The 217,435-nt window shown below is 41.3% G+C and overlaps 2 protein-coding genes across 4 annotated transcripts; one reads left to right on the forward strand and one right to left on the reverse strand.

The window, feature by feature from the left end:
- Window positions 1-6,359: 6,359 nt before the first annotated feature.
- CCDC107 (coiled-coil domain containing 107) lies at window positions 6,360-40,679 on the reverse strand. Its single transcript, XM_089674092.1, has 6 exons — window positions 40,345-40,679; window positions 25,056-25,246; window positions 16,599-16,665; window positions 12,933-13,023; window positions 8,228-8,337; window positions 6,360-7,459 (listed from the first exon to the last, which is right to left on the reverse strand). The coding sequence occupies exons 1-6, from the start codon at window positions 40,490-40,492 to the stop codon at window positions 7,221-7,223; spliced, it is 846 nt and encodes a 281-aa protein (XP_089530218.1). The 5' UTR covers window positions 40,493-40,679; the 3' UTR covers window positions 6,360-7,220.
- CAPS2 (calcyphosine 2) lies at window positions 40,632-213,274 on the forward strand. 3 transcript variants are annotated; one of them, XM_089674089.1, is made up of 19 exons: window positions 40,633-40,913; window positions 71,030-71,115; window positions 77,608-77,651; window positions 92,018-92,063; window positions 105,109-105,228; window positions 106,369-106,401; window positions 108,933-109,094; window positions 127,091-127,216; window positions 129,186-129,253; window positions 133,360-133,473; window positions 139,082-139,156; window positions 155,486-155,581; window positions 158,687-158,780; window positions 171,795-171,913; window positions 180,546-180,622; window positions 180,819-180,973; window positions 190,256-190,375; window positions 196,595-196,691; window positions 209,523-213,274. In XM_089674089.1, exons 2-19 carry the CDS (start codon window positions 71,038-71,040, stop codon window positions 209,696-209,698), a joined length of 1,800 nt encoding a protein of 599 aa, XP_089530215.1. In that variant the 5' UTR covers window positions 40,633-40,913; window positions 71,030-71,037; the 3' UTR covers window positions 209,699-213,274. The 3 variants fall into 3 exon arrangements, with proteins under 3 accessions (XP_089530217.1, XP_089530216.1, XP_089530215.1); XM_089674091.1 differs by lacking the exon at window positions 196,595-196,691 and having other exon boundaries at window positions 40,632-40,913; XM_089674090.1 differs by lacking the exon at window positions 106,369-106,401 and having other exon boundaries at window positions 40,632-40,913.
- Window positions 213,275-217,435: the final 4,161 nt, after the last annotated feature.

Raw genomic sequence — 217,435 nt, forward strand, 5'->3', positions numbered from 1 at the left:
TGGACCTTGCGGCAGTAGGCCTGGGTGATCTGGAGTGGTCCATGGGTTATCCACTAACATGTTCACAATTGCAGAGTACCAAGTTCTCCTGCGCCAGCCTGGGGCAATCAGAATTACTGGCATTCCTTCCACTCAAAGCAGCTGAGGTAGAAGCTGTAACCACAGGATGACACAGATTAGGGAGAACAGATGCCGTATGACACTAGAGCATTCCCCACTAAACACTTGATCTTTGGTCAGAGACAAATATGTCTGCCTTCGTACTGAACCTGGACAACAGAAGATTTACAGCCTGGGTTCCGCTGGCAATAGAGCTTCTCAAACACATGGCGTTCCACCCAAGACGGAATGAGATCCACTTCCTCCTGGATGCCTGACTTCTGGTGCCTTCTTGATGATTTATGTATGTCCCTGCCATGGTGTTGTCTGAGTGAATCTCCAGTATTTGTGAGAAATACCAGTCCAGAGACAGTCTCCTGCTGGGGAGTAACAGCCTTTGTACTGAACCTGGACGACAAAAGATTTACAGCCTGGGTCCCCCACTGTCAACAGAGCTTCTCCAATGCATTGTGGAGTTCTACCCTAGTTGGAATAAGATCCACTTCCTCCTGGGCTGCCTGACTTCTGGTGCCTTCTTGATTTATGTATGCCCCTGCCATGGTGTTATCTGATTGAATCTCCAGTATTTGTGAGAACTACCAGTCCAGAGACAGTCTCATGCTGAGGAGAAACCGCACCATGAAACCCAAATGATGTCCCATGCTACCAAGACATTTCGTTGGAGGGTGCCAGGAATGAAACGGCATACAACATAAACTGCCTTGAATGAGGTAACTATCTTTCCCAGAACCCTCATACAAGGTTGAAGCAAGGGATTTGCCAGTGGCTTGAGGTCTACCTCAGAGCAAGACATTTGACTAGAGCAGTGTTCCTCAACCTTTTTTCAGTCAATGCACTTTAAAATTATGGACAGTCCTCAGGCACCCTGTAAAATTAGGAACAGTCTTGACACCCCATTCTAAAATGGGTTGCCTCAAGACTATCCATAATTTTAAAAGGGCACCCAATTCTAAAATGTGAAAAACTATTCTAATAGTTTTATATAATGCAGCAACATCCACACATGTAGGACACCCAACATTAGAGATGTTTTATTCTTCCAAAGCAAATACACTTTTGCACATTGGTACCGAGTAGTATTCCAATGTTTCTCTTCTCCCTCAGTTTTTCTCCATCACTGAGCTAATGTGACCCCAGAACTGATGGAGAGGGGCAGGGGAGGGTCAAACTAGGATGCGGTGTAGGCAATGACATCCTCCTTATCAACTCATGATGTCATTGGTTGTCAGGACGCCGGCGGCTAGAAGGTCACAGTGGTGCACAATGAAAACCTGTGGCTTTGTGTGACTAAAAGGCAGGCTTGTTCCACCCGCTGGCTTGTATACAGGTTTCGGGCAATTTTTAGAAAATTTGCAAAGGCACCCTGGTTGAGAATGGCTGGTCTGGAGGATATCCAGACTCAGGCACAGATATTCTAAACTCTCGGCAGGGAGCAAGGCAGACTTGTGTAAATTCAGCACCCATTCAAACCTCTGCAGCGTGTGCACCATGTGAGACACATTGGTCTATAAAAGCAAAGTGGATTGCTGCTTCAGAAGTAAATTGTCCAGGTACCCTATGACAAGGATACCCCAGGAATGTAAGAGCCGCAGAACTGGAGCCAGGACCTTGGTGAACACTCTGGGAACCATGGTCAGGCAAAATAGCAGGCCACAAACGAAGTGCTGTTCCTCCAGTGCAAACTGCAGAAACCTTTGAAGAGCTGAAGAAATCAGAATGCGTTTCTAAGCATCCAAGGCAAACGGCACCACTCGACCACCTAAGCATCCATTCCACTGCAGGCACTCTGGGAGCCAACACAGGAGTCTGTGCCCACAATCTAGAAAACACCAATATACACAAGCATGTAATAGGCTTAAGCCTATTACAGTGAAATGGGTGAACGAGAGCAAGTCCCTGGATGAGGACACTTTGTATGCTGTTTGTGACCATATAAAGGTACCTATAAGTGCTCACGTCGGTGTGGGGCTTGTGTATATTGGTGTAAGCAAGCGTTTTTGATATTCACTTATGCCAGGAAATGTCTCTGCTGCAGAGAGAGGCCACCACTGCCTACACCAATTCCATCTGGAACTTTTGCACCTGTAAAAAAAATTGTTGAGTCTCTTGTAGTACAAGGTGGGACAAACATCCCTGTACAGTTTTGGAACCCTGAAGAGGTTTGGGTAGAAACAGCAAAACCTTTCACACTCTGGCACTAAAATAATCATTCCTTGAGATAAAGAGACCACAAGGAGGACCCATCTTTTGCATCATGTGAGCCTAGATCTTAAAGCATTGGCATACACCTACAGATGCAATTGTCAGCTATAAGGCTGCTCCCATCATAGCAAATGAGCCTTTAAATAAGGCCTTCAAATGTTTGTCTGAAGCATCTTTAAATACTGGTACCTCATCCACTGGACATAGGAGGTCCTTATTAGGATAAGACACTGCCCAGTCCACTGAAGACATACACCATTTCTTAGTGAACTTACTTTCCTTGGGCTATTGCTGAGCAAACCTTTTAAACAGAACAAACACCTTGTCAAGGTAAGCACAGTCTACATACAAAACCTTTAAATTAGGATGTACAGAAAAGGAACGAGTATGTTTTGGTAGACACCATGATCCAAATCCTGTAACTTTTGGAGTAGAGGATTCCGGATGTGGTAACTTTAAAATAGCCTGCATAACTTCTACAATAAAGGCTTTTTAGGTCTGAGATAAACCCTGACCCTGGGGTTCTTCAGGAGTAGATTCCTTAGATGAGGAATCTCAAACATTCCACTCTGCCAGAACATCTATTCTTCCTCTACCCCATCTTCCACTTGTTCCTCTTCAGTTAATAGTGAGGGGGAACACTTGTCTTTGTGACCAAGGTGGTTCAAGCCGGCAAGTATTCCGGAAAGCTGTTACTGTACAGCAGTGCTTGCAACTGAGAATTGCTCCCTTGTCACAAAGGAACTGAAGAAAAGTATCTCAGAGGTAGGGAAGGTAAAAGGTGGAGGCAGGCAGAGCCACATGGAACAAACTGACTCACAGAAGATACTTTGCATGGGGAAAGGAGCTGCACTCTGGTTCCTCTCTACCTAAAGAAGGTATTTTGGATCACTCACCCCCTACAACCTCTGCTTTCTATTGTTGATGAAAAATGGCTTGCTGACATTATATAGGGACCCTTGCTGGGAACTGTGGTCTAAGTCAGCCAAGAAGGTGCTGAGCCAATAAGCACATTGGCTACCTGTGGAGATTTCTCACTAAGAAAAGTGGCATGGCCTCTCAATACACTCTATATTCTGCTGTGACCTGTAGTCCCAACAGCAATCGGTCTACTGTGACATAAGCCACCGCTCCTGCTACAATCTGTGGTTCCACTGGATAAGCTGTCCCCAGAGCTTACACTGCCTGCACAAATGCAGCCAAAATTGCCACTACACCAGTGCTTTGCGTGTACTGCACATGTGCATGTGATTCAGTTCATCCCAAGTGAATGCGGAAGACGCATAAAAGCTCTCTACCGCCTGTGTTTTGTGCTTAAAGCCTCCTGGACTGCCCCCAAATTCTGCTATAAATATGTAGTGCTTGGGGCAGCCACAGGACACCCTAGATCAGTGGTAGCGAACTTATGGCAGTTGTGGCGCAGCAGGCATGCAGAGCCCTCGCTGTCGGCATGCTAGCGCCAAGTCACTCCAGCAGCCGAGCATCTGATAATGGCACACATATGGGCCAATGCGTATGTTCAAAGGAGTAGGGCTTCTTTAGAACCGCACATGACTGCAGGCAGGGGCAATTGGTTATCCGGCTAGAGAACTGCAGAGAGTGGAGAGGATGGAGCCCAGACAAGAGGGACCATCATCCATCTGATTCAGGGAGGAGGGTCCGGTGATTGGTGACAGTCTGGTAAGTACTCCTTACCCACAGCCTCCTCTGTCTGTCCGATCACCCCGCTGGCGCCCCAGGCCGACTTCCAGTCATCAGTCCTGACAAAGTGCTGGGACTGCAGTGTCCCTGTACATGGCCGGAGTCAGGAAGTTGAATATTCAGCCCTCTGATTGGTGACAGACACATACTGGGGTCTGTGGAGCGATAAAGTTTATGGGATCACTGCAGTCATACATGGGCCCACTAGTGCCACATGACAGCCTTGCTGAAATCCAACCATCCTCTGCACTTTGCTGAGACACTTCTGAGACCACACCGGTGATGTCATCTGTGCCGCTCCAGCCTGCAAAGTGAGCACTACTTATTGGCACCCATTCATGTATTAGTAGTTTTTTCAAAACTAAAACTTCTGCATTCATGTTGAATTGCAGTGTTGGCACTTTGCGATAAGTGGGTTTTGGGTTGCAGTTTGGGCACTCAGTCTCTAAAAGGTTCACCATCACTGCCCTAGAGGAACTAATCTTACGTCTCATGGTGGGCAATGCCCAAAGGGGCTCCAGGAACTCAACTTCCCAACTCGATCACTGCCCTGGACCTGTATACCACCCTACCGGTCTACAAGGCAATATATCATTGCACAGCATGCTGTTCTGCATAGTCCAGGGCCGACTGGCAACTCTATAGGCTGTCCCTGTGTGTCAAGAGCAGGATCTATGTACCATTTCTCTCAGTGTAAAGTTAAAAAAAAAAAATAAAATGCATAGGAAAATGGATTTGTAGAGAGCTACACTCCTAATCACAGATAGAACCATTGAGAAACTGTTTTCATGCAAAGATTGCACAGACTTGACCAACCCCTGCACAAGCTTCTTTGCAGTACAATTTTCAAGCGGTTTTGGTCCTAATAGCAGTAACTACTTTCTAGTTTTCCATTACCTAAAAACAAGTTATAAAGAAAAAAGCCTACAAAACGACCAAAGACTCAAGCCGAAGTGTGAATGCAGCTTTGGGGGGGGGGGGGGGGGGGCTGGGAATGTCCCCATAAACAAACACTCTGGCATAATAACCTACTTTACCTAAGATTTCCCCCTGGAAAAACATACAGAAAAGTCACATTCAAAATGCAAAAGTGCTGAATGTTAAAATGCACGTTACAACTTTAAACCTCAAAACATATTTTCACTTTTTTTTTTGCACACAACTGTCTTTAAATCTATATTTTCAGCAAAAAATACACATTATATTTAGTGCGCACAACTGCAACATAATTCCCATTTTGTGTACCATTTAAAAGACAGGACTGTGTTGAGCAAATAGGCACCATAGAAATGTCAAGCCTTAAAACTTTTTGTACCCATGAAATGGCAAAAATTAATCAAAATTATCCAGAATCCATAGGTGATAGCTTAACACCATATATCATTCATCAATATACAGTTAACCATAAATAGGCCCTAGAATAATTATTCTGTGTGTTTGTGTGTGGTTACCAAATACGTGTTACCTGATCGCTGTTTAAAAACAGCCTAGATGCACATGTGTTTTTACCAGCCTCAGCCAATAAACCAGTTGTTCCAGGATAACCAGATTACAGACAAAAGGCAATGGAGGCAGAATAGTGCAGTACAGCAAGGATATGATAAAGAAACTGATCTGATAAATTGGTTACTGCACTTAATTAGCACCATTTTTAAATAAAGCTGTAGTTTTTATATGATGATCTATAGCAACAGCCCAATCTTAAGAAATTCCTAAGAAACTGCATAAACCAAGGCCTGGATTACATACATCAGTAAATTGTCAGCTCAATCCAGCAAGAAATCCTAAGTATCTATATTCCCCGGTGGGAATTTGTCCATTCTAGCAGAGCTTCAGCAATGCCATGGGCAGAATGAGCTGGTGCCAGTCCAAAAGAAATATATAAATCTGCAAGATAAGTCAAGCCTTATGACTTTCATTCACCATTACAGATTGGTACATTATCGATTATCCTTTAAGGTACTGGGGCAGCACAGTGGCTAAATGGTAAGCACTTCTGCCTGGCAGTACTAGTGTCATTGGTTCAAATCCCAACCACGGGTTCTCCCTGTGCCTGCATGGGTTTCCTCCGGGTACTCCGGTTTCCTCCCACACTCCAAAGACATGCTGGTAGGTGAATTGGATCCTGTCTAAATTGGCCCTAGTATGTGTATGTATGAATGTGAAAAAGGGACCTTAGATTGTACGCCCCTTGAGCGTTAGGGACTGATGTGAATGTACTATATATATATATATGTATATGTAAAGCGCTGCATAAATTCATGGCGCTATATAAGTACCTGAAATAAATAAATAAAATAATTACTGTTTAGAAGGATGATTTCGTAAAATCCACGTTAAACTTACTGGTAACTTTATTTAACTTTCAGGACAGCAGCTCCTGCCGCCCCTATTAACATTATGTTTGCACGTGTTAATTTGTGTTTTTCAGTAGAGCTGGAGATACTTTGAAAACTGAGGATCTATGGAGAGCAGCCTTCTTTTAGCGATTTGTAGAGCAGCGTTTCCTGTAAATTGTGGGCATCCAAGCTATTTAATTAGAAAGCTGGGAGCTTCTTAGAACCAAAGGCTACTAGCCTATCACTAAATAGTAATAGGCTAGTAAGATCACTAGTACCAATGGACTACTGATGAGGTCAGTAAGCTCACTAGGGCTGATGGGCTATAACTAGGACATAAGTGCAGTCGCTAGTAGAGATGGGCCAACAACAAGGTTAATGAGGACACTCATTATGATGGGCTAATAAGGAGGTACATTGAACAGAAAGAGGTGGACCAGGCATCGGCCCTGAGACATGTCCAAGCTATCCAATTAGAAAGCTGGCTGTTTCTTGGAACCCAAGGCACTTTTTCAGACAAATTAAAGATACATTTACTTTAAATACCAACTTATAAAGTCATGCTTGAGAAATCTGTTGCCCAGAGCATTTACAACTTAAAATGCCCAGTACACAAAAGTACTAAAATACACACTTACTCTACATTCAATTAAAGCATTTCTTGGCCATAAGAAACTGAAAGACTGACAGTCTTTATAATATCATTGTGTTTTTGTTTTTTTTTAGCTCAGATGCTGAAAAACAGCACTTGCGCTTTATTGCACCAATTTATAAAGCATATGAATAACTTACAAAGTGACAAATAAAAGATATATAAAACAAAACAAGGCAAAGAAATACATAGTCTTTGGTGTCATACTAGACATTGCGCTTCCTTAACCCTTCAGAAAGGGTTGCATCAGAACCATCTTCTCCTTCACAAACATCATTCAAAGATGACTCTCCTGTAACAGGATTGTGTGCAGTTACATCTGTGTCCATCGTGTTGAGTAGCGATTCCTCACTTTTACTTTCTACATTGTTTTCATGGACCTCTGACTGTTGAGCCGCAAATGAATGAATAAGGTCTTCAAGGGTATTATCACAGGTTTGGTTAGCTTTGGAAGTTATAGGATTTTACAGAAGAAAAAAAAAATGCTATGATTAATACAATCATTACAGCCATTTTAAAATACAGTAAGTAATGACAGACCACAATAGCCTAGGCTGAACTAACATACTTCAGTTGGAACCTTTGGAAAATTCCACAGAACTCATGCTTTTAAACCCCCTGCCCCCCACCGGAAATATTGCAGTCGCACTATAAGTCACTAATCACTGCTATTACTAGCATTAAAAAAAAAAAAAAAAAAAAATTATAAATATTCCAGTATACCGGTATATACTGCCATTTGTAGGCAATATAACTTGTGCACAAACCACTCAATACACACGCATATTGGGATTTTTTTTTCTCTTTACTAAAAATATGAAGCAGAATACATATCCTAAATTTATGAAGAAATTAGATTTTTTTTTTTTATTGGATATGTTTTATATCAAATAAAAAAATATTTTAAATTTGTCTTTTTGTTTATACCGCAAAAAAAAAAAAAAAAAAAATACAGTGATCAAAAAACATCAAAAGAAAGTTCTATTTGTGGGGGAAAAAAAAAATGGCATAAATTTTATTTGGGTACAGCACTGCCTGACCACACAACTGTCAGTTAAAGTAACGCAGTGCCATATCACATTAAAATAATGACCTGTTGGGGGGTTTGGGTAAATCTGCCAGAGGGCGAGTAGTTATTTAATGAAGATGTCCACTGTTCACTCCATCAATTTTGGTGCTTCTCAACAAAACAATATATGATAAAAAGGCTTACCTGGATTACGAAGAGATGCTTTATCCATTCCACTTTTCTTCATTAACTGCCTGATATATTGCAGCTGATTCATAATTTCACTTTTCTGCTCAACAGCCAATGTATTCACACTAAAAGTAAATGTATTCACTTTTCATTAAGTATTTATAGCATTCTATTTATAAGTAGCAACAAAAGGTATTTTATATGGCTTTTTTTCGCCATACGGCTGTTTAACACCATGTTTCTTTAAAGTGGTAGTAAACTTTTGAAGAAAAAAAAACCAAAACACAAAAAAAAAAAAAAAAAACATCACTTCTCCCTTCAAGTTAATGGCATAATGTGCTAGTATGCATCACATGTCACATTATGAAAGACTTACCTTAAAATTGAAGCCCTCCGGCGGCGCACTGTCACAGCTGACAGGTTTTCCAACTTCACCCAGACTTCATTCCGAGTCGCGGGCTCTAGTCATTTGAACAGATGAGCCGCAGTGACTTCACTCCTGTGCATGCGCATGGGAGTCACGGCCACTGCACAGATCTCATACTCATGCCATCCCTTCAGAGCGCAGTTGCTGGTGACATCACCAACTGCAGAAACCGTGAATATCCCCTGAACGGTGCACATTTAGGAGATATACCTTGTACCTACAAGGTAAGCTTTATTATAACCTACAGGTAAGTTTATACAGCTTATTACAGGTAAGCACTTGTACCAAGTGCCCAAATGGTGTTTACTACCACTTTAACTCAGTAGTATTTCCTAGGTTGTTTTATGTTAAAGTCAAAGAGAAACACTAAAATGCATGTTGGTCCCCCATGAAAAAAAGGCATATTCCAACAGCAGCAACTATACACACCTGTATTGTAATACACAGTATAAATGTGGGGCCCTTGCCCATGGCTACCAAACAGCACTCTATTTCTCGTGGCCTTATTCAATGATGGCTTTTGGTTTTATAGTGAACATGTGCTCCATTTTATCCCCTTGGCCCTGGCACCTCCCAAGCCTTTAAGGTGTTTCAGAAGCTGGGAGGCAGAGCTTATGATCACATGACCGCCATGATTGGCAGTCACTTGATCAGAAAGCTCCCAATCGCAAGTAGTAATCAGGGGCTTTCAGTTAGCCATGGATAACTGTCGGGAACACACAAGGTGTGAACTCTCAGACAGTGGTGTTTATATTTTAGTATGCATGTATATGTGGCCTCTCTGCATTAAGCCCCACTGCCCAAAAGGCCACATATATGCGTACTGTCGGCGCCAAGGAATTAAAGATCTGAAGCAAAAACTGCATCTTAAAGTGTCACTAAAGGCAAACATTTTTTTTAGTGTTGGATATAGAGGAGAGGGATTATAACATCTGTCAGTTTTTATTGCGGTTTATTCTCCCTGTTACCGTAGGTTCACACCTAAGTGTTTTCTGCAGAAAAGCATGTATTTCGTTTTTGCTGCATTTTAAATCTGCCTAGCAACAAGAAAAAAAAAATGCAACAAAAACAAGGCAAAAACGCAGGTGCAGAGATGCAAAATGCAATGCAGAAACTGGTAAAATTCAACCTGCATAGGTGTCAACCTAGCCTGAGGGAGATTCAGCCCCTCTTTGTTCTGCTTACCATTATTGCAGAAAGTAAATAAAAAAATACAAATTCTGGGTTAACATCAGAAGAGGAAAGAAGAGAAATGTTTCAGTGAGTTCTGGTGACACCCTGAGATTCACTAACTTTGCAGGGATTTCCTCTCACTTCCTGTATTGGCTATGGGACAGGAAAAGAAGGGAAATCTCTGCAATGGGACACAGATGGGGAAAAAAGGAAAAAAAAAAATCTGACAGGGGTTATAACCATCCGTTATTCTATCCAAAAAGGAAAAAAAGTTTTGCCTTTAGTGAAACTTTGAGATGATGCCACAGGATGCCAGAAACACATTCTTTGTGCCCCTCTCTGATTTAGTTTCCTTTCATACTGAGGTTTTGCTTTCTCTAACTTCATGGCTAAGCGCTTCCTGGTGCCATTCTTGTGTCCACTGGGCACTAGGATGACAGTTGGCCATGAAGTAAGGCCTTAGTAACAAAGTAAAGTTTCATCAGAGAAGTGCATAGAAGAGCGTTTTCAGACTGGTAAAGATGGTGTCTACCCGTAAGGTTCTACCTATCTATATGAGTTAGTCCTTGCTATCTTAGCAGGTTAATTTTTTCAAATCTTGGGTCGTCAGCTTAATAAACTATGTCATTATTTGGGAAAGCTGAACCCCTCACCCCCTTCACTCAACAAATAAACGGTCTACCACCCTGCTGCATGAGAATGTAGCAGTAAATGTGACTGTACCTGCAGCCGTCTATGCCCAAGAGAGATGAAGCCAAGTCCCAGCTTAATCCAGATCAGTCATAGGCAAATGTACCAAGTACTGAATATTGAATCACAGCAAAAAATAAAAAGCTACAGTATTTCATTAATCTGACTTTTACATTAAATAATTCCTGCCATAAAGCATTTAGTAAGCTATTATTGCCTCCAGCCAATGCTGTCATTGTACAATTAGTGAGTGGATTGGTTCCTGGATCTGAATTGCCTATATACAGTGGAGACTGCAGAGAGGCACAAGACCTGGCTAAAGTTGCTGATATAGCCATCTGCTTCACAAAAGTGTATGCACTGTGGGTATAGAAAAGAATCACCCACTTTAAAATAATCACATTTGGTTGCTTTGCAGCCTGAAGTGAAGACAGACACTGTTTGTTTTATCAAGCTGTATTTACTCGGTGCAACTTATACCATCTAAGTGAACGATACAACACCAACATGTCAGAAAAAAAAAAAAAAAGTCAAAAACAGAATCACTGAGTTGGAAAAAAGATCACCTCCTTGTGTCATTTTGTTGAACCACCTACTGCTTTAACTACAGCCTTTAGTCTGTTGGGATATGTCTCTACTAACTTTGCACATCCAGACTTTGCAATATTTGCCCACTCTTTTTTGGAGAGCTGCTCAAGTTCAGTTAAATTTGATGGTGACCGTTTGAAAATCTGTGGAATGATTTGAAGACTGCAGTCCACCATGGAGTTTAAGTATGGGTTCTGACTAGGCCATGCAAGGACATTCACCTTTTTCTCCTTCAACTACTGTGTTTGGTCATTTTATGGTGTGCTTTGGGTCATTGTCATGTTGGAAGGTAAATCTTCATCCCACTGACAACTTTCTGGCAGAGGGCAGCAGATTCTCCTCAAGAATGTGATGGTATTTTGCTCCATCCATTTTTCCTTCTATTCTGACAAGTTCTCCCGTCTCTGCTGCAGAGAAACCCCCATAACAGGATATTATCACCTCCATGCTATATTGTAGGAATGGTGTTATTATTGATAGTGAGCTGTATTGGATTTCTGCCAGACAAATGGTTTAGTGTTGAGGCCAAATAGTTCAGTTTAGGTTTCATCTAACCATAACACCGGTTTCCACACTGCGTGTGTCCTTTCTTGAGGAGTGGCTCTTTTCCTGCAACCCTCTCATACATGCCGCAGTTATGGAGAATGTGTGACATTGTTGTCACATGAACATGATGACCACTCTTTTCATAAATTGCAACAACTTGTAAGAGTTGCCGTAGGCCTATTGATAGCCTCTCTGACCAGTTTCCTCCTGGCTCTTTTATCCAGTTTAGAGCGACGTCCTGATCCAGGGAAGGTCTGTGTTGTACCAAATACCTTCCACTTCTTAATAATAGACTTCATTGTGCATCTAGGTATTAATAAAGCCCTTGATATTTTCTTGTATCCATCTCCTGACTTGTGCCCGTCCACAACTTTGTCCCGGAGATCTTTTGACAGTGCCTTACCACCTATAGTTAAATTGCTTGCTTCAGTTGCACTACCAGGGACTGAAATGCACCAGGAAAGCTCTTTTCTTGCTAATCAAAATGACCATAGCTGATCACAGTTGAAAGTCAAATGACTGTGTGCCAATGAGGTTATTAACTACACATGACAGTTTACAAGTCATTTTTAAGAGGGGGGGGGGGGGTAATCCTTTTTCCAACTTGGAGATTCTGTTTTTGAACTTTTTCACCCTGAAATGCTAGTGTTATATCTTTCACTTGGATGCTAGAAGTTGCGCTGAGTAAATACAACTGGATAAAAAACAAAACAAAAAAGACCTGTGCCTTCAATTTCAGGCTGCAAAGCAACAAAATGTAAATATTTTAAAAAAAGGGGCGCAATTCTTTTCAATACCCACTATATAGCCAAAACTTTTTTCTTTTTTGGCTAGGAAGGGTTAAACCTACTGACAAGTTATTGTTTACCAAGTAGTACTGGGGAATTTTCCCTTCATTTTCTTCGGTCACAATGGAAATATAGTGGAGATCTCCTAAAGTGAAGTATTTCCTTTCACTTCTTGCTCTGGGGACAAATCGAAATGCTGGATTTTCTCTCACTTTCTATTTTGGTGACATTGGTCACCAGTACAAAACAAAAGGTGAATTTCTCCAGTGGGGATGCAGACAGCAATTAAAAATGTAACCCTTCCCCCACTGTATCAAAAGTGAAAAGGTTTTGCCTAGAGATACACTTTATCAAAAATTATCTTTTCTTGGCAATGCTGTGCATCGAGGTCCCCACATATGTCATTTTAAGGCGCATATTATTGGCTCACTGCTTTTCTCAGTAGTTTTTATTACAACAGGGATGATCAAAGATTGCTATAATGTAGAATTGAGTATGCTGTACTTACCAATTGGATAGTGGGTCCAGTTGTTTGAGTACAGAATTTAACATTTGCTCGGTTTGTGAAAGGTGTTGTTCTAGCTCCATAAGCTGATTCTCTGAAAATTATTTAATAGATAAAAAGCTTTCATACATTATATATACCATAATTAACATTTTTAAAATGAAAGAATAATACTCCCAAGAAATAACAAAATGTAAATACAATATTCATCTCTATAGTGCTGATGACCGCATGGTCGCTGCAAAAAAGAAGGGTTGCTGTTCAGACAGATAAATTGACAGGATGGATGATTCTGCCTTAAAGAGGAGCTTTGGTCTACCCCCCAAAAAAAAATTAAAAGTCAGCAGCTACAAATACAGCAGCTGCTGACTTTTAATTTAAGGACAGTCACCTGTCAGGGATTGGGTGCTGTCCTCACCCGAGCCGATTCTTCAATGGGCTTTTGGTCCACGCACTGGCATCTTAACTAAGGGAAACAGGCTATGAAGTCTTGCAGCTTTACATCTGACTGCGCATGCATGAACTGCACATTCGCGAGCTGCATTTTGTTTTGTGAATCGTCCCGCAGTCTTCTGGGACCCGTGATGTGTACCAGAAGGCTGCAGACAAAGATCTGGGGGATGAACTTCCATTCGGATCACCTAGGCACTCCACGGGGAAGTGGGAGCAGGTACCTGTCAAACCAGGTACCTGTTACATCCCCCCGCCACAAAAAAAAAAAAAAAAAAGTAAAGAATGTTAAAAAGGGAAGGCAAACAAATGGAAGTATGAGCTATTACTGCAGTGTTTACCTTAAAGTTATTTTTATAAGATTTTCATGTCTTTCTAAGCTTGCTCTTTCATAGTTTTGCTATTGTATTAAATAAGGAGATTTTTAGTGTGTACACTGCTCATAAAAAATAAAAGCAACACTTTTAATCAGAGAATAGCATCAAGTCAATTAAACTCCTGGGATATTGATCTGGTCAGTTAAGTAGCAGAGGGGGTTGTTAATCAGTTTCAGCTGCTTTGGTGTTAATGAAATTAACAACAGGGGCACTAGATGAGCAACAATGAGATGGCCCCAAAACAGGAATGGTTTTACAGGTGGAAGCCAATGACATTTTTTTCCTTACTTATCTTTTCTGACTGTTTGACTCTAGCCACTTGCAAAACTAGTGAAAGTGTCACTACTGGTAACATGAGGAGATACCTGGACCCTGCACAGGCAATCCAACTCCTCCAGGATGGCACATCAATACGTGCCATTGCCAGAAAGTTTGCTGTGTCTCCCAGTACAGTCTCAGGAGCAGGGAGGAGATTCCAGGAGACAGGCAGTTATTCTAGAAGAGCTGGACAGGGCCATAGAAGGTCCTCAACCCATCAACAGGACTGGTATCTGCTTCTTTGTGCAAGGAGAAACAGGATGGGCACTGCCAAAGCCCTACTAAAGTACCTCCAGCAGGCCACTGGTGTGAAGGTCTCTGACCAAACAATCAGAAACAGACTTCATGGAGGGTGGTTTGAGGGCCCGCTGTCCTCTAGTGGGCCCTGTGCTCACTGCCCGGCACCATAGAACTTAATTGGCATTTGCCATTGAAAACCAGAATTGGCAGGTCCGCCACTGGTGCCCTGTGCTTTTCACAGATGAGAGCAGGTTCACCCTGAGCACATGTGACAGATGTGAAAGGGTCTGGAGAAGCTGTGGAGAACGTTATGCTGCCTGTAACATCATTCAGCATGACCGTTTTTTGTGGTGGGTCAGTGATGGTCTGGGGAGACATATCCATGGAGGGACGCACAGAACTCTACAGGCTAGACAATGGCATTCTGAGTGCTATTCGGTATCAGGATGAAATCATTGGACCCATTGTCAGACCCTGCGGTGGTGCAGTGGGTCCTGGGTTTCTCCTGGTGCACGGCAATGCCCGGCCTCATGTGACGAGAGTATGCAGGCAGTTCCTAGAGGATGAAAGAATTGATACCATTGAATGACCCCCATGCTCACTTGACCTAAATCCAATAGAACACCTCTGGGATATCATGTTTCGGTCCATCTGACGCCGCCAGGTTGCACCTCAGACTGTCCAGGAGCTCAGTGATGCCCTGGTCCAGATCTGTGAGGAAATACCCCAGGACACCATCCATCATCTCATTAGGAGCATGCCCTGACATTGTCAGACATGCATACAAGCACATGGGGGCCATACAAACTACTGAGTACCATTTGGAGTTTCTGCAATGATCAGCAAAATGGACTAGCCTGCTGCATCATTTTTTCACTTTGAATTCAGTCCTCTGTAGGTTGATCAGTTTCATTTCTATCAAACGATGGGACATCCTTATGTTCCTAACACATTACCCAGTCCATATCTGTATAGATATCCATCGTGAGATTTTTCACCATTGAGACCTGATGTGTTTTCAAACTGTTCCTTTCATTTTTTGAGCAGTGTATATTGTGGACGGGTGGCTAGTACAGGCACACTAACGTACCTGTAAGTTGCAGCTTTTTTCCGGGTTCCAGGCAGAAGAAACAAAGCAATCTTTAGTAAAAAAGCAGCACACATTACATACATTAACACTTGCTAGGCACACAACCCCTTGATTAAAGTGTCAGTGTCAGATTGACTTCAGCAACATATAGTGCTGCGGATGACTGCCATTACTAGTATTAAAAAAATAAATACATTTCAGCATATATACACACCATCATTTGTTGACTATATACTTTTTACACAAATTAATATACTTATTGGTAATGTTTTTTACCAAACAAAATGTAGTAAAATACATTTGGCCTAAATTTATGAAGAAATTGGATTTTTATTTATTGGATATGTTTTATAGCAGAAAGTAAAAAAAGTTTTTTTTTTTTTTTTTATAATAAAAAAGCCCAATGGTAATCAAATACCGCCAAAAGAAAGCTCTATGCATAAACAAATTATATAAATTTTAATCTGGGTATAGTGTTGCATGACCGCACTATTGCCAGTTAAAATAGCACAGTGCTGAATAGAAAAAAATGGCTTGGTCAAGAAGGGGGTAAAACCTTCCAGGAACTTAAGTGGTTAAACACAAGAGGAGTCATATTCAGTGGTATAATGTAATTACTCTTCCTATTGACAACCATTGAGATCAAATATCAGTCTAATAGTAAGTGCATTTTTTTCCCAACTCATAAAACTTGAATTGTAAGAAAAATCTGTAAGGTACAACCACTGCAGTACCTGTATATGTAGTGAGCAGCTACAGGTGTAATCTCCCTAATGAAAACATGCAAAAAGGAAAACCCGACAGGTGTTCTGGCACTTCTCTACTCTAATAAAAAAGTAGTTTTGATGCTGTGGCCCACTGGACAGAATTCCCATCGTATCCTGTACCAATGGGCTAAGCAAGTGAGGGGAATTTTGTCAATAAGGACACAGACAGCAATAAATACCACCCCCTACTCTACCCAAAAAGCTTGCAGAGGTTAGGGCTTCAAAGAATGCTCCAAAGGACTCTTCAAGCTATCACTGGTTGTAAATGCCGCAATTCCTTTGGCATGAAGATGGACATGGAGGCTCTACAAGTGATGGCAGCCATGTAGCTGCCTTAAAGTGCTAATCAAACAGTTAAGCAAACATGATGTGGTTTGTTAATCAAAGAATCCTTGTGTGTAGAACAGGTAACATTTAAAGTACATACCTGTCTCTTTTGCCTTTTTAGCTTCTTCATCCTGTGATTTAGATCTACTGTTTTCATTTGATTTAATCTTAATGGGGATAAAAGCAAAATGAAAAATAAATATTAACCTAAAGAGGAACTTTAGTCAAAAAAGTCCTGCTAGATCACTTTAGGCTGGCCCCTTTTGCATGTATAGCTTTGTAAAACATTAAAAAGTGCCGACACTTAAAATCCAGTAATACACGGTCTCAACCTACTCTGCACATGCTCAGTTGCTCCCTATTTTCCAGCACTGCGCCAAGAATGTAGAGGCCGATCTGCTGACAGCTAAAGATTTACTGCTGCTCAGAAGCTCTGGGCTTCAGCAAAATGGAAGCTTCCGGCAAGAAGGAACAGGAACCATGCTGGAGCCAATTTACAGCTCACACTAATTTTGGTAGCATAATTAACTTGGAATGTACACTGCTCAAAAAAATTAAAGGGACACTTTTTAACCAAAGTATAGCATCAAGGCAATTAAACTCGTAGGGTATCGATCTAGTCAGTTAAGTAGCAGAGGGGGTTGTTAATCAGTTTCAGCTGCTTTGGTGTTAATTAAATTACCAACAGGTGCACTAGATGGGCAACAATGAGACGACACCCAAACAGGAATGGCTTCACAGGTGGAGGCCACTAACATTTTTTTCCCTACTTATCTTTTCTGACTGTTTTTCACTAGTTTTGCATTTGGCTAGGGTCAGTGCTACTACTGGTAGCATGAGGCGATACCTGGACCCTATAGAGGTTGCACAGGCAGTCCAACTCTTCCAAGATGGCACATCAATACGAGCCATTGCCAGAAAGTTTGCCGTTTCTCCAAGCACAGTCTCAAGAGCATGGAGGAGATTCCAGGGGACAGGCAGTTATTCTAGGAGAGCTGGACAGGGCCGTAGAAGGTCCTTAACCCAACAGCAGGTCTGGTATCTGCTCCTTTGTGCAAGGAGGAACAGGATGAGCACTACCAGAGTCCTACAAAATGACCTCCAGCAGGCCACTAGTGTGAAGGTCTCTGACCAATCAGAAACAGACTTCATGGGGGTGGCCTGAGGGCCCACTGTCCTCTAGTGGGCCCTGTGCTCACTGCCCGGCACCACAGAGCTTGATTGGCATTTGCCATTGAACACCAGAATTGACAGGTCCGCCACTGCGCCCTGTGCTTTTCACAGATGAGAGCAAGTTCACCCTGAGCACATGTGACAGACATGAAAGGGTCTGGAGAAGCTATTATTATGCTGCCTGTAACATTGTTAAGCATGACCGCTTTAATGGTGGGTCAGTGATGGTCTGGGGAGGCATATCCATGGAGGGATGCACAGACCTCTACATGCTAGACAATGGCATCCTGACTGCCATTAGGCCTCGGGATGAAATCCTTGGACCCATTGTCAGACCCTACGCTGGTGCAGTGGATCCTGGGTTCCTCCTGGCGCACAATAATGCACGGCCTTACCTGGAGAAAGTGTGCAGGCAGTTCCTGGAGGATGAAGGAATTGATACCATTGAATGGCCCCCATGCTTGCCTGACCTAAATCCAATACCTCTGAGATATCATGTTTCAGTCCATCTGACACCACCAGGTTACACCTCAGACTGTCCAGGAGCTCAGTGATGCCCTGGTCCAGATCTGGGAGGAAATACCCCAGGACACCACCTGTCGTCTCATTAGGAGCTTGCCCTGACGTTGTCAGTCATGCATACAAGCACGTGGGGGCCATACAAACTACTCAGTACCATTCTGAGTTGCTGCAATGAAATTTCAGCAAAATGGACTAGCCGGCTGCATAATTTTTTCACTTTGATTTTCGGAGTGTCTTTGAATTCAGTCTTCTGTAGTTTGATCATTTTCATTTCTATCAAACGATGGGGCAATACCCAGTCCATATCAGTATAGATATCCAGCATGACATTTTTCCCCATTGAGATCTGATGTGTTTTCAAAGTGTTCCTTTAAATTGTTTTGAGCAGTGTATATTCTTTGCTAAATAACATTCTCTCTCAAGCTGTTATGGGTAAAGGTCCACTTTAACTTACCCTATTGATCAACTGCTATTCCAAAACACATCTTTTAAGAAAAGTGGCAGTTTCTAGAGTGTTCACATATTTATGCCATTGCTCACGCTAAATAAGAACCTCTTTTGATTTATGCTTTTCAGAACAGAGGAAGATAAATAACATTGCACATTCTGAACATTCAGAGACACACCTGAGAGCTTTTACAGTTGCTATCGGGCTAATACACATCACAAAAGTCACTGTCTCTTGTAGAACACAACTTTATCAGGCTTGGGAGTGACAGAACGGAAGTTTTTAGAATATCTCATCTTGCCAGAAGCTGAAGGGTAATTTGAAGAGCACTGGACAGTAGCAGGGGCAGATCTTGGCATGAAGTCAACAATACACTCGGGCCTCCTAAGTAAACATGATCTTAATATCTTCTTATAGTTTAATTTAGTTAACAAGATATACATTTCATTATGGTAGTTTTAACAAAATAGTGATTGAAAACATTCTACTTGTTTTAAGCTGGCTAAAAAGACACTAAAAACACAAAAAAAATCTAATGTCCATAGGCTCACATCCATCTTATCTGCACAGTTTCATGTGCTTTGTATGCTAAAAAAAAAAAAAAAAAAAAAAAAAAACCACAGCATTCTAAATCCCACTTGAAGTATAAAATACATCTTTCATTATGAAGATTTACAGTATTTACAAAATGATCACAAAGCTAGGCTGATGTCCTGATCTTTGTTACTGGGAGCAGTTATGATTGGTCATAGTAGGCATGTCAAATTTAAAGGATAAGTTCACCTTTCATAACATATTGCACCTGTAATCAGAGTGTAAAATACTATATTATTAAATAAGCAGACCCCATCCGCAGCACTCTCTGGATCTTTTCCCTGTGCACAATTTTAAAACAGTGTGGCCATGCGGGGCTCCACCCACACGACTGCCTTATTCATTTACAGAGTTCTGTGAATGAGAGAACTACAACTACCGCCAACTGTGACTGACAGCTTGTAGCTCTCAATGAACTATGAGGGTACTGGTGAGAATTCTAGAAGATCATGGATTCTTCCTGCCATTCAGTAACTGCCTGTCCATATGGAGTACAGGCAGAAAGCTACACTGACAGTCTGCAAGAGCCTGATACGGCATCCAGTCTGCTGATAGCAGTTGCAGGCTCCTAATTAAAATAAATAAATGCACATTTTTTTTTTCACCTGTAAACAATATATGCATTGATTATTAAGGTGAACGTAGCCTTTAACCACTTGCCGTCTGGCCGCTGTTTATAAACGGAAGGACGGTGGCACTCCAGGGGCGGGTTACCGTTCATAAAACGGCAACCGCCATTATGGACTGTGTGTGCTCCCTGGGAGCGCGCAGCACCGCGATCCAGTGCCCGCTGTGTCCTCCGGACACAGTGGAACACCGATCGTCGTACGGGACCTCTGTGCGAGGTCTCGATCATGTGATCACATGCAGAGTAGTAAGCAATATGTCACTTCTGACATCATTGCTTACTATGTGTGAAATCTCTGAATGATCACAGAGGTCACATGGTACAAGGCTATTCACAACAGCCTTGTACCATGTGACAAGCCTTGACCAATCACAGCTCACACAGTAGTTCTCAATGGCTGCAAGAATGCAGCCAGAGAGCAGGAGAAATGATTGCTTTTTACAGCCTTTATGGGTGTAAAAGCAATCAGTGTAAAAAAAAAAAAAAAAAAAAACCACCCCCCCAACAAGTAGTACAGTGTCACCACTGTACTGCTAGGGTGACAGTATGTAGAAGAAAATATAAAATAAATAAAATAAAAATGTAAAAAAAAAAGTTTAAAAATTATAAGTTTTGGTTATAAACTAATTTGGGTTATTTTTTTTTTACTATATAGATAACTGAATAAATGTTGGCCAAGATTTATGATAAAATATTATTTATTTGCAAAATTTTATAAGAAAAAAAGTGTTTTATAAAATTTTGCAAATACATTTTTTTTTGGACTTTTTCATTTATATAGCAAAAAAAAGATCCCAGTGGTGAATAAATACCACCAAAATAAAGCTTTATCTGTCTCAAAAAAATGCTAAAAAAAATCATATGGGTACAGTGTTGCATGAGCGCGCAATTGGCATTCAAAGTGTGATAGCGCTGAAAGCTGAAAGTTGGCCAGCACAGGAAGGGGGTAAAAGTGTCCGGACAGGAAGTGGTTAAATGAAGCACACCTACCCTAATCCAAATATGCTTAAGCGCTTTTTGTATTAACATAAGAACTGAAATTAGAACTATGTTGTACACATTATCTATGATATTGGTGGGAGAATACCTTTTCTGAAGTATTCATTTGTAAATGTAAGGAAAAGTAGGTTTTATGACCCCTAGTACTACCAGGCATACCATTTGGTAAAGGTTCTTAAACTGGCAGGTGACCAAAGGACAGTAAAAAGGATGACACATAGGGGTAGATTTACTAAAACTGGAGCACTCAGAATCTGGTGCAGCTGTGCATGGTAGCCAATCAGCTTCTAACTTCAGCTAGTTTAATTAAATTTTGGCATTAAAACCTGGAAGCTGATTGGTTCCTATGCAGAAGTAAGCTTGATTTTGAACTCTCCAGCTTTACGAAATAAACCCCATATAGTCAAAAAAGACCAGTGCAGTTCTGGATATGCACACATTCCTCGCCAGGGAGTGAAACTATGTCAGAGTAAATGGAAGAAACAGTAACCAATGTTCTGAAGCACTAAAAGCAGCCTTTTACAAAGTGGCATATTTGCTAAATAATTTACACTTATTAGAGCTATAAAGTTCAGTTTCTAACCCTTCTAGACTTCAATAATGATTCAAGAATGATTATCATGAACACTCCAAGATGAGGTTTATTACATTTCATTAGGTATTAGGTAGTTAAAGCTTTCATTCAGGTGAAGACTATTACAGGGACTGAATGCATCTTACATGCTCTGTAATTTTCTGCAGCTAACAAGATGCATGCCCTTTCCTCACATTTAGTTCAAACAATATTGTTACAGCCAGGCCACATTACTCTAATTGCACTTCCACTACCTATCAAACACAAATCTAGGCCTCCCAAATCACCCAACTCACTGCAGCCTACACCGACTATCCAAATGTCAATGGAAAAGGGACACTGGAAGATATGATTGCTTCCAACTAGTTTGCAGCTCCTTCAATCACTTTAGAATTTTCTCTGAATAAACTGGTCTGTCTAATCTATTCACTTCAATGTACTTTTTTTTTTCTTTATACAGGTATCGGACTGTGTCCTCAGAATAATCTATAGATAAATAACTGAGACGGAAGAAAAGAGACAGGAGGCGCCCGTCTGAGAGTAGTAATAACACTGTATTTAATAGCAAAGGACTAAAAACACTCACAAAAGAAGTAATAAAATAAGCTCATCTGTGTACATTAGAGATGACCGTTCCTCAAAACGTCCTGCAGGCACCACTGGTGGTTGGTGCAATAGCAGCTGGGCTGATGGAGATGGTGAGAGACACTGTAGTGGTCAATCCTGCAGAGTGGTGGTGTTGTAGAGCCAACCAGGAGCCTAGTAACCAGCGTGGAGCACACCGGCAGGATGTGACATCACAGGAAGAGGAGGGTCAGTGGGGAGGAACATGGGACAGTCAGGCTACGCACTCGGAGCCTCTAGCTCCTTTTATTGACCTGGTAGACCTTGGGAAAGTAGTAGCTTAAAGCAGAGTTCCACCTGAAAAAAAAAAAAAAAAAAATAGAAAAGTCAGAAGCTACAAAAACTGTAGCTGCTGACTCTTAAAATACAAACACTTATCTGTCCCTTGGTCCCGCGTTGCCCTCACCACCGCTGGCTTCACCAACTGTTTTCTCTCCCTGGCGCCGGCATCTTCAGTGTGGTCACCCGGCTGTGACAGCTTGCGACTTCACAGCTGGGTTCCCATTGCGCACGCGCGAGAAGCGCTGCACTTTGTGAATGGCCCCGTAGTCTTTTGGGACCCGTCACGTGTCCCAGAAGACTACGGGGAGGACAACTTCCACTTCCGATCGCCTAGGTCAGGGGTAGGCAACCTGCGGCTCTCTAACTGTTGTGGAACTACATTTCCCATGAGACATTGCAAAATTAACAGTTACAGCTTTGACTTGCAGAGGAGAGCCGCAGGTTGCCTACCCCTGGCCTAGGTGATCGCAGCGAAAGTGGGAGTGGGTAACTGTCAAATTCGGGTACCCCCTCCCCCCCCCAATCCCCAAAGGTGTCAATCCTTAATGGGGAGCAGGGCACAAAGGCTTAAAGCGGAACCTCCCCTTTTGGGTGGAGCTCTGCTTTAAATAGAGGACACTGTCAGGCGTGGAACAACCGTGCTCAGCAGAGATTTAAAGACACAGTAACATGGAAAAAACGCATATCAAATGTGGAACATGATCTCAAAGCACAAAGCTATAAAAAAATAAATAATAAAAAGAGAGCACTGAACCATAAAACAGAAAATTATGAAGAATATTTTGAGAAACGGTCATCTCTCATATACACAGATGAGCTTATTTTATTACTTCCATTGTGAGTGTTTTTACTCCTTTGCTATTAAATACAGTGTTATTACTACACTCAGATGGCGCCTCCTGTCTCTTTTCTTCTGTCCCTGCATACAGACCTGGCTTGCTCCAAGGATGGCTGCCATCTTTTTGTGCTAAAAAGATTCTAGGCAGATTTCCTGAGAGACTCTTAAAAGGGCTTATGGTACAACAATGCTCTTATATACCCTGTTTTAAAGTACCTGTATGCCAATATTGCCATTATCTTTTACTTACTATTTTTTATCCTTTTCACCCATATACTACTTTACTCCTGTGTGCCAGAGTTACTCGATATTTACAGATAAATAACTGGACTACTGGCAGACCATTTTACATTCCACTGAGGCTGCCTCCAGTCCTATGTATTGTCAGTTTCGGGGAATGGCTTTTCTACAAAAAGAAGACATACCAGCCTTTTCTAACCTTTTTACCCCAGAGAAACCCCTAAAATAATTTTCAGGTATTGGGGAATCCTTACTAAAGCCAATTTATCGGGGCAATGATAAAAAAAAAAGCCCCTAACATTAGTGATCAGTAGGAAGAAAGCAAACTAAAGGCTTCATGCACACAGGATGTCAAAAACGCTGCTTTTACAGGCATTTGACTTTTTCCTGCCTCTAAATGCCCCTCTATATTAGCCTACCTGTGTGCACACATAGGCGTTTAAAGGCAGTAAAAAAAAAAAATCACTTGCATGTTCAGCAGAAGAGTTAAGAAGGATAAAAAAAAGAAAAAAAAAAAGCACCAAGTGCACAAAAACGTGTTTTACTGCTAGACGCATGTAGGCATTCAAGTAGCTGAATAAATTATTATTCTTGCCAACAGAATGCATTACTGTCAAACATGCACATAAACACACATGCAAAAATGCAACTTTAGGTGCATTTTTAAAGCCACGGTTTCCTCCCCAGTGCAGTCTTAGATGGAACCTAGGTGAGAGACATACAAATAAAGCCCAACTCTTGCCTGATTGGGCCCCCAGCTCAGGAAAAAAAATGCTCCTGCTCTATTTTCTGTACCATATAAAACTGTAACCCATTCTGAAGATGTTTGGGGGGTGCAATTTAAAATGAAAAGCAACGCACTGCACCCTGCTTTGTGCGCTAACATGTACTGCAATGCAACAGTGTGAATGAGCCCGAACATTTTTTTTTTTTTTTTTTAAGCATTTGCAGCTAAAAATGTTATTACCAAATGAATAAAAACTGACTGTGGGAAGCATTCCATTCAGTGTTATAGGTATTTTCCAACCTGTTACTCACACTTTTGCTTTTGACTGGTAATAAAACTCGTTTACATGGGAGACTTAGAAAAACAAAGACTGCTGTGTTAAATCCAGTGACAGTTAATTTTTAATCATACCCACTTTCCTTTTCAACTCCTAAAATATGTGTATACTACATACCAACAGCTACAACATACAGGAACCCAACCACCTGTTCTGGCTGTTGACCACAAACTCCAAGTGCTCGTGCCCAAGGGTTATGCTGTTGCTGGGCCTCTAGTGGATCTGACATGCACAATTTACAAGGGGGAAGCCATATGGAGTTCATCTTCCCTACAGCCACTTGCCTAAACAAAAGTGCTGGAATGCACGTTTATCCCAATCCTGGGTTACAAATGTGTGAGTATGCATCTGATCAGCACCGAAGGAATGTTGTAGGGCCCACAGATGTACAACAGCCAGTGTCACCGCTCTACAAAAAGGGAAACAGCTTCTTCAATGCAAAGGCAGATCCACAGCGGTATCATGACAGGGAGTGACTGATCAAACCCATGGACATTGTAAATGTGTCTATGTATGTTTTATTTTTCATTTACAGCATCCTACCTGTCCAAATCATTATTCAGATACTTACTTTAGTAAATTTGTAAGCTGCAAAAAGTGCCACTCCCACGGCATACAGGGGCATAAGAGCGAATGCCATGCTTCGACTTTCCCCTGTCCTCTCTGACTTCAGCTCTTGTTCCATTGCACTTTTAATATGATCCGCGTTAACAAAGCCCTTTTCTGATCCAGCCCGATGCCTGTTCCTTTTAGCAGGACTCTCTGGAAACATTTAAATCAACACTGTGAAAATCCAGACTAAAATGTTTGGAAGGTAAAATGTACCCTTTAACACTAACCATCAGCAATTACAGTTCATGCAATGGAAAGAATGCTGTATAATCAACATACCAAGATCCAGAATCTGTGAAATGTCTGCAGCAACTTGGTACTTTGCCACATCCGAGAGAAGTCCCAGGCTATGTAATGTTTGAAAAGAAAGAACTATAGCGGCAAAGTACTATTGTATCATTACACATCCATAAAAAGAAAAAAAAGGAGCCTGTTAATGACCATGTATTTCATTTTGACAAAACCTGAACTTGAGGAATTCAGCCACCTTCTAAAATGTTACTAGGGGTTACATCCAACCAGGTGCATGCAACCTCGTGGACTTAGCTGTTTGAATTAGAATTGTAATTTTTGCTTAGTACTGACTGATGCTTAATAGGCTCATAAAATCTCAGTAAAAGGGAACCGGACTTAAAATATTATAAAATTACCGTATTTTTCACTCCATAAGACGCACTTTTTTCCTCCAAAAAAAGGGGGGGGGGGGGAATGTCAGAGCATCTTATGGAGCGGCCAGTCTGGTATTTCCACCATGTCAGAATACCGGGCCAGCCACTCAGCTTCTCTGTAGCAAGACCTTACCTGTTCCTCGGTCCAGCGCTATACAGTCTTCCCGCGCCAGCAGCTGTGACAGCCGGGTGCCCACTGCGCTTTGTGAATGGCCCGGCACGACAGGTCCCAGAAGACGCCAGCCATTCACAAAGCACAGTCCTTCTCGCGCATGTGCAGTGGGCACATGGCTGTCAGCCGAGTGCCCACACTAAAGGGAGGACAACTCCATGGAAGTGGGAGCGGGTACCTGTCAAATTCAGGTACCAGCTCCCCCTTCCACCCTAAAGGTCCGCAGTCTCCTGGTCATCCCCTGTACTGTGTCCGCAGTCTCCTGGTCATCCCCTGTACTGTGTCCGCAGTCTCCTGGTCATCCCCTGTACTGTGTCCGCAGTCTCCTGGTCATCCCCTGTACTGTCTGCAGTCCATTTGTTCAGAATATTTTTTTTCTTGGTTTTCACCTCTAAAACCTAGGTGCGTCTTATGGAGCAAAAAATACGGTATGTGATATAAAGTTTTTTTACTGTTACTTGTTGGTTACTTTAACTAGAAAAGTAAATTATTCATGGTTAACTCTAAACAGATAACCTGTAGTGGCTTTGACCGTGTTGTCTATGGAAAATTTAGGGTACCGAAGTTTGTCATTTTACAGTCATCAACACATTCAAAGCTTTACATGCTGGATAACCATTTACTTGGTGTAACCGCATCTTTTATATTTTACCAAAAACTAGGAAATATATTGTGTTTTTGTGCCCTAAATTTCCTTAAATGTACTGTATTTTTTTTTACTGATTGTTCACTTGATTAACCACTGTACAAATATTATGTGACAAAAATTTGAAACTACCACTATTTTATTCTCCATGAGCTCTACTTTTAGAAAATATATAGTGTTCGTGGATTTAACTAATCTTTATGCTTACAAAAAAAAAAAAGACATAAAAACTACTGTCTCTGGTGCAATGTCCCAAGATGGTGTAAACTAACAACTACTGTGCCAATATGTCCATTATCTTCCTTGCATGCACTGGTTAAATGAAAAAAAAATTAAGCAAGATAAGTGTTCCATTTACTAGATGAAGATCCTCTTACAATAAATGAGCCATAAGATCTGGACAGGAAATAACTGTACATGCTTTTAAATGGCAATGGTCTATTTCTCCAACACACTAATCAATAAATCAGAGTCTAGGTGTGGCATTTTTCAAATGCTGTAGTAACTGTGCTAGGGTGTGAAGCATGAACAGGTTTTACAAGGAAATCTTTAAAAAAAAAAAAAACAAAAAAAAAAACCCCTTTAAAAGGAATGCTCACGACAAACACAAATGTGACCTTAAAAACTTGAAATATCAGATTTACTATAATTTAGATGGGCCTTTGTAAACTTGCTCTGAGACAAACACTTGTTGAAATGAAGCAGATGGGTACAAATCAAAAACGGTTTATAAAATTTGTATGGGTTTTTTTTCATTCTGTTTTTTTAAAACGTTCTGTTCTAATTTAAGTGGAGTGTTATTTTATTATCTAATAAACGTGCAACATAAAGCCTCATTCCCATACTGTGCACCAACCAGGTAGGTATACATGATTTCTGTGCTGGTTTCAGCCAGATGTTTGTGATCAGCTGCAGACAGGAAGCCTGTACAAATCAGTGAGAGGGAGACACTGTCCAAATGTAAAGAGTCATTACCTGTGGTTAAGGACAGATGGATGGATTTTTATGCTGCTCATCTGTCCCTAAATGCATGCAATAGCTTTATATGCAATTACAAGCAAACAGCTGCAGAGCTGGTCAGTCTGTCATTGATCTGTACAGGCTGAGCAGCTGATCACATACACCTGACTGTACCCAACACAGAAAGAGGCTGATCTGGGCAGTATACAACCCCTGGATGGTGAATGTAACCTTAAAGTGTTACTAAACCCAGGACCCTGGTCTCCCACAGTACACACAACATGGAAATGCAATTATTTTGATAAATATAAACAGCTAAATACCTTTTCTCATCAGAAATTAGAGCAGTCTTGTGACTTCTATCAGTGTCCAGCTGAGCACTGGATAAAGCTTGTAGGAGGTGTTTTAATTTTGGACAGTGCTGATTGGCCCTGTGCTGATCACATGCACTCTCCCAAGAAAAAAAAAAAACCTCTCTACCAATGCACACCAAACTGAGCATGTGCAGAGTGACTGCACACAATAAGTCTTATCAGGAGATAAGAGGACACTGGAAGGGGAGGATCAGAGAAGTCAGGATCAAACTGCGTTTTTACACAATGCAGAGGATTAACCCCTTAGGTTCCACAGTGAGTATAACAAGCATGCTTTACTGCACATACAGACTGGTTTTACTGTTGTGGGTGTAGTAACACTTTAAAGGTAACAAAATGTGAAATGACCAATTGTTCTGGTAACAACTATAAAATGTAGCTTTCCTATCACTTTTATTCTTAGCCTGGCCTTACATATACAATTTTCGTGTATATTTAGGCTTTAGATTTACCAAAAACATATAATATGAGGTCATACCTAGGCACTTTCAATTTGTATGCAATCAGACAGGCCTTTGCACTACATAGCTGAAGGTTAATCTAAAGGAAATTGAACAAATAAAATAGTATAATGTATGGCCAGCTTTAGTGGTTATGGAAACCAGGACAAATAGGTGGTAAATCTCTCTAGAGGGGACACAGGCAGAAATAAAAAAAAATCCAAACAGGGGTTCTACCGCTTCCACATTTTATTCAGAACTAGAAAAAAAAATTTCTTGCTACACATACACTTTACCCCCGGTTCAAATATAAGCGGCCGTGCAGGCAGTGTTTTGCATGAGCACGAGAGCCCATTCATTTGAATGGGCTCCCATGCCCGTGATACACAGGGAAGAAGTATCTGCACTTCTTTGGAAAATGCAGCCAGCACAGGAACCTCGGTTCCCAGTACGGTTGCGTTTTCCAGGGCGGGCGACGTGCCATTAGAACTAATGGCACCAGCCCGCGGGTCCGCATTCCTCTGTACGGGTGGTGCGGCTGCACAGATTTTCATGTGGATCCGCAACGGCACCACCCACACAGATGTGAACCTAGGGTTAAAGTGAGCCTATTATCACGTGAGGCACCACCCTATTTCTCAAAGTAAAAAAAAAAAAGTAGTTAAATGCTGCTGCTGTAGAAAAACAGTTTTCAGATTTCACAGCAGCCAAGGCATTTGATCATGTGATCAGTCACCATATGTACCCCCAAGTGAGGGGTAGGAGCTCAAGCATTTTTGGATTTTAGTCCCAAAGGTGTAGTTGAAGATTAAGAATGAGTTCAGGCATGTTCAGATCTTACGGAATCAACAAAAACAAAGTGAGAGCTCGGAGAGAATAGCAGCTGGCACAAAAATGGTGACAAACCAAAAGAATACAACAAAAATAAAAGTGTGTGCAGTGCTGAAGTACCTAAATACACAAACGTGCAAAAACATATATGCTGTATATGTGTAATAAAAGTGACTGAAAACACCACTGAGAGTGTAATCCAACAAATAAACATGACAGTGACCGTCCGAATAATGTCCAAATCAGAAAGTGAATATCTTCTTTATTAGTGCTTCATCTGTGTATGTTGCCGAAAAGTGAATCCACCACTACTATGCATTCACCAGAAATAAGGTATAGCACCTTATGCAAAAAAACTGCAGCTCCACAGATCACGACGACGTTACAGCTCGTGATAATCCTGTTAAAAAATCCGGCAAAGGACTGGCTAAGATGGCTGCTGCTCCAAACACAGACACAACAGGATGACGTCAGCACATAGGCTCCTCCAGATGCATTTCGTGCACCAGTCAAGGGACTGTAGACTGGCCATAAATGGTTAAGTTTTTTTTATTTCAGCTAGCGGGGGAAGAAAAAAAAAAAAAAAACTGACAGATTCCTCCATACACATAAATTAGGTGAATGGAGGAATTCAAACCCCTGAATTCTGACAACTGTATCTGGTGCTGTCAGAATACACTGATCAGCGGCTGCAGCTGCTAAGCAACATAGGTTTTTGCATCTTGTCCTTTCAACCAAAGTCAGAGGCTATAAATAATATACCTACCGACTTTCAAAACAAAAAAACTTACCAGCGCAGTTTTCCTGCAGCCTGTTTTTACCACTGTGTGTCCCCGGCACTGCCATTTGAATATGGGAACTGACTGATTTCCTGAGGAATCACAAAACCACTATGTGCAAGATTGCACGGTGCTACGGGATTGGCCCTGCAACCTCCTGGGATGTGTGACGTGTCCCAGGAGGTGGAAGCAGATACCTGTTGAAAAATCATGGAACTGAACCCCATTTAATAAAAAAAAAAGTAAAAACGTGTTAAGCGACAGGGGTGAGGAGTTGAATATGCGACACCTTCACTTCTGAGTGAAGGCCTGCTTTGGTCTGAACCCATCTGAGCAAGCTTGACATCACTGTATCGAGCCAATCAAACAGCCACGGCATTCCCTGCTCCGCAGACGCACATGTACATGGCCGTTGTGAGGATGCTGCGTTAGGAATGCAACAGCCTCAGATGACTGGCCAAGTACAGCTTCCTGGCTGGCTCACTCAGGTGAGTGCAGTTCTTATGCAGGCCATAGATGGGTCGAAAATCGGCCGATTTTTCGGCCGAAAATAAAATCGGCCGATTTTCGGATCGTTAGTGGGCTAATTGTTCGGCCATTTTTCGGTATTTTGGCAGATTTTTTTTATCGGTAAAGTTGGAAAAAATCGTCCGATTTTCGCAGCAATGATGGGCAAATCGGCCGATCTTTTTACCGATAAAAAAATCTGCGCATGAACAGTGACCTGCAAGAGGAAGACAAGAGGAGGAAGAGGAGGAAGGAGGAGGAAGGAGGAGGAAGGAGGAATTCCAGTCTGGCAAAAAATCTCCCTGCAGAGAGCTCCGCTATTTCTTTGACAGTTCCTTGTCATTTATAGCGGTTGCAACAATGTATCTATTTGTTTCCGAATAAAAACATCTGTATACTAAATGGATACAAATACATTGTTGCAACCGCTATAAATGTCAAGGAACTGTCAAAGAAATAGCGGAGCTCTCTGCAGGGACACTTTTTGCCGGCTGTAGACAGGATAAAAATCGGGCGATTTTTTTTACCGTTGCTGGTAACGTCGGCCGCTTGAACGACCGATTTTTTGTTTTTTTAAAGAAAAATCGGCCAATTTTCGACCAGTCTATGGCCAGCATTAGAGGATGGCTTCATCCCAAATCTTCAACTACACCCATCATAAGACAGCTGGCATTTCTGACTGTTCCCTAATGAAACGTTACCTGGCTGTCATGTTTATTGATGCTTGGACTTCCCTTTGGCTGATGCTAAACACATATAGAGATTAGGAATTGTCACTTTTCTCTGACTTATGCTTGTTCTTGGTCTGTTATAGTTTATTTTCTACAGCGTGAAGCATTTGTTGCTACAAAGTTGTAAAGCAATACTGGTGCACGGTTACATTTTAATGATATGGCATGGTATGACTCGCTACATGAAGCCAGCAGAGTCTCCAAATGAGAGATCTTATAATGAATGTTCTCTGCTCTGTGTACTTCATGCCATGTACTATACGTCCTGCTAACTTTGCTGTGCAACAACAAAGTTACTAAGAATTCACATGAACATTTATAGAATATAAAAGTAGTATCACTAATGACTATCATGCCAAAAAAAAAAAAAAAAAAAAAAGCTGTGTGGTGAGCCTATCCTGCTGACCTGCCAGAAATGAAAAAAGAAGCATCTTAAAGCAGTCATAAACCCCAAACCAAAAAATGTATATATTGCAGCTTACCGATCATTAGATGTGGTGGCTGCATTCCTTTTCTTTTTTTAGGCTTTTCCCCCTATTTTTATCCAGTGATCTGGCCAGTAACACTTCCTGTATTAGTGAGACACCACTTTGGAGGAATAAGCACAGGGTACAGTAGCATTATCAGTCTGGGGGGATGGGAGTGGTAAATGTATTAGCAGATTTGAATACAATAACTAATTGAAGCCAAACTCCAGCTCTCACTTTATAATCACTTACAGCAAACAGTTTTTTCTTTTGGGATAAAGGTTTTACATGAATAAACACTGATCCTTTTAAGTCATCCCTTGCCAGTGGAAAATGGATTGTCTCATCCATGTAAACTGATACATTCTGCTGGAGACCTTGTTCTTCTGAAAAACAGCAGACTTGCTGGTAGGATCACCAGATGAAAATAAAAGAAAGCCTAAAGAGGAAAACTAATGCAGCCATCACATCTAAGAATAGATAAGCTGCAATATAATAAATGTTTGCTTTTGGGTTTAATACTGCTTTGACGAAAGATCCTAGAATGAGCATTCTTTGCTCTGTTTACTTCATATCAAGTACTTCCTGCTACTTTGTAAAGTGCTGTGCAACAATAAAGTTACTAAGAATTCACATTAAAGTGTTACTAAACCCACCATTGTAATTTAGCTACTAGTAATCTAGTAGCTAAATTTTATAGTTGTTGCCAGAACAATGTAATTTGATATTTTATCTTTAAAGTGTTACTACACCCACAACAGTAAAATCAAACTGTATGTGCAGTAAAGAATGCTCGTTATACTTCCTGTGGAACCTTAGGGGTTAATCCTCTGCATTGTATAAAAACATGGTGTGATACTGACTTCTCTGATTCTTCCAGTGTCTCCCTCTTATGTCCTGATAAGACATATTGTGTGCAGTAACTCTGCACATGCTCAGTTTGGTGTGCATTGCTAAAGAGGTTTTTTTTTTTTCTTGAGAGAGTGCATGTGATCAGCACAGAGCCAATCAGCGTTGACCAGACAGAGGTCAGAGGTTCTGCATCCTCTTAGAGCAAAATGAAAACACCTCCTACAAACTTTAGCCAGTGCTCAGCTTGACACTGATAGAAGTCACAAGACTGCTCTAACTTCTGATGAGAAAAAGGTATTTAGCAGTTTATATTTACTGAAATAATTGCATTTCCATGGTCTGTGTACTGTGGGAGACCAGAGTGAATGCAGGGTCCTGGGTTTAGTATTACATAACTTAGGCAGGCTGTATGCAGCCCCTTAAACTCCCTGGGCTTGGGAAAGTTTGCAAATTATACAAAATACAATATTACTGTACAAAATGCCTAGAAACACGCATGTCCATTAATCCTATTCATGTTCTGAAGACAACTCAAGTGTTTACATTTTTCTCTTACTTTAGGGCAAAACCTTTCTGGCACACTACTGCATGCACTGCACATTAATGCGCATCATGCCATGTATTAACGCGTGTTGTGATAAAGTAGCTAATGCATTTTGCATGGGTTTCCAATGCACCAGAAACCTGATCTGATTCTCTTTTCCCAATGCAGTCCACAGTACACAGTAGTGTGTTTATGTGCCCGACAATCCAGTTCTGTTGCCTTAGTGTATTGGGGTGCCATTCAGAATTATTAGCACCCCAACCTACCACTGTGCCGCAGTACTGTAAAACGGCAAAGATGTTAAGGCAGACCTTCACTCCCCTAAACTATAATAACCTCCCTGCACTCCTGCCTCCCTCCATAAAGAAGCCGTTTTAGTTTTCCAGATACCTTTTTTTTGTTTTTTCCCCCCTACATCTGCAACCTCTCGTCATCATTTACCACATACCCAAAGAGACTTCAGAAGCAGTGGCACACAGTGGCTGGACCTGGCACACATCAATGGGGGCCCACTGCAAGAACCAGAAAGAGACAGCGGGTTTCTAATGACATTACAGATGATGGCGATGCAGGATCTAACCTGTAGCAGCAAAGAAGGAGTGCAGCAGGGTAACACTGGATTTGCTGGGCAGGCGAGTATGCGAATCAATGACAAGCCAGCATATTAGCTAAAGGGGTTAGAAAATGTAAAAAAAAAAAAAAACAAGGGAGTAAAGTTTCTCCTTGAAATTCTATTGAAGTCAATATTTCCCCTAAATCAGATAAGAATAACATAACTCACATGCATTCGCTTTTTTTTTTTGTTGTTCCTTCTTCCTCCTCAGAGCTTCCTTCTTCAATTGTTCCCCGACCACGTTGCTATATTCCCATTCTTAACTACTACGTTTGAGTCATTTAGGCGGTAAACTCTTCTTTAATACTTTTACCTACAGGTAATCTTATAATACAGCTTACCTGTAGGTAAAATTAATACCTCCTAAACGTACACCATTTAGGAGAGATTAGCTCTTTTTGATAGCCGGCGCATGCGCTCTGAAGGAATGGCATACCCGTGCTGTTCCTTCAGAGCACTGTGCCATGGCCCAGGACTTCCACGAGCATGCGTGGGAATGATGTCATCACAACTTGGCCAATCAGACGGCTGGAGCTCGCCAACCCTGGAAGGAAAACGTGTACAGATGGAAGCCCTGTCAGTGCTGAAGCTGCTGGAGGGCTTTGTTTTAAGGCAAGTCCTTCATAATGTGCTAGCATGCGGTGCATACTAGCAGATTAGCCCTTTAACTTTGCAAAGGATTTTTTTCCTTTTTTGGATGTGGTTTACTACAGCTTTAAAATTTCTTGTCTTGTCAGTAGTGGTGTTATTTTTATATTGTAGAAACATCTAAGTGAAAGGGTTAGTTCACATTTTCCAAAAACTGTCTAGGCATGTAAGGAGCTGCATGTAGAGAAAAACTACTGCTCGACCCCAACCCCCCCAGTTAGGAGTGCTCAAACCCCCCACAAATGTGCGGTCCATTACCTCCTCTGCTGCAGCATTGTTGTTGCTGCTGGGAGAGAGGGCGCATATGAAGGGGTCTGAATCAGCAGGGAGTGTCTTAGCAACAACGCAGGATGGAACAATGCCATCTCTGGGAGTTTTTCAGCCAGGCTTCGGGAGGCACACAATGGCCTGCATCTATATCAAGGGCATTATTTAACTTTAGTCACATTTGCACAGTTTGTTTTTATCTACAGATGTTCCTTATCCACACTGACAGTTCTTTTTGTAAAGGTGAACTAACATTTAATGTGAATTCAAAGAAAATGTAGTGTGGATGGAGTAGGAATGACTTAAATGCTCTGTCAGGTTTGAATTGTTGATTTGAATCTGTGTCCATGCTGGGGGGGGGGGGGGGGGGGGTGGGGGTGTTATTTCCCTAATCAGATAAGAATAACAGAACTCACGTGCGTATGATTTTTTTTTTCTACCTTATTACCTCCTCAGATCCTTCTTCTGCACCTGTCCCCTGACCCTGTTGCTATATTTATGTTCTCTCTGTGCCATATAGACCTATGGAGTCCTGAGTGAGTCTCTGCAACATGCAGGCTCTCACTCTGTACTACTACATTATGTGCAGCCATTCAGAGCCACACACACGGCAGTGCAAGACGGGCACAGAGCTTTTGTCAATCACTGCTGCTGCAAAGAGGAGGCGTGGCTTTTGCTCTGTTCCCCTCTTGCGCTGCAAAGCTAAGACTAAGGCCCCTTTGACAGGCAGACCCAATTGGACCCTTAGTATAAGTTTTTCAGGCACACCCGCTCAGACCCTCCATTCACTCCTATGGACCCACGGGTGTAAAACGGACTTGTGCCCGTTTGCACCTGCCTACCACCAATTCGACCCCCTTCTGTTTTTTTTAGCAGAATGGATGCGCCCCCCCACTTTTCTCTGTCTAGGTGGATCGGCTTGGAGGGCAGTTAGGTGTAAAAAGACTCCTTCTGGTCCCTTAAAGCAGAGCAGGCTGTGTCCGTGTCTGCTCTACATAAACTGTACACGGATGCGTCATCCTCCCGCTCTGCTCCAATCAGCAGACAGATCTCCTGCTGGTCTAATCAGATTCCCCCCAGTGTTAAAGGGCTTTGGCTGAAACATGTTAGTATTCTGCGGGGTTTCCCAGATCACTTCTCTTTTATTCAAATCAAGTACTGTGAAGGATTGTTAATTGGACTCCATCTTTCTTTTCAAATTTGTGCTTGTGACGTGTACAGGAACCTGAGCTGCTGAAGACGACATCCCAGGAATGTATACTAGCATGGAGGTGGAGATACTCTGAAGAAGGAAGCTCCAAGGAGAAAATGAGGAAAAAAAAAAAAATTACATGCATGTGAATTATGTTATTTTTATCTGATTTAAGAAAATACATTTGACTTTAAGGTGTTCGTAAACTTATAATAAGGCTCATCTGTAGGTACAGTGAATATCTTCTTTGCATACATGTTTATGAGCTATTCACATTGGCTGCAGCTGATCATGTCACAGCACATGCACATTGTGTTCTGCATTCTGGCCACACTGATGTAGCCTTCAATGCAGAGAACACTGCGCTGCAAATGTGATTCCTGTGTGCATACATGGAAGTGACATCATTGTGACCCGGACACTCAAAGGGCCGGAGAGCACAAACTTTTCGGGAAGGAAAACTGGAGAAAATGGAGGTACCTACAGCCATGACAGCATATCCCTGCAGGGCTCAGGTAGGGTAAGTCTGCCTAATGTGCTAGTGTGTGGTGAGCAGTTATATCAGCACATTAGATGGCATTAAAGCAGACCTTCGGTAATTTTTTTTTAAGTTTCTTTAGTAGCAATTGTCTGCCCCTCCTTTACTATTTTGCATAAAAAAAAAAATTCTAAAGTTTTGGTGTCAGTAAATACCTTTTCTCATGTACTTCCTCTATGTATGTTACGCTCCTAGGAGAATGATGTAGGCTGCTGCAGTCTTCATGACTCCTGGGATACAATAGTCACAAATCCCAGAAGTCATCAGGTTCTATCTATTCATCTCTCGCCTTGCCCTCTCTCACATGCCCTCACTATGTCTCGCCCACTCCCGCCATATCTCACCTGCCATCTCTTTCGTCAGCTGTCTCTCACCAGCCATCTCTCGCCCGCTCCCACCATCTCTCGCTTGCCCTCGCCCGCTCCCACCATCTCTCGCTTGCCCTCGCCCGCTCCCGCCATCTCTCGCTTGCCCTCGCCCGCCCCCGCCATCTCTCGCTTGCCCTCGCCTGCCCCCGCCATCTCTCGCTTGCCCTCGCCCGCCCCCGCCATCTCTCGCTTGCCCTCGCCCGCCCCCGCCCGCCATCTCTCGCTCCCACCATCTCTCCCCTGCCATTTATTTCGCTCTAGCCCTCGCCATCTCTCTCCATCTACATATATATCAGTTTCATACCTTCACGTGTCCCATGGTTTCCAGTTCTTTGTGTAAAGTTACTATAGCAGGGGCAGCGCACATCTGCTGCTATACCGTCATGTAAGTAAAGAGCTGGAAGCACTTTTTCTTCACTGCACAGATGCAATTGATCCCTCGCTGTGCATGCGCTTCCATCTCCTTGTAAACATGTTGCTATCGCAGCCACAGCAGAGGTTTTCTGCAGTTGCTATAAAAACATGAGCACAGAAGGTTGGAAACACTATGCTTAGTGCACAGGTGCAACCAGAACATGATTTATTGCGCATGAGCAAAATGTTACAGCGCTTGAGGGACAGAGGAAGTGGATTGAATACCTGGAATAGAGCAGCCAGAGCTTCATTTGCCCAGTTAATATGTCTGCATACAGTAAGAGTGGGTAGGAGAAAATAATTTTTTTAACTGAAAAGATCAGATTAGTGGAAAAAAATCCCAAATAGGATGCTTGCTATTTCTACGGCATAAAGTGGCATTTTTGTAGTTGAAGCTGCTTTGCCTGTAGTTCCTCTTTAACCTGTGGAGGACCTGGAGATTTTCATTTACTATGGAGTTTACTATCACTTTAAAGTGGTTGTAAACTCTCATATATACCCGGTGAAGGGACTATTCTCAGGTGATACAGAGATGAAACAAATCCTGCTACATAAGTTGCACCTGCTGCAGTCTTCTCTTCTCTACATTCATCCAAAGTGCAGAAGTTATAAGCTTGTCTGATAGTAAAAAAAAAAAAAGAAAAAAGGAAAAAAAAAAAAAAAAAAAGAAGGAGGGTGGGGTGGGGGTGGAGAGCTTAAGTTACACACTGCAGGACTGAAGAGAGCTCTGAGAGTTGATTGGATGGAAGAGTCACACCCCCTTCAAACAGGAACAGAGGTGAAGCTGTCAGTTTGCTGGAGGTCCCTTGTCAGAAGTGACTCATGCTGATAGCAGAGGAATGAAGCAGCAGACAGATATGACACTTAAGCCTGGTACACACAATGAGAATACTGGAAGATGATCCTGTTTTTTTTTTTTTTTGTTGCATGCTAGAGGTTACGAAAATTCTTGTACAACAGAAAGAAAATTCAGAAGTGATGTAATGTATTTATATTGTATTGTTGGACGAAAACTGTGCTGATTAAACAAAAATCGTACGATCTGTTATCATACAAGAAAAATGTTCATGCTTCAAATAATTTCAGCCGAAAGCCATGTACTATCGATCAGATTATCGTACAATCGCTTTTTTTTCTGTGCAATTTTCTGTTTGTGTGTACTAGACATTCATGCTCTGGACTGAGACAAGTACACACTATAGAGGTATATACTTTGTTCATATTTCACGTCTAATGTTTACAACCACTTTAGAGAGACAGTGATAGGGATGGGGAAGCCCTTAGCATGGACGCATACCACAAGTGAAAGCTGACAGGGTGCCGAACCCAGGGGTAGGCAACCTTATAGAAGTGGTGATCTACCTTAACAACATGGGAGAAGTCAAAGTTTACCGGGAACAGTGTCGGCCAGTGTCACCTCCTCACACTTGATTTAAACCTCCAATTGCCATACTATTGTGTCACAGTCACATGCATTGCATAGCAATCATGGGTTTAAATCAGGTGGTTAGGAGGCACTCACATATTGCCTCCTCACCACCTATCAAACACACTCAAGATCATTTTGCAGAGGAGCAGTGATGTCCACAGCACTTGTGGATCAGCCCTTACTTGTACCCAGCAGTGGCACTCTTGGGGCTCGTTCACATGTAATGTTTGGGGGGGGGTTGTCAAAAACCCTGCGGTTGAGTCACAGTTTTACTGTCCCCAGTCCCTACCCACTTTAGCTGCTGTGACAGCAGCCAAAGGTGTACAAATGCTGCAGCAGAAATTACACCCTCTGTTACTTTTGGTGGGTGTTACTGCCTGTCAATCGAGACCCATTTAAGTAAATGAGGACACTCTGCAGGTGACCTGCAACTGTACGCTTCTGCGGAGTCCAAGGAGTGAGGGGCAGGTGGTGAGAAAGCAACACACCACTGCTTGTTTAAAGCGGAAGTCCAGTCGGAATTAACAAAAAAAAAAAAGTCAGCAGCTACAAAAACTAACACTCACCTGTCCCAGGATCCCGTAGTGTCCTCACACTGGCCAGGTTGACCGACCACCCTGTCTCCACCCTGACACCTTGCAGCTTCACAGCCGGTTGCCCACTGCACATGCAGGAGTAGTGCTGAGATTTGTGAATGGTCCCATAGTCTTGTGGGACCTGTCATGTGGGGAGGACAACTTCCGCTTCCGATCGCAACGGAAGTGGAAGAGGGTACCCCCCCCCACGGTCCCCAAAGGTGCCAATCCTTAACGGGGAGCAGGGGGTGGCAAAGCCTTAAAGCACAGGTGCCAAACACAAGGCCCGCAGGCCGAATCTGGCACTCCAGGCCATTTCATGTGGTCCAGCAGAGAGGAGAATAGAACTCCTCTGCCAAATCCTGCACCTCTCAGTGCAGCTGCAGCACCCCCTCATCTCTGCCTCCCCTGGTCTCAGCATTCAGCAGGGCTCTGGTAACTGACTCCACTATTCCTCTGGTCCTCCTCCAGACCCTGCACGTTCTGCTTTCCAGCTCTGCCCCCAAAGGGGTTGCACGGTGATGTTAGGGTGGGTGGGGGATTCTTGACATCTGATGAAATGCGAGGTGGGGTGCTCTGGACATCTTGTCTTACAGATACAACCGGCCCTTTGAAGGCAACCATAATGCCGATATGGTCCGCGATGAAATGGAGTTTGACAACCCTGCCTTAAAGCTTCCCCTTTTGGGTGGCACTCCGCTTTAACCCTTTGTTTGCTCTACTGCACAAGGTTGCAGGGCACTTGCAGAGCGGCCTCATTCACTTGAATGGGTCATGCTTGGCAGGTGCTACACCCACCAACCATGACAAGGCATAGGCACCAGAGGAGACATGAACTTATGCGGCTCTTGCTCCCTACTACAGCTCTAACTTTACAAGTAGTCCTCTCTCGAACTCTGATGGCAGGTCACCAAGCCCAGACCGCGATCTACCAGTCACCTGACCGCGATCTTCTGGTTGCTGACCCTCGGTCTAACCCATTCCCCCTCCATCCATTCACCAGGAATTCTCTGTGACATTTCTAGACTATATAAACAATAGCACTGACATTCAGGAAGACAAGCCATGTGCAGTCACACAGCCCTGCTATTATCAGATGACAAATATTTGGCTTCCTAATAATATGACTGAAAGTAGAGCCAGCCAAACAAGTCTGCAGACCAAAGCGATGAGTTGTTGTGTCAACAGGTAGAGGAGAGTCCAATAAGCCGTGTACACCCCATTCTTGGTTACCTGAGTGTCCGCGGTAGGGATGTGCCATCCTCCTGGGATCTTTCTTGGCCGCCTCCCCTCCCCCTCCTATCATTCTGGGCACTAGGAAGCACAGGCACAGTGCCAGGGACACTGCCAGGAGGATGTGCTGGGAACTGGAGAGCACCATCCTGTCCGTCCGCTGTCCCGCTCACACTCAGCCGCACTCCCCCGCCGCGAGGCGTGTCCCACACTTCCATCTCCAGCTGATTGGCTGGCCCCGGGTAGTGACGTGTCTATACAGGAGACATGCATGTACTCTGGATGTTATCATATAGATGGGGCCTAGGTGTCCCGGATACCAGACAGTAACACAGAGGTCCCACTCCCTAGTGCAGTATACCAGGACTGGAGGGGATAGCATTGCTGTCTTACACACCAGATAGGAACCTGGCCAGTCAGCTGTCTGCCTTGCGTTGCACGCTGGAACGCAAACACCTCCTTCCCGTGTCGCAGGATCTGGTTTCCATGGTGACCATCGCTTCGCCTGGAGACCTCGGCTTCCTGCTCCTGCTCTGTGACCTCCGTGATCAGTGAGCGGTATTACGTAGGTAAGTACACACCTGTGATCGAGCTCTCATGTCTCAGGATAATGGAGGCTTTTTTTTTAGCAAAGTGCTGAGACCCAGGTCATAAGGTGTCCAGTCCTGCACGACCAATAAGCTGCCCTTATACTGCAATGTCCAGATATTAGTGCTCCAGATATGGTTTGTAACACTTCGAAACGTTTGGAAGGAATACTGCTTTAACCACTAGCCTACTGGGCACTTATACCCCTTCCTGCCCAGGCCAGTTTTCAGCTTTCAGCACTGTTGCACTTTGAATGACAATTGCGCGGTCATGCAACACTGTACTCATATTATTATTATTATACAGTATATAGTGCCAAAGGGTATGCTCAGCGCTGTACAGTAGCAAGGGGGACATAACATGAGACAAGACAGAAACAATACACTACACGAGGGGTTCAAGGGCCCTGCTCTTTCGAGCTTACAATCTAGGAGTATATGACATTTTTATAATTTTTTTGTGACAGATAGAGCTTTATTTTGGCGGTATTTAATCACTTCTGGGTTTTTTGTTTTTTCTTAAACCAAAAACTACTGAAAATTTTCAAAAAAAAAAGTTTTTTCTTAGTTTTTGTTATACAATTTTGTAAATAAGTGATTTTCCTCCTTCACTGATGTGCGCTAATGAGGCTGCACTGATGGGCACTGATAGGTTGCACTGATGGACACTGATAGGTGGCACTGATGGGCACTAATGAGGAGGCACTGGTAGGTGGCACTGATGGGCATTGATAGGCATCACTGATGGGCACTGAAAGGCGGCACTGTTAGGTGGCACTGACTGGCACTGATAGGCAGCACTGATCGGCGTCACAAACTGGCACTGATTGGCAGCACTGATAGGTGGCACTGATGGGTGACACTGAAAGGCAGCTCAAATGGGCACTGATATGTAGCATTGATGTGCACTGGTAGGCACTGATATGTGGCACTGATGGGCACTGGCATGAGGCACTGATGAGCACTGACAGGTGGCACTGCTGGGGCTACACTGATCATCAGGGCACACTGATCATCAGTGCCCTGATGATCAGTGTACATGTCCCCTCCGCGGAAAACCAATTACCGGCTCTCCTCTCGAGCTGTCAGCATGACAGCTCGAGAGGAGAGAAATGCTGATAACTGGCATTTCCCTGTTTACATGTGATCAGCTGTGATTGGAGACATCTGATCACATGACCGAGCCGACAGCTTTGGCTCTTTCCGTGATCGGTGATCTGCTGTGTCCGAGGGACACAGCGCACCGCCGATCACTGCGCTGCACGCTCCCTGAGTCGCGCATGCGTGGTGAGAATGGGAGGACATCATATGACGTCCTCCCAGAACGAGAGAACCACCTTGCGCCCGTCATATTACTATATGGTGGGCGGGAGGTGGTTAAGGGCCAGTTCACACTACATGCATTTCAGTGTGCTTTTTTTCTGCATCCAAAATGCACAGAAAGTACAGTAGGTTATATGGTAGTCAATGTCATAGTTCACATCAGTGCTTGCAGTTCCAGTTGCACAAAAAAAAAGTAGAACAGGTTGCATTTTTCCTGTACTGGAACGCAGAAAAACGCACTGGAACACACCAAAAATGCACTGGAATGCACATGTCCCTATTTAAATTGAAGAAAAAGAAAGGGGAAAAAATGAACTGGGATACATCAAAAACACACCAGAATGTGTCAAAAACGTATCTAAAACGCACCGGAACACACCAAAAACACTTTAAAAACACACATGCAGAAACACATCCAGAACGCCTCTGGACTGCATTTCTATAGTGTGAACGACCCTAACCCCTGGTTCACATCTGTGCGAGTGGTGCCGCTGCTAGACCCACACAAATACCTGTAGCCGCACCACCCACACAGAGGAATGCAGGACCCGCAGGCAGGTGCCATTCTAATGGTATACCGCTCACACTGGAAATCACAACCATACTGGGAAACTTGGTTCCCGTGCGTGCTGCGATTTCCGAAGTAGTGCAGGGACTTCTTCCCTGCGTGTCCCGGAGCACAGAAGTCCATTCAAATAAATGGGCTCTCGTGCCCGCGCAAACTGCAGCCCACACGACCGCACAGATGTGAACCAGGGCTAAAACAGAACTTAACCTTCTCAGCCAACACTGACTATTTTTAATCCTTATGCTGCTAGCATTAGTAAATAGGAAAGTATATCATGTTTATTTGTTTTAAACCTTTTTTTATGTTTCTTCAGTTACTTCCTGGTTTCCAGGCCTAGGCAAATGATGTCATACATCCCAGGAGTCTTCAGGAGGGTAGGAGGGGTTTTCTTTGCTAAGGACACCCTCCTGCATGCATGCCTGAGCCATGGGTAGATGGATTCCAGAAAGTAAATGCTGCATGAATCATCTGCCCTTAGGCCAGGTTCACACCTGTGCGTTTTTTTATGCATTTTGCGGAAACGCAGCGCATGCCATTTATCATGATTTTGTATGGATCACGTTCACATCCATGCGTTTTTTTCAGGCGCGTTTTTTTGGAATAGGACTTCTTTTCCAGCAGCAGATTACGTTTTTAGTCTAATAGACTTCAATATAAGCACATATAAAACACAAGTGCTGCATTTTGCATGCATTTTTATGCATCTGTGAAGCATTTTTCATGTGTTTTGTGTTTTTAATTTGCCCAGCAATAAGTTGGCCAAAATAAATAGAAAATAAAATAATAAAATTGCAAAACGCGTCAAAGACGCATGTGCAAAATAAGCAACGCAAAATGCACTGCAGAAACGGATAAAACGTAAACTGTATAGGTGTGAACTAGCCTTACTCAAGATGGCCATGGGCAGAGAAGCTAGGCGGGATGTTTTTCAATGTGATTTCTCAGCAAAATAAGGCAACTTTGCTTTGAATGTTAAAAGTGAATGAAATATTGATTTTGGTTTGTGGTGCTCAGATGCAGTGCGGTAGTGCAGTTCTGCTTTAAGAGAACTAGCCCTGAATTGCAATAAGTCTGAATATTCAGTGTTGAAAATGGTGCTGACTTGCTTGTAAAAGATCCATAGCTTCTAACTGATGTAATTAAGGCAGGCCATAGATGGGTCATTTATCGGACGAATTTTCGTCCGCACGAAAAATCGAGCGATATTCACGCCGTTAGTGGGGCCAGCCCGTCAGCCGTTATTTCGCGGATCTCCTCATTTATTTTTATCGGTCATGCTGGAAAATCTGCGAAAAACGGCCATTTTTTGTGGACATTGGTGGCAGCATTGGCAACGGGGCCAACCGATTTTTCGTTTATCGGCCGAACGTTTGGTCGATAAACGGCCCGTCTATGGCCTGCCTAAAAGGCTACATTTCCATCTGTACATGCAGGGATGCATGCAAAATCAAGTTGCCCACAGCACACAAAAACACGCATCCCTTTTGCAAGCACACAGAAGTAACAATAATTTTAATGGCACCTTAATACATCTTGCTAAATTGCTTGCGAAAAACGCATGCTGGAACACATGGTAACAAATTACCATACGTTTTGGTGTGTCGCGTTTTTTAAAAAAAAGGACCATGCACTTCTTTTGTGGAATTTTAACACGTAGGGCAGCCAAGAGGATTGAAAGGACTACCCCAAATTCGACCCGCAAAAACGCATGCACCATCATGCCTGCATAGGTGCAAATGGAGTCGTAGGCTTACGAAGCTGAAAATTAAAAAATGTTCTTTGGGGTGGGGCTTCCACTTTATTGCAAGGGCTATTTTCTCTGTTTGGGGGAAGAATAAACAAAGTATACTTTCCATATCTTGCTCCTCCAGCAGCTAGCACTCGCTTTCTGTCTCCAGTGCTCCAGGATGTGTGGGCCCTCAGTGTACTCACGAGGCACAGCCGCTGGTCATGTTCATGGTATGGAAGTGCATTGACCCCTTCAGGCTCATTTTTAGCTTTTAATTTACAAGGTTCCAGTAGAGTCAAACTCTGTGATATTTACCTATCCTTCAATGCTATGACATCCCCTCGGCGGTGATAGCATCTTCTACCTGTTTTTTTTTTTCTGAGTGCTAGACTACAGTCATCTTCTTCAGCCGGTGCGGTGCAGCAGGAGTGCAGTCATCCTGGCACAGGTGCTATGCCCGAATGTATAGCTCAGTGTACATTCTAAAGCAGACCATGAGTAGGCAGGTAGGGTTCTTTTATTGCAGAAGAGACATTGCATGTGTCTTCTAAAATAAAGAGCCTGCCTCCTTGTAGTTTTTGAAAACAGAACTTTAGTTCCATTTTAACTCAAAGATAGGAAATACACTATATTGCCAAAAGTACTGGACCAGCCCTCCAAATCATTGGATTTAGGTGTTATAATCACCTCCATGGCCACAGGTGTATAAAATCAAGCACCTAGGCATGCAGACTGCTTTTATAAACATTTGTGAAAGAATGGGCCGCTCTCAGGAGCTCAGTGAATTCCAGTGTGGTAGGTTGCCATCTGTGCAAAAAGTCCATCCGTGAAATTTCCTTGCTACTAAATATTCCTTGGTCAACTGTTAGTGGTATTATAACAAAGTGGAAGCAACTGGGAACAACAGAAACTCAGCCATGAAGTGGTAGGCCACTTAAAATGACAGCGCATGCTGAAACGCACAGTGTGCAGAATACGCCCAACTGTTTGCATAGTCAATAGCTAAAAACCTCCAAACTTCTTGTGGCCTTCAGATTAGCACAACAACAGTGCATACAGAGCTTCATGGAATGGGTTTCCATGGCCGAGCAACTGCATCCAAGCCTTACATCAACAAGTGCAATGCAAAGCGTCGGATGCTGTGGTGTAAAGCACGCTGCCACTGGACTCTAGAGCAGTGGAGACATGTTCTTTGGAGTGACAAATCACGCTTCTCTGTCTGGTAATCCGATGGACGTGTCTGGGTTTGAAGGTTGCCAGGAAAACGGTACTTGACTGACTGCATTGTGCCAAGTGTAAAGTTTGGTGGAGGGGGGATTATGATGGGGGTTGTTTTTCAGGGCTTGGGCTTGTCCCCTTATTTCCAGTGAAGGGAACTCTTAAGGTGTCAGCATACCAAGACATTTTGGACAATTTCATGCTCCCAACTTTGTGGAACAGTTTGGGGATGGCCCTTTCCTGTTCCTTCATGACTGTGCACCAGTACACAAAGCAAGGTCCATAAAGACATGGATGAGCAAGTTTGGGGTGGAGGAACTTGACTGGCCTGCATGGAGTCCTGACCTCAGCTCGATACAATACCTCTGGGATGAAATAGAGAGGAGACTGAGCCAGGCCTTCTCATCTGACATCAGTGCCTGACCTCACAAATGTGCTTCTGGAGGAATGGTCAAACATTCCCATAGACACACTCCTAAACCTTGTGGACAACCTTCCTAGAAGAGTTGAAGCTGTTATAGCTGCAAAGGGTGGGCCAACTCAATATTGAACCCTACGGACTAAGACTGGGATGCCATTAAAGCTCATGTGCGTGTAAAGGAAGGCGTCCCAATATTTTGGCAATATAGTGTATGTTTATTTTTTAACATTAACTCATTTTCAAATCTTTTTTGACTCAACTAAAAACTGTCATTTTTAAAAAAATAAAGATTCTTATCCAGGTATGTTTGCTTCGAATTCAGCTGTTTTGTCTGTGTACAGTGCTTCCAGGAATCTGAGGTCAACTGAATTCTGAAAGTTGCTAACCAGTCAGTTGTCTGACCTCACACACAATGACACAACGTTTGAGTGTGCATACTAATAAATAAGAAAGCCTTTTAGCTAAGGTCCATTTAAACTACAGCATTCTGTTTAACCTCCCTGGCGGTATGATTATTTCAGATTTTTGGTGCTGAAAGCGGTACCATTATTTTGCATGGAACTATGTAGTTTTTTTATTGTAGGCTGTAATTTTTAGGAATACCTCACTGAAATCTGTCCGAACAAGAGTCTAGTAAACATTCCGGATATGTTAAACTTGAAACACGAAATCATAAATTATAATTTAATAAATAATCATAAAAAATAATAATATAATAATAATACATTTAATTCAATAATATAATCAAACCAAAAACACTGAAATTTGAACTATAGTGCCAAGTTCGCACATCACTGAGCAAAGTCGCAAAATCGTTTTCAGTGTCTGATGACAAATTTCCCCACGAATCATTATCACTCAATTCTGCAAGTGGTTCTGATTTACTATCGCTGTTCTCTAGCTGGTCTAAAACCGCTTTTGACATAAAGGGACGCTTTTTGGATGCCATGGACTTTTCTAAGTTTCCAGGCAGAAAGAACAGTCAAAATGCAGGCAGGGCACAGGACAAAGCAGTAAGGACACAATGTATGTGAAATGCTTAAAAACAGCAATGTTTTATTATGTAATAATCATTTTGAAAAAAATGACATTTATTTAAATTTTAAAATTTGCCGCCGGTTCCGGCGCTGCAGGGGACACATCGCGGGAGCGAAGGACAAGGTAAGTGTTACAGTGAATCCCTGTGCAACGCTACATGGTAAGCCCGAGTGTAGCTCGGGGTTACCGTTTTTGGTACTGAAACTCTACCCCGAGCTACACTCGGGAATACCACCAGGTAGGTTAAGCTGGCCATAGATGAGTTGAAAACTGAAGGAGATTCGCGTCAATCATCAGATTGTTTTTTCTTTCGTATCACTGAAAGTCCCTGATCTAACATGCAAGTTTTTGGGTTTTTTCTTTAACTTCTTCAGCCCCAGCCATTGCATAAAAATGGTTGCAGGGCGGCACGGCTGGGCAAAACCACGTTTTAAAACGTGGTTTTGCAAAACAGGTAGGGGGCGCACGCCTGCCCTACCTGTCCCGCGGGTGTCAGCAGCGGTTCTCCGCCGCCGGGTCACAGCCGGTCATTACGGCGGTGATCGCTGACCGAGAGCAGGGCTGCATTGTTTATACACAGCCCTGATATCTGTCAGTTGCCTGTCAGCTTGTGATAAGCTGAAGAGGGAGAGAAGAGTTTCTCTCTCCCGATCAGCCTGTCCTCGTCCAGCACACCCCCCCCGCCCCCTAATAAAACACTCCCCTCACACAGTTAACACTAAAAATGTTAACCCCTTCCTCCCCAGTGCCATTAGTACAGTGTCAGTGGGTTTTTTTTTCACTGATCACTGTATTGGTGTCACTGGGGATATCAGTGACCCCAAGTCAGTTCCCCCCCAGTGTCAAAATGTCCTGCCATAAGTCGCTGATCGCCGCCATAAGTCGCTGATCACCGCCATAAGTCGCTGATCGCCGCCATTAATAGTATAAAAAAATTAAAAATCACAGTATCTTTCCCGCCATTTGTAAACGCTATAACTTTCATGTAAACCAATTAATTTACAGTATTGGGATTTTTTTTAGCAGAGACATGTCGCAGAATGCATTTTGGATGAAATTTGTGACAAAATTTGATTTTTTAATTTTTTTTACTGGACATGTTTTATAGCAAAAAGTCCAAAATATTGTTTTTTTTTTTTGTCAAAATTGTCAGCCTTTTTTTTTATAGCGCAAAAAATTAAAACCGCACAGGCGATCAAATACCACCGAAAGAAAGCTCAATTCCTGGGAAAAAAAGGATGTAAATTTTATTTGGGTGCAGTGTTGCATGACCACGCAATTGTCAGTTAAAGTAACGCAGCGCCGTAACACAAACCTCTTCTGTAACCGCTTCCTGACCACCCTACAGCAGAAATACTGCTACAGGGCGGCATGGGTACGCAAAATCACATATATATATACACACACATATATATATATATACATATATATATATACACATATACACACATATATATATATATACACATATATATATATATATATATATATATATATATATTAATATATATACACATATACAGTGGGGATCGAAAGTTTGGGCACCCCAGCTAAAAATTTGTATTAATGTGCATAAAGAAGCCAAGGAAAGATGGAAAAATCTCCAAAAGGCATCAAATTACAGATTAGACATTCTTATAATATGTCAACAAAAGTTAGATTTTATTTCCATCATTTACACTTTCAAAATAACAGAAAACAAAAAAATGGCGTCTGCAAAAGTTTGGGCACCCTGCAGAATTTATAGCATGCACTGCCCCCTTTGCAAAGCTGAGACCTGCCAGTGTCATGGATTGTTCTCAATCATCGTCTGGGAAGACCAGGTGATGTCAATCTCAAATGTTTTAAATGCCCAGAGGCTATAAGAAGATAGCAAAGTTTTCAGATGTCAATATCCTCTGTTCGGAATGTAATTAAGAAATGGCAGTCATCAGGAACAGTGGAAGTTAAAGCAAGATCTGGAAGACCAAGAAAAATATCAGACAGAACAGCTCGCAGGATTGTGAGAAAATTCGAAACCCACGTTTGACTGCACGATCCCTCCAGAAAGATCTGGCAGACACTGGAGTTGTGGTACACTATTCCACTATAAATAGATACTTGTACAAATATGGTCTTCATGGAAGAGTCATCAGAAGAAAGCCTCTTCTACGTCCTCACCACAAAAATCATCGTTTGAACTTTGCAAATGAACATATAGACAAGCCTGATGCATTTTGGAAACAAGTTCTGTGGAACGATGAGGTTAAAATTGAACTTTTTGGCCGGAATGAGCAAAGGTACGTTTGGAGAAGAAGGGGCACAGAATTTAATGAAAAGAACCTCTGTCCAACTGTTAAGCATGGGGTTGGATCAATCATGCTTTGGGGTTGTGTTGCAGCCAGTGGCACAGGGAACATCATACGAGTAGAAGGAAAAATGGATTCAATAAAATTTCAGCAAATTTTGGATGGTAACTTGATGCCATCTGTGAAAAAGCTGAAGTTAAAGAGAGGATGGCTTCTTCAAATGGATAATGATCCTAAACACACCTCGAAATCCATGGGGGATTACATCAAGAGGCGTAAACTGAAGGTTTTGCCATGGCCTTCACAATCTCCTGACCTCAACATAATTGAAAATCTATGGATAGACCTTAAAAGAGCAGTACGTGACAGACAGCCCAGAAATCTCAAAGAACTGGAAGACTTTTGTAAGGAAGAATGGGCAAAGATACCTGAAACAAGAATTGAAAGACTCTTGGCTGGCTACAAAAAGCGTTTACAAGCTGTGATACTTGCCAAAGGGGGCAGTACAAGATATTAACTCTGCAGGGTGCCCAAACTTTTGCAGACGCCATTTTTTTGTTTTCTGCTATTTTGAAAGTGTAAATGATGGAAATAAAATCTAACTTTTGTTGACATATTAAAAGAATGTCTAATCTGTAATTTGATGCCTTTTGGAGATTTTTCCTTCTTTCCTTGGCTTCTTTATGCATATTAATACAAATTTTTAGCTGGGGTGCCCAAACTTTCGATCCCCACTGTGTATATATATATATATATATATATATATACACATATATATATATATATATATATATATATATATATACACATATACATATACACATATATATATATACACATATATATATACGTGATTCGCGCTCCCGTGGTTTTCACACCCCTCCCAGATAGCGTCAGATTGCCCGTCAGTACACCAGTCATCACATTTAACCCCTTGATTGCCAGGAGCACGCTCATGTACAATAAACCTCCATTGCTAGCATAGTGTCTGAACGGGTCAATATCTTTGATCAGGTCAGCACTATACCAGCGTTCACATTAGTATAGCGTCCCCAAAAACGCAGCGTTAGTGGGATCAGCCCCGGCACCTGCCAGCACTTGTGTTTAGCCCCTACGCTTACCCCCCCTTCTCCCCCAGCAAGTGCAGAGTCAGTAGGTCACTGTCACTTGATACATTGCACACAAAACCGCAGTGTTCGCAGAATCAGGCCTGATCTCTGTTAGCACTTGCCAGTAAATTTTGATGACTCTCATATGCAGCAGAGTGCCAGTACTAGTGCCGCTCTACCTTTGGGTGAACTGGTGAGTACCAGCGGTCTAGTACATCCTGGTCTTTCACATACCTCCTTGATTTTTGGAGCTGTTTTTCACGGAATATCTGTATGCGTTGATTGTGGATCAAAGCAGTTTATATGCACAACAATTTATTGCCGCCAACCCAAATTCAAACCTTGCCAGACATTCAGATGGAAACTCATTACGGTTTTCAAATTTAAATTTTTTTTGGGCCTAACCCTCAACATGGGCATTACTAAAAGAAATGAATTGCGGTTGTATTGGTCCGCAGACCCGATTCATCATATTCCCGTGTTCTCTGCTGCCATGGCCAGGCATAGATATGAGAGTATAATGTGTTTTATACATTTCAGCGACAATACACTCTGTCATCCTCGGGGTGACCCTGAATTTGACCGGCTCCACAAAATTCAGCCCCTCGCAAATCACCTTAACCTAAAATTTGCAGATGTCTATACTCCCCAGCAAAACATCTGCGTTGATGAGTCCCTTATTAATTTTTCTGGCCGCCTTGCATTCAAACAATTTCTCCCCAGCAAGCGTGCCAGATATGGGGTCAAGATGTAGAAGACCTGTGAGAGGACAACAGGCTATACTTATAAGTTTCGGATTTACGAGGGAAAAGATAGTCACATGGAGCTCCCCGGATGCCCAGACTACATGGGGAGCAGTGGCAAGATAGTTTGGGACTTGGTGTCATCATTTCTCCATACGGGGTACCACTTATACGGGGACAATTTTTATTCAAGCGTGCCACTATTTAGACATTTATTCAATCTTGGAACTGGCACTTGTGGCAAAGTGTGACCTAATGTGTGCCCACCATTAGAAGTGGGTGGATGCAGGGCGGTATATTCTAATGGTGGGCATACCACATACTTTTTCTGGCAGAGATTTCTTCTCATTTTTTCATTCAGTCCACTGGCTGCATACAAAAAAAAAAAAAGAACATAGCATATATAACCAACAAGGACCAGCGATGTACTGGTACATCACTGGATTTGAATGGTTATACCAGGATGATGTCTACAGCTGCAGGCATTATCCTAGTATTGTTTTTTTCAGCCGGTGATCGGCTTTCATATAAAAGCAATCCTAGTGGCTAATGAGCTGCAAGATTGCTTTTACAAGCAGTGGGAGATGATGTCCCCCCTCCCTCGCTGCCTTCCACGGCCTTCTTGGGCAGTCCCGTGCCATCAGGGGAACCTGAGAATGCAGCCGGTGTTTCTGCCAGCTGACCATAGAGCTGATTGGAGACCAGAATGGTGCCAATCATCTCTATAGTCTAAGAATTCGGAAGCTACAAGCATTTGATCACTTCAGTTTCGCAGGATATAAACAGCGTCATTTGTAAAATGGGAAAGCATCTGATCACACCGATTTTGGTTTGATTAGATAATGTAAGGGCAGAGGAGATATCTAGAGTCTGATAGACCCCAGATTTCTCAAAAAAGAATATGACAATGCCCATTGAAGTTATAGGGGTTATTTGCATTCCCTGTTATAGCATTAAAAGTGATAAAAAGAAAAAAAAATGAAAGGTACAATGTAAAAATAACTAAAAAAAAATCAAAATAACTAAAAAAAAAAAATTGCCCCTCCCATGCGCGCACACCTGTGTGCACAAGCCTTGACCCTGTGCCGTTATGTAAACAGAGGTTGAACCATACATGTGAGGTATTGCCGTGAACGTCAGATCAAGGGCAGTAATTCTAACACTAGACCTCCTCTGTAAATCTAAAATGGTGGCTTTTAAAGCGCTGCCTATGGATATTAAAAATGTTTGCAGTTTGTCGCCATTGTACGGGGCATGCGCAGTTTTAAAGCATGTCATGTTTGGTATCTATTTACTCGGCATACCATTATCTTTTATATTTTACCAAACAATTGGCCAATATATTGTGTTTTTGTGCATTAAAAGTAAAAAAAGTGTATTTTTTTTTAAAAATTGCTTTTGAAAAATCGCTGCACGAGTACTATGTGCCATAACAAATTGTAGTACCCTATATTTTATTCACTAGGGTGTCTGCTTTAAAAAATATATAATGTTTGGGGGTTTAAATTAATTTCCTAGCAAAAAATAATGATTTTTTTCATGTGAACAAAAAGGCTTGGTCTTCAGGTGGTTAGAAGAGTGAATGAAGTGTGGCATAAACTTCTAATGCTGGGCATAAAACGCCCCCACCCCCCAAAATGACCCCTTTTTGGACAGTCACCCCAAACTATTTGCTGAGAGGAATGTTGAATCAATAGAAGAATTTATTTTTTTACCACAAGTTTTTGGAAAATGACAAAAAATAAATATATTTTTTTTTTTACACAAAATTGTCACTTAAATGATTTACTGCTCACAAATGCCATTGTAATATGTGAAATTACTCCCCAAAATACATTCTGCTTCTTCTCCCGAGTATGGGGGTACCACATGTGAGAGACTTTTTGGCAGTCTAGCCAAGTACAGGACCCCAAAATCCAATAAGCATCTTCAGGCTTTTAAAGGGCTTTATTTCCTCATTACACTTCCAGACTACCTATCACAGTTTCGGAGGCCCTGAAATGCCAGGATAACACCTAACCCCCCCAAATTACCCCTTTTTGGAAAGTAGACGCCCCAAGGAATTTGATAAAAAGCACGGTAAGTATTTTGCAGATCTCATTTGTTGCCACAAGTTTTTGAAAAATGAAGAAAAAAAACAAACACATATATATATTTTTTTTTTTATATTTCAAAACCTTGTGAGAAAAAATGAGATCTGCAAAATACTCACCATGCCTCTTTTTAAATTCCTTGCGGTGTCTACTTTCCAGAAAGGGGTCATTTGGGGGGGGGGGGGTTGGGGCTTTCCTGGCATGTCAGGGCCTTCAAAACCGTGATAGTTAGTGAGGAAGTGTAATGAGGAAGTTACGCACCTTCAGGCTTTCAAAGTGGTCATTGGATTTCAGGCTCCTGTATGTGGCTAGGCTCCCAAAAAGTCTCACATGTGGTATCCCCATACTCAGTAGAAGTAGCAGAATGTATTTTGGGGTGTAATTCCACATATACCCATGGCTTGTGCGAGAAGTAAATCATTTAAATGACAACTTTGTGTAAAAAAAAAAAGTTTTTGTCATTTTCCAGAAACTTGTGGAAAAAAAAAATCTTCCATGGACTCAATATGCCTCTCAGCAGATAGCTTAGGGTGTCTACTTTCCAAAAAAGGGGTCATTTGAGGGTGTTTGTACTATCCTGGTATTTTAGCACCTCAAGAAATGTGATGGGCAGTCAGAAAGTAAAAGCTGTGTAAATTCCATTATCTATACCATAGTTTGTAGACGCTATAACTTTCACAAAAAGCAATCAATATACACTTATTGGGATTTTTTTAACCAAAAACATGTAGCAGAATACATTTTGGCCTAAATTTATGACGAAATTTTAGGTTTTTTTAGATATTGTTTATGACTAAAATGAAAAAATATATTTTTCAAAAAAAAATCTTTTTCTTCAAACTTTTTTCTGGTTATAGCGCCAAAAATAAAAAGTGCACAGGTGATCAAATACCACCAAAAGAATGCTCTATTTGTGTTAAAAAAAGGACATAAATTTCATTTATGTACCGTATTGTATGACTGCGCAATTGTCAGTTAAACTAGTGCAGCGCTGTATAGCAATAAAATGGCGTAAATTGCAGTATCTATACCATAGTTTGTAGACGCTATAACTTTCACACAAAGCAATAAATATACACCTATTGGGATTTTTTCTTACCAAAAACATGTAGCAGAATACATTTTGGCCTAAATTTATACCCAACTTTGAGCTTACTATATATTTTTTATAGCTGAAAGTAAAAAATATCGTTTTTCTTCTAAATTTTTGGCCTTTTTTTGTTTATAGCGTGAAAAATAAGCGCACAGGTGATCAAATACCACCAAAAGAAAGCTCTATTTGTGTGAAAAAAAGGACGTAAATTTTGTTTGGGTGCAGCATTGCATGACCGCGCAATTATCAGTTGAATTAGTGCAGCGCCGAGTAGCAAAAAGAGGCCTGGTCATTAAGGGGGGTAAATCCTCAGGAGCTCAAGTGGTTAAATTGAAACAATTGATGGCACAATTGTATGAGCTAGTTTCGTTTTTTGAACAACAGTACATTTGGTTTTCAACTCATCTTTGGGTAGCCTTAGTCCTCATGTACACTGGACGTTTTTACAGTTGCTGTTTTTGGCTTTTGGCATTTTTTTTCTACAGCCAGTAAACCCCCCAGCACATTATCCTATGTGTCCATGCACACATAGGCTTTAATGAGCGCTTTTTGTCAGGTGCGTTTTTGGCTGGTAAAAACCCCCAGAACTAGTGGGTTTCAAAAGCAGTTTTTTTAGCTGTAAAAACGCTCTAATGCTGAAAAACACTGTATATCGCAGCAAACCAGCGTTTTTGGGTATTTTTAGCAAAAACAAATTTTTTTGTGTAAAAAACACTAACGCAGAAAAACATGGAAAACGCAGATAAATGTGCTAGACACTAATGCAACAACGCTAAGAAACACTGAAAAACTCTTTACACAGCTAACGCTACCAGTGTTATTAAAATGCCCAGTGTGCATGGAGCCTTATAATGCTTGTATGCAGTCATGCAGAAGCCTGAATGCTGTGCTAGCAAGTGGTGGTGAGTAGAGATGAGCGAATTATTCAAAAATTCGATTCGGCTGATTCGCCGAATTTGCGGGAGAAATTCGATTCGATGCGAATTTATTCACCGCAAATTTAACTTATTAAAAGGGTTTCTAGGCTTCAGAGAGCCTTTATATTAGTGCAGAACACTGTACCTTTAATTTAAATGCCCTTGGAGTCTGCTGGGGAAGAGAAATAATACTGTCAGTCAGTATGACATGCAGATGAGTGCCGTCGATCTTAGAATCACCGCACACTTCACTCATTTGGGCAGTCACGGGGCACGACGAAGAAGAAGAAGAATGAAAAGAAGAATGAAAAGAAGAAGAATGAAAAGAAGAAGAAGAAGAATGAAAAGAAGAAGAAGAAGAATGAAAAGAAGAAGAAGAAGAAAGAAAAGAAAAGAAGAATGAGAAGAAGAATGAAAAGAAGAATGAGAAGAATGAAAAGAAGAATGAGAAGAAGAATGAGAAGAAGAAGAATGAAAAGAAGAAGAATGAAAAGAAGAAGAAGAAGAATGAAAAGAAGAAGAAGAATGAAAAGAAGAAGAATGAAAAGAAGAATGAAAAGAAGAAGAAGAATGAAAAGAAGAAGAATGAAAAGAAGAAGAAGAAGAATGAAAAGAAGGAGAAGAATGAAAAGAAGAATGAAAAGAAGAATGAGAAGAATGAAAAGAAGAATGAAAAGAAGAAGAAGAAGAATGAAAAGAAGAAGAAGAAGAATGAAAAGAAGAATGAAAAGAAGAAGAAGAATGAAAAGAAGAAGAAGAATGAAAAGAAGAAGAAGAAGAATGAAAAGAAGAATGAAAAGAAGAAGAAGAAGAAGAATGAAAAGAAGAAGAAGAAGAATGAAAAGAAGAAGAATGAAAAGAAGAAGAAGAATGAAAAGAAGAATGAGAAGAAGAATGAAAAGAAGAATTAAAAGAAGAATGAGAAGAATGAAAAGAAGAATGAAAGGAAGAAGAAGAATGAAAAGAAGAAGAAGAAGAATGAAAAGAAGAAGAAGAAGAATGAAAAGAAGAAGAAGAAGAAGAATGAAAAGAAGAAGAAGAATGAAAAGAAGAAGAAGAAGAATGAAAAGAAGAAGAAGAATGAAAAGAAGAAGAAGTAGAATGAAAAGAAGAAGAAGAATGAAAAGAAGAAGAATTCCAGTACAGCAAAAAGTGTATCTGCAGAGAGCTCCGCTATTTCTGACAGTTCTCTGACAGTTCTGACAGTTCATTTACAGCGGTTGAAACATTGTATCTATTTATTTCCGAATAAAAACATCTGTATCCTAAATGGAAACAAATAGATACAATGTTTCAACCGCTGTAAATGAACTGTCAGAACTGTCAGAGAACTGTCAGAAATAGCGAAGCTCTCTGCAGTGACACTTTTGCCGGCTGATCGGGGAAAATTCGATTCGTGCATCCGAAGTTTGCTAAAATTCAGATTCGATGCGAATCGAATTTTTCCTAATATTCAAAACGAATTCCACTTCGCCAAGTTCGATTCGCTCATCTCTAGTGGTGAGGGGTGCAGCTGTCTAAATTCAGGTGATATCTGACCTCTTGACTAAAAATAACACACCCAGAAAAAGTAAATAAAGCTAAATAGGATAGGTTGGGGGGGAATAAATATTTTTCTTGAATAAAGGGCTCAAAAACAGATTGGAAAACAGCACAGACTTCACTTGCAGAGACATGAGTTTACATCAGTTTCAAGTCAGTTTACATCCATTTTCATGCATATTTTGGTGAATTTTTATGCAGGTTGACATGTGTGTTATGTGCCCTGTTCACACCACATTGTTGATGTCTCATCAGTTTTTTTCCCACACAGAAAAATGCATACGCATTGAAGATTCCTTGCGCAGAAAAAATCTGCACATGATCCCAGTGTTGTGGTGTGAACAGGGCACATAGAGAACAATTGCTTTTTCATGCCCTTGCAGAACACATGCAGAAAAACTGATGTCTCTGCACTATGGTGTGAATGAGGCCTAATATCCCGGTCACATCAGGTGCGACTTGGCATGCAACTTGCAAATTGTTTGGCAAGTCGCACCCTATTGTCCGCTATTACAGCGGTCAAGTCGGTGTGGTTCCAACTTGGTCGGAGCTGCACTGATTTCTAAAGTAGTACATGTACTACTTTTGGAGCAATTTGCATAGACCTCTGTGTCAGATGTATTGCAAATCTCACCTGAAATCGGCATCTCACCCGATTTTGAAAAAGTCGCACGATTTCAAAGTCGGGCTTGATGTGACCGGTGGGTTACTCTAACTGGATATTCAGACTCTTGCATAAAGTTGGACATAATTAGTCCTTTTTAAGAACACGACTACCAGTCATGTTATATTTGTGAAGGGTTAATGAATAATCCTATTATAGCATAGGATTATAAAGTATTTTATCTACATTTTAACTACTTTTTATGTTACATTCAAACATCAGTCTGCTCAGCAGAATGTGTTTTAGGGCTTTTGCCCACTTTTATTGATTTGGGTGTCACAGTAAAATAGTGTTCTGCTCATGCAGTGGTTATTTAGTACAACAAGAATCATATGTCTTTCAGCTTGCTGGCTATTTTGTCCAAAGTTAGTCTATTGCTCCATAGGACAGAGCTGCCCCAGTCTCAGCCTCTCTGCTTAACCGGTTACTTTAAGTGGAACTAAATCCTCCTCTCCTTTACAGCCAAAGAAGCTGCCATCTTAGCCTCTGTTTGATCTGCAACTGCCAAGGTGTTGCATATGTGATCAGTAAATACAGCCATGTGACGGTTTGACAGTTTGGTTGAGAGCACAAGCAACTGTGACAGTTAGCACTCCCAGTATGCCCAGAATGTTACTGATTTTTGAAACTGCTAAATCAACAGATTTAGTTAGTTTTAAGTCACCAAATTTGACCTGGTGTCTTCTCACAAACAGAACGCTACTTTCTTAGCGCAGACACTCTGGTCTGTTCAGACAGGGACTTCCCCTGTCGCTTCCCAGTCTCCCACTTTCAGACGTCAATCTGGCTTGGCAGGCTGTCCATGTAGTCCAGACGGGCCAGGATACACGATCTCCACTTGTCAGGCTTTGTCAGGAGCAATGATTGACCAAACAGTTTTACATGTTCATGGACCCTTTCACTGCTGAAATAGGCACTACAGGCATACCTCGGTTTACGAACGCCTCGGTTAATGTAATTTTTGGTTTACGAATGAAAATCCATTAAAAATAATGCCTTGGTTTATGAATTTTTTTCACAATATGAACAGATTAATTGGTTTTCAGTGCATTTATGCATTTTTTTTAAATCATGTCCCTGTACAGTACTATGCATTTAAAGTGCACTTTAGAAAGAGTTTTGAACAGATAAAACTTTTTTTTACCTTTTTCTGACCTCCGGAAATGGATTAATTGGTTTTCAATGCATTTTCAATTTTTTTTTCAATCATGTCCCTTTATGCCTTTAAAGTGCACTTTACAAAGAGTTTTGAACAAATGAAACGTTTTTTTTTACTTTTTTCTGACCTCAGGAACGGATTAATTGGTTTTCAATGCATATTCAATTTTTTTTTTAAATCATGTCCCTTTATGCCTTTAAAGTGCACTTTACAAAGAGTTTTGAACAAATAAAACTTTTTTTACTTTTTTCTGACCTCCGGAACGGATTAATTGGTTTTCAATGCATTTACAAATTAATTTTTAATCATGTCCCTGTACAGTATTTATGCCTTTAACCACCTCCCGCCCGCCATATAGTCCAATGACGGGCGCAAGGTGGTTCTCTCGTTCTGGGAGGACATCATATGACTTCCTCCCATTCTCACCGCACATGCGCGGCTCAGGGAGCGCGCAGCGATCGGCGGTGTGCTGTGTCCCTCGGACACAGCGGTTCACCGATCACTAAAGAGCCGAAGATGTCGGCTCGGTCATGTGATCAGCTGTGTCCAATCACAGCTCATCATATGTAAACAGGGAAATGCCGGTTATCGGCATTTCTCTCCTCTCGAGCTGTCACGCTGACAGCTCGAGAGGAGAGGAGAGCCGGTAATCAGCTTTCCGTGGAGGGGACATGTACACTGATGATCAGGGCACTGATCATCAGTGTGCCCTGATGATCAGTGTAACCCCAGAAGTGCCACCTGTCAGTGTCCATCAGTGCCAGCTGTCAGTGCCAGTGCCTATCAGTGCCACATCAATGCCACATATCAGTGCATACCAGTGCACATCAATGCCACATATCAGTGCCCATCTGAGCTGCCTGTCAGTGTCATCCATCAGTGCCACCTATCAATGTCAATCAGTGCCACCTATCAGTACTGCCAATCAGTGCCAGTTAGTGCCGCCTGTCAGTGCGCCTATCAGTGTGCATCAGTGCCACCTATCAGTGCCAGTCAGTGCCGCCTAACAGTGCCAGTCAGTGCCGCCTAACAGTGCCATATATCAGTGCCATGTATCAGTGCTGCCTTTCAGTGCCCATCAGTGATGCCTGTCAATGCCCATATCAGTGCCACCTACCAGTGCCTCCTCATCAGTGCCCATCAGTGCCACATATCAGTGTCCATCAGTGCAGCCTATCAGTGCCCATCAGTGCAGTCTCATTAGCGCACATCACTGAAGGAGAAATATCACTTATTTACAAAATTTTATAACAAAAACTAAGAAAAAACATTTTTTTTTCAAAATTTTCTGTGGTTTTTGGTTTGTTTAAGAAAAAATAAAAAACCCAGAGGTGATTAAATACCACCAAAAGAAAGCTCTATCTGTCACAAAAAAATGATAAAACTTTCATATGGGTACAGTGTTGCATGACCGCGCAATTGTCATTCAAAGTGCGACAGCGCTGAAAGCTGGAAATTGACCTGGGCAGGAAGGGGGTATAAGTGCCCAGTAGGCTAGTGGTTAAAGTGCACTTTATAAAGAGTTTTGAACAGATAAAAGACTTTTTGTTTACTTTTTTCTGATCTCCAGATCTGATTAATTGATTTTCAATGCATTCCTATGGGAAACTGTTTCGGTTTACAAATTTTTCGCAATACAAGAAGTCCTGCAGAATGAATTAAAATCGTAAACTGAGGTACGCCTGTATATGCATTTTGCACATTGACAGAATATCTGTCTGTCACATATTCCTTGTACGTTTTGACTAGAGTTGCCACCTCATCCCTTTAAAACGGAACACATATTAATTATACAGGTTCTGTGGCTAGTAAGGTGGTAATTAAACTCACTTAATGCCTTATCTGCATTAAATTAACCTCACAACCTGTGTGATATGTGTTTGGTTTAAAAGGGATGAGGTGGCAACCCTAGTCTCGACCCGTGAGTCAGAACACATGAGCCACAACAGCAGTAATTAGCTTCTCTAAACTTCCATGCATCCTCATTAGAGCTGTAACCCTTGGTGTCATTCTTTGGACATTTCTGCCATCTATCCCTATCATGGGTGCTCTCCTGCCTTGTCCTAGACCAGGGGTCTCCAAACTTTTCAAACAAAGGGCTGGTTTACTGTCTTTCAAAGTTTAGAAAGGCTGGATTGTGACCAGTGGGGGTAGAAAATGTCCTTGGCCCAACATCAGTGAAAATAAACATGGGGTGCTATTTCTCCCATTAATACCCACCATTAGTATTCATGGGAAATATAATGCTCCATCATTGGTATCAGTGTAAGAAATAGTGTCCCATTGTTGGTGTCAGATGGAGGCATAGTACCTCATATCATTGGGAGGAATAGTGCCCCAAGGACTGGATAAAGGCTAGCAAAGGGCTACATCCGGCCCTCGGGCTGCAGTTTGGAGACCCCTGTCTTAGACCAATGTTATCTTGCCCACTACAGAACCTCTGTGGGTTATCAGCAGAATCTTTGCCGCCATGATTTTTTTAGTTTGGAGACACCTCTGCTTGCACAGCTGCCAAAATGAGATTAAAAGTGGAACCCCCCCAGTATGCAACGAAAGGTACATTGTACATTTGATTGCCACAACACTAGCATTTATTATTATTATTCAGGATTTATATTGTGCCAACAGTTTGCTTAGCAATTTACAATATAAAGGGAGACAATACAACAACTACACAGTTCAACACAAGAGGGTTAGGAGGGCCCTGCTCCTTGGAGCTTACAATCTAAGGCATACATTCCCAAGGGACATTTCAAAGGCTTCTTATGAGTACATAGCTCCACATGCATCAGCAAAGCTGTGACAAATACACTCACTGGCCACATTATTATTGTTAGTGCAGAGAAAATATCCCCCACACCATTACACCACCACCACCAGCCTGAACCATTGATACAAGGCAGGATGGATCCATGCTTTCATGTTGTTTACGCCAAATTCTGACCCTGCCATCTGAATGTCGCAGCAACCAGTCTGCTCATTCTCCATTGACCTCTGACAGCAACAAGGCATTTTCATCCACACAACTGCTGCTCACTGAATATTTTCTCTTTTTTGGACCATTCTCTGCAAACTCTAGAGATGGTTGTGCGTGAAAATCCCAGTAGATCAGCAGTTTTTGAAATACTCAGACCAGCCTATCTGGCACCGACAACCATGCCATGTTCAAAATCACTTAAATCCCCTTTCTTCCCCATTCCGTTGCTCGGTTTGAACTTCAGCAAGTCGCTTTCACCACGTCTACATGCCTAAATGCATTGAGTTGCTAATGTGATTGGCTGATTAGCAATTTTTGTTACCAAACAATTGAACAGGTGTACCTAATAAAGTGTCCGAAGCGTGTACAAAGCTCACACAGATGTTTTCTCTACATTGATGCATTTGTTACTTTCATGCCACTTTTAAAAGGTTATATTTTCAATCACCTTGCCAGGTATGCCATGTTCTAAGAAAGAATCAAATTCCCTTTTGTCTGTGTCTCTAGCAATGCTGAATGCTAGATGCTTTGCACTTTTCATTCAGCACATTCCTAAAGGGCTTACTACTTCTGGAACTCTGCCTTACAGGGCACTGGGCTAACTTCCTCCATGTTTGAACTATAAATCTTACACTCCCAGAGTTCCCAAAATTGTGGGACATTCCCAAACTAACATCCTGTTGTAGTGTAGAGCCTAGAAACCCCCCCCCCAATACAGAGTACATTACCACCAGGGGCGGACTGACCATTTGGAAACTCGGGCACTGCCCGGGGGGCCAGGGTCAGTAGGGGGCCCCATGAGATGCCCCTGGTATCTTTTTCATAGGCTTTTTTGAGTTTGGGCAAGGACACAGGGGCCCCATGATCCCCTATTGCCCGGGGGCCCCATGAGTTGTCAGTCTGCTCCTGATTATCACCCAAAACTTCTATTACACTTTCACTGAGGAGCCATCCCCCACTTCACTGCATCTCCCAACCCTTTCTATAGTATCAGACTGGCATTGTTTTCTAACACAGTATTTAGGCAATCTGGGTTCCATAATGCATTTCTGCTTTCACCATAATGATGAAAACAACCATTTATATTTCTAATTCAGCTTCCGGAAGGGCAGGGTCTGCAGAAGGAATACACATAAATGAGTGGTTAACTCCCACAGCAACCCCACAAAACACATATTTATCTGGTATTGGATACTCTTTATACAGAGTAGGCAACCAGGTCTCTATCTAGACTCTTAGCCGATGAGAATCCCTCTAGCATGAATTGGCAGTCTCTATATTCAACATTTACCTGTTCTTGTATTTCAGGGGCTTCGGGGTCAATTTACTATGAGATAAATACTGCGTGAATTTTTGAGTTAGAATAACTCATGCGGTATTTATTCAATTCACTAAAAAACATGCGTTATTTACTGAGTGTGTTAAATATTTATCTTTTGCGATATTTATCACTTAAATTTAATGTGATTTTTGGTGTTGTTTTTTCACAATTTTTTTTTTGCAGGCTAAGTTCTCATGCAGGGCGGCACAGTGGCTTAGTGGTTAGCACTTCTGCCTTGCAGTAATTGGGTCATGGGTTCAATTCCCAACCATGACACCTCCTGCATGGAGTTTGCATGTTCTCCCTGTGTTCGCGTGGGTTTCCTCCGGGTACTCCGGTTTCCTCCCACCCTCCAAAGACATGCTGGTAGGTTAATTGGCTATTGTCTAAATTGTCCTAGTTTTATCCCTGGCCACGCAGGATTTCCTGCATGGTAGGGGTTGGGGAAAGACCTGGCAACCTACCCTGTAAAATAAAGTAATTTCTAAGAGAATTCATGGAAAAAGTCGCTTACGAGTGACGGTCCATGCAATCGCCAAGGGTCGGATACGACTGAATGGATAGATAGATAGAAGTCCTCATGCAAACTGGATGTTTTTACAGCTGGCTTTTGATGTTTTTTTCTACAGCCAGTAAACTCCCCAGCATGTTATCCTATGTGTCCATGCACATATAGACTGTAATCAATGTTTTTTGGCTGGAAAAAAAACCCTGGACTAGTGGGTTTTTAGAGGAGCTGTAAAAACGCTCTTCTGCTAAAACACGTGGCAAAATGCGGTAAATCGCTGCAAACCAGCGTTTTTGGATTTTTTTACGTAAAAAAATGATTTTTTTACGTAAAAAAATGATTTTTTTTTGGTAAAAAAACGCAAACCGCTAATACAAAAACGCTACAAAAACACTGAGAATTTCACTTAATGTGACTTTACACAGCTAACATTACTAGCATTATTACACTCAGTGTGCATGGAGCCTAACATTGCACCAGAATGCACACAGCAATTATGTGAAACTATGAAAATATTCTAGTGTGCTTTCATTCACAAAATGATCTCCCTCTGATGAAATGTTACAATTTATTTTATTCCTGAGTTCAGAGAAGAACATTTTTATGCTGATACATTGTATACTTTTCACTTTCTGGCCAGTGCAGAGTTCCTTTAATTGTTATTTTGTACATTTCTAAAATACTGCCAGCAAACACCTGGTGATAAATAACGAATGTGTGTGTGTTTTTAATGAATTCACTTTAACTGCTTCCCGTCCGCCCTATAGTAGAAATACTGCTACAGGGCGGCACTGGTGTGCAAAATCACCTATATATACGTAATTTTGCAGTTCTGAGTAGGGGACGTGCTGTCAATCACCAGGTCCTGCCCGGTGGTTACCCGCCGGCACCTGGTGATTGCCGAGTGTTACTGATGTGGGGGGGAACAGTATGTAAACAATAGAGTTCTCTCCCCTGTCAGCTCCTGCAAACTGCTTTGTATGGCTCTGCATGTGAAACAGCACACAGGTAACCCTTTGATTGCTTCACATGTTAACCATTTCCTGCCCGGTGCCATTAATACAGTGCCAGAGCTTTTTATTAGCACTGATCACTGCATTGGTGTCACTGAGGATGTCAGTGACACCAAGTCAGTTCCCCACAGTGTCAGAATGCCCACCGCAGTCCCACTGTAAGTCGCTGATCACCGCCATTACTTGTAAAAAAAAAAAAATTCCAGTATATATACCACCATTTATAAATGCTAAAACTTTCACGTAAACCAATTCATTTAAACGTATTGGGATTTTTTTTAAGCAAAGACGTGTAGCAGAATACATTTTGGCCTAAATTTATGACGAAATTTGATTTTTTAAAATTTTTTTATTGGACATGTTCAAAAAGTCAAAAATACTGCTTTTATTCTCAAAATTGCTGGTCTTTTTTTGTTTATAGTGCAAAAAATTAAAAACACATAAACAATCAAATATCACCAAAAGAAAGCTCTATTTGTGGGAAAAAAAGGATGTAAATTTCATTTGGGTGCAGCGTTGCATGACTGCGCAATTTTCAGTTAAAGTAATGCAGCGCCGTAACGCAAAAAATGGCTTGGTTAGGAAGGGGGGTAAATCCTCTGGAGGGCAAGTGGTTGATGATTTATCTCATGTTTTTGTTATTTATTTATCTCACTAGTTTAACCACTTGCCTACCAGGCACTTATACCCCCTTCCTTACCAGGCCAATTTTCAGCTTTCAGCGCTGCCGCACTTTGATTGACAATTGCGCGGTCATGCAACATTGTACCCATATGAAATTTTGATCATTTTTTTCTCACAAATAGAGCTTTCTTTTGGTGGTATTTAATCGCCACTGGGCGCTTTACTTTTTGCGCTATAAATTAAAAAAAGTGCAAAAAATTTGAAAAAAAAAAAAAGTTTATTTGTTTCTTTTATAAAATTTTTCAAACAGGTATTTTTTCTCCTTCACTGATTTGCGTTGATGAGGCGGCACTGATGGGCACTGATAGGCGGCACTGATGGGCACTGATAGGCGGCACTGATGGGCACTGATAGGCAGCACTAAAGGGCACTGATAGGCAGTACTAATGAGGTGGCACGGATAGGCGGCACTGATAGACAGCACTAATTAGGGGTCACGGATAGGTGGCACTGATATGCAGCACTGATAGGCGGCACTGATAGGTGACACTGATGATGGGTACTGATAGACGGCACTGACTGGCATCACTTCTGGGCACTGACTGGCGGCACTGACTGGCACAATCCCTGGGCACTGACTGGTGGCACTGACTGGCAGCACTGGTGGGTGGCACTGGTGGGTGGCACTGGTGGACAGCACTGGTGGGTGGGCACAGGTGGGTGGCACTGGTGGGCACAGGTGGGTGGCACTGGTGGGCACAGGTGGGTGGGCACAGGTGGGTGGCACTGCTGGGCACTAGTAGGTGGCACTGCTGGGCACAGGTAGGTGGCACTGCAGAGTGGCACAGGTGGGGGCACTGCTGGGCACAGGTGGGGGCACTGCTGGGCACAGGTGGGGGCACTGCTGGGAATGGGTGGGCGGGGCTAGTGGGCGCACAGCTGATCGGAACTTGCGGGGGTCACTGCTGGGCACCGATCATCAGGGCACTGATCATCAGTGCCCTGATGATCGGTGCCGATCCCCGCTCTGACAACTGCCGGTTCTCGGCAGTACTTTCCTCACGATCTGACAGCGTGAGGAAAGTGCAGCCGAGAACCGGCACTTGCATTTTCCTGTGATCAGCGTGTCATTGGACACCGCTGATCACGTGGTAAAAGGCCGGTGGGATCGGCCTTTCACCACATCTCGTGATCAGCTGTGTCCGTAGGACACAGCGATCACGGAGATCGCCGGGTGCGCGCCCCCTGGGGCGCGCAGGAGAGCGCGTTCTGGGAGGACGTCATATGACGTCCACTCAGAACTGGCCGGCCGCGGTGAAGCCGTCATTCGGCTATGCGCGGTCGGCAAGTGGTTAACAAATGTGCGGTATTTACCTCACATTCAATATTTTACTTTGATAAATTGACTCTTTTATTATCTCATGCGATATTTCTGAAAAATGAGTCGTGTGACCTTCATATCGCATGCGGTAACCTTTAGTGAATTGACCCCGAAATTACAAGAACCTGCTTTTGGGTCAGTGACCCCAGTCTCTTTAGTCATACATGTATGCTTTGGTTCTTTCACCAATACCTCTTTTTTTTTTTAACATAGACTCATTAATGCATTTCTGGGTTGCGAACAGGATTTCCGCTACTTTCTGATCATTTCTTGGTCCTTCCATCTTGGGAGAGTTGTGTGCTGCTGTGTCAACAGCGCCCTTGACTATAAACTAGTCAATAGAAGCTCAGGCTGGCATAGCAGAAATCCTTTCTGTCATAGTGTTGCATAGAATGGCTTTTTTTTATATTGTCTTAGCCCTGGTTCACATATATGCAGCTGCGCGGGCCGCGTTTTGTGCAGGCACGAAAGCCCATTCATATGAATGGACTCTTGTGCCCCATGACATGCAGGGAAGAGGTCCCTGCACTTCTTTTGAAAATGCAGCCCGCACGGGAACCAGTACGGTTGCATTTTCAGTACGTGCAGCGTGCCATTAGAGCTAATGGCACCCGCCCACGGGTCTGCATTTCGCTGTGCGGGTGGTGCGGCTGCACGAATTTTTGTGTGGATCTGCAGCGGCACCACTCACACAGATGTGAACCTAGCCTAACAGTTTTCTGGCTGTCCATGAACTGCATTAACCACCTCCCCCCCTCCATATAGTAATATGACGGACGCAAGGTGGTTCTCTCGTTCTGGGAGGACGTCATATGACTTCCTCCCATTGTAACCACGCATGCGTGGCGATCGGCGGTGCGCTGTGTCCCTCGGACATAGCGGATCACCAATCAACGGAAAGAGCCGAAGATGTCCAATCACAGCTGATCACATGTAAACAGGGAAATGCTGGTTATCGACATTTCTCTCCTCACGAGCTGTCACCCTGACGGCTCGTGAGGAGAGCCGGAATTCCTTGGAGGGGACATGTACACAGATCATCAAAGCACTGATGATCAGTGTGCCCTGATGATCTGTGTAACCCCAGCAGCGCCACCTGTCAGTGTCCACCAGTGCCAGCTCTCAGTACTCATCCATGCCACCTGCCAGTGCCACATCAGTGCCACATTTCAGTGCCACATAAGTGCCCATCTGAGCTGCCTTTCAGTGTCACCCGTCAGTGCCACCTATCAATACCAGTCAGTGTCACCTATCCGTGCCAGTCAGTGCCGCCCATCAGTGCCAGTCAGTGCCGCCTATCAGTGTGCATCAGTGCCGACTATCAGTACCCATCAGTGCTGCCTATCAGTGCCGCCTAACAGTGCCAATCAGTGCCACCTAACAGTGCTAGTCAGTGCCGCCTATCAGTGCCATATATGAGTGCTGCCTTTCAGTGCCCATCAGTGATGCCTGTCAATGCCCATCAGTGCCACCTACCAGTACCTCCTCATCAGTACCTATCAGTGTCCATCAGTACAGCCTATCAGTGCCCATCACTGCAGCCTCATTAGCGCACATCAGTGATGGAGAAAAATCACTTATTTACAAAATTTTATAACAAAAACTAACAAAAAAAAAATATTTTTTTCAAAGTTTTCAGTGCTTTTTGGTTTGTTTAAGAAAAATAAAAAACCCAGAGGTAATTACCACCAAAATAACGCTCTGTCACAAAAAAATTCTAAAAATTTCATATGGGTACAGTGTTGCATGACCGTGCAATTGTCATTCAAAGTGCACCAGCTCTGAAAGCTGGAAATTGGACTGGGCAGGAAGGGGGTATAAGTGCCCCGTAGGCTAGTGGTTAACTGGAACCAGCAGTTGACTGTGGAACATTTTTCATTGCTATTAAAGTGGAATTACAGCTTAGGGCTAACTAGCCTTAAAGCTTCCCCCTTCCCCTCCTAACCTAACCAACCTGTGTAAGAAAGATGTACACTTAGGCTGGCCATACACTATACAATTTTCTCTCCAATTTCTGTCTAATTTTCTTTAGATTTGCCTTCAATTATGTTGCGCAAGGAGCTGCCTAACTGGGTACAATTGAAAATGTTGTTTAGGTTTGACCTCATTATATACGGTTTTTGGTAGATCTAAAGCAAAATTCTCAAGAAAATTGTATAATGTATGGCCAGGCTTACTGGCCACTTTATTAGGTACACCTGTTCAATTGCTTGGTAACACAAATTCCTAATCAGCCGATCACATGGCAGCAATTCAATGTAATTAGGCATCTAGTAGTGGTGAAGGCGACTTGCTGATTTTCAAACCGAGCATCAGAATGGGAAAGAAAGGGGATTTAAGTGACTTTGAATGTGGCATGGTTGTTGGTACCAGATGGGCTGGTCTGAGTATTTCAAAAAATGGTAATTTACTGGGATTTTACCGCACTAGTCTCTCTAGAGTTTACAGAGAATGGTCCGAAAAATATAAAATATTCAGTGAGCGGCAGTTGTGTGGATGAAAATGCCTTGTTGGTGTCAGAGGTCAGAGGAGAATGGGCAGACTGGTTGCTGCAACATTCTAATGGCAGGGTCAGAATTTGGCATAAACAACATGAAAACATGGATCCATTCTGCCTATCAAGCCTGGTGGTGGTATAATGGCATGGAGGATATTTTCTTGGCACTAGCAAGATGTACCTAACAAAGTGGCCGGTGAGTGTATATACTTACCTATTTTTCAGGTTGATCTGGTCTGGTCATGTGACTCAGCTCCCCTGTGTCAGCCAGCATGGCTGCATGGAAGAGGAGTAAGCTCCAATAACAGATGGGCCATTGAAGCCTATGGGTGACATCATTGCTGCATTCTTTATTAGCCTTTGTCTGACCACTCTCCCCTCTGCCCTGTAGTCACTGTTTTCTGACACGGGGAGATCATATTACTGGACTGGAGGAACCTGGAAATTGGTAAGTACAGTATATACATCTTTCTTACACAAGTTAGCATAGGTGTTAGAAGGGGAGAGGGATCCATTTTTAGTCTGCATAGGTGTAAGTTGGAGTTCCAGTTTAACAAATATTCTACCAATTGGTCCTAATCTAATCCATCTCTGCTCTGCACAGCCTTAAGCACACTTCTAAGTATTGATACTCCACAGTACCAGCCCATCCATCAGTCAGAGGCATAGCAGTACATAGCAGATGAATATTCAACAGTTTACACGTCTTTCATCATATTTGTCATAAAGGTGATCATCTAGAGAACCTGGCATTTCTATAAGGGATCTTATAAAAGAGAGCTGGAGGTTGCCTCATCCATACCCAACTCAAAAGACAGTCGCTCCCCCAGAGCATTGCTATGCATGATATCCACTAACATCCTCTCAGAATCAGTGGATATGAGCTGCTCCACAACTTCACAAGGGACATTATCCCTCTGTCTCACTATTTCATTATTGACAACATGTTGTATTAACCCATTTTCAACATTATGAGCTTGTGGCACTTTATCAAACTATCTGTCTTTGTAGGCCACACAGGCCTGGATACGCACTCCCCACATGTCAGGAATATTCTTTCATAGGAAAAAATACTGACTCTGGAATACTATTTTGTGAGAAACACTCACCTGACTCTACTCATTTTCACATGCTAAATGGTTAGCACGTCCGACTGGCAGTACTAGGGTCATTGGTTCAAATCCCAGCCACGGCACCACCTGCCTGGAGTTTGCATCTTCTCCCTGTGCCTGCGTACGTTTCCTCCAGGTACTCCGGTTTCCAAGGACATTCCAAGGACATTCTGGCACGTTAATTGGATCCGGTCTAAATTGGCCCTAGTATGTGTATATATGAATGTAAGTTAGGGACCTTAGATTGTATGCCCCTTGAGGGTTAGGGACTGATGTGAATGTACAATATATATGTAAAGCGCTGTGTAAATTGACAGCGCTATATAAGTACGTCAAATAAATAAATGTGCATTGAGCCTCGGTTCACATATATGCAAATTCGGATGCGTTTTGAATTGCACTGATGACATGTGAAATGAAACACTTTTCTGCAGAGCCAATTCACATACACGTAGGCTGGCTACAGTGCGATTTTAAAAGGGTTCTTGTGCAATTTTCAGTGTGGTTGCAATTTCCAATCTGATACACTTTAACAATTCGCATCGAATTGCATCGCACCATCCTTTTAAATTGCAATGAGTTCTGGTTGGCATATATGTGAACTCAGGCTAAAAGAGATTTTTTTTTATTGAAAGTAATTAAGGATAGGATAGAAAAAAAATTGGGTTTTTTACATATCAGTTTAAAAAGTAGTCTTTTTGGACTTTTGAACAGTGATTAGAGTGAGCTATTAATATTTCTTTCTAACCAAATTTTGTAGATTTCAGAATGACTCTTGAGATAAAAGGAGTAGCCGCCACTCCGAGAGGTCATACCCAGCCGTCGTCAAAATCTCATCTTGCCAAGGTACAGTGATCTATCCATCGTTCTGTAATATGTGGAATTAGATTTGCTGTATTTCTCAGAATTTGATATGCAAAACTGGTATGCTAATAATGTGGTAAAGAGAGATTTCAGAGAAATGTAATGCAAATGTTATGTGAACGCAGGTGTCTGTCAAGTTTTTGGAAGCTCATACCAATCAATCAGTGTTTTCTTCGAACTCCCCCCCCCCCCCCTACAAAAATAAAATTGTGGAAGATCTTATTGGAATAAAATTGATTTAGCGTAGGAGGGCCCCTAATACAGGCATGTGCAAATCATATCGCCTGATGCCCTTGACATGCAGTGCCAGGCAGGTGGGGGTTTTTTTTACATTCAGCCCTGCTCTTTAGCCTGGGTTCACACATGTGTGCTGAAATCACAGTGCTTCTTTGTGAATACCATTCCTGGGCAATTAGGGTACAGGTGCGATTTTGCCAGCTGTCTCTCTCCACAACTGCCTCCCAATGACTTCAATGCAAAATTGCATCTCAGTGACTTCAATGCAAAATCGCCTCCCATTGACTTCAATGCAAAAACACCTCCCATTCACTTCAATGCAAAAATACCCTCCATTCACTTCATGCAAAAACTTGTGTCAATAGCAATCCTATGTGAACATTTACTACGCATTCAACTCTACTTTATCATTTGCAAGTGCAGAACGCACCACTACAAACACGCACGGGACCCTTTTCGTAATAGCACTTAAAACACAATACATGTGGATCGCATCTTTGTGAACCACCTCAATAGGAACACTTAATGTCTAGCCTGTCATGTGAATCTGTGTGTTTGAAAACGGATCTAGAGACGCATATGTGTAAACCAGGATGGCTCCATTCACACCTGAGTGTTTTGAGATTGTGGCTAAAATGTTGTTATTCTGCCCACCATCACAAAACACAGGTTCAGGTGCCATTATTTTCAATGACACCTAAAATGTGGTGCAGTTTTGTTGCACGACAAACTTGTCGCCTAAAAGAAGCCCTTGCTCCTTTGACCTTCCCAGTGAAGAGCTATGCAGGGGGGGGGGGGGGGGGTATCAGAACAAGTCTGACCATTGGAGGACTGGAAGCCAGTACAGCCAGAAAACTGACCACCCTGGGAAGGATGTGCTTCTATGCCTAGTGTGGTCAGTTTTAAATAGGAATTCAGGGGCATACTCAGTGGTGTATTTAGGTTTCATGCTGCCCTAGGCAATACAAAAATCCCCCCCCCCCCCCACCATCACCACGGAGAGACCCTGACACCGATCAAAACCCCTCTCCCGCATGAAGAGAGCCTGACATTGCCCAACAACACCCCAGCCGTCCCCCCACCCAAGAGAGCCTTCCACTACCACTGCCCCCCATACACTGGCAACCCCCCACCCCAGCAATAGAGAGAAGAAACTCACCTTCACAGCCATGCTCTGCATACACCATCAAGAAGCCCGCAGCCTTTCTCAGATCCCACCTGGTCCCCATGCTGCGTGTTTCCCTTCTTCCATCCCTTCTTTCTGGGGGTGGCGCTTCCCCCCTGAAAAATGCTGCTACCCCCATGAAAAATGCCACCCTAGGCAAATACCTTGTTTGCTTTGTGGTAAATACACCCGTGGGCATACTGGCAGGAACACCATGGATTTCACACAAAGGAAGCAATGCATAGAGAACAGGATACTTTTTTGAACAAGTTCATGTCAACACAGACACATATCAGGTATATGAAATTTGGGGATAACAAATACTAGGTTTATATGTTTAATATGTTAATATTTAAATACAGTAATATACATATTTGTTTTTGCACACTTTCTATAAATGCTTTGTTTTGCAACAAAGAAGATTTGTTGGTTTTAGGAAGGGACCACATATTTCAGAGGTGCCTTGATGTGGCAGTGTGGTTATACAAGTAAATGTAAACAAAGAAAAAGCCTGTGTAGTTGGAACAGTTTAGTTTTTACTGGCTAGTTTGTTAGTGTGCTGTGGAACTTCTGTGTTGTTTTGTATATTGCCCTGCCAATGTACAGCTTTCTCTTTTTTACTGTTTTTTCAAACTGACCAGAGTGGCTACTATGGGTGCAGACACACAGCGGGAGTCTCCAGCTTCCTGGGGCAATGTCTGGGCTTCTGGTGTGTTGCTGAACCTATAAGGAGGAAAGGGGTTCTACAGTTAAGCCTGCTCTCAGTTTGCTATATTTTTCTGTCTTTTTATCCTCTCTTTTTCTGTTTTTTATTCACTTTTTACATCTTCATTGATAGATATTGATGTTGGCAGATACATGGTCTGACATATGATAGTAACTGATAGATGATAATAACTTACAGGCTTTGATGAACTGCTTGGAATCAGTAGACAGGTTCATGGTATTGACACAGATAGATAAAGAAGCATAGACAGACCAAGACAGATATTGATGGAAAAAACATGGCTGCAAAAAAACAAAAACAGACAGATTGATGGATAGATTTATGCTGGCCATTGATACTAATGCACAATTAGATGTACACGCATGATATGACTGCTTCATATCATGTTCTGGCCCAGTTCCTTCTCTGAACAGGAGTGCACTAGTTTGATAATGTGATATTATGGTAGGGGTTTTAGTTTAGGTTTTAGTCCTCATGTATACTGGACATTTTTACATTTGCTGTTTTTGGCTTTTGTCGTTTTTTTTTCTACAGCCAGTAAACTCCCCAGCATGTTATCCTATGTGTCCGTGCACACACAGGCTGTAATCAGTGTTTTTTGGCTGGAAAAGAAACCCAGAACTAGTGGGTTTCTAGAGGAGTTTTTTAGCCGTAAAAATGCAGAAAAACACGGCAAATTGCCATTTTTGGATCTTTTCTTGAGCAAAAAAAGTGAAAAAACACAAATGCAAAAAAAACGCGGCAAAATGTTGCTAAACTCTAATGCATGTTTTTAACGTGACTTTACACAGCTAACATTACCAGTGTTTTTAAAACGCCAGTGTGCATGGAGCCTTAGGATTAGGTTTTGAAGTAAAGGAGTTAATTGTAGAAAGGCGTTCCAAAGACGTTTGTTGTTATCTAGTCACTTTAGAGGTTGGGTTAAGCACTTCCTGTCCACCCTATAGTAGAAATACTGCTACAAGGCTGCACGGGTGCGCAAAATCATGCATATATACGTGATTTTGCTTATCCAGGTAGGGGGCGCGCGTGCCCTATCTGCACCGCCATTAGCAGCTGCGGCTGTCAATCATTGGGTCTCAGCTGGTGATTACTCGCTGGCGCCCAGTGATTTCCGACGATCTCTGATGGGGAGGAGGACTGTTTTGTTTAGTCAGTTCAGTCACACTGCTTGGGACACACAGCCATCCAAAGCAGTGTACTTACAATGGAGCACACAGACACGCCCCCTATGTAAAACACTCCCAGCACACAATTAACCCTTTGATCGCCCCTCACGTTAACCCCTTCTTGCCCAGTGCCATTAGTACAGTGTCAGTGCTTTTTTTTAGTACTGATCATTGTATTGGTGTCACTGGGGATGTCAGTGACACCAAGTTAGTTCCCCCCAGTGTCAGAATCCCCGCCGCAGTCCCACTATAAGTCTCTGATCGCCGCCATTACTAGTAAAAATTTAAAAAATAAAATATCCCAGTATCTATACCCCCTTTTGTAAATGCTATAACTTTCACGTAAACCAATTAGTTTACATGTATTGGGATTTTTTGTTAGCAAAGACATGTAGCAGAATACATTTTGGCCTAAATTTATGATGAAATTAGATATTTTTTAAATTTTTTACTTGACATGTTTAATAGCAAATAGTTAAAAATATTGTTTTTTTTTCTCAAAATTGTCAGTCTTATTTTTTATAGCGCAAAACATAAAAAAAATGCACAGGCGATCAAATACCACTGAAAGAAAGCGCAATCCGTGGGAAAAAATGCATTTCATTTGGGTGAAGCATTGCATAACCGTGCAATTGTCTATTAAAGTAACGCAGCGCCATAATGCAAAAAAGCGTTAAGCTATCCATATACATAACATTTCAGCTGACCCGGGCTGAATTTGGTGGCTCTGTTAGAAATATGAGAATTAATAAACTTAATTTTTTCAATCTACTTTCTCCAATGAGTCAGGTGAAAAATTGTCCAAACAGCACTTGCATGCAATAGAGGCAGGCACTGTTTGTGTATTTTTCAGACTTCTCAGTATTGTCAGGTTACAATAGCATGCCCATCTGTGCTGTTTGGTGTAGATGGAGGAATCTGTTCCATTTCTTTTGTTCAGCATACAGGCTAAACAAAAGAAATCTATAGGTGTATGGCTAGCTCTGGGTTTATAGGGTAATGGAAGGTTAAGTGTTAGGGGTTAAATGTTAAATTATAGGTGTAGTTACACTTATATTGTAGGTTCCCCTGTGCAGATGGAGGAATCCATTCCAATTCTTTTGTTCAGCATGCAGGCTGAACAAAAGAAATCTATAGGTGTATGGCTAGCTCTGGGTTTATAGGGTAATGGAAGGTTAAGTGTTAGGGGTTAGATGTTAAATCATAGGTGTAGTTACACTTATATTGTAGGTTCCCCTGTGTAGATGGAGGAATCCGGTCCATTTCTTTTGTTCAGCATGCAGGCCGAACAAAAAAATCTATAGGTGTATGGCTAGCTCTGGGTTTATAGGGTAATGGAAGGTTAAGTGTTAGGAGTTAAATCATAGGTGTAGTTACACTTATATTGTAGGTTCCCCTGACTTAGCCCTCCCTGCCAGTCCAGTCCTGCACAGCTGATTGTCAAAATGTTCTAAACCAGGTCCGTGCATACATTGTATACTTTCCATTCCCACCTATAGAGCGTTCATATTCTGCCAGCGCCCCTAGATACATAGCCTTAAATAGGGATTACCCCATAGAAAGAGATTGTACCACACAGAGACACTGTGCTATATGGAAAGACTTTGCCATTCATAGAGACATAAATTGACTTTCCTATATACAGGCATTTAAAGCCCAATTATAGCCTTCCTTTCCCTGCTCCCCCCCCACCCCCAGTCCTCACTGTGCCCTCTCAGAAGTCCCCCTCACACTGTATATATATGTAAAATATCTCCTGAATACAAACCCTAATTTCAATTATCTTCTAGCCAGTACGGTGACATAAGAGGTCCTTCCAGTGGCGGTCCGTACTTCAGCACAGCATTCCTCTCATGTAATGACACATGAATGACATTGCATGCTGCTGTACTGTGAGCCCAGGCAGAAATAATGATGAACCCTTGGGGGTGAAACCATGACTGAGCACACAGGAAGTGGTGTGAGTGTTTACACATAAATGGCCTAAAGTGGTTGTAAACCTCAGACATGAAATGTGAACAGAGCATATTACTCTATAGTGTGCACATGTCTTTATCCAGGCAGCTAAGTGTCTTTTCTGTTCGCTGCCCTGTTCCTCTACTATCAGCCTGAATCACTCTTGACAAGTTTTCTTGACACCAAGAGAAAAAAGGTGACAGAGGAAGGTCCTCCAGCAGATTGACAGCCTCAGCTCTGTTCCTGTGTGCTGTATGAAGAGGTGTGTCCCTTCCCCCCAATCAGCTCTCAGAGCTCTCCTCATTGATCTCTGCAGTGTGTAATTTCAGCTCTCAACCCCCTTTTTTCTGAAATCTCAGACAAGTTTTATAAATTCTGGCCTTTGAATGGATGTAGAGGAGAAAATACGGCACATAAACAGGTGCAACTTATGTAGGAGGATTTATTTCATCTTTGTGTATCACCTGAGGCCAATCACTTCACTGTGTATATGTAAGGGTTTACAACCACTTTAAAAAAAAAAGGTGATCATATGATTAGTATGACATTGCTGGTTTATATTCTGCATGAAAATAGTGTCCTTTAAAAATGCCTTTTTGGCTATTTTGTTTTTTAAAGAAAAATCTAGAAGTGGTGCCGTGTAGTGTAAGTCCTATGTTGTCTGTTACAGTAGGTATATACGGGCCCTGAGTGCATGAATGAATTGACAGCAGTTCCTTGCTTTGGTGGTGTTGGGGTGAGAAGCAGTTTATTTCAGTGCCTGGTGTGGCCAACTTCAATCCAGTGCGAAATGAAGTCATACCTAGTGAACACGGCCTACCTTGGGGGTTCCCAAGTAGTTCCTTTCACAATGTATAAATGCTTATTGTGATTCTGCTTGAATTTTGTCCTTGGTGGGTAATCCTGTTTGAGTAGATACTGCTGTCATATCACAGATCTGTTTCATACAGTTCAAGCTGAGCAGCACAGGCAGTACTCCTTGAAGAACATGATTCTGTAGGTATGTGTTAACGTTAGCTTTAGCTCAAAATAACTGCAACAAAACGGGCACAAAATTCATTTCTACAAAGTGTTATTTCCTTATTTACAAAGAAGGGCTGCTATGGATTTCCAAAGTGAAATGCTTCGATTCTGTAAAATGTATTAAAGTCATTTTAGTGGCTATAGACCATCTGAAGTCACTTTTTCAGCTAACATTGAATGTCTCTCTATTGATGCAGGGCTGGCGATCACAGTCACTGGCTGCTGAAATCCGACCACCCGAGTAAGTAAATGGCATCATTGTGCAATTTATGTTGAATCATTTGTTTTTATTAAGAGTTTTATAGTATTACCAGCAATCCATGTACGTAGAGCGGAACATTTAGAGTACAGCATAATGTAAAGGCAAGAGTGGTCATTGCTAAGAAGGCATATGTGACAAGTGTAATATCTAAACAAGCAAAATTTGTGATAATCTCTACCCAAGCATGATAGAAGAAACATTAGGAAAATCCAGGAATTCGGTAGGCAGAACTCCTAACAGATACATCCATAGTAAGGATACACTTGCATTAACGTCATTGGAAGAAAATCATTCTAATGCTTGACATAAAATAACATAAAGAAAAGAAAAAAAAAACATCAAAGAGTGTAGAAACAGAAAAAAAAAAGGATAAGAGGAAAAACAAGAATGGCTAGTACACATGGGAAGCCCCTGGAGCAACCAAATTTTCATGTTTTCGCAGAGACAAATGAGTCAAATGCAGAGGAATATCTGAAGTGGGACCACACCGTCCACATGAGGTTTTAGAATTCAGACCTGACAACATCCCCTACAATCATATGTTCCACGTAGTCTATCTGGTTCACTTCACAGGTCCATTCAGCCAGCGATGGAGCCGCAGTATGGCGCCAGTGTCTAACGATTACAGACCGGACCGCAATAAAAAAGTGTCTAATTAACGCTTTAATTTGTTTATAGGAGCCTGGCAACATGGATAACACAGTAGTCTGAGGAACAATCAGGAATTTAATCTCAACCAGTTTATCATACAAATATAAAATTTTATCCCAAAATGGGAGCATTTTAGGGCAAGTACCCCAAATATGTGCTGTGCAGAGAAATACACAGCAGCATATTATTGCTGGCAGGAAAGAGACCTGTGTTGTTTACACACAGGTCCCTCCCCTGTCAGTGTTACTCGGTAATTGCCAGGTGCCAGCGGGGAATCTCCGGCTGGGACCCGATGATTGACATCTGTAGCCGCCAATGGCGGTGCGCGCTTTCGACCCCTACCCGGAAATGCAAATCAGGTATGTATACGTGATTTTGTGCAGCCCTGCCACTCTGTAGCAGTACTTCTACTATAGGGCGGAGAGGAAGCGGTTAATTTAGGGGAATTATCTCTCACTTCCTGTTTTGGCTATGGGACAGGAAGTGAAGATAAATTTCCCCAGTGGGACACATATGACAGAGAAATAAGCTGACAGGAGTTATACCCTTCCTTACTCTATCCAAAATGAACAAAAAAAGTTTTGCCTATAGCTCTACTTTAATCATACACATTGGGATTAAATACTAAAACTGGAGAGTGCAAAATCTGATGCAGCTCTGCATAGAAACCAATGAGCTTCCAGGTTTTATTGTCAAAGCTTAACTGTACAAGCTGAAGTTAGAAGCTAATTGGCTATCATGCACAGCTGCACCAGATTCTGCACTCTCCATTTTAAGTAAATCAACCCCATAGTGCTATGAGTGCAACAACCAATCAAATATTTATTCAAGCAATAATCAATCAAGCTTGGCTTTGAATTGAGCAGTCTGAGTACAACTGATGAGCTTAGTTATCCAATTTATGTAAGTTATGTGTTTAAAAAAAAAGCAAACAATATGAAAAAAAAACATACAGTATATCCAATTCTTTATTTAGCTACTGCATCATTTTATGCAATGCTGAATTTATATATCTAGTACCTGAAGCCACAATGCAGTTATCCACCAATCTACATCATTTTATACGATTATTTGTAAATTGCATATTTGTCCTCATGCAAAGCACTTTATTGGAAATTGCTTGGTAGATTAGTTTATCTGATTTAATCCATTCTATGGAAAAGAAAATATGCAACATGTAAAAACAATGTTTGCCATTGAGGCACAAATTTGCTGTTTTGTTGGAAGCCGTCTGCCAGTGATGGAGACTGTCCAACTGTGTGAGTACTCAAGAACATTATACCTGTCTGCATTTGAAACATGAAAAACCTTGTGCTATTTTACATTTTATTAATTTACAATCTATTCAGACACAACCACCTAGCTTAATATTTTACATATTTTTATTTCTTTGAAAACAAAAAAGATTGTTGTCTCTGATATCTTGTATTATTAACTCATCCATCCCATTTACTGGCCTGAAAACCTTAGGAGCATGCTACTTTTGGTTTAGTACCCATTTTTCTTCCTCTTTTGCATTAAAAAAAGCTGAAGAAAAACGCGTTACCATGTTTTCCTATGGAACTGTTTACACTGATCCGTTGTGAGTCTGGTGCATTTTTCCTCCTTGCTGTATTTTTGGTGCAGTAAACAATATGCATCAGAAACACACCTCCCCATTGAAATCAATGTAAAACACAGTAAATAACACAAAAAAGCAAAAACAGCATACAAAATGCACCTGCGCTGCATTTTCTTGAATCACACATACTTTAAAAAATGTACCACAAATGTGGTAAAATGCATTAAACCATGGTAAAATGCATATGCATTTTTGCTGCGTTTTTACCACAGATAAGTGTGAAAATAGCCTTTACGAGGATGAAATAGCTGGGTGAGTTAACAGTAATTTAATGCAATTCATTGTAAAGCTCAATGCTTGCCTCATTTTAGGTTGCATGTTTATGTTAGATATGCATAGAATTCACAAACCTTTTACCTGATTGTATGATTCCAAAGAGAGCAATTATATTATAATTGCTGAATTAAGAAAGGAAAGAAATGCATTATGTATTACGGAAAGTGTTACAGATGCTGTAATGAGCCAGAAAATTATAATTTAAAATGGCATTTTCAGTTTAACTTGAGTCTATTAATCATTGCAAGTGACTAGGAAGGTGCTATGCTCAGATTTACGGAATCTTCCTTTCTGCTACAATGGTTACCATTTTACCATCAGACAGTAACCATGTATACATCATAGATCTGGTCTAGGTTTGCCTTGAAATTAGGTGCTTGCTGTAAATTGCTTTTCTACAGCATTTTACAGTTCTTTCCATTCACTGCTGTCCCTGAAGTCACTAGCTATAACTGCTTGTGATAGCACATTACATTCATTTATACTTGCCAAGGAAACATGGAGAGACCAGTAACCAGAACCACCTTCATTTCCTGAGAGTATAACATCTGTGCAGAGAAATTAGATTTAGTATGTGTTGAGACTTGGGACATAGCTACAAGGTAAGCATGATTACTGGCTTGAAATAAGATAGAAGAAAGGTCAAATACACCCTTTAAAGGAAAGCTTCCCTCAAAACTAAAGCTGTGGTAGCTAAAGTATATACAATAAATAGGTCTTCAAAAAAGCAGTTCAACATTATAAGACCCTTGTGTAATGTAGGACCACTCGTATCTATTTTATAAACGATAGCATGACTTCTGTTTTCATTAGCTTGGGGTTATAGTGCTGGCCCGACATGTGAAGATAAACAATCATGCACTAATTTCAGACAATCATTCTGTTGAAAAAAAATGGTTTGACACAACAAAGAAATACATTAGCGTGATTGAACTTGGTTGGATTTTACATCAAGGCTGATTGTTTATGAAGACAATTATGTTTGTCAATCAAAGTACCCATTTGGTGATCGGATTCTTTCATTACAATGATCATTATGTCATACAATCACGTTCTACATGCATGGCCAGCTTTGTGCCCATTCTGACCCTACGTTTCCTACATTATACATTCATACATTTCTTTCTTGTTCATTGAGAGACACTGGATTCAAAGACAGTTGGGTGATACTACTGCAGTGGGGGGCACTGCCAAACAAAAAAAAAAAAACAGTCGCCAGCCTGATGTAACCTCTCCCATTCCCAACATGCCTCAGTTTTTTACTAGTGTTCAAGGAGGATGTACTTATTTTATTTATTTATTACAAGTACTTGTATAGCGCCGTCAATTTACACAGCGCTTTGCATATAGATATATATATATATATATATATATATATATATATATATATATATAGTACATTCACATCAGTCCCTAATCCTCAGTGTGCAATCTAAGGTCCCTAACTTGTATTCATACATACACATACTAGAGACAATATAGACAGGAGCCAATTAACCTACAAGCATGTCTTTGGAGTGTGGCAGGAAACCAGAGTACCCGGAGCAAACCCACACAGGCACAGGGAGAACATGCAATCTCCAGACAGGTTGGGATTTGAACCAACTACCCTAGTACTGCCAGGCAGAAATGCTAACCATTCAGCCTCTGTGCTGCCCGAGAAGAGTGTAACCATTTTTCCTAGCATTTTCTTCTTCTTTTTTGCTCAGTTTTTCAATGTGTTGCTTGAGCTGGTCTCTTTTGCAGCTATTCAGATCAGCATATCTTTGGAGGCCGTACCTGGACCCCACTGAACTGGCTGATTGTGGAGCCTGCCTGGAATGTGACCTCCAGGCACTGGACTTCCAGATATTTGCGTACTGTGTTAGTTAGCCACAAAGCTCTTTTCAGATAAAGCACCATGGCACAACCTCTAGTGTGACCCAGTCTCTAAGATTCAGTTATGAGTAGGCCATCTAGGTCAAGCCCTTGCTCCTATTCACAAGAGACATGCTGTTCCACCTTGGTTAAGTTCGGTCAAGTATTGCATCGCAAGTTCATGGGGAGCAGTCCCTCAGAACTGGGACTCTACAGCTCCTTATCCACAGTTCCAAGGTGGCCTATAGCTCAGTGTCTCATTATGCTGACATTGACAGCCTGGACTATTGTCTCTTGCTTGAGCCCCTACAGTTATCAGCGTCTTCCTTACCTACCTCTATCAGGTGTGGTCCCCCTTTGTTTTGGCTTTGTCTGGGGTTTTCCACAGTTATGCAGTACTATATGGAACAAATTGCAACTTTATTTACTTTTATTTATTTTTTTATTTATTACAAGTACTTATATACAGTGGGGCAAAAAAGTATTTAGTCAGCCACCAATTGTGCAAGTTCTCCCACTGATGAGCTGACAGAGGCCTGTAATTGGCATCATAGGTATACTTCAACTATGAGAGACAAAATTAGAAAAAAAAATCCAGACAATCACATTGGCTGATTTGGAAAGAATTTATTTGCAAATTATTGTGGAAAATAAGTATTTGGTCAATATCAAAAGTTAATCTCTATACTTTGTTATATATCCTTTATTGGCAATGACAGAGGTCAAATGTGTCCTGTAAGTCTTCACAAGGTTGGCACACACTGTTGCTGGTATGTTGGCCCATTTCTCCATGCAGATCTCCTCTAGAGTAGTGATGTTTTGGGGTTGTCGCTGGGCAACACGGACTTTCAACTCCCTCCAAAGGTTTTCTATGGGGTTGAGATCTGGAGACTGGCTAGGCCACTCCAGGACCTTGAAATGCTTCTTACGAAGCCACTCCTTCATTGCCCGGGCGGTATGTTTGGGATCATTGTCATGTTGGAAGACCCAGCCACGTTTCATCTTCAATGCCCTTGCTGATGGAAGGAGGTTTGCACTCAAAATCTCACGATACATGGCCTCATTCATTCTGTCCTGTACATGGATCAGTCGTCCTGGTCCCTTTGCAGAGAAAGAGCCCCAAAGCATGATGTTGCCACCCCCATGCTTCACAGTAGGTATGATGTTCTTTGGATGCAACTCAGCATTCTCTCTCCTCCAAACACGACGAGTTGTGTTTCTACCAAACAGTTCTATTTTGGTTTCATCTGACCATATGACATTCTCCCAGTCCTCTTCTGGATCATCCAAATGCTCTCTAGCAAACTTCAGATGGGCCCGGACATGTACTGGCTTAAGCAGGGGGACACGTCTGGCACTGCAAGATCTGAGTCCCTGGCGGCGTAGTTTGTTACTGATGGTAGCCTTTGTTACGTTGGTCCCAGCTCTCTGCAGGTCATTCACTAGGTCCCCCTGTGTGGTCCTGGGATTTTTGCTCACCGTTCTTGTGATCATTTTGACCCCACGGGGTGAGATCTTGCGTGGAGCCCCAGATCGAGGGAGATTATCAGTGGTCTTGTATGTCTTCCATTTTCTAATTATTGCTCCCACAGTTGATTTGTTCACACCAAGCTGCTTGCCTATTGCAGATTCAGTCTTCCCAGCCTGGTGCAGGTCTACAATTTTGTTTCTGGTGTCCTTAGACAGCTCTTTGGTCTTGACCATAGTGGAGTTTGGAGTGTGACTGTGTGAGGTTGTGGACAGGTGTCTTTTATACTGATAACAAGTTCAAACAGGTGCCATTGATACAGGTAATGAGTGCAGGACAGAGGAGCCCCTTAAAGAAGAAGGTACAGGTCTTTGAGAGCCAGAAATCTTGCTTGTTTGTAGGTGACCAAATACTTATTTTCCACCATAATTTGCAAATAAATTCTTTCCAAATCAGCCAATGTGATTGTCTGGATTTTTTTTCTCATTTTGTCTCTCATAGTTGAGGTCTACCTATGATGCCAATTACAGGCCTCTCTCATCTTTTTAAGTGGGAGAACTTGCACAATTGGTGGCTGACTAAATACTTTTTTGCCCCACTGTATGGCCGTCAATTTACGTGGCACTTTACGTATATATTATATATTCACATAGTCCCTGTCCTCAAGGAGCTTACAGTTTAAGATCCCTAACTCACATTCATACATATCAGTGTATCTGGCGTAAACCCACATAGGCACAGGGAAAGCATATAAACTCCGCGCAGGTAGTGCTGTGATTGGGATTCCAACCAATGACCCCAGTGCTGCCAGGCAGAAGTACTAACCACTTAGCTATTGTGCTGACTCTGAATGCAGAGTATGTAATGATACTCCAATGCCTTCCCTTGCAGAATCATTGCAGAATCTATCAAACAGCTGTAGCAGCCTCTGAACCTACTGCTGTGGAGACTCTGTCTGATGGAGATTTCCACAAATCCTTGCTGGATGATTTTGTGCCTGAGGAGTCACAGGCAGCTTACATAGCTCCAAGGCTTAAAGAAACTATCTCTGTTCTTATTGATGAGGTGCATACCACCTTAAAAATGGTAGAGCAGCCAGTGGCTTTTACTAGTCCGGGATCCCTGAGGTGCCCTAAGACTACCAAAAGTGTAGTAGTGTCCCATCTTAATAAAGGACTTACCATTTCTGTCACAGATGCACTAGTGTTTAAGGATACCATTGGCAAATGTTTGGAAATTTTTCCTAAACCCTTGTTTTCTTTAGCAGGTCCTGCGTTGGATCGTGCCATGGCTGTAATGCTAGTCTGTCAAACCTTAAAGGATAAATTCACCTTTTGAACAAAAATAATAAATGCGCATTTTTTTACAGGTAAAAAAAATGTGCATTTATTATTTTTGTCCAGAGGAGCCTTGAAAGCATTGCACCAGTGATCAGTAGATTTCTGATGCCATGCAGCTCTCCTGCAGACCTGTCAGAATATCTGCTTGCAATACGGGATGTACGAGCAAGCAGATATACTGACAGGAAGCTTCAGTGAACTACCACAGTGCTCCACAGTGGCGTGGTAGTTCACTGAAAACTACAAGCCCACAGCCGCTAAGGCTGTTGGGACTTTGGAAGCTTTGGTGCATGAAGAGAACTATGATTTAATTGGTATTGCTGAATCTTGGCTTCATTCTTCACATGACTGGGCCATTAATATTCCTGGCTATGTTCTCTTTCGGAAAGACAGGGTAAATTAGAAAGGTGGTGGTGTCTGTCTCTATGTGAGAAGTGATCTCAGAGCGAGTGTGAAAGAGGACCCAGTTGATGGAGAGTGTGATGAGACTGAAGTATTATGGGTGGAACTGCACATGGAGGTGCGTACTACAAAGGAAATAATTGAAGTTTGTTACAGGCCTCCCAGTGTTAATGAGGAAGTGGAGACTCAGCTCCTTGCACAGATCGAAAGGGCTGCAAGGGACAGTGATAATAATGGGAGATTTTAACTACTTAAATTGACTGGAGTAATGGTACTGCAGGAACAGTTAAAGGGTAAAAATTTTTAAACCTACTACAGGACAGTTTTATGGTACAGTTCATAGAGGCCCCAACTATGAATGATGCTGTGCATGACCTGGTAATCTCAAACCATGCAGAGCGTATTACAAATGTCCATATAAAAAAACATCTGGGTAGCAATGATGTTGACATGATTTTATTTATTGTTAGCTCTAAACAGTGAGCACATATGGGAAAAAAAAATGCTCAATTTTAAGAGAGCTAATTTTCCAAGGCTGAGAGCTGCTCTCCAGGACTTAGACTGGGAGGGAATATTGGCATCAATGAACACAACACAGAAATGGGAGTTCTTCAAAAAGACTGTATGTGAACACACTGCAAAATATATTCCCATGGGCAACAAGTTTAAAAGGCTAAAAATCAAACCTACAGTTGTGTTCAAAATAATAGCAGTCAGACATCACTAACCTGATCAATCACTGTTTTTGGTAGAAATTATATTTCTACATGGCAAATAATTTACTAGCAGGTGTTGTAGAGTAATAGAAATCCAACAGACCCAACAGTCATGACATGCATGCTGCTGATTCTGTGTAATTGAATCACTAATTGAAAGGGGCATGTTCAAAATAATAACAGTGTGGAGTTCTATTAGTGAGGTCATTCATTCTTTGAAAAACAGGTGGCAGTTATTGCCCTTATTTAAGGAAGGAAGGCAGCAAATGTTGTACATGCTGGTTACAGTGCATTTCTCTCTGAAATTCTGAGGAAAATGGGTTGTTCCAGACATTGTTTAGAAGAACGGGGTACCTTGATTAAAAAGTTGATTGGAGAGGGGAAAACATATCAAGAAGTGCAGAAAATGATAGGCTGCTCAGCTAAAATGATCGCAAATGCTTTAAAATGGCAACCAAAACCTGAAAGACGTGGAAGAAAGCGAAATACTACCATTTGAATGGATAGAAGAAGAGCCAAAATGGCAAGGACTCAGCCAGCAATCAGCTCCAGGAAGATCAAAGAAGGTCTAAAGTTACCTGTGAGTACTGTTACAATTAGAAGACGCCTATGTGAAGCCAAGCTATCTGCAAGAAGCCCCCGCAAAGTCTCACTGTTGAAAAAAAGACATGTGCTGAAGAGGTCACAATTTGCCAAAGAGCACATTGACTGGCTTAAAGAGAAAAGGCGCAACATTTTGTGGACTGATGGAAGTAAGATTGTTCTTTTTGGGTCTAGTGGCCGGAGACAGTTTGTCAGACGACCCCCAAACACTGAATTCAAGCCACAGTACACTGTGAAGACAGTGAAGCATGGTTGCGCAAGCATCATGATATGAGGATGTTTCTCATACTACGGTATTGGGCCTATTTATCGCATACCAGGGATCATGGGTCAGTTTGAATACATCAGAATACTTGAAGAGGTCATGCTACCGTATGCTGAAGAGGAAATGCCCTTGAAATGGGTGTTCCAACAAGACAAGGACCCCAAACACACCAGTAAACGTGCAACATCTTGGTTCCAGACCAACAAGATTGACGTTATGGAGTGGCCAGCCCAATCCCCGGATCTTAATCCAATAGAAAACTTGTGGGGTGACATCAAAAATGCAGTTTCTGAGGCAAAACCAAAAAATAGAGAAGAACTGTGGAATGTAGTCCAATCATCCTGGGCTGGAATACCTGTTCACAGGTGCCAGAGGTTGGTTGACTCCATGCAACACAGATGTACAGCAGTTCTCAGAAACAGTGCTTATACAACTAAATATTCATTAAGTGATTCAAAGGAAAGCAAAATCTTCAAACATTTTTCAGTTTATATAGTGAGTGTTTGAGTTAGTAAAGAAGAATACAAACACTGCTATTTTTTTGAACAGTCTAATATTCACTTTTCTTCAATTTTTTTAGAGATACAACACAAATTTTATATATTTTTCTTCATGTTTTGATTTGGAATAGAATGTGTAGTGTTCCCAATGCATTTGTGTGTATGGAAATAAAAGCTATTAGAAGGATTTTGAGCTTAATTCACTTTTTTCAACACACTGCTATTATTTTGAACACATCTGTATGTGGCTTATGGCCAAAGTTAAAAAAGCTATAGATAATAAGAAAAGAGCTTTTATTAAATATAAAAATGAAGGAACGCTATCATCATTTAAACATTACAAAGAATATAACAGAATATGCAAAAAGGAACTAAAGGCTGCAAAAATTGAAAACGAATGACATATGGCAAAAGATAGCAGGACCAACCCCGAAAAATTCTTCAAATATATTAATAGTAAAAAGGTCAGGGCCGCGCATGTAGGCCCTTTACAAAATATTCTAAAATGGGTGACTGGGAACAAAGAAGGCAAATTTATTAAATACCTTCTTCAGCTCTGTGTATACAAAGGAGCATGGTGGAGCTCTTGTCCATAATGGCCATGATATTAACACAGCTCCAGATGATCCACATTGGTTCACAATTGATATGATCCTAAAATATTTAGACAGAATAAAGGTGAATAAAGCACCTGGACCGGATGGAATACACCCAGGGGGCCTTAAAGAATTGAGCTCTGTCATTTCAAAGCCACTGTTTCTAATTTTTAGAGACTCTTTAATGACTGTGATAATACCACTGGATTGGCGTAAGGCCAATGTGGAGCCAATATTTAAAAAGGGGTCAAAAGCTTTACCAAGTAATTATAGACCTGTTAGTTTAACTTCTATAATTGGGAAGATACTGTAGAGTTTAATAAAAGACCACACAGATGAGTTCTTGCTGGAAAAAAATATTTTAAGCAACAGACAGCATGGATTCATGAAAGACAGACGTTGTCAAATAAATCTGATTTCTTTTTATGAGGAGGTGAGCAAAACCTTGGACAGGGGGGTGGCAGTGGACGTGGTATACTTGGATTTTGCAAAAGCGTTTGACATAGTTCCACACACACGGCTAATGTGTAAGGTAAAGTCTGCGGGCTTGGAAAAATCCGTATGTAAATGGATAGAAAACTGGCTAAAAGACTATATTCAAAGAGTAGTGGTTAATGATTCATACTCTGAATGGTCTAGGGTTGTCAGTGGTGTACCCCAAGGTTCAGCATTGAGACCCTTACTTTTTAATATATTTATAAACAATATAGAGTCTGGGATTAAAAATACCATTTCAGTCTTTGCAGATGACACCAAGCTGTGCAGTGGAATAACGACCTTACAGGATGTCTTCAATTTACAAGCTGACCTCAATGCACTGTTTAATTTGGCAACTATGTGGCAAATGAGGTTTAATGTTGATAAATGTAAGGTGATGCACTTGGGGGGCTAAGAATATGCATGCACCATACATACTATGGGGAGTACAACTGTCAGGAATGGACTCAGCACTGGTGGTGGGACTCCCCTGCCGTGTGGGCTGCAGTACCAGAGCTGACCAGCGGGTGCTCTCAGCACTGGTGGTGGGACTCGCCTGCCGTGTGGGCTGCAGTACCAGAGCTGACCAGCGGGTGCTCTCAGCACTGGTGGTGGAACTCACCTGCCGTGTGGGCTGCAGTACCAGAGCTGACCAGCGGGTACTCTTAGCAGCCAGAAGCTCACAATCAGCCAAACCTGGGGCTGATTACAGAAAGGTGTATATAAGGCATGACCAGGTCTGTGCTCTGGGCCTTGGTGTATGTTTTCCCATGAGCCTCTGTACCTGTATCCTGTGTTCCTGCTTCGTTGCTGACCCGGCTTGATCCTGATCTCTGTTGACCGTCTCCTGTTCTGACTACTGGCTCATCCCTGACTATTCTTCTGCCTACTCCTATGCTGTTTGACCTCCTGTTGCTGTACCTTGGCTTGTGACCCGTTTACTCTTTGCCTGCTGCTCTGTACTGATCTGCCTCCACCGTTACCGACCCGGCTTGTCTGACCACGCTAACTACTCTGCCATCCATCCATCCTGCACGGATCCAGCCGTACCTGCACATACCTCTGGCGGATCCCTCTACCACTAGCAGGGGTACTCAGGGGCCGCGACCTGGTCTCAGTCCTGCGCCAAGTCCATCCCCACCATCAGGGGCTCTGGTGAAAAGGCAGACTGGGGCTTAGACTCCGCGCCCTGGGGAATCCTGCCCTGAGGACCGCTAGAGGTACCACCAAACGGTCATTACAGAACCCTACGGCCGGCCTGACCGTTCCACCTCTCCAGCCCTGACTACGCCTGTGTTCCTGCACCTCCTAAAGATTAGTGGAAGGTTGGTTTGCTCACTGTGCGTTTATATAGATATATATCTGGGTGGCTAATAATAACCTGTATTATATTGTACCTGAGACCTGCGTTTCCCTGTGCCAGTCCACACCTTTCTGGTCATTCCTTGATTCCTGACAACAACTGGGGAATGAATGGTGGAGAAGGATCTGGGAGTTCTGGTAGATCACAAGCTTAATAAAGGCATGCAATGCCAAGCTGCAGTTTCTAAAGTGAGCAAAATCCTCTGTTGTATTAAAATAGGTATAGACCCCAGAGAGAGAGATATCATTTTACCCCTGTACAAATCATTAGTAAGACCTCATCTGGAATATGCAGTTTAGTTTTGGGCACCAATTCACAAAAAGAACATTGGGGAACTGGAGAAAGTACAGAGAAGGGCAACCAAGCTGATAAGAGGCATGGAGGAGCTCAGCTATGAGGAAAGATTAGAGGAACTGAATTTAGTCTCTCTTGAGAAGAGGAGATTAAGGGGGGATATTATCAACATGTATAAATACATCAGTGGTTCATATAGTGAACTCGGTGTATAGTTATTCACAATGAGGTCATCACAAGGGGGCACTCTTTACGTCTGAAGGAAAATAAATTTAATCTCCAAACACGGAAAGGTTTCTTCAAAGTGAGAGCTGTGAAAATGTGGAATAGACTCCCTCAAGAGTTGGTTCTGGCCAGCTCAGTGGATTGCTTTAAAAAAGGCCTGGATTCTTTCTTAGATACACAGAATATAAGTGGATATTAACGTTTATAGGTAAAGTTGATCAGGGAATATCCAATTGCCTCTCGGGGGATCAGGAAGCAGGAGCAAATTGGATCATGCTTTGCTGGGTTTTTTTGCCTTCCTCTGGATCAACTGTGTGTATAGGATTATAACTTTTTTTTTGTTTTTTTGATGGTTGAACTGGAAGGACTTTTGTCTTTTTTCAGCCAGACTATGTAACTTGTAGGCACTCATTCACAGAACTCTGTAAATGAGTGACGCGGCTGTGTGGGCGGCGTCCCGTACGGCTGCGCTGTTTTCAAATCTGATGGATAGTATGGGGAACCTTCTCCCCTTATTATCTGTCAGAGGGAGAGGGGGCGGCAGGCGTGGCTGCAGCTATGGGAACATGTTACATGTTTCACCCTAAAAATGGATGGAACATGTAACATGTTCCCAAGGCGAATGTATCCTTTAAAGGAGTAGACTAAACTCATGTTAAAGGGTCTAGTTTATATTCAAATCTGTGCTTTATAGAGTGCACAGAGCTCATCCATGCAGCCCTACACTATTCTATGGGTTAGTTGAGATCTTCCATCTTATTTCCCATATGAATCACCTATAAATGACAGTGCAATGTATTTGTTTGAAAATTCAGCCTGTAAAAAGGTTGATATGTAAAATAACCTGCTGGACATGCCCTTTGAGGGTGAATGTCACTTTGGAGCTGCTTTGGACACACTCATAATGGATGTTTAGGGGACGAGGGGTTAAGAGTACTAATTTACACCAGCTGAAGAAGCCTAGCCCAAACGTTTGGGAAGGTTTCACCATTTCATTACTCCCAGGTTTCAACCTCACGGCCAGGCTCAAACCAGGAATCCAGTTCAACTGAAAACCCTGGACTTGTAAATTCCCCAATCTAGCAGAAAGGTACCTTTCAGCAAGAAGTGATGCCCCCACTTCTGAAAGTAAATAGGTTTGTCTGCTATACTTATATTATTAGTGGCAGCGGTGTAATCACAGAAAAACTGCTGGGCAATCACGAAGCCACTTACAAGAGCAGGAAGTGATATTTCTGAAATCGTTCTGTACAATGAATGCCCCTGGTTGTCATGATTACAAGGAAGCAAGATTTAATTGTTTTTGGCAGTTATAGAAAATCATAGTTGTTTGATGTTTTAAATAGATCATTTTTCTTATTAAAATGAAATTGCAAAATGTCTGGAGCAACAATTTAACATCTTTTAATTTATTTTACAAAATTGGAGTTGCCCTTTAAACTACTGATTTGCTAACATGTACAATTTTCTTGTGTTTACTACATTATTAAAGACTGCAGTTGGTTTTTAACCACTTGCCAGTAGAATAAAACTGCCAATTTCAGAAAGGTCATAGCATTTATATTTCCCATATATTCCAGCTACCGGTATAAGTAGATCACATTTGCTGTATTTGTGGAATTGTTAATCATTTATTGTTTTCTTGCTGACATATCTTATGTTTATGATAAAGCATGACATTTCTATTTCAGAGTCCCTTGCCTTGACCTTGGAAAACTTGGGGATTCAGATGATGAGGTAATGGCCCAGCAATATGGAAAATACATAAACGCACATGCCCACTCACACACTCTGATAGCCACCTATTGGAAAAAAAAATATTTTTTTGATAAACAATTGTGGTACCACACATAAACAGTGTCAATTATCTCTGCAAAAGCATGTCTGGTGTATACTTAGGCCCAGAGAGTGGAATAACACTACTTGGTATTTGTAAGGTATCTAAAAAGCCAACAAAAATGTAAAAATCAGAATTGTCAGCAAAGGATTGGGAGAAGCACTTTGAGCTTTCTTGTATTGCATACCTACAAGGGATCATTATGCTTTGTTTTGACACTAGAGATTTGTGGGTCAGCATTGTTCAGACATCAGATATTTTATACTGGGATATTCAATGCAATGAGGGCCAACAATCTGACATGCCCCAAACAGCTATTGATATAGGAAACTTTTACCGCAGTACACGATTTTGTCAACTGGACTAAATTTAAACTATTGGAATTGTAATTGTTGGAATTTAACTGTAAAAAAAGCACTAATTGAACATAAGTTATAGAAGTGCATTGAGAATTTAAAAATGCATAAATTCCTTAAAATATTACATTTACGGAATAGACAAATGTTTCCTTTATTATTTGCACATTTTTTTTTTATAATGGGTATGAGAGAAGCACTGTGAATATGCAGTAACTGGGAGGAAGTCAGTTTAGGCAGTGTAAAGGTGACCAGAACAGGTATCTCAAGAGAGAAATCCAATGTAGAGTAGGTGGGTTTGGTCAATAAAAGGGAGAGTCTGGAGTGGAGAGGTACTCATGTGTCAATTATCTCTGCAAAAGCATGTCTGGTGTATACTTGGTTAGGCCTAGAGAGTGGAATAACACTACTTGGTATTTGTAAGGTATCTAAACAGCCAACAAAAATGTAAAAATCAGAATTGTCAGCAAAGGATTGGGAGAAGCACTTTGAGCTTTCTTGTATTGCATACCTACAAGGGATCATTATGCTTTGTTTTGACACTAGAGATTTGTGGGTCAGCATTGTTCCGACATCAGATATTTTATACTGGGATATTTAATCCAATGAGGGCCAACAATCTGACATGCCCAAACAGCTATTGATATAGGAAACGTTTACCGCAGTACACGATTCTGTCAACTGGACTAAATTTAAACTATTGGAATTGTAATTGTTGGAATTTAACTGTAAAAAAAAGCTCTAATTGAACATAAGTTATAGAAGTGCATTGAGAATTTAAAAATGCATAAATTCCTTAAAATATTACATTTACAGAATAGACAAATGTTTCCTTTATTATTTGCACATTTTTTTTTATAATTGGTATGAGAGAAGCAATGTGAATATGCAGTAACTGGGAAGAAGTCAGTTTAGGCAGTGAAAGGATGACCAGACCAGGTATCACAAGAGAGAAATCCAATGTAGAGTAGGTGGGTTTGGTCAATAAAAGGGAGAGTCTGGAGTGGAGAGGTACTCATGTGGAACAAGTGCTGCTGGGGCAAGGATATAAGGTGATTGTAAATGCATTTAATAAAAAAAAAAACCCAAAAAGGTATATATTTACCTCCTCTTCTCAGGTCCCCTGTTGGCGCTCCTGGCTCCTCCTCTTCTTGGTGTGCCACCATAGGAAGTCACTTCCCACCTCCCACTCCCTTGTCCCAGGATTTGACTGACAGCAGCTGGAGCCAGTAGTTCCCGCTGCCTCAGAAAAGCCTCTGAGACGCGAAAGTGAGAGGAGAGAACAGCTGCAAATGGCAACAGCACTGGGTTGAGGGAGGACTATGGGGGGGAGAGGGGAGTGAGAGGTTAATACTTTTACCTAAACTTTTTTACCTTAATGGAAAAAAATGCATTAAAGTAAAAAATAGACTTTAGATCCCTGTGAACTCTTTCACACTGGCTGTTGTGGGAGGTGAAAACAGACATTTGAGCCTTGGTTTTAGGGCTCGATTACAGGTGGCAAGGATTACAAGTGGCAAGGACTGCCGCTGTTAGGAATGGACTGGCCAGCAATGGTGGGACTCACCTGCCTTTTGATCTGCAGTACCAGGGCTGGCCAGCGGGTGCTCCCAGCAATCAGAGACTCAACCTTTCAGCCAGCTAAACACCTGGAACTGATGATGCTGGGGTATTTAAGGGATGGCCAGACCCACAGACTCTGCCTTGGTGTTGTGTTTCTCTTGGCCCTGTATCCTGTTCCTGCTCTCTGTTCCTGTCTGATTCTCTGCTACCTGTCCTGATCCCTGGCTTGTGACCCTGACCATCTCTCTGCTTGACCCTCTGTACTACGCTGCTTGCTACCTGCTGAACCTGGCCTGTGACCCCGACCATTCTCTGCTTGCTCCCCCTGTACCTACCTGCCCTATTGATATTGACCCGGCCTGCCTGACGACGCTTGCTTGTATATACTGTTATCTGTGGGTGGTTGGTTTGGTTTGTTTGCACTGTGTTATGTTTTAGTATTGCACTGCGTTTATGTTTGTATTGTTAGTGTTAATAAATTGTATTGTTTATCACATATCTGAAGTCTGCGTTTCCCTGCATCAGTCACACACCTCTGGTCATACCTGGGAGCCCTGACATTACACCAAGGCCAATCCTGACCAGAAGTGGCTGCACAGGGAAGCCATCTTGGCTTGTTGATGGGAAGGATGGATCTGGATGAGGTTGAATATTTATATCTGCTAGTGTTTGATGACAGGGAGTATGCTTATCAGACTCTGAAGGAGTATCCCTGGGATGAACTGCTAGAATGTATACGGCTCGCTCATGTTCTAGTAGATCAGGGCACAGAGTTCTCTGAGGTGCAGCCATTGATTGAGGTTTGTGCAGAGTTGGTTTCATCTGGTTCCCCCGAATGCAGGGATGAATTTTTGCCACCATTTAGTGCAGACCAGGTAGAGTCCCTGGTGTGGTTATTAGAGGATGATGTGGGTTACTTTCTGGAGCGTTATTCCACATGTTCACCACAGACACTAAGAGATTGTATAAACGCAGTGCAGTCATTGACCAGACAGGCTTTGTGTAAGCTCAGCTTTGTTCAACCCATACTGCAGACATGGACAGATTTGTTGCACCCAGCCTCAGTCAGCTTACAAAAACCCAGTCCTGCTTCTAATCTATTTCCTCAAAACTCTACTCCTGCATTCCCAACAGCTCCTCCTGCCCTGCTATCTACCGCATGTCAGTACCCTGTTCCCACTCGCTGCACCTATCCTGCCTTTAACCCTGTAAAAGAGCCCTCTGTAGCAACCGCTCCCTCTCCTGTTCCATTCTCCAGTTCTTCTCTGTCTCCAGCTGCTCCATTCGTTTGCAGACCTGCGTTTACTTGCAGTGCTCCAGTAGTTAAAACCAGAAAAAAGCGAAAATTCTTTCCAACCAATACCATCCTGCCAGTATCCAAACCGGTGAGCCTGCCTTCCGTGGTTCAGCCTGAAGCCTCTCTTCAGCCTGATGCCGGTACGCAGCCTGATGCCTCTCTTCAGCCTGATGCCTGTACGCAGCCTGATGCCTCTACTCGGCCTAAAGCCTCTACTCGGCCTGATGCCCCTACTCGGCCTGATGCCCCTACTCGGCCTGATGCCCCTACTCGGCCTGAAGCCCCTACTCGGCCTGAAGCCCCTACTCGGCCTGAAGCCCCTACTCGGCCTGAAGCCCCTACTCGGCCTGAAGCCCCTACTCGGCCTGAAGCCCCTACTCGGCCTGAAGCCTCTACTCGGCCTGAAGCCTCTACTCGGCCTGAAGCCTCTACTCGGCCTGAAGCCTCTACTCGGCCTGAAGCCTCTACTCGGCCTGAAGCCTCTACTCGGCCTGAAGCCTCTACTCGGCCTGAAGCCTCTACTCGGCCTGAAGCCTCTACCCAGCATGATGAACTGATCCAGCCTGACGATCCTATTAGGCCAGTTGACTCGATGCCCGCTGTTGATCCAGATGATCCGGTACCTGATCCGGTGCCCGCTGTCGAGCCAAATGACCTGATGCCTGGTGACTTAGTGCCCGCTGTCATACCTGGTGACCCGATGCCCGCTGTCGAGCCAGACAATCCGGTACCTGATGACCCGGTGCTCACTGTCGTGCCTGTTGACTCGGAGCCCACTGCCTTGCCAGATGACGCGGTGCCCGCTGTCAAGCCAAATGACCTGATGCCTGGTAACCCAGTGCCCGCTGTCCAGCCAGACGATCCAATGTCTGACCCAGGGCCCGCGGTCATACCAGTTGACTCGGAGCCCACTGCCTTGCCAGATGACGCGGTGCCCGCTGTCGAGCCAGACAATCCGGTACCTGATGACCCGGTGCTCACTGTCGTGCCTGTTGACTCGGAGCCCACTGCCTTGCCAGATGACGCGGTGCCCGCTGTCGAGCCAAATGACCTGATGCCTGGTGACCCGATGCCCGCTGTCCAGCCAGACGATCCAATGTCTGACCCAATGCCAGCGGTCATCCCAGTTGACTCGGAGCCCACGGTTGTGCCTGGTGACTCGGTGCCCGCCGCCCCGCCTGGGGGCCTGAGACCTGTCGCTCCTCCTGGGGGTCCGGCGCCCGCCGCTCCGCCTGAGGGCCCGAGACCTGTCGCTCCATCTGGGGGTCCGGCGCCCGCCGCTCCGCCTGAGGGTCCGAGACCTGTCGCTCCGCCTGGGGGTCCGGCGCCCGCCGCTCCGCCTGAGGGCCCGAGACCTGTCGCTCCTCCTGGGGGTCCGGCGCCCGCCGCTCCGCCTGAGGGCCCGAGACCTGTCGCTCCGCCTGGGGGTCCGGCGCCCGCCGCTCCGCCTGAGGGCCCGAGACCTGTCGCTCCGCCTGGGGGTCCGGCGCCCGCCGCTCCGCCTGAGGGCCCGAGACCTGTCGCTCCGCCTGGGGGTCCGGCGCCCGCCGCTCCGCCTGAGGGCCCGAGACCTGTCGCTCCGCCTGGGGGTCCGGCGCCCGCCGCTCCACCTGAGGGCCCGAGACCTGTCGCTCCGCCTGGGGGTCCGGCGCCCGCCGCTCCGCCTGAGGGCCCGAGACCTGTCGCCCCGCCTGGGGGTCCGGCGCCCGCCGCCCCGCCTGGGGGCACGATGCCTGTCGCCCCGCCTGGGGGCACGATGCCTGTCGCCCCGCCTTGGGGGCACGATGCCTGTCGCCCCGCCTGGGGGCACGATGCCTGTCGCCCCGATGCCTGTCGCCCTGCCTGGGGGCACGATGCCTGTCGCCCCGCCTGGGGGCACGATGCCTGTCGCCCCGCCTGGGGGCCCGATGCCTGTCGCCCCGCCTGGGGGCCCGATGCCTGTCGCCCCGCCTGGGGGCCCGATGCCTGTCGCCCCGCCTGGGGGCCCGATGCCTGTCGCCCCGCCTGGGGGCCCGATGCCTGTCGCCCCGCCTGGGGGCCCGATGCCTGTCGCCCCGCCTGGGGGCCCGATGCCCGCCGCTCCGCCTGGGGGCCCGGCGCCCGCCGCTCCGCCCGGGGGCCCGGCGCCCGCCGCTCCGCCCGGGGGCCCGGCGCCCGCCGCTCCGCCCGGGGGCCCGCCGCTCCGCCCGGGGGCCCGGCGCCCGCCGCTCCGCCCGGGGGCCCGGCGCCCGCCGCTCCGCCCGGGGGCCCGGCGCCCGCCGCTCCGCCCGGGGGCCCGGCGCCCGCCGCTCCGCCCGGGGGCCCGGCGCCCGCCGCTCCGCCCGGGGGCCCGGCGCCCGCCGCTCCGCCCGGGGGCCCGGCGCCCGCCGCTCCGCCCGGGGGCCCGGCGCCCGCCGCTCCGCCCGGGGGCCCGGCGCCCGCCGCTCCGCCCGATGCGCCTCTGCCCGGAGTCCTGCCCGATGCGCCTCTGCCCGGAGTCCTGCCCGATGCGCCTCTGCCCGGAGTCCTGCCCGATGCGCCTCTGCCCGGAGTCCTGCCCGATGCGCCTCTGCCCGGTGCGCCTCTGCCCGGTGCGCCTCTGCCCGGTGCGCCTCTGCCCGGTGCGCCTCTGCCCGGTGCGCCTCTGCCCGGTGCGCCTCTGCCCGGTGCGCCTCTGCCCGGAGTCCAGCCCGGTGCGCCTCTGCCCGGAGTCCAGCCCGGTGCGCCAGTCTTTGATATCCCGCCAGTTACCAGACCCGGGCGGTGGAACATTTTGCCCAGCTAGGACTGTTTGGAGCGTCCTGAGGCCGCTCCTTGGGGGGGGGGGGTACTGTTAGGAATGGACTGGCCAGCAATGGTGGGACTCACCTGCCTTTTGATCTGCAGTACCAGGGCTGGCCAGCGGGTGCTCCCAGCAATCAGAGACTCAACCTTTCAGCCAGCTAAACACCTGGAACTGATGATGCTGGGGTATTTAAGGGATGGCCAGACCCACAGACTCTGCCTTGGTGTTGTGTTTCTCTTGGCCCTGTATCCTGTTCCTGCTCTCTGTTCCTGTCTGATTCTCTGCTACCTGTCCTGATCCCTGGCTTGTGACCCTGACCATCTCTCTGCTTGACCCTCTGTACTACGCTGCTTGCTACCTGCTGAACCTGGCCTGTGACCCCGACCATTCTCTGCTTGCTCCCCCTGTACCTACCTGCCCTATTGATATTGACCCGGCCTGCCTGACGACGCTTGCTTGTATATACTGTTATCTGTGGGTGGTTGGTTTGGTTTGTTTGCACTGTGTTATGTTTTAGTATTGCACTGCGTTTATGTTTGTATTGTTAGTGTTAATAAATTGTATTGTTTATCACATATCTGAAGTCTGCGTTTCCCTGCATCAGTCACACACCTCTGGTCATACCTGGGAGCCCTGACAGCCGCTCCTCTGAAAAGTAATATGAGGCATTTGACAGGTGCTGATGAGGCCTCCTCATCATCTGCTTTAACCCTATAAATGCTGCATTGGCACATGCAGTTGCAGGGCGGTTACAGCATGGACAATCATTTGGGGTTCAGTGGGTGGTAGTGCCTGCCAAATGCAAAAGGGATATAACTTCTGCTGCAGCCATGAAGCAAAGCATTCTGGCCGTGGCATGGGTACACCCCTGGCCGCTGCCATTGTAGCTTAAGGGATAGCAGTTGGGGGGGATTAAAACGTGGGTCTGCTACATGTTTTGCCGCCCCCCAACTACAAGTGTCGATGAGCCCTTACTGCCCCCTGGCCTACCACAGGAATTCTAACATTACAGCCCGACAGGCTGTACACACTGCAATGCTTTGTGGGCTGTAGAGTTTGATAGGCAGCACTACTGCCTGTCAAACTCCCCTATTGAGATCAGTGGGGCTACACCACAACCATGACTCAAATGTAGCGCGGTCCAGCAATGGAAAACTGCCATTTGGCAAACAAAAAAAAAAACAGATATCAGCAGGTGGCAATAGTACCTCCTGAATGCCTGCCAACTGCCCTCTGAAAAGCAATCTGTGGTGGTACACATTACCTCCTGTCTTAAAGAGCCCTGTGGGTGTTTAGGCTATAGCTTCTGTACCCAGGCCAGGACTGCTGTGTCAGCCCCTGCTGATGAGGCAAAATTTCAAGTGTGGCTAAGGCCCCATGCACTTGGGCATCAAAATAAATGCTTCCAGATGCATTTGTAGTTTTTCAATACACATCTGGAAAAATGTAATGCTTTGTTATGGCTGAATTTAAATGTAGAAGTTCAGCTGCATCCCGATGCATTAAGTCTAGCTGCTTTTACACCGTCTTGGGACCATTTATTCTGGTGCAGCTGCAGCTAAATGTGTGTTAAAGCCAGGGACGGACTGACAACTCATGGGGCCCCCGGGCAATAGGGGATCGTGGGGCCCGTGTCCTTGCCCAAACTCAAAAAAGCCTATGAAAAATGTACCAGGGGCATCTCATGGGGCCCCCTACTGTCCTTGGGCAGTGCCTGAGTTTCCAAATGGTCAGTCCGCCCCTGGTTAAAGCGCATAAAGTTTGTTTATACTTCCCTGATCAATTTCGGACTCATGTACACTAATGCATGAGGGCATACAAAGTACACTGTTGGTGTATTTCAATGTGGGAGACAAAGCTGCGACGTATAGCCACTAGAGATGAGCGAATTATTCAAAAATTCGATTCGGCTGATTCGCCGAATTTGAGGAAGAAATTCGATTCGATGCGAATTTATTCGATACGAATTTAACTTATAAAAAGGGTTTCTAGGCTTCAGAGAGCCTTTAAATTAGTGCAGAACACTGTACCTTTAATTTAAATGCCCTTGGAGATGAGGAAGGAGAAGGAGAAGGATGAGAAGAAGGAGAAGGAGAAGGATGAGAAGCAGGAGAAGGATGAGAAGCAGGAGAAGGATGAGAAGCAGGAGAAGGATGAGAAGCAGGAGAAGGATGAGAAGCAGGAGAAGGATGAGAAGCAGGAGAAGGATGAGAAGAAGGATGAGAAGAAGGAGAATTCCAAGCCGGCAAAAAGTGTATCTGCAGAGCTCCGCTATTTCTTACACTTAGCGGAGCTCTGCAGATACACTTAGCGGAGCTCTGCAGATACACTTTTTGCCGGCTTGGAATTCTTCTTATTTTCATCCTACTTCTTCTTCTTCTTCATCCTCATCCTCTTCTTCTGTTGATGAGGATGAAGAGGAAGAAGAAGAAGAAGTAGGATGAAAATAAGAAGAATTCCAAGCCGGCAAAAAGTGTATCTGCAGAGCTCCTCTATTCTGCAGATACACTTAGAGGAGCTCTGCAGATACACTTTTTGCCGGCTTGGAATTCTTCTTATTTCATCCTACTTCTTCTTCTTCTTCTTCTTCATCCTCATCAACAGAAGAAGAGGATGAGGATGAAGAAGAAGAAGAAGTAGGATGAAAATAAGAAGAATTCCAAGCCGGCAAAAAGTGTATCTGCAGAGCTCTGCTAAGTGTATCTGCAGAGCTCCGCTATTTCTGACAGTTCTCTGACATTCACTCCATACAGCGGTTGAAACATTGTATCTATTTGTTTCCATAAATGGAAACAAATAGATACAATGTTTCAACCGCTGAGCTCTGCAGATACACTTAGCGGAGCTCTGCAGATACACTTTTTGCCGGCTTGGAATTCTTCTTATTTTCATCCTTCTTCTTCTTCTTCTTCTTCTTCATCCTCATCCTCATCCTCAGAAGAAGAGGATGAGGATGAGGATGAAGAGGAAGAAGAAGAAGAAGAAGAAGTAGGATGAAAATAAGAAGAATTCCAAGCCGGCAAAAAGTGTATCTGCAGAGCTCCTCTATTCTGCAGATACACTTAGAGGAGCTCTGCAGATACACTTTTTGCCGGCTTGGAATTCTTCTTATTTTCATCCTACTTCTTCTTCTTCATCCTCATCCTCAGAAGAAGAAGAGGATGAGGATGAAGAAGAAGTAGGATTAAAAGAAGAATGAAAAGAAGAAGAAGAATGAAAAGAAGAATGAGAAGAATGAAAAGATTCTTCTTCTTCTTCTTTTCTTCTTTTCATTCTTCTTCTTTTCATTCTTCTTCTTCTTCTTTTCATTCTTTTCATTCTTCTCATTCTTCTTCTTCTCATTCTTCTTTTTATTCTTCTTCTCATTCTTCTTTTCATTCTTCTTCTTCTTTTCATTCTTCTTTTCATTCATTCTTCTTCTTTTCATTCTTCTTCTTCTTTTCATTCTTCTTCTTCTTTTCATTCTTCTTTTCATTCATTCTTCTTCTTTTCATTCATTCTTCTTCTTTTCATTCTTCTTCTTCTTTTCATTCTTCTTCTTCTTTTCATTCTTCTTCTTCTTTTCATTCTTCTTTTCATTCTTCTTCATGAGAAGAAGAATGAAAAGAAGAAGAATGAAAAGAAGAAGAATGAAAAGAAGAAGAAGAATGAATGAAAAGAAGAAGAAGAATGAGAAGAATGAAAAGATTCTTCTTCTTCTTCTTTTCTTCTTTTCATTCTTCTTCTTTTCATTCTTCTTCTTCTTCTTTTCATTCTTTTCATTCTTCTCATTCTTCTTCTTCTCATTCTTCTTTTTATTCTTCTTCTCATTCTTCTTTTCATTCTTCTTCTTCTTTTCATTCTTCTTTTCATTCATTCTTCTTCTTTTCATTCTTCTTCTTCTTTTCATTCTTCTTCTTCTTTTCATTCTTCTTTTCATTCATTCTTCTTCTTTTCATTCATTCTTCTTCTTTTCATTCATTCTTCTTCTTTTCATTCTTCTTCTTCTTTTCATTCTTCTTCTTCTTTTCATTCTTCTTTTCATTCTTCTTCTCATGAAGAAGAATGAAAAGAAGAAGAAGAATGAAAAGAAGAAGAAGAATGAAAAGAAGAAGAAGAATGAAAAGAAGAAGAAGAAGAATGAAAAGAAGAAGAAGAATGAGAAGAATGAAAAGATTCTTCTTCTTCTTTTCATTCTTCTTTTCATTCTTCTTCTTCTTTTCATTCTTCTTCTTTTCATTCTTCTTCTTTTCATTCATTCTTCTTCTTCTTCTTTTCATTCTTCTTTTCATTCTTCTTCTTCTTTTCATTCTTCTTCTTTTCATTCTTCTTCTTTTCATTCATTCTTCTTCTTTTCATTCCTTCTTCTTCTTTTCATTCTTCTTCTTCTTCTTCTTTTCATTCTTCTCATTCTTCTTTTCATTCTTCTCATTCTTATTCTCATTCTTCTTTTCATTCTTCTCATTCTTCTTTTCATTCTTCGGCTTCTTTTCATTCTTCTTTTCATTCTTCTTCTCATTCTTCTTCTCATTCTTCTTCTTCTTTTCATTCTTCTTTTCATTCTTCTTCTCATGAAGAAGAATGAGAAGAAGAATGAAAAGAAGAAGAATGAAAAGAAGAATGAAAAGAAGAAGAATGAAAAGAAGAATGAGAAGAATGAAAAGATTCTTCTTCTTCTTTTCATTCTTCTTTTCATTCTTCTTCTTCTTTTCATTCTTCTTCTTCTTTTCATTCTTCTTCTTTTCATTCTTCTTTTCATTCTTCTTTTCATTCTTCTTTTCATTCTTCTTTTCATTCTTCCTTTCATTCTTCCTTTCATTCTTCTTCTCGTTCTTCTTTTCGTTCTTCTTTTCGTTCTTCTTTCGTTCTTCTTTCGTTCTTCTTTTCGTTCTTCTTTTCGTTCTTCTTTTCGTTCTTCTTTTCATTCTTTTCATTCTTCTTCTCTTTCTTCTTTTCATGAAGAAGAAAAGAAGAATGAAAAGAAGAAGAATGAAAAGAAGAATGAGAAGAATGAAAATAAGAAGAATGAAAATAAGAAGAAGAATGAAAATAAGAAGAAGAATGATGAAAAGAAGAATGAAAAGATTCTTCTTCTTTTCATTCTTCTTCTTCTTTTCATTCTTCTTCTTCTTTTCATTCTTCTTCTTCTTTTCATTCTTCTTCTTCTTTTCATTCTTCTTCTTCTTTTCATTCTTCTTCTTCTTTTCATTCTTCTTCTTCTTTTCATTCTTCTTCTTTTCATGAAGAAGAAAAGAAGAATAAGAAGAATGAAAAGAAGAATAAGAAGAATGAAAAGAAGAATAAGAAGAAGTATTCCAGTACAGCAAAAAGTGTATCTGCAGAGAGCTCCGCTATTTCTGACAGTTCTCTGACAGTTCCTTCACATGTACAGCGGTTGAAACATTGTATCTATTTATTTCCGAATAAAAACATCTGTATCCTAAATGGAAACAAATAGATACAATGTTTCAACCGCTGTACATGTGATGGAACTGTCAGAGAACTGTCAGAAATAGCGGAGCTCTCTGCAGGGACACTTTTGCCGGCTGATCGGGAAAAATCCGATTCGCGCACCCGAATTATGCAAATATTCGGATTCGACGGGACTCGAATTTTTCCTGAAATTCGAAACGAATTCCACTTCGCCTGGTTCGATTCGCTCATCTCTAATAGCCACCCATAGTAATGTATGGCAGGAAGCAGGTATATCAAAACTGATTCAATCAGCACAACCTCAGTGTACACACATATTAATAGAAATACTTAATAAATAAATTGTTGCTTGCTCAAACACTGTGTAAGTGATTTCACAACACCTCATAAAAATGGTGTAGCGCAGCAATAATACTTGTAAATAGAAAATTAACATAAGATAAAAAAGTCCCAATAAAGTCTTTTAGAACCATGTTATAAAACACCCCCGTGCAATATGTGACACTATAATCTTCAATCTTCATCTTGCACCAAACGTGCCTCCACCAAATAGATGAAAAACATGCTCACCTCACTATTAGACCTCATAAGTGGGTCAAGATTCGCTTATCACACTATATTGCAAACAACCCATGTGCAACTGGAAAAATCCTTCTCCAATCCTCCTCTTGACACTGTTGTACAGATCAAATCTTCCCTCCAGCATTCTCACACGTCATACATTATGGATACCAAATATGGAAAGGCAGAACCATAGTGCTCTCTATTTTTAAAAACTTTATTAGCTCCCAGAATAAAAACATGATATAAGATCAATAGAGTTAAAACCATATATCACAGTTCACGGCTCACCACCCTGTTCTCCTGGATGGCTGCCAGGATGACGTCACAGGCTCAGCTGCTTCCACCTCTACGCCTTGTGATTGGGTTTCATCAGTAGACGGAAAGCCAGCATATGCAGAACCCTTAAATAGCAACTATTAATTTCTATGGAACCCGGAAAACAACTAATTCCATGTTGTATGACCTCACTTGCTTGTGTGCATGAGGCCTTCTCATACATGATCTCAGTAAGCTATGTGTGAGGCCTAAAGGATTCAGAGAGTAGGAAAGTAGGATTTCCAGGCTTATTTACTACTAAGCACTAAGAACATTTCCTATTTTTAAGGTATTTATTGTAAATATATTGTAAAGTTGACAGTGCTTTATACAGTGCACATACAGCCTTTCACATCAGTCCCTGTCTCCTTGAAGATGTTTATAATCCAATGTCCCCCTTGTATACCTGCACACTCTAGGGTATGTTTCTGGCTTGTGGGAAAAACCACCACACAGATATGGAAAGAATATTCAAACTGCTGGCTGACAATGTATCAACTAGAATTCAAGTCCCGCAACCAGAGCTGTAAGGCATGAGTACCATTTAGCCAACATTCCAAATGTTCTGGTTTTGCCAGTATATAGTAAACATGATGCGTTTAAGATAAGAATCGTATATATTAATATTTCTGGCCATCAAAAAAATAATTTTAAATTCTTGTTTTCTACCTCAGGACACATACATTCCATTAAGTAAAGGCTACCCAAGGTTTGCTCCTCCAGATTCATCTTCCACTGTTAGTTGGGGTACACCACTTAATACTCCATATGCTCAACATTACCAAAAACAACAGGTAACTGTATGCAAATATAAATTGGAAAATTGTCAAACATACCATTTTTGTTATATATTTGTGTTTTTCAGGCTGTTTACTTTTATTTTTTTAAAGTCATTTAGAAGTTTGTATTAAGCAGGCATAGAAAGGAGGCATACCTTCCAAGCATTGAATTTCTGCTCTGTTTACCTGGTTAGGCTCCCCCAAAATTATTTGTGTAATTCTGACCCTACAATGGGATAATGGATGTTAAACTGAGTTAAGGACCCACACCTTTTATGATAGCATTTGGGTGTGGGGATTGGCTTTTGGAGTCCTGCTTTTTATGTTCCCAATACCTGGAAGTATAGAGTTTTTCTCTCTGTTCCAGTGGGCAGACAGGGTAGTGGGGACCAGGGGGAGCATATACAAGGTAAATACAGGGTCCTTTATATGCCTTATATCCAAAGAACCAGTTACTTCATTCTGAATGAGAAGTTCTGCTTTAAGATATAAACCTGTGGAACTGGAAGAGGTTTATTTTGTTGCTATGAGCTTTGTTTGGAAATGTCAACATATTTTCTTTCCTGTTTCCTTTTTTTCATATTCTTCTTGTATAACTAAAAGCAAAACTTTTTTTTAAATTTGGACAGAGTGGAGATGGGTAAGTACCCCTGTCAGGTTTTATTGCAACTGCTGCCATACATTAAGGAGATTCACCCTCTCTATTTGTCCTGTTTACCATTATCATTGTAAGTGATAATAACCCCAAAAAATCTTTCATTGGGGACACTAGTTCTGGTAACCTGGTAGTTGCAATAGATTCCCTTAATTTGCAGGGATTTCCTCTCACTTCCTCTTTTGACTATGGGACAAGAAGTAAAGGGAAATCTCCCTAAAATGAAAAAAAAAGTCTTGCCTTTAGTTCTATTTTAAATCTAAATGTCATTGGAGGTTATTTACTAAAACTGGAGAATTCTGAATCTGGTGCAGCTCTGCCAAAGAAACCAATCCGCTTCCAGGTTTAATTGCCAAAGCTTAATTGAACAAGCTGAGGTTAGATGATGATTGGCTACTATGCACAGCTGCACCAAATTCTGTGTGCACCAGTTTTCGTAAATCTTCCCCATTGTATTGTTCACTTTTAATTTAAGTGTTAACATTTTTTTTTTAATATAGACTGTTACAAGACAGGTTCCAGCCAATAATGAGGTAAGAGAATACACTGTGCTATTTTTTGTACTACAAGTAATAAAATCAGAATTGCTTTCCTGCCAGATAAACCAAGATTGTAACTGGGTTTAGTCTATCAAAAATAGTTTGCACTTCTCTGCCGGGGTATGAAAACAGAAATCTGCATGACCAATTAAAGCCACAGTGGCTCTATTTTTTAAAACTTCTGCCTTGTAACTGTTCGGTCCCCCAACATATAATGTTTTTGTAATTCCCCTCAGGTATGTTTCAGGTAACTGATATAAAAGTCTGAATTTGTATAGTATGAAATCAGAGTTGTTGAGTACTCCTCAAGCAGCTTATTTATGTTGGTTCTGTCTGGGTCATGGCGATACAAGTCTAAATATGCTTAGGGGGAGATTTACTAAAACTGGTGCACTCAGAATCTGATGCCGTTGTGCATTGTAGCCAATCAGCTACTAACTTCAGATGAGGAGAACTATAAGCCCTTGATATACACTGCCATTCTCCACCTTCTATTTATAGCTAGGAAAATTATAGCACAGAGATGGTTACCCCCCTCTACCCCATTAAAAGCTCATTGGATTAAGGCAGTTAATGACACACTATCAAGGGAGAAGATGGTCTATCAACACAGAGGTAGTCCTGGTAAATTTCTGAAACTTTGGGAGGCTTGGTTGGGTACCCCTGGCCTGGCTCCCTTTCACTTGGATAGAAATAGATTACTGAGCGGAGGTGTGCCTTCTGGTATTATATGATCTTATTTATCATGCTAACTTGAAATAAGGTCCTGTTTACCGCTTCTGATCGCATGCTACTTCTTAGGAGCTACTAACTTCAGCTTTTTCAATTAAGCTTTGACAATAAAACCTGGAAGCTGATTTGTTTCTGTGCAAACTTGCATCAGATTTTGCACTCTCCAGCTTTAGCGAATAACCCCCTTAGTGTCATCTTTTAAAGCCATGATGGCTTGTTCTTTAAAACAGTTGCCTTGAATTCATCAGGTAATGAAATTAAAAAAAACTAATTCAATCAAAACTTTATATCTAAATATGTTTTGGATAGAGCAAGGAAAAGTTGGAGTCTCTGGTTTTTATTTCTGTCTGTGAGATTTCCACTAATTTTCTGTTAGAATAGGATGAGATGGAAAATCTCTTCAATGGGGACACAGACGAAAAAAAAAAATATCAGCCTCCTGTGCATTGCTGCCTGAAAATGCTGTTTTCAGGTATTAAGGTGTTTTGTTTTTTTTTACTGATATAAACGCAGCCCATTGTTTTCGAAGTGCCTGTACACACAGGAGCAAAAATGTATTGATCAGTAAAAAAAAAAAAAAAACAGAAATCTGAGCCACTGGTCATTTTTTTTGCGTGTATACTTGCAAATTAGCTCAAATACCCACAAATGCGTGCAAATGCCACGCTTCCTGCTTGTGTATGCATACCTGCAAATACACGCAACTATATGCAAGTAATATACATCTCATCCTGGCTTTTTTTATTGCATGGAATGTCTGATGGTCATACATCAGTACAGTGTGCAAGAGTAAAATATTGGAATATCTGACAATGTCTTATTTCTGTCTTTAATTTTCTGTCCCTGTGATGCCCATACAAGAAATGTAGGCATCACAGGGAAACGCAAAATGAGGGAAAATCTCCTTTATGATGCCACATACACAAACAAAAATCCAATAGAGATGTTAACTCTTCTCCACTCTATCCAAACTGAAAAAAATAAAATAAATATATATATATATATATATATATATATATATATATATATATATATATTGGTTGGAGTTGGGCTTTACAATACACCAACAGAAACATGTTCTGTGAACGCTGAACTCTTTCTGAAAATGTCACTTACCTGGCTGCCTCTGGCTTTGATAGTTTAAAGTTATTGTAAACCCGCACCTTGTAAAACAACCCATTCAGTTTAAAATAGAAATGAAAGGTAAAAAATTTGTTTGTACATATATAAAACATTATAAATACCTCCCCCCCCCCCCCCCGTTTTTTTTATAAGAGATCACATTACCTCTTTTCTCAGCTGCATACAAGCTAGGGGAGGAGAAACAGCATTACACTGATCTTATCATTTGAGAAGAGCAGGCTGAATTTCCAGCACAGCTAGAGAACTGACTACACTGTGCTCGCATGCCTTGTGTGGTCAGTTTGCAATAGGAAAGCAAGGGGACTGGCAGGAATACCAGGGATTTCACACAAAGGAAGCAATACAAAAAAAACAGGATACTTTTTCATACAAGTACATGGTACAGCAGGCACATATCAGGAATATGAAATGTTGGGTTTACGTATGCTTTAAAACATTGACCCCAACAATCATTGTGACTTTAAATCAGAACCGCTGATCTTGTGCCAGGTCAGTAACTCTGAAACTATGAAGTAGCTAGATCCATATGAAATAAAAAAACTATCACTTTTAGAAGGAGAGCTCAGCAATGAAAGCCTCCATGTTTTTTACCATTAAAAAATGGACCTATAACTATATAAAGCATACATTCATTCTTGTCTTTTCTCTAGCTTTCTGTTAAACAGTTGAGAACAGTTCCTGAGAACTTGCCATCGCCATCAGACAGATACCGCTTGAAGTACCAGCAGTATGAAAATGAGATGAAGAATAGCTATAAACAGTACACTATGAGAGGAAAGGCCAGAGATACACAGCATTCTGCAAGACAGGAGGTAATTACACATGTCAATCCATTTTAATTTACTAAAAACAAATTAACTGCCACATTCTGCTCCTTTGATCTGTCGTGATAACTAGATGGTAAGCATTTTTATCTTGGCAATATAATCTTCATATGGTCTGTTCATATGTTCTATTTCCAGGAATCCTTCTGTACTCATTGAACTTATCCAAATTATTTCAGTGAAATTCCTTTGGGGTTCCTGTGGTTCGCAATGCCAGCCAAGGCAAATACAATGTTTTTGCATATTTACTAATTTTATAATTGGAAGTCGTATCCTGCCAGTGGACAAGAGGAGTAAAGAGTGTAATAAATTCATTTTTAAATGTTCGGCAGAATTACATTTTACATTTTCCTGCAAAGTAAAACACATACCACAAAATTAATCATTAGATACCAGTTTTAGGATCTTTGTCTTTACATGATGTGTGCCATTATTTTACAAAGTGTGTGTGATAATGTGGCGTAGAGTGGGCAGACATCCCTGGTACAAGCTTTCTCCAAATACGACAAGTTTAGTTGAAATGTCAAGCCTGGATGTTGTCCCCTGGAACTTATGAGGAAAGATTAGCTGATCTGAGTTGTTGAGATTCCCCATCCGCCCATAGTCTATAGATTGTGGACGGGAAGCTTTTGCCGATGAGGGCTAATGTACCTGTATGTCAGCCCGCATTGGCGGCTGCTGTGCGGCTCACAGAGCACACACCCGTGAGTCCGGCAATCGGTATATCGCCCAGACACAGCGGATCACATTACCGCTGTGTCAGGGCGATCACATGGTCTTTTACCATGTAATTGCTGTGTCCAATCACAACAATCACATAGTAAATACTGGAAAGTGAAACTAAAGATTGCCTCTCTGTGCTCTCAGTGTGAGAGCATAGAGGAGCTATCCTGCAGCCTGTCAGGCTGCTTGTACTGCTGTGCCAGCCAGCTCCTGTGTCCCTGATCACTGCCCCAGTATATTCATAATAAATATTGCAGCCAACCCCTGTCACCTGGCCCAGTGCACACTAAAACACCCCCATACACCATACCAGTGTCCTGATCATGGCCATACCAGCGCCTGATCACCACCACACCCCATACCAACACCCTGATCACCACCATACGCCATATCAACATCTTGTTCACTGCCATACCCCGTACCAGAATCCTGATCACCACCATGCCCCATAACATCCTTATGATCATTGCCATGTCCCATACCAGCATCCTGTTCACCCCATTTGCCATACCAGCGTCCTGATCACTGCCATACCAGTGTCCTGATCACCACCATACCAGGGTCCTGATCACCGCCATAGCTCATGTCCTGATCACTGCCATGCGTCATACCAGCGTCCAGCATTTTAGGGTCTCAGCTGATCAATTTTCAAATATGTATCCCATAGTTTGTAGACTCTTTCACAAGATACACTGTTTTGGGTTATTTTTTACCCCAAAATGTAGCAGAATACATTATGGCCTAAATTTATGAAGACAAATTATTTATTTTCAAAATTTTATAACAAAACTTGATTTTTTTTCAAAATTTGCTGTCTTTTTAAATTTATATAGCAAAAAATTAAAAACCCAGTGGTGATCAAATGCCACGAAAAAAAAGCTCTATCTGTCTCAAAAAATGATAAATATTTCATATGGCTACAGTGTTGCATGACTAATTGTCATTCAAAGTGTGATAGTGTTGAAAGCTGAAAATTGGCCTGGACTGGAAGGGGGTGAAAGTGTGTGTACTTGAAGTGGTTAAGATCAATTAAAGATACAAAGGGAACTCCTGCACCTGGAGGAAAAGAGTTTTGGGGACAGTTCATACTAGGAATCGCACAAGAATGCACTATGCATTCCTGTGTGAGTCACAAGCGGTTTAGTGCAGTGTGATTTGAGCCCATTCTTATAGACACACAGAGGTGGCTAATGTACAAGGATGCGCAAGTGCCCCCAGAGCACACAGCTTGCTCTGGGGGCACCCAGCAGGAGGGAGGGGCAAGGAGTGCCACTGGGGACTCGAGAAAAGGAGGACAAACATTGCACAGAGCAGGCAAGTATACCATGTTTGCATGTTTGTTATTGTAAAAAAAGTCTGAACCTTTAGTATCACTTTAATGTCTTGATTCAAAAAAAGGACTGGATGTGTTTCTAAAAATACTATATATATATCACTGTAACTTATTGACCCAGGGAATACCCAATTGCCCATGAGGATTTTCTTTTCTGGTCAGAGCTTGTTCGCACCATCATGCTGTGTGGAATCCCTTTGCATTAGGCAATCCATTCAAACTGAATGGGCTAAAATGCACCTCAATTAATTAAAAAAAAAATGATTTTTTTTTGTTGTATTGCTGCATATTTGGGACACTACACAATGCACATTGTACAACGCACATCATTAATTTTTAACAGAACACAAAGTTTGCACACCTGGATTGCACCGCACCGCAACAGAGGGTAATACTCTACTACATATACACTGTGGTGCACTGCATTGGAAAACAATGGTCCTTTTGTGGTGTCTTAATGCAACTGAAATGAATGGGCTGCTGTAGTGCAATTCATCTTAATGTGAGATGTAACTCCAGAATTAAAAGATGTGAAGGGGGCCCTAGATGAGCATATCTGCTGCTACCCATAGACAAAAGGATCATTACCTGATCCAGTCAAAATCAGTCTAATTGGACAACAATTATCTTAGTTATTTTTATTTTATGTAAATAATCTAATGAGTAAGCACTAATATGTAAATATACATCCAGCAAGTTTGGTAAAATTTTGATGATAAAAATGCCATTGGTTACAATTTTATGTGCATGATCCACTTGCTTTTCCCTAAGTATAACTTATGGTGGCCTATCAGATCTTATGTAAAGTCAGAAATGTTTATTAATGGGGGCGCATGCGCAACCAAGGACGATGGCGGTCGCTTAAGCACTGAGCTCCGCTCATCCCCGGCCAGCACGAACTCACCCGTAACGCGGCACAGCTCTCTCTCCGCTCCGGGTGAGTCACACCCATCCAGAACCTGGCCCGGCACCAGGGAAAGGCTTCCAGGAGGAAGATAGGGCACTTGAAGCCCCCCTCCCCGCCGCCACAAGATCCGTGGCCCTCACCGCTCCAGCGGTTTCTATCCAGGCCGCAATCCCTGGCCTCTAGTAGCATCAGGAGTCCGGGGAGTGATCCCGGACCCCCAGCGGCCATGGAGGGTACTGCACCCTCATACAATACAGAGCAGCTGACAGCTTCTGCCCTGATCCATCCTCAGATGGAGGATTCTGACCCCCAGGCCACAACAGGAGGGGCAATGGACCACCCTACATCAGGGAATCAGCCACACTCTACCCAGATTTTCCAGCAGGCTGCATCAACATCTTCTCTCACAATATCAGCGTTAGGTGATAAATTGCAAGTATTTTTACGCAATATCACCGCCTCCATATCCGCTAAAGTTGGAAAATTGGCCTTGGATCTCAGAGGGGAAATAGCCCAGATTGGAGACCGCACGGATCAATTGGAAAATAAGTTTGATGAATTGGTGCAATACGTTCCTGTTTTGGAGGAAGACAATGCGTATGTGAAGCACTCCTTGTCCAAAATGCAGGTCCAACAAGAGGACCTGGAAAACAGGGAACGGCACCAAAATATCTGTATTTGCGGTATGTCCGAATCTATTGCTGACGCACAATTACACCGTCACCTACTGTCCTTCTTCATCGCAACTTCTCCCATGGTTCCAGAAGCAGACTTGCAAATGGACAGGGCTCATTGCTCTCTGGGCCCGAAACCTGTTGAAGGCACCAGACCACGCGACGTCATAGTCCGCTTCCATTTCTTTCAAAGCAAAGAAGCCTTATTATCAGCAGTTCGCCACAAGTCTTCTCTGGAATTTAAAGGTGACAGACTCCAACTCTTCTGTGACCTTTCCCCAATTACCCTTGCCAAACAGCAAGCTCTGAAGCCTATCATCACACACCTTCAGCAACACCATGTCCCTTATCATTGGGGGTTCCCCTTCAAGCTGGTCGTCTCTAGGGACAACACTCAAGTTGTTCTTCGTGATTTTCATGAGGCACACTCTTTCCTAAAGCAGCTGGGACTTCCACCTTTGTCGGATGATGTGTCCTCATTGCCGCCTACTCCATCCCGCCCTTCCGCCACCCCCAACAAGATCTAGACACCAGTTTGCAGAGGCTGGAAGAGACTCTCATGCACCCCACAATGTCCACATCCTCCTCAAACAAACGATCAGCCTGCCTAATGATTCTCTGGGGTGACCTTCTGTGGTGAATCCGGTGATGATCCTTCCCTCTTGATCTATACATGGTTTCTCCACAGGGTTTTTGGCCAGCCATTCAAAAATGGTGGATGGCTTTGAGGGAATTTCGATCCTCAGGAGAATACATTATTTTTGTCCAGGAGATCCATTTCAAATCAACTAGCTCCTTTCGTTTTGCCTCAAGATTTTTTTCCCAAGTCTACTTGGCCTTTGATCCTTCTGGGAAGACTGGGGTGACAATTTTGATTAGGACGCACTGCTCCCTTCGGGTTGTTTCCTCCAAGGTCAACCAATGAGGTTGTTTCATTATTTTGGATATTATGCTTGGTAACACTCCCCTTGTTTTGTCGAATTTATATGCCCCAAATACGGGTCAATTGCAATTCCTTTCCTAAACACTCGCCAACTTAGATTCCATTTCCACTTCGCATGTGATTGTTGGGGGTGATTTTAATGTAATTTTTTCCCCCCATAAAGACAGGAAAGTTCTTTTTGAGTCCACACCCTCAAAGCAGCAATGTTCCTCTTCTAAATCCTTCCACAGACTGATAAGGGAGCATCGTCTCTTTGACGCCTGGCGGACTAGACACCCTCTCCATGAACAATTTACTTTCTACTCCGCCCCCTCACCGTAGTTTCTCCCGCCTAAATAATTTTTTTATCTCTGCCTCACTGCTTCCCCTCCTGGTCTCCTCTGAAATCAACCCTATTACCTGGTCTGACCACGCCTCTTTGACCTTGAACTTTTTCTTCCCTACCGTTATACCCAAAACATGTCACTGGCGCCTTAATGAGACCTTTCCTTTCCACAGAACACCTTCAGGATGAACTCTCTCGGGGGCTTGATACTTACTTTAGTCACAATGTTGGCTCCGTAGCTTCTTCCTCGACCCTGTGGGAGGCCCATAAGGCGGTATTTCGAGGACTCTGTATTTCTATTGGCTCCGGTTTAAAAAAGTCCTCGACAAGTGCCAAGGCTGCTCTTATTCACTAACTGTCTTTGGCTGAACAACATCTATTGGCTAAACCGTCCATTTCCTGGCTCCAGGGGGTAACATCTCTCCGTGACCGAATCAAAGCTCTCGATTCCAGTAAGTCTGCACAATCCTTCCTTTGGGTTAAGCAGAAATTTTATGAATTTTCTAATAAACCTCATCGTATGTTAGTCAATCGACTCAAAGCACAATTCCCGTCAACGATGCCTGATCTTTTAATCCAACCAAATGGAAGCCCTACCTATGATTCCCAGGTCATGGTATCCCTTTTTGGCTTATACTATGAGAATCTTTATAACTGTTTGACCCCAGACCTTCATCCGTCCCTCACACAGTCATCTTTTGATAATTTGTTTGATCCCCTATCGCTTCCGAGACTATCACCCTCAGACATTGCGGTCCTTAATGCCGACATCATATCTGAGGAATTATTTGACACAATTAAACATCTCCCCTCTCGTAAAGCCCCGGGACCAGACGGATTGCTCTACTGCTATTATACATCCTTCATTGGTATCCTGGCCCCCCATCTCCTCTCTCTTTATCAAGATCTTTTCAAAGGTGTCACACCCCAGACTGAGTTCTCCCGTGCATATATTTCGGTTATCCCCAAACCCGACAAGGACCACTCTATTGTAGACAACTATCGCCCTATTGCCCTACTAAACTCCGACTACAAGATTTTCACTAAAATCCTGGCCAACCAACTGTCCAGACTTATCTCCAAGCTCATACATAGGGATCAAGTAGGCTTTGTACCTGCCAGGCATGCTGCAGATAACACCAGGAGATCTATTGATCTGGTTGACTTGGTTAACCATTCCTCCATCCCTGCTGTACTATTGAGCTGAGATGCTCAAGAAGCTTTCTACGGTCTAAGTTGGCCTTACATGTTTATGGTCTTGGAGAGGATTGGCTTCTTGGGTCCATTTGTGGCAGCCTTGAAGGCTCTTTATTCTTCCCCCCTTTCGCAATTCAGATTAGCCTCCTTTTTTTCATCCCCTTTCCAGATGTCAAATGGTTGTCCACTCTCTCCTTTACTGTTCATTCTCTGTCTGGAACCATTAGCTATTGCCATCAGGTCTAATCCAGATATCTGTGGGATACAATCCCATACCCATAGTACAAATTTTCCCTCTTCGCAGATGACATCCTCCTCACACTATGGAGCCCCCATACCTCCCTACAGTTTTTACATAAGACCTTGCGACAATTTGGGGCCCTACCAGGGTACAAAGTTAACACGTCGAAAACTGAGGCACTCCCACTACACGTCCCACCTGTCGTTCTGTCTTCTCTTCAGGAATCCTTTCCTTACCGGTGGTGCACCCACTCTTTAAATTATATAGGTACTAATCCTAATTCCTCCTAACACTCCATATATGAGGCCAATTTCCCCCCCTATTTATAGCAATTTCTCACTCTCTGAAACACTGGGATTCCCTACCCATTTCTTTCCTTGGACGCATCAACGTACTAAAAATGACTGTGTTACCCAAACTTCTATATTTATTTGCGACCGTCCCCGTTTCTGTCCCTATGTCCAAACTTCACTCCCTTCAGAAATCTTTCCTGCATTTTATTTGGCACAACAAGTGGCATAGAATTGCACGTTCTGTTTTGCTCTCCCTGTGTTCTAAGGGGGGCTTGGGGGCACCGGATATAGTAACCTACTACTATGCAACTCACCTTCATTTTCTCATGTCGTGGTCCACTCATTATCCTCCCAACACATGGACTGAGACTGAATCTTTGCAGCTATCTGTGGCCCATCCTTGCTCCCTCCTTTGGTCGACCTCAGTAGTGGATGTCTCTTCCTTTCGCCACCTATTCCTTGTTCCCATGCACTTTTCTCTGACTGTTTGGCAGAAATGTAAGGCTAAATTTACACTGGTCTCTGACTGTTCCTCACTGACAAATATCCTCTATAACCCTGATCTCCCAGACAATATGGCTGTGTCCCGGATGTCTCCTTGGGTTGCAGCCGAACTTTTCTAACTGTGTCACTTGGTACACCCGGTGACTTGGAAATTACATTAATTCTCAGATCTCCAGAAAAAAGCTCTTCTACCATCCCAACACTTATATATTTAGCTTCAAATACACCACTTCTTTTCTACCATGTCACCCTCATTGATCCTGGGTAAACCTACTCCCTTTGAACGTTTATGCACACAGGGTCCACACCAAAGGGGTATTATTTCTAACACATATAAACTTCTTATGGACACTCCCTCCTTATCCAATGACACTCACCTTTACATGCGTAAGTGGTCTCAATTCCTACAATGTGACATTGATTTGTTAATGTGGAAGAAAATTTGGGAAAACTCGCCTAGATCTTCTGTCTGTGTGGTCTTTAAGAAAAATACATACAAGATCATGATATTGTGGTACAAAATGCCTGAAGTTCTCCACGCTTACAACCCGAGTGCTTCTCCTGCTTGCTGGTGATCTGGTAAAGACCTTGGTTCACTCTACCATATTTTTTGGACATGCAGTTCCATTACTCCCTTTTGGGAAGATGTTTTTTCCTTGTTACAATCGCTATTGCAAACCTCTCTCTCATTTGAACCACTATATTTTTTACTAAGTCTACCATTCCCGGGACTACCTAAATCATCCAGGAAACTTTCTGTACATGTCCTGACTGCGGCTAGGAGAAGCATTCCTATCTGTAGGCTATCCTCTACTCCCCCTTCAATGCCGATCTTGTACAAAATGATTGCTGATGTAAGACAGATGGAGTATTTTTGAGGCAGTATGGCATCCATGGGATACCTTCATTTCTTCTTTACCGGACCAAAATGTAATGTCCTAATAACCTCTACACTGTTATTTTATGACATTGCTTGTCCTGAACCTATGCAGTTTTACCATCGATGTACCTTTCTGTTATGTTTCTTTTTTTTTTCTTTTTCAAACATACTGTTTGTATATTTACATGAAAACCAATAAAAATTGTTAATATAAAAAAAGAAATGTTTATTAACTCAATCAGATGAGCAGCTATCTGTGTTAAGTACTGTAATAATATGTGATAAACAGCAGAGGTCACACCACAGCTTATATAACTGAATACACACTTGCACATGTGTTTTCCAAGTCTGGAGGAACAGTTGTATATAAATGTATGTGTGTAACTGTTAGGGGAACTGTTATTTGAAATAACAAACGTTATTTAAATGTAATTTCATTATTATTATTATTATACAGGATTTATATTGTGCCATAGCGCCAACAGTTTGCGCACCGATTTACAAGAGGAAACAGGGGGCCCAGCTCATTAGAGCTTACAATCTAGGAGGATTTCATCATCTGTCATTCATTTTTTAAATCTCTCTTTTTATATCAGTGGAATCCCAGTTTAGTTTAAAAAATAAAATCCTTGAAGCACAAAAATTATTTGTATAATTTTTATTAAATCTTGCATGCATAAAGTTTGGGTTCATTGCTGAATCAGATATTTCTTTGACACGCTTGTCTTGTTGCAGAAATTTAATCTGTAGTTCAAGTAGCAGGATTAGGTTTACTAAGTACTAAGTGTAGGTGTTACCCCTAGTTAGGTATTATGCACCATCTCACTGCCATCATTATTAGTTTAGTTAGTACTTAATATTTTAGGTTACGTCTGTCTGTCTGTCTGTCTGTCTGTCTGTCTGTCTGTCTGTCTGTCTCTTTGATTTTCTTTCCGTTACTACTCTACTTCTTTAATTTTGCCTGTGCACTAACCATATGCCCCTAATACAGAAAGCACTTTAGTCAGTTGGACTTTGAGTGTTTAAGGCCAGTGGCAGTGTGACCATTGTAAGTTAGCTAGAATAGCACAGCTATTATTAGATCCAGGTTATAGGGAAATGTTTCCTCCTTGCCAAATAGGAAGAAAAGCTTCTTTTCAGTGCTCAGGGAATAGAAATTGTTTTTGCTTCAGAAAAAAAAGAGAGAACGCTAACAACTCACTAAAGTACAATGTATACTATTTAAACCTGCTTTTAAAAATATCCATATCCATTCAGTGCTTTAAGTGTTCTATTTTCGCTTGTGTAATAGCATTTTGGATTTCTTCTAATGTATAGGTTTGGCCTCAACAAATAACACTAGCCCAGAGTTTGAGAGGAATTATACATTTTAGGAAAAAACAGTGCTTCCAGCTAAATAGGGGGGTAAAAGAAGTAGTACTATACTTGAAATAATGAAAAGTAAAGAAAGTGTAAATGAAGTGATATAATACAAGAAGTCCCCCAAAGTGATGTTACTTCATGCAGAAGGAACCTTTATGTGAGATTCCAGATGATAATCCACTGTGCAAAGCAAAACTCACCAGACAAAATAGACATTTTATTTCAGAAGGTTAAACTTGCTCAGAGGTCACTAATGGCAATCAGCAAATCAGTACGACAACAAATGAAGTATAGTACTATTTGCATTGCAGGAAATGTGGCAGTGAAACAAAGGGGTTGATTTACTGAAGGCAAATAGACTGTGCACTTTGCAAGTGAAGTTGCTCTGGAGTTTAGTAAATGAGGTCAAGCTACACTTTACAAAGTTTACCCAATAACATGCAAGCAAATTTAAAAAACAGTATATTTGGTTGCACATGATTGGATGATGGAAGTCAGCAGAAATTCCCCTCATTTACTAAGCTCTGGAGCAACTGCACTTGTAGAGTGCAACTGCTTGCAAAGTACACAGTCTATTCGCCCTTAGTAAATCAACCCCAAATTCTCTTTTGGCTCAGCTGATGTTATTGACACAGTCAAAACCAGATCTGCTTAGAGGTTTTGAGCCTCCTCCATGGATCACATACCACACAGCAAGCAAAACCAATATGACATATCCTAGGTTTTACCCTTTGCGTTTCATCACTCAGATGTTATAGGATCTGCAGGGTCTGATGTGTGTTGAAGGCTCAAAGTCCAGGACGTGGGAAAATCTAGTTTGTTACAATATTGTTATTTTATCTTCTTTTAAAGTGTAAATACTTACCTTATTCCTAGCTCTAGCAGGCTCCCTCCAGTGCTCCAAATGGTCCCTCGCAGCTGCTATGTAAGCTGCGGAATGACTCCGGCCGCATTCCAGCCTCCTTAAAGTATAATGCAGGGTTATTGTTCCTGTACTGTATGTGATGACGCTGATACTATGCCCACAGACTGGAGCATCAGGCACAGGAAGGAGAGCCCTGGGGCTGGCAAGGAATCAGGTCAGTGAAACAGACTCTTCTGTAATCCCATAGACATAACAATCAATCAACTTTTACATTGCAGGGGTTCCTCACTGCAAAGGTGGATTTTTTATTTTCCCAGAGCTGGGCTCTATAATCTCTTCAGAAATGTATTTCATATTCAAAAGATGGTTTTAGGGCTTATTCGCTTTGTTTACTAACCTGCACTAAAACACTTGAATTTTACTGCATGAAAACGCAGTTTTTGCAAATATCCCATTCTTTCCTGTGTGGCCACATCACTTTAACTTCCTGCAGTTTAGTGTGTTTTTAAAGGGAAACTTTAGGAGCCTAGGCACACCTACATGTGTATGCTACTATGTAGACTGCAATCCACATGTGGGCTCCTTGAAGTGATTCATACAAAGGCAATCCCATGTTTTATTTCCCTTTTTAGAAATTCCAAGATTTTGCCTGCTTTTGCAGCTGCTGCTTGAAATTTAGATTTTTTTTTTCAGTTCTGTTTAGTCTAAATGTATTTCATATAATGTTTATAATGGAAGTAAACCACTATAATGGAAGTAAACTATTACTTTAGCTTGTGTACCTCCTTTTTGTTTCTAGAATAAATTTTATTTGCCATGGGTTTGAATAAAATGCACATATCACATTCCACTTGATGTCATTTTAAAACAGCACTTGGATAGCAGCTATTCATCTTAAAATGGATCCTGTGCATCCCAGTGGGGGTGCAGGCTGCATCCAAAACCAACCACAAGGACTAATCAGCTCCTGGGCTTCTGATGCTTTTGCAAATCGCTCCATAGGGGGCCACTATATGGATAGGTTCACATTTGTGTGGGCACAGCAGCCCATTCATAAAAATGGGCTGCTGTACCTGCAGGAGAACTCAAGGGAAAGGTCCCATCACCTTTTTAAAATTGCAGCTGCACGGAAATAGCATAGCGTTTGCACCATGCGATTCCTGCACCCATAACTTAATGAATGGCACCTCCATGCGTCTGCAAAAGAGCAGCACTTTTTGCTGCAGATTCAGGAAAATGTGCTATTTAGGCGCTGTCCTGCACCTGCAACCACCCACAGCAGAGTGAACCTAAGCTAAAAAATAAACAGAAACAGAATACTTCTGTATTATGTTTGTATTGGGAGTATAGTAACATCACAAGTAGGGGCGGACTGACCATTTGGAAACTCGGACACTGCCCGAGGGCCCGGGGTCATTAGGGGGCCCCATGAGATGCCCCTGGTACCATTTTCATAGGCTTTTTTGAGTTTGGGCAAGGACACAGGGGCCCCATGATCCCCTATTGCCCAGGGGCCCCATGATTTGTCAGTCCGCCCCTGATCACAACTGAAGTAAGGCCACTCCCTTTCAGTACAGAGGCCAATACAGAGCTGTTCTAGCTTAGTCCAGCCTCTCCCTGCAGCAAAACAACACTGCTACAGCGATCTATTGTTGACAGATTGCAGACAGCAAAAGATTACTATTGGCCTGGAGGGTTCCAGCTATATGGCGGTGCGCCATTCGTTTGCATAAATTACATTGCAATGAGAAAAATGACAGAAAAAAAATTATAATTTTTTAATATCTATTCCTAATAAGAAATCAAAGAAAAATATGATTTGCTACCAACATAAATTCCTACCCCCCCCCCCCCCCAAGCATTAGGGTAAACAAACACCTTCAAAATGAAAAAAAAAAGTTTGAGACTCAAGGAAGTTTAGGGAGAAAAAGGCTTGGGGAATCAAGAGGTTAATATAAGAGACAACAATTAAAATCCCTTGCTCTGGCTTTCAAAAATCTGCAAGCTTGTATTGCCACTGCTGTAACGGCAGAGGACTAAAAGCCAAACCATTCTATTTGTATAACGAAGAAAAAATATTTTTCAAGGATCAATATTTTATATAACTGTCAGAAAAGTGTCTCTCCTTGTTCTTTAACAAGCTGCTCACTACAGTCGTGATGACAGCTTTACTTAATAACAATTTTTAAAAAGAAAAACTATTTAGCACATGCACACTGTGCATGTACCTTTTAAAACACAAAGATAATTCTTAACGTGTGGTGTCATTTGTAAATTGGATATTATATGAGCAGGGCCGTTGCTAGACTATTTTGCACTCTAGGCAAGACCAGCTACTTGACCCCTTGCAGTGAGTGGAGGATGATGGATCCACACTCTGCCAAATCACAGGCTGGAATTCCTCAGGCAATGGGGGAGATAAAACTCTGTGACAGCAGGCAGCCCAGTCCACACACACAGAGAACACCTGAACTGAGTGATCCCACACAGTGACAGATCCGACACAACACACCACCACCAACACTGACACAGATCAGCAGGCCCAGCAGGAGTTAAAAAAGAAGGCTGGGGGATCGTGATGATGTTATCACTCACTGACACATTGCACATGTGATGGCTGGCCAGCCGGGTCACACTCACACAGACACGAGACATCAGAGTCAGACATTACCTTTCTCCGCAGGTGCAGCTCTGCGTCTGCTAATGAATGGGAAGAGATGGGCTGGAACTCCACAGTGATCAGCAGGCGCCAGCCAGCTTGCAGTAAGGGACTGAGTCTGAGAGGAACATTGGAAGGAGTGGCAGATCAATGGCTACACTGGCCCTAGACACCCGGCATCTTCCTCTGTCTTTTCTTTCTCCCCTCTGCCCCCCCCTCCCTTTGACTGAAGGATCATTCATGACGTGGCAACGTCCAACACAGAGAGAGTGCCGGCCTGTGCTACACCCAGGCAGCCCTAGGTGGCAGTGCACCCTAGGTGGCTTCCTAGTTTGCCTAGTTGAAGCATCTGCCCTGTATATGAGTGCCACAACAAGTCAAAGTCACGGTGGCAAGGTGCAGTTGCTCCAGAGCTTAGTAAATGAGAGGAAACTGCTGACTTCCATCATCAAATCATATGCAAGGAAAAAATGCTGTTTTTTTTTTATTTTCCTTGTATGTAATTGAGTATTCTTTGCAAAGTGAAGCTTTACTTTGTTTACTAAGCTGTGGAGCAACTGCATTTGCAAAGTCTAATTGCCTTTAGTAAATCAACTCCAATGTGTTTTTCTACTTAACATATGATAGTTTATATTATTACATTATATTTAAAAATATTAGGGGTGGATTAACTAAAGGGAAATACTTAGAGCTTAGTTATAGTGGTAAAGCTCTGCCAATTTCAATCTTCCAATTACGTGCAAGCAAAAATGCTGTTGCTTTTATTTTCCTTGCACCTGATTGGGTTTTTTTACAAAATGAAACTTCACCACATTCACTAAGCTCTGGGGAAAATGAGTGCAACTGCACTTACAAAGTGCACAGTTTATTTGCCTTTAGTAAATCCATCCTTATGTGTTATCTTAAAGAGGATCTTCAGTCTCCCTCCTATAATACTGTAGCTTTCGACTTTTAACCTTCTTGGTGGTAATCCCGAGTGTGGCTCGGGGTTAATTTTCAGTACCAAAAGCGGTAACCCCGAGCCACACTCGGGATTACTCCATAGTGCTTCTGCTTTCCCCTCAATCCCTACCTTGTTCTGCGATCCCACAGTGTCTGCCCACTGTGTCCTCCGGCTGATGCCGGCATCCGTTTTAAGGGTTCCGTTCCCTGCAAGCGTTGGTACGCATGGGGGCAGAAGCGGCGGGAAATTAAAAAAAGTAAAAATATGACATACTCACAATGCATTGTAATCTGTTAGGATTACAGTACTGTATCATACCATTTCACCTCAGTTTTGTCCCTAGTGCTTTGTCCAGTGCCCTTCCTGCACTTTTGCTGTTCTTTCTGCCTGGAAACTTGAGAATGTCCATGGCGTCCAAAAAGCGTCTCTTTAGGTCAAAAGCAGTTTTAGGCCAGCTAGAAAACAACGATAGTGCATTAGAATCACTTGCAGAATTGAGCGATAGTGATTTGTGGGGAAATTCAGCATCAGACACTGACATTATTGAGTTACGTTTATCATTATTATATTATTATTTATTATAATTATTTATTATATTGTAATTTATGATTTTGTGTGTTTATCATACCTGGGATGTTTACTAGACTCTTATTTGGACAGATTTAGGTGAGTTATTCCTAAGAATTATAGGCCTACAATATAAAACAACACATTTCCACGCAAAACAATGTACCGCTTTGACATTAAAAATATTGATTAGTTAGACTGTCAGGGAGGTTAATAAAAGGTCACTTACCTATAAAGGGATCCAACACCATCCTCATCCAGACTGGTTGTTTGCTGGGTCCCCCATGTTTACTAAGAACAACCGGATGTGACTCCTTGCAGCCTCCCAGTCAGGCACAAAGCCTGATGCACTTTGTGCATGGTCCCGCAGCCTTCGGGGACCTGTGACTTGTCCCAGAAGGCTGTGGGCAAAGGGGCGGGGGGTACAAACGTCCGCTCAGATCCCCCAGGGGATTCGGACAGAAGTGTGTAGGTGGCCAAATGAAGTTAATGGTAGCACATTGCCTGCATGAACTCATGCAAACCTGTTAAACTTTGCTGTGCAGATGTATCTGTACAGCCTATGCACCCCCACTCACTTTCTTTGGGCAAATACAAACTGGTAAAGCAACATGGTCTGGATAAAAGAATATTGAGATCAAGGGTCCCTGCAATAGAAGAGCTTTTATACTCACAGAATAGTACTGGGCTGAAAGTTCGACCGAGAACTTTGAATGGGGACAATTCACTAAGCGCTATCTTACCAGATGTGGTATTTTGGTAGTGAAAGCATTCTTTAATGTTTCATCTGTCAGCGGGCTTCCCTGCTGACAGCTGAATTTAAAAAAAATTGCTGGCAATTATTTTTTTTTTTTAAACGTCTTGGGGTCCCCCCATCCATACCAAACCCTTCGGGTCTGGCATGGGGGTCCCCCCAAAATTCAAACCAGACCCTTATCCAAGCATGCAACCCGGCTGGTCATGAAAGGGCTGGAGAGCGAGCGGCACCCCTCCTGAACCATACCAGGCCACATGCCCTCAATGTGGGGGAGGTGCTTTGGGAAAGGGGCCCCCCCCAAGGCACCTTGTCCCCATGTTGTTATTCGTAGATCCCCACAACCGTGGCCAGTGGTTGTGGGGATCTACGAGCGAGGGGCTTATTGGGATCTGGAAGCCCCCTTTAACCCCCCTGTGGTCAGGTGCATTGCTTTGGCCAATCACAATGCACTGTCAAGGTGCAGTACATTGTGGGGCACGATGGGCGAACAGACTTGAACGTCAAGCCCAACTCTATCACAGAATTTTCAAGTGCCAAAGACACTGACAGAGGCCTCAGTGCTTGGATGGAGGGAAGGTAGGAGACATGGGCTGCTAGTGAGGTAGGTATAAACTCTGCTGGAACAATGATTTCAGTTTTGTTTTGTTTTACCCTGAATGGATCACTTTTAAGGTGATATTAGAGCAGCCAGCAATTGCATGATCACCGCTATAGCAGTAAGATGTCACCATAGCGACACTGCATTTGCTCTGGTGACAGTATGTAAAATTTTTTTTAACATACTGTCACGGGAGCAGTGCAGTGTCGCCATAGTTACACTGTACTTCTCTGGGGGTGATTATTTTTTTTACACTGTGATTGCTTACACAGTCATTATGAAGTATAAGAAGCCACTTCTAACACTGGTGGGCTGCATTCATGCAGCCTTTGATTACTACTATGATCGCTGCCCTACCTGCGCCGCTATTGGCTGCTGGATATGTCAGTCACCGGGTCCTGGCCAGCGATTCCTGGCTGGGACTTGGTGTTCATCGACAGGGCTGAGAGGGGAGAGATCTGTGTATAAACAACACAGATCTCTCTCCTGTCAGCATGAACATGCTGCTTTGTATCTCTCTGCACAGCAGAGAGATAAAAAGCAGCATGTCTCCCTAGTAAAACACACATCACACAGTTAACCCTTTGATCATCCCAGATGTTAACCCCTTCCTGCCCAGTATCATTAGTACAGTGTCAGTGCTTTTTATTAGCACTGATCACTGTATTAGTGTCAGTGGCAGTTAGTCAGTTTCCACCCACTGTCAGAATGCCCGCCGCAGTCCCGCTATAAGTTAGCAATCGCCGCCATTACTAGTATAAAAAAAAAAAAATTCCAGTATATATATACCACCATTTGTAGATGCTATACCTTTCACGTAAACCAATTCATATACAACTATTGGGATTTTTTTTAGCAAAGACGTAGCAGAATACATTTTGGCCTAAATTTAGGAAATTTAAATTTTTTTATTGGATATGTTTAATAGCAAAAAGTCAAAAATATTTTTTTTTCTTTGAAAATTGTCGGTCTTTTTTTGTTTATAGCGCAAAAGAACCCCATAGAAGTGATCAAATAGCACCAAAAGAAAGCTCTATTTGTGGGAAAAAAGAACATAATTTTAATTTGGGTGCAGCCTTGCATGACTGCACAATTATCAGTTAAAGTAACGCAGCGCCGTATCGCAACAAATGGCCCGGTCAGGAAGGGGAGTAAATCTGCTGGAGGGCAAGTGGTTAAAATGGTTTAGGTACAATAAGATGTGGAGTGCAATTACTGATTATGGTCCCTTTCACATGGGTGCTGTGCTGTAGATGGTTGAGCTGCATTTTTAATTCTCCTCAGCTTCCTGTGAAAACCAGAAAATTGCTGCCGGACAGCCCCATATTAATTGCCAGCTGCCAAAAACTTGTGCTTTGTGGTGTTGCTAAAAAAATGGGGGCATCTCACATTCAGGATGCATGTCACCCAAACACATTTGTGGTGAGGTGTGTAGGCAGCACATCCCCTCCCAATTGCCTGCTAACCACAGGTTATCCATTGCTGACCATGCAATCCACTACGGATTGAGAGTCAACAGCTAAGCCCAAGTAAAAGAAGTCTAGAACCTCTTTTTGCAAAATTAAAAAAAAAAAAATATGCAGTGGGCTGTATTAACTCACTCTTGCAATATCAAAAGCATGGCACTGCAAAAGCGTCCACCATGTAACTCTGCATTTGGCATGCATTTACCTTTTTTTAAAACCTGTTATGCTAACAGAATTTCAGCCTGTCATTCCAGAAGAGACTGAACTAAAATAGATTCATCCTGCATAGCGCAATTGGTTATTTTCATCTTCAGTCTGTCATCTTACACCCACAAGTTAACTTTCTGTGACCAAGCTTCAGTAGTGCTTCTATTTGAACATTATTCATACTTCTTGATAAAATTTTCTTTAAAAGAATAATTTTTAGCTGTACATTTAACTGGCTGCTGCTTGTAGTAATGCCAAAGTCTCTGGACAGTCGAGAAATTGCGATGGGGGGATTTACTAAAACTGGTGCACTCAGAATCTGGTGCAACTATGCATGGTAGCCAATCAGTTTCTAATTTCAGCTTGTTCGATTTACCTTTGACAATAAAACCTGAAAGCTGATTGGTTTATATGCAGAGCTGCACCAGAATTTGCACTGTCCAGTTTTGGTAAATCTCCTCCTATGCGTTTTTTTATTTAAAAAAAAAAAGGTAATTTGCCAACTGATTTACTTGCTTTGATTCTTCTCTACTGCTTCAGCAAACAGAACCGCCTGAGGAACCAGGTTTTGGCATCATAACATCGTTGGATGATAAGGTTTACCTTCAGCAGTGCTACACCAGCAAACCGTATTCGGGACAGCATAGCCTCAGGAAACTGGAAGCTGTAAGTTGTAGAACAAGAGTATCTACTATTATAATCCACTTGGGGAGCTGCATACCATGTAAACACATCTAGCTTTAAAGACCATAAACCTTTTATATAAGTACATCTAGAAAGTGTACAGTGGAGTAATGAAAACATAAAACAAAAATCATTGTTTTAAAAGCCATGAAAAAGCTGAACTGTGATTCCTTTCATTAAGAGAATTTACCTTAAAGCTAAACTTAAGGAATTATATATTTTAAATTTATATTGAGCCAGCTTGGTTACATGTAATTATCTATGTGTCACATCCAGATGGCCACTGGAGATGTTTAAATCCGCTATTAGTAGTCTGTACTACATGCAATCAATTCTCTTATATTCTGGCTGCTGCTGGGGCAACTTGCCATCTGAACACTAAAAATGGAGTTCCTCAATCCCGTAACATTCCTGTTCAGCACTTTTTGTTGTATTTTTTCAAGGGTGTTATCTAATTGAATGAGGTGGTGGTCATGACATCTTCTGCCCCTCTTCTCCACCTTGTCTTATTAGGCTAGGTTCACACTTGTGTGGGTGGTTGTGGGTGTAGGAACAGGTATTCTGCATTTTCAGAGTTTTAAGTGTCTGTAAAAACATGGGGGGGGGTGTCATTTCTCATCTGAAGCAACACATGGTTTTAGGTGCTTCAATGCATGCATTTGTTTTTGTACGGATAGTTTTTGGACATTTATTATGCAGAGTGAGTGAGAAGCATACAAAATAGGGATTTTCCATGGAGGAAAATTCAAAAAACCACACAATAAATGCCATTCTATGGAGAAATGGTTAGAAAATCCAGCAAATTATATTAAAAAGTAGCAGATTATTTCATGATGTCTACTATTACAGTCATTCTTATATAGGGTTCCTCCAGAGCTTGCTAGGGGTTCCTTGAGCTGTAGTTGATTGATCTCCGATCTGATAGTGCTTGAATAGTTCCAGGTTTAGTGGTACTTAGCAGGGCCAGTGACATGTCAACAATGATCTTTCTAGCTGTTGGTATCGGAGGCATAGCGACTACCACTGTAAGGGGGCCATTCTTCCATTCTTCCTTTGACCTCCAATGTAAGGGGCATTCTTTTTCCAATGAATTGATTTTAACGGGGGTTCCCTGAGAACTAAAATTGTTTCAAAGGTGCCTCTGGAAAGAAAAGGTTGAGAAAGGCTGAACTATTACAATTGTTGGTATCCTGCAATAATTTGACTTTGTGTGGGTAGTTTTACTCATGACCATAGCTCCTACTTCTAGAAGTACTTTAGGGATATCTGAAGGACATACATTTTCAAGCTGAGACTTCAGTTATAGATATACTGTAAATAGAAGACTGTACAGCCTTTTCTTTAGCAAGGTTACATTGATTGGTTGGTATACAATGTCCAGAGGTCACCTTTACTGGCTGGAGAAACTCACTTGATAGTTATAAATCAGGAACTGACAACACTGTATTCAGCTTGTTTATTGTTGCTGAGATTTTCTTGAGCGATGTCTAACCCTCCACTACTTTAATGTGGATATTTTTTGTCTGTTTTAACAACTTCTCTGCAACATAAACTTCATAAAGGGTTTGCTCAGTGCTGCAAGGTGTAAAACCAAACTGTGTTGCTTAGCTTTGCTTAGGATGTGTGCATTTTAATGCATTGCTAAGCAATGCGCTGTAGATGTTCAAGTGCTGAAAGGGATTTACTGTGTTTTTTTTGTACTGGATGATTCTGAATTTAATTGGAGATGTTGCTGACATTTCAGCTGCTTTAGGATATGCCTGGATTCTTAGCTCATGACGGGAGTCTGGCAGAGGCCTTGGAAGCAAAAAGCTGCCTTAGAATAGCAGGATGAAATCCCCTTGTCACTTGTAAATCTCAACACTGTCTTGAAATGCACATTAAGTTGATTATCCTACTTTCAGTTAAACTAAAATGTTTTTTTTTTATATTCACCTGGTTGTAATTGCAGGAAGACATGGCTGCAGAGAGAAGAAAACAGGCTGTTGTAGAGCAAGTTATGATAGACCAGCTCTCTAGGTATAATGTAATATGTAGACATATTGAATATCATACTCTATTACTGTACTCTTTTCACCTTTACTGTTCTGTAACTAGATCCTTGATTCAAGCCTTCTTCAACTTTATTCTTCTGAAAGTAGATTTTTGATTCAAACCCTATTGTGGCAAAACAGTAAAGTCCTCCCTCAGTGCCAGTTTGATTCTAGTCTGTCTTTTATTTATAATGGAGGAATAAAGCTGTTCATAAACAATAGGCAGTGACTAGATGTGCATTTATTATCTGACAGCTGCTGCCCATTCTTTTTTTATGGCATTTTACAACATAGACGTGTCTAATGTTATTTTGCAACAGTAGTTTGTCAGCCAGTAATTTTTTTCCATCCAGTAAAGAGTCATTGGGGGTGTTAACATTTTTCCCTATACACATAGCCTTGGGGATGATTTACTTAAACTGGAGAGTGCAGTCTGGTGTAGCTGTGCATGGTAGCCAATCAGCTTCTAACTTCAGCTTGTTCAATTATGCTTTGGCAAAAAAAATCTGGAATCTGATCAGTTTCTCTGCAGTGCTGCACCAGATTTTGCACACCCCAGTTTTAGTAAATTAACCTCATTGCATTCCAATCTTGCTAAATAACAAAAATCAGGAATTGCTATTAGCATCTGTCGGTACATTTTACCACTGATAGCATTGCCTTGATGTGTTTTGTTGTATTAACAACAGAGTGGATCTTTATTTTTCAACAGGGTATTGTAGCAAGCTATAGTGAATTTTTTCTGACCTGGTCTAACCATGTATATCTTATGATAATATTGTACAGACCATTGTAGTTATTTCAAAGGGTACAAAAATAAAACACAGGTTCACTTTTATATAATACAGATCTAGCTTTGGTAATGGATTGCCGGGGACTACTTTGAAGGTTGTTGTTCTTAAGGGCAGTATTTTCAATGAGAAGCTAAAATCAATAACATGTGAGCATGACCTCAAACTAGCAGGAGGAAAGTTCAAAACTAATCTTAGAAAGTATTATTTTACCAAAAGAGTAATTGATGCTTCGATTAGACTTCCAGCAGAGGTAGTCAATCAGTCAACAGTAAGTGGATTCAATCATGCTTGAGCAAACATAGATCTATACTCAGACAAAAAGTTAAAAAAGAAAACAAATATACATTTTTAAAAAATGGAGCAGACCATTTGGTCTTTTTCTGCCGTCACTCTTCTATGTTTATTTATTTATTTCAGGTATTTATATAGCGCCATCAATTTACACAGCGCTTTAAATACTAATCAAACCCTGTAAATTTTAATACTAGAGATGGACTTTAGCTTTAAATGCTTGTTAACCAAATCCATGTAAGCCTTGGAAGATCAGCAAGATGAAAAGGAAAAAGAGGCTTTTCCAAGATCTTAAAGTAAACCTGTAACAATATTACCTACTAATAACATAGTATTTGGTTAACAACTTTCAGTGCAAAAAAGGTCAAAATGATCAGTAGGATTCAGACACAGGCAGCTAAGGTTAAACGCAAAGCCAAATTTTCCTGTAAAAGTTGAGCTTGGCCCCACCCTCTCCCTATAGGTTTTTTTAAAGTCACACTTTTCTTTCAAGGTCCAGTTTAGCTGAACTTGGCTTCAGATGCCAACTTCAGCTTTTACAGGAAAGGTGGACTTTTGCATATATCTTTCTTCCCTGGTCCAGCTAAATTCACTGTGCGGTGCCCGATCCTGGGACTGCAAAGCATTCGCTCAGAAAATGTTAAAGCTGGGGTGCCCATTAAGCATACACAGTATGAAAATTTTTGAGCAAAGACTGTGGGATGCTGAGCAGGATGTACAGTAAATATTGCTGTTGTAAAATGTATTATTAGGCCTCATGCACACTGGGTGTTAGTTGTATAAACTTGTGTTAAAAACACAAGTTTTTCCACAGTTTTTAGCGTTTTTGCATAGCATTTTTTTTTCATTAGCGTTTAGCCGCATTTGTTAGCACAAAAACATTTTACCTTAGAAACGCTCAAAAGCGCTGGTTTGCATTTTACCGTGTTTTACTGCATTTACCAGCATTAAAGCGTTTTTACAACTAAGACTCCTCTTGAAACCCACTAGTTCTGGGGGGTTTTTCCCAGCCAGAAAACACCCCTGCCAAAAAACCGCTGATGAAAGCATATGTGTGCTTGGACACATAGGATAACATGCTGGGGAGTTTACTTGCTATAGAAAACAACGCCAGAAGCCAAAAACAGTAGCTGTAAAAATGACCAATGTGCATGAGGCCTAATTCAAAAATTATAGAGGTCCTACAACACCTCGGGATTGATTAAAACTGGAGAGTGCAAAATCTGGTGCAGCTCTGCATAGAAACCAATCAGCTTCCAGTTTTTTTTGTCAAAGCTTAATTGAACAAGCTGAAGTTAGAAGCACACAGCTGCAGATTTTACACTCTCCATTTTTAGTAAATTAATCTCCTTGAATAGATAATGTATTCTTTCTGTTGTGTTTTCTCTTAGGGGTGGCATGTATTTCTTTAATCATGGCTCCAGTCTATTTTTTGGCAAATTGTGATGCTCAATGATTCTCTTCATAATCAATAGCACATATACATATGTATATACACACATGTCTCACACTGGGTGACAACTTTTTTTTGCCACAACACACATCATGGCAATGCTACCATTGGTATATTTAATTTAAAAAAAATCATTCTTAAAATATGGCGTTGGACTCCCAAGACCTTGGGGTTGATTTACTAAAGATAAATAGGCTGTTGCTTTGCACTTTTCTGGCAGTACAGTGAAAGTCTGTTGAGAAACTACTCAAAAATGTATGCACTATGAGACTTATCCACTCAGGCCTTATGAACAATGGATGTTTAGCCCCAGTGCATGAAATCTGGCCATTTCCTGCAGGCGGAAGGCATGGACACACTTCCAGCCCTGCTGCCAGCAGCCTTTAGAACCCTATGAGAGGCTTAAAGCTTCTGCACCTGGTTTAAGGCAGTGTGTGCCCAGGATAAATGCCCGAAACACAGGCTGCTTGTGTTCCAATCGTGCATCCCTGGGCATACTACCCTAAACGTTAGTACCACTTGGTACATTGTCCAACTGCAGCAACTTTCAACCTCTCTTAAAGATTTAAAGTTGAATTCAGACTAAAACTAACTAAGATTAAAACTGCTCTCACCTCCCTTCTAACACCTATACTAACTATCCTGTGAAAGGAAGATGCATATATTTACCTATTCTCAGAGCACTCCGGTCTGATCACGTGATCTCCCCAGCGAATGACTTCAGGGGAGAGGAGAGAGCGCTAACAACAGACGGAATGCCTGGGTGCTGATGTCACCCATAGGCTTACTATCCATTGTCAGCTCTTTCTTCTCTCGCTTGAAGCCGGCGACTGGGACCTGATCATTTAACTGGACTGGAGTACTCTGAGAATAGGTAAATATAAGTATCTTTCTTCCACAGGGTAGTTAGTATATGTGCTAGAAGGGGGTGTGAATAGTTTTAAGCTTAATTAGTTCTAGCCTGGAATTACACTTTAAAAGTTGCTGGCAGTAGGGCTGGATGGTGCGCATATGCCTTCTGCCCACACTAAAATGCCAGGATCTGATGCACCAGTGCTAAACACCCAGCATGCATGAGGCCTAATTCGTTCTCTCATAGTAATCCAGCAAGGAAGCTGACTTCACTGCTTTAAATACAGATAGCCAGCAGGAGGTAAAACTTTCATATCTGGAGGTGACAATATAATGAAAATATTGATTTTGCAAATGAAACGTGAAAAGTTTTTTAAAGGTAAACAAAAATTAAAATGTACAAAAGGTTCCCTTACTAAATACAACTCACATGTGAACACAAGTGTCTAAACTACATTTCCTCTGTGTCCCCCAAAGCTCTAGAACAGAAAAGTTAGAACACAATCATCAAGATTAATGATCTAATGACATCAGCAAGCAATTATACTTCTAAGCAGCAGGCAGCCTCTTTTGTCAAGTTTATTTATTCAGTTAATAGTTTGATAACATTTAGCATCATTTGTTTCTCATTATTATTATAAAGTCAGCGTTTACATTTTGCTTTTATAGCTGAAAGTGCATACTGTGTTGTTGTGTTCATAGGGCTGTTATCAGTGACCCAGAGCAAAATGCAAGTTCATCCATTCTGAATAATCCTCAGCAAGATGTAACATCTGCCCCTCTCCGCTTCAAGAAGAGAACCTTACATGAGACCAAGTAATATATATATCTATTCATTTTTTGTCTGCTTAAATGAAAACACTGGTGTCTATTGCTTTAGTCTTGCTTTGATCCTCAAACACTTCTTGGAAGGTAATTTTATTAAACATTGAATAACAGTTGAACACTGATCAACAGAAATCAACTTTTTTATTCTCAGAGTGAAAAAAGATCTCTGCAAAGTGGTTGTATTTAAGTACAATGGAACAAAACATAAAATAACTGTCTGTATAAGTATACAAACAAAAAAACATGTTATACTTGCCCACTCTATGCAAACATATTGCACAAAGCAGTCCCTTTCGTTCTTTTTGGCAGTTCCCCACTGGTGTTTTTGGCTGCTCCTTTCTGTGGATGCCTTATTAGCAAGCCAGGTGCTAAGGAGGCACTCATGCCCGCACGCTTCTGAATCAGGCTATGTGTGTTCATAGTTGCACACAGTGCCTCCCTCCTCACAGGAGTTTGATTGACAGCAGCAAGAGCCTATGGCACCCACTGCTGTCAGTGTCTCACAGTGTGAGAGTAGGAAGTGAGATCAGCGGTGCTGCAGCCGGGACAGTGCTGGAGCAGTAACAGAAGTCAGGTAAGTGTTTAGGGCTGGGAGTGGTAGGAGAGGTAATGGGGAGTATTTTACCTTAATGCAGAGAATGCATTAGGTTAAAAACCCATTTGGACTTTAGACCCACTGTAACTTCAATTGTCCAATCATGGACAAATGAACTAAATGTACACAGGAATTAAACAGGAATTTACTTTTCACATGATTGGAAAATTTAAGTTACTATTTACACAACATTGTATGAAAATTCTCAACTCCATTAGAAAATTAACCTTGACAAGTCAGAAGATGGTTATAGAATTTCCAAGTCCTGAATATCTCTTGGAGCACAGTTAAATCAATCATTAAAACATGTAAAGAATATGGCACACCTCTAAACCTTCCAAGGGTAAGCCATCATTTTGTGGTGCTAAGTAAGTCATATAGATCCCCTGCAGCCAGGAACAAAGACCCCCAGCAAGAATAATTCCTCTCCAGTGACAATAGATCATCTCAGCAACAATAGATCCCCCCAACAACAATAGATCCTCCCCATCAACCATATATCCCCCAGCAATAATAGACCCCCTGAAACAAAATCCCCTCCCCCCCAGCAACAACAGATCAACCCCAGCAATAATAGATCTCCCAGAAACCAACAGCAATAAACCCTTCAGCAACAGTAGACCGCTCACTCAACGATAGATACTCCCAGCGACAATAAATCTCCCAGGAGCCAGCATCAATAGACCCACCAGGGCACCCCACCACCCCTGCTATTACCTACATTTAGTGCTGGAGGTGCTGGAACTGCACTCCTTCACATTCCTGCTGAAAAAAAGCCCTGGTTGTATGTGATTAATCACTAATGGATGCTGCGACAGTATTTTAGTAGAACCATTGCTACTCTTCCATTAAAAGAGGCAATTTTAGTAGTTCAGCTGATATGTTTAAATCACCTATGTATCGTAGGCCTAACTTTCACTTTTTGTCTGGCTATGTTCACTTTTCTTTGGTGATTCTTACGTATATTTCTTACAATCTTCCTGGCAGTATATTGCTCCATTCTTGAAAAACAGGGCTAGATTTTCAGGGGCACAAGACAAGGATGCCCATTATCACCTGCTCTTTTTGTTCTCGCTCTTGAACCTTTAGCTGCAGCCATTCGAAATCACCCGGATATTTCTGGTGTCCCCTATGCTGGCACTCAATATAAGGCCAGCTTTTATGCAGATGATGCCCTTTTGGTTTTAACCAATCCTCTCATCACTCTCCCCAATCTCCAGGTCATATTGGACTGTTTTTCGACTATATCTGGCCTCAGCATCAATTTGTATAAAACCACAGCATTGAATATTACACTCCCTGCCAACCTGGTTGAACGGTTGCAGACACAATTCCCCTACCGTTGGGCATCCCATTCTCTGGCTTATCTTGGCGGTACACTTACTTCCTCCTACTCTACTTTATTTTCTGCTAATTATTACCCCTTATTGTGCTCTGTTACTTCCCTGCTTCATGACAGTTTCCTTCTTTATCTTGGATTGGCCAGATACATGCTGTCAAGATGACTATTTTGCCTAAGATCCTGTACTTTTTCCGCACTCTTCCTATTCAGGTCCCTTTTTTTCTTCGTGTACTGCAAAGCCAGATTCTCAGTTTTATCTGGGCTCATAAATGTCCCAGAGTGCCTAGAGCCACTCTATATACTCACAGATTACAGGGAGGTTTAGGCGTTCTACACGTTTCTAGGTATTACTTGGCGGCTCAGATTTTCCAGTTGTCTATGCTTCATGCCACGACAGGTATCCCGTTATGGGTACTCTTGGAATTACCAAACTGTGCTCCGCTTTCCTTAACGGCATTGCTTTGGCTTGCGCCTAAGTTATGCCCTCCGGATTTCATCCCTATCATGCTTCACAGTTTACGAACCTGAGATTCTGTAAAATATTCGGGTAATATGATTTCATCATTTCTACCTCTTTTGCCAATCACGCATAATCCTTTATTTCTGCCAGGCCTAGAACATCCCCCTTCTTTCTCTTGGTGAACCTCCCATGGCTTTGTTATTGTACATGATTTTCTGAACGCTCGTACGTTTTTTTCATGGGAGTCTCTTCGAGAATCAAGGGGGGTCCCGCCATGGGAATATTATTGGTATTTGCAATTGCGCCACTGGGTCCTATCCCTCCATCGTACTTCTACATACCCTTACCGCAAAACAGCCTTTGAACACGTTTGTCAGCACTCCCCAGGGTCCCCTGGTCTCATTTTTGTAATTTATGCCTCCCTTAACAGTAGGTCCTCCTCACCACCCCTGTGTTATGTCTCTCAATGGGAGCGAGATCTGGGTGGCTCGATTGCAGCGGAGGATTGGCGTAGGGCCTGGGGGATAGTGGCGAAATGTTCATTCAATACAGTCACTCTTGAGGTACTGGGTCCCGGCTCGGATTGCTCACTTTAGTCCGACTGGCGGAGATAGATGTTTCCGGAACTGTGGTCTACACGGGGACGTCTTACACATTTGGTGGTCGTGCCCGCGATTGATAGGCTACTGGTCTAGGGTTTTTGGTCTGCGACAAACGCTATTTCACATTACAGTCCATAGGGATGCAAGGTTGGCCCTTCTGCACTGTCCAATTTTGGGTCTGTCTAAATCTCAGCAGAAATTGGCATCCTACCTATTTATTTCGGCCAAACGTGCCATAGCTCAAGCTTGGAGAACACCTTCGGTTGTCTTCCACGGGGTGAAGACCCGGATGAATGATATGTTGATCAATGAACAGATGTCTAGCATTCGTCATGATTCTCATCCGAGATTCCTTAAGGTTTGGGAACCTTGGATAAGATATTCCTTGCCATTCCTGCCCCCTACTAGCTATGGCCTCTTGTAGTTGCTGCCTGTGCTAGCCCTGGATCCATGATTCTCCTAGTCTCCCTTTCCTCTATGTTTTCTTTCTGATTCCTTTTTTTTTTTTTTTCCTTTCTTCTAACCTTTTTTCTTTCCTCTTCTCTTTACGGTATTATGTTGGACTACTGCTGTTAATATTTGGTTCGGCTTTTTGCCGTCCTTCCTTGCTGTTATTGGACATTTTGTTATTTGTCTAATACAAGTCAGCAGGATGTATCTGTTTCTGTGTTATTGTTATGCTCGGCCCCTGCGTGGGCGTATATTGAGCTTGTTGAGTTCCTAAAACAAAACTTTCTTAATAAAAATATTGAAACAGAAAAACAGGACCAGGTAGAAATCTTTTATCATACATTTTTTTCCTGATTATTTTTTACATCCTTTTTTCACTATTTTCTCACAGTGTATGACTCATGTTGTGACTGCATTATAACATTTCAAAGTCATTTCAAAAGAACAAAGACCTGCTAAGTAGATTAACTTGATTGGAAATCTCATGATATGAGATTCACTAAACTAAATACCAGTAAAGCCAGAAGTTATACTCATCCATTGACAAAGAAGAGGGGAAACATTTGACTAAAACCGCTTTAAATTTACATCATGTCATAGTGAATATATATAACTTTGTTTGGCTTTGTACTTGGATAAGGGCACCATTTCTTTTTTAAACACAAAGGGGGTGATTTACTAAAACTGGTTCACTCAGAATCTGTGCAACTGTGTATGGTAGCCAATCAGCTTTTAACCTCAGCTTGTTCTATTAAGTGTTGGCAATAAAACTTAGAATCTGATTGGTTTCTGTGCAGAAGTGCACCTGATTTTGCACTCTCCAGCTTTAGTAAAGAAACCCCACAATCAGTTTTGGTTGTAAATCTGTGTTTCAGAAGATGAGTATCCCTTTAATGAAAATAGAATTATTACTCATAGATGTAGTTATCAAGTTTATTCCTTTTTTTATTTTTGAAAATCAAACATATCCCATATATTGGAATATGCAGTCCTATTTTTAAAGTATATTATGATGGCAATGTGAGTAGACAAGCAAAACAACTAGGTCTTCAGGATTCAACCAAATTCCACATCTCATAAATTTAAAGTTGGACTTAAGGAAAATATAAAAGACACAAATAAATGCAACTTTTTAATATTTAATGTATCAAAAAGGACAACTGTACCTTTGTAATAAGCTGCCCTCACCTCTGTAAATGCTGCCCACAAGTTCTTATACTTAACTTCAGCCACAATATGGCAATTTTCACGCTGCAGCTGAGCATAGAACTGCAAAGCCTTTCTCCTGTAAATAGAGATTTCATATTTTCACACCATAGCCCAACTCATTCAGAGTATGTCTTTCCCATAGGAGGAAATAGGGCCATGGCCAACACATGCATAGTGCAAACTTTTTGAAGAAAATGCTATGCGGTTCTGAGCAGAGCCATACAGGGTGGATCGAGACAAAAGTTAATTATAAGACCTAGTGAGCTGCACTTGGGGAGAGGGGGACTTCTTAAAGTAAAAATTCAATTTTTAATGCAAGCAAAGTAATATTTAAATCTGACTTGCTATTATCCTCTTGCTGTGTACTGTACTGCCGGTACAGCAGCTTAGTTTGAAAAAGCAGACTCAGGAGCAAATCAGGTGTGTTACAGTGCTAACAGGAGGAGCAAGCAGAGTAACAAAGAGATTAACCAGTGGTGTGCTGCTGTCCCTTTATTATTCAGTTACAGGGTGAAGTTAGAAAAAGACCAGGTCCCCTCTCTTGCTAGACAGGACTGGACCATAGGGCAGAGCTATGTACATCTTAGGACTAGACAGACAAAAATACAAATCCTTTGTTAACTAAAACATTTTTTATGTATTTCATCTGTGTATTTAGCTGCATGCCTAGAGTTCAGGTTTTATTTAATAATTCTGTCATACATACACATATCACATTTGAATTTGTGCACATGATCAGCAGCATTATCATGAATATTATCTTTTTTTTTAATGGGTTGTGTCAGTGAGCTCAAGTCTGATTTCATCACATATTGTACCACAACAGTTTTGACTATAGCATTATTGGTCTCTGCTGAATACTACAGTGAAAAAACGTGTAATGTCATGTATTTTTAAAGTAATATGAGATGTATAATGTTCTCTTAATTTGTATACAGGATAAAAACAAGGTCAACATTAACGGAAAACATGTTGTCACACAAGCTATGCTTTGATGCAAGAATTATATGCAGGTAATTAAATTTTAATAACCTTGTTGAGAAACTATATTAATACATTCCTATTTTCAAAAATGATAAGCAGAAATTCCCATATTGTGGGTTAGAGGTCACATTGTCAATTCTGAGGGTTTTGGGTTACTGTTATCCTACATTTTGTGAGGTTCTTAACCACTTCAGCTCCCGCGCCTGTACACTTCCTATAGACCACAGCAATTTTGCAGTTCTGCTATGATTCTATTGATTTGGCAGTAGCTTTGTCAGTCCTTAACTTAATACGGTTCCTCACCCTAGGAACAAAAAATTAAAAGTCAGCAGCTGCAAATACTGTAGCTGTTGACTTATAATAAAAGGACACTTACCTGTCCAAGGATCCAGTGCTGTGGTTTTAGAGTTGGTTACATGAGCCACGCTGCACTTTGTGAATGGTCCCACAGCCTTCTAAAACCTGTAACGTATCCCAGGGGTTTCGGGCGGGGGAAGGTGGGGTTGGAGTACTTCTGGTGGATTTGTCACGGCAATCTGACCAGAAGTGGTGGTTCACGGTCCCCCTGGAAGCCTGCTGGTAAACTATCTGTGGCCATTATCTGTTTCCACAATCAGAAAGGCATGTGTGTGTATCAGTCAAAGCTATTACTGGGCTGATCCTTATCGCTACTAGATCTGGATCAGAGAGACGAATCTGTGGAGCATCTTAGGCTGGAAGTCTGCTGTTTCTGAGCGATGTGAGACATGTCAGGTCTTACTATGAGGTGAGAGGCCATCCATGAGCACAGTGCTGATTTGCACGAAGATTCACTGTGGTTGAATAATTAAGTGCATATGGAGCTGTATTTCATTTATTCGAAGGGGAAGCACGTTTATGGATTTCATTAGATTTAAGAGGCAGATTGAAACCCGGAAGCAGGATTCCAAACTCTGACTGTCTGGGTGAGTCCCAGACAGGTGGCAACCCTACTCACTGTTCCAAAATTGTTCATTGGCACTACAAAATTCTGATATGCTGGTTTGTTTCTTTGTCATAAATATTAGTATTTTTAGAATCAAAATGAGCCCACTACCATTTAGAAAGTCGAATGATTGAGCATTTTGAACGTTTTTTGAACACTTTTCTACCCATCTATGGCCAGCTTTAGTCCTGTCTATATTGTCAATTGTCACCAAATCTGAGGTCATGTTCTAATGCTATCTGCAGTGCAGCAATTTATGCAAAAAACAGACACTGCTAGAGCCTGCACCATCTGCTGGTGAGGAGGAGTAACTTCATTCCATAACATGTACACTATGTTGCCAAAAGTATTGGGACACCCCTCCAAATCACTGGATTCAGGTGTTCCAATCACCTCCATGGCCACAGGTGTATAAAATCAAGCACCTAGGCATGCAGACTGCTAGGTTTCCACCTGTGCAATAAGTCCATCCATTAAATTTTTCTTGCTACTAAATATTCCACAATCTACTGTTTGTGGTATTATGAAAAATTGGAAGCAACTCGGAACAACAGCAACTCAGCCACAAAGTGGTAGGCCACCTAAAATGACAGTGTGGGGTCATCGCATGCTGAGGCGCACAGTGCGCAGAATTCACCAACTGTCTGCAGAGTCAATAACTAAAGACCTCCAAACTTTGTGTGGCCTTCAGATTAGCACAACAGTGCATAGAGAGCTTTATGGAATGGTTTTCCATGGCCAAGCATGCATCCAAGCCTTACATCACCAAGTGTAATGCAAAGTGTCAGATGCAGTGGTGTAAAGCATGCTGCCGCTGGACTCTGGAGTGATGAATCACACTTCTTTGTTTGGCAATCTGATGGACTTGTCTGGGTTTGGCAGTTGCCAGGAGAACGGTACTTGCCTGACTACATTGTGTCAAGTGTAAAGTTTGGTGGAGGGGAGATTATCGTCCGGGGTTGTTTTTCAGGGGTTGGGCTTGGCCCCTTAGTTCCAGTGAAGGGAACTCTTAAGGCGTCAACATGCCAAGACATTTTGGACAATTTAATCTTCCTAACTTTGTGGGAACAGTTTGGGGATGGCCCCTTCCTGTTCCAACATGACTGCGCACCAGTGCACAATGCAAGGTCCATAAAGACATGGATGAGCGAGATTGGGGTGGAGGAACTTGACTGGCCTGCACAGAATCCTGACCTCAACCCGATAAAACACCTTTGGGATGAGTTAGAGCGGAGACTGTGAACCAGGCCTTCTCGTCCCACATCAGTGTTTGACCTTACAAATGCGCTTCTGGAAGAATGGTCAAACATTCCCCTAGACACACTCCTATACCTTGTGGACAGCCTTCCCAGAATAGTTGAAGCTGTTATAGCTGCAAAGGGTGGGCCAACTCAATATTGAACCCCACGGACTAAGACTTGAGATGTCATTATAGTTCATGTGTGAGTAAATGCAGGCGTCCCAATACTTTTGGCAATATAATGTATGAACTGTAACGTAAGACCCTACAGTACAGACCAGTGTTTATTGAAAATGCTGTCAAAACAAAGTGCTGTCTCCTGTCCAAACAAGCTTAAATCATTTCTATGACATGCTGACAGCTAGCTAGTCTTTGCGCTGCTATCACTTTCCAGTAAAAAGTGTGACAATTGTTCATCCGTCAACAGTGCATCTAAATAAGCTCTTTTGGAGTGATTATGAGAGGCTGGTTTTTGTGTTGAATGTTGTGTTTAATTTTTTCATACTGGATGACAGGCTTGCAGCCTATAAACATGGCTTCATATATCAGACTGATGTAAATCTATACTGTGGACATCTGAGTCACTGCATCAAAGCCTTCAAATTCAAGGGCAGAAAGTGTTTTACTGTGACCTTTATATGACATTATCAAGCGATTGAAATATAACCCAATAAAGGCTTATTTGATCTTAAGAATCTTTAGCAGATTTTTGTTAGGGGACATTTGTTTTTAAACAAGACACCTACGGTTTTCCACCCGCTTCTTCTTAAAAGGATTTGAAATGGCTAATTCCTCTCCGTATCGCAGTGATTCAATGATTACCTCAGAGGCATTGCAGCTTTACTTTCATTTGCCTTTCCAAAAGGAACAGCCTAACACTGCTGGATTCTAAATGGATTATTTATATTGCTTTGTAATGGATACACAAGGACGTATAATTCATTTTTTCCATGTTTTCGTTTTATTCATGTGGGTTTTACCAGGCTAGAGGATCATTCCAAGGCATATATATAAAAAAGGATGAATGGCAGTCATTCACCCATTCTTAAATGATTCACCACATATCTATTTAAAAATTTGATAATAGGGCATGGACACTGGAACTGGAGGAATGAGAGGACATTCAGTATAACATTAATAAAACATCTTTATGCACACTTTATAAAGAGAACCAACATAAAATCATGTTTCATTGGTATGTTACTGCTGAAACATTCTGTTGGAGATGTAATGAATCTCAAGGACATTGTATCACATTTACTGGAACTGCCCGAAAATGCACCCGGTTTGGGAAATTACGGGTTCCCCTTTTTGAGTCGCTTTTTGGCTTTTCTGTCCCTGTGGACTCAGTCCATTTCCCATTAGGGCTTCCTCCACCGAATAAAACTAAAACTTCCTTTAAACAGATGAATCATGTTTTGATGACTGCTAGATGTCTTATAGCACTGAAATGGAAGCAACAACTACCACCTTCTGGAACTAATATTTATAAACGCATCCACGATGTTTCAATATGGAGTATTTGTTGGCTTGCCTTCATAACAAGATTTAAAGGTTCAATAAGATCTCGTGCCCTTGTGCCAAGGGCCCTGCACAATTGACATTACTCCCATGGTGGTTTGCCGGTTCAAGGTTGTGTGAGGCATCTGGTAGGGTGGGTCTTGCCCTCTACAGATTATTTTTCCTCTTCTTCTCCTTCCCTCTTCCTTTCCTCCCTTTTTTCTTTTCTATCTTTTTTGAGCAGTCGTACTATTTATGATATAGCAGATTTCTCAACTCTACATTTTATTGTATATCTATATGAATAAATCTATAGTCAGATACTTCCTTGGTGTGTAATTTCAGAGGTCCTAGAATCTATAGTATTTATTATATAAGGCTGATGTCTTTATTATATCTATTTGCTTTGTTGGAATGCTGTTGGTCATCTCGATGGATATTTCTTGGAATACTGTTACTATATATGACTTATATTATAATTATGGTACATGTACTGCTTTACTTCATTTTTTGATTATTCATCCTAGCTTATTTTTTCATTGTATATGTCCTTTTTCTCAAAGAAAAGGTTAATAAAAAGGAAGTAAAAAAAATGATAACAGCAAACGCTGCTGGGTGTAATATTTGCTTAAGGAACAAAGTGGTCAATTTTAAATGCGCTTTTCTGAAATATGCAAATCCAAGTATTTCCCAGTGATTCCCGATGGAGACCCTCACCGCTCATTCACATGCATGATGCATTCCCCTGCACATTTGCTGCTAATAAGGATGATTCGTTCATTGTCATTCTCCTTTTGTAAGTTTAATAAATCTGGCAAACATGGGTAAATCCAAGCTGGTGAATGTGCATGGATTCATCCATTCTTAATATGCCCCTATTGTTATTTTGATAATGTATGTAAACCATAAGAATGTCTCTTATTTTCTCTCTTTTGGTCTGTTAAATATAAAATTTAAAACATTGGTTATATCTGTTTGAAAAAAACTTGTTGATCATGCCAGAAATCTTGTGAGCTGATAACTTCCTATGCTATATTGTACACCTCTGCTAACTCTCACTGAGAACTACGGAGCCCTTCCCTCGTATCCTCTCCTAAATTAAAATAGGGGTAGTCTGTAGTCCTAACACAATGCATATGCTAGAGGGCCAATGCTGTACCCCTATAGATACAGTACAGTGAGTGAGTGTTGTCACCCTAGTACAAAATCGCCAAGTAAATATGAAGGGAAATAACTCTGAAAACAGAAACCTAATGCAGACCTCACATCTAAAAATTGTTTATTATATACCCTATTTTAAATTTTATTGACTACATATAGTTTACTATTCCTGTTAAGACAGTCACTTTTTGCTGATTGTCCTACAGTCAAAGAGCAGCTGTCTTCAGTTGTGAAAGGCATGTTACATAGATCATTTATTTGGGCTCAAAGAGAAACTTCAACCCCTGCCCCACCACGACCCCTTACTGCTATAGCTAAATGATGCCAAAAAGCATACTTGCGCACCCAGCAATTAAGCTGTGTTCTTTAGGGATCCACCATTCCACAGCAGCACACTCAATTTCATGGTGCCATCTCCTTCTGATGACATCAGAAGTCTTCTGAGTTCTTGATGTTGGCCACATAATGACACACATGCACCGCAGCTTGTCATCAGGGGCCAGCTATGAAAACCATGAAGGGACCTTTTTGAAATAGTTAATTCGATGGGTTTAGTTCCACTTTAAAACTGCTGCATTCTGTAAAACAATACCTGGTAATTCTGCCAATTAAAGTATTACTTAACCCAGGACCCTGCATTCACTATATCTGGTCTCCCACAGTACACAGAACATGGAAATGCAATTATTTTAGTTAATATATACTACTAAATACCTTTTCTCATCAGCAGTATATAGCAGTCTTTTGACTTCTCCCAGTGTCTGGCCGAGCACCGGTTAACCTTGTAGGAGTTTTCATTCTCTTGTGACTGTTCTATGAGGCTGCATAACCCCTGACCCTCTCTCTGCACAGTGCTGATTGGCCCTGTGCTGATCACATGCACTCTCCCAAATGTGAAAAAAAACTATCTAGCAATACACACTAAACTGAACATGTGCAGAGTGACTCCTAGAGCTCTGTGCTACCAGCAGAAGGATTGGGGACAGTTGGAGAAGAGGAGGATCACAGAAAACAGGATCAAACAGCGTTTTTACGCAAAGGATTAATCCCTTCCACAGTGAGTATAACAAGCAACCTTTATTGCATATACAGACTAATTTTACTGATGTGGGTTTAGTAACACTTTAAGGTCCTTGTTCAAGCACATCCTATTATAGGGTATAACTGTCTCTTGCATATTGCATGTTCATAGGTTATTCAATCCATTTCCAGCTCTATATTTCTCTAGAAGTCTGTGCAGGAATTCCCTATAAAGGACAACTGACCCCAAACATGTATGTTTTGCCTTTTAAAACCATTTTATGTTTAATTTCCTACAAACTGTATTCATTTTACAAATCATTTGGTATTTTGTCAACATTTTTGCTCCATTATCTTCACTGTTCTGCTATTTTCTGCTGTGCATAATTGCTCGTTGAATGTTTTTTTTTACCTCCTATCCCTTTATTTTTATGCCAAATAAAAGAAGAAAAAAAATCAGCATTCTTTTCTGTAATATGTACAGCTTTGAAGGAACTTTTAAACAATCATCATCTTAAAATCAGGTCAGCTCTGTGGCAGAAATGTATTTTTTAAAGATACACTCCAGTCAGACATGAAAAATTTGCATTCAGGCTCACTCAGCAGACACGGCCTGCCTGCTGAATGGTTCTACTTTTCTTTATGGCATTCATATTGTGCAGTTGACTGCCCTAAGTGCTTATGGCTGCTGATATTCTTATCTTTGGAATGGATTCTGAATTAGAACCTGCAGAAGGACAGCCCAGTGAGTTCATTGGTTCTGAGCATGGTTCTGTTGTAGGTCTTTGAAAGAAGGAGGTTGCACACTAAAGAATCACTGGCAAAAGGCAGCCTGAACAAATGTTACTGTAAAAAGCTTGCTGAATTAGTTTGTCGAGGATTATTTAAAACTCAAACTAAAGTGGTTGTAAACCTCTGAAATGAAAAATAAACAAAGCATATCCCTCTTTAGTGTATACTAGCCTCAGTCCAAAGCACCAAGTTCTTATCTGCTCTCTCCTTCCTCTGCTGTCTGCATGAGTCACTTGTGGCAGGTAATACGAACACCACAAAATCACAGGAGATGTCCCCGTCCCCCTTTCAGCACACAGAGGGTGATTGATGTACAAGCAAGCAGATATACTGACAGGTCAGGGGGAGACCTGCATGACACCATCGACCTGCTGAATTCTGGTGCAATGCTTTAGAGGCTCCACAATCAAAAAATAATAAATGCACATTTTTTTAACTTTTTTATTAAAAGGTGAACTTATCCTTTAACTGCCTCCTGCCCGCCATATAAGGAAATGACAGGAGAGCGGTGGCTCTGTCATTCTGGGAGGACGTCATATGATGTCCTACCACTCTACCAGTGCCCTGATTATCAGTGTAGCCCCATCAGTGCTGCCTTTCAGTGCCTATAATTGCCATCTGTCAATGCCCATTAATGCCACATACCAGTGCCCATCAGTACACATCAGTGCCACATATCATACCCGATGGGCTTGGTATGGTTGGGGGGGGGGAACCTCATGCCGTTTTAAATTGCTGGCAATTCTTTTTTTTTACATTCAGCTGTCAGGGGGCAACCTGCTGACAGCTGATGACTTGTTACATTACCACATGTTTTCACTAGTAAAATACTGCTTCACTTCATAAAATAACTCATGCGGTATTTTAGTAGCATTTTTTAGTGAATTCCAACTTTTTTTTTTAAAACGCTGTGCGGTATCTTACCGCATACTTGGATATGATAAAATACCACTTTGTGAATTGTCCTTTATATATTAAAAAAAAAAAAATTGGAAACATATCTTACTTTATTTATTTTATGTTATCACTGTTTGTTTGCACAAGGTAGTTTTTGTTATTATAGCTCTAGTATTGCTTAACATATTGATTTGACTTTAAGAAGACCTTATCCTCTAAAGTACAAAATTAAAAATGTGATCGCCATTCACTAATGTAGATAGTGAACCCACTAGCCTAACAGGAGAAAGATGATGGTTCTCAAAGTGTATTTTGATGTGTCACCACAGCCATTCTGGTGCAGGAAGTTATTTTTCTGTTAGTTTTTTTTTATGTTTTTACTTGTACATGCACTTAAAGTATGCAAACTGGCCTATGTTACAGTCTGATCTCTGTAATGCCAAACAAACTGTTCAGTCTTTGGCTGTCATTATGTTAACGTGTTTATTTGCAATCTGCAGCTATTTAATAGCAAAATAAAATTAAGGCTCACATATAGAGCCACTTGCCTTGCTAGCCTTTGCTGAAAATGTACAAGTAATGACATTAGTAATATATCAAGTGAGAAGGAAATCTCATAATGTCTTTTGTGGTATCTTCGCTTGAGTGTAATTTCCTTTAAAAGTCTATTAAATTGTTTCCTATATAAATCTCTGGCCTGTTGGTGGCTTTGGTGAACAGAATACGTTAAACATGAGTTTGTAGCTCGAAGGCATCTGATGATGTTATTTTTGTATAATAAGAATAAAAGACTGCCATGGATCACATTAGTCACTGTAAGCATGCCTCGCTGTGCCAGGATACAACGACATAGCACTGGGGCAATGTTTCCTTTCCTAACGGGCTATTATTTTTATTAAATGCCTGTATCGTAAAAAGCAACTATGGTGATTGTTTTGGCTGTGCACTCAGTGGAAAAATATATTATATAATTTCTTTACATGGCAGCATAAGAAAAGCTTTAGGTGCATTATTCAAGATTGTAGTTTATTTTTTAACAATTGTAACCAATTAATTTCTCCAGGCTTTGTTAAAACTAATTTGTAGTTCTGCAGATGCATCCAGTTTTGTACTAAAAATAATTTTGTGCTTTGTAGTCTAGTCTAACAGGTGATACATTTGAGTTGTTTTGAAGGACATACAGTATCTCACAGAAGTGAGTACACCCCTCACATTTTTGTAAATATTTTATTATATCTTTTCATGTGATAACACTGAAGAAATGACACTTTGCTACAATGTAAAGTAGTGAGTGTACAGCTTGTATAACAGTGTAAATTTGCTGTCCCCTCAAAATAACTCAACACACAGCCATTAATGTCTAAACCACTGGCAGCAAAAGTGAGTACACCCCTAAGTGAAAATGTCCACATTGGGCCCAATTAGCCATTCTCCCTCCCCGATGTCATGTGACTCATTAGTGTTACAAGGTCTCAGGTGTGAATGGGGAGCAGGTGTGTTAAATTTGGTGTTATCGCTCTCACTGTCTCATACTGGTCACTGGAAGTTCAACATGGCACCTCATGACAAAGAACTCTCTGAAGATCTGAAAAAAAGAATTGTTGCCAAGACCCTGAAACTGAGTTGCAGCATGGTGGCCAAGACCATACAGCGGTTTAACAGGACAGGTTCCACTCAGAACAGGCCTCGCCATGGTCGACAAAATAAGTTGAGTGCATGTGCTCAGCATCATATCCAGAGGTTGTCTTTGAGATATAGACGTATGAGTGCTGGCAGCATTCTTTCAGAGGTTGAAGGGGTGGGGGATCAGCCTGTCAGTACTCAGACCATACGCCGCACACTGCATCAAATTGGTATGCATGGCTATCATCCCATAAGGAAGCCTCTTCTAAAGATGATGCACAAGAAAACCCGCAAACATTTTTCTGAAGACAAGCAGACTAAGGACATGGATTACTGGAACCATGTCCTGTGGTCTGATGAGACCAAGATAAACTGATTTGGTTCAGATGGTGTCAAGAGTATGTGGCGGCAACCAGGTGAAGAGTACAAAGACAGGTGTCTTGCCTACAGTCAAGCATGGTGGTGGGAATGTCATGGTCTGGGGCTGCATGAGTGCTGCTGGCACTGGGGAGCTACAGTTCATTGAGGGAACCATGAATGCCAACATGTACTGTGACATACTGAAGCAAAGCATGATCCTCTCCCTGCAGAGACTGGGCTGCAGGGCAGTATTTCAACATGATAACGACCCCAAACACACCTCCAAGACAACCACTGCCTTGCTAAAGAAGCTGAGGGTAAAGGTGATGGACTGGCCAAGCATGTCTCCAGACCTAAACCCTATTGAGCATCTGTGGGGCATCCTCAAACCGAAGGTGGAGGAGTGCAAGGTCTGTAAAATCCACCAGCTCCTTGATGTCATCATGGAGGAGTGGAAAAGGACTGCAGTGGCAACCTGTGAAGCTCTGGTGAACTCCATGCCCAAGAGGGTTAAGGCAGTGCTGGAAAATAATGGTGTCCACACAAAATATTGACACTTTGGGCCCAATTTGGACATTTTCAATTAGGGGTGTACTCACTTTTGTTGCCAGTGGTTTAGACATTAATGGCTGAGTTGAGTTATTTTGAGGGGACAACAAATTTACACTGTTATACAAGCTGTACACTCAATACTTTATATTGTAGCAAAGTTTCATTTCTTCAGTGTTGTCACATGAAAAGATATAATAAAATATTAACAAAAATGTGAGGGGTGTACTCACTTCTGTGAGATACTGTACATGGTAGCAGGTGCCTATAATTTTATACATGGTAAACAATAGGATAGTGGGAAAATGTTTGAAAAGTATATACAGTATGTTGTAAAGGTGAATGTTGTCCTCAGACAGCTGTGTTTGTTCACTTTACTCTTGGCCCCAATTGCCACCTGGAAGCTAGAAACATAGAAACTCAGAGTGAGGGCAGAAAAAAAACTAAGAGGTCCATTGAGTTAGCCATTTTTTTTTCTTCATTTTTTGTCTGAGTATAAATCTATTTTTGTCCTCAACATGTCTGAATCCACTTATTATTTTATTATTTACTGACTCAATACCTCTGCGTCTATTAACCACTTCCAGTCCGGACACTTTTACTCCCTTCCTGCCCAGGCCAATTTTCAGCTTTCAGCGCTATCACACTTTGAATGACAATTGCGCGGTCATGCAACACTGTACCCAAATGAATTTTTTAACATTTTTTTGAGACAGATAAAGCTTTATTTTGGTGGTATTTATTCACCACTGGGATTTTTATTTTGTTTTTGCTATATAAATGAAAAAGTCCCAAACTTTTGATATAAAGTGTTTTTATAAAATTTTGGAAATAAAAAATGTTTTATCATAAATCTTGGCCAAAATGTATTCGGTTATCTTTTTAGTAAAAAATAAAATAACCCAGATTAGTTTATAACCAAAAATTATAATTTAAAAAAATTTTACATTTTTATTTTTTTATATTATTATTTATGTTGTTTTTTTCTACATACTGTCACTCTAGCAGTACAGTGTCACCATGGTGACACTGTACTACTTGTGGGGGGTGATGATTTTTTTTTTACACTGATTGCTTTTACACCCATAAAGGCTGTAAAAGCAATCATTTCTCCTTCTCTCTGGCTGCATTCTTGCAGTCATTGAGAACTACTGTGTGAGCTGTGATTGGTCACAGCTTGTCACATGGTACAAGGCTGTTGTGAATAGCCTTGTACCATGTGACCTCTGTGATCATTCACAGATTTCACATGTAGTAAGCAATGATGTCAGAAGTGACATCTTGCTCACTACTCTGCATGTGATCACTGATTCTCCAATCAGTGATCACATGATCGGGACCTCGCACAGAGGTCCCGTACCACGATTGGTGTTTCACTGTGTCCAGAGGACACAGCGGGCACTGGATCGTGGTGCTGCGCGCTCCCAGGGAGTGCGCACAGTCCATAATGGTGGGTGCTGTATATGAACGGCAACCCGCCCCTGGACTGCCACCGCCCAGCTGTTTATATACAGCAGCCGGACAGCAAGTGGTTAAAAGCATCAACTGGTAAAAAAAGTATTTTCTAAGGTTAGTTTTGAACTTTCCTCCTACAAGTTTGAGGTCATGTCCCTGTGTTCTTGAATTTAGTTTCATTTGAAAATACTGCCCTTCTGAATTTCTTTCACATCCTTAATGTATTTGAAGGTTTCAGTCTTGCCCTTTTCTTGCCTCTGGACTGTACATATTAAAGCCCATGCCTGGGCAGAAAAAATGTTTTCCCATGCATTGGGGCTATGCCCACACAGCACAGGTTAACAGCTTGTTTTTGTCTAGGGGAGAGGAGAAAGGAAATTTACTTACAGTGCTGTCAAAGTATTTGCCCCTTCCTGATTTTTTTCTTTTTTTGCATATTATTATTATACAGGATTTATATTGCGCCAACAGTTTGCTCAGCGCTTTACAATATAATGGGAGACAATACAGCAACAATACAGTTCAATACAAGAGGGATAGGAGGGCCCTGCTCCTTGGAGCTTACAATCTAGGATATTTGTCACACTTAAATGATTCAAATAATCAAACAAATTTTAATGTTACACAAAGATAATGCCAGTAAATACAAATTGTAGTTTTTAAATGATGATTTAATTTATTACGGGGAAAAAAGCTGTCCAAACCTGCCTGGCCCTATGTGAGAAATGAATCCCCCCCCCCTTTCCCCTTTGCTAAATCATGAATGAACAGTGATTAAAGGATAAGTTCACCTTTCGTAACATGTTACACCCATATTCAGGATGTAACATGTTACTAAAGGACTGGTCCCCGAACTACAAGTTCTGACAGTATTTGCAGCTGTTCTCAATGAACTACCATGATGCTGTTGAGCCATGTTGGTAGTTCATTGATTCTTCCTGTCAGTGTGTATCTGCAAGGTACAAGCACACAGATACACTGACAGACCTGCTTGGCACCAGTGATCTACTGATCGCTGGTGCAATGCTATCCAGGCTCCCAAAACAAAAAAATAGTAAATGCACATTTCTTTACCTGCTAAATATGTGCATTTATTATTTTTTGTTAAAAGGTGAACTTATACTTTAACCACATTTTTTGGAAATCTGAGTTAAATTTCACTTGCCACACCCAGGTCTGATTATTGGCGGAACTGTTGAATCAAGAAATCCCTAAACTAGAAGCTGTCTGACAAAATGAAGCATGCTAAAAGATATAAAAAAGCAACACATCATGCCATGATCTAAAGAAATTAAAAAACAGATGAGAAATAAAGTAATTGACATGTATCAGTCTGGAAAGGGTTACAAAGCCATTTCTAAGGCTTTGGAATTCCAGTAAACCACCTTGAGAGCCATTATCCACAAATGTAGAAAGCTTGGAACAGTGGTGAACCTTCCCAGGAGTGGCCAGCCTACCAAAAAGTCTCCAAAAGCATGATCACGACTCATCCAGGAGGTCATAAAAGAACCCAAAACAACATCTAAAGAACTGCAGGCCTCACTTGCCTCACTTAAAGTCAGTGTTCATGATTCAACAATAGAAAAGAGACTGGCCAAAAACGGCATCCAGGGGAGAGTTCCAAGGCGAACGCCACTGCTGAACAAAAAAATAAAGACTCGTCTCATATTTGCCAAAAAACATCCTGATTATCCCCCAGACTTTTGAGCAAATATTCTGTGGATGGATAAGACAAAAGTTGAACGTTTTGGAAGGTGTGTGTCCCTTAACATCTGGCGTAAAACTAACAGCATTTCATAAAAAGAACATACACCCAACAGTCAAATATGGTGGTGGTAGTGTGATGGTCTGGGGCTGTTTTGCAGCTTGAGGATTTGGACGACTTGCCTTAATTGATGGAACCATAAATTCTGCTTTCTACCAGAAAATCGTGAAGGAGAATGTCCAGTCATCAGTTCGTGACCTCAGGCTCAAGAGCACTTGGGTAATGCAGCAGGGGGTTTTAGGGGCAATTACTTTTCACATAGGACCTGGCAGGTTTGGACAGCTTCTTTCCCTTAATACATGAAATCATCGTTTAACAACTGCATTTTGTATTTATTTGGATTATCTTTGTGTAATATAATTTGTTTGATGATCTGAATCATTTATTTGTGATGAATATGCAAAAAAAAACAAAAAATCAGGAAGGGGGCAAATACTTGTTCACAGCACTGTGCTTAATCCTCCTATCCTCCCAACACAAGACCAAAGAAAAGTCCCTGCAGCTACTCTCCCTCGTGGTCTTGTGCGGTGGACTGTTCCTGATATCCTCAAGCCCAAAGTAGGCTCCGTAGACTAGGAACAGTCCACCACTGGACCATGGGAGAGTGCCATTTTCCCATGGAAGGAAGGATCATGAGTGTAAGCTTTCTCTTCACCCCTAGACAAAATGATCAGTTGACCTGTGCGCCCAACTGCATGGGAAAACGTTTTTTGACTGAAGGGGCAGCACAGTGGCTAAATGGTTAGCACTTCTGCCTGGCAGTACTAGGGTCGCTGGTTTGAATCCCAACCCTGGCACCACCTGCCTGGAGTTTGCATGTTCTCCCTGTGACTGCGTGGGTTTCCTCGGGGTCCTCCGGTTTCCTCCCATACTCCAAAGACATGCTGGTAGGTGAATTGGCTCCTGTCTAAATTGTCCCTAGTATGTGTATGTATGATTGTGAGTTAGGGACCTTAGATTATACACCCCTTGAGGGTCAGGGACTGATGTGAATGTACAATATATATGTAAAGCGCTGCGTAAATTGACAGAGCTATATAAGTACCTGAAATAAATAAATAATAAATAAGTATCTCCCTAATGTTTTATCCCTCAGACCTTTCACCATTTTTGTTCCCTCTCTCTGGACTCATTTTATATTATTAATATATGTCTGTAAGTGAGGTCTCCAGAACTGGACACAGTATTCTAAATGAAGCCTAACTAAAGGTTTATACAGTGGAATCAGAACCTCCTTCCTCCTGCTGGTGATCCCTCTAGTGATACATGCTAGAATTCTAATCTTTTTTTTTCACTTCCTGGCTACACTGTTTGCTCATTTTGCAAGCATCTGAACTGAACACCCTGAAATATTTTTCCTCTGTAGTTCTGGCCAACGCTATACCCTCAATATTTTAGTCTATCAAGGGATTCTGTTTTTCCTAGGTGCATTATTTTATATTTAAAGAGATTGAAATGCAGTTTCCACTGCTTTGACTAATCTTCCAGCAATGCCAATAAACTTACGCTTCTAGCAATGTCAAATAACAGGATCTAATACAGAGACTTGTAATGCACCACTAGTAACTGCAACCACACTCTGATATCTATCCTTTAGCTAACTGCATACACAGTACATTGAACCAAGTCCTTGTACAGCTTTTTTATGAAATCTAAACTACAATGAACACAAGAGTCTTTTGTATAATTGGGAAAGAAAGCTAGGGTCTAAAACCACAGCAAATTGGTAGCAAAATGTTGCCAGAAATCTGGAAGTATACATATAGGCAAGCAGATAGTTGATAAGTGCATTTTGGACTTTTTGGACATATTGGATACCCAGGATGTTACACATAAATTAGATTTATGGCCACCTATTAACAAAATATACGTGGAAATAATTATAAGTGCATCTGCACTTACTGTTTACTCTTAGCCCTATGCCCTGTGTGGCAATAGCGCTGCACTGCTTCTGAATTCAAGGCAGAGTTTCCACTTGTATGTTAACAGTACAAACAAACGGCAACTGCCCCAATCTATAACTGGCCTTTGCAGCAAGGAGCACATGGAAGGGCAATGCATGTTAAACAACAACAAAGAAAAATTCCCAGCTCAACTTACCAACCAGCCTGCAACCAACCAAATTGTCCTAACGGTTCACGTTAAAAACAGTGGTTTAGTTTGCACACATTTGCAAATACATTCTGGAATTGTTGGCTCCACTCCATATGGGAAGATGAATGCTTACCACTTTTGAAGAAGCAGAACTCTGTACCCTGATTTTGGAACATACTTGTGCATGGTATCCTCTTTCCAGTGAGCGTCATGGTTTGTTAGCCTTGAGGCTTGACCTCCCCTGATGCCCAAATAACCCTCCTTGAGCTGATATGACCCTGGGTCTTCTACTCCTGTAGTGGCTTGTGATTGTGCAGCTCCACCTTGTTTTGCCTTGTACAGTCCTTTCCGCTTCGCCAAACACGTTGAAATCTGAAAATTTGCTTTAAATCAAGTATATTCTTCAATTAGCAATGGTAAGATGTGAACTTTTTTTAAGTTGGTTTTCCTTAATTTTCATTCATTTACATGACAACGCTCATTCACTGTACCGTAACAGAAACAAGTAAGGACTGCAGAACTCAGGATACAGAGCTCTTCTTCATCAAAAGTGGTAAGCATGCTTGTTCCCGTATAGAGTGGAGCCAACAATTCCAGAATTGTGCAAACATACTTGACTTCTGCACCTTAAGTCACACACGTTTTCTATTTCTGTTTGTTTTTTTTTATGTATTGATGGATATGGTACACTATAGACCTGCCTACACCATGCTCTATGTAATGTATTTTTTTAACTTATCAAACTTATGTAACAATATACTTTCAACGTTATATTTAACAGACCAAAAGTATTGGCTAGTAGGAACCTTGAGATCTCTGGAAAGCATTAGGGTGCATATGGTACACATTACTCAAAGGACAAAAATAAATATTAAATAATGTAAAGAAACAAAGTATTTGCAATTGCACAAAAAATTTAACCCTTGAATCTTTTTCAGAAACGGACGTGATGCCTGTCGAGAACTTATTGGGTTCTTTTTCACCCATGACAGATCTGTTACCATCTATGAATATCACCAGTTTGGAAAGAATAGGTAAGGTTGATTTTTTCTTGTGATGCAACAAATGAAACAATGTTGTCCATCAGCTTTTAATATGCCGAGGTCAAGACAACAATTAGGCAGTATTCAGGCCTCTCCAAAAGGATAGTGGACTTCTGGATAATCTCTCCTCTTTTCTTTTGGAGAGACTTATTTGTTTTTTAAAACACAATGCTTATGGTCCAAGGGTAGACTGTTTTCCCAGCTTAAACTGGAACCTATTCTCCCTTTAGCTTAAATCATTTTTATATCTGTGAGTAGGTTCGCTTTCTCTTTCCCTATTTAATTTGGTTCTAAGCCTAAACAATTTTACCTTACTGTATTAAGGTAAAAAAAAGTTTAGGCATCAGTATACCCCCTCTTACATACCTGAGCCCTCATTCGATCCAGTGCTGTGCCCATCTGCAGTTCTTCTCTCCCCTCACTTTCTGGTCTCAATGGCTTTTCTGAGGCAGCGGCAGCATTTTGGCTCCTGCTGCTGTCAATAAAAGACAGTGACAAAGTGAGGACAGGACCGGATGTCTACAGATGCAGACAGCGATGCTTGGGAGCGAGACCGCAGGAGTGTCCCATAGAAAGTGGCTTTCTGCGGGGGCACTCAGCGGACGGGGGGGGGACAGGAACGCCAACTGGGGACCCAAGAAGAGCAAATTCGGGGTCACTCTGTGCAATTCTATTGCACAGAACAGGTAAGTATAAACCTGTTTGTTATTTCAAAAAAACAAGCATTTACAGTCATTTTAACTACTTTAGGTACAGAATGTTAAACTTGTCCAGGCTATTTTTCAGTTTTCAGCGCTGGGATAGTTTGCCAGACATGTACTTGGTCATGCAACACTGTATGTAAATTAATATATATGCTGTATATTTTTTTTTTTTCCATGACAGACAGAGCTTTCTTTTGGTGGTATTTACTTATGAAAGTGTTTTTAATTTTTTACAATATAAAGATCTCCCTTTTAGAGAATAAGCTGTCATGAGAAAGGCCCTCTGATCCCTCTTGTCAATAAAGTTTACTGTACTGTCTTCCTATTTTGTCAAACGCTGCACAAATTGTTCACACTGTATTATAATAATAATAATAATAATAAAAAAGATAAAAAGACTGTAAATGCCAGCACAGTAAGAACAACCTTTTTGGAAATTAAGAAACATGCAGATATTGAGGTATTCAAATTTAAATTAAGGTGTGCTTAGCCTTCAAAATCACCTGCCAAAGCCAAGTGGAAATCTTTTATCTGTTATTAGTGGAAGAAAGTTTCCTGGAGGATGGTGGCCAGCAACACTTAAAAATCTCCCTTAGACAAATCCACAACATTGATGGTCAGTGGCATTTTAACCCCACCCCCTCCAAGCAGGAGCAGCAGCTAGTATGAATAAACAAGGACATGTACACCCACCCTACTAAAGGTGCAGACTGTCTGTTTAATTACAACAAGCTGTTCTTAAACTTGCATTTTGCCCATGCTAGGGAAAGTAACAGATATATTTTATTGTAGGAAGTGAAAGGAGCAGGGGCAGACTGACCATTTGGAAACTCAGGCACTGCCCGAGGACCCGGGGTCAGTAGGGGGCCCCATGAGATGCCCCTGGTACCTTTTTCATAGGCTTTTTTGAGTTTGGGAAAGGACACAGGGGGCCCATGATCTCCTATTGCCCAGAGGCCCCATGAGTTGTCAGTCCGCCCCTGGAAAGGAGCATGTAATTCCGTTCTCCTTGTGCCGCCTTTATTCACTGGTAGGCCACCTGTGTGAGTTTTGAATTGTTGAAAAAGTTGAAGCTAACATGAGACTTTGCTAGGTGCCCTTGCTCCCATATGGTGGTGCTCAGGCCAGCAAGGGGTCACGCAACATGACCATTGGCCGGGGAGCTGTTGGGAGAGGGTTGGTTTTGACTAAATCCTGGGGTATCCAAAGTCTTACTAACAGAGAGGAGTCAGCATCAGACAAAGGATTTTCTGGCAAATGAAGATAATAATAGACATAAAGCACTGCACTGTGGGCAACCAAGGGATGCATCCTGTTTTCCTTAGGTATTAGGTGTTTCACAGCACATTGGAGCTGCATGGGGAAAGTATGTAAATATTCTTTGGGTCATTGCAGTCAAGTCAATATGTTACTTTGCCACACTGAACTTCAGGGTTAGGGCTGTACTTGCTAATCAATAAAGAGTTTTGCAGCCTAGTGGTTCTTTGTGGGTCAGTAATCAAAGGTTAAAGCAGAACTATACTGTATCTGAGCACCACAAACCAAAAGCGCTATTTATTTCCTTTTTAATATTCATAGCAAACTCACCCATCCATCCATGTCTCCATGCTTTATTTTGCTGAGAAATCACTTACAAAAACACCCCTAGCATTTTTGGCCATGGCCATCTTGAGTAATGGCAGATGACTCATGTAGCATTTACTTCCTGGAATCCATGTGCCCTTAGTTCAGCCATGCAAGCAGGAGGGCGTGCTCTTGAAGACTCCTGGGATATATGACATCATTTGCCTAGACATGGAAACTAGGAAGTAAGTAAAGAAATGTAAAAACTGTTTAAAACAAGTAAATATGATAGACTTTCCTATCTATTTACTAATACTAGCAGTATAAAGATTCAAAATAGTCAGTTGATTCAGAGAGTGAAGTTCCACTTTAAGGAGAGTTCAGATATGTGAAATATAGAGGCATTTGTCCCTTGTTCATATAGATGTTCTTACATCTCTTCAGCCAGTATAAGGTTTTGGAATTGCAGAATGACATACACAGTAACCATAGTTTGAGGAAGGCTAAAATGCATGAAAATCCCTTTACTGAAACTGCAAAAAATATAAATTACATCCTTGTCTTAAAACAGAAATTGGTCATGTTTACACCTTTCTTTTCAAAATTTTCAAAGAGTTTTTTTCTTTATTTGAATACAGCAGGCAGAAACATGCAGATCATTCCTCTATACCCCTGTGGCTAATTCTCTAGTTGGTTTATAGCACTAGTGGAGCGTAAATATAACTGTTTGTTTGTACTCCATGAAGGAAAAATACAGTTTACTTTAAACATACAGTATATTTCTTCTCATGCATTACCTAATGTTTAGTTTGTTTATATTTTCTTAAAGGACAAATGCTTTACCTTTCATCCAGAAAGGAATTTATTACCATAAATGTGGAAGAAGAAAAGAGAAACCTTATGAGCTTGACGATTTTTATCCTGTAAGTTTGTATTTTGTGTTTTTTAGACAATTTGTTTTTTAAATGGACCTAGTATTTTTATTTAACCAGACAGAAATTAGGCTGTTTCTAAGGTTCTTGAAAAATGATTGTGCTCCATTCAGTGGAGAGAAAGCCATTTCATTGATTAGGACACCTTAGATCATGGGATGTTTTATGAGGACAGTAATTACACTAATCTATTTTGAAGCCATGTGCTCTCCTTCAGTATTGTCATTACTTTTTGCCCTCTGTTCATTATATAAAACATTAATAACTGTGTATGTCAATGAGAAGACAAGTTAATTGTAGATCATGATGTCTTTACAGAGTATGAGAGAATTAGATAATATTTTTTGTTTTTCAGCTGCTGTACAAAATTTTTTTTTTTTTTTTTTGGCAGACATTAATATATAGCTTTCAAAAATAGATATTTGTTGATGAGCATTGAAGTCTTTGTTATGGGCCCCTCAAATGTACCATATAGTTGGTATACAGTATGTACTCCAAAAAATAATGATAATAGAAATGCAGGAAAACTCCAAGATATCATGCTTAATAATAAACATTATAGTCACATGACAATATGGATTTTATAATAAAGAATGATAAAATAGTAGTAAGAGCACATTTGCATACTATCTAAAAAAAAGTGCAGCTCTGCTGTGAACATATATCAATGAAAATAAATAATAAAATGGGAGAAAAAGAAAACAAATATTGTACAGCATGCTGGTAAATAAATATAATGACTCTCAGTTCTAAATTTTCATATAAAAGTTCCTAATATTCACCTCTTTATATCTAGATCATTCTCAATCAATTGTATCGGTGTATCTCAGTTTATTTAAAATCGTCCAATTCCAGTGCTCATTAAGGATAAAGTGCTCAGTGCTGTAAACAAAAATGCTATCCATGTGCTTCACCCTATGTGCTTTTTTTATGCGCTTACTTCTGTTGTTGATCCATAAATATTTTGGAAGTCAAATATGGGCCTTTCCCTTTAAGGTGTCAAACCACACTCTTTTCAATTCTGGGACACCTCTTCTCCTCCAATATTAATTTTTTACCTTTCAGCACCTCTTCCCTTTAAGTGGGTATGGCTCCAGCCTTCCTTTTATACTACTCCACCAGACTCTGCCCAAAATAAATACATAGAAGTCATAGTGCTTTCCAAATCATCTTTTAATTTATTAACCATTTCTATACCGGGCACTTTTACCCCCTTCCCTCCCAGGCCATTTTTCAGGTTTCAGCGCTCTCACACTTTGAATGACAATTGCACGGTCATACAACATTGTACCCAAACTAAAATTTTATAATTTTCTTCATACAACTAGAGCTTTCTTTTGGTGGTATTTAATCACTGCCGGGGTTTTTATTTTTTGCTAAATTAACAACAAAAGTCCGAAAAGTTTGAAAAAAAACCACATTTTTTTTTGTTTCTGTTATAAAAGTTTGCAAATAAATAATTGCTCTTCATAAATTTAGGTCAAGATGTATTCTGCTACATTTCTTTGGTGAAAGTAACCCAAATTAGGATGTATTTTTTAGTTTGTAGGAAAGTTAGAGTTTACAAACTATGGTATAGATCTGAATATTGATCAATCCTGAAGTACTGACGGCCAATCTAATTTCTTGAGGTCCAAGAATGTCAGAACAGTACAGATATCCCCCAAATTACCCCTTTTTGCAAAGTAGACAGTCCGACGTACTTCATAAGAGGCATGGCGAGTTTTTTGAAGTTGTATTTTTTTTGTCATAATTTTTCGGAAAATGAAAAAAATTATTTTCACTTTTTTTTTACATACTGTCACCAGTGCAGTACAGCGTCATCATATAACTGGCATGGTGGTAATCAGGGACACTGACTGGTGACAGTATGAAAAAAAAAATATATATATATATTTTTTTAATTTTTTTATTATTTTTAATTTTTTATTACATTTTTTTTTCATATTTCACTATGTCCAAAGTAGTACAATGTTACCATAGTAACATTGTACTACTTTGGGGAAGTGATCAGTATTTTTTTTTTTTACACAATTTGCTTATAGCAGAGAATTACTTTGCTATAAGCAAGCATTTACCTGAATGACATTGATTCATTCAGGGTTTTTTTTGTTTTTTTTGTGCTTAGCTGTGATTTGGCCACAGCTCATCACACGACATGTGCATGTGATCGCTGTGACCATTCACAGCTAGACACTAGTATACAATGGATGGTATGAATGAAGCCATCCGTTGTATACAACTGTCATGTGACCTGCTGTGATTGGTCACAGCAGGTCACATGGTACCGGCAACAGGGGCCGGTACTCGGATCTGTCATCGGCCGTGTCCGAGGTACACGGCCAGTGACAGATCGCGCCGCTGCGCGGCTCTGCAAGCGCGAAAACTGCGCATGCCCGGGAGGACACCATATGGCGTCCACCCGGAAATCTACGGCTATTGGTTAAAAGAATAAAATTACACTCCTTTGACAAAAAGTAAAATAATATGTATATTACCTTAAGATCCTAGTGAATCATGAACAGCACCGCTCGGCCTGGTTTCTGATCACTTCTGGGACTAGCGTGATGACGCCACTGGCTCCACCCTTACGCATTTGTATGTCACTACACACACATCTTCTTCAGAAGAAGTTAAGTCACATAGTAAGAACACATTTGGATGTTCCTCAGGGAAGAAGTAAACTGGAAAGTGGAAGTAAAGTTGAAATTGTGTTATCTACACGACAACATAAAGAGACTTTGGGGGAGATTTACTAAAATTAGTGCATTTAGAATCTGGTGCAACTGTGTATGGTAGCCCATCAGCTTCTAACTTTATCTTGTTCAATTAAGCTTTGCCAATAAAACCTGGAAACTGATTGGTTTATATGCAGAGTTGCACCATATTTTACACTCTGCAGTTTTAGTAAATAACCACCTTTGTCACTTAAAAAACTAAGAAAGCTGCTAACAGGTATACAGTGTGGGCACCTATAGGTTATTGTATATAGAATACCTGCAGCAGTTTTAGAGTTGAACAAAATCCCCAAATACTAACCACCAGTGAACGAGGCAGTTGCATCCCTCGCTGGTCGCTATCATCTTTTCCCTGGCTACTTCCAGGTGCCATGTTTTTGGCTGATGGGGAATTGACATCATCTTGCTCATGTGCACAGGAGTTTGTCATTTCGGCACATCCAGAGTGTACCAGGTATACCCACTGTGCTGCAAATGTGCAGCCCAGTGTACATTCAGTAGAAGACTGCAAGTAGGCAAGTAAGTATTTGTTATTGCAAAGAAATTTAGCATTTCTCTTTTGCAAAAAAGAGCTGCCTGCTTGTCGTTTGTTACTAGCTAAGTTTAGTTCCACTTTTATTGCCCTCAGCTATGCATGAATGCTGGACCATTCTAAATGGGTAGTGTCGTAACTTGACCACACATTACTTCCACCCAGCTACAGGCCAGCTCTGAACCTGCTGGCATTTCTTTCATTATTTTGGATCCATGTTTCCATTGATCCATCATGCAAGCCAGGCATATACACTCTTATTTTTTGGTTTAGTTTTCTGATTCCTGTATCACCCCTTCATCAGCAACTTGCTCATCAAACATTAAATCAACATCATTATTACCCAGTGAGCAGAGAGATGGAAGCCCTGTAGATGAACCCTGAACAGCAGTGTCATCTTGGCTATACAGTGTAATGAAGGTGTGTAAATCACAACAATGGATGAACAGAAGTACAAATCCTTTGCCAGAGAAAACAGTTTGAATGTATGCCATTTAAATGTGGACTGCCTTTTGCCTGGAGCTCTTTAGCTATAACAGAAGAAAATGAGGTCACCCACTTAGGTGAGCAGTATGGAAAGTTACTTTATGATTACGTCCAATGACGAAACGCGTCAAAGGGAGGTGACGTCAGACGCATACGAGAATACCGGAAGTAGAGTGGCAGCCATCTTGGAGAGGGCAGAATATCGGCTGTGATTTGCGATTAAGACTCTCCTGGATTCCGGATGGCAGACAGGTCTTTATGTGCTATGTGCGATGAAAGATGTTTTTAATGTAAGCAGGATAATTAAAAGCTTTTGATCTTAGTATGTGGCAGTATCACGCTATGATTTGTTCCTTGTATATGGGTATCTGGCTGGCGTATATGGTGGAAGCATATCTCAGTTGCTAGGGTGGAAGGATCCACACAAAGCAAACCCTGAGGACATCTCTAAGAGGATTTATATCACCAGACAATTTTCTGTGGATTGAGATCAAATATAAATTTCTTTGAATATTGGTAAGGGTATCCATTCCTTACCCTGATAGAAGTGTGCACCTATGTCATGAGTTTTTAGCACAGTAGAGTGTTTCACATGCATGGTTTTGCACAGTACATCGCATGTGTATGTGGTTTGATATATACACGTGTTCTCACTTGGGTGAATATTATTGGATTGATTTTATATGTAAACTTTTATTTATAAAGGATAATGCACTATGTATTTTTTTTTGTTTTTTTTGAGGTAATCAAGGTTTTGCAAGCAGCGGAGAGTTTTTACATTTGAATAAATTTTTGGACTACACGTACTTATTTATTTATTGGACTTTAATTTGAAATTGGATTTTAATTTGAAAAATTATAGATTTTGGATTTTTGAGATTATTATAATAAGAAAAGTTCTTTTATTAATTATCACTGAGCATATTTGTATTTATATTTATACACCTTTAAGGGTAGAGGTGAAGTGTGCTTATAAATAGTTGGGAAAATTAGTGTTTTACATTTAGTATGGAAAGTTGGGTGGATAAAAGTGGTGGTTGAGCCAAATCACAAATGTGTTCATAGGTTGAATAGCCATGTCTTTTTTCAGCTGTGCAGTTTGCTAGTTGGCCATAGTTCAGCCTGAACTGTGTATTTGCCAGTGATGTAACATTTTTTTTTACTACAGGTAAACACAAGGATATAAAAAATAATGAAAGGACAACTGCAGTTAATGTACTGTCCTTATTCTACTTCTGATCCCCTTATGTTGCAAATTGGTAATTATCACTTAGGCCGTGGAAACACAATATAAAGCACATTTACTCTACTAACGTCAGTCTTTGATACTGAGAATGGAGTTGGCAAGAACTGTAAAGCATTATTTATGACCACATCACCAGCCTGATATGGGCACAGGGATAGTAGCTGATGCTTTTTTGGTGCTTTCTGGTATCAAGATTCTCAATTAGCATCAAAAGCTAAGGCCAGATTGTGGAAAAGCTGCATAAAACACATTTAAGATCCTACCTAATAATTATAAATTCACTTTTTACAAGGGCAAGAGAGGAATCAGAGTAGTGGTGCACGTATTCCTGTAGGCTGTTCAAATCACAAAACTTTTCTGCAGTGTGGATTACATAGCAGTACATGAATACAGTGAATACACGTTAACATGCTTTATAAACATTTACTACACAGAGAAAGATGAGATTAGTTAAAGCAGAACTACACTGTATCTGAGCATCACGAACCAAAAGCACTATTTCATTCATTTTGATATTCAAAGCAAACTCGGCCATCCATCCATGTCTTCATGCTTTATTTTGCAGAGAAATCACTTTGAAAAACATCCCCTAGCATTCTGGCTTGGCCATCTTGAGTAAAGGCAGATGATTCACTTAGCAACTACTTCTTGGAATTCATCTGCCCTTAGTTCAGACACACATGCATAAGGATGTGCTTAGCTGAGAAAACCCCTCCTCCCTTCCCCAAGATTCCTGAGATGTACAGTATGACATCATTTGCCACGGCATTGAAACTAGAAAGTAACTAGAGAAATGTAAAAAACTGTTTAAAACAAATAAATATGATAAACTTGCCTATTTATTTACTAATGCTAGCAGCATAAGGATTCAAAATAGTCAAAGTTGATTGAGTGAGTGAAGTTCCAATTTAATTTCCTAACTTTATTGCAGCTTTTCATAATATTGAGAAATGTGAGGATAAGTTCAACTTAAAAAATACAAAAATAATACATGCACATTTTTTCAAATATATCACATTGTTGGTGTATGTCCTCCAAAAATAATGATATTAGGAATGCATAAAAATTCCAAGATACCATGCACACAACATAATGTATGTGACATTATGGATTTTATGATAGGGAATTATAGAATAGTAGTAAGAACATATTTGGTTGTTCCTCATACAAGAGAAGACGTAGACCACTGGAAATTGTGTTATCTACAGTGGATATAAAAGGATTAAACAAACAGAGAAATACTATTTAAAACATTTAAAACTAAAAAAAAAATACATGAATGCTAAATTATTTTTATATTACTAATGTTCAGGTGGCAAACATTTCTAAAGTTTGGTGAAACCTGGACCCTTAAATATTTAAAGGAAGAGGTGATAGGGATATGGCACAATTGAACTAAAAGCTGTGAATCATCAACATCTATCAGCATTAGAGTAGATTTAGTGCAATTTATAGAAAGCCCTAAGAATACTCTGAATTCCGTAATAGTTTCCATGGCCTCCCGTAACAATGAATCAAGCAAGCAATAGCAGAGTATTATCCGCAGACAGTATTACTTTTTCATTAATAGTTCAAAAATACGTGGATTGAATCACAGCAGCCTGCGGCTCAATAGCCAGGGCAAATAGGAGGGGCTACAGGGGACATCTCTGCCTGGTGCCCCTCCCTAAATTAAAAACATGAGACATTCTTCCTGACTCCCTGATGGCAGCCTGTGGATGGCTATATAGTAGTCGGACCCAAGAGATAAACATCTCACTGAATCCAAATTTGGCTCATACCACCCAGAAATAGGCCCAGTCAATGCTGTCAAAGGCCATAGTGGAGTTCAGTGACTGCAGTTCTCTATGCCCCACATTGTCAGCCAGGGATTGCATGTTTAAAAAGAGCCATCTTCCAAAATTATGTTAACTTCCTTTAAATTCCCCTCAGTCTCTGCAGAGCTTTTTAAAGCTGAATGTGCTTAGTGGGATCTGGGTAAGTCTTAGTTTGATAGCACTCTTCATTAAAATCTAAATATATATTTTATTGTAACAATTTTTTTTTTTACCTCGCATGCAATGTCAGTGCCCACCTCTGAGAACAAAACTGCTAAAATAATAGTAACAACAATAGTAACTAAAAATATTATCACAATTGATTTTACAATGTAGCAGAAAATGGATTCAATATTGTGTAATGCACAAGGGTCCTAAGAGAATTTTATTCATGCTTGTATTTCAGGTGCCCTCCTCTTTAAAGGAAAATGGCTTTTCCCTTTAAATTTTGTCTTTATCAGCACAATATTTTCTGCTAAATTATACACATCTGTCTCTGTCTACCTTTTATAGTATTTGTATTATTAAAGCAACAGTAAAATAAATGAGCAAATATAACCACATTTAGCTTAATATATTGCAGGGTAGACACGAACAGAATGTTTTTGACTACTTGTCGAAGCAGTAAGTAAGGCTTCGCTCAGGGGACTGCTGAACTAGACTTTGAATTATAAAACCTGCCACTACATGTCTTAACAGGGATTCGTTGTAGAACTATTTTTTGTGTTTGTTTGTTTTACTTCACCTGAAATTGCTTGTGAAAGTTTCACTGATTTTCAGTTTGAATTGTGTATACAGACTGCCTCCTTCTATTGTCCTGTTTATAATCCTGAGCAATTGCCCTATTATACTGTCACAAAACATTACTGGGAGCTGAAAGGACAAAGGGTGGTTAAGCTAAAAACAATTTGGGAGCTTGAATTACGATGAAATGGAGGAAGATTGATGGCTTTCTATGTCGAAGTTGTATTAGCTATTGACTAACCATGAAGGTTATTTATTTAAATTTGCCTTTTTTTACGAGCTGTCTCCATAATGTGAAAATGAATACATCATTGGTCAACAGATCATCACATTCAATCAAGTGCAAAATTGCAGCTTTATCTTCTTCAAAAAAGGAAAAAGGGATGTGTATTGAGAAGGCTTTGGAGATAAGGAATACAAATGACAAAATTTACTGACTTGCCTATTATAATTGGCTCGTTTCCATTCTGATTACACAGTCCGTAATTTCAGCCAAATGTAGTTCAGTCATTAGTTCCTTCATTAGTTCGTCAAAAACATGAGCTGGAGTTGAGGAACAGTGTAAAGATACATATCAAACCATTATTTTCAACTGATGGCTTAATTGTTTTTCTACTCATTAGTCCTTGCACACAAAAGGATTCTCCTCCTGTTTTTAAAACTTTGGAGGGAAAGCCTGCAAAATCACTGACTTGGATTGCATTTGATTTTATAGTGTGAAAGAGCATAAACTACTTCTTCATAGAGACCAGTGGTCTCTGAACCTGCTGGCATTTATTTCATATTTTGGATTCATGTTTCCATTTAGCCAGTCTTGTGAGTCACACAAGCCAGGCATATACACTAGGTTTTAGGATTAGTTTTTCCAATTCCTCTATCACCTTTTCACCAGTAACTTGCTCACTGAACAATGAAGCAACATCATTATTACCCAATGAGCAGAGAGATGGAAGCTCTGTAGATGAACCGTGAATAGCAGTGTCATCTTCTTGGCTATGCAATGTGACGAAGGTGTGTAAATCACATCCAAGAATGAACTGAAATACAAATCCTTTGCCAAAGAAAAAGGTTTGAATGTATGCCTTTTAATTCTGTATTGCCTTTTTGCCTAGAGCTCTTTAACTATAATAGAAGAAAATGAGGTCACCCACTTCAGTGAGCAGTGTGCAAGGTTGGGTGGATCAAAGTGGCGGTTGAGTGAAATCACAAATGCTTTCATGGGTTGAATAGCCATGTTTTTTTTCAGCTGTGCAGTTTGCTGTTTGGACATAGTTCAGCTTGAACTGTTTATTTGCCAGCAAAGTAACATCTTTTTTTTTTACCGCAGGTAAATACAGGGATATTAAAAATTAATTAAAGGATAAGTTCAATTAGTGTACAATCCTTGCTCTGATTTTGTCCCCCTTATGCAGCAAATTGGTAATTATCACTTAGTAGTATAAATGTGCTTTATATAGTGTTTCTACAGCCTAACAGTCTGTAGTCTTTAAAACTGAGAATGGTGCTGGCAAGAACTATGGGTGACCACATCCCCAACCTGACATGCGTGCACAAGACTAGTAGCTGATGCTCTGTGGTGCTTTCTTGCATCAGGATTCTCAATTAACATCAGAAGCTTGGGCCAGACTGTGAAAATACTATATAAGGTACTTCATGATAATTATAAACTCACTTATTACAAGGTTGGGGGCAGGAAAAAAATCAGCGTAGAGGTGCACATAATCCTGTAGGCTATTCAAATCACAAACCTTTTCTGCAGTGTAAACTATATACTGTAGTAGTACATGGATACACATGTTAACATACGTAATGTGGTTTTACTACACAGAAAAAAATTTACTTTGGTCATTTCCTAACTTTACTGCAGCCTTTCACAATATTGAGAAATGTGTGTTAAAGTATTTGTGAACATACAATACAATTATAATTATGCAGGTAACCATTTCAGAATTGATCTTTCTTATCTGTTTAATAAGATTAAAATGTTCACTATGAGCCGATATCTATATGACTTGCGAGCCAAGTTGTATCCACCAAATAACTACCCCCCAAGACGCCAATATGGACACAGTATATCTCAAGTATATCTGGATCGCACACACCCAACACACAACTACCACTGTGTACATAAAATTAATTTTCCATATTGTGTTGCGCTCCTATTAATAAGTATCTCTTCTATACCACTGGTCCCTTAAAAGCACCCAAAATTAATAATGTATGATCAAATAGTCTAATTAACAAAAAAATATGTATAAAAAATATGAAAAAGCACATGTGTATACAATTACTCAAAAAATCTTAATATAATAATCACTTATATGAAAAATAACTAAATGTGAATACTAGTACACTCTTCAAAAGTACACGATGTTGTAACATAAACGTGATAACAAATCAATAATACACCATGATTAGTGAAAAAAAGAAGAAAAAATATATAAAAAATATATGTGATAAAAAATATATATATATAATATCAAAAAAAAAATATATATGTGTACTACAAATTAATAAATGTGTAAAAAATATATATAATAATGTCCTTATAATACAGTGACTCTGTGCTTGATTTAATCTTGAATCGGTGACTTTTTGTGAATCCGTGACTGTATATGAATCCGTGACTCTTTGTGAATCCTCTAATTAGTGCAGATGTATGCTCACCTCCTTATCTGCCTGCAATTAGGCTATATGCGCTTGTGGTTCACCTCCTATGGAACCTGCTTAGATGAGATTTCTCCTTTATAGATTATGGAATGTGGATATCCTTTACCATTGATTAACCCTTCCGGGATTAATCACTCCTTACGAAAATTCCAATCCCCTTATGCTCTCCTCTCCATGCGTTTCTCCATATGTGGGGACAAATTACCAAACATAGTGTTTTATCCTTTTTAAAAATTTCTGCTTTATTGCTTCCAAATGGTTCACTCACATTTGCTGTTTTCAATATAAGGCAATTTGTATGTAACGAGTCCTCCGCCGACCGTTGAGTCATGCACCCGCCGTCTGTCAAACAATCCGGCTTTCTCCGAGTGACGTTGCAGCCCCACCCCTACGCGTTACGCCACTGGTCACGTGGCTTCATCAGGGGGTTTTGATCAAAACCGTAGGGGTGGGGCTGCAACGTCACTCGGAGAAAGCCGGATTGTTTGACAGACGGCGGGTGCATGACTCAACGGTCGGCGGAGGACTCGTTACATACAAATTGCCTTATATTGAAAACAGCAAATGTGAGTGAACCATTTGGAAGCAATAAAGCAGAAATTTTTAAAAAGGATAAAACACTATGTTTGGTAATTTGTCCCCACATATGGAGAAACGCATGGAGAGGAGAGCATAAGGGGATTGGAATTTTCGTAAGGAGTGATTAATCCCGGAAGGGTTAATCAATGGTAAAGGATATCCACATTCCATAATCTATAAAGGAGAAATCTCATCTAAGCAGGTTCCATAGGAGGTGAACCACAAGCGCATATAGCCTAATTGCAGGCAGATAAGGAGGTGAGCATACATCTGCACTAATTAGAGGATTCACAAAGAGTCACGGATTCATATACAGTCACGGATTCACAAAAAGTCACCGATTCAAGATTAAATCAAGCACAGAGTCACTGTATTATAAGGACATTATTATATATATTTTTTACACATTTATTAATTTGTAGTACACATATATATTTTTTTTTTGATATTATATATATATATTTTTTATCACATACATTTTTTATATATTTTTTCTTCTTTTTTTCACTAATCATGGTGTATTATTGATTTGTTATCACGTTTATGTTACAACATCGTGTACTTTTGAAGAGTGTACTAGTATTCACATTTAGTTATTTTTCATATAAGTGATTATTATATTAAGATTTTTTGAGTAATTGTATACACATGTGCTTTTTCATATTTTTTATACATATTTTTTTGTTAATTAGACTATTTGATCATACATTATTAATTTTGGGTGCTTTTAAGGGACCAGTGGTATAGAAGAGATACTTATTAATAGGAGCGCAACACAATATGGAAAATTAAGATTAAAATGTTCTCTTATGTGACCATGCATCTTTTCTTCCTGTGGGGCAGGGTTTACAGGACACTGTGCAGACACACCGGATGTCTTCATTCTATAGTCTCTTCAGCCTTAGGCAGGATGCATGCTCTGCTTGAGCAGGGGGTTTGTTTAAAATGTAGTCTGTGATTGGAAGGGGGTGTATGCCAGATGCAGGCTGGGATTGGTAGGGAGGTGTGGTGGCTGAATAAACCATTCAGTGCAGGTATTCTGTGTGTTTCTTCACAGTGTCCTGTATCTCTGAATGGCCAGCCAAAGGATGAAAACTAACCACACATGCACAGATCAGTTTCCGTGTCAGTTTAGAACAAGGAGGAAAAGTGACTGACAGGATCAACCAGGTACTTCAGATGGAAGAAGCACATAAAAGTGATAGAGACTATGATTTATAAAATACACATATGTGAGCAAACATTAAAAATTTTTTTAGGGTAACATACACTTTATAATGCCTTTCAAAAATGCATTGGTGTATGTTACACATTAACATTGTAAGCTGATGTAGAAATGCAAATTAAAATGTTTTTGTACTAGCACAGATATGAGCTGGGTCTTAAACTAATGGTTTCCTAGTACTGCTATCATTATTTATTCCACAGACAACCATTCATTCAAACCTGGGAACTCTAAATCCATCAAGATGGAGTTCAGCTGATGAGGATAAAATAAAAGTATGGATTAAAAGTAAATAAATAAACATTTATACTCACCAAGGTGGATGCAGCCTCAATCTGAAGCTTCATCCATCCCTCACTGGCTCTGTAGTGCGAATTGAGTAATCAAACACTGCTGATTGCTCAGTTCTCCCCTCCGCTCTAAACAGAGAGCCCTGACTGTCAGTCTCAAGCTTTCTGCTCTGCCCCTCCAGCGCTCACTGGAGGTCTGGGCTGTGAAAAGGGTGGGAGCGGCTGGGTCAGGCTCTTGGTGGATCGCTGAGAGGCTGAGCCATATGCCATAATTGCTGTCTGTATCCCTGCTGGCAGTAATATCCTCACATTTCGTTCAAGTTAGAGAGGTTACCAAGACAGAAAGGGAGGGGAATCAGTCCACTGGGGACAACAATATAATCATTAGTAGAGAAAAATTAGAAAATTTGTCAAGATATTAATATCTACTTCCCTGCTGGTGAGATTCCCCCACATTCTGTCCTTGTGATGACACTGGTTTCCAGGTGAGGTGAGACACACAAAGCAATAAAATTCAGACAGAGGTTCTAGCTCTGCCCTACCCTAGACCATAAAAAAAAAGTTTGAGTTAAATTAGTGAATAATTAATTTGATGAAATAATGCAAACTGAATTATTGCGTATCAGACTTAAACAAATATGTATTGCTCATAACATTATGTAAATCTGCTCTTTGCAGGGAGCAAACCTCACTTTTTTCACAGTGGATCATCAAAGTCTTTCAGAAAGCTTAAGGAAAAATCCTATACTTACCATACGAATCACAGCCATTGATGAGGGAGCAATGAAGTCCTTGAGGTAAAAAAAAATTAATATTGGACTAAATTAATAATAGATAGATAGATAGATAGATAGATACAGTAGATAGATGGATTTTTGTCATTGATATTTAGGGTTACTGGGTAATTTTTCAAAGTTCTGCAGGTTAAATGTCTATGAAATTACTATGTAAAGCTTCCTTGCTCAAAATGTAATACCATCTGGCTTATTTATTATGGAAATGTAGAGTGCAGTAACCCATAGCAGCTTATCAGATTTCATTTAAATATAGTGAAGTCACTTAAGAGATTATTTCTAATTGGTTGCCATGGATTTCTGTACTTGCATAAGCCATGCTGCATATTTTCAGTCAGTAAAAACAGACTTTTAGGTGGTAAATTGCTAAAAGTGAGCTGTAGTGAAATAATGTGATTACTGCTAACACCTATTAAGATGTAATGAAAGTGCTCCTTTCAAGTCCAAACTTGAAAATTCCTTTGCACAATGAACAGCCTACTTGCCTTTAGCAAGTCCATAATTTAAAAATGTGTGAAAAGTATAGGATACAAAAATTACTTTGCTGCCCATACCAAACAATCACGTTACGACCATCATTTTTTTGAAACAGGATAGAAAAATACAGTTGCAAGAAAAAGTATGTGAACCCCTTGGGATTATGTGGAGTTTTGCATGAATTGGGCATAAAATGTGCTCTGAACGTCATCTAAGTCACAACAATAGAAGAACACAGTCTGCTGAACATAATACTACACAAACATTAGATGTTGCCATGGTTTAATTGCACATAACATGTAAACATTCACAGTGCAGGGAGGAAAAAGTATGTGAGGCCCTAGCTTAATGACTTCTCCCAGAGCTAATTGGAGCCAGGAGTGAGCCAACCTTGACTCCAATCAGTGTGATGATATTGGATGTGTTGCTGACAGCTGTCCTGCCCTTAAAAAACACACACCTGTTTTGGGTTTACTGGTTTCAAGAAGCACTGTCTGATGTGAACCATGCCTTGCAGAAAAGAGCTCTCAGAAGACCTACGATCAAGAATTGCTGACTTGTATGAAGCTGGAAAGGGTTACAAAAGTATCTCCAAAAGCCTTGATGTTCTTGTGTCCACGGTAAGACAGACTGTCTACAAATGGAGAAAGTTTATCACTGTTGCTACTCTCCCTAGGCGGGGTCGTCCTGTAAAAATGACTGCAAGAGCACAGCGCAGAATGCTGCATGAGGTAAAGAAGAATCCCAGAGTGTCAGCTAAAGACCTACAGAAATCTCTGGCACATGCTAACATTTTTGTTGACACATCTACAATAAGGAAAACATTAAACAAGAATGGAGTACATGGGAGGACACCACGGAGGAAGCCATTGCTGTCCAAAAAGAATATTGCAGCACGTTTGAAGTTTGCAAAAGAGCACCTGGATGTTCCACAGCACTACTGGCAAAATATACTGTGGACAGATGAAACCAAGATTGAGTTGTTTGGGAAGAACACACAACACTATGTGTGGAGAAAAAAAGGCCCAGCACACCAACATCAAAACCTCATCCCCACTGTGAAACATGGCGGAGGGAGCATCATGGTTTGGGGCTGCTTTGCTGCCTCAGGGCCTAGACGGATTGTTGTCATTGATGGGAAAATGAATTCCAGAGTTTATCAAGACATTTTGCAGGAAAACGTACGACCATCTGTCCGCCAACTGAAGCTCCGCAGAGGATGGGTGATGCAACAGGACAATGACCCAAAGCATACAAGTAATTCAACAAAACAATGGCTGCAACAGTACAGAATACACCTTCTGGAGTGGCCCAGTCAGAGTCCTGACCTCAACCCGATTGAAATGCTGTGGCATGATCTTAAGAGAGCGATTCACACCAGACATCCCAAGAATATTGCTACACTGAAACAGTTTTGTGAAGAGGAGGGGTCCAAAATGACTCCAGATCGTTGTGCAGGTCTGATCTGCAACTACAGGAAACATTTGGTTGAGGTTATTGCTGCCAAAGAAGGGTCAACCAGTTATTAAGTCCAAAGGTTCACATACTTTTTCCTTCCTGCACTGTGAATGTTTACATGTTATGTGCAATTAAACCATGGCAACATCTAATGTTTGTGTAGTATTATGTTCAGCAGACTGTGTTCTTCTATTGTTGTGACTTAGATGACGTTCAGAGCACATTTTATGCCCAATTCATGCAAAACTCCATGTAATCCCAAGGGGTTCACATACTTTTTCTTGCAACTGTATAAATATATGAGTGATTTGCTCAGGATAATATGAACACCTTTTATGGACTCTTCCCCATTTGCGTTTTATGGAGACATCACATCTCATGTACTTTTTTACATTATCTTTTTAAAGTGCCCATGTTTGACAGTAGTAATATATTGCGACAATAAAGATGTTACTATTGAACATCCTCTAAATTTTCTTGTGCAATGTAACTGTTGGCAGCTCATGTAGTTTGCCTTCTGAATGCTTTATTAGAGGTCTGTCATGCTTGAGGTGTACACCCCGAAAGCTTGTTCTGAAAATTTGGATGTTAGTGCAAATAAAAAAGGTATCATGGACAGTACTCAATTGTTTTTAGAGAATTGTCAATATACACCTAAGGCATCTAAGTGGTTTGTTTTTTAGGGTCATAATTTGTGTAAAATTACCTATTGTGTATTGATAGCAGCCTATGCTAATTAGGTATTAGATAATAATTTAGCACTACATGAAGTTGCAGATGTCCATGCCCCCTGCTGCCCACCTTTATTTCTTCCTGCAATCCCTAAATCACTGCTGAGTCTTGTAGTGATGTAAGGTTCGGAGGATGAAACCACAGTGTGAGGCAGATGGCACAGACATCTGACACTCCTGGAAGTGTCATATACTGAAGACACTGGTCTTTATCTGAACAGTGTTGCTTTAATTTTGTTTTTACATATCCTGCTTATATACTATAAATGAACAACTGAAACTGGCTTACTAAAGCTACCAATGGGTTACCAATATAAAAAAAGCTTGATTCTCTCTTTTTTGGCATTCGATTTTCTCTTACCTTTCTTGTTTCTCATTCACATACTATCTCTCTTTCTTGACTGATAAAAGGACAGAACTATCAAAACAAAGAAAAATACATACATTTTAAAAAATGGTATTGAGAAAGAAGCATACTTTGAGATAAAAATTACTTTAAAGTGTTACTAAACCGAGAACCCTGCATTCACTATATCTGGTCTCTCACAGTACACAGAACATGTAAATGCAATTATTTTAGTAAATATAAACTGCTAAATACCTTTTCTCATCAGCAGTTAGAGCAGTCTTGTGACTTCTATCAGTGTCCATCTGAGCCATGGTTAAAGCTTGCAAGAGGAGTTTTCATTCTCCTCTTACTGTCCTATGAGATTGCATAACCCCTGACCCTGTGTCTGAACAGTGCTGATTGGCCCTATGCTGAGCATGTGCAGAGTGTCCCCAAGGCAGTGTTCTGTCAGGAAATGGGGAACGTGGAAGAAGGGGCGGATCAGAGAAGACAGGATCAAACATCCTTTTTACACAATGCAGAGGATTAACCTCTTAAGTTCCACAGTTAGTATACAAGCATGCTTTACTGCATATACAGACTGATTTTACTGTTGTGGGTTTAGTAACACTTTAACCTCCCTGGCGGTATTCCCGAGTGTAGCTCGGGGTGAAATTTCAGTACCAAAAGCGGTATCCCAGAGCTACACTCGGGCTTCCCATGCGGCGTTGCTCAGGGATTCCCTGTAGCTCTTACCTTGTTCTTTTGCTCCCGCGATGTCCCTCCTGCAGCGTCCCCGGCTATCTCCTGCGGCTGATGCCGGCATCCGGCTTCCATGTTCCGGTCCCTGTGACGTCGGGACATACGGGGGCCGGAACCGGCAGCAAATTTAAAAATTTTAAAAACTGTCATTTTTTTGTAAACGAATATTACAGAGCAAAACATTGCTGTTTCAAAGCATTTCACATATATTTTGTCCCTAGTGCTTTGTCCTGTGCCCTGCCTGCATTTTGACTGTTCTTTCTGCCTGGAAACTTAGAAAAGTCCATGGCATCCAAAAACCGTACTTTTAGGTCAAAAGCGGTTTTAGACCAGCTAGTAAACAGCGATAGCAAATCAGAACCACTGCAGAATTGAGTGATAATGATTTGTGGGGAAATTCGTCATCAGACACTGAAAACGATTTTGCGACTTTGCTCAGCGATGTGCGAACTTGGCGCTATATTTCAATTTCAGTGTTTTTGGTTTGATTATATTATTGAATAAATTTATTATTATTATATTATTATTTTTTATGATTATTTATTAAATTATAATTTATGATTTTGTGTTTCAAGTTTTATCATATCCGGAATATTTACTAGACTCTTGTTCGGACAGATTTCAGTGAGTTATTCCTAAAAATGACAGGCCTACAATAAAAAACTACATATTTCCATGCAAAATAATGGTACCGCTTTCAGCACCAAATATCTGAAATAATCATACCGCTAGGGAGGTTAATAAAGTTATATGGGGTTCACTTTGGTTTTATTAGAACATGTCTTTTTTTTTAGCACTGACAAGATACTATACTGACAAGTTGTAAGTACACTTAGAACCCTCCATACACCCCTCATGTACTACTTGCATTACTTTAGTTTCTTCTGTTAATAGAACATTGAGCAGAACATTCAAGCTAGATAATGTTGAATTATAGCATTACACGTGTCTTTAATGTTATTTTCTCCACTCACATTCATAAGTTCTTGCTCCATTTTTAGAATATGGCAAATATTATTGGTTCCCTGTTTTCAAAGCACTGCATAATTAATTTAATTACATCGCTAATTACTAGAACTTGGAAGGCTCAATGGCTAAACCTAGATATAAACAGACTTTAGTACTAAATTATATTGTGCACCACTGACAGCCTAAGACCTAAGTGCTAAAGAGATCAATATTAAAAGCAATGTTCTATAGACAGAATCATTTTTTGTCTTGGTTTAAACAATGATTTACGTTGTTGCACAGTACATATAAATAGACCACCTAATTTCCAATTATGTTTTAAGCTCTGTACCTTAAATGATTATATTCTGTTCTGTAAAACACGTGACATATATAATAAAATCTCTTTTTTTGTGATGAATGAAGGTATATGTCACAAATTATTTACTGGCTTAATAGCGTATCAGAAAAGTTGTAAATGTGTTCAGATAGGCACTTTTGTCTTTAACTGTCTGCTACTACAATTCAGGTATGCCACTGTTAGAAACTACTATTCCATCCAAAGCTCCGTTGATGTCATTAGGGCTTTGATATAATACTCAGGCATGGACCAGACCATTCAGAGGGGATGATAACGAGCAATTTAAAAAGCACTCAATACTGCTCATGGAGATTTTCAGGTTCCTGGTGGTACAGTACTTAGCCTGTCCTTCGGTCTTCTTCTTTTTTTTTTTTTTAATAATTCTTTATTTTATTTTTTTTAACTTTTTGCAGTCTATGACTAGCTATAGATGTTATGTACATAACTTATTGCTTTGAGTCTTTGCCTGTTAAAATTTTCAAAACTTGATTGCATTCCATAATTTGAGCTAAGAGAGAATGCCAAAATCATACCATATAGAATTATCACATCTCAGGAGGTAAACATACTTTGCCACATTTTAATAGTGGAACCAAAGAAAAAAACTAGAGGGGATACCCTCAATATGAACGGGACTTTAACCGTTTCAATACCGTGCAATTTTACACCTTCCTGCCCAGGCCAGTTTTCAGGTTTCAGCGCTCTCACACTTTGAATGACAATTGCGCGGTCATACAACATTGTACCCAAACTAAAATTTGATCATTTTCTTCACACAACTAGAGCTTTCTTTTGGTGGTATTTAATCACCGCTGGGGTTTTTATTTTTTGCTAAATTAACAAAAAAAGACCAAAAATTTTGAAAAAAAAACACATTTTTCTTTGTTTCTGTTATAAAAGTTTACAAATAAATAATTGTTCTTCATAAATTTAGGCCGAGATGTATTCTGCTACATGTCTTTGGTGAAAATAACCCAAATTAGGATGTATTTTTTAGTTTGTAGGAAAGTTATAGAGTTCACAAACTATGGTATAGATCTGAATATTGATCAATCCTGAAGTACTGACAGCCAATCTAATATCTTGAGGTCCAAGAATGTCAGAACAGTACAGATATCCCCCAAATTACCCCTTTTTGCAGAGTAGACAGTCCGACGTACTTCATAAGAGGCATGGCAAGTTTTTTGAAGTTGTATTTTTTTGTCATAATTTTTCGGAAAATGAAAAAATTAAAAAAATTATTTTCACTATTTTTTTTTTACATACTGTCAGCAGTGCAGTACAGCGTCATCATATAACTGGCATGGCGGTGAACAGCGACACTGACTGGTGACAGTATGAAAAAAAATATATATATATATTTTTTTTTTTTTTTAATTTTTTTATTATATTTAATTTTTTATTACATTTTTTTTATTTTTTTAAGATTTTTTTTCATATTTTACTATGACCAAAATAGTACAATGTTACCATAGTAACATTGTACTACTTTGGGGAAGTGATCAGTATTTTTTTTTTTTTTTTTACACAATTTGCTTATAGCAAAGAATTACTTTGCTATAAGCAAGCATTTACCTGAATGAAATCGATTCATTCAGCTTTTTTTTTTTTTTTTTTGTGCTTAGCTGTGATTTGGTCACAGCTAATCACATGACATGTGCATGTGATTAGCTGTGACCATTCACAGCTAGGCACTAGTATACAATGGATGGCATCATGAATGAAGCCATCCATTGTATACAACTGTCATGTGACCAGCTGTGATTGGTCACGGCAGGTCACATGGTACCGGCAACGGGAGCCGGTACTCGGATCTGTCATCGGCCGTGTCCGAGGTGCACGGGCGGTGACAGATCGCACTGCTGCGTCGCTCTGCAACCGCGCAAACCGCGCATGTGCGGGAGCACGCCAAATGGCGTGCACCCGGAAAGCTGCAGCGCTTTTCAAGCCGCCAAACGGCCATTGGCCGGGCGGCTAATGGTTAAAGACATCGTAATAGTACATATCATGACTAGATAATTAATTTATTTATTACAGGTACTAATAGAGCGCCGTCAATTTACGCAGTGCTTTACATATATATTTTACATTCACATCAGTCCCTAACCCTCAAGGGGCGTACAATCTAAGATCCCTAACTTACTTCCATACATACACATACTAGAGCCAATTTAAACAGGAGCCAATTAACCTGCCAGCATGTCTTTGGAGTGTGGAGGAAGCCGGAGTACCTGGAGGAAACCTATGCAGGCACAGGGAGAACATGCAAACTGCAGGCAGGTGGTGCCACGGCTGGGATTCGAACCAACGACCCTAGTACTGCCAGGTTGAAGTGCTAACCATTTAGCCACTGTGCTGCCCAGATAAAGCAATAATGTTTATTGATTCACATAAAAATGGTGGAAAACTCCATAGCCCTTGTATAAAACTCATACATTTGAATTTCAACATAGACCTTCATAAAACCATACAAAATCAAGGCTGGTGTAGTGTCCTGTTGATAATGCCGACGCATTTCGCAGTCCACAGCTGCTTCATCGGGGACCTCTTGGGACTGGCAGCTTTTGTTTTTCCATTAATATTTTTTCACCTATCTTCTGTTAGTGTGGGCTACCCAGTTAGTGAATGCTTCTTTCTGCCTCCCCTCCTCTTGGCCCAGTGTCCATAAAGCCCTCCCTCGTTGCCATTTGGTGGGGGGAGGGCTCTTTAACCATGCATATAGCGCCCTCTCGGGAATTAGCGGTAATTAGGCTATCATTTGAAGTAAGCTGTTAATTACATTTTCTGACATGTTAAATGCTATTTATGGAAATGAAATCATTATCATGAAATGATTGTGAACTTTTTGAACAGTCCTATGAGGTCCCTGATGAAGCAGTTGTGGACTGTGAAACGCATTGGCATTATCAACGGGACACTACACCAGCCTTGGTTTTGTATGGTTTTATGAAGGTCTATGTTCAAATTCAAATGTATGAGTTTTATACAATGGCTATGGAGTTTTCCACCATTTTTATGTGAATCAGTAAACATTGTTTTATCTAGTCATGATGTGTACTAGTACAATTCCTTTAAAGTTCCATTCATATTGAGGGTATCCCCTCTGTTTTTTTTCTTTAGAATGCCAAAATCAAATAGCTAGTGGTCCAAAAAGGCAGACAGGCAGTCTTACCCTGGATTGACTCAATTTTCACTTGCAATCAAAAATATTGAATGGCAACAGGCTCTTTACAAAAGGTCATAATGTTTGTTGACATTTTGCTTAACTTATAAGGTTTGGGAGTTAATCTTATGCTAGGTAAAACAGACTAAGGCGCAGGTGAAACTGGTTTAGAAGGCCAGTTCAGCTTGTTCGTTTGCCTAACCTTAAACACTTCAGAGTCTTAAGCTATTCCGTCGTATTCCCTGGCTTACTGGGAAGTATATTCCATCTAGTTTGTTTTGCATGTTTCCTAGGGCTTTCTGCCAGTTGGATGTGCCTGGACAATTTCTATTGGCAGCCTACCAGATGACATCTGTGTGAGATGCCCAAAGCACCTGACATAATGATGTTCCCACTTGTGTTTCCAGGGTCATGTTTGAAGAAAATAAGTATGAACCTGGTGTTCACTGGCAGGATGATGAAAATCTTCTTTTAGCAGTACAAGGTATGTGATCAGTGTTCAATCTTTGCAATCACAATTGACCTTCATTTGTTAAAAAAAAGCTTTCCATTTTGCTGTACTGTTGCAATACTGTGTCATTGCCTGACTTCACATTCTCTTTGTACAGTGTTGTGGTTTTCATTGATAGAGAGTTGAAAAGAAATTATTTATGACCTGAAAATTATTTAATCTTTTATAGATGCGATGAAAGAAAAGTTGAAGAACAGAAGTGTTCGAACTCTAACAGGTTTGGGGAAGCACTTCCGACTACTTGACAAGAATGGAAGTGGTTGCTTAGGGAAAGCAGAATACAGACAGGCTCTGAAAACCTACCACTTGGATATTTCCGAAAAAGTAAGTGTTGCTTTCATAACAAAAAATATATTTGCTACTATTATGCAGATGATGAGGATTCTTTTACTGCATAACAATGCTCTCCCATTGATTGCTACTGTCACAATAGCCTGTAAATATGTAATTTCTGGAAAGTTGAGTTCAATTCTGCATCAGTACACAGTACATGTACAATATTATAGGAAACTCATCTAATATTTATGTACAGGATATTCATATAACACTAAAAGATGAATAAATTAGGACACAATACATGGCATAATATCAGGAGGGAGGTGAGTTTACCAAAATAACAATCCAACTAAACGGAGCTGGAGCTGGGTCTTTTAGAAGATGATAACAATTTGTGGAAAATACATATTTCAAATGAACACATGTTCAGTCAATGTGAAAAAATAGAGATTACACATACTGATGATGTTTATGTTTTCGGAATTAAATATTTTTAGAAGACAATTTAAAGTGGTGTTATAACAACTTTTGCATCTAGTAAATATAGCCTAACGTTCACATTTTAATTTACAGGTGCTTTGCCTTCACTGTGCTAGGTACTTAGGAAACGACTGCTAGGCCTCCCCCCCCCCCCCCCCATTACCCCTGGCGTGCACTGGAAAAAAAACACCCACTCCTACTACAGTGATGCCCGCTGCCAGCTGTGGCTGACTAGGCTTTCAAACAATACAAATTTCAATAAAATATTCATGAGAAAAAACATACAGACATAGGTAAATGACACCTACCGACAGCATTCTGGAGCCCATAATTAAAGTTTGGGTGCTCTACATCTTGTACTAAAAAAGGTCTAATAGTGGAACTGTATTCTACTTTGTACACAACCTTCAGTGCACAGATACACTTGAAGTGTGGTAATAGGTGGGAGGAAGACTTGGGTCCCTTTGAGGAAGATTAGTGGCAACAGGCACTTGAACTCATCTCTTTGGTATCCCTCTCTCCTTCTTAACCCTTAACACAATTATTTATTTTACACAGGGTTCAGTAAACCCCAAAATGCCTCCACCTATGGGGTAGATCTGACTCACCTAACTGTCCACGTTGCACAGTAGACACAGGGTCTCTGATCCATATCTTGTGGCGTTGCCCTAAACTTCATCATTATTAGGCTGCAATATTCCATACACTTAAAGTGGTTGTAAGCCCTTGGTCACATGGGGTGCGATTTGGCATGCGCTTTGCATGCCAGGCGACTTGCAAATCGTATGCCAAGTTGCACTCTATTGTCCGCTATCAGAGTGGTCATATCAGTGCGGTTTCCGACTTGGTCGGAGCCGCACCGATTTCAAAAGTAGTGCATGCACTACTTTTGTTGCGATTTGCATAGGCATCTGTGTAACTCACACGATTTCAAAATCGGGTTTGATGTGATCGAGGTGTAAAGGCTTAAGGTTTTTTACCTTCATGCATTTAATGCATGACCGTAAAAAACCTTCTGTGTGCAGCAGTACCCTTAGCTTCCTCAATACTTACCTGAAGCCCATCGCGATCCATCGATGTGCACAACAGCCTCGGCTGTCCCTGGTCTCTACCTTCTCATTGGCAATCACAGCCAGTCAGCCAATGAGGAGAGAGAGAGGGTGGGGCCAAGCCAATCTCCATGTGTGAATGGACACACGGAGCAGCGATTTGGGAACAGCCTGCTTGGGTGCCCCCATAGCAAACTCCTTGCTATGGGGGCACCCAACAGAAAAAATGAGCCAGGAGCACTGGCAGGGGACCCAAGAAGAGGGGAATCCAGGCTTCACTGTGCAAAACCACTGCACGGAGCAGGTAAGTATAACATGTATGTTATGTTACAAAAAAAAAATTTAATCGGATTCCACTTGATCCTAAATGTGCTCCGTTTTGTATTACTCTGGAGGAGGTGTTATCCTCAGAATATAATTTATTATGGACCAGAGCCCTACATAATGATTGTAAACTTATCTTGCAGAAGCGGCTTTCGCCTAACCCTCCAACGCTTTTGCAATGGAGAGATGTAGAGAACTGGTTAGGTCTTCCATAATACGGTGGAACCATTTTCAAATTGTGGGTGGTGAGGGGGATTACCATAGGGCCTGGATATATGAACAGGCTGCACTGATCAAGTGAATAATAACTTAATTCTTAAAGACTTTAAAAGGAATATCATTGTGATGGAGAAAAAAAAAGGTTTGCTCTTTAGGTATGTGGCGGTCAGTGAACTTTTGGATTATGGTCAAAAATTATGCAGTCGGGGGACTGACTAGAATATGTGTAACAAATCGGTCTCAAGTACATCACATCGCCAACAAGAGTCTGGAACGGAAGGGTATATGGAATGTAGGCATTTGGTGGTGCGATACCATCTGGAGACCAGTTTATATATAGCTTCCTGATACTTATTACATATTGAGGAACAGAGCGAAAGGGAGAGGATTCTGGACCTGGCTTGAGGTGTAAGTTCAGTACAAAGGTCAGACTCCCACTGATCCAGGAACCAGGGTGTGTTGTGGGATAACTCTGAAATGATGAGTTTGTAAGAGAACAAAAGAGCATGGGGGAATGGCACCTTTGCTTGACATTCCCGTTCAAAAGTTGTGGGAGCGTGTCCAAATAAATCTGGAAAGGAGCATGAAAAGTGCGGAAGTTGGAGAATTTGAAGGTCCTAGTGAGGAGAAAGCTGGGTCTGTTAGCATTTGGATGGATTTAATGGTGGATATCCATTTAGAGCCTCAAAGGAAATGGATTGCAAGGAATTTATTCTGTGACTTCAATGAGTGGAATAAAGCATCTTGCCAGTCTGGGGCAAAGTCTTGATGGTGCTGTTTGGTTAAAAGAAAGGATGGAGAGGGAGCGCTACTTAGTAAAGATGTATCAGTATCTCCACATAGGTGCAATGGTTGGGTGGGATTGCAGGTCTGCTTGAGAAAATAGGAGCCCAGGGAGTGGAGTCTGGGATGGAGATTGCTCCATGTGGACCCATTGGCTAGTTTTGGAGTGTCTGCAGGGTGATGGGCAGCTAGATGGTATTTTAATGATATGTTAATATCAGGTAGTGCTATCACACCATGGGTTTTTGGCCTATGTAAGCTAGAGTGTTGAATTATGACTAGTTTGTGTGCTCAAACAAAATTATTGATTGCTACGTTTTAAAGAAATTTGGGTAATATGTGTTGGGATTGTTTGAAGGAGCTAGAGAACCCTGGGAAAGATATTTTGCTTTAAGATGTTGCATCTGTCCTTCCAAGAGAAGCCATGGGTGGACCAGCCTACCAATTCAGATTGGAATTTTGGAAGCAGAGAGAAACTCAGTGAGTATAGTTTAGAAAGGTCTCTAGGTAAAAGTATTCTTCGGTATTTTATTTGGAATGGTGTCAATTTAAATTTGAAGCTTTCTTGAAGGCTACTTAAAGTATAACTAAAGGAAAACCCTTTTTTTTTTTTTAGTTTTGGACAGAGTGGAGATAGAGTAGAACACTTATTAGATTTCTTTCTGCAGCCTCTGCTCCCGATAGAGAGATTCACCCTCTCTATTTGTCCTGTTTACCATTATCATCGAAAGTGAAAGTAAAGAAAACACCATATTTTGGTTTGTTCCCAGAAAAGTAATAGATGGGCAGTTTTCCAATGGGGACACTAGTTCTGGCGACTTGAGGGTCCCCAAGGAATTCCCCTAATTTGTGGGGATTAACGTTCACTTCCTGTTTTAGCTATGAGATAGGAAGTGAAGGTAAATCTCCCCAGTGGGACACAGATGGCAAAAAATAACCCTCCCTTACTCTGTCCAAAATGAAAAAAAAAAGTTTTGCCTATAGTTCTACCTTAAGGTGTGACTGAGGATAGTGAGGTTAAGAGCCTCAGACTTTTGATAAGTAATATAAAAGTTCAGTAGTTCCCTGTACCTATTGATTTCAGCGAAGATTACTGAGGAAAAAGGTCATCCACAAGTGCAGATATCTTGTGAGTGCAGTTACCACTTCGAACACCAGCTATATTGGCGTTTGCCCAGATAGTCCTGAGAAAGGGCTCCAATGAGATTATAAAATTAAACAGGTATAGGGGGCCTGTATTGTGAAGGTGCTGAATATAGGGCATTAATACATGAATGCATGTGGAGGCAGAGGACTATGGCCTCCAGGGTGAGGTGGATAAAGGTCCAGTTGACCCTCTTGAAGGTGTTTTCAGCGTCCGTGGAAAGAAAAAAATGCTTGATCAGCATTCGATAGGACCAAGTAGATAAGGTTGATAGCTTGGATTATCCCATCTCTAGCCTCCATTGTGGGCATGAAGCCCACCTGACCAAGGTAGATAAGTTTCTGTAAATGGGACACTACACATGAAGCAAGAGTTTTGGCAAATAGCTTTATATCTACATTAAGGAGGGAAATGGGTCTGTAATTTGTGCAGATCGAGGGGGTCTTCTCCCTCCTTAGGGAGTACTGTTATGTACGCCAGTAATGCAGAAGGGCAAATGGCTGTGGGTCAATGGAGTGAATTAAATGCTTCAACAAAACGTGGGGATGGTTGAGGAAGAAACTGTTTGTAGTATAATAATAAAATAATGGCTCTACTATATGGCATTTTTCTTGTTATTTAATTTATTTATCTGTTTTAGAGTAATAAATAGGACGTGTGAGCTCAGATCATGTAGGCATTTATTAAGTTAATGCATTTTATTTTTACGGTAGTATGCAAATAGCTGGAATAGGTCCCGACTTAAAAATGCATATAGAAACAAATATGCCACCAAAGCATCAAAGGTTACACATAGGTTTTTGCATACATGTGTTATTATGATTGTGCCTGTGGCCATGCTTCTTTTCGTGTCAACATGGTACCGACTGTACTTGTGAATATGTTTCTGGCTGTGTCATTAAAGTACTGATTGTGTCTGCGGACATGTTTCTGGCTGTGTCAGTATGCTACAGATTGTGTTTTTGGACTTGTTTCTAAGTTTGTCATTACAGTACCAGTTGGGTCTGTGAATGTGCTTCTGGTTGTGTCACTACAGTGCTGATTGTGTTAATATTGTCACAGTCACTTGACCTTGGTGTCTATCTAAACTTGTGTGAAACTGACAATTGAGCACTGAGTCATAAATACTGCCTGTCTCTGTTGCCTGTACAAACAAATTCCCTGTTTTCTGTGCACAGTCTGCCACAGTCCAGTAATTTCCAACCAGCCTGCTGAAGTTCAGTAACTGCAATCCAGTTTGCTACAGTCCAGTACGCTACAGTTCAGCTGGCTGCAGTCAAGTCTGTGTCAGTCCAGTCCACTACATTACAGTCTACTACAGTCCAGTCTGTTATAGTACAGCCTGCTACAGTCCAGTCATTATAATCCAGTCTGCTACAATCAAGTTCACTTTCAGTCCAATCTGCTACAGTTCTTTGTCCGGCTCACTCCTACAAGTATAGCTCACTGCCATTCCAGCTTCCAAAACAGTTTGACTGCTTGTCTTACTATCAGCACTACCTAGTCCTTGCTCAATGCAGCTAGTTCTTCAGCTGTCCAAACAGTAATCCATTTCTATGTTCATAACTACCTGTTGGGTGATCTGGGGGACTAAACTTCCTTGAGGGCTCCCTGGCAGAACTCGCCATCACCCCGCTTGAGCTCGAGGTAAGATCATTCCCTCTGGTTGTGACAATTGTATGTCTTGTTAACCACTTGCCCTCCTCAGCATTTACCCCCCTTCTTGACCAGGCCATTGTTTGCGTTACGGCGCTGCGTTACTTTAACTGACAATTGTGCGGTCCTGCAACACTGCACCCAAATTAAATTTCCGTCCTATTTTTCCCACAAATTGAGCTTTCTTTTTGTGGTATTTGATCGCCCGTTCGTTTTTTATTTTTTGCGCTATAAAAAAAAAGACCGACAATTTAGAGAAAAAAAATATATTTTTGACTTTTTGTTATTAAACATGTTCAGTAAAAAAAAATTTAAATATCAAATTTCATCATAAATTTAGGCCAAAATGTATTCTGCTTTGTGTCTTTGCTTAAAAAAAAATCCCAATACATGTAAATTAATTGGTCTACGTTAACGTTATAGCGTTTACAAATAGCGGTGTAGATACTGGAATTTTTTTTTTTCATTTTTACTAGTAATTGCAGCGATCAGCAACTTATAGCGGGACTGCGGGAGCAGGACTGCGGCTGACATTCTGACACTGGGGGGAACTGACTTGATGTCACTGACATCCCCAGTGACACCAATACAGTGATCAGTGCTAATAAAAAGCACTGACACTGTGCTAATGGCACTGGGCAGGAAGGGGTTAACATGAGGGGCAATCAAAGGGTTAACTGTATGCAGGGAGTGTTTTACTAGGGTGTGGTGTCTGTGTGCTTCACTGTAAGCACACTGCTTTGGATGGCTGTACTGTGCACAGCCATCCAAAGTAGTGTGCCCGAGCTGACAGGAAGGAGAACTGTTAGCAAACAAAACAGTCCTCCTCCCCATCGAAAAACCTCGTTAATCACCGGGCGCTGGCGGGGACCCGGTGATTGACAGCCGTGGCTGCGAAAGGCAGCGTGGGTAGGGCACGTGCCCCCTACCCGAAAATACAAAATCGTGTATATATATATATATATATATATATATATATATATATATATATATATGTGATTTTGCTCACCAGTGCCGCTCTGTAGCGGAAGCGGTTAAATTAGTTTCATGTCTATATGATGTTTAGGAGGGGGCATAAGGTAGGTTGCCTAGGAGAAATATAAGTGTAAGGCTTCATGTGGGCAGCACAGTGGCTAAATGGTTAGCACTTCCGCCTGGCAGTACTAGGGTCGTTGGTTCGAATCCCAACCATGGCACCATCTGCCTGGAGTTTGCATGTTCTCTCTGTTCCTGTGTGTGTTTCTTCCCACATTCCAAAGACATGCTTGTAGGTTAATTGGCTTCTCTCTAAATTGGCCCTAGTATGTATGAATGTGAGTTAAGGACTTTAGATTGTACGCCCCTTGAGGGTAAAAGACTGATGTGAATGTACAATATACATGTAAATTGATGGCGCTATATAAGTACCTGAATAAATAAATAAATAAAATAAATGTATACTGGCAGCTTCGAAACTTGAGCTTAGGAGCTTTTGGCGTTTTTTTGCCAAAGCTCCTAAAATCAACTCCATAAAAGCCTATGTGTCCACATACACATAGGCTTTTAGCAGAATTTAAGAGCTGCCCTGTTTGGCTGAGGATAAACCTCCCTCTCCTGAATGTGTAAGAATCACATTCAGGATTGGCGCTTTGACTGCCAGCCATGGGAAAACACGGCAAAAACGCTTATGGTGTTTTACTGCAGTCAAGGTAGGCTAGTGTACATGTAGCCTAAAGCCAGTCTTGATTCTCCTGCTATATATTTGGTGTAATATTACAGAATTGCCAGTTTGCTGCTTCCATCATACTTATTTAATCAAAATGGCATTGTAAAGTTATTACCAAATACAACGACCGGCAAACCTTTTCCCAATATAAACAGCAAATCTCAAATTATTCTGGTGAAAATGGTCATGATGATCCTGCCAACTAATATGCAAATTAAACAACTTACAACAGCATTAGTGACCATGAAAAACAAATTCCTCATTCACACAGGTGTACATCCGTGTCATGGACCATGTTTGCCTGCATGCGGTCCCACTCATATTGGTCGGGATGAAGTGGCTGCATGGTCACAGCGACTGATCCCAACTTGACATTTGTGAGGGTGCAAATGCATGTCCCTGTACGCAGACAGTGTTTGGGGACATGCATCTACATGCACTCACACACATGGATATCCAATTGGGAGCAGCAAGTATGTCCATGTAGCTGCTGTGTCCCACTTAACATGAATATGTCTGCCTGCAGCGGTTGCATAGAACACCTGTGCATTCCGTGCACGCAAACACAGCCCTTCGCACAGGTGTACTCTTGAGTATCTTGAGTATGCCCGTGTGAACTAGGCCTTATGCTATTTTTTTCAATTATAAGATATCTCTATAATTTTTATATTACATTACACTCTTAATCAGGAATTTGATCATTTTGGTTAAATAATGTATAAGTAAAGCTCTATAAAAAGTATAAAAATTAAACAATCATGACAATACTCCTAAAAGAATTCCATTTCAGTGTGTCGTGTGGCTCTCATAAATGTATGAAATGACTTATCTGCCAAATCTAGATCGTAATCAATATTCAGAGTGGCAGGTAATTAAATCAATAACATGCACCCTCGGTGAATTTGTTATGCCAAGAAATAATTATTATTGACAAATACTAGTATGTGCTGAGACACAAAATATAAATAGGCAATGATAAAAGTGATATTGTTACAATATCCATGTTATCACCTAATTACTGATTCAGGTTTTTGTATCATTTAGTTTGCAGATTTTAGGAGGATCTTTTGACTGAGCATGGTATTATGGTTTACTGTAGTTGGTATACAGTATATTGGAATGACATTGTTGATCTGTATAACTGAATACCAGCACTGACTGTACCATGAATGCCTGAAGATTCATTTTCAATGTGAATGGCATTCTTTGTAATTAGACACATTGAAGAAATTCAATGAAAGCTAACCTGTCAGTCATTTTAAAGTCAGTCTTGCACACGAGCAGGCAACACATGGTGTTTGACTATTACCTTTGTTAGTATTAAAACCCTCATTAAGCCCTGTTCATACTAGTGCGACTTCAGATGCAACGTTAGTCACACAGACTATCATGACAATTGAAATCACATTATTTTCAATGGTGCCCACACACATCAGTGAAACTCAGCATGGTGCGATTTTGGAAAAGGTTGCATCTAAGTTGCAGTTCATAATCACACTGAAAGTTGGCTCAAAATCAGATTGCAGCAGTGTGAACCTAGGCTTAACTATTCTGTTCTGGTCCATCTTTTTACTAAGGGGTTAGGCCCCACTCCTAATTCTACACAGTGCTAATTCTCTGCCCAATGACAGCACCTCAGTAGCACTCTCAATAGGCAGGAGTATACCGGGTGGACCTGACTTAGATCTAGGGATGTAGTTTGTAGAAAAACAAATAATGCTTTCTGCTTCAAATGGCACATCCTTACACAGACCAAACTGGGGAGAAACAAACACTTGCTGTGTCTTGCACTAGTGAATTCCAAGTGGTATTGTGGGTTTTTTTAACAGCATTTGTGACTAATGAGTTCATAAATGTACTGTTCTATATTTTATTGTCACTGTGGCATAATATTTACTGCCATATGTAAATCATTTTAATGACTCTAGAAACTTTTCTATAATATTAAACTGCTAATTGCTATTTTTCAGATGTTTGAATCCATATGGGATATTCTGGATGAAAACAACGAGGGAAGAGTGGACTATTCTATATTTGTTCATGCTGTTATAGGAGAAATGAATGAGTACAGAAAATCATTGGTTCGAAAGGTAATGTTATGAATTTGCACTTTGTGTTTTCTAATATAGGGTTTTATAGTATATTACTACTTAGACATAAGTGAGCTGTTGTTTGGTTCATTGTTTGGGAGTTTACATTCTAAGTCAAGGATCAGCAGTCTTTACACATAGTGTTCATTTAGAATCAAATTAAACACTGAGATCAGTTTCAGTTCATGCACCTTCAGTCCTCACATCAGCCCCAATTCATGCACTTTCAGACCTCAGATTAGCTGTAATTCATGAACTTTCAGATGACAGATCAGCCCTAATTCATGTACCGTCAGACCTTAGATCAGCCACAATTTTTGCACATTCATACCTTATCAGCCCCAACTCTTGAACCTTCAGACGTCACATCAGCCCCAATTCATGCACATTTGAAGCTCAGGTCAGCCCCAACTCATGCATCCTTAGACCCCAGATCACACCTATTCATGCACCTTCATACTTTAGATCAGCTCCCTTTCCTTATCCTTCAGTCCTCAAATCAGCCTCAATTTCTGCACTTTCAAACCACAGATCAGCTTCAATTTGTTTAAAGAGGTTGTAATCTCTCTTTTTTTTTTCTCCACTTAGAGCAGGGTAAGTAAGTGGGTTTCAACACATTGTACATCATCATCCACAGCAGTAAATCTTAGATATGTGGATTATGCTGCTACCCAAAGGAGGTTGGGACACTGGCAAACTTTCAGACCTCAGATCAGTCTTAATTCTAGCACCTTCTGACCTCAGATCAGCCATAAATCTTGAATCTTCAGCCCTCACATCAGCCCCAATTCATGCACATTCAGGGCTCAGGTCAGCCCCAACTTATGCATCCTTACAACCCAGATTACCCCGATTCATGCACCTTCAAACCTTAGATCAACCCCCTTTCCTTATCCTTCAGACCTCAGATCATCCTCAATTTCTGCACTTTCAAACCTCAGGTCAGCTTCAATTTATTTAAAGTGGTAGTAAACCCTCTTTTTTTCTCTCAGCAGTAAGTCTTAGGTATCTGGATTAGCTGCTACCTACAGGAGGTTGGGACACTGGCAAACAAACAAAAATGTTATGCCAGCCACTGTATAGTTCTTCCTGCCACTATCATGCTAGTGTCCCAGATGGTTGGACTCCTTTCCCTCAGCTGTGCTGAGAAAAAAGTCTAACTATATTTTTGTTAGCCTTTTTTATTCATTTTATTTATTTTTTTCTTTAAGCAAGATACTTTGTACAGCATAGATACTGTTGCTTCAGTAACTGCAATAAAGACTTAAAAAAACACTTCTTTAATCTCTACACAGCAGTTTTCCTGGGTCATCGTATTCTCAGCAGCAGCTCTGGAGTCTGTACTTTGACCCCTCTGGACTGTAAGATTGTGGGACTAGCCTGGAATGTGACCTTCAGGCATTGCATTGTGATTCTTTCCAGAACTTTCAGTACTGTGTTTGTTAGCCACACAATGCTCTCCAGGTCCAAAGCCATGCCACTGCCTTTGATGTGACCCAGTCTCTGAAGACTGATATAGTATGCAGGTTTCTGGAGATGGCAAGGCTAGCCTGGAATGTGACCTTTGGGCACTGGGCTCTGCATAGTGGTACTTTCCAGACCTTTGTGTACCGTGCTAACCTCAGACCATTCTCTAGATCCAGGGTGTGATACAGTCTCTGGCATTATACTGTTCCTGTTGGTACCATTGGCCGTGATTTTAACTTTCATTCCATTACCATTTTACCACAGTAAAGATTAAGACTGAGGGAACTTACAACTGACATAATCTGCTAGATGTGGTGCTGAATGTGTGTGCACTCCATTCTCTTTCCAGCATTTAGCATGCTGAAAGTGTAATTCCGCTGCTATTCCTGCTTCTGAAGCACTTAGTAGATCTCCAGTTCCACTGGTCACCTATATTGACTTGACCACCTCTGGCTACCAGAAACTCTCATCAGCACTAACTGCCCAAGTTTGTGAGTACTTGTGGGGCCTTATATCACAATAGCCCTAGTTGTTGTGGATCGATATATCTTCTCAAAGACACCCAGAGGATAGTTTCACTTCTACGGGTGACCTTAACCCATACTCTCCTAATGATTTTTGGGGCGTTTTCCTTGTGTCCCCAAAGAGAACCAGTGCCTGGAATTTGGGTCCCCCATCATTATAGGAAGTTCACCTGCAAAGTCTATTTCTCCTCTGTCAGGTGGGGTCAAGGCTTCCTTCAAGTCCACTAGGACTTCTAGCTGTTTGTGGCCAACTACAGAATGGTTCTGTCTATAGGGTTTCTAAGTGCATTCCAGCACCATCCTTGGAAGAGTCTGCCTCTGACCTTTCTGGTTCTGCAGCCCCTTTTGTCATTTCTTATTGACATTCAGAATCTCAAAAGTTGGGAGAGGCTGTTTTTGGGACACCAAAATACAAGGGGTTGCTTCAAGCCTTATTAATGCGGTGCATATCACCCTACATTTAGAGAATCAGCCCACTGTCATAGACCTTGAGTCCTTCAGAGAACTGTTGTTTGCACAAATGCATAGGATACTCAGGCAATGCTCTTGGGATGCTAATGAAATAGTTAATCTGTGTGGGACACTGATGAATTATTGATTTCAGGGACATCTTAGGACTGACTTTTAACACTGTCATTACCAATGCCTCAGACTGCAAAAGTATGATCATACCTTAGCAGGACATTGCGGACATGTAGAGCCTCTAACTCCTGCTCAGACTGTAAGTCTAGAAGCTGGAGATCTGCTAATGCCTATGGCACAAAGCTGCACCCCCACTACCACAAACCTTTAGATACTGGGCCTGCTTGGCTTTCGGATAGTCATCATACCCACTTATGCTCATAGGCTAATTGTTCAAAATGCCATCTGTTTCAGCTGCTCTGCAGCATGTTTCCTTTGCTACTAGTCATAGCTGTGCCTTTTGTCTTACCTGTCTGAGCTCCCTGCACTGTTCATGTCTTAGTAGTAGCTTACCCTTGGAAGTTATTCCCTACAATGATACTGTATTCCTCTCCACCTCAGGGAAATTCATTATCCTTGGTTATGGATGATTCTCAGTATTCCCTGTACCCAGTGGGACCTTCTGAGTTAAGCTGGCAATAGACGTGTAGATTTTTTCTGCCTGAAGGAAAAAACATTCCTCCATCTACACAAACAATGGATGAAGAATCCCTCATACCCACCACTCTATCCACCTTGAGGGCTTGCCTTCTTTACATCACCTCTCCTTATTTTGGCTTCCTTAGTCTCCCCCTTGGTATCTGGGAGTCTTATAGGGTTTATGGGGTGGTCCATCCCGGGGAGACTTCAGTCTCGAGTCCAGTTCCCTGGAGTAGTCAGTGTTAGCTTATTTTGGGCAGTCCTGCTGTGACTAGGTCCCTTACTTGGACTCTGTAGGACATCACCTTAATGCTCTTAGATCTTCATCTACAAGAAGACTTGAAAATTCTTTCTGTGATCTTGTCCCTACACTGGAGGAGTTGCAGATATTACTCTCAAATGCAAGGTTTCCTTTTGAGGCACTGGGCCTTTCCTGTAGCCTCTATACGTAAGACAAAAATGTGTGCGCTTGGGTGTGCTTTATCTCCCACGTGGGAGGAAATATCTATTGCTGTTATAGGACCTGGTATACCGTTAGATTGTCAGCAGAAGTTCCCAATGAGTTGAATGGCATAATGAATGATCATATGATCACATAGTGTAGGTACCCTGTATGCTGCCGACAGAGGTAGACTCTGGCCAGGTGAAATCATGCCCAGAAGGAATTAGGCAATGTAACAAACAAAAGAGGCCTGAACTGTTTCTTTTCCCAGAGGCTCTCTGTAAACTATGTCCACCATTAAATCAATACACCAATATATATATTGCTGTGGCTCCCTAAACTGCAAAAATCCTTTCAGCAAATCATATATTCATATATCCTAGAAATTGCATGAAAGTGCTAATTATATCAAAGTGCAAGTGCATATAGAATCTTTCCCAACATGTGCCAAAATATAAATCTCATAAATCACACAAATGTTGAAATAAAGTGCATATATATAATAACTCATACAAGAGAGGGGGTCCCCATAGTGTATATAAAGGAATCACATTTTTTAAATAAAAAAATGCATTTACAAGCAATTAAACACAAATGTGCATATCTGTAAGTCACGGAGCTAGCACTCTCGCATCACTTCCGGTTCCAAGTTCCCTGCCGCCCAGCTCGGCCTACAGGCGTATCGTCATGAATATGTGACTTCCTCAGTAGTTCATGAGTTTTAACCGCAGACCAGAAACCACTATTTTCAAGGGCCAGTTACATACAAATAGAAGGATCCATTTGAATCATTGAAAGCAAGATTATTGGATGGGAGAGAGTCCATATATGAGAGAGATAATACCTTCAGGATTCCAAATATATGGAAATAAGCACTTTGACCTGTAAGAGGGCGGGTCGCATAGTGGAGTTGAGCACGGATTTTGAATGGTGGAGGATTATACACCTATGCATGAGTTTGGAAAAGCACATGGACTTTATTTCATAATTATTGCATGCATTTATGGATTTTTTTTTATAAATTATATATGCAATTTAGAAATAGCACTTTATTTCAACATTTGTGTGATTTATGAGATTTATATTTTGGCACATGTGGGGAATGATTCTATATGCACTTGCACTTTGATATTATTAGCAATTTCACACAATTTCTAGGTTATATGAATATATGATTATTGGAGAAGATTTTTGCTCTTTAGGGAGGTGCAGCAATATATATATTGGTGTATTGATTTTTTGGTGGGAACACTTTTTGTTGCGAGCAGCCACCCATAATTAGAAGTAGATCATACACAGGTTGGTGGCACAGGATTTATTATACACATTTTTATGTCCACCATTACGTTTTAATTCTCGAATGTGATCTATAAAGATCACTTTAAATATTTTACTGTAAAAAGAATTAATGAAATATTTATTATTGATGGGTAGAAAATTAGATAAATGTAAATATATGGGAGAAAATGAGATAGAGTAACTATAAATATTAAAGGGTATAAATGAGATTCACAGATGTTTCAGCTTTAAATTGATTTCACTTTTTAATAACAATACTGCTTTCTTTGTTTTTGTCCAGTATGCGATAAAAAAAACTCATAATTAAGAATGTAGAGATGTATTCCGGGACATAGTGCAAAGAGTAATTTGTAATTACTGTCACTTAGAAGGTAATTGTTAATTGCTTGTGTATATAATTGTGTGGCATGGCTAGCTGGATTGTGAATGGTGTATATATGTCACCTAGGTTTCTCACATACATTTGGGCTCTAGGATTATGACTGAGAGAGAAAATAAAACTTGTTTTCTCAGATTTTCAAAAGAGATCTATGGTCACAGCCTATACCTTTGTTTTATAAAATCAGAAATACAGAAAATAGTTGTTTTTGGCAATCTAATGTAAGCTTACTTTAAAAATCTCTTTTCATAGTGTGAGTGTTGACTGTCTGCTGGCCATCTCTTTCCACAATTTCCTGGATTCCTTACATGCTTTTCAGCTTTTTCTCTGCTCATTTCTTTGGTTTACTTTCAAATTTCAAAGACTACATATCCCATGCTACCAAGCTACCTGCAATCAGTGATGATGTCACTTGGTGTGCCCCCTGAAACTCTTCCTCTCAGTACTTCTGTAGGTTAGAAGGCAGGCTCTGTTAAATGTTTGACACAAGCGCGTATTCACAAAGCATGGTGAATACAGTATGTGTCACTGAATTCAAGGAAGTAAATGTACAGGATTCTTCACAAAGTTAGCTTAAAACTTTAAGATCATTTAGAATAATAGGAATAGGCTAGAAATAATTGAAATTCAATGTGGAAGCTGCTCTTTCTGCTGTGTGAGCCTGCTGATGGGTGAAAAGGCTAAGTGCTGACAGAGCACTAAAAGCTACATGTGCTGCCTGTTTGTTTTGGGGAACCCATTCGGCATTACACTGTTAGTCTAGAACTGATTTGAGTCTAGTTACTGGGTCAGATGAGCAGCTGTTTTGTTTGTTTTATGCTATGGACTTGTTATGCAACGTCCTTCTGCGTTGAAACTGTTTGTTCACTGCCGGGCTGACTAAAACTGCAGGACAAACCTGCTTAGTTGATTTCCAATTGTCCTTGTCTCATGCATGGTTTACCACTGCCACTACCAATCAAGCCTGTCCCATTTACAATAATTATGTAACCATGTTCTGTTTTTAGGTTTTTATGAAATTGGACCCAAATAAAACTGGTGCAGTGTCTATGGTAGATGTGAGAAAGTTTTACTGTGCAAAAAAGCATCCCCAAGTGTTGGCAGGTAAGTTGGTTTTGAACTGATGCTGGTAAAGTGGTCTGCTGCCCCTTATAATAGTGACTGTTATGACAGACAACCAAAGTCAGGTAAAGGTTTCCTTTAAAGCCAACATGGTAATGAAATTATTGTATACAAGATTTATTTTTTCCATAATGACAGTGGTATCATCAGTAGGTCTCTGTCCTTCTCTTTGCAATGCAAGCAGATCATTACTCGTGGAAGGGGCTGACAGGATGCTGTAGCTTTCAGAAAACAAAAAGCTTTGGTAATTTCCACATGCTATGATGAACATCAACAAAACATTTTCGTTCACACAACTACCATTCACTTGATATTTTCTCTTTTTTGGACCATTCTCTCTAAACCCTAGAGATGGTTGTCTGTGAAAATCCCAGTAGATCCGCAGTTTTTGAAATACTCAGACCAGCCCATCTGGCACCAACAACCATGCCACATTCAAAGTCACTTAAATCCCCTTTTTTCCCCATTCTAATGCTCGGTTTGAACTTCAGCAAGTCCTCTTTACCACATCTGCATGCCTAAATGCATTGAGTTGCTACCAAGCAATTGAACAGGTGTACTTAATAAAGTGGTTGGTGAGTGTGTGTGTGTATATATATATATATATATATATATATATATATATATATATATATATATATATATATATATATATACACTGCTCAAAAAAATTAAAGGAACACTTTTTAATCAGCGTATAGCATCAAGTCAATTGAACTCCTGGGATATTAATCTGGACAGTTATGTAGCAGAGGGGGTTGTTAATCAGTTTCAGTTGCTTTGGTGTTAATGAAATTAACAACAGGTGCACTAGATGGGCAAAAATGAGACTACCCCCAAAACAGGAATGGTTTTACAGGTGGAGGCCACTGACATTTTTGTTCCCTACTCATCTTTTCTGACTGTTTTTCACTAGTTTTGCATTTGGCTAGGGTCAGTGTCACTACCGGTAGCATGAGGCAATACCTCTACCCTACAGATGTTGCACAGGCAGTTCATCTCCTCCAGGATGGCCAGGATGGCACATCAATATGTTCCATTGCCAGAATGTTTGATGTGTCTCCCAGCACAGTCTCAAGAGCATGGAGGAGATACCAGGAGACAGGCAGTTACTCTAGGAGAGCAGGACAGGGCCGTAGAAGTTCCTTAACCCATCAGCAGGACCGGTATCTGCTCCTTTGCACAAGGAGGAACAGGATGAGCACTGCCAGAGCCGTACAAAATTACCTACAGCAGGCCACTGGTGTGAATGTCTCTGACCAAACAATCAGAAATAGACTTCATGGGAGTGGCCTGAGGGCCCGAAGTCCTCTAGTGGGCCCTGTGCTCACTGCCCGGCACCACAGAGTTCGATTGGCATTTACCATTGAACACCAGAATTGGCAGGTCCGCCACTGGCGCCCTGTGCTTTTCACAAATGAGAGCAGGTTCACCCTGAGCATACATGCCAGACGTGAAAGGGTCTGGAGAAGCGATGGAGAATGTTATGCTGTAACATCATTCAGCATGACCGTTTTGGTGGTGGGTCAGTGATGGTCTGGGGAGGCATATCCAGGGAGAGACGCACAGAGCTCTACAGGCTAGACAATGGCACCTTGACTGCTGTTAGGTATTGGGATGAAATCCTTGGACCCATTGTCAGACCCTACACTGGTGCAATAGGTCCTGGGTTCCTCCTGGTGCATGACAATGCCCTCATGTGGTAAGAGTATGCAGGCAGTTCCTGGAGGATGAAGGAATTGATACCATTGAATGCCCCCCAAGCTTGCCTGACCTAAATCCAATAGAACACCTCTGAGATATCATGTTTTGCTCCATTTGACGCCACCAGGTTGCACCTCAGACTGTCCAGGAGCTCAGTGATGCCCTGGTCCAGATCTGGGAGGAAATACCCCAGGACACCATCCGTCGTCTCATTAGGAACATGCCTACAAGCACATGGGGGGCCATACAAACTGATGAGTACCATTTTGAGTTGCTGCAATGAAATTCAGAAAAATGGACTAGTCTACTGCATAATTTTTTCACTGTCCTCTGTAGGTTGATAATTTTCCTTTCCATCAAACAACGGGGCATCCTTACTTTCCTAACACATTACTCAATCCATATCAGTATAGATATCCCACATGATATTTTTCCCCATTAAGATTTGATGTGTTTTAAAATGTGTTCTTGAAATTTTTTAGAGCAATGTGTGTATATATATATTATATTATTATTATACAGAATTTATATAGCGCCAGTGGTTTGCTCAGTGCTTTACATTATAGTGGGAGACAATACAGTAACAATACAGTTCAATACAAGAGGGATTAGAGGGCCCTGCCCCTTGGAGCTTACAAACTAGGAGGGCGGGGTGAGTGGTACAGTAGGTAGTCACTGTGGGGGATGGAGTGGTTGGAAGAGTAGAGGATACCAGAATTAGCAGAGGGCAGGATAGGCTTCCCTGAAGAGAAAGGTTTTCAGTGAACGCCGAAAGGCAAGTAGAGTAGGTGATAATCTGATAGATTGGGGTAGGGAGTTCCAGAGGATGGGTGATGCCCTGGAGAAGTCTTGGAGATGAGCATGGGAGGAGGAGATAAGGGAGCTAGAGAGTAAGAGGTCTTGCAAGGAGCGGAGTGTATGGTTTGGGTGATATTTAGAGATAAGATCGGTTATGTAAGTTGGTGCAGTGTTGTGGATGGCGTTATATGTCATTGTCAGAGTTTTGAATTTTATCTGTTGGGCAACTGGGAGCCAGTGGAGGGATTGGCAGAGAGGGGTGGTGGATACGGAACGGTTAGTGAGGTGGATGAGTCTGGCAGCAGCGTTCATGATAGACTGGAGGGGGGATAGTCTACGATTAGGTAGGCCAATGAGGAGGGAGTTACAGTAGTTGAGGTGTGATATGACAAGGGAGTGAATGAGTTGCTTAGTGGTTTCCGGGGTTAGGAACAGTCGTATCTTGGAGATGCTGCGGAGGTGAAGTCTACATGATTTTGTCAGCGGTTGGATCTGGGGCTGGAAGGACAGATGGGAGTCTAGGATTACACCTAGTACCCTGGCGTGAGGGGATGGACTGAGGATGGTGTTAGCGATAGTTATGGTGAAGTCAGTGGGGGTAGTGTGGGCAGGGGGGAATACTAGGAGCTCAGTTTTGGAGAGGTTGAGTTTGAGGAAGTGGAGTGCCATCCAGGCTGATATGTCGCTTAGTAGGCTAGCGATACGGGTGGAAACTGAAGGGGTGAGGTGAGGGGTAGACAGATTTGCGTTTCATCAGCATAGAGATGGTAGTTGAAGCTGTGGGAGTTTATCAAGTGACCAAGGGAGGAGGTGTAGATGGAGAAGTGAAGGGGTCCAAGGACAGAACCTTGGGGGACCCCTACAGAGAGAGGGAGTGAGGAGGAGGTGGCAGCGTTTTTTTATATATATATATATATATATATATATATATATATACAGTCAGGTCCATAAATATTGGGACATCGACACAATTCTAACATTTTTGGCTCTATACACCACCACAATGGATTTGAAATGAAACGAACAAGATGTGCTTTAACTGCAGACTGCCAGCTTTAATTTGAGGGTATTTACATACAAATCAGGTGAACGGTGTAGGAATTACAACAGTTTGCATATGTGCCTCCCACTTGCTAAGGGACCAAAAGTAATGGGACAATTGGCTTCTCGCTGTTCCATGGCCAGGTGTGTGTCATTCCCTCATTATCCCAATTACAATCAGCAGATAAAAGGTCCAGAGTTCATTTCAAGTGTGCTATTTGCATTTGGAATCTGTTGCTGTCAACTCTCAAGATGAGATCCAAAGAGCTGTCACTAGGCTTGGCCAAAACAACTGTTTGGAACATTCTTAAAAAGAAGGAACGCATCGGTGAGCTCAGCAACACCAAAAGACCCGGATGACCCGGAAGACCACGGAAAACAACTGTGGTGGATGACCGAAGAATTCTTTCCCGGTGAAGAAAACACCCTTCACAACAGTTGGCCAGATCAAGAACACTCTCCAGGAGGTAGGTGTATGTGTGTCAAAGTCAACAATCAAGAGAAGACTTCACCAGAGTGAATACAGAGGGTTCACCACAAGATGTAAACCATTGGTGAGCCTCAAAAAACGGAAGGCCAGATTAGAGTTTGCCAAACAACATCTAAAAAAGCCTTCACAGTTCTGGAACAACATCCTATGGACAGATGAGACCAAGATCAACTTGTACCAGAGTGATGGGAAGAGAAGAGTATGGAGAAGGAAAGGAACTGCTCATGATCCTAAGCATACCACCTCATCAGTGAAGCATGGTGGTGGTAGTGTCATGGCGTGGGCATGTATGGCTGCCAATGGAACTGGTTCTCTTGTATTTATTGATGATGTGACTGCTGACAAAAGCAGCAGGATGAATTCTGAAGTGTTTCGGGCAATATTTTCTGCTCATATTCAGCCAAAAGCTTCAGAACTCATTGGACGCCGCTTCACAGTGCAGATGGACAATGACCCAAAGCATACTGCAAAAGCAACCAAAGAGATTTTTAAGGGAAAGAAGTGGAATGTTATGCAATGGCCAAGTCAATCACCTGACCTGAATCCGATTGAGCATGCATTTCACTTGCTGAAGACAAAACTGAAGGGAAAATGCCCCAAGAACAAGCAGGAACTGAAGACCGTTGCAGTAGAGGCCTGGCAGAGCATCACCAGGGATGAAACCCAGCGTCTAGTGATGTCTATGCGTTCCACACTTCAGGCTGTAATTGACTGCAAAGGATTTGCAACCAAGTATTAAAAAGTGAAAGTTTGATTTATGTTTATTATTCTGTCCCATTACTTTTGGTCCCTTAAAAAGTGGGAAGCACATATACAAACTGTTGTAATTCCTACACCGTTCACCTGATTTGGATGTAAATACCCTCAAATTAAAGCTGACAGTCTGCAGTTAAAGCACATCTTGTTTGTTTCATTTCAAATCCATTGTGGTGGTGTATAGAGCCAAAAATGTTAGAATTGTGTCGATGTCCCAATATTTATGGACCTGACTGTATATATGTATACGGTAGGGCAAAAAAGTATTTAGTCAGCCACCAATTGTGCAAGTTCTCCCACTTAAAAAGATGAGAGAGGCCTGTAATTACCATCATAGGTAGACCTCAACTATGAGAGACAAAATGAGAAAAAAAATCCAGACAATCACATTGGCTGATTTGGAAAGAATTTATTTGCAAATTATGGTGGAAAATAAGTATTTGGTCAATATCAAAAGTTCATCTCAATACTTTGTTATATATCCTTTGTTGGCAATGACAGAGGTCAAATGTTTCCTGTAAGTCTTCACAAGGTTGGCACACACTGTTGCTGGTATGTTGGCCCATTCCTCCATGCAGATCTCCTCTAGAGAAGTGATGTTTTGGGGCTGTCGCTGGGCAACACGGACTTTCAACTCCCTCCAAAGGTTTTCTATGGGGTTGAGATCTGGTGACTGGCTAGGCCACTCCAGGACCTTGAAATGCTTCTTACGAAGCCACTCCTTCGTTGCCCAGGCGGTATGTTTGGGATGATTGTCATGTTGGAAAACCCAGCCACGTTTCATCTTCAATGCCCTTGCTGATGGAAGGAGGTTTGCACTCAAAATCTCACGATACATGGCCCCATTCATTCTGTCCTGTACATGGATCAGTCGTCCTGGTCCCTTTGCGGAGAAACAGCCCCAAAGCATGATGTTGCCACCCCCATGCTTCACAGTAGGTATGCTGTTCTTTGGATGCAACTCCGCATTCTCTCTCCTCCAAACACGGCGAGGTATGTTTCTACCAAACAGTTCTATTTTGGTTTCATCTGACCATATGACATTCTCCTAATCCTCTTCTGGATCATCCAAATGCTCTCTAGCAAACTTCAGATGGGCCCGGACATGTACTGGCTTAAGCAGGGGGACACGTCTGGCACTGCAGGATCTGAGTCCCTGGTGGCGTAGTGTGTTACTGATGGTAGCCTTTGTTACGTTGGTCCAAGCTCTCTGCAGGTCATTCACTAGGTCCCCCCGTGTGGTCCTGGGATTTTTGCTCACCGTTCTTGTGATCATTTTGACCCCACGGGGTGAGATCTTGCGTGGAGCCCCAGATCGAGGGAGATTATCAGTGGTTTTGTATGTCTTCCATTTTCTAATTATTGCTCCCACAGTTGATTTGTTCACACCAAGCTGCTTGCCTATTGCAGATTCAGTCTTCCCAGCCTGGTGCAGGTCTACAATTTTGTTTCTGGTGTCCTTCAAAAGCTCTTTGGTCTTCACCATAGTGGAGTTTGGAGTGTGACTGTTTGAGGTTGTGGACAGGTGTCTTTTATACTGATAACAAGTTCAAACAGGTGCCATTGACACAGGTAATGAGTGCAGGACAGAGGAGCCTCTTAAAGAAGAAGGTACAGGTCTGTGAGAGCCAGAAATCTTGCTTGTTTGTAGGTGACCAAATACTTATTTTCCACCATTATTTGCAAATAAATTCTTTCCAAATCAGCCAATGTGATTGTCTGGATTTTTTTTCTCATTTTGTCTCTCATAGTTGAGGTCTACCTATGATGCCAATTACAGACCTCTCTCATCTTTTTAAGTGGGAGAACTTGCACAATTGGTGGCTGACTAAATACTTTTTTGCTCCACTGTATATATACAGTCAGGTCCATAAATATTGGGACATCGACACAATTCTAAAATTTTTTGGCTCTATACGCCACCACAATGGATTTGAAATGAAACAAACAAGATGTGCTTTAACTGCAGACTGTCAGCTTTAATTTGAGGGTATTTACATCCAAATCAGGTGAACGGTGTAGGAATTATAACAGTTTGCATATGTGCCTCCCACTTGTTAAGGGACCAAAAGTAATGGGACAATTGGCTTCTCAGCTGTTCCATGGCCAGGTGTGTGTCATTCCCTCATTATCCCAATTACAATGAGCAGATAAAAGGTCCAGAGTTAATTTCAAGTGTGCTATTTGCATTTGGAATCTGTTGCTGTCAACTCTCAAGATGAGATCCAAAGAGCTGTCACTATCAGTGAAGCAAGCCATCATTAGGCTGAAAAAACAAAACAAACCCATCAGAGAGATAGCAAAAACATTAGGCGTGGCCAAAACAACTGTTTGGAACATTTTTAAAAAGAAGGAACGCACCGGTGAGCTCAGCAACACCAAAAGACCCGGAAGACCACGGAAAACAACTGTGGTGGATGACCGAAGAATTCTTTCCCTGGTGAAGAAAACACCCTTCACAACAGTTGGCCAGATCAAGAACACTCTCCAGGAGGTAGGTGTATGTGTGTCAAAGTCAACAATCAAGAGAAGACTTCACCAGAGTGAATACAGAGGGTTCACCACAAGATGTAAACCATTGGTGAGCCTCAAAAACAGGAAGGCCAGATTAGAGTTTGCCAAGCGACATCTAAAAAAGCCTTCACAGTTCTGGAACAACATCCTATGGACAGATGAGACCAAGATCAACTTGTACCAGAGTGATGGGAAGAGAAGAGTATGGAGAAGGAAAGGAACTGCTCATGATCCTAAGCATACCACCTCATCAGTGAAGCGTGGTGGTAGTGTCATGGCGTGGGCATGTATGGCTGCCAATGGAACTGGTTCTCTTGTATTTATTGATGATGTGACTGCTGACAAAAGCAGCAGGATGAATTCTGAAGTGTTTTGGGCAATATTATCTGCTCATATTCAGCCAAATGCTTCAGAACTTCACAGTGCAGATGGACAATGACCCAAAGCATACTGCAAAAGCAACCAAAGAGTTTTTTAAGGGAAAGAAGTGGAATGTTATGCAATGGTCAAGTCAATCACCTGACCTGAATCCGACTGATCATGCATTTCACTTGCTGAAGACAAAACTGAAGGGAAAGTGCCCCAAGAACAAGCAGGAACTGAAGACAGTTGCAGTAGAGGCCTGGCAGAGCATCACCAGGGATGAAACCCAGAGTCTGGTGATGTCTATGCGTTCCAGACTTCAGGCTGTAATTGACTGCAAAGGATTTGCAACCAAGTATTAAAAAGTGAAAGTTTGATTTATGATTAGTATTCTGTCCCATTACTTTTGGTCCCTTAACAAGTGGGAGGCACATATACAAACTGTTGTAATTCCTACACCGTTCACCTGATTTGGATGTAAATACCCTCAAATTAAAGCTGACAGTCTGCAGTTAAAGCACATCTTGTTCGTTTCATTTCACATCCATTGTGGTGGTGTATAGAGCCAAAAATGTTAGAATTGTGTCGATGTCCCAATATTTATGGACCTGACTGTATATACAGAGGGCCAGTACAAGGGGTGGACAGGAGGGGCAACTGCCCCGGATGCAGCAGCACAAGGGGGCAGAAAATGAACATAGTGTGGTACACCTGTTCTACAGCATGCATGAGTAGTGACAGAGGGGTGAAGTTTCGCAACCTCAGCCGGGGCACTGGAGGGACCTGTGCCGGTACTTTGCATATATATATGTATATATATTGTGACAGTGTGATGATCTGTCACCCAGGATTCTCAACTAGGCAGGTTGAGGGGCTCCAGGGTAAGTGTTTGATAAGGAGGAAAGTGGCTTTTCACCTTCCTCCTTTGTTTGTAAGGTCTGTTTTGGGAGCTGGAGCCTGGAGCTGGAGCACCAAATGGCTGGCTGTACATATCAAACGGGAACAAGAAAGTGGTTTATTTCTGAATTTGTTGATGGTGTTAAAAGTTGTATCAGGGTATGCTGCTGGACTACCTGTCAATGTATTTGAGAGAAGTTTTGGAGAAATGAAAAATGTGTCAAAGGTTTCACCTAACAGCCAGGTGGGAAGCATTTCTGCTGCTATGGTCCAGGATGGTGCTGGTCAGTTTTCAGTGAAGGGCGTGTTGACTGCACCAGTGGACAAACCACATGAGATGGAAGGGCCGAGCATGGACCAGGGAACAGCAGAGATCCTGACCAGGGCTCAAATGGATGTGCATCAAGAAATCAGGGTCATTGGGCCAAAAAGAGGTTTATGTAGCAGGTCTGATAAGACACCTGAAATACAGGGACAAATGGTATGTGAAAACTGGCAAAATGGATCAGAAGAGAGCTCATCTGTACAGGATTTGGATACAGATACAAGTGGTGTAGGAGAAGTTAAAATGGTGGGACAGCCACCTGCAGAGTGCATGACACCAGGTGAAGTGGCATTTTTTGAGGTTCACGTGGGTGGTGGCTGCCCTATGGTGTGTGTGCCCTCTGCAGACATTGTCCTAACTAATGCTGGAAAAGATATTGAAAGGTGTAATATTGACTGGAATATAACCGTTCATGGTAAACTGAATGCTGTGGTAATGAGTCATGCAGGTTTGATAGCTAAAGGTACAAGAAATCAGGGGGGTGGTCCTGGTACAAATACAGTAGAAATAGTTCCCCTACAGCCTTGGGACAGTAATACTGAGAGAGGTATTAGGAAACCTTGGAACCTGAAGCAAAGGGGCAGAAAGGTCAATAGAAAGGCCAGGGGGACCCTGTTAGGATTTCAAGAGAGAAAGTGTTTATGGAAGTGCACCCGGAAAAAGAGTAGGCAAGGTCTGATTAGAGCCCATAGCAGAGTGACAATGGGGCTTGAGGAGAGACACCAAAGGAGTCATTGGGTAGAGTTCCCCTTTAGGAAAGGTATGGTTAGACCAGATTGGACCCCTGTAAGTGAGAGTTGGCACAGAGGTGCCAGAAGGTATAAGTTGTGTGTTCTGCCCCCTACGGGATCAAAACAAAGGGGGGGATATGTGACAGTGTGATGATCTGTCACCCAGGATTCTCAACTAGGCAGGTTGAGGGGCTCCAGGGTAAGTGTTTGATACGGAGGAAAGTGGCTTTTCACCTTCCTCCTTTGTAAGGTCTGTTTTGGGAGCTGGAGCCTGGAGATTTCAAAGAGATCTGGGAGGGATGAAATCTCCAATCCTGGGACCATGTTTTGGGAATGGCCAGGAGACTGATTGCACAGGTGTGTGCAGGCCTCTTCATAGAGTCAGGACCAAGGTTCTGGGCTCCACCCTGGCAGATAGGAGTCAGGAGGGCTCCACCCCAGCAGATAGGAGTCAGGAGGGCTCCACCCCAGCAGATAGGAGTCAGGAGGGCTCCACTTGGAAGACGGGAGGTCACTGCCTGGAAGTCAGGTGGGCTCCACCTAGGAGAGGTGGAAGCCAAAAGCAGCAAGGGGCTGCTAGAGACTAGCTGTGTGATAGAGGCCAGCGGTGTGCAAGTGCCATATTTTGGGAAGAAGTCTGCAGGAGACAGACAGCAAGCTGAGTATAAGCCAGGAGGCTGAACCGTTGTTTTGTGGATGATCAATACCCCTGTGTGGGAAACTTCTGTTTGAACTTTCATTTAAATAAAAGTGGGCTAAAAAGGCCCTTAAAAGAAAGCGAGTAGCTGTGTGTGTTTAAAAGCTCTACCATTAAGAAGCGAGTTCCCACAATATATATATATATATACTGTATCTCACCAAGGAAGATATATATATATATATATATATATATATATATATATATATATATATATATGTATGTGTGTGTGTGTGTGTGTGTGTGTGTATCTTCCTTGGTGAGTCATTCCTATCTTTCCACAGAAATTTTTTTTATGGGGTGATTGCAATGGTAATGGGTACTCCAATAAAACCTCATAAAAATAGCCACGTGGCTCCCACCCAGATGATACTAGTAGGATACTTTCCTTTTTTCTTTTTTCTTCTTACTTGTAGCGGATACCTCCTTGTCTAAAATATTTGTTTTAATTAAAGACCGTGGGTCCATGAGAATTTACATGTGAGCCTGGTGCTTTTTTTCATGTGTTAGAACAATATTGATTAGAGACATTGCTAGAATGGCACTCTTAAACTGCCCACACCATTGTAATCTGATTGTGCAACATGCTTTAAGCTGACCGTATACTGTTACATTTTAATGGAATCCTCCATTCACGCTGTACAGCGCAGATGGACAAATCTCCTGCTGTGAATATCGTATTCTGACAGCCACGACATTGTAACCTCCATTTGAGTGCCTGTTACACATCAATCTACTGGGTCTATCCATTAGCAAAAGGTAAGGGGCAATAGTGCAGGAGTCAGGTGTATGTAATATAAAGAGAGTACAGGTTAGGTGTATGCATTGTACACAGTGCAGAGGTCAGAAGTATATACAGTCCAGAGAAAGATTTAGGCCTTATCTCTTTGAGACAGCCATGTACCCAGAGCACACATTGTATAATGAAAGATATATAGGGCTCTGTACGCCAATCATGGAAGCATGCCAGGCACATGCAGATCCCTCTGACTTGAATGGCCACACACCAATGACTCAACCAGGATTTCTTTCTTCCAGTTTCCATGTGGATGGTCTTATACCCACTCAGAGTCCTCCAGAACCACCTTGCCATTACCCATGTTACCTAAAGAGTCAGCCCTGCACAGTACAGTGTGGTAGTGCAGTCTGTTTCCACAAAGGCTATTCACCAGAGAGTTTGTTCAGTCACAGTGGCAACTGGGCAATGTCTAGCCTTGCAAAAACCAATAACAACAGATAGATGAAGATTCTGATGGATGCACTGTCCAATTCATCATTTCAGAAAACGATTAAACCAGTCCACATACAGTATATCTGTCTCCTATTACCTCATATGAATACATTTCTTTCATGCAAGCGGAAATGAAGCAGTCAAATTTGTAGAAGGAAAAGGCTGTCTGTTAACTTTTCCTTACTACAGGCACAGAACTACTGCCCCTTAATGTGGTATAGACATTAGAGAGTTGCCATACATACAAACATAAACTCTCCCCCACTATACGAAGCTGTGAGACACAGCATAATATCTTTTACAGTTGGCTCAGCTGAGTGGACATGTGAGCGACTAGAGCAATGACCGATGTCTTCAGGGCTGTCTACCACAGAGGAAACAATAGAATTTAGGTATTAAGGTTTTCTCCCTGAGAATATTTGGGCAGTGGGTGTCTGATGCACTGTTGACAATAGGCTGTGAAGGAAAATAGCCAGATTAGACAACTGTATTCTTGTGTTAGTGTCCAGCATAATTCTCCATGTAGAGAACCTCATGGTGTAAATATCAAGCCTATTTCTCTGTAGGAGGCGGAAAATTACACAGCCACCAACATGAACATTGCATCAAGAGTATGGCAAAAATTAAACATTTCCACTTATTTCTGCCTAATGTTCCCTTCTAATAACTATGTCCAAATTATGTTTACGGCCCTAGGCCATGAGCTTGATCTGTAAAGCATACAGCAAGATACAGTTAGGTTTGAACAAGCATGCTCATGATTTTACATCTTAGCAAGTCAAAGTATACAGAGTATGTTATTCAGTGTTGTGTTCTTCACCTGGAAATAATGTTATGTTGAATTGCAGGCTCTACTAAATTTTGTTCTACTTTTCCATCTAGTTTTTGTATGGAAAGCAGCAGTACGTTAGCAGTGCTTCAGACATATGGCATTACTTCTTTATTGTGCCTTCAAGAAACCTCTGTGAATGTTCACTAACTAGCATGTCAATCCCTGTACCAATGTGTTTTTAGCTCCAAATCCCTGGGGTACCAAAAAGGCCAAGTTTTTAACATTTCCCCGAATGTACCCAATTTGCATAAACTCATTGCTAATTACATTTAATTGGAAGTGATTTGCATATGTTTTCCATGCCTGTAAGCCTATTTATGGCTCTTGAGATCTGGAGATAAGGAATCCTGCCATTTGTATTATGTAACATCATGTTGTATGTACAATTCTAAACTTGTACAGGAAAGTCCCAGTTTTCATTTGTCTTTTTTTAGGTTCTGCATCAGAGGAAGAAATCAAATCTGCATTTTTGGAAACACTAGAAAGTGCATGTACTAATCCTCAGGAAGTATTCTACAGTGAATTTGAAGATTATTATGAGGGACTGAGTATTGGCATCTTGAGTGATGAAGATTTCATTAATATTTTAAGGAATTCCTGGGGCATTTAGGGAACTGTGCACTGTACCAGTGACCTGTGTCAAGATTTACCCACATTAAAGCTAAAGCACAAGCGTTAACTTTAATTTTTAAGATTAGAATCACTGAAGTGTGAATACACAGTTTGATAAAGCAGCGGCCTTTCTTTAAAGATTAATTTGTGGTATTTGAATTTGCAGGTATCACAAGCCTGAAAAATATTCTTATTTTTATTTGATTTAGCCTTCAAAAAGGTGAATGGTGAAAGTAGCTTAGCACATAATTTATGAAAATTACATATTTACTAATTTTATATAAAATACAGCTGTAGCTTTAGAGAAAATAAAAAACTTTAGATGAAATGGATAAAGCATGTAGGCATTGCCTTTATTCCTTATTTACCGCTAAAGATTTAGGTTATTTGTAAAGATTTAACATTAACGTACATCAAAAGACTGTGCAAAAATGTAACCAGGTCCCAAATCAATTTGATTCATAAAAAATCCTTTGCATTCCCTAAGAAAGCCAAAGCTGCCTTCTTTATGTTGCATATATCCCCTTCCAGACACTGCAGCCTATAGTGGGAGGGATTCAGCAGCACAGGCAGTGCTATCAATGCAGAAAGTACTGGGCAGGGCTAGGTGTGGCTAACTGCTGATTAACAAGCTACAGGCTGATAAAAAAAAATCAGTGACAAAACTGATATTGTACTTACCTACAACATTTACAGTCAGGTCCATAAATATTGGGACATCGACACAATTCTAAAATTTTTGGCTCTATACACCACCACAATGGATTTGAAATGAAACAAACAAGATGTGCTTTAACTGCAGACTGTCAGCTTTAATTTGAGGGTATTTACATCCAAATCAGGTGAACGGTGTAGGAATTACAACAGTTTGCATATGTGCCTGTACGTTTCCCACTTTAGTGCAGGCAGGCACAGCCTACGTGATGGTGACAATGCTGCTGTGAATTTAGCAGCAGTGCAGCAGCATATCAGTTTTTCAAGAATTGCTACTACATCCAGATATTTATGTGTTAGTTTATCAAAAACAGTGTCAAATATTACACTAGTTTTATGTTGCCCTAGTTTAGTTTTATAATAAAAAATATTACAAAAAAGTTTGATTTTTTTTTTATTACTCAAATAGGTTATCTATGTCAGTGATCTATATCATTATCTATATCCGTGATCACTAACTTGTGATTTGCCTGACTTTTTCTGCTTATCAGCTGTCCTTATTGTTAGTATATTTTATGTGTGACCTAAGACAATTTCTCTTCTTCCAATGTGGCCCAGGAAAGTGAAAAGGTTGGACACCTTTGAATTACACAAACCAACATTAACATAAGTAACAGGCACTTTAAGGTGCCAGTTTGTATCTTATGTCTAAGTGGTGCTTCAGTTTTCACTGGGCGCACCCAAAAATATTATTTGGTATTGCCAATTTGAAAATATAACTCATCCTCCACTATGACTAAATGTAACTGTGCAGCCTAATGGATGGCATGAAAAGGCACCTGCTCTCATGTTTCTTGTCCAAAAACAACTTTCCCTTGTGCCCTGTGTGAGGCTATTAGCACTTTTTTCCTGGAGGCCTCAACATTTTTTATTTGGGAAATATCCTCAACCCCATCCTTTCAATATCCCTCTATCCAGCGAAAATGTCTTTCTGTCCTCTATGGCACTGTCTTTGGATAGGGGGCTTACATGTAGATGGAAAATGTCGCAGGTGGCAGGAGTTTATACCCCAAGGAGAGATGTTGGGGCCTCTATAACAAAACTATCTTGGATGAGAAAGAAAGGAGATTTTTCTGAAGTAGAGAGATAACAGGCAAATTGTGGGGTTTGGTCCTAGGCAGCACCTTTAGTTTTACATCAGTTGAAAAAAAAGTTTACGTAAAAGGGAAATCGTAATGGCTTTGTTTCAATTTGACTTTACTTTCTAAGTCTTTGGACTTTTATATCTGATTTTTCTACTTCTATAGTATATGAAGAAGCTATGTGTACAACAGGATTTTTTTTTTTACAAACAACACCTCAAAAAATAAAAAGGGGCCATGATCTCCACCTGAATTGTAAATAAATAAATAAAAATTTAATATGCAATATTTAATAGTTTCTTGACTAAAAAAATATTATTAACATACTACAATATATTTTTTTTAAAAAAAGAGAAAACCTATACTCACCTAGGTGGATACAGCATCGATCCGATGCTGCATCCACCCCCTGCCGCCTCTGCACTGAAAACTGAGTAATCACACACAGCAATTGCTCAGTTCTCCACCTCCACTCTGAGCAGAGAGCCATGAGTGTCAGTCTCCAGCTCTCTGCTCTGCCCCTCCAGCACTCTGGAGCACTGGGCTGTAGGGAATGGGAGGGGCTGGCTCAGGCTTTTGGTAGATCGTTGAGAGACTGAGCCAGGTGCCATGTTTATGGGGGGATCCTGACCATATGGTTTGGATCTTTTTGGAACTTGGACCATCTGTGTGGCATCAGCCGACAGTGGGCTTTAGCACACTGTTGGCTGAAAACAAACCACAGGAGTGCAGAATGAACTGCACTCCTGTGATCCATAGGAGAAATAAAGCCAAAAATGTGTTTAAGACAAGGCAGGTGTGTACAGGAACCTTATAGTTGTCTGATGTGTAATTATATCATGTTTCTTAAAGACCCTGACATTTCATGAATTTCTTACAAATCTGATATAAAAAAAGGCAGGGAAATACTAAAATAACTATGGGTTAGGGTTCATTTCTGGATTGTTTTTAAAAATGTAAATTCCTTACAAAAACTGGTATGTCATTTAAAGAATATGTCAACCCAACATTTCATATTCCTGGTGATTGCTTGCTGTACCATGTACTTGTATGAAAAGTACCCTGTTCTCTTTGTATTGTTTCCTTTGGTGTTCCTGCTAGTCCCTATGCTTTCCTATGAAAAACTGACCACATGGCATGAGAGCACAGTGTGGTCAGTTTATTAGCTGTGCTGAAATCTCAGCTTGCTCTCCTCCAATGATCAGACTTCTGTTGACACACTACCCCCTGCACAGCTATTTACGGGTAAGACCATTACCCTGCTATTTCGTCTGTATGTGATCACTTGAAAAAAAGGTATTTATAATGTTTTTATGCGTATACATACATGTTTTGCCTTTTATTTCTCTTTTAAACTGAATGGGTTATTTTACAAAGTGAGGGATCACATATACCTTAATATTTGGAATTGATGGAATTCCTAGTGTGTGCTGTTTATCCGTGTAAACTGTTGGCTTTACTGATGTAAGTGAAGGACAAACCTGAAGGTTACACAAAGTTGTGGTTTTAACAAATGTTAAAAAAAACCCATTACATTTGAACAAGTGTTTTATGTTTAAGACTGGTGAAGCAAACAACATACATCCCAGTCCTTCCTCGTGCTTTGTTGTGTTTATGGGAACTGTTGTCAGTTATCCTGGCACAGGCGCTAGATCTGTCAGAGCTAATTTGCATATTATCAACTCTGCCAGAGTCAGATAACCAAAAATAACTGTTAAATGTATATTGAGATTTTCACAGTGTGCTCATTACAGTGTATAAATAAATTCTCATTTGGACTGGAGTTTTTCTTTAAAGTCTATCCCAAATTGATACTTAAAGGCAACTTGTACTTTGCCCACTCAGGACAAAACTACAGGTTTGCATTACCCCCTATCCATCTCCAGCAACATTACTTACCTTTTTTTTCTCTCTTCTGCTGGTCTGTTCAATGCTGTGAGCTGACAAGAAAAAGCCATGAATTCTGGGCTTGAAGGAACATGTGTCTAAATCCATATACATGACTTTAATGCCACAGACATCCTGAGTTCCTCAACTCCCTGTGTTGGCAGTCTTCAGCGTCATTGTGAAGTCAGCTCAGTATTGTACTATAAACCCCAACCAACAAGGTGACACACTCCTAGAGGGTGTGTCTATGACAGCCTGAGCTCACAGGAAGTAGCCTGAATAACAGTCATTCAGTTTGAAAGTGGACTGCCACTGGTTTCAACACAGGCTGCAGAGGACAGCTTCAACGAGGAGGAGAGTATTGCAATAAAAGCCTCTTCTTTGTTTTACAACTATATACTGTGTGTGTGTGTTCACCCCTCCTCACAGGATTCAACTGACAGTAGGAGGAGCCAATGGCTTCCACAGCTTTCAGCCAAGCCTGCGAGAGAGGGGAGAGAAGACCTGCAGACAGACACAGTGCTGGATCAATACAGGACTCAGGTAAGTATTTAGGGAGGGTGGATGGAGAAAAAACTACAACTACTAAAAGATTTTTTACTTAATGCACAGAATGCATAAAAGTGGAAGTTCAGGCAAAACTTAACTAAGGCTAAACCTACTCCCAGCTCCATTCTAAGCCTAATCTAATCGTGTAAAGAAAAAATTTGTATACTTACCTTTTCTGAAGCCACTCTGGTCCGGTCCCACGATTAGCTGTCAGCGGCAGCTTCAGTGTAGAGGAGAAGCAGCTGACATTGAATGCCCCACAGTAAATTGAGTGGTGACGTCATCTCCGAGGCATTTCCAACCATTGTCTGTGATCTCTCCTCTACACAGAAGCCGCCACTGGAGAATGGACCAGAGCGACTTCAGAATAGGAAAGTATACATATCTTTTCTTTACAGGGTTAGATAGAATAGGCTTAGAATAGGTGTAGGAGTAGGTTTAGCCTTAGTTAGAGTTTGCCTGAACTTTCACTTTAACCCCTTGACGCTGACGTCACACAAATAGTGTGGCCTCACAGAACTGGGCTTTTTTCTGTGGGGCCGCATATTTGCATACCTGTCTTTGTGCTGGGAGCATGCTGGGGTGTCACTGAGAGCCCTGGGTCCCGTTCTAACGATCGGGACCTGGGACTCCCGATTACGGGTCACATGATCGCTCTGATAGCCTCTGAATGGCTAACACAGTGATCAGTCACTGTACAGCCTGGCCCCTTGTTGTTTTTTTTTTCTCTCTATGACTGGAGGAGATACATTGTATCTCTCTAACTCCTGGCATATAGGGGGGAAAAAAAAGTTTGTTAAAAAAACAAAAAAAAGATAAATATTTAAAAATTAAATAAATAAAAAAATACGTAGATCAAGGTTTGATCTACTTCAGTGCCAAGGTAAGTGTTTGGGTCAGGGTCAAAGGTCAGGATTAAAAAAAAAATAAAATTGGTATTAGTGGCAGTTATTGTCAGTGTGTTTTAGGTAAACAAAAACAAAATGTGCACTATTGTTTCTGGGCTGTACTACGGGTACGAACAACAAATAACATACACATATATGGTATCACTGCGATCATCAAAAGCTGGAAAATTTATTTTGGGTTGTTCTTTGGTGGTGGGTTATGGTAGTAACAAGAAACACAGCTAAATTAAAAAAAAGTTTTTTTTTTTACTATTACTACTACTAAAAAAAAAAGAGGAGATATCCATTACCATTTACCACCAAATGAAAGCCCAATTTGTCCTGAAAAAAATGCAGTATAATTCACCTGGATGTACAAAATAGTAGTAGTGATGATATGTGGGGTTTTACTAACTCATGTCGACATTGCAAAATTGTGCTTAGGCATTAAGATTTGTTTTACCCTTAGGCGTGAAGGGGTTAAGGTAAAAAAAACCTTTGACTTTATAACCACTTTAATAAAGCATTAAACTGTTTTCTTCTTTAAACCCCTATGTAAAGAAACAGAGTTACTCAGAGAGATGGGACCAGCTGCAATTTATTAGGGGTTGTTTACATTTTACAAGTAATGAAGAAACACAGCTGTTCGACTAGGTCCACACTTGTTTAATCCTTGAAAAGTGATTTACAGTGGATTACTTTTCATAGTGCAGCTAAACAGCAGCTGTCAGATGTTCAGGGTGTGATCCTGCTGCCTCCTTAATGCCTGTTTTTTTTTTTTTGGTTAAGAGCAACTTTCAATGGGACTGTAGAATTATAAGCCGAGCATTTTACTTGTGGTTGAGGTGTGGCTTAATTGACTTGAATGAGGGAGTCTGACAGATGGTGCCGCCCACCAACTGGACATGCCACAATTTCTCACATAATGCTTTCACATACTCTGCCTGTATCACCTCTAAATCACCCTTTTGCCATAAGTGGGATTTTGTCTCATCCATGGGGTGGGAAATGGTCTTCCCATCAGAATCTCAAAAGGAGATAACCTGCTCCGTTTTTGAGGAGTCATCCTTATTTCAGCTAATATAGCAAGCAATACAGCTAACCAGTTGTTCAAAGTTCTCCCTGTTGCCTTAGCTAACTTATCCTTAATGGACCTGTTCATTCTTTCCACTACTCCTGAACTTTGGGGTGATATGGAATATGGAGCTTCCATTGGATACTCAATGCATCTGAAACTCCTTGGGTCACTGCTGCAGTGAAAGCTGGCCCCTGATCGCTCTCTATTACTAGGGGACAACCCCATCTGGGAATGATTTCCCTACATAAATCCTTGATCACTGTATCAGCTGTTTCCTTCTTACATGGGAAAACTTCTGGCCACCCTGAAAATCTGTCCACCACCACCAACAACTTATCTCCTTCTTTTGATTTGGGGAGATGTGTAAAATCTATTTTTAAATGTGTGAATGGTGCTTCAGGGGGTGTCAAATGTTCATGTTTCCCCTCGGCCATTCCCAGGATTATTCTGTAAGCAAATGAGACATCTGCCCAGAGTTTGTTGGACCAAATCATGTAGAAACCATACACAAAAATATTTGCGCATTTCCTGCTCCACCAAATGTCTTCCTTTGTGACCTACTCCATGAAAGTTTTGAATGAACAACACAGCGGCAGCTTGTGGTAAACCCACAATCCCCTCCTTTGACATAAGATCATTTTTGTCTTGTGTCAACCCTCTCCTGGCCCAAAATTCAGTTTCACTTTCAGGAGCCTGGTCCTGTAATGTGCTTAAAAGTTCATTTGACAGTAGGGACGGGGTAGACAGCATTACCATAGTTAAATCTGCTCGATTATGCAGTTGCCCTGCAGCTTTTGCAGCTGCATCTGCCATAGCATTCCGCTCTGCAACTGGGTCTTTAGCATTAGTATGGGCTCGTACCTTGATAACTGCTATCCTTCTCGGACGTTGGAGTGCAGCCAACAAATCCTGAATCAGAGAATGATTGGATATTGACTTGCCATCCACGGTAGTAAAACCGCGGCGGTGCCAGATTCGGCCAAAATCATGTACCACCCCAAAAGCATATTTGGAATCAGTATAGATGTTGACATCTTGTCCTTGATATAAAGTACACGCTCTTGTGAGAGCCACAAGTTCAGCAGCTTGTGCACTGGGGTATGGGACGGATCCAGTCTCAATGATATTTAGTGGTTCCACAACAGCATATCCTGTGAGATTCGAGGTGTCACTAGGGCGTGTGCGTGATCCATCCACAAAGACATTAGGAGCCCCAGAAATTGGGGTTTCCTGAATGTCTGGCCTTGGAGAAGTGTCTGCTTGAATAACATTTATGCAATCATGTTCCTCGCAGTAAAATGGGGGTCTGGATTTGTGGAGATTAAGAAGAGAAGACAACAACAATGATGGTCCTGATGTGGAAGGGCTGTATTTCTCTGAGAGGTTAGTTGTGGATGTTAACATTACCTCACACCCTGCCAAACGTTGTGCTGACGTGCTGAGTGTTAATATTTTTCATGTAGGACATGATGGGATGTGTGTAGAATCAAAGGGTGCCCCAAAACTATGGTAGATGCCATTTCCACTGCCAAGGCACA

The sequence above is a fragment of the Staurois parvus genome, unplaced genomic scaffold (assembly GCF_062004578.1).
Source record: "Staurois parvus isolate SC_StPar_1 unplaced genomic scaffold, SC_StPar_1.0 ptg000147l, whole genome shotgun sequence".
Lineage (NCBI taxonomy): Eukaryota > Metazoa > Chordata > Amphibia > Anura > Ranidae > Staurois > Staurois parvus.

What these genes read in the sequence shown, in the direction of transcription:
- CCDC107 (XM_089674092.1), bottom strand. Translation starts at nt 40,492, where the DNA reads ATGGTGCTCTCCAGTTCCCAGCACATCCTCCTGGCAGTGTCCCTGGCA. An exon ending in CTGGACCCACTATCCAATTG is followed by an intron (nt 8,338 to 12,932) that starts GTAAGTACAGCA and finishes ATTTACTTTTAG; the next exon opens with TGTGAATACATTGGCTGTTG. An exon ending in AGCATCTCTTCGTAATCCAG is followed by an intron (nt 7,460 to 8,227) that starts GTAAGCCTTTTT and finishes TAACTTCCAAAG; the next exon opens with CTAACCAAACCTGTGATAAT.
- CAPS2 (XM_089674089.1), top strand. Translation starts at nt 71,038, where the DNA reads ATGACTCTTGAGATAAAAGGAGTAGCCGCCACTCCGAGAGGTCATACC. An exon ending in AGCTTGACGATTTTTATCCT is followed by an intron (nt 158,781 to 171,794) that starts GTAAGTTTGTAT and finishes TGCTCTTTGCAG; the next exon opens with GGAGCAAACCTCACTTTTTT. An exon ending in GAAAATCATTGGTTCGAAAG is followed by an intron (nt 190,376 to 196,594) that starts GTAATGTTATGA and finishes TTCTGTTTTTAG; the next exon opens with GTTTTTATGAAATTGGACCC.